Source organism: Trachypithecus francoisi, unplaced genomic scaffold (assembly GCF_009764315.1).
Source record: "Trachypithecus francoisi isolate TF-2019V2 unplaced genomic scaffold, Tfra_2.0 Contig01474, whole genome shotgun sequence".
In the NCBI taxonomy this organism is placed as follows: Eukaryota; Metazoa; Chordata; class Mammalia; order Primates; family Cercopithecidae; genus Trachypithecus; species Trachypithecus francoisi.
The window spans coordinates 7,253,059-7,541,416 of record NW_022681435.1 but is presented as its reverse complement, the minus strand read 5'-3'; the positions used below and the strand labels follow the sequence as shown (position 1 = coordinate 7,541,416).

General features: G+C 39.6%; 1 protein-coding gene, 1 non-coding gene and 1 pseudogene across 4 annotated transcripts; 1 reads left to right on the top strand and 2 right to left on the bottom strand.

The window, feature by feature from the left end:
• Window positions 1–57,310: 57,310 nt before the first annotated feature.
• CDH20 (cadherin 20) lies at window positions 57,311–278,138 on the bottom strand. Of its 3 annotated transcripts, XM_033238884.1 has the most exons (13): window positions 277,745–277,878; window positions 119,350–119,399; window positions 119,003–119,231; window positions 110,284–110,578; window positions 109,293–109,412; window positions 106,602–106,769; window positions 102,174–102,361; window positions 85,130–85,383; window positions 76,470–76,606; window positions 73,790–73,911; window positions 67,847–67,964; window positions 62,825–63,076; window positions 57,311–58,891 (listed from the first exon to the last, which is right to left on the bottom strand). In XM_033238884.1, exons 3-13 carry the CDS (start codon window positions 119,228–119,230, stop codon window positions 58,386–58,388), a joined length of 2,388 nt encoding a protein of 795 aa, XP_033094775.1. In that variant the 5' UTR covers window position 119,231; window positions 119,350–119,399; window positions 277,745–277,878; the 3' UTR covers window positions 57,311–58,385. The 3 variants fall into 3 exon arrangements, with proteins under 3 accessions (XP_033094775.1, XP_033094784.1, XP_033094767.1); XM_033238876.1 differs by having other exon boundaries at window positions 57,313–58,891; window positions 119,003–119,399; window positions 277,745–278,138; XM_033238893.1 differs by lacking the exons at window positions 110,284–110,578; window positions 119,350–119,399; window positions 277,745–277,878 and having other exon boundaries at window positions 119,003–119,074.
• LOC117099625 lies at window positions 205,586–206,063 on the top strand (annotated as a pseudogene).
• LOC117062604 lies at window positions 219,483–219,591 on the bottom strand. Its single transcript, XR_004428449.1, has one exon. It is a non-coding gene; the product is annotated as a U6 spliceosomal RNA (small nuclear RNA).
• Window positions 278,139–288,358: the final 10,220 nt, after the last annotated feature.

Sequence of the window (288,358 nt, the reverse complement as noted above, 5' to 3'; positions counted from 1 at the left end):
TGCAGCAGAGAAAAGAAATATGACTCCCAATCACAGAAAAAAAAAATGTGGCTCAAGGAGGCAGCCAGATGATTGAGATTCATACACCCTCTTATAAAGCAAAGGAAAATGGGGCTTGGGGCTTCTGTATGGGGAAGATAAGTTATGGGAAGGTGAGGGGAGGAAATATATAGTAAATAAGGATTGCCTTGTTATGCAGATAAGAGTGTCTCAGTGATAAGAGTTGTCTCCTGAGTAGCTTTCTTCCTGGTATGGAGGCACTTTTACAAATGAAAATTTCCTTATTAAATGTAAATTTTCTTTACAAAAGGGAAAATTTATTCTTTAGTTTTAGGCAGTTAGAGGAAATTAGAGCTCTTCCTCCATCTGCTGGTTCTCAATTGCCTTTAGCTCAAAATAATCCTCATGCCAAAGTGGCATATATTTTGCGGGGGGTGGTAACATATTTAGTACCCTTCATATCCAAGCAAATCTAGACTCAGGTTAGAATGTTTTCTCAAATGATGATGCATTTGGCTGACTAGTTGGCTAGACTGGGCAACAGATTTAAGAGTGTTTGAGAAAAGGTCACTGCTCATTATGGCCTCAGCTATCCTGACACACCTACCTCATGCTCCTTTTTAATTTCATACTGCTAATTTCCATTTAAACACTGCCTCTTCTTAGGGCTTATTAGAATTAGTTGTCTCCGGGCATTACATATTCAGCATTTTGTCTGTGTTCAAAATTTCAGCTAAAGGGAAATTATCCAAATTGCATAAGACATGATGGCATTCATTCTTTTAACAGCCTTATCTCACTAGTTTTGTGTTTTGCAGAGAAGAAGGCAGCTAGATTCCCTTCCTTTCATGTAATAAAACATATAGAATAATAGATCTTACAGCAAACCAGAAGCAAAATTACAATGAAGACAAATATTTGAGAATGCATCCAAGAAATTTTTGGGAAAAAGGTGTGCCCTGGGAAAATAGATTCCAATCAACACAAATTAATTTCTCAGGAAAAAATTGTTAATGTTTCCCTCCTCCTTTATTTCAGCATTGGCATTTTGATTATGGGATTCAATTCATGCCACAGAATGAGGGCATGGCTTGATCCTGTCCAGTGCAAGTCTTGTTTGGGATGAAAAATAAAATAAGGTGTCCATACCTTAATGGATGAGAAATGAATAAGTTCTTCTGGTGCAGGTACCATGTCTTATTCATCTTTATGCCTCCTGCAATGACAAGCCCAGTCACCTGTGCATGGTAGATGATTGATAAAAGTTTACTGAACTGAATTACTGAAGACAAATGAATCTTGGGATCTGATGTGTGCTCTTAATCTTTTGAGGCTATTGTCAAGGACAAGCATGAGTCTTTTCTGGGAATGTGTATTCCTTCTTATTTTTAACTGTGTACCTGAAGGTTTATACATGGTTACTTAATCAGCATGGCGTAAAATCCAAGGAAATAGCTCATTTACATTCTGCTTTATTTAAATTAGACCTGGGAAGATCTTACTCAGCTTACTTCATTATTAATAAATAATGAATCTATTCAGGAAGGAGACGTCAGTACTGGGGTGAGGGAGGGCTAGCTGCAACCAGGTAGACTGCTAACATTTTAGTGAGGACTGAGTACTACAAACACTGTGTATGAGCAATTTGTGGAGTAAGTTTTAAATATAGCCTTGTCTTGGAGTCAAGGAATGACCAGATCAGTGATTGGTTGTTTCTATGTCTCATACCCAGAGTCTAGTTTTCCCCTTGTTAAAGTTATGACCAGTAAACAACTGTGCTTTCTGCAAAACTGGGAAAGCACTTGCAATGGTCAGGCTTGAGTGTTGTATGTAGCAAAGCAAAGTTGGTGGGTGCAGAATGAAAGATAGTGGTCACTTCTCCACTCAGGATTTATTTTCATTGTTTTTAGCTGAGAAAATAAATGTGGAGATTTTTCAGACAAACAGGGTTTCTTGAAAATGCAGGTAATTGCTCCCATTGGTGTGCTCTGAAAGCACGGCGATACTTGCTGGGATAGATCACGAGCTGACATTACATTTCCAGGCTGGAGAGCTGGCCTTTATCAGAGCCTCAGAGGAAAAGGAGGCTGAGATTGAATGAGGCTGTGAAAGAGCTGACTGCTGAGACCATCACTTTTACATATAAATTTTAGATCCTTTAATAACGAGAAATGGTCTGGGTGCATTAATATTCCACATTAGGCATTAGCTGGCTGTAGACATCCAGGCAAGTGTAGGGGAGAAAAAGATAATTTTCTTTCTACCCATTCTGAGTTCTTAGCCAGGACACACTGTAACAAAAGATGGCTTAACAAGAGAAAAACACATAGAAGTTTATTAACACGTCTGCTTCATATATACATGAGAGTTACCCAGGGAAAAATGAGTAAATTCCAAAGAGATGGCTTTGAATTCAGACATAAATACCATCTTTAACTGAAACAAAGAAGGGTATGGGAAAGGCAGGTTATGGGGAAGTAACCAGGAAAAGCGTGGCAAACCAGGGTGAGGTTTATTATGCGGATTCGTCAGTGCTGTCTCCATTGTTACATCTCTAGTGAGTTAGACTGGTACAGAGAGGAGACACTTTTACAAATGGAGATTTCCTTCATAGATGTAAATTTTCTTTATGTAATTTCTGCTCTGTTTTCAGAGTTTCTCCTATGTCTGCACTTTCTCAAAATAATCAGCTCTAAATAATTCTTATGCCAAAGAGGCATATTATGGGGTGGCATATTCTGTTCTCCTACATGCTCCTTGCATCCCTTAAAGGGTTTTTTTGTGGGGGGTGTTAAATTGTCCTACTATTTAAAAGCATCTACCCTTAGTTATATAGTTCTCATGTGTAAATCTTAAGAGTGCAATTTAGGGCAGGCATGGTGGTTTATGTCTGTAGTCCCAGCACTTTGGGAGGCTGAGGTGGGAGGATTGCTTGAGTCTGGGAGTTCGAGACCAGCCTGAGCAACACAGCAAGACCTCCGTCTATACCATACACACACACAAAATAAAATTGTTAATGCAAATTAATAATCTGATGGAAATCTTCCCACTTCTTTTCGGAATGCCAGAACAGTGAGTCACTAGAAAGTCTTCCAGGGAGGGGAAGTGGCTGCATCCGTGAGCTCGTCACTCATTGGCATACCAGTTATCTCTGCCCTGCAGAGAGCCAAGGCATCCTTCAGACAGGAAATAGGATCTTAGTGGGTGGCCGCCAAGAGTGCACAGACTTTGAAGCAGGAAAAGACAGTCTCTAGAGCAACGTGGAAAGGATCCAGGTAAGGGAGCTTCTGTCGTCAGGGCCACAGTGGCACCAAGGGGATGCAGCAGAGGGGCTGACTTAGAAGACTAGTTTCTTTCCAATGCCACCCCATCCCACCACCCACGTCCTAAATGGTTTTGTGGAAGTGAATTGCTTAATTTCCCATCTTTTAGCCTTTAAAACATATTTTTCTCCCTCAAGTATTTGTTTTCAGGCAAAAGCAAGCCTCCAACAGCCCCTTGGTTCTTCTCTGTCTCACCCCTTCTGCCTTGTACACCAGACTGCCAGCAAGCAAGCGGGGAAGTGGAGAACAGCTGGGATCCTCCAGTGAAAAGGTGGCTCAGTGCGAGAGATGTCAAGAGGCTCGGATTGGCGCCCATCGGGAGGCGCAGAGCTCTCTCACTCACGCTTCCTGGGAAATGAAGGAGAAATAATAGGCAGCCCACATTTGCAGCCAGCCAGCCTGGGTGGTATTCCGTGAGGTGAAGCACTCATGAATCCCTTCTGGGGCCAGAGCTGGTTTGACAAGCTGTGGGATTTGGGTGGTCTGCCTGCTCTTTGGGGGCGGCCTTGGGAAGCTGAAGAAATTGAATCAGGACCTCAGGCCCTTTACAGACTCCCTTCTACACTTGGTTGCTGATTAAGAACATTATGTGGCATTTAAAATGGCACAATTATCTTCCTTTGGTGGTTCCTAACTAAAAGTAGACTCCTATTAGCCCGTGACTGACGACAAGAAGGCTCTTCGTCCCTGTTTTTGAAATAAACATGGGTATAATATGAATGTGTCAACTACTTATTTCCTAAGGGAGTCTAATGGATAATTTTTAAAATCTAACTTGGACGTATTCATAATAAGCATCATCCATTTTGCTAAGTTCTTTCCTAAGGCAAATAAATACAGTATTGCAATTGCTTTCTTTGTTCTTGTCAGAATGTTTCAGCTTTAGATTTCTCACCCCAGGGGAAGAAGAATGTGTGTACAAGTACATTTGGCAAAATTGGTTTGCAAATGTAGAGGAATATGCTTCTGAATAGAGTTTCCCTCCCATATTTTCTTATGCTATGGGTTGGAAAGGCTATGTTTCCGTATTTGCCAAATGTAAACACAAACAGGCAAACAAACAAACACAATTTTTTTAAAAAAAGTTAAAACAAGAAGGCCAGAAGCAATCTGATTTCAGTAATATTTTCAATAAATTAATGGCCTGTATATGTGGCAACAGACACTTGGAAAAGATCAGGCCAACAGATGGGCACAAATAAAGCCACAGGGAAACTGGGAAGGATGATAAATATTATCTGCAGGACATTTTTATCCCGCTTGTTAATTAACTATCCTGCTTTTCTTACAACAGCTATGCTTATTTTCCTTTTTACTACAAAATTGTTTTATTTCATATTGCTTTCTTTCAAGCTTTCTCATATTTCCCTCCTGTGAGTTTTTTTTTTTTTCTTTTTTTTTCCTCTATCCCAAATCTGCTTCAATTTTCCATCCTGTGTTCTCTCTCGCATCTCCTTCAAGGAGGTTTTTGCAGGGAGAAAGCAAGGACATTTCCTTTGCCTCTTGTCAGCTTCTTAACAATTTTCTTGCTATTAATGTCTAACAACTTTCCAGCCCCAGGGAATACACATACGTTCTTTTTCTATAAATTCTTGTGTGCTGTTCTCACTGCCCATCGTTGAAAATGCAACATGGCATTATTGATCTTACTCTCACTCTCTTTTTTTTCCTCTGGAAGAATTCCACAGATGAATTGGTTCTGCCCTGTATCTTTGAATGGTTTTTATTTTCTAATATCCAGTGTGGCGGCCTGGCAGAGACATTTAGTTGAAAGAACACGGGGCTCTGGAAACAGCCAGTCCTTGGTTCGTATTCTAGTGTTGTCACTTATTAACCGAGTAATATTGGCTAAGTTCTTTTGTCCCTTTGAGCTAGTGTCTTCATTCCAATACCTGTTCCAACCATCTGAGTTTGCTAATGGGTCTCAGGGAGATGTAAACCATATATCACTTGGCACCTCATTTCCTTTCTCTGATAGCAGACAGTGGGAAGGTCATGACCAGTCCAGGGGCCTCTGAGTCAATCATGATTTTTCCTTCTGCAGAGTGTAATACCTTCCTTTCTTCATGTCACAGAAAAAAAACACAGTTGGTGAGTCAAAGAAGACCTTTCTGTTTTTTGAATAGCTTTGACTAGGTACAATTCTTGTAAAGGATTCTTCTTTGGCCAGAGGAGCCCAGATTTGAGGTCCTATGGTCCAGGAGGCATCTGGTATACCTCTCTTGGTATGCATACTGTCCCATTTTATTGACATCTCTCATCAGAGTGGTAGAGAATAGGAGATGATGCTGGAATTCTCCTTTCTGATTATCAGTCTAGCATTGGCGGAGGGTCAAAAACTATAATAAAACTCTCTAAGGATTTGTCTAATTTGAATAACTCAGATCTGAGCCACTATCATCTCCTTGGGGAAGGCTTCCCTGACCATATGATCAAAAATACTTCCCCCAGTCACCCTCCAGTCACCAGTCATCAATGTGCTTTATCCTCATCCCAGCACTCACCACTATCTGCAATGACTTGCTCATTTATATGTGTACTTGTTTATGTTTCTTGTTTGTTCTCTCCACCGAAACAAACTCTATGACAGCTGGATATCTACTCTTATTTTCTTTTCTAAGCCTCATTGCTCAGAAGAGTGTATGACAAAAGTAGGCCCCCAATAAATACTTGTTACATAAATAATTAGACTCTAGATCTCACTAATGTTGGAAATGACCCCAGCATCTATAAAGGAATGAATATAGCAAAAGATACAGTTCTAGCTGGGCTCAGCTAATGTCACCTGGTTCATCTACCGGGCTGGGCGTGTATGACAGGACAGAGTTTCTTTTATACATTTGAACTGTATCCTAGTTGAACACACTGATATATCCATAATGAAGTGACTATTCAAGAAGGACCAGGCAGTGATTGCAGTTTTATTTATTTCATGGAGCAGTAATCACCACAGTTGATCATGCCTCCTCCTTTTTGAAAACACTTTCTAAACTGTGTTCTCTCTTGAGTTTATCAGCACCGGCACCCCACTTCAGTGTCCACCATTGGTTCCTGTCATCTCCCCAACCTTGACTCTCTTCTCATCTCTGTCATCACTCATTCTCTAGGTGACTGTTTTAGTCACATGGCCTTGTTAGGGGTCAGAAGCGCATACCCCCAAATGTGGTGCTTTTACATGCTAAACTGAAGAAGCCTCGTGGTCTCTCTGATATCTCCCGGCTCCTGACATCTCTCCCCAAATCTTTATCTGCCTAAGATCTAGACCCTCCAAAAGGAACAATTGTTTTTTCTTCCCCTCTCTGTAATACCAAGAGTGTAATCACACCTGAACAGAACCTTTTCCAAGAAAATGTACAAGTTCATCTCTGTTCCCTGAGCCACTCATCCTCCCTAGTAATCTCCTCAACAGAATCGCTCTTCCCTCCCCTCCTGTAACCTGCTCCACCAGGATGGTGTGTAAGTTTCTGAACGCTGTTGAGGGGTGGGCAATCCCTCAGTGGTTCTCCCCATGTGTATACATTAAATACATTCATTTGCCTTTTCTCCAATTAACCAGTCTTTTATGAGTTGATTTTTCAGCAAACCTTCAGAGGGCGAAGGAGAGGTTTACCCTTGGCCCCTACAGCCTCAGATGCCTTCCCATTCTGACAACCATGACATTATATTTTTAGCCTAGACACATATTTCCAGGATGTGTGACATCCCCATTTGGATGTCGAGGTTGATTGCATGATGTCCACAGCCTTTGCCCTGTGACTCTGCATTCCCTCTCACTGAGAGGCAGGATCTACTCTTCCTGCCACCCCTGTGGAATCTGGGCTTAGTCTGTCACTTGCTTGACAGGATGAAGCCAAATTCAATGTATTGTAGGGAAAGGAAATATCTTTTCCTCACCTATCACTATGTTCATGACTGAGGCCCCTATAACAAAAGACAGATTAAAAAGACAAAAGCAAAAACATGTGTTTAGTATAAGTTTTGTGTGACTTGGGAGTCTTCTGAAGAAACAGTTAAACGTGTGTATTTTTATGCTTAGGTGTAGGAAGAGAGGATAATCATGGAGAAATATGACTGGAGGACGAAAGGTGTGATCTGCTAGTACTAAACTGGGAGGAGCTTAGCGAGGCTTCTACATTCGGATTTTTCTCTGTGTCCCTGTGTCTTCAGAGATAAGGATGTTTCCTTTTCTCTGGATATATGAAGGGTATCTCTTGAATGAGGGTCTTATGATCTGCTTCAGAATAGAAGGGCAGGAGAAGGTCAGAGAGTGACCTTCCTAGGTTTTATGACCTGCTTCAGGGGAGAAGAGTGAGGGAGGAATGAGAGTGATCTTCTTGCTTCTGCTGTTTTCTCAAATGCCAAGGTGCCATATTTTGGGGTAGGATATTCTGAACCCCATCAGTGTGCATATACTAAGCCTAGTCCTCAAGAATACTTGTGTATTTCCACTTATTGTCTCTTGTACTTCTGCTACTACCATGAGAAGCACAAGGTTAGGCTAACCCTCTGGCCCTGAGAGGAGAATGAGATGCAGGGCGCGGTGGCACATGCCTGTAATCCCAGCTACTCGGGAGGCTGAGACAGGAGAATCACTTGAACCCAGGAGGCGGAGGTTGTGATGAGCTGAGATTGCGCCATTGCACTCCAGCCTGGTCAACAAGAGTGAAACTCCGTCTCAAAAAAAGGAAAAAAAAGGATAGGATGAGAAATTTGCAGCAGAGCTTCCTAAGGAACTCTGCCCTGTTAGAGTGGATCACAAATCCAGCAGAGATTGGCTGAGCCAAGCCCTAAGCAGCTGACTCTCGTTTAACCCCTAGACTCATGAACTATAAGAATTATAGCTTTAACCCATTGAGTTTTTTAAAAATTAATTTTAGATTTAATTTGCATAGTATAAATTGCATACATTTAAAAGATTCAGTGAGTTTTGACAGTGTATACATTGGTGATCTCAAATACTTGACATTGTCAGTCTTTTAAATTTTAACCATTCTCATAGAGTAGGTAGGGGTATCTCATTGTAGTTTTTTTTGCTTTGTTTGTTTGTTTGTTTGTTTGTTTGAGACAGGGTCTTACTCTGTCACCCAGGCTGGAGTGCAGTGGTGAGATTTCGGCTCACTGCAACCTTTGCCTCCTGGGTTCAAGCCATCCTCCCACCTCAGCCTCCCAAGTAACTGGGAATACAGGTGCTTGCCACCATGCCCAGCTAATTTTTTTGATAGAGATGGGGTTTCGCCATGTTGTCCAGGCTGGTCTCAAACTCCTGGGCTCAAGCAATCCACCCACTTAAATCTTTAGCCTAGACACCCCAATGTGCTGGGATCATAGGTGTGAACTGCTGCACGTAGCCCTCATTGTAGTTTTAATTCATTTCCCTGAGGACTAATAATGTTGAATACCTTTTCATGTGCCTATTGGCCATTTGTCTATCCTCTTTTTGTGACTGTTGAAATCTTTTGCTCCTTTTAAAATTATCTTCATATTCTTGAATTATTAGAGCTCTTTATAGATTCTAGATACAGGTTATTTGTTAGATATATGTGTTGTGAATTTTTTCTTCTATTTTGTGGCTTACCATTTTGAATTCTGAATTCTCAGCAACACTTATTGTTTTTTCTTTTATGCATTGTGCTTTTTGTGTCTTATATGCTATTGAGTTTTGAGGTGGTTTGTGACTCAGCATTAACTAGCTGAGACAGAAATCTAATAGATATTTCAAAACCAATGTTTCCAAAACTGACCCTTCCACCCCGTAACCTGCTTGTCCAACAGGTGTCCTCATCTCTAAAAGTGTAATCCATTCTTTCAGTTATCAGGCAAAAAACTTTATTCTCTTCTTCCTGCCCCACTCTACGTGTAATCATCAGCAAATCCTGTTGGAATTCCCTGCAAAGTATACCCATAACTCCATAACTTGACCATCTGTCAGCATCTCAACCACTATCACCCTGGTCCAAGCTGCCATGGTCTCTGCCTTGAGTTTTTGTAATCATCTCTAAACTGACATTCCTCTTTTTGATTGCTGCATCACGATCTATTTTCAATATGGTAACTAGAATGATGCTTCTAAGATTTTAAGTCTAATTATGACTCTCATCTGCTCAAAATCTTCCAGGGTTCTCTTTATTCAGGTTAAAACTCAAAATCCTTGTAATAACTCACAACACCCTGCACAGTCTTTCCCCACCTCTACTCTCTCTGATATCACTTATGACCACTCTCTTTAGCTGTCACACACTGCTCATGCCCTCCTGGACTTCTTGCTGCCCCTTCAATATTCTAAGCAAATATCTTCTCAAGGCCTTTGCGTCTGGTGCTCCTGTATCTGTAATAGTTTCCTCCCACATAGTTGTGACCACAAATTCTTTTATCTTCCTCAGGTCTCTACCTACCACTTTGACATCTGACATTACATGCTTTATTCTTATTTTTTTCCTACCACCTGATTTTTATACATTTGTTTGATATTTGTTTCTCTTCACCTCTTTTCCCTGTACCCTGCCAAATCTTTAGAATGTAAGTCTCACCAGGGCAGGGATGTTATTTTGTTACCGGTGGATCCTCTGGGCTTGAAAATTGTAAGCTTTTTGAGAGTACAGTGTTAACCTGTATATAATAAATGACTTAAAGTTTAAAATCAAATTTATAATTTTTGATAAATACAAAAAGTCTGAATACTCTCTACAAGTGGAGAATATGTTTACAATGTTGATGTCCTCAGCTGGGCACAGTGGCTTACATCTGTAATCCCAGCACTTTGAGTGGCTGTGGCAGAGGATCCCTCGAGGCCAGGAGTTCAAGACCAGCCTGAGCAACATAGTGAGACCCCCCCCATCCTTATGTAAAAAATATTATAAATAAATAAAACATTGATGTTCTTAAATAGTCCACTTACCCTCTAACACTTATCCTATATTTCTGCTATTGTTCACACCTAAACTTCCCAAAAGTTGCCTATATGCGTAGTTTCCACTCCAATTAATTAATCAACTGAAAGACTCCTCTTGCCATAAGGGTCAAGGAATTTTCCAAGGTTGAGGACAAGGGTCAAGATTACAGTAGGCTGGTACAGTGATTTGGAATCACTTCTTTTGAAAGTTTACTCATAACAAAGTGGACTGGAGAAAAGAAAGGAAGATGAAAAGCTTTGACAGATTACTTCTGGATTTTCTGAATTTCTCATGTTTGCTCTAGATAGTTTTTATTTTGTGCTTGGGTGAATCTGCTGTTTCCTTCCTCATATGTGTATTTTAGTTCAGAGTTTGTTTTTCTTTTTTTAAGTGCTCTTATGCTAACAGATGTTTTTAATATATCATGTCTTAGTTTTGTTTCCAAGAGGTGATGTGCTACAGTTTATCACTGAGGTCCTGAGATGGTCCATACTCTAAGCTTTGTGTCTACTGTGGGGGCAAAGGGAAAACTTCCCCCTTGCTCTCTGAAGAGTCATTGAAAATCAACTGACAAAAGGCAGATTGATAGGGAAAAAAATCCATACACACTTATTAATGTGGGAGGCATGGGGAGGAAATCACCTCCCTAGTAGGGTACAGAAGCTTATATATCTTTTTCCTTAGGGGAGGGAAGAGATGTGAGATGAAGACAATTCTTTTGAGGACCAGTACCTCGTTGTTCAGGAGAATGACTGGACCAGGGACACAGAAATTAACTTGTAAATGATTCTTTTTGGAATTCGAATGAACTTGAGAAGCAGGCATTATCTTGTGAAAAAGTCTATTCAGATCTGCTTGCATTTTTCAGTCTTCTTTTTTAATGAGATTTCAGGGAGGGGCTATATCTTAGTCTGTTTGTGTTGCTATAAAGAAATACTTGGCCGGGCGCGGTGGCTCAAGCCTGTAATCCCAGCACTTTGGGAGGGCGAGACGGGCGGATCACGAGGTCAGGAGATCGAGACCATCCTGGCTAACACTGTGAAACCCCGTCTCTACTAAAATATACAAAAAACTAGCCGGGCGAGGTGGCGGGCGCCTGTAGTCCCAGCTACTCCGGAGGCTGAGGCAGGAGAATGGCGTAAACCTGGGAAGCGGAGCTTGCAGTGAGCTGAGATCCGGCCACTGCACTCCAGCCTGGGCGGTAGAGCGAGACTCCGTCTCAAAAAAAAAAAAAAAAAAAAAAAGAAATACTTGAGGCTGGGTAATTTATAAAGAAAACAGGTGTATCTGGCTCATGGTTTTGCAGGCTGTAGAAAAATCATGGTGCCAGCGTCTGCTCCTGGTAAGGGCCTCAGGAAGCTTCCTCTCATGGCAGAACGGAAGGGGAGCCAGCATCACATAGTGGGAAGAAGGAAGCAAGAGAGAGAGACAGGTGGTGTCAGGGAGTTTTCATGGGAGCTAAGAGTAAGAACTCACTTACTGTGAGGATGGCACCAAGCCCTTCATGAAGAATCCACCCCGAGATCCAAACACTTCCCACTAGGTCCCACCTGCAACACTGGTGATCAAGTTTCAACATGAGATGTGGAGGGGACAGACATCCAAACCGTATCAGGATAGAAGGCAGTTGTGCCTTTGTTAAGAAGCTTTCGTGGTCAGATAAGGAGATTCCAGACAGAGTTGCTCCCTGTACTTGGCAGAGAAAGGAACAAGACTAGGTTAGAAGGGCCTTGGTTCTGAGGCCTTTCAATTTTTAAAAGCACTCAGCATACTCAAGAGCCATACTTTCATTTTTTGCACCCCAACACTACGTAGCTCCCCAATGGGAAACTGAGGGGACACACATTGATTTCCAGGAGTGTTAGCTAATGAAGACAGAAAGAGGCGCTATGTCTGCCAGATTGGAGGATGAAGGAATAGAAAACTTAAATTGACTTAATAATGAACCAATGATCTCACACTAAGAGGAGTCTAGAGGTAGGGTGGGCCTCAGGATCCACATCTCTGTGACGCGTTTGCCTCTGCTCTCTTCTGAGTGTTGGTCTCATTCTCAGGTTGGCATCAAGATGGCTTGTAATTCTGGGCATCATATTTGGACATAACTGCATCCAGAGGAAAAAGGACCATTCCCTTCCAAACTTCCACTGTCTCTTTCTAAGAAGTGAAGAAACATTTCCCACATGCCTTTCCCACCCCTGTCCCCAAGCAGATTTCACATTTTATATCAACAGACAGAAGTGCACCATATGCCTACCCAGTCTTAAACTGGTGAGGGGCCTGGGACCCCCATGATCGCCTTAGACTTCTCAGGGTCTCACCCTGGAGGTCACATTGGGGTCATCTTCCTTTAAGCCATGCAGAGGGGTACATAACTGAACAAAAGTAAGGTTTTGTTCAGTAGGAAGAAGACGGAGATTAGAGTAAAAGCAGATACAACTAACTGTACCTGCTACAGATGCCCATCCGGATCCTACCACATTTTTTACATAAATGGAAAGTAAAAGTGAAAGTGGATCCATGTGAACGTCAGTTGATGGTTGGCTTTAATCCATCAGAGGAGGACACACTAGGTTAGAAGTGAAAATAATCTGTTTCTCCAAGTTTGGAATATGTAAACTCAAAAACATCCATGTAAAAGTATCAATAAAATCTTATTTTGCATAAAGATTAAAATGATGTTAATCTGGGCCAGGTGCGGTGGCTCACACCTGTAATCCCAGCACTTTGGGAGGCCAAGGTTAGCTGATCACTTGAGGTCAGGAGTTCAAGACTAGCCTGGCCAATATGGTGAAACCCTGTCTCTACTAAAAATACAAAAAATTAGCTGGGTGTGTTAGCAGGTGCCTGTAGTCTCAGCTACTTGGGAGGCTGAGGCATGAGAATCACTTGAACCAAAGAGGTGGAGATTGCAGTGAGCAGAGATCACGCCACTGTACTCTAGCCTGTGCAATAGAACAAGACTCTGTCTCAAAAAAAAAAAAAGAAAAAAAAAGAGAGATGTTAATCCACTAAGTTAAAACAAATTATCAAGAGTCATGTAATTTTTTTAAAGCTGATAGGCAGAGTGAATATTGTAGTCTTTGCTTATACTTTTGCAACATGATCATTTTAGCTGGTAAACAGATAAACCAACCCGGTTTTGCAAGATTCAATAAATCATGCTGTTGTTTGCATCTTGGGACTTCTGCGAGTGATTTTAGTTACTATTATGCTATTGTTTTAGCATTCACAGTTATTATTATGCAAAGTATTTTTACAACTCATAACAATGTCATTCAAATGTTCACAAAATAGGGATGCAAGCGTTTACATTGAAAAATGTTCCCCCGGCCGGGCGCGGTGGCTCAAGCCTGTAATCCCAGCACTTTGGGAGGCCGAGACGGGCGGATCACGAGGTCAGGAGATCGAGACCATCCTGGCTAACACGGTGAAACCCCGTCTCTACTAAAAAGAAATACAAAAAACTAGCCGGGCGAGGTGGCGGGTGCCTGTAGTCCCAGCTACTCAGGAGGCTGAGGCAGGAGAATGGTGTAAACCCAGGAGGCGGAGCTTGCAGTGAGCTGAGATCTGGCCACTGCACCCCAGCCTGGGCGACAGAGCGAGACTCCGTCTCAAAAAAAAAGAAAAAAAAAAAAGAAAAATGTTCCCCCAAATCAACAGCATTTGAAGGGAAGTTACATGTGATAAGACGCCAGGAAGGAGGGAAAAAGACCACTCTGAACCATAGTGCAGTTAATATGGGAGACAATACTCCATGAAATATTAGATGTAATGCTGGGAACAGGAAAAACAGCTTTAAAGCAAAAAATATGTTATAACTTGTAAATGTGCTCTGAGAATACATCTGTCTTATTTTATATTTATTCCCTTGAGAAAATCATTCTTGAATTATGCAAGTTCAAATTATACAAGGTCTGGCAAGACACATCTTTCGTATGAAATAAGACCTCCCCACATTTTTATGACCAGAAATAATCCAACTTAAAAAAAAAAGTCAGTGCTGCTTCGCACTTAAATAAACAAGTTCCAGGTTGTCTTTTTAATAGGAAAACTGCATTTTTAGATTATATAATCCATCAGTCTGAATTGCTTAGAAAGTGCTTAGCAAAGTCCTATGTGCATATAAGTGTAAAAGAAATGTTTTTTAGTGATAATCAGATAGTTAATATTTTGAAAGCATTTTGTTCACACAGGTGGAGAGCTAAATTAATTTCCTTGAACTGTATAGGAGAATGCACAGGTATCAATTTAATTCAGCTTCTTATTAGTGCAAAACCCACAGGAATGTTACCATGTAACAGTCAGCTGTCCACATGATTTATGCTATTTATTATTTTTAAAAGCAGGAGTGTTTTGCATTTCTTTTTATTTTCATGTGATAACCTCGGCAGAGTGAAATCCCATTTCTAGTTTCCACGCTGTAATAAAAACAGGTTTGGCTTTTCAAGTTCAGTCGTGTGATTTGTGTGTGTAGTTTCAATTTGTGATGTGTCAGCCAGTGAACAGCTGATTTAATAACAGTTAAGAACCTCTACTACGTAGGAATGACTGAAGTGATGTTTCTCTAGATCAATAGTATTGCCTGGTTTTACTGAGGAAATAAATCATTTTGCCACATGGTTGCCAAAATGTGAGAGGTTTTTGGATCGATGACACAAACCTATGTTATCTTTGGAGAGACTATGAGACCTTAGTTCATCAATCAAATCAACTTTAATTAAATCTAATTTAATGGACTACTGCCTAGTAAAAAGAACACTTAAAAGAAAGTCATAGTTGAAGTGCACAGGGCTTTTCTTTTCCTACAAGTAGCGAATACACTAAAAAGAAGGCAGCAGCTCAGTGGAGCTGCCAGCAAGCCCTCCCTGCTGACGGATTTCTGAGAGTGGCTTCCCTTCTGATATTCTTGCTCAGAATCAGAAGGTAAGACCTGAGTCTTACCTTTTAATGTAAGAAAAAGATGCTGCAGGCTATGTAGGCAGGAACCAATGGATCTCTAATTAGATTTTTGGTGTTGAAAAACAGGGATCATCAAGAAACCACCTCCCTTTCCGTCTATTCTTTCACACTCTCTTTTTTTTTGTGGTAAATATTTATTTTTGTCATTTTAGTCATTTTGAAGCATGCAATTTAGTGGCATTAATTATATTCACAGAGTTGTGCAACTATCACCACCATCTAGTTCCAAAACATTTTTATCACCCCCAACAGAAACTATATTATTTAAGCAATAACCCCTCATTTTCTTCTTCCTCGGCCCCTGATAACAACTTCTCCTCCTCCTTCTCCTCCTCCTCCTCCCCCTCCTCCTTTCTCCTCTTCTTCTTCTTCTTCTTTTTTTATTTTTTATTTTTTTTTAGACAGGGTGTCACTCTGTTGCCCATGCTGGAGTGCAATGACACACAGGTCATTGCAGCTTTGACTTCCTGGGCTCAGGTGATCTTCCCACCTCAGGCTCCTGGGTAGCTGGGACTACAGGCACTCACCACCATGCCCAGCTAATTGTTTGCATTTTTTTGGGTAGAGACAGAGTCTTGCCATGTTGCGCAGGCTGGTGTCAAACTCCTGGGCTCAAGCAATCCACCTGCCTTGGCCTCTCGAAGAGCTGGGATTATAGGAGTCAGCCACTGTGCCTGACCACCCCTGGTAATTTTTTTTTTTTTTTTTTTTTGGCGAGACAGTCTTGCTGTGTCACCCAGGCTGGAGTGCAGTGGCATGATCTCGGCTGACTGCAACCTCCGCTTCCTGGGTTCAAGCAATTCTCCTGCCTCAGCCTCCTGAGTAGCTGGGATTACAGCTACTCCACGTCTGGCTAACTTTTGTAGAGACAGGGTTTCGCCACATTGGCCGGGCTGATCTTGAACTCCTGACCTCAAGTGATCCACCCACTTCAGCCTCCCAAGGTGCTGGGATTGCAGGCACGAGACGCCGCACCCAGCCCACCCCTGGTAACTTCTAATTTATTTTCTGTCTCTATGAGTTTCCTTACTATAGATACCTCATATAAGTGGAATCATTCAATATTGGCTCTTTTGTAACTGATTTGTTTCACAGGATTTCACCTAGGGTTTCACATAGGTATTTTCACATAGGTATTTTCACATAGGTATTTTCAGGGTTCATCCATGTTGTAGCATGTCTCAGAACTTCCTTCCTTTTAAAGTTTGTTCCTGGGAAACCTGCCCGTGGCAGCAGTATGACAGTCATATGACACAGTGGTATGAGAGTAGGAGTGGGGCTGATGTGGTCTGCAGGGCATGGGGAAGATGTCCTTGAGGTAGTGATGTTTGAACAAAGCTCTGAAGATTAATTGGCTCAGGGTTCCACAGGCCGTACAGGAAGCATAGTGGCTTCTGCTTCCGAGGAGGCCTCAGGAAGCTTGCAATCACGATGGAAGGGAACAGGGAGCGAGGCACTTCACATGGCTGGAGCAGGAGGAAGAGAGAAAGAGAAGATGATGTAGGTAAAGAGGAGAATGGATGGTGTTCCAGGTTGAAGGAAGAGCAAGAGGAAAACCCCAAGGCAGAAAGAAGTCTGGGGAAAAAGAAGTCCTGGACCCTTAAAGACCGGCTGCTGGCCGGGCTTGGTGGCTCACACCTGCAATCCCAGCACTTTGGGAGGCCAAGGTGGGAGGATCACTTGAGATCAGGAGTTCAAGACCAGCCTGGCTAACATGGTGAAGCCCTGTCTCTACTAAAAATATAAAAATTAACTGGGCATGGTGGTGAATGCCTATAATCCCAGTTACTTGGGAGGCTGAGGCAGGAGAATTGCTTGAACCTGGGAGGTAGAGGTTGCCGTGAGCTGAGATCATGCCACTGCACTCCAGCCTGGGTGACAGAGCAAGACTCCATCTCAAAATAAATAAATAAATAAATATAAAAATAAAGACCAGGTTGCAGAACAAAGTGCCAGGAGTGGGTAGCCTGGGGAAAGTGCTAGATCATGCAGAGCTCTACTACGGCCACATTAAAAATAGTGGATTGGAGGGTGTGTGTGTGTGTGCACGCACATGTGTGTGACAGGGAGCATCGTGTGTGTTTTGAAAAGTCATTCTGGCTGATGATTTATGGGTTAGAAGGGAAAAGGAGCCAGGATGTCAGAAAAAAAACTGACAGTCTGTAATCTCTGGTCCAGCATCTCTGGTCAAGAGATGCTGTCTTGGACTTGTGTCATTGCTGTTGACGTGTGGAAAGTGGATGGATTCAGTGAGAGACTGCGGAGATAAAATTACTTAAGATGGTCAATTTTGTGTTACACATATTTTACCACAACTTTTAAAAGTCACCAGGCCATGGTGATTGGATATGGGCAGAAGGGACAAGGAGTGGCAAGGATTTTAGGCTCGAGCAAATGGACAAATAGTCCCTTGGAGGAACACTAAGTTTGTGTGGGTCCACGAGTTTAGTTCTGGACAGTTTGAGGTGCAGATGCTATTTATGGAAGTGGATATATAGATCTTGGGCCTGAAGGAGATGTATGACCATCAGGCCCATGCTGAATCCTAGTCATCAGGCTGGAGTTCAGACGCAGGACTTAAATCTTGGGAGGAAGTGGCAAGACAAATGTAGAGTTTCAGGCATAAACAATCTTGTTAGGCAGAGAAGGCTCCTATCAACATAACTGAGTTTGGGAATAATAAATCTGCTATCAGAATTGGCAAATGAAATCAAGGACAGAAACCGTGTTTCCCAATTACTGTCTTGGGTCCTAAAAGATCCCATCTTGTTTTTTTTCCTGCTGCACAAGAATCGAAAACATTCCTGGAAATGGAGAGTCCTGACATGATGGCCCCATGATGAAAATAACCCAGATTCCTGAGTCACCATGTGGACACGAGGCACCAAGGAGAAAACATGTGAACCTCAATAAGTTTGGGGTGAGAGGTAAATAAACTTTAAGTATGTTAAGCTTCTGTTGTTTCAAGGTAATATAGTGTGGAAGGCAGAAAAATGGCCCACTCTCTCCTGGCATCTATTAAAGATGTCCAAATCCTCATTTCTGGAACAGGTGAATATGTTAAGTTACATGGCAGTAGCAGTCACATAGCAGATCGAATTAAGGTTTGTATTAGTCTGTTCTTACATGGCTATAAAGAAATACCTGAGCCTGAGTAATTTATAAAGAAAAGAGGATTAATTGGCTCATGGTTTTGCAGGCTGTTTTGCATAGTGGCTTCTGTTTCTGGGGAGACCTCAGGAAGCTTCCAATCATGGTGAAAGGTAAAGGAGTGAGGTACTTCACACAACTGGAGCAGGAGGAAAAGAGAGAGAGAGAAGTAGGGGAGGTGCTACACACTTTTAAACAACCAGATCTCGTAAGAATTTACCATCAAGAGAACAGCATCAAGGGGATGGAGCTAAACCATTTATGAAGGATCCATCCCCATGATCCAGTCACCTCCCACCAGGCCCCACCTCTAGCTATAAGGATTGCAGTTGATTACAGTTGAACATGAGATTTGTGCAGAGACACAGGTCCAAACCATATCAAGGTTGCAAATCAGAAGTCTCCAAAATTTAAAAGTCTCCTGGATTCCCCTGCTGGTCCTAATCACTGGAGTCCTTAAAAGCAGAGAACCTTTCCCATTTGTGGTCAGAGAGAGATGTGATAAAGAAAGCAGCATCAGACACATGTGATATTATTGGCTTTGATGAGGGTAGGAAGGGGCCACGAGCCAGGGAATGTGAGCAGCCTCGAGAAACTGACCTCATTTAACTAAATTACGTCTTTAAAGGCCCTACCTTCAAACGTGGCCACATTCTGAGAGGGGGTTAGGACTTCAACATATAAATTTTGGTGTGACACAAATCAGTCCATCCTACCAAGACTGTAGACTTTTAGATTGTGACAGTTATGAAAATGCAAATCATGTTTTTGTTCCATGAGTTTGAGGTATATTCCAGAATTACTTCTGTCATCAACTCACCTCAAAAGCACAGCATAGGCAGGGCAGAACATTGAGCTCCTGGAGAACTCTCAGGAGGCAGGCATTTGGGGCCAGTGTAATAGAAAAGCAAGGCTGGGGAAAGACCAATTTGAAATACTTCCTTGCAATCTACTTTGGTATAACCCATTAACCCAGGTGAGTAGTGGAGCCCAGGCTTGCTCTCTACTCAGCTTTTCCTCCTGTATGCATTCCTTATAGCCTCTTCCTATATTGGTCAACAGAAATGTCCATCATAGCCCTAATACGTTACTAGAATATGTTATTTTGGAAAATACAAACTATGGAAAACCCCATAGGCGTTTGTAATTTTGTAAAGTTATAGGTTCAGGGAAAAACCAGCCAAAAAACCTGATCATTTTATTATGATAATAAATCAAATTTTGTATAAAAGTATCTATGGCATGTGGCCAGGCCTCCATTTTTGCTCTGTGTCTCTGGAGACCACGCCATCATGTAGATTCTTGCAGGAGGCAGGGTCAGTCTTAAATGCTTTGGAGGTTATACTGTTGTTTGAAAGAAATTACAAACCAGACTAAGAATATAAAATATATGTAAAACCACAACATCTATAAACCTTTATAATCATACAAGTAATAAAATTACATTTGAGGTCATAAAATAGGTATAAATGTACTAAGTACATGGATTATAAAACAGGCACTAATGTATTATAGAATAAAATATTCCTGAATTATAAAATAGGCACTAATGTATGATAGCATAAAATATACCTGGATTATGTTAAAAATGCAACTTTACTATATCATAAATTTGATTCATGTCTAGCATATAGACAAACACATGATCAACATTAAATTTGTTTGGCTTTTAATTCCAAGGTGTGGTTGAGGTGTGCTTTCAATAGCCTGTTTCTTGAAATCTTTCATAACATTGTTCAAGGAAGGTAGGACTGTCATTTTTTTTTTGTAGAGGTATCTTCTGTAGTTAATCAAGGAGTTCTTCTCAGGGTTATTCTCACAGTCAGATTCATTCTTTTCATTTCAGCATCTTTACACATTTAAAGACAGACCCTGTCTAAATTACATGGAGTTTAGATTTGCTGTCTGCTGAGTTTATTCCTCCTTTGTCTTTGTTGCCTCCATCTCCAACTTCCCACACCAACTGTCATCCAAATGTCATTGTTTGCCCCAAACCACACCTACTTTCTAGTTTCAGAGCCTCCTCCATTGGTGTGAGTCTTGTAGGGTTGGGGAGAGCGGGGGCAAAGAAGGGGAGGGAGGCAGGGTCGTCCTTACAGTACAGAGCCTGAAATTGAGAGAGCCTCCCCGTCCCTGGCCCTTGACAGCCAGAGTGAGGGACAGGACCTTCCAGCCTTGACTTTACATGCCCAGGGAGTGATACAAAGATGCAGGAACAGCTGAGAGAAGATGCCCTCTGGTGTTCAGAGTCCATGTCGGTCTTGGCCTTGAGTTTCCAATGGAAGCAGACCCAGCGGCTCTGTCCTGAAGCCATTCTTCCTGCTGTCCAGCCTTGTTCCTGACCATTTTCCAAGCTTACTTCTTTAGTCATCCTGTGGATTCTGCATGCTGTTTGGCAGCCTTCCAACAAGTTCCCTTTTGCTTAAGTTTCTGAGGCTTGCAGCTATCCGATGTGCAGGGAGTATCAGAGAATGAAGAATGTATGGACATGACATACATTTGCCAGGGGAGTGGGACAGAACGATGCTGTGATGCTGAACTGTCATTCTCATGTTTTTGCGTATTACACATTGCTGACGTTTTTACAAAAATGGTAACTTCAGACGTTTTTAAGGGAATATCCTCATGCTGCGTTTCATCAGACCTGCGGTCCAGAGGTTCTCTGTGATGAGCTCTTTCATTTTTCCCTCTTTCTCTCTCCCACATGCCCTCACTCAGTGGTTACTAAGTAATGACTGTCTTCTTAGATCAGCTGGGCCAGCATGGGTATCAGCATCAACCAGACATCATGTTTAGATCCTGCCTTCTGATATGAATGCCTGCTTCTGGATGTTTGGATCCAGGCCACAGGTTTAGAGCTCCTCTTTCCTTCCTTTGCTAAGCTTCCCATCCTGAACACCCCTGCCCCTTTCCCTCTGGTATCTGGCATCAGCTAGGAAACTTGGAGTGCAAATCACCAGTTTGGATCTTAACAAGAAGGGATGGAGGTCTCAGTGAGGCCCTGTGCTTCTTGTGCAGACCTCTCCACCCTGATCCCAACAGAAGAGGAAGTTACCAGATTTACATTTAAGTCACCAAAGGGTCATTCCGGTGAGTTATTCAGAACAAAGAGATCTGCTCCAAACTGAAGAATCTAAGATCTACTGGTAACTCCTGTGATGAAGTTTCTTTGAGACAATAAAACAATAGTAGTTAAGGATCTTGAATGTGAGTATTAACTTGACCTTGAGGGTCTTGGTTCCACTGCTTAATTGCTAGACATGGTGGCCTCATGTGGAGAGGGCAGGGCAGGTCCTATTTTTTCTTAGAAATCCTATGCCTAGCCCAGGGTATCCATATCTTTTGTAGAATGAATGAGTTCTTCCATGGTCTGCATTCAGGGAATGATTTTCCTTAAATACTGAATCTGGAAAGGTTTTAGACTAGTGAGATCTAACCAAGGAGTTCACAGATTTAAAGTCCAGAGGCACTTCCATCTATTCATTAGGTTATTTCAGATTCGTGTCTTTGGCTCTATTACACTTGCAGAATTCATCACATTGGAGTTATATAAAACAAGGTCAATTTATTAATTTACAATGTGTAATTACCTAGTGCAGCTGTCTGCAAATGGTATTCCCTTTCTGGGTATTTCTCAGATAACTAAATTTAGATCAGAATACCGCTGGGTGAATATATAATTAGACTCCAAAGGGAGTCATATGTCCCCAAGGGGTATTTCTAACAAGCTATGGTAGCTTCACAGAAATACCTTTCTTCTCTTTGGGGAGAAAGAATATTTCTATTCAGCCATTGTCTGAGAGAAAATAGCACAGCAGCTGAGGCTTGGTTTGGGGACTTCTAGCTTTTATATTGTATGCTTTTAATTTTTTGAATGCCCTGTCCTCGCCTGAATTTAGAAAACCTAGACTGCTCACAGCAGTATCACATAATAGTTATTTTTGCCTTGGTATGAATTCAAATCTGTGCATTATCTTTCTAAGGTATTTTATATTTTGAAGCTCACTTCAAAATACGGGCCTCAAAGCATTGTTCTTATAGAAGGAAATCCATAGATTGGTGAGTGCTGGGGAAATATTATATTTCTTGGTCACAGGGCAATTGGCCAGTGTTACTGGCCCGTGTGGGCAAGCTCCTACCTTGTCTGTAAATAAGAAGATTCTGTTTCTGCTTTAAAGATCCAGGATCACTGTGTGAAATTACATAACTGTTGGGTGTGTTTGCTGGAAGAAACACTGCCATTGTTTCTCAGCTATGTTTTGCTAAACTCCATGAGGTCAGCTACTCATCTTTGCCTCTTGACTTTTCAACCTCCTAAGTACACATTCATGTGAGGGCTTTTGCTGCTGTTCTGTTCTTTCCTCTGCCTAGAAAATGCTCTCCCATGTAGCTACATGGCTCCTGCATTTCCTTAGAATCTCTGCTGGAATAGCATCTTTTAGAGAGAACTTCCCCTGTGCCTGCCTAGAACGGTAGCCCTATCCCTTCGTCTACCTTCATACCCTACTCTACTTTGTTGATAGCACTTATTACCGCCTGCCAATAGGTTATGCATCGAGGTATTTATTATCTATCTGTCTTTCATTTTAGCTTCATGAGGGCAGAGGCTTTTGGTTCATCTCTGCTTTTTGGGTGAGTGCCTTGCACATAGTATGCTCTCAGTAAATATTTGTCAAACAAGCAAATGAATTAATGAATGTGTTAAAATGTACTAATCTCAAGTTCAGAGGTTATTTCTTCTGGATTATTTTGCAGCTGGGCCCTTTCTTTTCTTTGTTTTTCCCTCCCTCCCTTCCTTCTTATTCGTCTTCCTAAAATAAATATTTATCGAGGCATTGAAATCCCAGACTGAAAAAGGTTAATTCTAGAATGGTTTTCCATGGACCATGAGTGCTTGCTGTCTTCTTTTCCCAGATGGTAAGTTTTTCTGCTTGTGGGTTCTCCATATTTTAGGACGTGCAGTTCTCAGTTTATCGATTACATCATCATCCTTTACACATGGCTTGAAGGATGACAATCATGAGAAAACTGAGCTCATGAAAATAGCAGTTGTGCTGAGCTTATTTTCTAGTGGGGCTCCAGTGCCTGGTGCGGGAAAAAAAGCATTTTGTGAATATTTGTAGAACAAGTGGATTTAAATGAATGATAAGACACTGAGTTAGAAGACATCTGCCTTAGGCACATCAGGGTAGAATGCATGGAAAAGCCAAATGCCCCCAAAACTAGTTCTTAAAATGTTGTAAGTAAGATTCATTTTGTTCCCTTAATTGGAGATCTTTTTTTCTATTGCCCTTACTTAGACACAAAAGGGAATGAGAACAAATGTGCCAAATCACTGTTTATATCTGATCATGAATTATTTATCCAAAATATAAGCTCTGTAATTTAGCTTCAGAATTAGTCATTACAGCAAATCAGGAAATGTATTTATAATAACTTGACTTTTCTCTGTTTATTAATTAAAAAAATAACTGATGTAGACTTATATGTTAAAAAATTTTTGAAGATATCTAGTAAAAAGTTAAGCCGCTCTCTCACTCCTGTCTTCTAGTTTCTGTCATTAATCTCTAGATTAACAACAATTCCCAGTTTCTTCCATAGCTTCCTAGTTTATCTCTACATATATATTTAATTGTTCCTTTTTGAAAATATAAATGGTAGCATACAGTCATTGTTCTTCATCTTGCTCTTTTTAATTTTTTTTTTTTTTTAATAGAGACTCGGTGTCCCTGTGTTGCCCAGGCTAGTCTTAAACTCCTGCACTCAAGCAATCCTCCTGCCTTAGCCTCTCAAAGTGCTTGGATTACAGGCATGAGCAACCATGCCCAGTCCATCTTGCTCTTTTTATTTCACCTTGAATGTAGAGATTGTTATGATCTGATTGTTTATTTACCCTCAAAATTCATATGTTGAAATCTTAACCCCTAAGGTGATGGTTCAGGGTGTGGGGCTCTTGGGAGGTAATTAAATTGAGAGCAGAACTCTTATGATTGGGGTTAGTGCCCTTATAAAAGAGCTAGCCATTCCCTTCCACCATGTGAGCACACAGCAAGAAGCTGCCATCTATAAACCAGAGAGGGAGCCCTCACCTGACACTAAATCTTCTGGCCGCTTAATCTTGGATTTCACAGCCCCCAGAACTGAGAGCAATAGATGTTTGTTCTTTTTAAGCCACACGGTTGATGGCATTTGGTTATAGTGTCCTGAATGGACTAAGATAGAGATCATTCCATTTTATCGTCTAGAGAGCTACTTCATTTCTTTAACATCTGGGAATTATTCTAGTGTATAAATCTAGGATACACTAATCTTTTTTATTGATACATATTGAAGTTGTTTCCAAACATTGCAATTACAAATAACATTTTATACACGGGCAAGTAGAAGTGTAGGATAAAGTTCCAGAAGGGAAATTGTTGGGCCAAAGGGTATATGCATTTGTAATGTTTACAGATGATGTCAAATTGCCTTCCATGAAAGTTGCACTATTTCACTCTTACCTCTTGTTATGATTTGAGTGTCCCCTCCAAAACTCATGCTGATGTTTAATTGCCGTTGAGGCAGTATTAAGAGGTGACTAAGTTATAAGGGCAAAGCCCTCATGAGTTAATGCCATAACCACGGAGTGGGTTGGTTATTGTGGGAGTGAATTAGTTACTCCATTTTTCAGACTCCACTTTTTGAAAATGTCTGTCTCTCTGTCTCTAGGGTACAACTCCTTGCCATGTGTTACCTTTTGCCAAGTTATGATGCAGCAAGAAGGCCCTCACCAGTTGCAGTCCCTCAGTCCTGGACTTCTCAGCCTCCAGGACTGTGAGCCAAATAGATCTCTTTTCTTCATAAATTACACAATCTGTGGTATTCTGCTGTAGCAACAAAAAAACGTCTAAGAAACCTTCAATTGCTGGTCCTCAGTGATAATTCACATTATTGGGATAAAAGTTGATTTTAAAAGATCTTCACCAACAGCGTGTTATTAAACTTTTTGGTAACTTGCCAATCTTGTAGCTTAAAAAAACCTTTGCCATCACTTTAATTTGCATTTCTCTTTAATTTTCCTCTTCCCTGTGAGTGAGGTTGAGCATCTCTTCATTGGTTTAACCCATGTATGCCTGAGGTTGCAATTTTTTGAATTTTTGCAATCAGACCTTAGCAATGACCTTGAGCAGTAGGACATAAATAACTCCCACATGCTTAGCATTCCAATAATGGAGCATTAGGGATAAACGGGTTTTAAGACTCATTTGTATTTCTTTGCTGGGAAGTTTGTTCTTATCCTTCCCTCATTTTTCTATTAGGTTTTTCTTTTTACTGTATTTGTTAGAGCTTTTTCTGTGTTAAAAAAATTAGTGAAAGTTACTGTTGCTGAGTGGTTCACTAGGGTTAAGACCACTGAAAAAAAATGGCATTAAATTATACTTTATGGACTTAAAATTAACATGTCATTTTACTGTTTCTAAAAATGAATATTATTTAGAAACATACCTATAATAACATTTATCTTCTGTAGTAATTGACAAATATTGCTGACATTGTTAGTGCTAGTACCCGAATGTGCAATTCACAGACATTGAGAGCTTGAGGAGAACTTAGATCATCCAGTTCTATTCTCCCAGTTTGCAGAGAAGAAATTAAGGGCAAGGAAACCTGGTCATTTGGCTGCAACTATCAAGAAGCCAGGCTCAAACAGGCTTCCATAATAAGAAAATGTATTGGTTCACCTAAAAGGAAGCCCAGAGTCAGTGCAGGCTTTGGGGCTGGGAGATTCAATCAGCTCAACAACATTTTCAGAAGCTCATGTTATTTTCTATCAAAGGGAAGGTGCCAGGGGTTGTCAGTAACAATGGGGACATCATGGCAGTAGCTACTGCTTCTTTATTCTCCTCCAACAGGGGAGAGAGAATACTGCTTCTGTAAAGCCTCTTGGAAGAATGACAACGAACCTTAGTAAAAGTTTACAGCAAACCTCTTCTCATAGCTCATTGGTCTTTACTGAATCACATGACCCCTCCCCTGAGCCAATCATTGGGAAGGGGATGGCTCACCCTTAGATCAACCAGGACCACACCTATGGCTGGGGGTCACGCCAGCTTCCAGTGCGTCACATGGGGTATTAAGGAGGGTCTGGGCACCTAAACAAAATCAGAAATCTGGGATATGTGTAATATCATATAGAATGGCAGCACTTAACGTCTCATCATTATTTTGATCTATAACATGTACCAAATAAAATAGACTCACTTGAAATCTATATCAATCAGTATTCTCCATAGAAAGCAAATCAATAGGACACACACACAGAGAGAGTTATTTTAAAGAATTGGCTCACACCATTGTGGGAGCTGGCAAATCTGAAATCTTTTTCTTTCTTTTTTTTTTTTTTTCTTTTTTATTTGAGACCAAGTCTCGCTCTGTCTCCCAGTCTGGAGTGCAGTGGCGCGATCTCGACTCACCGCAACCTCCGCCTCCTGGGTTCAAGTGATTCTCCTGCCTCAGCCTCCTGAGTAGCTGGGATTACAGGCATGTGCCACCATGCCCGGCTAAAATCTGAAATCTTACAGCAGACCAACATGCAAACTTGGGGAAGAGCTGATGTTACAAGTCTTGAGGCAGAATTCCTCCTTCTTTGATAAACCTCAGTCTTTGCTGTTAATGCCTTCACCTGATTCCCATATGACTGAGGGTAATCTCCTTTACTCAAAATCAACTGTAAATGTTAATCACATCTACAAAATGCTTTCACAGCAACATCTAGTCTAGTGTTTGGCCAAACAAGGCATTATAGCCTAGCCAAGTTGACACATAAGATTAACCATCACATAATCTTTGTCCTCCAATCTTAATTTCCTGAATGTTTATGACTTCCTACTTCCTTAAAATGGGTGGCTGTGGTGTGATTTCAGAAACACAAACCTTAGCATGAGGGTGGAAACCACTATAGAAAACATAGAAATCATCATTTTTCATACTAGTCCATAGGATCCATACAGATGTCTCCAGACAGACTCAGCTCAGTTTTCCAGATGTGAACACTTACACCATTTCAAATTTAATCCATGGTGTTCTGCTGAGGGAAGGGGGGACTGGACAGATGTTTTCTTTAGCATCTGCAGCATAAGACAGAACGCAGTTCATGTCCCCACAAGCATCCCAAACAATGGGGTCCAGTCTCAATCACTAAACGGAAAAATTAGGATTAGAAACCTTTAACTATGGTCTCTAGCTGAGCCAGCCTCTGGCTGACAAACCGCTCATCCAATGACGATAGTCCACTTGTTTGACGGCACTATGAATATAAACAGTATGTTCTGGGCAGGTGGTTTGACAAATATTCCAGAGCAATTTATAAGATTTTAGCTCAAGCATCCCTCAGACTGTTTAAGGCCTGTTTGGGGGTATTAATGTGTACTTGGCAGATTATTTTTAAAAAAACTTTTCATAATGTGAAATTCCTTTTTCTTCATAGGGATAATTTTAACCTGCTGGTTGTTTTCGTTTTTATGGGCTGTGATAGTTCTTGTTTATCTCGAAGTTTATGTAAGTTTAGGCTGTTTCTACCCCCAAAAGCCACTCCATTCCCTTGGCTAAAGCAAAGTCACGGGAATCAGTTACCCTTAGAGGGCAAAGCATACAAGCAAGTCTCCCATTCATGTTGAGGGGAAGTTTTGGGTACTAGCTGTCAGAGTTTCACCCTGCCTTGTCTAAAAGCCTTCTTTCTGACTCACTGAAGACAAATAACACAGGGTGTTGGTGGGTGTGTGTTTATATGAGGGTGTGGAGAGAACACACGGACTTTGGGGAGCAGCCAATTTGGTGCAATTTGGGAATGACTGCCTTGTACAGAGCCAGCCTGAAGACTTTCCTTCCTCTGGGTGTTTTAATAATAGACAAAGCAAAAATAAAGGTGGCTGCGTTCCCTCTTTGGTGATGTCTCCGGTCTGGAAGCCCTTGTGCTCTCCTGGGTCCCTCAGCGCCACAACGGACGTCTGTGGGAAGGGACCCTGTGTCCTTCGATGTCAATGAGTTTCCTCCCTATTTTGAGCCTGGGATGGTGGAGCCCTACTGCCAGGAGCAGCTAGAGAACCGATTTCCCCCTCCTGAAGAGTCTGAGCTCTGGGAAAGTCTTCCAACTGCGCCCCCGGGAGCTTCCTAGGGATTGCAGACCCGACAGTGTCCACCGTTGAGGGGAGAATAATTGTGAACATCTATGCTGGCTTGTTTTAAAAAACTAAGCAGCTGGCAGCGGGGCGTGCCTGTGGCGGGTCTTGCAGGTTCCGCAGCTGTGCAGTGCCTGTGGCCGGTCTTGCAGGTTCAGCAGCTGTGCAGTGAGTGCGCTTCTGGGCTGCAGAAGTGAGGCAACCACGCCCCTCGGCCAGGGGTGGCTGGAGGCCGGGGAGGAGGAGAGCGCCCTCTGGTGGCCGATAAGGAGACTGCCTGCGGGGCCCGGGCACCGGGAGGCTGGACTTTCTCTGCAAAGAGCCTTGTCCGCAGATGGAAGCAAAGCAAACCCAAACTCCTTTCGGCTGCTGTGCTACCCTTTCTTCCCTTTCCTCAGGAGGGAGGATGATGGCCGCTGGGGAAGGAAAAGAAGAGCTAAGGATCTTCCTGTTTCTCCCTGGGGGCGAGCTTTTGTGCTGACTGAGGGGGACGGCTTTCCCATTGCTGACCCAAAGGTCCTTCCTTCTCCGGTGTTTGCCTGGTGTTCCAGGGGCTCACTTTCCTTTCCCCAGTGTGTTGTGGTTCCAACTTGCTGGGTTTTTTTGCTTTTTTTTGTCTTTTTTTTTTTTTTTTTTTTTTGCATGATCCTGCAGTGGTCTTCACGGTATTGCCCTATCCAACTTTAATTCAGGGTCTCAAAAGTGGGAATAGAGACATAAAATGTGTGTGTGTCTGTGTGTGTGTGTGTGTGTGTGTGTTAGAACAGGCTTGAACTTTACCACCCCCTCCCACTATGATGACTTCCCAGTGGGGGAGCAAGTCCCTGAAAACAACCAGACTTTTGTTTGGAGGTATTGGAGCAATTTTATTTCAGTCCTGTTCATTATTCAGAAATTTTTTTAAAAACTATCATTTACTACTATCTTTGCTTTTATTTTTTTGAGGCAGAAACTCACTCTGTCGCCCAGGCTGAAGTGCAGTGGCATGATCTCTGCTCACTGCAGCCTCCGCTTCCCAGGTTCAAGCAATTTTCCTGCCTCAACTTCCCAAGTAACTGGGACTACAGGTGTGCACCACCATGCCTGGCTAATTTTTGTATTTTCAGTAGAGACGGGATTTCATTATGTTGGCCAGGCTGCTCTTGAACTCCTGACCTCACATGATCCACCTGCCTCAGCCTCCAAAGGTGCTGGGATTACAGGCATGAGTGGCCATGCCAGGCCATTATTTAAAATTTTGTTTAAACTCTCTGCACAGCTTGTTTACTCAAGTGAGGCTGGAGCCACGGACCTGGCTGTGTGTGTGTGTGTGTGTGTGTGTGTGTGTGTGTGTGTGTGTGTGTGTGTGTGTGTGTGTGTGTGTGTGTGTGTGTGTGTGTGTGTGTGTGTGTGTGTGTGTGTGTGTGTGTGTGTGTGTGTGTGTGTGTGTGTGTGTGTGTGTGTGTGTCCCTTGCCCTTCCCATGTTGTCCTAGGCTGGTTTCTCCAAAATGCAAGTCACAAGCCATTACTGGCTCATAACATCAATTTAGAAAGTCACAATCTTTATTTTTTTATTTTTTATTTTTGGGACGGAGTCTCGCTCTGTCGCCCAGGCTGGAGTGCAGTGGCCGGATCTCAGCTCACTGCAAGCTCCGCCTCCCGGGTTTACACCATTCTCCTGCCTCAGCCTCCTGAGTAGCTGGGACTACAGGCGCCCGCCACCTTGCTCGGCTAGTTTTTTGTATTTTTTAGTAGAGACGGGGTTTCACCATATTAGCCAGGATGGTCTCGATCTCCTGACCTCGTGATCCGCCCGTCTCGGCCTCCCAAAGTGCTGGGATGACAGGCTTGAGCCACCGTGCCCGGCCTATTTTTTTAAAGGAGTAGAATGGAATACAAATTACAAAGTACATTCCACGTAATAGAATATGATTTCCTCAAAAAGCTTTTTTCAGGTGTGCGTGTGTGTGTGTGTATGTGTGAAAATAAATGTGATAATAGATGTCAGCTGCCTGGAATTGTGTAAATCGTGTCATAATGTAAAACATTATGGGTCATGCTTCGAGAAGTTTGAAAGTCATTGTTTTAGCCACGGGTGGTGGACATGCACCTATGGTCTCTGCTACTTGGGAGGCTGAGGCAGGAGGATCTCTTGAGCTCTAGAGGTCGAGGCTGCAGTGAGCTGTGACTGTGTCATTGCACTCCAGCCTGGGTGACAGAGAAAGATCTTGTCTTTAAGAGAAATTGAAAAGAAAGAAAGTCACTGTTGTAGATGGGGCTTCTTGTTCAGGTAAATGAAGATGGGGTGTGGGGAAGGGGAAGGGAGAAGGGGGCAGAAAGAGGAATCTTGGGGGACTCCCTGCTGCAGGTTAGTGAAGTATGTCTGCTCCAGCCTTGCCCTGGCCACTTCTGGTCCTTCTGTGGTGGTGGGTTTCACTGTAGTGGTGTTGCTGTCATAGCTGGTGTTTGTGTTTAGGAGCTGTGTTCAGTTCCACTTCACTGAGGAGCCACAACATTTCCATTTGGCGCCCCCATGGCACATGCCCCAACCTCTTTTCCTCCTCAGGCCTCTTGCTACCTGGCTTGGTGGCTGCCCATACCCTGCCATGAACATATGTGTTCACATAAGGCCATGGGGACCACTGGGATCCTCTTTCACAGCCTTTGAGTTTTAATCTTTCTAAAGCCTACAGCACCCAGTATTCCCAGGCAGTCTCTCATCCAAGTACTAACCAGGCTAGACTCGGACTGCCTTCCTAGATCAGATGAGATAGAAAGTATGGCTGCAAACTGCCCTGTTTTTTCTCTCTCTCTTTTTTTTTTTTTTTTTTTTTTTTTGTTGTAGAAATGAGGTCTTGCTGTGTTGCCTAGACTGGTCTTCAACTCCTGGCCTCAAGCAATTATTATACCTTGGCCTTCCAAAGGGGTGGGATTACAGGTGTAAGCCGCTGCTTCTGGCCTGTTTTATTTGTTTATTTTATTTATTTATTTATTTAATGTATACTTCACCTCCATCTCTTATTTTATTACTTTAATATTATTGTTATTATTTTTGGAGACAAGGTCTGGCTCTGTCACCCAGGTTGGAGTGCAGTGGCATGATCATGGCTCACTGCAGCCTCAACCTCCTGGGCTCAAGCAATCCTCCTGCTTCAGCATGACAAGTAGCTAGGACTACAGGCATGCACTACCGTGCCAGGCTGTTTTGTTGTTGTTGTTGTTGTTGTTGTTGTTTAATTTTTTTAAAGAAAAATCTTGCTTTGTTGTCCAACCTGGAGTGCAGTAACAGAACCCTAGCTCACTGCAGCCTTGAACTCCTGTGCTCAAGGCCTCCTGCTGCCTCAGCCTACTGAGTAGCTGAGACCACAGGCACACACCACACACCTGACTTTAAAGTTTTTTTTTATAGAAATTGACCAGGCCAGTCTCAAACTCCTGGAGTCAAGTGATCCTCCCACCTTGGCCTTCCAAAGTTTTGTGATTACAGCTGTGACCCACCACGCCTAGCCCATCTCTGTCTCTTTAAACCTATACATGTGGGGTTACCCCAAAAGGTCTCTTGCCAAGGGAAAGCACCAGGTCGGGAAAAGATCGGAGTCTTTCTTCAGATATACCCCCGATGTGGTTTGGCTCTGTGTCCCCACCCAAATCTCATCTCGAATTGGAATGTGAACTGTAATCCCCTTGTGTTGGGGGAGGGACATTGTGGGAGGTGATTAAATCGTGGGGGTGTTTCCCCCATGCTCTTCTCATAATAGTGAGTTCTCACAAGATGTGATGCTTTTATAAGGGGCTTTCCCTCACCTCTGCTTGGCGCTTCTCTCTCCTGCTACCATGTGAAGAAGGATGTGTTTACTTCCCCTTCTATTACTTCCTGAGGCCATGTGGAACTGTGAGTCAATTCAACCTCTTTTCTTTACAAATTATACAGTCTTGAGTATTTCTTCATAGCAGCATGAGAATTAACAAATACACGCCCTAAGCATCAGCAACAAGTATTGCATAGCTCCTTTTAATAAGGACAACACACTTTGCTTCCAGGCTTCCAGAATATTCTTAAGAGTCCTACGCTCTGCTGGTGAGTGCCTCAAAGTTCTATAGTGCAGCAAGAATCAGATCGGGACACAAGAAATTACAGTTTTTCCATCTTGCAGGCATTACCTACCCTCCACCCTCAGCCTTTTTATGTAAAATACTTTCTTCTTCTTTTCTCCTTAAAAGAAGGGGCCATTCACATGAACACTACACTCCCAAAGTCTGAGCACCACTCTCTCTCTTAGCTTTCCAGGAATAAGGGTAGGAGGTAGTGGAACTGGTTGTGAGTTGGCCTCAATAAAACCTACAGGGAGATGGCCATCCTCAACTTCTGATGTCTCCTTGAACTTGGAGCATGAGATAATTAGGGCCCTCTGTGACCTCAGCTATGGACCTTGGCTGCAATTCCAAGACAAGAGGAAAAATAATCCCACTAATCCCACTTAATACCATGTTGCACAACCTTTTTATTAGAATGTCTGCAATCTTCCATGTACCTTTGTCTTTAGTCATATAATAGTGTATGTTCTTGGCTTCCATTTCTCCCCACTGCAAAATTCCTGCCATTTGGGGTCTCTTTTCCTATCACCCTGCAACTTCCCAAAAGCTTCCTCTGAGCTGCTAATGGGAACGGACCCAAGTCTCCTCTGGGACCCCACATTTGGTCTCCTTGGCTATTCCATGTTTTGTTTCATTTTGCCTCACAGTAAAATGAATGGTTTATCTGTCTCCTCTACCAGACCGTATTTCCTAGAGGATGTGGGTCACAGTCCAGTTGTCCTTGCATGCTTTGTAGCAGTTTCCATAGAGTAAGTGGTGAAAATGTTCATAGCACATTGAATGGCAAAAAGGAACTTCTTGGTCATCTCCTAGGATGCATTTTCTGTAATTGTCTGGTTGCAATTCAGGATTTTCATTGTGAGCTAATAGCTGCAGGCTCATTTTAAATGCTGGTTCTACAAATCCTCTCAAATAACAATGCCTTATATTGACTTAGATTTTATAACATGTCCTAGGTCACATGGTTTTGTTTAAAACACTTCTTTTGTCTTTGAAACAGCCAAGTGCAATTCGATGTGGTAGATGTTACTTTCATTTTTTTTTTTTTTTTTGAGACTGAGTCTTGCTCTGTCGCCCCGGCTGGAGTGCAGTGGCCGGATCTCAGCTCATTGCAAGCTCCGCCTCCCGGGTTTACGCCATTCTCCTGGCTCAGCCTCCGGAGTAGCTGGGACTACAGGTGCTCGCCACCTCGCTCAGCTAGTTTTTTGTATTTTTAGTAGAGACGGGGTTTCACCGTGTTAGCCAGGATGGTCTCGATCTCCTGACCTCGTGATCCGCCCGTCTCGGCCTCCCAAAGTGCTGGGATGACAGGCTTGAGCCACCGCGCCCGGCCACTTTCATTTTTTAGATGAGAAAATGTTCAGAAAGTATAAGTGACTTGCCCAAGGTTCCCTGGATAGTGAATCATGTTCCTCTCACCTCTTTGCACAGAGCTCTGACATTCTTCTGTCAAGTCACCTTGCAAGTCTCATGCTTTCTGGTTAAGTAAATGCCATCCAAGTACTTGCCCCAGGTCTTCAGTGGTAAGTTTTGGTCCTGTCCTCAGCTGCTGGTGCCTCACTGAGTATATGACACTAGGCAAGCCATTGACCTGTTTCCACATCTCAGTTCTTTCATCCTGAAAATAAAGATGACAATAGATGCTGGCTGCCTCGAATGGCATGGTGAAGATTAATGAGATGATGCAGAGAAGTGCCCTGAGCTCCTGGGACAAAAGGCTTCGTAAAAGCACAAAGTCTAATTATAATTTTCTAACATTTTCAAAGAACCCTCTGGAAAGGCTAGCTCTTGCTTCTAAATTTAGAGAGGATGTCTGCCTGGGACGGATTGTTTTCTCTTGACTGGCAGCCCCAGCAGCCTCCTGCTTATGCTGGCCTTGATGGCTCTGCTCTGATCCAGTGGCACTCAGTCTACCTGGATTCCATTAACGGTAGAAGGTACAGTCCCCAAAAGTGCCAGCCCCTGATCTTCCCTGCCTTTTGGATGGAGCAAGGGTAACCCACTTTGGACAGGCATCAGATGGGGTTCTGTTAGTTTTAGGGAATGTAGATGTAGTTCCTGGTCTGAGGATGGGAATGTGGTATAGATTAGGGAGAATGTAAGAAGTCTGCGTGGACCTTCCAGGAAAGTTTTTTTCCTCCCTAATAAGAGGAAGTCACAGAAAACCTTCTAGCCCTATGCTCAGCTTCCTGCCCTTGAACACAGTTTGAGATCTGAACCTTGAAGCTGCTGATGCCATCTTATAAACCAATGGGAAAGCCAAGAGAAAGCCAAGAGAATTGCAGCAACATTGGCCCAAAACCACTGAGTCACTGAAACAGCATGGCATTTCTGGTTTGTGACAAAAACAATTCTTTGCTTAAGCCATCGTTCGCATGCTTCTTTTGTTCCTTATAGACAGATACCAGTAGCTGAATAGATGGCTGTGTCAGTCATGGTGTGGTGGCTCAGGTCCAGGTGGCGTCGCAGATTATCTGACCTGGAATGTTACTGTAGAGGTTTTGGAATGCTGAATTTTACACAGAAAATCTTTGGCTTTGCTCATTTTCTACCCTGCTTTGTTTTCCTTTGGGCTACTCTTTCACCCAGCTACTCATCAAATGATCTATTCTGAATGCAGGAATAAAATCAATACTAGAGCCAGTTTCCAAGTAATAGGGAGGAAAGCTTTGACTTTTCTCTTTCCCATTTCTTTTTAGAATTTATATAAATTTAGGGTGTACAGATGCAATTTTGTTTCATGTGTATATTGTGTAGTGGCAAAATCTTAGTTTTTAGTGTAGCCGCCACCCCAATAATGTACATAGTACCCATCAAGTAATTTCTCATCACTCTCCCCTCTCTTGTCCCTCAACCCTTCTGAGTGTCCACTGTCCATCAGCCCACACTCTTTGTCTATGTGTACACATTATTTAACTCCCACTTATAAGTGAGAACCTGGGGCATTTGATTTTCTGTTTCTGAGTTGTATCATTTCTCAGCATTCGGATCCAGATATTCAGAGCCCTCAATGTCCCTGACTCTGTACCTTGTTTGTTGTCTCCATCCAAACCTCTCTCTCTGACCTCTTTGGTCTTCACAGCCCCAACTGTTGCTGGCCTAAGGGGTCACCTTCCCAGGTAGTATGGCATTTTCACAGAGTAGAGACAACTTGGCAAATCATGAAGCTAGGCACCGTTCTCTTGCCCTTTTCTGTTCTAGTCTATCCTCTGCTCATAAAAAGTTTTCAAGCATCTAGTGCCTTCTTGGTGTTCAATAGGGTACCATTTTTAATCCCGGGGACTCAGTGGTCTTATCTCTGAAATGGAGATAACAGTATTTTGTCTGCTCAGAGACTGAGGATTCAGTCCTCTAAGCTCTTTGGATTCTTTCTGACTCCACAGTGTGACCCTAACAGGGCACTTTTAGGGCCCTGTTTGTCCTGTCTCTGAAAATTATCACTTCAGTTCCCTGATCAATGCTGCGATGGACTTTTTAAAAAGTCCTAATAAGGGAGGTTATCTCCCCCAGGGTGTTAGCATTTTCAGAGATAATCTGTGGGGAAAATGTTGAAAAGTTCAAGACCTTTTCTGAAGCCCAGTACAGACAGTCAGTTATTCTACCCTTGTGACCAGACCATTCCCAAAAGGAGTACATGAACATCCTCAGTCTGGCTTTTAGTTGACTTTCCCTTCTTTCAGATTCACTGCAGATTAGAGTACCCAGAATTAGCCAAGACCTTCAACATTTAATGACTAGCCATGGAAAGGAAAAAAGAAGATGAACTGCTTGTCCCAGAAAGCGACAGAACTTTGAAAGCAGCTATGTATTTCCTAGCTACCTCTAAGAAATGGAACTGTCTTCCTGAGACCTGTAAGAAGCCAACAGGTACCTCAAGATATAATACTTAAAGGAATGGCAGAGTAGCCGATCTAATTAAAACATACCCCAAACATCACAAAGTAGGAAGATGGATGCTGAAAGAGATGCTTTGAGTACCACTGGTTGCCTGTAAGGAGTATGATTTCAAATGGTAAAGTTGACTGGAGAAACTCCCAGGCATTAAGTGGTTTTCAAGAAGATGTTCGTTGGCTTTCTCTTTGTTCATGAAACAGAAAACTGTGTTTGGGTTGCATTCCAATACAGAGAGACTTAGTCGCTCTAAGATTGGAATGCGCTGGTTCTTAGGTAATTAGAACTCCTTCCCAGCCCAATCGAGAAAATTGGCTTTGCGTTATGCTCGGAAAGCAAATGGAATGTACATGGAATCCAGTAGACATTTCACCTGCCAGTCAACTCATTGGGATTAATAGCAAATTAATAAACAGAAATTCTGTTGAGGGATGTGGCATGTGTACCCAGTCATTGATGACATGACTATGTGCACATGGAGTCTCACTCTTTCAGATCAGTAGGATAGTTTTAGCTTTGACTTTTGCCTCTTAGATCTGAGGTTTCTCATTCTCTCCTCAGTGATTAATGATGTTATGTTACTTCAGATGCCTCAAACCTGGCTCTGGCAACTGGATATTCATTTGGTTGCCCTGATGTAATCATTCAAGGGAACTGCGTTAATGGACCGTGGAATAGTTGGCATCCATATGTGGATGGACTGACTTAGATTGACTGTTAAAGTGACCCAGTTTATTGTTTGATAATTGGCCATGAAGTGAGCCAACACTAACATACTTGGTGATTCAGTTATTCTAAATCACTGTTTGATATGAGATGAGAGAAGAATGGGAATAATGTCTAGTGTTAGTTCTATAATTTTCTTAAATACTTTTGAGGCCTGCTGTGGGCTGAGTGCTATTCTAGGTTCTGACAGGGTATTGGAGGAGAGATTAAAAGGTGAACAAGATATTGTTTCTGATCTTGATGCATTTCTATTTGGAGAAAGAAGAGTTCGGGCCTCATATCCTATTTTGCTCAACTCAGGGCAGAGGCTTGAGAAGCATTAAGATTTAAAATGCAGGAACGTGTGAGATCATTGCATACAGACTCATTATAAAAATGCCAAACAGCTTGAGAAGCAGTAGAGAGAACATAATTAAAAGACACTGTTTTGCTTTCCCAGGGCTGCTGTAACAAGGGAACACAAATTGGTGGCTTAAAATATCAAGAATTTACTTTCTCACAGTTCTAGATGCCAGAATCCAAAATCAAGGTGTCAGTAGAGTTGATTCCTTCCTGGAGGTTTGGAGAAAGAGTCTGAACATCCCTCTCTCTTGGCTTCTGGTGGTTGCTGGAAATTCTTGGCATTCCTTGGCCTGCAACTGCATAGCTTCAACCTTTACATCAGATGTTACATGGCCATCGTCCCTCTATGCCTTTCCATCTGTGGCTCTCTTCACTTCTTATAAGGACACCAAGACATACTGGATTACAACTACTCAGTATGACCTCAGCTTAACAAATGACATCTGCAATGACCCTGTTTCCAAATAAGTTCACATTCTGAAGTTCTGGGAATTTGGGGGTGTGGCGGGGGACACTGTTTAACCAAACATTTCACCAACCCACATGCCCACAAATGTTGACAACATCAGCAGGGCAGGAGAGTAAAGAAGTGAAACAATGTACTTCCAAGAAAGAAGCAAAGAGAAGAAAAGTATTGTTTTTCTATTCTCTCCCTTGGGCTTAATGCAGGCACTGAAACTTGAAGTAGGACTGAAGCAGAACTAATATGGTAATTAATTTCAAAGGAAAATGTAGTGGCTTTTTTTTTTTTTTTTGACAGGGTCTTGCCCAGGAGTGCAGTGGTACAATCTTGGCTCGCTGCAGCCTTGACTTCCAGGGCTCAAGTGATCCTCCCACCTCAACTTCCTGAGTAGCTGGAACCACAAGCACATGCCACCATGCCTGGCTAATATTAAAAATTTTTTTTAAAATACGAGTTCTCATTATATTGACCAGGCTGGTCTCAAACTCCTAGGCACAAGAAATCCTCCTGCCTCAACCTCACAAAGTGCTAGGACTGCAGGAGTGAGGCACCACCCTCAGCCCTGGGATATTTTATATTATGAAGTAGATGTAGTTTACTCTTTCCTGACTTTTTGTGGTGTTGGAAGATAAACTGGCTTTGGCTTTACTTTAACTCTGGAGAAATTGTGGAACAGGATGAGAAAGAAAGCCTGGAATAGGTGATTTAGGTTTGCTCTCGGCTTGGGAAAACACAGAAATAGGACCTTTTGGGGTTCATTCTAACATCTCCAGAATAGCTCACTTGGAGACAAGAGGAGTCAGAAATTTAAGACAGACTTTTCTCCTGGAATAATAATGTGCATTTGGTTGTGTTTCCCCTCAATCTCTATGACTCCTGAAAATGTTGTATCCAGAGGGTGAAGAATGCTAAATAGCCAGGCACAAAATAGTTACCATACCAGTGAATATGCTGAATTCTGGGAGACGTATTAACTCTGTACATAAGAACTCTGAAGTGGTAACTGTCTCTGGATCAGAAGGCTTCGCGAGATGGAGCTGGAAGACTGAAGCATGTTTTTAATAGTTGGAGATGGGGAAGAAGAACCACAGACTACAGTACTATTTGATATCTCCAGTCTCAAAAATTTGTGCTGCTAATTTTGAAAAGAAATAGAAGAAAGTGAATTGGTCAATGAAATCCATTCTTATTCACGGGAAAAGAAAAAAAAGACCCACAACTGGGGAACATGTTTTTTGATGAGGCATCAGTAGTCATTATCCTATTCATATTGGTCATAGTCATACCATTGATTATTGATATGATTTGGCTGTGTTCCCACCCAAATCTCATCTTGAATTGTACTTCCCATAATTCCCATATGTTGTGGGAGGGACCTGGTGGGAGATAACTGAATCATGGGGGCAGTTACCTCCATGCTGTTCTCATGATAGTGAGTGAGTTCTCACAAGATCTGATGATTTTATAAGGGGCTTTCCCTCCACCTTCACTAAGCAGTTTTCCTTGCTGCAACCATATGAAGAAGGACATGTTTGTTTCCCTTCCGCCATGATTGTAAGTTTCCTGAGGCCTCCTCAGCCCTGCACAACTGTGAGTCAATTAAACCTCTTTGCTTTATAAATTACCCAGTCTCAGGTATGTCTTTATTAGCAGTGTGAGAATAGATTAATACAGTTAGTTTCTCTTTTTAAGAGAAGTTAACAATTGATGTTGTTGTATCAGTCAGGATAGGCTAAGTTATGCTGAAGTAACAAATAATTCCAAAATCTTAGTAGCTTAGCACTGTAAAAGTTGATGTCTCTGTCATGTGACAGCTTTTATGTCTACTCAGTATAGTCACTCAGAGACCCCAAGCAGCAGAGGCTCCATCCTGGCATAGGGTATAAAGGTCACCATAGCAGGGAGGAGAGAACATAGCAAATCGTGCACTGGCTCTCAGGGATCATGTTCATATTGCATTAGCTAAATGGAATCACACAGCCGTATTTAACTATAAAGAAGTGACAAAATGCAGTCCCACTGTGTACCTGGAAGGAGGATGTCTTAGTCAGTTTGTGCTGTTCTAACAGCACACCATAGACTGGGTGGCTTAAACAATGTTTATTTCTTACAGTCCTGGAGGCAGGGAAGTCTAAGACCAAGGCACCAGCAGATTTGGTTTTCGGTGCAGTCTCTCTTCCTGGCTAGTACTCAGCTGCTGTCTTGCCAAGAGAGTAAACTCTAGCCTCTTTTTCTTTTTATAAGGTCAATAGTCCCATAATGGGGGTTCCACCCTCATGAACTCATTTAAACCTAATTACCTTCCAAAAGGCCCCACCCCTTAATGCTATTGCATTGGAAGTTAGGATTTCAACATAGGAATTTATAAACTTAAGAATGCAGTTTATAACAGGAATACTGGAGTATCTGGAAACAGCCTTAATGACTACCACATCAAGATGCAGATTTCTTGTGCTTTAGAGATTCTACACTTTGGCAACACCATTCTTTTCAGTTCAGGAGAGAGAAGGAGTACTCTCTCCTGCTGTGTGGAACTTTGACCGAACAACTGAATACGATGCTGAGACACCTCTTAAAACATGGCCATGGGTAATAGTGTTCTTTGTAATCAAAGACTTAAAATAGAAGGACAAGGGATCTGTAGCCATCCCTTGAAGAGTCTTAGGATTAGTATTCAATAATTTAGACTCTCAAGTGTGCTAGTGACCATACAGGCTATAAAAATAATATATCCACTTAAGCTTGCTATTTATGTAGTTTATCCATTTAGACCTTATTAGAAAACTTGGCCAAGGACTGTTGAGTAATGCAATTAATGTGCCCCTCAGTTAGATGGCCACGTTTCTCTTGTACTGACATTTTTACAACTACTTTTGAGGCAGGAGATGTATTCAAGGAAGTAACCATGTTCTTGGGATGTAGCAACCTTGGTGATCATACAATCAACAAAACAAATCTCAGCATTCACATTGTAACTGAGCTCATTCAAGCAAAGCTATCTTCAGTAGGGAATTTTCCCCATAGAGGGCATATGCATTTTGATTTTACCTGTCCTCACAGTGACCCTTTGCTCATTATAATAGTGAGAAACATACCCCTTAGGGGAGATTTAAGATGCTAATGAGACATGCAATGTATGAACAAGCATAGACAGACACTGTGCGTGTGCACCCAGAGGACCACCCAGCACGTGCTTACTAGTAACACCTCTTCCCACTTCCTTATGAATAATCATGTAAATTCCCATAAAAGGAGTTTCTCCAGCAATAATCAATGCTGCCTCAGCCTTATGAGCAGCCTACCCTCTATTCTCTCTCTCTCAGGTTGTACTGTCCATTCTGCACCTAACTTTAATTTTTTAATTATTTATTTATTTTGAGATGGAATCTGGCTCTGTTGCCCAGGCTAAAGTGCAGTGGCATGATCTTGGCTCACTGCAACCTCTGCCTCCCAGGTTCAAGTGATTCTCCTGCCTCAGCCTTCCAAGTAGCTGGGATTACAGACACTTGTCACCATACCTGGCTAATTTTTTGTATTTTCAGTAGAGAAGGGGTTTTGCCATGTGGGCCAGGCTGATCTCAAACTCCTGACCTCAGGTGATCTGCCCGCCTTGGCCTCCCAAAGTGCTGAAATTGCAGGCGTGAGCCACTGCACCTAGCCCTGCGCCTAAATTTCAAAATTTTTTTTTTCTTTTGCAGCAAATTGTTCTACACTCTATCTCCTTTGCTGTGTGTCTCTTGTTTAAATTATTTTAAGCTAAGAAGACAAGAACCGAGGTCTCACAACAGCTGTCAGCAGTTTAACTTTGGCTAGGGAGAGCCTATAGAAACTTCTATGCTGTGAGTTTCTATTTCTGCAACCTCAAATTTTGTTTCTTCTCTTTTAGATCAAATGGAGGTTCCCATGATTTTCTTTTTCCTCATGGAAAAGTGTTTAGTCAGAAGGGAAACAAACCAATTAAGGTAATACTAAAGGATGATCCTTGATAAAGTTATATTTTGGTGGAGCGTTGAGATTCGCCAGTGAACTCTAACAGTGAGGATGGCACTTAAACACAAAGAGAAGAAACAAGTACTAGAAGCCAAAAAACCTTGTCTTATTTTCTTTGAAAAAAGGATGCTCTAGTTAATAATAGCTATAGGGTTTCTACATGTGCTCTGTCATTGTTGTTGCCTGCAACAAAAGAACAACTTTGAATAATGAACAGTCTAGCTTCACAGCAGGACACTGTTCTACAGGGAGGCCCTCAATTATGGTGTATTTAGTAATTAGAAATATGAGCAAGAATTGACCTTCAAAGTTGCATGTATTATTATTCACTTTACCTGCTCAATGTCACAGTGGGTGCTGTCATGAAGACTGTGACTAAAAACCCTGATAAAGACTTCTCTGCCAAGAAGAGAATATTTATTTATCCCATAAATAATCTGTTTGCCAAATGTGCCTGAGATATACATGGCATATGCTTAGATCCATGTCAGAGTCTGGATGTGACTTGTGGTCTTGAGTTTACAGAGTATTTGTACCCCATTTGTAGGGAAGGGACATACTGCAAATACAGCAGTATGCCCGTGTCCTCCAGAAAGAGACCCCTGCTCTTTTGAAAGATAATTAACCTGGGTATATAAGGTCCCTGATAACGAAATCCTACATGATGACATCTACTTTCTTTCTTTCTTTTTTTTTTTTTTGAGACAGAGTCTCGCTCTGTCGCCCGGGCTGGAGTGCAGTGGCCCGATCTCAGCTCACTGCAAGCTCCGCCTCCCGGGTTCACGCCATTCTCCTGCCTCAGCCTCCTGAGTAGCTGGGACTACAGGCACCCGCCACCTCGCCCGGCTAGTTTTTTGTATTTTTTAGTAGAGATGGGGTTTCACCGTGTTAGCCAGGATGGTCTCGATCTCCTGACCTCGTGATCCGCCCATCTCAGCCTCCCAAAGTGCTGTGATTACAGACTTGAGCCACCGCGTCCAGCCTCTTTTTTTTTTTTTTTTTAAGAGATAAGTCTCACTCTGTCTCCCAGGTGGAGTGCAGTGGCATGATCTCGGCTCACTGCAACCTCTGCCTCCGGGTTCAAGCCACTTTCTTATCTCAGCCTCCTGAGTAGCTGGGATTACAGGCACCCTTCAACATGCCCAGCTAATTTTTGTATTTTTAGTAGAGACAGGGTTTTGCCACATTAGCCAGGCTGGTCTCGAACTCCTGACTTCAGGTGATACACCCGCCTTGGCTCCCAAAGTGCTAGGATTACAGGCATGAACCACCGCGACTGGCTGACATCTGTCTTTTTAAATCTTTACATATTATAGTGAAATCATGCTTTCAGGAAAGAACTGAAGAGTGGAATTTTGAAATAATGATCACTCACTGATTCTCAGAGGATTCATGCTAGTGTCCTTCCCTGGTTTTGCTGCTCACTGTTAGGGCCAATCTTCAGTTCTCCAGGGCTTAAGGTTTAGAGGGAGTAACAACAATCAAAGGTCAGTAACATTCTCAGAGAGCATTCTATGCGTTACTATTATTGGAGGAGTCAATGATATCCATATCCAAGGCGAGTGTTTCACACACAGCCTCCATTTCCTTTTCTGGTTTCAGGTTTTTGCTCAGCTTATGTTTTAATATGGCAGTGTATGTGCAAGCACCTAGCATGGTGCTTCCATACAGTAGATGCTCAATAGTTGGCTTCTTCCTTCTCCACTCCCTTTTCTAAACCTTGCAGCTCAGTAGTAGGGATGTCAGCCTGGAGAATGCTGACAAGGCCTGGTGTGCCTCTTGGGTGTAGTTAATATATATCCTTAGGTAAAGACTCTCATTTGAGAATCTTGTCTTGTACTGACCATAATACAGTCCATTAGTCAAAGTCCCAAAAAGTCACTGGCAAGTGGAAAAATTTGAGGTTGATGAGGCTAATTCTGGGGGTAGACACCAGGCCAGACTGCGAGTGCCCTCGGTAGGCTAGTGAACAAAAGCAATCAGGATGAGTGAACGTCATTGCATAGGGGCCTGGCAGGGAAACGCAGGGGATTGCATAAGGTTCCTGGGGCAGCCAGGGAATGTCAAGCATGAGAGACAGAAGGAAACCACCCAGCATGCTCCTTGAAGGTTAATTCTTTCACTTTGTAGGGCAGCTCTTCACTTACAGAGTCATGGCAAGTGGGAATTCACCAGCCTGGTCCATATGCTCTGTAGTCAAGCAGGATGTGGGGCACCTTTCAAACACCTTTTCTTTGTTGTTGTACCTGAGGACCCAGGGGCACTGAGTACTGTTTCTAGCAAGCATGAGCCTGTCTCCATTCTCAGCAATCTCTCTGCATGGCACACATCAGTGGGGTCACACGAATGGAAGTGTCTCTTTTCAGCCATCTGGTGATTCATTCTTCCCTGCCCCTTGTCTGGCATTGTGAGAGAGCTGCTCACACACTGCCAAGTCAGCTAGAGAGGACTGCTGCCACTGTGGCCTGCCAGACTTCAGCGGCACATTCAGAGGTCCTCTGTATGCACTGAAACCATGTGTGACGACTGAGTTAAAGTTAAAAAGAAAATCTGACAAAATGAATGCACTAGTTAGTTAATAGGTAAAGAGTGTGTGTGTGTGTGTGTGTGTGTGTGTGTGTTATGCATGTGTTGTAGGTACAGGCAAAGAGGCAAGGGCACATAAAAGCCTTGTGTTTCATTATTTTTAATGTTTAAATAGATTAAAATGTGTTACATACATTTATGCATACATTATGTATATATATATCCTAGGGTGGCTGTAACAAACTGCCATAAACTGGGTAGCTTAAAGATCTCATGGTTCTGCCACGAAAGAGCCCGAATAGCCAAGACAATCCTAAGCAAAAAGAACAAAGCTGGAGGCATCATGCTACCCAACTTCAAACTATACTACAAAGCTACAGTAACCAAAACAGCATGGTACTGGCACAAAAAACAGACACATAGACCAATGGAACAGAATAGAGAACTCAGAAGTAAGACCACACACCTACAACCATCTGATCTTCAACAAATCTGACAAAAACAAGCAATGGGGAAAAGATTCCTTATTTAATAAATTGTGCTGGGAGAACTGACTAGTCATATGCAGAAAATTGAAACTGGACTCCTTACTTACACCTTATGCAAAAGTTAACTCAAGGTGGATTAATGACTTAAAACCCAAAACTATAAAAATCCTAGAAGAAAATCTAGGCAATACCAATCAGGACCTAGGCATGGGCAAAGATTTCATGACAAAAATACCAAAAGCATTGCAACAAAAGCAAAAATTGACAAATGTGGCCTAATTAAAGAGCTTTTGCACAACAAAATAAACTGTCATCAGGGTGAACAGACAGCCTACAGAATGGGAAAACATTTTTGCAGAAGAAAATCTAGGCAATATGAATCAGGACATAGACATGGGCAAAGATTTCATGACAGAAAGCAATTGCAACAAAAGCAAAAATTGACAAATGTGATCGAATTAAACTAAAGAGCTTTTGCACAACAAAATAAACTATCATCAGGGTGAACAGACAACCTACAAAATAGGAGAACATTTTTCAATCTATCCATCTGACAAAGGACTAATAAACCAACTTACAAGAAAAAAAAACCCTTAAAAAGTGGACAAAGGACATAAACAGGCACTTCTCAAAAGAAGGCATACATATGGCCAACGAACATATGAAAAAAAAAACTCAACATCACTGATCATTAGAGAAATGCTTATCAAAACCACAATGAGATGCCATCTCACACCAGTCAGAACAGCGATAATTAAAAAGTCAAAAAGCAACAGATGCTGGTGAGTTTGCAGAGAAAAGGAATGCGTTTACACTGTTGGTGGTAGTATAAATTAGTTCAACCATTGTGGCAAGTGGTGTGGCAATTCCTTAAAGACCTAACAGCAGAAATACCACTTGACCCAGCAATCCTATTACCGAGTATATACCCAAAGGAATATAAATCATTCTTTTATAAAGATATGTGCACATGTATGTTCATTGCAGCACTATTTACAATAGCAAAGACATGGAATTGACCCAACTGCTCATCAGTGATAGATTAGGTAAAGAAAATGTGGTACATATATACTATGGAATACTATGCAGCCATAAAAAGGAATGAGATCATGTCCTCTGCAGGGACATGGATGGAGCTGGGAGCTGTTATCCTCAGCAGACGAATGCAGGAACAGATAACCAAACACTGCATGTTCTCACTTATAAGTGGGAGCTGAATGATGAGAACATATGGACACATGGTGAAGAACAACACACACTAGGGCCTATTGGGGAGGGTTGGGGGAGGGAGAGCATCAGGAAGAACAGCTAATGAATTCTGGGCTTAACACATAGGTGATGGGTTGATTTGTGTGGCAAACTACCATGGTACACGTTTACCTATATAACAAAACTGTACATCCTGCACATGTACCCCTGAACTTAAAATAGAAGTTGAAGACTAAAAAAGAAGTCTCATGGTTCTGGAGGCCAGAAGTAGGAAGTCAAGGTGTTGACAGGCATGGTTCCTCTTGCAGGTGTTGGGGGAGAATCTGTACCAGGCCTCCCTCCCAGCTTTTGGTATTGTCAACAAACCTTGGCTTTCCTTGGTGTGTAGCAGCATCACTCCAATTTCGGTCTCCATCATCAGCATGGTATCTTCTCTGTGTCTCTGTCTCAGTGTACAAATCTCCCTCTTTTTATAAGAATACTGGTCTTTGGATTAGGACCCACTGTAATCCAGCATGACCTCATTTTATTTTATGTCAATAAACAAAGACCCAATTTCCAAATAAGGTCACATTCCCAGATACTGGGTGTTAGAACTTAAACATATCTTTTTAGAGAACACAATTCAACCCACAATAAGGCTCAAAGACAATACAGCAAAGAAAAGCCCTTTTCAATAAATGGTGCCAGAGCAATTGGATACCCATATGCAAAACAAAACAAAACAAAAATAAAAAAACAAAAGGACCTTGATCAGACCTAACAATCTACAAAAATAAACTCAGAAATAAATACAGACCTATATGTAAAAACCTAAAAGCACAAAACTTCCAGAAGAGAACATGGAAAAACAACTTTGTAACCTTGAGTTAGATAAAGGTTTGTTAGAAATGACACCAAGGGTACAATCCATAAATGAAAAAAAAATGATGTACTGGATGTTATAAAAACTTCTGACCTTTCAAAGGTATTGTTAAGAGAATAAAAAGGCAAGCTACAGACTGGGACTATATCTTTGCAAAGCATATAAATAAATTTTTGAAAGCATCTAAAACATATAAAAGCATATAAAGTATATATAAGGGATTTGTATCCAGAAAATATAAATAAATCTCAGAACTCAATAATAAGAAACAGCCCAACTAAAAATGGACAAAACATCTGGAAACAGCATCAAAGCAGATATATGGATGGCAAATAAGCACATGAGAAGATGCTCGACATTATTTGTCATTAGGATATTGTAAGCTAAAGCCACAGTGAGATGCCACAACTCTCCTGTTATAAAAAGTCCAGACACACCAAGTGTTGGTGTGAATGTGAAAAAAAGGAAACTTTCCCTTATCGCTAGTGGGAATAGAAAATGGTAAAAACACTTTGGAAGGCAGTTTGGCAGGTTTTTTTTTTTTTTCCTCTTAAAGTATATACCTACCATATATTCCATCCATTCCACGCCTAGGCATTAACGAAGAAGAGGAAATATATGTCCGTGTGAAGACTCACACATAAATGTTCATAGTAGCTTTGCTTACAATAGCCAAAAACTGCAAACAACCCAATTATCCATCCATATGCAAATCAATAAACAAATTATCCTATAGCTATACAGTGAAATGTTACTCAACAACAAAACCCAATAAACTATTGATGTACACAATGACACTGATGAATATCAAAATAATTGTGAGTGAAAGAGGTGAGATCAAAGAAAAAAGTATCTATTGCATGATTCCATTTATATAAAAGTCTAGAAAATACAAACCAATCTGTAGTGATAGAAAGCATATCAATAGTTGCTTGGGGTTAGAGAGGAGTAGGTCAGGATGGGAGGGAGGTGTTACAGAAGGGCAGGAGAAAACTTTTGGGGGTGACAGGTATACTCACCATTTTGATTGTGGTGATGGTTTCATGGGTGTACACATATGTCAAAACTTATCAAATTCTATGCTTTAGATATGTGCAGTTTATTATACCTCAGTAAAAATTTAATATAATTGACCTTTTATTGAGGTCAATTATACCTCAATGAAATATATATATTGAATGCTTCTTATACATCAGATATTTTGCTAGATGTTTTCATGAAATATTCATTTAAAAAAATTCATTTACTTCTGAAAGTACTTTGTGGTAGGGAGAGGGCTGAATTTCAAAGAATAATAATATATCTATGGAAATAAGAATATATTCTATAATGAAGAAAGGGAGTGGAAGAAAGGAAATGATGAGTGGAACCAAATGTGATTTCCTGGAGTAAGAAAAAGAGGCAGGGTATTAAAAAAGGAAAAGACAATATGACAGATTGTATTTTTCAACAATGGGTAATGTTATTTCTTATAATATAGATCTAACTCTGACACTCTTCTCACTGAGAGGTGGAGCCCACATTCCCTCTTCTTCAATATGGGAAAGCTTGTGACTGCCATAGAGGTAATGCTACATGACTTCTGAAGTCACGAAAGGTGATTTAGCTTCTGCTTAGTTTTCTTGTGATGTTTATACTCTTGTAACTCACCCTCCATGCTGGGAGGATGCCCAAGCAGCCACATACCAAGGTTTGGCTGACATTTCCTCCATTTGATGTCCTTGTTGATAGTCAGTGTCAACCACCAAGACGTGGGTGAACGAACAAATGGATGTGTCAAGTCACAGCCCATGAATCACCCTCAGCCTTTGACCTTTCCCGGCTGAGACCCCAGACACCATGGAGCAGAGACAAAGTGTCACAAAGTGTCAGATGCACCCTTTCCAAATTCCTGACCCACAGAATCTATGAGCATAATAAAATGGTTATCATTTTCACCAGTTTTTTTAATTAACATTTTTTTATGCACCAGCAATGGTAACTGAAACAGGTGATAGGAAAGTAGAGGAAGAAATGGAAATAACAGTAAAAAAGACCAAGGATCCAGTCCTCCCAAAAGATTAGAGAAGATTCAATGGGTAGTTGTACCAATTTTTGAGAGCGGCTACTCTCAGAGAAGTGATCTAAGACTTTCTGGGATAGGAGATAGAGCACTTGGCATCATAGGCACCAGGAAGGTGACCACAGTAGCTAAAGCAATAGAGTGGAAGAAACTCTCTCATCATCGGTCATCTTATCATCCTTATAAAACCAACAGTGTGGCCAAACAAATGAGGTAGGATTTGCCAGCTTCCTGTCCGAGGAAGAAAGATGTAAGAAAAATTGTTTTGGATTGGCGTTATAGTTTATTACATAGTATGTAAATTAGTATTCATGTATATTTTTGCATAACGTGAATCACAAGAGACAAAAAGGTCACTAGAAGGTTATTTTAAAAGAGGACCATGACTGAGCTCCAAGATGGCTGAATAGGATCAGCTCCAGTCTACAGCTCCCAGCGTGACCAACACAGAAGATGGTTGATTTTTGTATTCCCAACTGAGCTTTGAAGAGAGCAGTAGTTCTCCCAGTATGGATTTTGAGATCTGAGAACAGACAGACTGCCTCCTCAAGTGGGTCCCTGACCCCCGAGTAGCCTAACTGGGAGACACCTCCCAGTAGGGGCTGAATGATACCTCATACGGCCAGATGCCCCTCTGAGACGAAGCTTCCAGAGGAAGGATCAGGCAGCAACATTTGCTGTTCCGTAATATTTGCTGTTCTGCAACCTCCACTGGTGACACCCAGGCAAACAGGGTCTGGAGTGGACCTCCAGCAAACTCCAACAGACCTGCAGCTGAGGATCCTGACTGTTAGAAGGAAAATTAACAAACAGAAAGGAATAGCATCAACATCAACAAAAAGAACATCCACACCAAAACCCCATCTGTAGGTCACCATCATCAAAGACCAAAGGTAGATAAAACCAGAAAGATGGGGAGAAACCAGAGCAGAAAAGCTGAAAATTCTAAAAACCAGAGCACCTCTTCTCCTCCAAAGGATCACAGCTCCTCGCCAGCAGCAGAACAAAGCTGGATGGAGAATGACTTTGACAAGTTGACAGAAGTAGATCTCAGAAGATCGGTAATAACAAACTTCTCTGAGCTAAAGGAGGATGTTCGAACCCATCACAAGGAAGCCAAAAACCTTGAAAAAACCTTGAAAAAATATCAGAAGAATGGCTAACTAGAATGAACAGCGTAGAGAAGGCCTTAAATGACCTGATGGAGCTGAAAACCATGGCATGAGAACGATGTGATGCATGCACAAGTTTCAGTAGCCAATTCAATCAAGTGGAAGAAAGCGTATCAGTGATTGAAGATCAAATGAATGAAATGAAGCGAGAAGAGAAGTTTAAAGAAAAAAGAGTAAAAAGAAATGACAAAGCCTCCAAGAAATATGGGACTACGTGAAAAGACCAAATCTATGTTTAATTTGTGTACCTGAAAGTGAGGGGGAGAATGGAACCAAGTTGGAAAACACTCTTCAGGATATTATCCAGGACAACTACCCCAACCTAGCAAGGCAGGCCAACATTCAAATTCAGGAAATACGAGAACACCACAAAGATCCTCCTTGAGAAGAGCAACCCCCAGACACATAATTGTCAGATTCACCAAGGTGGAAATGAAGGAAAAAATGTTAAGGGCAGCCAGAGAGAAAGGTCCGGTTATCCACAAAGGGAAGCCCATCAGACTAACAGCAGATCTCTTGGCAGAGACTCTACAAGCCAGAAGAGAGTGGGGGCCAATATTCAACATTTTTAAAGGGAAGAATTTTCGTTGCAGAATTTCATATCCAGCCAAACTAAGCTTTGTAAGTGAAGGAGAAATAAAATCCTTTACAGACAAGCAAATGCTGAGAGATTTTATCACACCAGGCCTGGCTTACAAGAGCTCCTGAAGGAAGCACTAAACATGGCAAGGAACAACTGGTATCAGCCACTGCAAAAACATGCCCAATTGTAAAAACCATCAATGCTAGGAAGAAATTGCATCAACTAATAAGCAAAATAACCAGCTAACGTCATAATGACAAGATCAAATTCACACATAACAATATTAACCTTAAATGTAAATGGGCTAAATGCCCCAATTAAAAGACACAGACTGGCAAATTGGATAAAGAGTTAAGACCTATCAGTGTGCTGTATTCAGGAGACCCATCTCACGTGCAGAGACACACATAGGCTCAAAATAAAGGGATGGAAGAAGATCTACCAAGCAAATGGAAAACAAAATAAAAGCAGGGGTTGCAATCCTAGTCTCTGATAAAACACACTTTAAACCAACAAAGATCAAAAGAGTCAAAGAAAGCCTTTACATAATGGTAAAGGTATCAATGCAACAAGAAAAGCTAACTATCCTAAATATATATACACCTAATACAGGAGCACCCAGATTCATAAAGCAAGTCCTTAGAGACTTACAAAGAGACTTAGACTCCCAAACAATAATAATGGGAGACTTTATCACCCCACTGTCAACATTAGACAGATCGAGACAGAAAGTTAACAAGGATATGCAGGAATTGAACTCAACTCTGCACCAAGTGGACCTAATAGATATCTACAGAACTCTCCACCCCAAATCAACAGAATGTACATTCTTCTCAGCACCACATCGCACTTATTCCAAAATTGACCACATAGTTGGAAGTAAAGCACTCCTCAGCAAATGTAAAAGAACAGAAATTATAACAAACTGTCTCTCTGACTGCAGTGCAATCAAACTAGAACTCAGGACTAAGAAACTCAATCAAAACCGCTCAACTACGTGGAAACTGAACAACCTGCTCCTGAATGACTACTGGGTATGTAACGAAATGAAGGCAGAAATAAAGATGTTCTTTGAAACCAATAAGAACAAAGGTACACCATACCAGAATCTCTGGGACACATTTAAAGCAGTGTGTAGAGGGAAATTTATAGCACTAAATGCCCACAAGAGAAAGCAGGAAAGATCTAAAATTGACCCCCTAACATCACAATTAAAAGAACTATAGAAGCAAGAGCAAACACATTCAAAAGCTAGCAGAAGGCAAGAAATAACTAAGATCAGAGCAGAACTGAAGGAGATAGAGACATGAAAAACCCTTCAAAAAATCAATGAATCCAGGAGCTGGTTTTTTGAAAAGATCGACAAAAAAGACTGCTAGCAAGACTAATAAGAAAAGAGAGAAGAATCAAATAGATGCAATAAAAAATGATAAAGGGGATATCACCACCAACCCCACAGAAATGCAAACTACCATCAGAGAATACTATAAACACCTCTACACAAATAAACTAGAAAATCTAGAAGAAATGGATAAATTCCTAGACACATACACCCTCCCAAGACTAAACCAGGAAGAAGTTGAATCCCTGAATAGACTAATAACAGGCTCTGAAATTGAGGCAATAATTGATAGCCTACCAACCAAAAAATGTCCAGGACCAGACAGATTCACAGCCAAATTCTACCAGAGGTACAAAGAGGAGCTGGTACCATTCCTTCTGAAACTATTCCAATCAATAGAAAAAGAGGGAATCTTCCCTAACTCATTTTGTGAGGCTAGCATCACCCTGATATCAAAGCCTGGCAAAGACACAACAAAAAAGAGAATTTTAGACCAATATCCCTGATGAACATTGATGCAAAAATCCTCAATAAAATATGGGCAAACCAAATCCAGCAGCACATCAAAAAGCTTATCCACCATGATCAAGTTGGTTCATCCCTCGGATGCAAGGCTGGTTCAACATATGCAAATCATAAATGTAATCCATCATATAAACAGAACCAAAGACAAGAACCACATGATTATCTCAATAAATGCAGAAAAGGCCTTCAACAAAATTCAACAGCCCTTCATGCTAAAAACTCTCAATAAGCTAGGTACTGATGGGATGTATCTCAAAATGATATGAGCTATTTATGACAAACCCACAGCCAATACCATACTGAACTGGCAAAAACTGGAAGCATTCCCTTTGAAAACTGGCATTAAGACAGGGATGCCCTCTCTCACCACTCCTATTCAACATAGTGTTAGAAGTTCTGGCCAGGGCAATCAGGCAAGAGAAAGAAAGAAAGCACATTCAATTAGGAAAACAGGAAGTCAAATTGTCCTTGTTTGCAGATGACATGATCGTATATTTAGAAAACCCCATCATCTCAGCCCCAAATCTCCTTAAACTGACAAACAACTTCAGCAAAGTCTCAGGATACAAAATCAATGCGCAAAAATCACAAGCATTCCTATACACCAATAACAGACAAACAGAGAGCCAAATCATGAGTGAACTCCCATTCACAATTGCTTCAAAGAGAATAAAATACCTAGGAAGCCAACTTACAAAGGATGTGAAGGACCTCTTCAAGGAGAACTACAAACCACTGCTCAACAAAATAAAAGAGGACATAAACAAATGGAAGAACATTCCATGCTCATGGATAGGAAGAATCATTATTGTGAAAATGGCCATACTGCCCAAGGTAATTTATAGATTCTATGCCATCCCCATCAAGCTACCGATGACTTTCTTCATAGAATTGGAAAAAACTACTTTAAAGTTCATACAGAACCGAAAAAGGGCCTGCATTACCAAGACAATCCTAAGCCAAAAGAACAAAACTGAAGACATCACAGTACCTGACTTTAAACTATACTACAAGGCTACAGTAACCGAAACAGCATGGTACTGGTACCAAAACAGAGATTTAGACCAATGGAACAGAACAGAGCCCTCAGAAATAATACCACACATCTACAACCATCTGATCTTTGACAAACTGGACAAAAACAAGAAATGGGGAAAGGTTTCCCTATTTAATAAATGGTGCTAGGAAAACTGGCTAGCCATATGTAGAAAGCTGAAACTGGATCCCTTCCTTACACCTTGTATAAAAATTGATTCAAGATGGATTAAAGACTTAAATGTTAGACCTAAAACCATAAAAATCCTAGAAGAAAACCTAGGCAATACCATTCAGGACATAGACATGGGCAAGGATGTCATGACTAAAACACCAAAACAATGGCAACAAAAGCCAAAATAGACAAATGGGATCTAATTGAACTAAAGAGCACAGCAAAATAAACTACCATCGGAGTGAACAGGTAACCTACAGAATGGGAGAAAATTTTTGCAATCTACCCATCTGGCAAAGGGCTAATACCCAGAATCGATAAATAACTTAAAAAACTTACAAGAAAAAATCAATCCCATCAAAAAGTGGGCAAAGGATATGGATAGACATTTCTCAAAAAAAGACATTTATGCAGGCAACAGACACATGAAAAAATGCTCATCATCACTGGCCATCAGAGAAATGCAAATCAAAACCACAATGAGATACCATCTCACACCAGTTAGAATGGTGATCATTAAGGAGTCAGGAAACAACAGGTGCTGGAGAGGATGTGGAGAAATAGGAACACTTTTACACTGTTGGTGGGACTGTAAACTAGTTCAACCATTGTGGAAGACAGTGTGGTGATTCCTCAAGGATCTGGAACTAGAAATACCATTTGACCCAGCAATTCCATTACTGGGTATATACCCAAAGGATTATAAATCATGCTACTGTATAGAGACATGCACACATGTGTTTATTGCGGCACTATTCACAAGAGCAAAGACTTGGAACCAACCCAAATGTCCATCAATGATAGAATGGATTAAGAAAATGTGACACATATACACCATAGAATACTATGCAGCCACAGAAAAAGGATGAGTTTATGTCATTTGTAGGGATGTGGATGAAGCTGGAAACCATTCTGAGCAATGTTTCGCAAGGACAGAAAACCAAACGCTGCATGTTCTGACTCATAGGTGGGAATTGAACAAGGAGAACACTTGGACACAGGGTGGGGAACATCACACACCGGGGTCTGTTGTGGGGTCGGGGGAGGGGGAAGGGATAGTATTAGGAGAAATACCTAATGTAAATGATGAGTTAATGGGTGCAGTACACCAACACGGCACATGTATACCTATGTAACAAACCTGCACGTTGTGCACATGTACCGTAGAATTTAAAATATGATTTAAAAAAATAAAAAAGAGGACCACTTGGCCTAATTTTATCTACTTCCTCTATCAGAAACTTGATCTTTACGAATAAAGCAGAAGCTTCCCTAATCCAGGTATTTATGTATAATAATATGTTGAAGGTTCTTTATTGTAAAAATGACAAATGGATATGACAGTGAGTCAATCTGCAACGGGAACTACTTGTAAAGTGTGTCTGTCTTACATTCATACAGTCCTAGCACTACATGGAAATACTGTGAATTCTGTCATCAAGGCCTAGTTCTGCATTATTAGTGAACTAATGACAACTTTTAATCAATGTGCCTGCACTGATTTTTAACTTGTTGAATTCCATTTTCAGGATTCATAGATTCTTTCTTGTGTGGACCACCCCATCTTTGTCTTTGCTATATGCCGTGCTTGAATAATCTCTTTTTTAGATGTGGAAAATTCATTGCTAATTTTTATCTTTGCTTGTGCTCTTATTCAGAATACAATTTCAGATTGAGTCTCATCAATTGGTTTCTACAGATTCTCCTGTTTCCCTCCAACATGTAAATTACAGGCTAGCTATTGTACCTGTTGACAAAGAAATGGCTGAATGATTTTACAGTTCTCCAGCTTAACCTGATCACATTGTCTGTATGGAGATGATGATGGTTTTCTTTTTCTTTATTCCCAGAGGGATCAGCATTTGTATTACATTGTGGCAGTAGAAAGGGAATTTTAAAATTCATTTGGAGTGGGAATCTCTTTTAGCTTAGAGTACGAAGCTGAAATAGATTTATTTTGTGCTTCATTCACACTTCCTGTATTACACCATTAAACATCCTCCCAGGGACCAGAAGATTCAGGAGATTTTGTTTAATCACTTCATGCCCAATATCATGGGGACCACATTTGCAGGATGTGGGGCATGATAACCCCCTGTGGTTAGGATAACAGCTGTTCTCAGTTGTAACACAAGCAATACAAAGTGAAATACTCACAAAATTATCCTCATGGCTGTGGTAGGAAGGAAGAATGTTATAGAGGTTGATTTTCCCACATCCGTATAATTGGTATATTGTAAAGCCTAGTTTGGACTCAAGTCCATGCTTTTTCTTTTGCTTTGTTAGGTGTATTTATTTTTACATTGCACTCTATCCTTGAAGAGGATGTGTGAGAGCTGCCTGCCTTTCATGAGAAGAAAGTGTTAGTATGCTGAAGGCTGAAGAGAATTTGGTGGCTGTTAATGTACCATGTAATGGTACCATGTAATGTGTAATATGCAAAAAAGCACATTCTACTGCCTACCAGACCCTCATCAGCTTTCTCATACATTTCTGTAAACTCTTCATGTTGTACTGGGAAAACAATTCACAACACCACTCTGTGGGAAGATGGAACCCAATGCAAATGGGATATAGTTTAATCTTCATGTGTTAGAGAGTAAGTAACTGCATACCAGAGGTTTTCAAAATGTGGTTCCTGGACCAGCAGCATCAGCATCTCCTGGGAACATGTTAGAAATACAAACTGCCCCAAATCGACTGAATCAGAAAATCTAGGGGTGCAGTAGTTTAACAATTTCTTCAGGTAATTCTGATGCATTAAAATTTGAGAACTGTTGCTATAATCAAGACTCTCAGGAAATGATTTTGTTCACAATTTGTCCTCAATTGTGAACATGGTTGTGTAAAATATTTTTTAGTAATAGAATGTCAGATAAAGAGATACTTCCCATCGTGTAGCCACGAAGTATGTGTTAAGCACCTACTGTATGCAGAAGAGTATGCTAGCTACTGTAGCAAAAGAAAAGATGAATAAAATATGGTTGCAACCATCCGTGAGCTCAATTTGCCAATGAAATAGAGATGTAAGTTGCACAGCAGCCTGCCTCATTGGCGGCTATGGGTAATACCCTTTTGCAAAATGAAAAATATGTGCTAAATTCACCATTGTACCATAGATCTTACCAAACTACCCTTTGCTTTCTTCAGGGATGAAGAAATGGAGGGTGTTCGTTAAAAGCTTAACAGTTTCAACCATAATGTTAATATGTTTAGCGACTGAAAGACAATGCAGCCTCACACTTCTTTGCCACTTTTTTTGCCTTACAAATTAGCCCCAACTCCGGGAGCCTGAGGTAGATCCGGATTACAAAGTCATCTTCCACCTGTTCAGCAATTAAACAAATTTGCAATAGACTTTTCCTTCTATTTAACTTTTATTAAAAGAAGTGCTAAGGTACTGAGATGCAGTACATCATATTTATTACCAAAATTATTAACAAATATACAAAACTTGTACATGTAATTTTCTTACATCCATTTATTCTCTATAATACTGATTTTTGTTCAAGTAGGTTATCTACAGTATGTAAACATCCCTTGGATTGACCTCACACAGATTAGGAAAGCCCTCTAACCCATGCTTTTATCAGATACTTCTTTTTATTTGGCTTTCATTTGTAGCATCTAATCTCCACATTTGGCACATGGAAGAGACATCTACAGTGCAAAAGAGGCAGGTTTTTCTGGTTTCATTCTGAACAATTTTGCAGGGGCACAGTTAAAGAGCTGAGAGGAGACACGGGCACTCTAACTTGATGGCGTTGGATGAGCTGTAATGCCAACATCTCTTGGTTCAGCCACTAAACTTGAGCATAAAGTCAATGTCTCTTCCTTCACCCACCCTCCCACCCATCCACCCCCATGCAAGGCTGATTCAGTTTTAACCTTGTCTCAAAAGGGTTACGATAAATTCCATCCACCCCAGAACAAGTAGGTTAATTTCACTGAGTAACAAGTTTTCTGTTCTTTCTTGTGGGTTGGTATCTGTGGTTTGATGAGCCAGCAAAACTCTTAAATGGAGAATAAGATAAAAAACAGATATGAGAGTAGAACTTTCTGCTTTCAATTGGCATCTCTGTATCCAAGGCCAGAGCCTTTCTGTGGTGGAAAAGCGACAAACGCCTTAGCGAATGGCAGAGAAAAGTCACCCTTGTCATAACACGTTGGACTCCAAGCCTTTGCACAGTGTCAGAAAAATCAAAAAGAAAAGAAAAAAAGGTAATTGAAGATTCTGCCCTCTACTTCCTGGGTTTCCTTTTGCTTATTTAACTTAATCTACCCAAGTAAAGCTGATCCAGAGAGAGCTCTGTTCGCCCGTTCTCCCCCATTCTCACTCTCCAGCACAGTATTGCTCGTGTGGTCGGCTGCGCCTTGTCCGCGAAGCACCCGCGGAGAACGTCTGGATTTGGACGCGCGCCTGCCTCCTGGCTTCCGTCACCACAGTGGCGCGGGTCCCTCCGACGCCCCGTAGAGCTCGGCCAGCTTCCGGAAGCGGGGCCCCCAGTCCGTCAGGAAGTCGAAGTTCTGTTCCGAGTCCGACGTGGCAGACTGCAGGGAGCTCAGCGACCCCGCCACAGAGCCGTCGCCCTCGAACATGTACGTCTGAAGGGAGTCGAAGGGCGGCGCCCACAGGTCCATGTCGGCCTCGTAGAGCTTGGCCAGCACGTAGCTGTGGACGGTGCTGTTCACTGCGCACGTCTGAGGCACGTAGCGGGAGAGGCTCTCGATCTCGGGCAGCATGTCCTGCCGCGTCTTGGGGGCGGTCCCCGCCTGCGCCTCCCTGGGGTTCCACATGGCCGCGATGTCGAAGGCTTCCGTGTCCTCCTCGCCGCCGCCCTCGTCGTCATAGCGGACGATGTTCTCGTGGATGTTTTCCTCGTCGTCGATGATGTATGGTTGTTTCCGGTGCCGCCTCATGGACAAAATGAGCAACACCAGCACTGCCAGGAAGAAAAAGGAGAGTCTGTTTACCTAGGAGATGTGGCTGTGTGTGCGGTGAGTAGAAATAGTGTTGATTCACCACGGTTTGGGGAAGAGCTACCGAGTGGAGAGAGCTCAGATAGCTTTTGGATATCTGAAACGTCGGGGAATTCTAATTTAAGTCCACCTTGTTCTCTTTCTGCAAGTCAGGTTGTGGACAGTGACTGTATTTCTTTAAATGGTTTAATTCGAAAAAATTGCATATAGTCTCAACATCAGCGTGCTGTTTTGAAATTGTGTGTGTCTCTACAGCTAACACCCAATTTAAAATCCAATTAACAAAGCACAAAGGCCTGTTATGGACCAACATACTCTAAGGACCAGATCATGTGCTCTGTTTATATGATGCTAAATATACATTTCTCCTCTTATAATGTGGAAGTCTTATGTAGGGGGAGTGCTGCTTCCTTATATTAAATCTTAATAGGATTCTACTCTGTATGTAATCATATCTTAATGTGCATAGAGACACAAATACTAAGTATGCGCCAAAGTTGTAGTCTTTTTATACCTCTAAAAAACAACAGAACATAAGTGATCCCTGGGGTCCAGTAAACTCAGGTTCCTCAGAGAAGCCTTTCATTAAAGAGGTAGTTGTGGCTTTCTGGACCCAAGGGTGTTTATGGAAGGGAGAGAATGAGCAGTGGCATTTTATATAATTCATCATGTTATTAAAGAAACACCACACTGTTAGATGTGCCCTTGCAGGTTTGGATAAAATTTTATCCCAGCAAATGCATTCCCCTCCCCCCCCCCCAGAATGTGTTCGCCGGGGTTTAAAGGAGAGATAGAGATAATGCCATTGAGCTATTTATCTCTCTGACTGAAAACGTTTTTCAGGAAGAGTGTTGAGGTTTTAGCTGTAGAATTGCTATTGATTTTTTTTTTTTCTGGTGTGCTTTGTTACAGCTAGTGAACAGTGACAGTTTGACATACTGCAAAATAAGACCCCAGTTTATCCAAGGGGAAAAAGTGGAGTACATTCATACATACAGTAAAAGATTACAGACTAATAAAACTCACAACAATGATTCAAAAATTTTGTTGAATGTAGATGTGCTTTTTTATAAATTGCGATTAATGACATTAATACGTAATGTTTTCCTAGATAGCTTTGGTGACAAAACATACACAGGAAATGATGATATGCTTGCGTCTATTTTCTCTGTGTGCAAAAATACGAGGCGTGGACTAAAAGGATGGTGAGATTCCTAGAGAAAAAGAGACTAATAGGACTCTAAGGAAGTGAGGGCTTGAATCGAGCATGAAAGGTTGGAGTGTGATTGGGATTGATGCAGGTTGGAGACCTGAGATTCGAAGTGAGCATGCTGTATTTGCAGGATTCAGTAAAGTTATTAAACCCAAATGTTTTTAAGGCTCTATGCTAAGCAATGGGGAAACAGTATGGAGTGTGACATGGATTCTGCTCTTGCGAGCTTGTAATCTAAGGAGATTATGGATGCCGATAATTAATGCAAGTCAGACAGTGATAAGGGCTATTAGCGCCACAAGTGTCTCCAGGAGAGTACAGAGGCAGGGCCAGTGAATTTTACTTGGGAGACTGAGAAGGGCGTCACAGAGGTGACCTTGAAGTGGTAGGGGTGGTATTTCGGAAAGTGCTAGGAAGCAAAATTGGAAGTCTTTTGAGTACCTTGCTGGAGAGAATTCTGATGGTCATGGAGAAGTAGGCTGTTTATATAGAATTAGTCCGTTTCTTGAAAAATAAAGATTGCTACATGTCTTTTTTTAAAAGGTAATCTAATTTAAATAACAAATATTATATAATGCCCTGAAAATCAGATTTTGAGGAAAATGGTCTTATTTAGCTGAAAGGCTTCTCTGACCGAAGAGAATTAGTTCTAGGGGTGGTTTATTCTTTGGGTACTGTAGGCATGATGCATAGAGCTTATGAGATTTTCTAGGAACTACATACATATGTGAGACATGAAAAAAAACCCCACGAAGTCAGAATTAATTTAGTTGTCCACAAAATATAGTATTTTGTTGACAAATGCAACTCAAATCTTAAAGTTTCATGAATTATTCTTAATGTGGGATGCGTACTCTTAAAAGTAAGAGTACTTAAAACTGTGAGGATTTTATGACAGCTCTGCTCAATTTAGCTCCTGAAAACTGTTTACTTTTTCTGTAGAGTTCAAAAGACAAGACATCATCATGGGTGGGGAGGGATAAAATAAATTGTCCCTTGCACACCATTTTTAACTTGAGAGCCTCTCCAAGCCAGTCTGTTTAAATCAGTATTTCTGTAATGATGGCTTTTTGTGGGCCAGAGTGAACTTTTAACTTCGACATTTTCCAAAGATAGAAGTAAGGACAGCCAGTCTGGAAATTTCTCCCAGGACCAAGTTTCTTCAAAGGCCTCTTACCGGTTGTCCAGTTCTGCACTCAAGGACCCCCAATGCCACCTTATGGAAACTCAAGGAATTGCAGGGAGGTTTTACCTGTCAATGCAGTCAGGGTCCAGAAACGGTAACAATTTTGTCTGACACAGGGATCCAAGAACTTAGAAAGGTTACTTATTTATACTTTTTCTCTCTTTGCATGGGGCTGAACCAAAACAACAAAATTAAACTACATGTTGTATTTTTATATGTATTTTGAGAAGCACATTCCACAGACCTACCTAGAAAATCAGGTGCTGACATTTTTCACAGGAACTTCTTTCTTTGATCTGTCTCGGTATAGAGGTGAACTTGGGAGCAGGGGTGTATGTGAATATCTGTACCTCTATTCTAATTTCAATCCTCAGGGCTTTTTCTCTCAAAACTCAGATTTCTTTTATATTGAATAATACTAGTATCTACTAAATCTGTTTTTCTCTAAGCAAGATATATTTGCTATAGATTGGTGCAATAAGAAGAGCAAGGATATACGTACAGATACTTTCTTTTTTGCGAGAGTTGGTTTAGGTGTTTTTGTTTCTCTGTTTTTGAGTGTGGAATTAGAAAACAATTGCAAGGATGGCCTTACATACCAGGGAGGTGGGGAGCCGCATTGCAGTATGACTTGAGAGGAGGAAGGAAGGATTCCTTAACCCCAGTAGTGCCCTCCCGCTACTGGCCTGTAATGCCCTTATTTCGTCAGCAGAGGAAAACTGACCCTGTTTAGTCGCCGTTCCTGGTTAGATGGCCATGGTGCCTGGGAGGGGTACTAATCACCCCAAACAGGTTATTCTCCAGAAATCTGTGTGGTTCACACCATCACTTCCTTCATCTCTCTGCTCAAAGGTCTTATCAGTGAGGGATTCCCTGACTACCCTGTTTGAAATGGCATCTGTCCCTGTCACTTGTCCAGCCAGGATACCTTTTCCCTCTTCTCTTCCCTGTAATACCACCTCCAGAATCAGGATGAGCGTTTAGGAGAAAGGCAGTGCTGTTGAGCCACAGGGGTGCCCAGTGTGTATGGCCTGCCTGCTTTTCAGCCCTGGCTCTGCCTCTGACCTTGGTTTTGAGCCTGTCACTTACCCCTTTGTGACTTAGCTATTACTTAAATGAAGGGGTTAGAAGAGGTGATCATCAAATCCTGTCTAAATTGTAATTTTGATTCTATGATGTCAAAACAAACCTGCTTTGTTCTGAAGTAAACTCAGGAAGGCAGGATGTGTCTGTTTTATTAATCCTAGCACCTTGTATGGTGCCCCAGCTCATAGTAGATACTTCGTAAGTATATGTGCTTTGATCTTACCACAGACACCTTGAAGAAGGGACTGTCCTCAGTTTCTTTACTGTTTTTTTGCAGCCTCACTCTACCACCTTTTGAGTAAGCAAGGTGTGGAAGATCAGTTCTGAATAGCTGTGTCAGGAAGGTAATGAATGGATGTGTGAGTAAGCACTGGCAGGACTCCACAGAAGGGAAAGCAGCCCCTTACTCACCTAAGAGGACGAAGATGCAGGCCAGGATGGCAATGAGGGCACCCCGGCTCAAACTGACTGGGAGCATGTAGGCCTCTGGGCTGCAGGACATGACGTGGCCATCGTCATCACAGCTGCACACTTGGATGGTCAGTGTGCCTGTGCTGCTCAGCACGGGCTGCCCGCTATCTGCTATCAGGATAGGCAGGTAAAAGACACTCTGCTCCTGCTGCCGGAAACCAGACCTCCTGGTTAGTATCCGTGCTGTGTTATCTGAAAGAAGGAGGGGTTCCAGGATTGGAAAAGGGAAGATGAATTAATTTCTTGGATTGAGGAAAGCAAGGGGGCAGGGGCAGGGAGTAAGAAGGAAAGAGGATAGTCAGATATTCCCTGGTAGTGGTCAGCCATGGGCGGGTTTGCCTGGATCAGCATTTGGATTCAGAAATCAGGCTTTTTGCTTGCTTTTAGGTAAAACCCTGAGGCTTGGAAGAGAAGGCCTTTTTTGAGTCTGTCTTATCCTTTGTGACATAAAGTGCCCAAGGCAAACTGTCAGACTTCAGATCTAACAAAAATGTCCCTGGGAAAGCTTGACAGAAAAGAACAATCACTGGTGACTTGTGGTCCCTGTTTGTTCCTGCTCAGCAGCTTGCCGAGGCCCCAGTGCTACTTTGTGCCTCCAGCAAAAGAATGCTGAGGAGCCCATGTGACTGTGGCAGATTGCTTATTTTTGCCACTTTGACTGGAATTCATGTCTTTTACTATTTTCTTTTATGCCTCTGAAATGCAGTCACCAACTCCTGTGCTTCCTAAAGAACCTGCTTATTTAGTAGAAGCTTATTTGAAATCTCCTAATCATATGACACACCTTGTTATTTCTCCTGAGTTGGTGGTCTAACTTTAAGCGGTTAATATGAACTTGTTGAAAATTTGTTCCTGATCAATACTAGAAATCTTTCCTCCAGTTTTAAAGGGGATTAGTCAAATTATTAGATATTTTCTGCAAAGTTGGGATGTGTACATGTGTGTGTTTACATTTATATTCACATACCGTGTTGAGGCAGTGTTCATTTTTTAAATCTACATTCTCAGGTTTCCTGGAGTAGGTTTGAATTCTGAAGTAGATATACTTTTGCAAAGCTTGGACTATTTTGAGCAGAGGAAAAATTTGAGAGATGTGGTAGGACATACAAGAAGTGATTCTTAAAGCTAATACCACCAACACAGAGGTCCCATGGATGTGTTTCATATTTCATAGGAAAGAGTTGAGAACATCACAGAAAATTTTGAGAGCCTAACCTAAGAAAACATTATTAGTGATCATCAGTATTTCTGGTTCTTCTTCTCTTTTTGAACATAATAAAGGATTATACTTTTCTGTCCTCTTAAATGTGGATATGTCTGTGTGATTTGCTTTAGTTGATGAGCAATAGTGATTTGTGTTACTTCTAGGCAGAAGTCTTTATGAGCTGATGTATGAGTCTCCATGCTTTTTCCTTGCTGTAGTTACTGAGAAAGAACCACAGGGTGTGAGATGCAGAGTGGGGCAGCCTGGGACACTGAGCTCAGACCCACCGTAGGCTGTATGTGAGCAAGAAATTAACTGTAGTTGTGCTAAGCCACTGAGATTTTTGTGGTAGTTGTTCCTGTAGCATAACTTGGGCTATTTTGAGTAACGCATTACCCCTTAATTAACTTTCCCTCTTCCACCTGCTTTTGATGCTAACGGCTATTGTTACTAACGGCTCATGTGCCATGTACCTGCACTTTGCATGCAGTATCTCACTCAGTCTTCACAATTTGGAGAGAGTAATAATCTCACTCCTTTTCAGAAATAGAAGTAAGGCCTAGAGTGATTTTATAATTTGTTTGAAGCTGCTAACCTAGTCAGTAACAGAGCTGGGATTTGAACTCTGGTCTCTCTGTCTCCAAAACATGCACACCTTCGATTATACTATATAACTGCTTATTTAGTAATGTTAACTGTCAAAAAAAATTCAGATAAGCATAATCTCTTCCTGCTTTGATACAGGCTACTTCTTATTTTCTTCTCAATGGAGAAGGGATGCCAACCTGAGGATTATATTCATATTTCCACCTACCACACAACCCACGAACCTTTCTGTTTTCCAGACTTAATAGCTAAGTACTGTCAATTCCACTTTGTAGTTTTAATTGTTTGTTTTTTCAGAAAGCAGGTTTTTCTCTAATCAGAACTTTTTAAAAATTTTTTTGGTTTAGTCCAGGTGAGGTCATAAAACTTTTAGAAAGTCTGACTAGAGCCGAAATTCATGGAAGTATTATATGTATGACATACATGTTTCTTGATCTAAGAATTATTTAAGATTAAAGAAAAATACCAGAGCATCACATTGCTGAGTCCAGTGCTAGAAGGGGCCTGGCATATAGTAGCCACTTGGAAAATTTTTGTTGAATGTGATAATTAGGGCTTTAGCAACTTATTTGGAAACAGCATTCTTTCCTAAGGTGACAGAGAACAGTGTGTGCGTGGGGTAGTGTGTGCGTGGGGTGGGGTGTGGTGGGTGGGCATGGTAAAACAGGACCGATTTCTGGTCCCAATTTTAATGCTTATTGATTTTCTGGTCTTGGGCCATTTGCTTACTTTCCTCATCTATCAGATGGGATACTAAGAATCAGAAGTATTAATAACTTCCTTAAAGCTTCACAGAATTATTGTAAATATCAAATAAGTTATGGGAAAATACTTTTGAAACTGTAAAGTACTATATATACATAATTCTTTTCAGAATGTTTTGGGGCTGAAAAGTAAAAAAAAGGCTTTACTGGAGATAGTGCCCTGTTGTGTTCATAAAAGGACATTATGTTTCAGGCACGGGAACAGAGGTAGTTGACAGTAGATCTGCCCTATATTAGTCAGTTTTTGCTGTGTTGGGTTTTTTTAGAGACAGGATCTTACTTTGTCACCCAAGCTGGTGTACAGTGGTCGCATCATAGCTCATTGCAGCCTTGAACTCCTGGGCTCAAGTGATCCTCCCACCTTAGCCTCCCAAGTAGCTGAGACTACAGGTGCATGCCACCATGTCTGGCTAATTTAAAAAAATTCGTAGAGATGAGGTCTTAGTGTGTTGCCCAGGCTGATCTGAAACTCCTGGTCTCAAGTGATCCTCCTGCCTCAGGCTCCCAACTAGCTGGGACTACAGGTGTGTGCCACCATCCCTGGCTAATTTTTAAAAAATGTTTTGCAGAGATAGGGTCTTGCTGTGTTGCCCAGGCTGGTCTTGAACTCTTGGTATCAAGCAGTTCTCCTGCCTTAGCCTCCCAAAGTGTCGGAGTAACAGGCATGAGCCGCTGTGCCTAGACTTGGTCAGTTTTAAAATGAGCCTCAGTAAAGGATACTTGTGGTATAAATTGTCATTTGGAGATTAAGAGTTCATGCTTTCTGTTGAAGATGTGCTGACTTCTGTTTTGGGAAACCTTCCAAGAGATGAGTCATGTCTTATTATAGTCATCCAGTGCCAGTGGCCCATCTTTTTAAGGAATTGGTTCCATAAATTGGTGCCCAAAGTCATCTTTAAGAAATTTGCAGCATTTTGCTGCACTTTGTTTCACTCATTAGAATGATAGCTTAGCTGAACAGTTGAAGAAAAAATAAAATGTGTTACAGTGTGTTATTTTTTCCCCCCAGGGTTGGCTTTGTAAAGCCAGTCCTAGGCTGAAACCACTTTTTGCTGGAATACTTTCCCTACGAAGCAGATAAATGAATAGTTCAAAATTTTGACCCAATAAAAACTTCAGGTTATTTAATCAAAGTATTTCTGTCTTTATAATTCATATTGCCATTCCTTCCAGAATTATTATAGTAGTTTTATGATGACATGTAGGAGGTCGAAGGGATGACTTAGAAGAATGCTCTCCCATTTAGAAGAAATCAGGTTTGAGATTCTCAAGTTTTACAGCAGAAAACTGTCATATGGGGTTGAAGCAATACTTTTAATCTCAAATAATTGATATTTGAAACTAAAACCAGGTGTGCCTAACCTGATCATGACTTTTTGTTATCCTTTGCTTAGATTTTTACAAAGTGGCAATAAATATTTTAGAATTGGAATGAAAATGAGGCTATTGCAGTCTGGAGAAGTGATGACCTTCCCAGGTCAGATGGCTAGCTGGCAGTAGAGTTAACAACAGATGAGGTTCATTTGACAGTTTAACTTATTTTTTCCATTGCCCTGACCTTTTCTTTCCTTTTGAAGCAAATCATCTGGCTAGAGAACAGAAATCCTTCCTTTTCCCATCTGTGCCCAAAGAAGAGTGTGCTGGGTCTGTGAGCCCCTTAGCTGGTCTGAATGCTCGCTGGAAAAGAGGGGCTTGGAATTCTGTTCCATCAAAGCTGTAGCGGGGAGCAGTTTCTGGATAGGGAAGCCTACCTGAAAGTGTGTCTCTAAATCATCCTAAAATGATAAAACTGTTTCAGTGCCAAAACTGTGTTTATGGTCCTGTGTTTGCCCTTTCTTATCTCTATTACTTATCCTTTGTCTCTTTTTTGTTTGGAGAGCTTTTTACTGTTTCCTGCTTTGATCTCTGCCTAGAAATGTTCCCCCAGGGGTTTTTTTCTTTTCTTTTCTTTTCTTTCTTTTTTTTTTTTTTTTTTTAAATCTAGGTCACTTTCTGTCTTTCTCAGATTTTTCCCATTGTTACAGAACATATGAACAGGGCTGCTACCAGTGGAAATGAAGAATTTCGCCTTTGTGCTTTGCAGTGTTTCTGGCACAGGACAGGTACTCAGTAAATATCTGTCGACTTACTGACTGAAGGAGTTTTAGAGTTGGCAAAGGGTTCTCCGAGTTTGTTGTTCTGAAACAAAACTTTAAAAGACTCTGTGAAGCTGGGTGCAGTGGCTCATGCCTGTAATCCTAGCACTTTGGGAGGCTGAGACAGGAGGATTGCTTGACGATGGCTGGTAAAGAGCAGGTAGTCTTTGACACTATTTGCATAAGACCATAACCTAAAGTAGCTGGCCTATGCTGTAGAAAAGCATAGATAGCTAACCCTCCACCTGATTACCTTGGTTGTCCCTTATGGTAAAGTTGGGGTTGTTAGCAGCCTCAGGAGCCAAGCTGTAGTAGAAATGCTGACCATTGCGTGGGTCATCTTGGTCCACTGCACTCACTGTCTGGATCAGCTGAGGGAGGGACATGAAATCAGGTGAGCTGGAGCCAAAGGAAAAAGCACCAGGGCCCAGTTAAATCCCAAACCTGGAAATGTGATGGTGGATTGTTATACCTAATGGAAGGATATCATTGATATTGGAGAGGGGCAGGGAAATGCTGGGTAGAGAAGGGCAGGGTCCCTGGCAAGGGCTCCATGGACCTAAGTGAGAATAGGAACTCCTGTTTTTGTTCCCAAATGTTGCATTTTCCAAGACCACTCTGGCCTGCCATGCCCCCCATTCTGTACCCTTAAAAACCTTAGCAGCCACAGACACAAGCAGCTGGGTGTTGAGAGGAGAAGAGGAGCACACCAGCAGACGCTGGCAGACTAGCGATGGTGGAATGATGTGGATGCCAAGGGGAGTTCAGCCCAGGACAGTCGGAGAAGAGTCTGGCCACTGGGCAGCCTGAGTCCAGGGGAAGAACACCTTCTCACTCCATCCCCCGCTTCCGGCCTCCCATCCATCTCACGAAGAGTCACCTTCACCACTCAATAAATGTTGCACTCAACCTTCCAGCCCATATGTGATCTGATTCTTCCAGTTCACTGGGCAAGAACTCAGGCTGTCACACTGGCCCTCTGTCCTTGTGATAAGGCACAGGGTCTGTTCAGCTAATACAGGCCATCTGCAGAAGGCATAGCTGAGAGAGAGCACACTGTAACACACGCCCACTTGGGCTTCAGGAGTCCTAGATGCTGCTGTGGGGCTAGAGCCCAAAGCGCTCCCCATGGCTTCTGCACCTGCCCATCTGCATGCTCCCCCTCGGGGTTTGAGCAGCGGGGCACACTCCTGTCCTGCAAGGGGGGTAAGGGAACTCTCCCATTCCATGTGAAACTTCCCTGCACAGTCTCTATGCCATCACACACCTAGGGATTTGATTTTGCTTTAGGGTTGGGCTTGAGTATGTTAGTAGGCATAGGATAAATGTTACCTAAATACTTCAGATGTTAGACATCAATATGACATATATTCTTCCACCATGGGCAGCCGTTTCTAGGCAGTCTAAAAAGTAAGAACTTTGAGTTTAAGGGCTCGGGTGCCGCAGAGTCCTGCTTGACCCCATATTTTTTCTCACCTCGTCTATTTAACCTCATCACTGACCCAATATTTCAGGGCTAAATTGCTGTCTTTGAGAAGCCCCTGTTTAAGAATGACTATGACCTGAAGAGAAGTGAGTGACACATTGGCATTGGCCATGTCGGGTTAACAGAAAACAGGCCTGAGGGAATGGGTCACAAGGAGTCACGTTTTGTTGGCAGGAGGGAGAGCTAGCAAAGATAGCACAGGATCCCCAGAGTGGAAATGCAGAATAGACAGGAGTCAGAAGCAGAACTTGGGGGTGGGGAGAACAGGAGGTCAGGTGGCTTCCTGTTGGATTCACTGGCCAAGTTTTGCCTTTTCCATAATGTTTTTCAAAGGAGTAAGTTGCATGAAGTCTGTGGAGACCATGATCTAAAAGCTGTTAAAGAAATCTGTGTGAAACAGACTACTGGAATGGGAGCTGGCAGGCTGAGGGGGATACAGAAGAGGCATTGAACGGCAGCCTCCTTCATATGTGTTTCCTCTCCTACCAAGCAACAGCACAGACTACTCCTACCCATCTTGGGCCCAGCCCCGTAGACTTGCCACTCCTGCTGTTTAAAAGCCAGCTATGCTTCTACCACCATAGGAACAAGGACATCAAAGGTCAGTTTGAGGGACCAGGTGGGCTTGCTTAGTTTGTGTTTTTTCATCTGTAGATTAGAGGAGGTAAAACTACCCTCACAATATGCTGAAGATTAAATGAGTGGGGGTGGTGGTTGGGGGAACTCCCATCAGGGGGCCTTTTGGACAGTGTTGCTCAGATTCCCCCTTCAATGAAGGACTTTTCCCCTAGTTATCACCTACCAGTCCCTTTGGGGATTGCCAATTGCAGACAGCCACCTACCCACTCCTATGGTTTGGATATTTGACCCCACTGAATCTCATGTTGAAATCTGATCCCCATTGTTGGAGGTGGGGCCTGGTGGGAGGTGCTGGAGTCATCGTCTTGGTGCAGTCGTCCTCATAATGAGTTGAGTTCTTACTCTGTTTGTTCCTGTGATAGCTGGTTGTTAAAAAGAGCCTGGCACCTTCGCCTCCTGCCTTACTTCCTCTCACCATGTGATCTGCACATGTCAGCTTCCTTCCCCCTTCCTCCAAGTGTGGAAGCAGCTTGAGGCCCTCCCTAGATGCACATGCTGGCACCATGCTTCTTGTACAGCCTGCAGAACCATGAGCCAAATGAACATGTTTTCTTTATAAATTACCCAGCCTCAGGTAATCCTTTATAGCAGTACAAACTGACTAAGACGCCCATGGTCAGCACAGACATCCAGTGACTAATTAATGTGATAGTATACAGGTCTGGCTATCCCATCTCAACTTGGGGAAACTCTAGTTCTGGAACTCTCTGAGAAGTCAGCTGAGGCAGTTAGTGAGTCTGCATGGCAGCTGGACTTCTTTTGCCCAGTCCTGCTTCCTTTGCTTTCCTCACACAGGTGCTGGCCCTAAGGGCCCTCCTTAATAAACACCTTATCCTGGAACTCCATCTCAGGGTGTGCCTCCTGGAGTCCCCAACTGTTGAACCTGAAAGTAGGGGGAATGGAGTTGCCAGGAAGGTAAGGGTCAGGAGAGTAATGGAGATCAGCTTGCCCACAGCCAATCCTCGTATCAGTGCTGCTCACACTCTAGGATTACTCTCCTGTCCTGTCCCTGCCTGGAGACAGAGCCAGCACTTTTCAGCTTGCTTGTAGTGCCAAAGACATAATAGAGGTAACATATTTCTTGAGGCATGTTACACATAGGTGATTCTACATAATTTGATAAACATAGTTGGGAAAGTCATTTCAGAATATCTGGCCTGCATATTGTGAATATATCGTTGAGATTGGGGCCCGAGGCACAGAGCTGGTTGCTTACAGGGCTTCAAAGCACGAGTGAGTGAAGACACAAATCGCTAAGTCTGGATTGGGAGTGCATGTCCTGCTCTCCTGCTCTCTGTTCTCCCGGCAAGTCAGATTTCTTCCTCAGCCCTGCTTGTCATGCAATATTCTGCTCAGCTGGTTTCATTCCGCCCTTGGCCATCACCAAGTACATTATCTGATTTCTTTATGGGCTTCCTTTAAGGCTGCTTACCAAGAGGAAAGCATGTATGTGGACTTGTCAGACGTGAAGCCAACGACAGTGTCCAACAAGTAAACACAAGGAGGACTGATTCTTTATAAACCAGATATATCTCTGAGCCGCATGCTTTTGAATAATCTTCAAAACATTTCCCAGAGCCCAAATCAAAGGGTAAGATTTTCAGTATCTTGGCCTAAAGGTGACAGTGGAACAGACTGAACTTGAAGTGGCAGATGTGTACTTCAGATTACTATATAACAGACTATTAAAAGATGCATTTAGAAATGGGGACTATGTTTGTTTGACTACAGAAACAGGAGAGGTAGTTAAAATGTCCTTCACTTGTCAGAATGCAATCTTACCTACTCTGAAGCCCCTTAAAAGAGGGTGCTTTGTTTTGGGGGAAAGGAGGTTTAATTTACTCTGCTACTTATCGCCCTCTTTGTATTATAGATTAAAATTAGCTTATTTTGTCATAACAAAATATTCGTATAATTTTGTAACATAAAAGTTTATATTATATTACATATATAAATTTTATGATATAAAACAAAAATTATTAAAATGAAGACCCAAACTTCCTTACGTAAACTCAACTACCTTAGCACAGTAACTATACTATTTTTGCATCTTCCCTCTCATTGTTTACTTGCAGTCATAATTTTACATGACTGCAAGCATGTATGTGTAGTTTGTATACCTCCCTTCTTTACTTATAATAACACGGATCATTTCTTGTGCTGTAAATTCTGCATTGTAACTTTTATTAGCTGTATAATATTTCAGGTCTTACTAGACTAGAAATTCACTAGATGTGGAAAGAGAATTATCCTAGACTTGTTGAAAAGAATTTTTTTTAGGAGAGCTGTCGACCATTACACCAAATTTCAAGGATTGGTAGATAAATCTAGATCAGAATCATGATGGAACATCTTTCTTCCCCTGAGGGATGGAAATCACTTTTTGCTTTGGCTGAGTAAATGGTAAAGATGTGTTCAGTCCCTCTTTGGTGAGCTCAGGGAGCTAACATAAGTTTTGGTTATGCAGACCTAGTCTCTCTGTGCGAAAAGATGCTGGAGGAACTACTACGAGGGAGTGTGAGAAGTGAAGTGGTATGGTTTGTCTGTGCCCCCACCCAAATCTCATCTTGAATTGTAGTTCCCATAATTCCCACATGTTGTGGGAGGGACCTGATGGGAGATAATTGAATCATGGGGGCAGTTTCCCCCATACTGTGTTTGTGGTAGTGAGTAAGTCTCACAAGGTCTGATAGTTCTATAAGGGGTTTGCCTTTTCACGTGGCTCTTTGTCTTGCCTGCTGCCATGTAAGACATGCCTTTTGCCTTCCACCATGATTGTGAGGCCTCCCCAGCCACATGGAACATAAATTACCCAGGCTTGGTTATGTCTTTATCAGCAGCATGAAAATGGACTAATACATGAAGGCAAAGTTAGATTACAGTCAGAGGCCTGAATTACCAATGCATGAGCCCCTGCCTTACCAATAGGCACTTCCCCAGCTTTCATGTTAAAACCATTTCAGCCCATTTGATCCAGCACCAGCATCCACAGGACCACAGGATATTCTGAGGTGGAGAAGGGGAGCAAATGAGGGCTATTAGGGGATCTGTTGGGTTGCTGGGTCATAGGCAGGGGAGGAAAGCATTTTACAAAAGCAGGAGCAGAATGGAGGAGATGGACAAATTATAGGACGGGCAACAGCCTGACACATGCATTGTTACATGGTCACTCCAAACGGAGTTCCAGATGTTTCTCAGTTACACCACTTAGAATTTGATCAACTAAATATTCAGTTAGGTTTAAGGGCATACTTTAAAAAATATATGAATATATCTCTGAAGATTGTGGAGCTAGATTTCAAATAAGTAGATCTTTGTCCTTTCGGATTACTTTCTTCTCAAAACTTACCTGACATGAGCAGCACTAAGAAAATGGATGTTTTAACTGAGGGAGGAGAGAGGGTAGGTCATTCTAGGTGGCAGCATTCTGAGATAGGCCAGGCAGTCCGTAAATAAGGTACTTCTTGCCAGAAGTTAAGAAAGGGAGGTGGAAAGATACAGAAAATAAACTTGTCCTACTGCAGAATATTTGAGGAATTGGTACCACACTTGGGAAAAGAGCAACTTCTTCCTCCTTTTCCTGGTCTTCTTGGTCCCTCACTTCCAGGCCCCAGAGTAGGTGTTACTGCCATTGGTGCTACACAATTCCGTTTCCAGGTGGACACATACCTTATACAGCTGTCCTGTACGTCAAGCCACCCTCAAAGTGCTGTTTAGGCCATAAAAGGTAATGTAGGTTCCAAATAGTTGTCTTTTTGTTTTTTTAGTTTTTTTAGAGACAGGGTCTCACGGTGTTGCCCAGGCTGGTCTCAAACTCCTTGACTCAAGCTATCTTCCTGCACTGGCCTCCAGAAATGCTGGGATTACAGGCATGAGCCACCACACCTAGCCTCAAATAGTTGTCCTAACAAATAAATGGTTGGAACCTGATATACGGAAATTGGGGATTCTGTCTTGTGAACTGTTTGTTTCTGGGGTCAAAATTGCTTTGATGGTGAATTTGGTTATCTGTAACAATTGTTTCTATATGTTAGGGGTTAAGCAGAGTGCACCACCTACAGGCCGCCTTACCTGTCCTGCCTTGGCGTTCTCACAGACAAAAGCTTCATAGAATCTGGGGAACTCCGGAGCATTGTCATTCACATCTAAGACTTTGATTGTGACAGGAACACTTCCAACCTGGGAGGGATTGTCTAAGGGGAACACAAGGAATACCAAATCTGAGAGATTAGTAATGCCAAAAGAAAAAGAAAAAAGAATAATTGTCTTTGCTAGAAGTAGGTATTTACCTGGTGAGTCTGGGTTTGAAAGAAGTGGATAAAGTACATGGAAATGGTAGCAAGAGCATAGGATCCGTGTGTCGCCTACTAAGAGTGTGGCCGGATATGAGAAGTTTGCGCAGAACAAGGTGTGTGTTGGTGACCATTTGCTATCAGCAGTGTGAAGGGAAGGGTGAGAAAAGGGAGCAAGTGTCACAAAACGAATCTTAAAAAGAAGTTTTCAATCTCCCATTTGGCTCAGACTTCAAGTTCTGGAATTAAAGGCAGGTCAGTTCTATATTCTGGACTTTAAAAGAGTCCATTGCCAATCGGATGCATACTGTGTGGCACTGCTTGGCTTTATTCCTGTGGAATCATCAGTTCTTTGAATTACATTTCCAAAGGTTTATTTCCAATTATTCACTGGAATAAAGATAACACTGCACATTTATTTCTGCTTAGGGACTAACAGGATATTATAGGATCAAACACACACCAAATCCATATCTTTGGCTGGGGTCATAGTCTCTCATGGGGAACTGTGTCTTTGTGATCTGTGTCTTTTGCTTGGCACTGCCATGCAGAGACGATTGCATAGCTCTGATAGTGCTCCTCCTGTCTTTTTCTGTTTTGGTGACCACCCCAAAACAGAAATTGCAAGACACAGAAATTATTCTTGGTTAATAACTTTACTAAATCCCAAAATGCATTGTTCTTCTGAATCATATTTTTCTACCTTTCTTTCCCCAAACATATCTATGCTCTATTGTTTCCCCCCTAAATACTTCTATTGCTTGGTTACCAGAATGTGCTAGCAAAATTAAGATTTATTTCTTCATTATAACAGTGGTTGTTTGTCTAAGGAATAATGAAAATTCCAGAAAAGCATAGATGAATCCATGAATATGATCCACAATCCTACCACCAGAGATATCCGTTAGATATATGATATTATACAGCATGGGTGTCCAAAATTGGAGTTATACACCCTCCCCCACACATAAGTTATAGTTAAGCAAAATAGAAAAATTGAATTCAGAACATTAATATTTTAGGGTAAGGTTGTCCTTTGTCATTGAATATGTTTTGAAAGTGTGGCTCTTGATGTCTGTATTATATTGTCGTTTTACTATAGGTTGTACCAAAATTTATTGAATCTCCTATTATTAGACATGTAAATAATTTTCATTTTCTCCCTATTTTAAAATAACATGGCAGTGGAAATTTTCACATACAAATCTTTGTTGATATCTGTCATTATTTCCTTAATATGATGACCAGCAGTAGAATTCCTGAAAGAGTATAAATATTTTGGAGAATCTCAATACATATTGCCAAACTGCCCTCCTGAATGCCTGTTTATTATATAGCCAATAGGTTAGGGACTGTCATTTCTCTAAGCCTTTACTATCACCAGTATGGAAAAAAAGGAATGTAGTGGTATATAATCTAATTTTTATTATGTTTATAATATATAAATCTAGTTATTAATCTTCCATTCCATTTTTAAGTTTGTTATGTTAATCAATTTGCTTTTTATTGTGAGATGTCTCAAATTCTTGTGGGCATGGATATATATATATGTTTGTATAATAAGAGTGATATGTTATAAATGCTTCCTTTCATACAGTAATATTTTATACTCTTTCTACATTCACAATCATATTAAAGATTGAAAGCCTGTTAGATTTCTCAGGAGTCTTCCCTTTTCCTCAAAGCTACTTGGGATAAGAATGCTATCTTTCACTGCTTTTCCATGTTTTGTTTTCTTTTATCTGTAGCACAGGACTAAGTATACAAGAGAGCCTCAAAAAAGTATTTGAACTGAATGCATTTACTTACTTGCATAAAGCATGATTTACATTTCTTCCCTTTTATGTACCCAAAGGATTATAAATCATGCTGCTATAAAGACATGTGCACACGTATGTTTATTGTGGCACTATTCACAATAGCAAAGACTTGGAATCAACCCAAATGTCCATCTGTGACAGACTGGATTAAGAAAATGTGGCACATATACACCATGGAATATTATGCAGCCATAAAAAAGGATGAGTTTGCGTCCTTGTAGGGACATGGATGCAGCTGGAAACCATCATTCTTAGCAAACTATCACAAGAACAGAAAACCAAACACCACATGTTCTCACTCATAGGTGGGAACTGAACAATGACATCACTTGGACTCGGGAAGGGGAACATCACACACCCGGGCATATCTTGGGGAGGGGGGAGGGGGGAGGGATTGCATTGGGAGTTATACCTGATATAAATGACGAATTGATGGGTGCTGACGAGTTGATGGGTGCAGCACACCAACATAAGTATACATATGTAACAAACCTGCATGTTATGCACATGTACCCTAGAACTTAAAGTATAATTAAAAAAAAAAGATATAATTTTGTTACAACAAGTTCTAGAAACTTCCACCTTCTATAACACCTACATTTTGTCACTGCATGGAGACCAATTTATTGTGCTACTTACTCATTTCCATAGCAAGGACAGTGATATTATGCCAAGAAAATTCTTCCCGGTCTAGGGGTCTTGCTGTCATTAGGGCACCTGTTGTAATGTCAACATAGAAAAATCTTCCAGAGTCACTGCTTCTATCAATGGAGTATCTGCAGAAACATGGATTATATACATTATTTGCATTTGGATAAGCATATGACAGCATACTGCATGAGGCAACTGAGTGCCTACCATATGAAGCATAGTTCTATCACTTCTGAGTTAACGGCTGCTGGAAGACTGCATTCGTGGTTTTATTTGTTCAAAAACAAAAGTCACCTCCTCCTCCAATAAACAAAACAAATATTGCTTCAATTTTCTCATTCAAAAAACGAAGTAAGCAGGGTACCCACAGTCCTGGGGCAGTTTAAAACTTTTTAAATATGGTTTATGCTATGTAATGCTTGGAATTATCCCAATAATTTTGGGACATCCTGAGTATCAACTCCCGTACATATTTGTTTAAAAGGAATTGTGTTCAAATGAGTTCTCAAATGCTAATCAGAAACTAGAAAAGGAGAAAGGTTATAGTTTAGTGGTTCCAGTCCTTATAATTTGTATCAACTATTAAGAAGAAAGACTTTGTACCAGGCCCTTTCTTTTTTTTTTGAGACGGAGTCTCGCTCTGTCACCCAGGCTGGAGTGCAGTGGCCAGATCTCAGCTCACTGCAAACTCCGCCTCCTGGGTTTACGCCATTCTCCTGCCTCAGCCTCCCAAGTAGCTGGGACTACAGGCGCCCGCCACCTCGCCCGGCTAGTTTTTTGTATTTTTTAGTAGAGACGGGGTTTCACCGTGTTAGCCAGGATGGTCTCGATCTCCTGACCTCGTGATCCGCCCATCTCGGCCTCCCAAAGTGCTGGGATTACAGGCTTGAGCCACCGCGCCTGGCCGCCAAGGCCCTTTCTTAACATGCTAATGACCAACCTTCTGGCAAACACAATAATGGTAGTGTATTTACTAGCTGGAGATCCCTAAACTATGATATACTTTTAGCAGGATGGACCGGATCTGGCTAGGTTGTTTCCTGTAAATAAACGTAGAGTTTATGAATTTGTGGGGTACAGCCTGCTGGAAAATGTCATATAAGCTATGTAATTGATGTTGTATAACAAGCAAATGTTCCATCACAAAAATGGATCTTTGTGTTCAAGCAAGGCACTTTGTCCATTGCTTCTACCTTTCGTGTTCAATCTGGACCAACATGCATCTTTATGCAAGAAAAGGACATTTATGGGCACCTGGGCCTGAGAGTTTCAGAGCTCTCCAAGGGGAGAATGACTCATATTTTGCTGTTGTCTATATCATTTCAGCCATTAGTTAACTAGATCCTGGGTAAGATCTATATTTCCTGTTGAACCTGATTTGGCAATCCAATTCTGTTGTGTTATTTCACCTGTGTTTATCTTGTCTGGTCTTCATCCTGGAAGATTCAACAAATATGGAGGGAGGCTCAGGCATGTGGATGTTAAAAACCCTCTATAAGGGATTTTGATATGTAGCCATGATTGAGAACCATCAATGAGAACCTTATGTAGTCCTTGGTAAAGGCTAAGTAATATTTATCATTTTTATTTTTTGATTCTTTTTTTCTTCTGAGGTGGAGTCTTGCTCTCTTGCCCAGGCTGGAGTGCAGTGGCATGATCTCAGCTCACTGTAGCCTCCACCTCCTGGGTTCAAGGGATTCTCCTGCCTCAGCCTCCCGAGTAACTGGGAATACAGGTGCCTGCCACCATTCCCGGCTAATTTTTATATTTTTAGTAGAGACAGGGTTTTCCCACATTGGCCAGTCGGGTCTCAAACTCCTGACCTAAAGTGATCTGCCTGCCTCGGCCTCCCAAAGTGCTGGGATTACAGGTATGAGCCACCGTGTCTGGTCATTTTTATTTTTTTAATTGACAAGTAATAATTACATATATTTATGGGGTACAGTGTGGTATTTTGATACATGTATACCTTGTAGAATGATCAAATCAGGCTAATTAACATGTCTACTACCTCACATATGTATTTATTTTTTGCAGTGATACCATTTAAAATCTATTCTTTTAGCTATTTTGAAATATACAATACATTATTATGAAATATAGTTACCATGCTGTGCAGTAGATCACAGGAACTTACTACCCCTTACTGTAGCATTGAACCTTTTCACTCTTTTCCCTGTTTACCCACCAGCCTCTGGCAATCACCACTGTGCTCTCTAGTTCTGAGTTTGACTTTCATACATTCTACATATAACTGAGATCACGTGGTATTTGTCTTTCTGTGCTTGGCTAATTTAGCATAATGTCATCTAGACTCATCCATCTTGCAAATGACAGAATTTCTTCTTTTTTAAAGCTGAATTGAATATTTAAGGCTGAAATGAATATTCTATTATGTATGTATACCACATTATTTTTACTCATTCATCTGTTGTTGATGGGCACTGAGGTTGTTTCTGTATCTTGGCTGTTGTGAATAATGCTGCAGTGAATATGAAAGTGGAGACATTCTTTGGCATACGAATTTCAGTTCCTTTGGATATATACCCAGAAATGGGATTGTTGGATCACATGGTGATTCTGTTTTTAGGTTTTTGAGGAACCTCCATTCTGTTTTCTAAAATGGCCGTACTAACATTCTCACCAACAGTGTGCAAGGGTTCCCTTTTTCTACGCACCCCAGCCAACACTTACGTTTCATGTTTTTGACAACAGACATTCTAATGTGTGAGGTGATATCTCATATTGTGGTTTTAATTAGCGTTTTCCTGATGATTAGTGATGTTGAGCATTTTTTCATGTATCTGTTGGTCATTTGTATGTCTTTTGAGAAATGTTTGTTCAGGCATTTTGCACATTTTTTAAACAGGGTCATTTGTCCTAATTTTGAAATAATATTACAAAGCTATAGTAACTAAAACAGCTGGAATTAAAACAGACCCATCACCCAATTAAATAGAGAGCTCAGAAATAAACTCATGGGTCTGCAGTCAATTAACTGATTTTTGACAAAGATTCCAAGAACACATAATGGGGAAAGGACAGTCTCTCCAATAAAGTATTGAGAAAACTAGATATCCACATGCAGAGGAATGGAAATGGACCCTTATCTGACCCCTTATACAAGAATCAACTTAAAATGGATTAAAGACTTAAATGTTAAGACCTGGAACCATCAAACTACTAGAAGAAACCTTATGGGAAAAGCTCCACAATGTTGGTCTGGGCAATGGTTTCTTGGATATGACCCCACAAGCACATACAAAAGCAAAAATAGACAAATGAGATTGTATCAAACAAAAAATCTTCTGCACAACAAAGGAGACAGTCAACAGAGTGAAGAGACAACCCACAGATTGGGAAAAAATATTCTTTTCATAGAATAAGGGGTTAATATCCAAAATATATAAATAACTCAATAACAAGAAAATAATCCTATTTTTAAAAGACCAGTAATTACAATAGCTGCCACTTACTGAATATCAGAAACTTTACTATGTACTTAATATACAGCTTCTTTTAAAAATTTTCCAACATCTCTGGGAGGTAGTTATTATCCCAGTCAACAGATAAGGAAACTGAGGCTTAAAAAAGTCACTTTTTTCTTTCTTTCTTTAGAAATGGGTTCTCTCCTTGTCACCCAGGCTGGAGTGGTGCAGTGGCATGACCAAAAACTAACAGCAGCCTCAAACTCCTCGATTCCAGTAATCCTTCCATCTCAGCCTCCTGAGTAGTTGGGACTAGAGGCAGGTACCACCCCACCTGGATAATTAAAATATATATTTTTGGATTTTAAAAGACAGAGTCTTGCTGTGTTTCCCAGGCTGGCCTCAAACTCCTCAAACTCCTACGCTCAAGTGATTTTCCTGCCTCAGTCTTCCAAGTAGCTGGGATTACAGGCATGAGCCACTGCAACCAGCTGAAGACACTTTTATGCAATTACACAAGGAATAATTTGCAGGGTTTAAGACTTAAAGCCATCTTTATGGAGTTATAACTATTGTGTTTGATTTGAAGCCGTATATTCAAAGTTATAACTACTGTGTTCTTACAAATTATTTAAATAGGGACTGGGGAATTTATTGGGTTCAAAATTTGATTTAAAGTTGCCAGCAATTACAATCTATATCTAAACATTGTGGAGATGGAGAAGCAGCAATTTTGGAGGGAATAAACAGTTTCTTTACTATAGTGCTTTGTTTTACAGATGCAGGTTAGTGGATTGTGAAATCAGTTTGGTGGGTTATGATTAGCATAGAAAGAAAATGAAATAGAATAGAATATATGCATGCCAGACTATCACATGCAATACGGGTAAGTATTGATGTAAAGCTTTTGTTTTATATATGTGTGTGTATATATATACACACATATACATGTATACGGTTGTGCATGTATATCTGTTGTTGGTAAAATGTATCAAATACAATGTATATTTTTTTCTGCGGAGATTCAGGATGGCTATTTAGGAATTAGGAATTAAAGAGAAAGCTGATGAGTAAGGGCTAGAGAAATCAGAATCATTTAAGTTATGACTCTCTAAGAGTTAGGAAATTTAAGGAAGAAAATTAATGTTTCTCTCGGCCTGTGGCCCTATTTAAGGAACATTCACTGTATGCCAGGCACTGCTCAGCACACACCACCTATATGGACTCATTTAATCTTTACAATAACACCATGAGGAAGGCACCATTATGGTCCTCATTTTACAGGTAAGAAGTGTGAGGAGTAGAGAGGTTAGGTCCCTTGACCGAGGTCACAGTGCTGGGAATCAAGCCCAGGCAGTCTGGCTGCAGGCTTCTGCTCCCAGCCACCAGGCCATGCTGCCTTTCTGATACATGGTCTATAAGAGATTGTCTAAGGAAACAAGACTTTATCTTTTAAAGATAAGAGTGTGTATTAGTTCTCACACTGCTAATAAAGACATACCAAAGACAGGGTATTTATAGGGAAAGAGGTTTATTTGACTCACGGTTCAGCATGGCTAGGAAGGCCTCAGCAAACTTAAAATTGTAGTGGAAAGGGACGCAAACATGTCCGTTACATGGTGGTAGGAGAGAGAATGAGTGCCAAGGGAAGGGGGAAGCCCCTTATAAAACCACCAGATCTCGTGAGAACTCACTGTCATGAGAACAGCATGGGGGAAACTGCCGCCATGATTCAGTTATCTCTACCTGGTCCTGCCCTTGACACATGGGGATTATTACAATTCAAGGTGAGGTTTGCGGGGGGGACAAAGAGCTAAACCATATCAGAGTGACAGCGAATAGTTGCCTTTTTAATAAAGAAAAACACATGCTTCAGAGTTCATTTGAAATTGACTCTTTAAGCATAAATTGTTATTTAATTTTAAAGTTTAGTATTTTAAGAATTGAATTTTCTCTAAAATTAAAAAAAAAACAGCACTGAGTGGCTCATGACAGTCTTCTCTTTCAGCTCCTACACATGCAGAGAGCCAGCCATGTAGTCCACGGAGCCATCTCCCTAATGGCAGCTCTCCCGGCTACAGGCATGATGCTGAGGGGAGAAGCAGCCTATGAGAAAGCAGTTTTCTAGACTCAGACCTACGGCACCGTAGCGAATGTCACAGATGGCATGGGAGAGGGAGTGATAGAAATAACTAACCCACAGGACCCCTGACAGCACTGCCGGGCTGACACACCAGGATCCTTCCTCAGAGAAGCCTCCCTCATCTAGGGTAATCCCGCTCCGATTTCCCCAGCGGGGCCTGAATTGGGGGAATGATAGCCTTTGTTTCCCTGAATGGGATGCTGGGTCAATTTTCAGGAGGCAGGAGAAAAATTAAAGGTGTAGATACAGATGGAAAATGAGGAAATTGGGACACACTCATGAATTATGTAGGTGGTTTTCTTTTCCTAACCATTACATTCTAACCTCCTGTGAGCAGAATCGGCATCATGCAGGTAACAGAGCTACCCAGAGCCAGCAGTAGCTGGTGCTTTCTGGGCTCCCAGAAAGCATGTTGCTTAGCTGAGGACATCTTCTGAATTTGGGAGCAGTTTGGAGGTGGGGCGTCAGGAGCAGGCTGGCTAAATCCACACACATTCTGGGAAGGAACTGGGGGGCAGGCGGTTTCCACATCAGCAGAAGCCTCTTTCAGTTGCCACATGGCTCAGTAGCCTGCTTGCCAGAAAGTCCTTGAGCACGTATTAAAAATTCAGCAGATCCAAACATTGTCTTTTCATGTACATATCACTGAATCGGGAGATTTTGTTTTGGGGCTTATAAGTAAATGGGGACCAGCGTGTATTCCTGACCACACCATCAACTTTCTAGAAAGGAGATTATAAAAGTCCTAATAATTTGTTAAATGGCCTTTTATCTGTAATATTTTAACTTCAGATGATGTGTTGATTTTTTGAATTATGTAATAGATATTTTCTCTTTAGGAATGTAAATCTCATTTATTCTTTGTAATAAAAATGCAGATGATGAATTAGCCATGCAGCATATAACTATACCCATTATTTTAAAAGAAAGTAATTTTAATTTGAAAAATAAAGATAAGAAGAGCAGTTTGGTGAAAGATAACAGAAGAAAGGAATTCCCAATGGGTTTTTAAATGAGAGCCAGAGAGTTAAGTTTTAGGTGCTTTTCCCTCTTGGAGTCTAGGACCCCCAATGTTCTTCTTGGGTCCAGGGACCATTCTTTGTTGCCGTTGGATAGTACAAAGAGTCAGGAACCTCATACATAGCAATAGGAATTCCTCTCTTTCTTTGCAACCAAAATGCGGAGGGAGAATTATCCCTGTATCTGATCATTGGAATTTCGCATTGCCCCCTGTGCCTGAGTCATGTCTTGTTACTTCTGGCCTTGTGACCTTGTTCTCACCAATTTTTATCTCAGGATCTGCAGTCCTGCCCCAGAACAGCCCAGTGGACCCTGCCCTGTGCCTCTGGCCTGTTCGCTCTTGCATTCATCCTGCCTGGGTTCTGGTGGAGTAGCCAGACACTCCAGTGTGAACCTCCCTGATGCTAACACGTGTGCTGGCCAACTGATAGTTTTCAATTGGCCATCATCTGAAGCAGAATTTTCTGTTAGTCAGACAACATTTCTTCATTTTGTCTACCTCATTTTACTTCATGCCAGTAGTGAAAGTTTTATTCTTTAAAGTTTCTCTCATACAGTTTTCTGTTACAGGAATAGATTAATTAGCCTATGGTGGATTAATACATATATAATTAATAAATAGGATCAGAAGGTATATATTCTTGGCTTCTGCAAATACACATTTACAATAGAATCTGTTTTGTTTTCATTGTGATTGCTTTGGGGATAATATGGTTGCACTAATCTCTCCCCATCCTAGTTTATATTTAAAAAGCTTCAGGTAGAAATATAACATCTTTAAAGTTGTTATGTAATACATTAGTTGCCTTTGAAAAAATCAAATACCAGAATTCCAACAAAATCGTTTTTGCCATTTTAATGCCTGAACATGTAAAATGTTTACTGGTTGGTTAGAGGAAGTGAATTTGCCCTAGTACAGTTATTCTCTGGAGAAAGCCATTCTTGTTAAACTGCAGAAGCACATTTTCATTAAATACAAAACAGCACTAGGTGAGAGAAGTAGCCGGCTGACAGAAAAGGCATTTGATAAACTGCGGTATGTTTAAAATGTGTGACCTGCACTATAGCCCCAGATTCATTTTACTGTGTGGCTTTCAACAATTAATGTGACAGATGGCTTCCAACAGCCTTGGAATTCTGATCTTTTGTGTCAAGCTTGATAAGTTTGGCAGCTGCTCTGGAAGGTTGTGGTGTCAACCTGTCCATCAGCTATTTGTACTTTAGTTCCAGTTGATGAGAGATGGCCATGACTGTAAGAGTATTTCTCATCTTCTTGAGAGGAAGCATCTTGGTTGGAATCTTTAATTCCAAAACATGCTTTGGAGAGAGAGACACGTGGCATTGCCATACAAAGACCCATCCATCTGGCCAGTCTACAAGGCGTTGAAGTCACTGACAACAGAAGTGGTTTCTATGTCTGCTCTTTCTATAGTATGTGGAATATATATAGTATATATTGTTTTCCCCAGTTTTAAAAAGTAAAACATGTCAAAGATTCATAAAAGATGGAAGAATGCATAATGATTTCCTTTATGTTTACCACTGAGAGTCAACGGATTTTAACATTTTGACATCTGTGTGTCTGATTATACTTTATCTGAATCACTAGTTCTTAACCTGGGGTGATTTTGCATCACTTCCCTGGACATTTGGCAGTATCTGGGGACATTTTAGGTGGTTACAACTCAGAGAGTGCTACTGCATTTCACGGGTAAAGGCCAGAGATGCTGCTAAACATGGTTCGGTGCACAGGAGAACCCTTCCACAACAACACAGAATTATCTACCCCCAAATGTCAACAGGACCATGATTGAGAACTAAAGGGTGTGTGTGTGTCTGAACCAACTGAAAGTGAGTTGTAGACATAATTACACTTCACTTCTAAATAACCTGACAAGGCCATGTTATTTAAAGGAAAAAAAAAAAAAAAAAAAACTCAAAGAGTCTCCAGAAATGGGTTAGAGAAGAAAGACACAAAGGGAAAAGTGCTAGAAAATTACATACAGGGGAAGGGAAGAGTCCAGCATATAAGGAAAAGGTGAAATCTGTTGGAAAACCTGATTGAGTTGTTGGTCACATCTGGGTCCTTGGCAGAAATGATCTGTATGGTTGTTCCAATCGCCACATCCTCAGGCACCTCCACAAAGTAAAAGCCAGGTTCAAACACGGGGGGCTCGTCCACGTCTTCCACACTGATGTGCACTGTTGTTGTGTCCTGAAATGGGCCCAAGTTCAGAAAACGCATCTCTAGGTGAGGATTGGCTCCCTCCACCTTTAAGGTGTAGCTTTTCTTCCTTTCAAAACTCAAGGGCTGAAAAGTAATGACAGGAAAGTTGATTTGCCACTGAGGTTCAAGATTCAAAATATGTCGAGGTTCAAAAGCATGCCCAGTATTGATGCTCGGTGGGAAAATTCTCCAATTCATTAAGTGGGAAAAAGGTAAAGGGGAAAGAAGGGAAATCTTTGTCTTGTTCTGTAGTTCTTGGTCTTAGTGTCAGTTTCAACACTTTGGGTAAAGAAGGTAAGATGTCAGTCACTGCAGATACAGTTAAGGAAGCCAGTTTGATAATAGTTTGCCCGTTTATTCTGGGCAAATTTGGCTTTAACTTGTCTACTCTTCAATCAGCCTGGTCTTTAGAGAGATCCTAGGGATGCCCTCAGTCGTGGGCCCAATTTGCCTAGGACTGTCTCAATTCTAAAATGAAGAGTTTCATTTCCTAGGACTCTATTCTGTTCCAGACAAACCAGGACAGTTGGTCACCTTATCTTTAGAGGTGCTTGCTCATTTGAAAAGACTTGACAACAATTAAGAGCAAGTTTGTTTTCCAAACACAAACTTCCGTATATATTCCATATATCTATTCTTTCTCTCTTTCTTTTTCTTTCTCTCTCCCTTTCTTTCTTTCTCTTTCTCTCTTTCTCTCTTTCTTTCTTTCTTTTCTTTCTTTTCTTTCTTTCTTTCCCTCCCTCCCTTCCTTCCTTCCTTCTCTCCCTCCCTCCCTCTCTTCCTCTCCCTCTCCCTCTCCCTCCCTCCCTCCCTCCCTCCCTCTCTCTCTCTCTCTCTCTCTTTCTTTCTTTCTTTCTTTCTTTCTTCTAGAATATTCATGCAACTGAGTCCTAGGCTTTTGTTTTTTCCCTTAAAAAAATTATTCTTGAGCACAAACGCAATGTTGATTCTTTACAAGAAACTGTGCCACACAAGGTTCTGAGGTGCTGTGTCAGATCAATGTTTGTATAGTTAGTTCATCATACGCAATCCCTTTTATTGTTACTATTACTTTTTGAGATGGAGTCTCGCTCTGTCACCCAGGCTAGAGTGCAATGGCGCGATCTCAGCTCACTGCAGCCTCCACCTCCGAAGTTCAAGTGATTCTCCTGCCTCAGCCTCCCAGGTAGCTTGGATTACAGGCATGTGCCGCCATACCTTCCTAATCTTGTATTTTTAGTAGAGATGGGGTTTCACCATGTTGGTCAGGCCAGTCTCGAACTCCTGACCTCAGCTGATCCACCCTCACCTCAACCTTCCAAAGTGCTGGGTTTACAGACATGAGCCACCACACCTGACCGACAATCCCTTTTAAAACCCTTATTTGACCTTTTAGAGTTGAAGAACCCAAGACTCAGGAAGCTCAGAAGCCTGTTGTGCGCTGACGTGTTTACAGCTCATCCACAAGGACTTTAATTTTGTCTATAAAATTCCATCGCATAAAATATAATTTTTTGGTTGTTCTCTTTTTTGATTTATTCCTGTCTTCAGAATTTTTTTTTATAATTCTCAAAATAAATACAGTGCTCCAGGGCAGAGCGTGAACTTAAAATGCCATTTCTGAAGAAGAATCTATTTTTGTTTAAAGCTGATGAACATGTGTGTTTCAAGCAACAGGTATTTCAGAACATCAATATTTTTAAAAAATCTCGGAATGTTAAGTCCCACAAAATAACAGTAGATAGCAAAGCAGTTACTAGAACTTAAAAGTTGTGTGTCAACTTTTAAGTAATAACTTACATTTTTCTAGCTAAACATCACTTTTTTTCATAAAATATGTTGAATGGCAGCACATTTTATGTTAGAGACATGTACCCATTTAAACAACTGCTTTGCTTTTCAGAAAAAAATATCTCTAGGTGTTGCTTTAACTAGATTTGTTCTTTTCTTTCTTAAAAAAAAAAAAAAATCAACTTTTTGGCCAGGAGCAGTGGTTCATGCCTGTAAGCGCAACATTGTAGGAAGCTGAGATGGGAGGATCTCTTGAGGTTAGGATTTGGAGACCAGCCAAGACAACATAATGAGACCCACATCTCTACCAAAAATACAAAAAATTAGCTGGGCATGGTGGCATGTGCCTGTAATCCCAGCTATTTGGGAGGCAGAGGCAGGAGGATGGTTTGAGCTCAGTTTAGAGTGAGCTATGATGGCACCACTGCACTCTAGCCTGAGTGATGGAGAGACACCTGTCTCAAAAAAATTACATTAAAAATGGATACTTAATAGATTTACATATTTTCAGGGTACATGTAATAATACATTCATAATAATTGTTATTTGCAAATTTTAATAAGGTTTTTTTGTTTTGTTACTGTTGCTGGGTTACTGCTTATTTAGTATTTACTTAGTGCCAGACATAGTGCTTCTTGTTTCATGGGTCGCCAGCCATTTCCATCCAAACCAAGAAGCCCCATTCAAACCAAGAAGCCCATCTCCACCAGCCAGCCTGCCTCCCTAGTTGTCATTGAAAAGGCAAAGTTTTCACAAACAGGGAAATCTGCCAGTCAGATTAATGATATGTTTAAAGGACTATTTTACCAGCTCACTTAATGCTTACTCCCTAAATCAAAACATTTTCCTTTCCTGGTAAATTACATTTATACGCTCTTAAAATTCTTTATGTATTTGTAACACAGTTGTGGACAATGTTGTTCATGTTAGGTTTGAGCTAGGCAAAACTTGTTTTCCCTTTTAATTTTAAATCGTTTTTCTAGTTTTGTGTGAAATTTGTATGTTTTAAAAAATAAGATGTTTACATACATTTTTATATTTACATACATTACATACATTAAAATTTTTAGTATAAAATTTGCAGGTTTTGAGTAGTGTATTGAGTCATGTGTCTACAGCAATAATCAAGCTGTAGAGCTGTTTCATCACCCCCGTGACCCTCACTCTGTGCCCCTTTGTAGTCAACCTCTCCCCTGCCACCCAGCCCCTGGCAAACACTGATTTATGTCCTGTTTTTATTGCAAGAATGTCATATAATGTCATATAAATTACATTCAGTATGTAATCTTTTGAGTTAGGTTTCTTTCACTTAGCATTTGAGATTCATCCATGTTGCATGAGTGAGGAGTTTTTTTTTTTTTTTTTTTTTTTTGAGACAGTCTCACTCTGTCACCCAGGCTGCAGTGCAGTAGTGTGATCTGGGCTTACTACAACCTCTGCCTCCTGGGTTCAAGCGATTCTCTTGCCTCAGTCTCCCAAGTAGCTGGGACTACACGTGTGTGCCACCACGCCTGGCTAATTTATGTATTTTTAGTAGAGGCAGGGTTTCACTATGTTGGCCAGGCTGGTCTTGAACTCTTGACCTTGGGTGATAGGCCCACCTCGGCCTTGGCCTCCCAAAGTGCTGGGATTACCGGCGTGAGCCACTATGCCTGGTGAGTTTGTTCTTTTTTATTTACAAGTAGTATTCTATTGTATGTATATACAACAGTTGATTTATCCATTCTTCACTAGAGATAACATTTGTGTTTTTTTCCAATTTCTGACAGTTATGAATAAACCTGCTATAAATATTTGCATACAGGGTTTTTGTGTGAGCATAAAATTTCATTCCACTGGGGTAAATACCCAGGAGTGGAGTTGTAGGATTGTAAATATATTTTTAACTTTATAAGAAACTTCCAGATGAATTTTCAGAAAGGCAGTACCAGTTTGAATTCCCACCAGGAGTGTATGAAGGCTCTAGTTTCTCCACATCTTTGTCAGCACTTGGTTTTGCCAGTTTTAAAATTTTTATGTATCCTAGTGTGTGTAAAGTGGTATCTCATTGTGGTTCTGATTTGCACTTCCTTACTGCCTCGTGATGCATCTTTCTATGTCTTCTTGAAGAGGTCTTTGTATATTCTTTATTCAAGTCCATTATCAGACATATGATTTGCAAATATTTTCTCCTAATCTGTGATTCGTCTTTTCATTCTCTTAACAGTGTCCTTTTTAAAAATTATTATTATATGTTAAGTTCTGTGATACATGTGCAGAACGTGCAGGTTTGTTACATAGGTATACACATGCCATGGTGGTTTGCTGCACCTATCAACCTGTCATCTACATTAGGTATTTCTCCTAATGCTATCCCTCTCCTAGCCCCCAACCCCGCGACAGGCCCTAGTGTGTGATGTTCCCCTCCCTGGGTCCATGTGTTCTCATTGTTCACCTCCCACTTATAAGTGAGAACATGCAGTGTTTAGTTTTCTGTTCATATGTTAGCATGCTGAGAATGATGTTTTCATCCATGTCCCTGAAAAGGACATGAACACATCCTTTTTTATGGCTGCACAGTATTCCATATTGTATATGTGCCATATTTTCTTTATCCAGTCTATCATTGTTGGGCATTTGGGTTGGTTCCAAGTCTTTGCTATTGTGAACAGTGCTGCAATAAACATACATGTGCATGTGTCTTTATAGTAGAATGATTTATAATCCTTTGGGTATATACTCAGTAATGGGATTGCTGGGTCATATGGTAATTCTGGTTCTAGATCCTTGAGGAATCACCACACTGACTTCCACAATGGTTGAACTAATTTACACCCCCACCAACAGTGTAAAAAAGCATTCCTATTTCTCCACATCTTTTCCAGCATCTATTGTTTCCTGACTTCTTTAATGATCGCCATTCTAACTGGCATGAGATGGTACCTTAATATGGTTTTGATTTGCATTTCTCTAATAACCAGTGATGATGAGCTTTTTTTTGTATGTTTGTTGGCTGCATAAATGTCTTCTTTTGAGAAGTGTCTGTTCATATCCTTCACCCAGTTTTTGATAGGGTTGTTTTCTTTTCTTGTAAATTTGTTTAAGTTCCTTGTAGATTCTTGATATTAGACCTTTGTCAGATGGATAGATTGCAAAAATTTTCTCCCATTCTGTAGGTTGCCTGTTGACTCTGATGATAGTTTCTTTTGCTGTGCAGAAGCTCTTTAGTTTAATTCAATCCCATTTGTCAATTTTGGCTTTTGTTGCCATTGCATTTGGTGTTTTAGTCATGAAGTCTTTGCCCATGCCTATGTCCTGAATGGTATTGCCTAGGTTTTCTTCTAGAGTTGTCATGGTTTTAGGTCTTATGTTAAGTTTTTAATCCATCTTGAGTCAATGTTGTATAAGGTATAAGGAAGGGGTCCAGTATCAGTTTTCTGCCTATGGCTAGCCAATTTTCCCAACACCATTTATTAAATAGGAAATCCTTTCTCCATTGATTGTTTTTGTCAGATTTGTCAAAGATCAGATGGTTGTAGATGTGTGGCATTATTTCTGAGGCTTCTATTCTGTTCCATTGGTCTATATTTTGGTACCAGCACCATGTTGTTTTGGTTACTGTAGCCTTGTAGTGTTGTTTGAAGTCAGGTACTGTGATGCCTATAGCTTTGTTCTTTTTTGCTTATGCTTGTTTTGGCTATGTAGGCTCTTTTTTGATTCCATATGAAATTTAAAGTAGTTTTTTCTAATTTTATGAAGAAAGTCAGTGGTAGCTTGATAGGGATAGCATTGAATCTGTAAGTTACTTTGGGCAGTATGGCCATTTTCACGATATTGATTCTTCCTATCCATGAGCATGGAATGTTTTTTCATTTGTTTGTGTCCTCTCATTTCCTTGAGCAGTGGTTTGCAGTTCTCCTTGAAGAGGTCCTTCACATCCCTTGTAAGTTGGATTCCTAGCTATTTTATTCTCTTTGTAGCGATTGTGAATGAGAGTTCACTCATGATTTGGCTGTCTGTTTTATCTGTTATTGGTGTATAGGAATTCTTGTGATTTTTGCACATTGATTTTGTATCCTGAGACTTTGCTGAAGTTGTGTGTCAGCTTAAGGAGATTTTGGGCTGAGATGATGGGGTTTTCTAAATATACAGTCATGTCATCTGCAAACAAGGACAGTTTGACTTCTTCTTTTACTGTTCGAATACCCTTTATTTCTTCCTCTTGCCTGATTGCCCTGGCCAGAACTTCCAATATTATGTTGAATAGGAGTGGTGAGAGAGGGCATCCTTGTCTTGGGCCGGTTTTCAAAGGGAATGCTTCCAGTTTTTGACCATTCGGTATGATACTGGCTGTGGGTTTGTCGTAAATGACTCTTACTATTTTGAGATATGTCCCATCAATACCTAGCTTATTGAGAGTTTTTAGCATTTAGTTGAATTTTGTTGAAGGCCTTTTCTGCATCTATTGAGATAGTCATGTGGTTTTTGTCATTGGTTCTGTTTATGTGATGGATTACATTTGTTGATTTGTGTATGTTGAACCAGCCTTGCATCCCAGGGATGAAGCCAACTTGATCGTGGTGGATAAACTTTTTGATATGCTGCTGGATTCAGTTTGCCAGTAATTGAGAATTTTCACATCGATGTTCATCAGGGATATTGGCTGGAAATTTTCTTTTTGTTGTGTCTTTGCCAGGCTTTGGTATCAGGATGATGCTGGCCTCATAAAATGAGTTAGGGTGGAGTTCCTCTTTTTCTACTGTTTGGAATAGTTTCAGAAGGAATGCTACCACCTCCTCATTGTACCTCTGGTAGAATTCGGCTGTGAATCTGTCTGGTCCTGGGGTTTTTTTGGTTGGTAGACTATTAATTACTGCCTCAATTTCAGAGCTTGTTATTGGTCTATTCAGGGATTCGACTTCTTCCTGGTTTAGTCTTGGGACGGTGTGTATGACCAGGACTTTATCAGTTTCTTCTAGATTTTCTATTTAATTTGCATAGTGGTGTTTATAGTATTCTCTGATGGTTGTTTGTATTTCTGTGGGATCAGCGGTGATAGCCCCTTTATCATTTTTCTATTGCATCTATTTGATTCTTCTCTCTTTTCTTCTTTATTAGTCTTGCTAGCAGTCTGTCTATTTTGTTAATCTTTTCAAAAAACCAGCTCCTGGCTTCACTGATTTTTTGAAGGGTTTTCTATCTCCTTCAGTTCTGCTCTGATCTTAGTTACTTCTTGTCTTCTGCTAGCTTTTGAATTTGTTTGCTCTTGCTTCTCTAGTTTCTTTAATTGTCATGTTAGGGTGTTGATTTTAGATCTTTCTCACTTTCTCCTGTGGGCATTTAGTGCTATAAATTTCCCTCTAAACACTGTTTTAGCTGTATCCCAGAGATTCTGGTATGTTGTTCTGGTTTCAAAGAACTATATTTCTGCCTTAATTTTGTTATTTACCCAGTAGTCATTCAGGAGCAGATTGTTCAGTTTCCATGTAGTTGTGTGTGTGTTGAGTGAGTTTCTTAATCCTGAGTTCTAATTTGATTGCACTGTGGTCTGAGAGACTGTTTGTTATGATTTCCATTCTTTTGCATTTACTGAGGAGTGTTTTACTTCCAGTTATGTGGTCAATTTTAGATTGTTGATGTGGTCAGTTATGTGGTCAATTTTAGATTGTTGATGTGGTGCTGAGAAGAATGTATATTCTGTTGATCTCCAGATGTTTGTTAGGTCTGCTTGGTCCAGAGCTGTGTTCAAGTCCTGAATATCCCTGTTAATTTTCTATCTCTTTGATCTGTCTAATGTTGACTGGGTGTTAAAGTCTCCTGCTATTATTGTGTGGGAGTCTAAGACTCTTTGTAGGTCTCTAAGAACTTGCTTTATGAATCTGGGTGCTCCTGTATTGGGTGCGTATACATTTTAGGATAGTTAGCTCTTCTTGTTGCATTGATACTTTTACCGTTATGTAATGCCCGTCTTTGTCTTTTTTGATCTTTGTTGGTTTAAAGTCTGTTTTATCAGAGACAAGAATGCAACTCCTGTTTATTTTTCGCTTTCCATTTACTTGGTGAATATTTCTCCATCCATTTATTTTGAGCCTATGTGTATCTTTGCATGTGAGATGGGTCTCCTGAATACAGCACACTGATGGGTCTTGATTCTTTGTCCAATTTGCTGGTCTGTGTCTTTTAATTGGGGCATTTAGCCCATTTACATTTAAGGTTTATATTGTTATGTGTGAGTTTGATCCTGTCATTATGATGCCAGCTGATTATTTTGCCTGTTAGTTGATGCAGTTTCCTCATAGTGTCAATGGTTTTTACAATTTGGTATGTTTTTGCAGTGGCTGTTATGGCTTTTTCCCTTCTGTATTTTGTGCTTCCTTCAAGAGTTCTTGTAAGGCAGGCCTGGTGGTGACAAAATCTCTTAGCATTTGCTTGTCTATAAAGGATTTTATTTCTCCTTTGCTTATGAAGCTTAGTTTGGCTTATGAAGCTTAGTTTGGCTGGATATGAAATTCTGGGTTGAAAATTCTTTTTTTTAAGAATGTTGAATGTTGGCTCCCACTGTCTTCTGGCTTGTAGGGTTTCTGCAAAGAGATCCGCTGTTAGTCTGATGGGCTTGTCTTTGTGGGTAACCTGATATTTCTTTCTGGCTGCCCTTAACATTTTTTCATTCATTTCAACCTTGGTGAATCTGATGATTATGTGTCTTGGGGTTGCTCTTCTTGAGGAGGATCTTTGTGGTGTTCTCTGTATTTCCTGAATTTGAATGTTGACCTGTCTTGCTAGGTTGGTCCTGGATAATACCCTGAAGAGTGTTTTCAACTTGGTTCCATTCTGCCTGTCACTTTCAGGTACACCAATCAAATGTAGGTTTGGTTTTTTCACATAGTCCCATATTTCTGGGAGGCTTTGTTCATTCCTTTTAATTCTTTTTTCTCTAATCTTGTCTTTATGCTTTTTTCATTAAGTTGATCTTCAGTCTCTGATATCCTTTCTTCTGCTTGATCAATTTGGCTGTTGATACTTGTGTATGCTTCACGAAGTTCTCACGCTGTATTTTTCAGCTTCATCAGGTCATTTATGTTCTTCTCTCAACTAGTTATTCTAGTTAGCAATTCCTCTTTTTTTTTTTTCAAGGTTTTAACTTTCTTACATTGGGTTAGAATATGCTCCTTTAGCTTGGAAGAGTTTGTTATTACCCACCTTTTGAAGTCCACTTCTGTCAATTTGCAAACTCATTCTGTGTCCAGTTTTGTTCCCTTGCTGGCGAGGAGTTGTAATCCTTTGGAGAAGAGGTGTTCTGGTTTTTGGGATTTTCTGCCTTTTTGTGCTGGTTTTTCCTTATCTTCATGGATTTATCTACCTTTGGTCTTTGATGTTGGTGACCTTTGGATGGGGTTTCTGTGTGGACATCCTTTTTGTTGATATTGATGCTGTTCTTTTCTGTTTGTTAGTTTTCCTTCTGACAGTCAGTTCCCTCTGCTGCAGGTCTATTGGAGTTTGCTGGAGGTCCACTCCAGACCCTGTTTGCCTGGGTATCACCAGCAGAGGCTGCAGAACAGCAAAGATTGCTGTCTGATCCTTCCTCTGGAAGCTTCTTCCCAGAGGGGCACCTGCTGGATGCCAGTTGGAGCTCTCCTGTATGAGGTGTCTGTTGACCTCTGCTCAGAGGTGTCTCCCAGTCAGGAGCCATGGGGGTCAAGGACCCACTAGAGGAGGCAGTCTGTCCCTTAGAGCTTGAGTGCTGTGCTGGGAGATCTGCTGCTCTCTTCAGAGCCAGCGGGCAGGAATGTTTAAGTCTGCTGAAGCTGCACCCATAGCTGCCCCTTCCCCCAGGTGTTCTTTCCCAGGGAGATGGGAGTTTTATCTGTAAGTCTCTGACTAGGGCTGCTGCCCTTCTTTCAGAGATACCCTGCCCAGAGAGGAGAAATCTGACAGTCTGGCTACAGTGGCTTTGCAGAGCTGTGGTGGGCTCTGCCCAGTTTGAACTTCCTGGTGGCTTTGTTTACACTGTGAGGAGAAAACTGCCTACGCAATCCTCAGTAATGGCGGACCCCCCCTCCCTCCACCAAGCTCCAGCATCCCAGGTTGACCACAGACTGCTGAGCTGGCAGCGAAAATTTCAAGCCAGTGGATTTCAGCTTGCTGGGCTCCATGGAGGTGGGATCCACTGGAAACAGAAGTGAATAGTTCTGTCTCACTGGCATTCCAGGCGCCACTGGGGTTTCTTTCCAAAAAAGAAAAAAAAAAAAAGACTCCTGCAGCTAGCTCAGGGTCTGCCCAAATTGCCGCCCAGTTTTGTGCTTGAAATCCGGGGCCCTGGAGGCATAGGCACCCGAGGAAGTCTCCTGGTCTGCCGGTTGCAAAGACCATGGGAAGAGCGTACTATCTGGGCTGGAGTGCACTTTTCCTCACAGCACAGTCGCCCATGGCTTCCCTTGGCTAGTAGAGGGAGTTCCCTCACCCTCTGCGCTTCCCAGGTGAGGGGACGCCCCACCCTGCTTCAGTTCACCCTCTGTGGGGTGCACCCACTGTGTAACCAGTCACATTGAGATGAGCCAGGTACCTCAGTTGGAGATGCAGATGTCACCTGCCTTCTGCATTGATCTCGCTGGGACCTGCAGACCGGAGTTTTTCCTATTCAGCCATCTGGCCACAACATTGTCCTTTGAAGAGCAGAAATTCTTAACTTCAGTGAAGTCTACTTTTTCTTTGGTGGGTTGGGATTCTGGTGTAACATGGAAGAAATCTTTGTCCAATCAGGATTACAAAGATTTTCTCCTATGTTTCCTTTTACAAATTTTTTAGTTTTAGGTTTTTACATTTAGGTGCATGATTCATTTTGAGGTTTTTTTGTGGGTGTATAACTGAGGCTTATTTCTTTATTTTTTTGCAAATGGTATCCGATTGTTCCAGCATCTGTTGAAAGCACTAGAGTGAGTTTTTAATTATTATTGAAGTTATTTTAAAGTAAGTTACTTAAGACTTCTAAACTATTTAAGATTATTGTCTCTCTCACTTCCACATTGTTGGAAATGAAACATTGCCCTCAATACTCTAAAGTTCATTATTTATTTATTTACTGAGACAAACTCTGGCTTATGTTGCCCAGACTGGTCTTAAACTCCTAGGCTTAAGAGATGCTCTCACCTCCCTCCCAAGAAGCTGCAACCACTATGCTCAACTCTTAAAATTAAAATTGCCCACACTTGATAATGTGAGTTTTGGCTTTTCCCTCTTGAATAGTTTGTGTTCTTTTTATTTTAAATACCAAATAATTATTTGTTTCTGTATTCATAATAGAAAATATAAAACCAATAATATCTGAGAACCCAATTTCCAAATTCAAGAAATGTCTTCAAGTTAGGGGATACAAAAACAAAAAGCCATTATATCGTTAAAAATTGAGTCATGAAAATTATGGCACAAAATAGTAATGCAACTTTAATTACTAATTACGAAGAATTAAGTATTCCTTTCTTTGTTCTCACAGTACATTATTATACTTCTTTTATAGCTTTTCTTTCATATTACAGATATTTCTTTCTGTGTTGATCCCACTCCCCATACTCAAGGGCAGAAGCCATGACTTAGTCAGATTTTTATTCCCCGGTGCCTAGCAAAACCAGAAACTCAAAGGGTAGCAAAAACCTAAAAAAAAATTGTTACATTGAACAGTACAAAAAGTTTCTCAATGTGAGTATTAGTATTTACTGGTTGAGTGATAGTATTTACAGATTTTATTAATGTATTTCAGTAATTTAAGATGCACAGTTTTAGACGTTTTGATATTTTAGAAATAGCATTGCTTTTCCAATTGATAATACCTTACAGTTGTTCTAGTGTCAATGGGAGGCAAAGGGATCTTGAGAAGCAGCAGTCGTTACTGCCCGTGCAAGGTAGACCTAGTCCAAGCTGTTCATGTTGTACTTCAGCGGAGTTTTGCACATTGTTGGTACTGCACGTGTTGAGCTTTATTGCCTTCTAAAATATCTTTTAAAATATTATATTATGATTTGGCATTGAAACAAGAGTTATTGTGTAGGGAGAACAGCATGGAAACAGCAGCATGGAGTGAATCTAACACTGGTGAAACAAATTTGTCTAACTGTGCCTACAAGAGTGCTTTACAGACACTAAGAAATAAGAAAGCATTGTATTATTTAAATTGGCAAGAACTTTTCTTCAATGACCCATAAAACAATGATGAGATTTATAATTCATGACATCTCAGATTTGATGAAATACAGAATTTTTGTTCTTTGTGACCTGCCTAAGAAGAGAATGGACTCTAAACAATTGCTTCTTGTTGTTGTAAGACAGAAGATATGCAGAAGACTAGAAAATGGCACATCATGCTCACTCAGAATAAAGAACATCCTGAAAATTATATATTTCAAATTATACTTCAAGCATTTAAGTTAAGAGACTGAAAATTGATTGATTGATTACTTAAAAGCTAAAAAGACCCAAGGGACTGGGTAGTAATCAGTGTGGTTTCCTAAAGACCCAATTCTATCAATTCAACTCAATTTCTCTTTTCGAAAAAGTATGTGCTTCTTAGACAAATAATAGGCCTAAGGGAAATAAATCAAAAGCAGAACTTTTGTTTCAATTTTATATGACATTATTAATGACAAAGTGGGAAGATGGGCATGGAGCAGACATCTGAGTGAATGTTATTCCAAAGCCATAGACTGAGCAGTCAGTGGCCTCTAAAGTATTTATTATATGTGATTTGTCCATCTACCCAACTTATTGACCCTTTTCTTAATTCCATTTTCTGGCAGCTCGTAAGTTCAGAAGAGAAATCAAAGTGACCTTGGCAAAATTGATATGTATTTTGATTAAACATAGATATCGTTTTAGTAATGACAGTGAAAAACAGTACTCCATCTTAAGAGGCTTCATGTTTTCTGCAGGTAAGGGAGCTGAAGAAAACCCATTTTGAGATTTCTTTCAGAGACAGAGTTGTTATAGTTAATAGACTTTTTAAAACAAATGGCTCGTAATAAAGTCTAAACTATATTGTGATAATCTGACATAAATATTATTTTATTATTTAGAATTATCTCAGACATTATTTTAAGACATAAGATAACATTTAAATATTTAGAACCCCCGAAGTTCTTTTTCTGGTTGCTTAATTGTTTGAATAGAGTTTTTGTACTAAAGAAACAAGCTGGTTGCGGTGGCTCACGCCTGTAATCCTAGGCCTTTGGGAGGCTGAGGCAGGAGTATCGCTTGAGCTCAGGAGTTTGAGACCAGCCTGGAAAACATAGGGAGACCTTGTCTCTACAACAACAAAATAAAACAACAATAACAACAAAAATAGGTGGCTGCGGCACGATCATGGCTCACTGCAGCCTCGACCTCTTGGCCTCAAGCAGTCCTTCCACCTCATGCTCTTGAGTAGCTGGGACTACAGGCTGCAGTGAGCCATGAGCATGCCATTGCACTCCAGCTTGAGCAACAGAGAGAGACCCTGTCTCAAACAAACAACAACGCAAAAATTAGGTGGCTGTGGTGGCACATACCTATAGTCCCAGCTAGTTAGGATGGTGAGGTGGAAGGATTGCTTGAGCCCAAGAAGTCAAGCCTGCAGTGAGCCATGATTGTGCCACTGCACCCCAGCTTGGGTGACAAGAGTGAGACCCTGTCTCAAACAAACAAACAAACAAAAAAAAAAAAAGAAGAAAAACCCAGTAATTCAAAAATTTGAGTATTTCCCTTATTTACAGTTACTAGTTATGGTTAGCAATGTATTATTGTTTACTTGAGGCATACCACATAGTAGGGGAACCTATGACATATACCAAAATAGTATTGTTATTTTAATCACCTATTATAATTCTAGCATGTGATATTAATTCTCAAAGAATGAGAATAAGAAATTATAGTATTTTAATTACATCTAGATTTACTTGATAATTTAGAAGTTAATCTCAGCCTTTTGCATTGTTTCAAGATGATTGTGTACAGGATAGAAAGATTTCTGGTTGGTGGAATTCTGGATCCTTTGCTGTGATTCTGTTCCTTTGCTGTGATTGATTGCATCTTAAATGAATATAGAACAAACATATGAACTCGTCCCTTATTCCCTTCTCAAGCAGTGTTAATTCAGTTCTATCAGATAGCATAGAAAAAAGTTATTATAAACACGTTAACTTGAGTTACATTTTAATGTTATAACTGTGGTTTTTGTCAAGGTTGTCAGTGGCCTCCATGTTCCTAAAGTCTGTGGTGAATTCCTGATGTTCTTATTTGACCTGTAGCAGCGTTTGTCACAGGTGATCACTCTATCCCTTGAAACACATTCTTCATGCCTTCAGAACACTGTACTTCCTCCATTTTCCTCCTGCCTCCCTGGTCGCCCCTCAGTCTCCTTGCCTGTCCTTACACTCCTTCCGACCTCTTCATGTTGGGGTGTGTAAGGGCTCGTTTCACTGTCCTCTTTCTGTCTATGCTCAGTCCCTTGTAATCTCATTTGTTTTATTTGCTTTAAGTACCATCTGTGTGCTTATGACTCCCAAATTTGTATTTCCAGCCCAGGACCCTTCTACAAACTCCTCACTCTTACAACCAAAGCCATGACATGTCTTTACTTGATGTCTAATAGACTCTGCAAATGTCACATGTATGTCCAGAACTGAATTCCAATACTTGTCACCCCTGCCACCTGCTCTACCTGCAGAGTTCCCTGTCTCAGTTAATGGCAACTCCATTCTTCTTATTGCTCGGTTGACTCTTCTCTTTCTTCCCTATCCTCATCCACGTTTTTAGGAAATCCTGTTGGCTCTACTTTCAAATTATGTACAGATTCTGACCACTTCTTATCACCTCCATTCCCATTACTTAGGTGAAACCGTCATCATCTCTTACCTGGATTATTGCAGTAGCTTCTCAGTTGGTCTCCCTCTTTTCATCCTTCTCTCCTTAAACTCCCCCCACCTCAACACAGCCTACTGAGTATTTTATAATGAAAACCCAGCCATGTCATACATCTGTTAAAAATCCTTCAGTCATTCCCCATTTTACTCAGAGTAAAAACCAAAGTCCTTATAGTTAGCCTATATGGTCCTAAATGATCTGGCTCCTTTGTTACTTTTCAGACCTCATCTCCTAAGAGTCCCCCACTCAACTCAGCCTTATGACCCCACCGTTGCTGTTCTTGAAATACAGCAGGCATGGTCCCACTTCAAAGCCTTTGCACTGGTGGACCTTTTGCTTGGAACACTTTCCTCAATAGTTCATGCCCATTCTCTTCTTTTTAGGACTGCCATGTGCTCTTTTCACAAAGAGTCACTGATAGCGAACCTCCCACACTGTTAACCTGCTTAACTCAGTGGTGTGACTCTGCTCACTGTAAGTCTTTGCATAAATGCCACTTCTCTGTGATACCAGTCCCAACCACCCAGTTTATTTAATTTTGTTTTTCCATAGGGTATTGGGGTACAGGTGGCATTTGGTTACATGAGTAAGTTCTTTAGTGCTGATTTGTGAGATTTTGGTGCACCCATCACCTGAGCAGTATACACTGCACCATATTTGTAGTCTTTTATCCCTCACCCCCTGCCACTCTTCCCCCCAAGTCCGCAAAGTCCATCGTATCATTCTTATGCCTTTGTGTCCTCAAAGCTTAGCCCCTACATATCAGTAAGAACATATGATGTTTGCTTTTCCATTCCTGAGTTACATCACTTAGAATAATAGTCTCCAATCGGCCGGGTGCAGTGGCTCATGCCTGTAATCCCAGCACTTTGGGAGGCTGAGGCAGGCAGATTACCTGAGCTCAGGAGTTCTCGACCAGCCTGGGCAACATGGTGAAACCCTGTCTCTACTAAAATACAAAAAGTTAGCCATGCATGGCAGTGTGCGCCCATAGTCTCAGCTACTTGGGAGAATTACTTGAACCTGGGAGGCGGAGGTTGCAGTGAGCCGAGATTGTGCCACTTTACTCCAGCCTGGGTGACAAAGCAAGACTCCATCTCAAAGAAGGAGGAAAAAAAAATAGTCTCTAATCTCATCCAGGTGACTGAAAATGCTGTTAGTTCATTCCTTTTTATGGCTGTGTAGTATTCCATCATATATATTTACCACAGTTTTTTTAATCCACTCTTTGATTGATGGGCATTTAGCCAACCTTCCAGTTTAAATTGGAAACCATCTTAGCTTTCCTGGCCTCACTTATTTTGTTCTATTCTGCTCCCCCCCATATCAATTATTACTTTCTAATAAACTACTTTAGTGACTTGATGTTTTGATTGTCTTCTTCCCTTGCTAGAATGTAAACTCCATGAGGGCAGAGATTTTTGGTTGTTTTATTTACTCTATATTAAATGCCTATAACAATATCTGGCACATAGGCGGCACTCAATAAATATTTGTTGAGTATATCATTTAAAATATATTGGGTTTTAAAATACATTCAACATAGAGAAGGAAGATTAAATCAATGAGTTTTAAAACTAATGTATTTCATTAGATATATATTTGCTAGGGAGTTAAAGATTCAATTTTTAAAAAGTTTTATCTTCTAGCTGAGTATATCCATATGTGCTTTATGTCACAGAAAGAATCGATAGCTTATCTTGGTACCTTATCATAAAACAAAGGAATTTCAAGTGATAACAGCCATTCAGCAGGTATGTTTGATAAAGCTTTTTCAAGTTTAATTAGAATTTACAGATCTTTGAGAAGCAATTAAAAAATGCCTGCCTGTTATTGATTAATAAATAATATTATGGCTTGCTTTATTGGTATGTATGGGATGCTACAATGCATGTGTTATTCAAGTGCAAATATTGATCAAGTCATTAACATCATTAGAAAATTAAGCTACAACAGTTTTTTAAGTGACTGGGTAGAGGGAATGTATTTAGAAATATATTTATAATATATTTTTATCATGACCTGGTACGTTTTCAGTAAAATGATGGCACAGCCAGTGTTTGCATGTAAACATAAGAATTAAGAGGTTTTCTGTTTTTTTTTTTTTTAAATAATAGGAAAGCGCTTTTATCAGAGGATTTGAAGCAATGCATATCAGTAATACAACAGTCCTTACTAGCATTTCATAAACATTCAAAGCACCCATGAAAATGGTTTAGAAAAAGGAGTTGGATTACCTTCTTCACAGTTATGATACCAACTTGGAAATTGGGATCTGTGCTAATGTCAAAGGCATCTGCACCATCTCCATCCACAATAGTGTATTTCATCTCTGCATTTATGCCTTCATCCAAGTCCTTGGCAAACACTCTCCCGACAGTGGAGCTAATTGGAGCTGATTCCAACACACTCATCTGGTAATGTTCTACAAAGAAAAGCCAGGACACGCACTCTTGATAATCCGTCAGTATAAAAAATGCCTCATCATTATCATACCTTATCGGGGTGCTGTGCAAAATACCTTTCTTCTGGGTTCAAAAAGTAAAACTTGAGTTTTTACAGATAAAACTAAGGTCCATAAAGGCTGAGCAAACGGTCATACAGGCCATAGCCTGTATTGGATGTTCAATAAAGAGGAGTAAAAAAGCTTAAGTAGAACAGGGTGAAAGCAGAACGACTTAGTCCTAGTGACTGTAGCTTGAGTGGTAGGAAGTACCTTGCATTCAAATCTTTTAGTACTTCCTAGTGAACTGAAGTATTTCCTTAAATTGCAGTTCCTTCTGAGAGTGATAAACGTTGTGGTCACAAAGTGTGTATTTATTCTGTTTACACTTCAAATGTCCACCTTTTCTTTCATGGCCTGGCCCGTGTGCTGAGTGCCTGTCTCTACGACCATTTGCTCAGAGGTCATGGAGATCAGTGATCTATAAAGGGGGAGCAGCCATGGAGAGCAAGCTCCATCAGCTCCATGTGCTGCCCCTCAGTGTGTCCTTGTACCCGAGACTGCTCTGGGCTGCCTCTCCATGGACAGATCCTTCATGCTTCTTGTTTTCTTGTTCCAGAATAAAATACTAAAAAGGTTCTCACATATGTAAGACTCTGAGAGTTGGTCATATCCTTTTGGACATGACATCCTGAGCTCACAATTACATTTAGTTCACTTTCATCTCCATGAATTCGTATTTTTACCAACTTACCTTTTCTGGGGCTCAGCTTTTTGATGTTCTTTGTTATTTTGTCAATCATAATGTGACTGACTAAATAACAAAGAAAAATCACACAATCACATTTTTCATATGTACGTGTTCCCTTTTATTCTAATATGCTTTGTAAGCTATAGCCTCGGGTGTGAGGGCTTGAGTTTCACAAAGATTCAGGGAGGTTGACAGCACCCAGCCAGCTCACAGCACCCTGCCTTGCACAGAAGAAGAAGTGATGCCTGTTCTTTACAAACATGAGCCAGGAAATCTTTAAAGTTTGTACTAAACTGGCAGGCAATTGGATTTCATGATCTCTTTCCATTTACTTCCAAAGTTGTTGATGGATTACACTTTGCTGTTGCAGAACTTTTGGGAAAAACAAGCATCTGCCTACAGTGTTCCTCATCCCAATCAAGCTATGTTATATGTTTAAACATCTGCATACAATTTCTATACATGATACATTATATTATAAATAAATAGCTTGAGATCTTGATGTTTCATTATATTTGAGTCTATTAAAGGTGACTGAGCTTGTTCAATGTAAAATAGTAGGTGTGTCATTTTGTCAACATTCCATAATCAGTTATAGTCATATTTGTGAAAAAGAAGCAAAATGGAATTCCTACAATGAGGACTCATTAGATTAATTAGGCGTAAGAGGATAGCCAAGATAGGTTTATGGAATATCAAGGTTATCTAAACTTAGTTTTAGCAAATAGATGGGGAACTATTTAATGAAGAGAGAATGCAAAGTTTTAAAAGGTCAAAAAGGAGGAAGCAGTGATAATGTGTGTAGAATGCATAGAGACACAGAGATTTAAATTTTTTTACATTTTTGTTTTGTCTTCCATGAAACATAATCCATACTTCCACTCTATCCTAGAGTCTCCATTAAAACTATATTTTGAAAAAGTGACAACTTAAAATGTGTGCTTTAGAATGGTGTTAGGATGTTGTTTTGGGGCTGGGTGTGGTGGCTCATGCCTGTAATATCAGCACCTTGGGAACCTGAGGAAGGCAGATGATTTGAGCCCAAGAGTTCAAGACCAACCTGGGCAACATGACAAAATCCTGTCTCTACAAAAAATACAAAAATTGCTTGGCATGGTGGTGTGCACCTGTGGTTCTGGCTATTCAGGAGCTGAGGTGGGAGGATTGCTTGAGCCTGGGGGTTGAGGCTACAGTGAGCTAGGATTGCACCACTGCAGTCCAGCTTGGGTGACAGAGCAAGACCCTGTCTCAGAAAAACAAAAAAAAGATCTTGGTTTGGGAGGCAAGGCTAAAACCCCAGTAATCCTTGTATTGTGTTCTGCTACTGTGAAGCTGCCATGTTTGGGGTAACGTGACTCCTGGCAATATGTCAGAAGCCATCTACCTTTGAGCTATGTAATAACTTGAGCTATGTAATAACTTGAGCTATGTAATAAGCTGGTTGTACCGTCCCTTCTGCCTCCATCAGAGACACCTGTCTAGTGTCAAATGTAAAAAGCCAAATAGTTCAAGGGTGTTCAAGAATTTATAGTCTGTAGTGTGAGTAATGTGAGCCCTTCATGAAGTAATGAAGATGGAACCCACAGGATCACTAAAGCAACACAAAGTCCATCCATGTGGCATTTCACAAACTGTTCTGTGATGCTCTCGTATTCTGCACTGTCAGACCAAGAAACTTAGGAACTTACTCACTTGCACCCTTTGTGAAATGCTTATCTAATATCCTGCTTTTTCCATCATGAATGCTTATGGGACCTTGTATATTCCATTTGCGTGTAAATATTTGAGTTCTCCTGTGTTTACATAGATACAAGGGAAGGTTCACTTGGTCTGACTGATTCAGAATGCAACTGTTCATCTGACGGTCTGGCTAGTCTGGCTAGACTCTTTCTCCTTTTAGTTTTTTTTAAAGCCCTATTTACCTAGCTAAGTGTTTCACCTGGAATTGCACTTCCTGCTCTCATTTCTCCTGCTGCTTCCTTCAGGCATCTGCTTCTCAAACTCACATCTCCGTTCCTGGGCTCTGTTCCACAGTCATAGCTCTATATTTCCACTTTCCTTAAGGACATTCAACCTGATTGTCCTGCTGTCACTTCGTATTTAAATCTGAATTTGTCTCCCTCCTACACTGCCACTCGTTCCATTATGCATCCTCTATTTTTATTAGTAGTACAATCCTTCTGCCTGTCATCCAGAGTGAAAACATTGTTGTCATCTTTGACTCCACCCTTTGCCACGGTTCCCTTAGTCAGGAAATCAAGAGGCAGAAGTCCATGTTTTCTTATTTGTCCCATTCCACTCCTCCTGCTACTTCCTTAAGTCCTTAGCAGTTCAAGTCTGGACCTCTCTAAATGTCCCCTAACCGACTCCCCTGTTCCTAGTCTCTGCCTTGCCAACCCCTCCTCTACATGGCTACCAAATTAGCCTTTCTTGATTGTCTCCCTCTTGCTCAAAAACTTTTCTATGGCCTCCAGTAAAGATATAGCACATTTGCAAGAGCCGGTTTTAATTTTAGGAGTCTTTGAACATAAAATGACATTGAAAACTTATTTCCAGTCAGGATGTTTTTTCCCACATGCAGGTTTTTACTCAAATGAGCTCCAAGATGGTAGAGACCTTGTTTTGTCTGTACACAGCTTTGTGATTCATTCATAGAATAGGGCCTGGAATAAATGTTTTTTGAATGAATGAATAAATGAATGACTTCCCCTTCTGGATTGTTTTCTTTTCTGCCTATATAAACCTGCTATATTCTTTAGCCCCCTGTTGAAATCTCATCCTTCTGTGGAGGCTTCATTCATCTCAGTTTATATGAAGGCATCATTTTGCACTATTCAAGTGGCGCCAAGTGCTACTATGGGTTAATTTTCCTGTGTGTAGAATGTGTCCTCCAAGTGGATTTGAAGCTTCACAAGGGCAGGGACTGAATTCTAAGCCTCTTGTGCCCTTCATGCCCTGTGCTCTCACCAAACAAGTGCTTGGTACCTACTGGAACGATTGGTGAAGATTGTCACATGGGTGGATGTGTCCATCTGCAGCTTTAGCTATCAGTGAATGCATTCTCGATGGATCAATATTGCCCCCTGGGGGCAAAAATAGGTTTGCAGGGATGTGATGAAAGAAATTTCAGCTATTACTAGTTTGTGGCCCACTAAAGGTCAGTTCTACCCAACAAACCTTATTCCTTAGTATTGCATTTTATGTAGGGTGGGTGGGAATGGAAATCAGGAAACAAAGTAAAAAGATTCCATAGGGAGGAGAAAATGGAAACAAAATGTTTGAGAAATCCTGGTTTAGTACTATGGGAAGCTGGAACCCTGAAGGGAAATAGTTATGCGAGAATTGCATGATGAATGTAAGAAAGTAATCTATAGATAATTGAACTTAATGAGGAAACTCAAACTGGCCTTTCTCCCACACCTCTGTAATTTCTGGGCCCGGGGGCTGTGCTCTCTTGGATTAGGTACTCACTCTGAGGAAAGCGGGGTGGGTTGTCATTGACATCTGAGAGGGTGATGTTGACTGTTGTGGTCCCAGCTAATCCTCCAAGCTGCCCTCCCATATCCTTGGCTTGGATAATCACTTCGTAGTATTCTTTGGCTTCTCTGTCCATGTTCATGAGCGCTGTCCTAATTACACCTGCAGGATAGAAATGACTTTGTTTTTAAAAATAAAACCACAGGACCAGTTTTTAAAGATTGGTTTCTAGGTGTCTCCCTGGTGCACTGTTAATGCCTAGAAGCGAGGTGCAAGTCACCTGTGCTTTTAAATTTGAGGTAAGAAATCTCAACTTCAAAAATGGGCTGTACTGAAATCAGTGGTGAATGAAAACTATTTTACTCCAGAAGGAAGAGCTCAGAGGGCTGGTTTCTTCTGGCAGCATTACTGAAAGTGAACAGGAGGTGGCAGCAGTGTTTCTCTTACAGATCTGGGAAATTGCAGTCCAAGGCGATTTCTGACAGCGCTGTCTCAGCAAGGAAAACCAGGGTCTTTGGGTCCAGAAAACAAAGCCTCATATGTCTACAAATCTGTGAATTTAGATAATTCTCCCTCAGTTTCTTCGGTCCCTAGAGCCCTTGTTGTGTGAATGGCTCTTCTTTAGGTAACTCATTCCTGCATTTTCTTGCCTCCCTACTACCTGTAAGCAGGGTTGGAATTCTAATTGGATTTTCCTGTTGTTACGTATTCATTCTGTTTTGTGATATTCTTCTGTTTACCTCTGTGCTTTACTGAATTCTGTGAGCTAGGACATGAAAGATGCTCTGTGAGCTGTTTATTTTTACCATGCATAAGAGATGAACTTCCCCAGACAGCAAGCAGCAGATACGGTTTCACTTAAGAAGAGGGGCCTACACTACAATCCGTTGAAATGTGTTGTGATCCTGCCACACCTGTACAGTAATGTTTTATCTCCCCTTTAACCCTTCAGCTTAAAAAAGTTGACTTCTATACACTCTAGGCAAAGATTAAAGACTTATTTACTACAGCTTTACAACATGACTCTTGGCTAGGTAGACCTTTTGCATGAAAATGGAAGGGATTGGGAATAATAATCCACCCCAGTTTACTCCTATAATGTATATATTGCATTATAGCAATAACATTCTCAAGTGGTATATGCAGCATTTTCCTTTTTAAGAGGTCCCCCATGGGCACAGCAATAACTATCTGTTCATGTATTTTTGTCCTTAACACTACAGATGCCCCCGGGAGCTGTCAAAATAATGTAAGACTCTTCTTAGGATACAAAGGACACATTACCCTCTTCCTCCCTGTATTTTTCCTCCCTGTTGGCACCCTTCATCTCTTCATTCTCCCCCTTGCCCTCAGTAGATTTGTTAAAGTTACTGTTTTATAGAAGTTCCTAACTGCAGTCTTTTTTCCTTCCTCCTCCTAATTTACACTCCCTTACTACTTTTATGATACAGTTTTCTGAATGTCTGGTTTCCCTCAGGACTTCTGGGAAAAGATTTGATCAGGTTGCTAATAATAGAAATGTATTTTTTCTTTTTCAAGTAAAGAGGTGACTTTGAGTGTTCACCATTCACTTTATTCTGTGGCTGTTTCTTTACTCAAGTTCCTTGTTAATTAGTCCTAGGTCCCATGTTTACCCTCATATAAAATGGAAGTAATAATACTTCCTATATCTTTTGCTAGTTTACAAGATTATTGGAAAGTTCAAATATGGCATCTTTTATGAAAGTATTTAATAAGAGGGGAAGCTTGGCACAAGTATAAAATAATGACATCACAGTAACTTTGCCAAGCTCAAACATATTAAATGAAGTCTTTCATACATCCAAACATAAATTCTGTAGCCAAAGCTCTTGGGTAAGACAGAAATAAATAAGCAAACAAAACACCAAACTTCTGTTTGTCATTTTCTGCCACATTGCTCCTCACCCATTCAGTTCTCTCTGATGTCCTCCCTGTGAGAGCTTCCCAATCAGGACCTGCGTTTTGGGGACCACATCCCACATGGTCTTTCCTCCCTCATCAAAAGCTGTCTACCCCAGCAACCATTCATTTTGGACTTCACTGCTGAGTGCACAGTGGTTGGTTTAATAGAAAGAACATCAGACCACATGTCAAGAGACCTCTCTACACTAGATGAGCTTTAGTAGCTCTGTTTCCCAATTGCTTTATCTGTTAATAAGCAAATGGTGTCTGACTGGATGATTCCCCCAAGGCTCTTTCCAGTTTCACAATCAATGCTTCTATTTCTCTAATGACCCAGATGAATGTGTCAATCCTCTTGGGTCTTCATGGGGTTATAAAAGACCTTAGTCCCTGGGAATAAATATAACCATAGGATTTTTTGAAGGCTAGTGGGGAGCTACTTTGTGTGTGTATGCAAAGGGGCTTTTTGCCTCTCCATTTAGACACTGCCCATTGTCTATGCATAGCTCTTATATTCTTCTGTTTACCTCTGCGCTTTACTGAATTCTGTGAGCTATATCTTTTGCTAGTTTACAAGATTATTGGGAAGTTCAATAATCAGGGCAGTGCTAGTTTGCTCTCTTAATCCTAAAGCTTATAGCAATCTTCTCTGGTTAATACGCTCCCTGGAGAGTCCTTGAAAAGGAGAGTTGGGTCTGTCATAGCAGTAGTTATAAATTATCAGGGAATAAACACCACTGACTCGACCCTTGCATCAGATACCTGTTTTAGAGTCCACAGAAAAATATGGCTGGCCCTGAAGAATGCTGTACACCACCCGGGCACTGTTGCCGTAGGTCGGGTCATCTGCATCCGTGGCTGTCACTTGGATGACAGAGGTACCTGGGGAAGAGAAGTAGAAACGTGTTCAAGTGTAATAACTAAAGGCTGGATACAATCCTGAACGGTCCATCTTAAAGCATTTGCAAATGTGTTTGCTTCATTGGGAGAGTCCCCTTTCTTGGTCAAGCTTCCATAACTCTTACCTTGTACCTGTTTAGTAGGGATGACAGTTATTTGTGCTTTAAATTCTGAATGACTGGTAAGAACACAGCCTTTGGGCTCTTCATTTCTTTTTTTTTTTTTTAGATGGAGTCTTACTCTGTCACCAAGCTGGAGTGCAGTGGCGCACAATCTCAGCTCACTAAAATCTCTACCTCGTGGGTTCAAGTGATTCCCCCACCTCAGCCTCCTGAGCTGGGACTACAGGTGCGCACCACCACACCAGGCTAATTTTTTGGTATTTTAGTAGAGACAGGGTATTTAGTAGAGATGGGGTTTCACCATTTTGGCCAGGGTCTCCTGACCTTGTGATCCACCTGCCTCGGCCTCCCAAAGTTTTGGGATTACAGGCGTGAGCCACCGTGCCCAGCCCTATTGCTCTTTTGATAATAACAAAACATTTCTCCCTTATGAAACAAATATTATTCAAGCATTTATTGATTTCTCTGTCTAGCTAATATTTTGTTTTTAAAGAATCAAAACTAAAAAACAATAATAGGCTTATTATTATTGTTACTTGCTCTGTTTGATTCCACTGTTTAAGTAGCTTCCTGCCAGCCACAGGGCTTGGTCATCATTTTTGGTTGCTTTATAATTTGTGAGCTGCTCCTGTCATGCTCTTCTGTTCTGAATATATGTGTACCTGCGTGTGTGTGTGTGTGTGTGTGTATAGGAGGTGCTGTTTGTGAAAATCAGCGAGTCACCACCTTACCCACTGGGGACATTTCTGGCACAGTGGCGACATAAGGTCCATCCAGGAACTTGGGCTCGTTGTCATTGATATCTTGAATTTTGATGATGAACTCTGACTCTGGCTCCATGGGCCTGCCCGTCCGCCTGTCTAGGGCTTGAGCCCTTAAAGTATACTGGGCTCTTTCCTCTCGATCGAGTCTCTGAATGGCATGGATGTCTCCTGTGGTGTCGTCGATGGTAAACACGATGCCAGCACCTTCTCCCGAGAGGATGTATTTGATGGATCCATCTCCCCTGTCCATATCTGAATGAAGCTGGGAGAGGAAAGCACCTGATTCTCATCATGGATGTCAATAGGTGTCAGAAAACACATTGATTTTCAGTTTGTTACAAACTTATAACCTCCCTTTACATAAGGAGATTTTTTTTTTTAACTCAAATGTTTAATAAGTCTGTCTACAAAGAACTAGTATGCATTGGACACGACTATGTCAAGAAGTAGATGTAGGTTGATGAATAAGTAAAATTTTCCATGACACATTCTGTATCCTGAACTTACCATTATTTAAACAAAATTATTCTCCCTGATAAGTATAGAAAACAGGAACTCTGGAAAATGAAGATCCCCAAAGTTAGAATAAGAACAAGTTTCATAAGGAGGAATCCTACCTTTCCATTTAAGAAAAATAAAAGTAAAATAAAATGGATAAGCCTAAACATGTTAAAATGAAGAAATTGCCATAATTTTTGTAGTATCAAACAGTTTTACGACAATTCAATTTGGCTGATAAGCTGATGGAAGTAGTTTATAAAAAGGTTAAGGGCACTGCAGTGGGAAAAGTGAATGACCTCTGTGAATTCTTTCTCACATTCTGTGATCCTAGTTCTGTAGTTTCATTCAGTAGGACTGGGCTTGTGTTTCAGGCGTCAAATGGAATTTAACTGCTGGTTGTGATTCTTTACATCAGTATGTGTCTCCTTTAGATGGGACTGGTTCTTGGGTTCATAACTCAGTCACTTAAATCTATATGTGGATGGTTGAGTTAGGGACATGCTTTTATCTGACCATGCAGCTATATTCCCTCTCAGAATCCTTTTTTTTTTTGAGACAGAGTCTCATTCCATCGCCCAGGCTGGAGTGCAGTGGCATGATTTTGGCTCACTGTAACCTCCACCTCCCGGGTTCAAATGATTCTCCTGCCTCAGGCTCCCAAATAGCTGGGATTACAGGCATGCACCACCATGCCTGGCTAGTTTTTACATTTTTAGTACAGAGGGGGTTTCACCACATTGGTCAGGCTGGTCTCAAACTCCTGACCTCAGGTGATCTACCCACCTCAGCCTCCCAGAGTGCTGGGATTATAGGTGTGAGCCACTGCACCCAGCCAGAATGCTTTTAATAACTCTCAAAAGGAGTCCAGGAGTACTATATTTTTAAAATCTCAGGCCTATAAACATATTTCTGCATCTATAATATCTACTTAATTGCAGATAGTATGTATAGGTGGCAAGAACCCTGTAATTTTGAGTAACCCTATAGGTAACGGTCTCTTTCTAAAGGTGGTAACAAAACAATTAGTTAAATGTAGTCAGACGCTCCGTTGTTGCCTGGGTTGTTAGCACTCTGCATAGTCCAGGGTGAAGTTCATGAGATTAGTTCATAAAACAGCCAGCATTAGGCCTGGGGCAGGGAGGCCAATGTATCTGGCCTGAACACTGTCTAGGCCAGTTATAAATTCAGGGCCCTTGATGAGTTATTTTATGTTTATAACCATTAATTTCCTTATAAATGTGAGGACAACACTCATACTTATTCTGAAGGGTCACTGGGATCATTAGAGATTAATGAACTGGAGACACCCAGCACAGTAGTTTTCCCATCATAGGAAGGCCGTAAATGGGGCCAGCCATGATAACACGTGAATGGAGAAAAGGGTATTAGCACACTCAGCTCTTCTCTGCTCCCTACAGACCTCCAGGAGTGTGGCAGAGAGGAAAAACAACCTGTTGGCTTTTTTGTTATGCACAGTCTCCTGGTAAAAGCTGCAGAAGGCCGCCTGAAGCATGGCTGAGACAGTGTTACTCTGAGGATTAAACGGCATGAACACCAATAAAACACCTGCAAATGCATCCACAACAGCCTCCAACAGGGATGGGTTTGGAGGCTGTGGCTGGCTTTGAGCTGAACTCAGATTGACTCACGGCCAAATCATGCAGGCAACGGTTTTGCTGCCTGGAGGAACTCAGCTGTGTCTTATCTAGAAAAGGGAACTAAGGGAATAAAACTGACCGAAAAAATAGTTGTGGACTTTTTTCTACTTATTTTATTTAGAATATGAAGTTCTCACATTTCCTCATTTTGTATACGGTATTTTCTTTTTTCTTTCTTTCTTTCTTTTTTTTTTTTTTCCAATCCAAATCTTCTGTTTATGCAGTTATAAACAGTAGAGGTGCCCAACTCTTGTGTAGAATAGAAAGCCATTTCATTTGGACCTGGGTACAAAGAAATGAAAATCTATTCCATTGGGAACTGTGTTCTCAGGCAGAGGAACAGAAGTGTGGGCAGAACAAGGATTTCAGAAGGTGTTTTAAATTTAAAAAATGTATACGTATGCATATAGGTGTATGTTTACATATACAACAGTATATGTATGTAATTTTATGGCATGGTGGCATAGGACTTTTAATAAAATTGGTTTAATTTAGGGCACTGCTGATTATGTAGGGAAGGAAAAATAGAAGCTGACAGAGGACCACCCCAGGACTGTTCCGAGGTACTCTATGTATCAAATAAAACCTTTTGTTTCCTGATCCTTGAAATACTCAGCACACCTGTGATCCCAGCAGGCGGCAGGTAAGCCTGCTTTAAGCATTTTAAGAAAGGACAGCAGCAGAGCTCAGGGCAGGGCGCCCCTGACTCCTAGGAGCTGGCTGGTGCCACATGGAGTCTGGGCTGAGGCTCGGGTGTGAGGCCTTCGCTTTCCGTGTGACCTTCATCTTGTTGTGGCCTGATGTCTTGTAAGTGCATAATGAAACTGTTTTGGAAGAAGGGTCGGGGGGAGGGCGAAAGTTCCGTGTGGATGGTGCTAGCCCTGGAGCGGCTGGCCGCGGTGGCTCAAGCCTGTAATCCCAGCACTTTGGGAGGCCGAGGTGGGCGGATCACAAGGTCAGGAGATCGAGACCATCCTGGCTAACATGGTGAAACCCCGTCTCTACTAAAAATACAAAAAAATTACCCGGGCATGGTGGCGGGCGCCTATAGTCCCAGCTACTCGGGAGGCTGAGGCAGCAGAATGACGTGAACCTGGGAGGCGGAGCTTGCAGTGAGCAGAGATCGCGCCACTGCACTCCAGCCTGGGTGACAGAGTGAGACTCCATTTCAAAAAAAAAGAAACGAGTTAGGAGCACCTTTCCAGGAGGTTTGGAGCGCCGGTCTGCACGTGCAAGTGTGCACATGAGCAGGGCAGGAGAGGGAGAGGAAGGGAGGAGGGGAGAGGGAAGAAGGCGGGGGAAGGGAAAAGGAGGAGGGAGGGGGTAGAGAACACCCCCAGGGAAGCAGGAAGCTCTCCACTTTGAAGCATGTCAGGATCTGCTTACACAGAGGTAGGTGGTTTCTGAGGCCCATAGGCCTATCAGTTCGAGGTCTAGTCAGGGAACAAAACTCAACAGCTGGTTTCAGCAGGGAGAATTTGGAGTGGAGGACTGAAAAGCCAAAAGGAAGCACCGAGGCATCAGAGAGAGAGAGAGAGCGCAACTCCAGGAAAAACAGCCAGTGCCCCTCTAGCTGGGGCAACACAGGACAGAGGTGGGGATTCTGGGATCGGCAGGTTTGGAGGGGAGCCCCTTGAGGCTGGGCCTGAGACCCCTGAGGAAGGAGGGCTGCCCCTTGGGCTGGGGCCTCAGGAGCTTGGAGGAGGTGTCCCTGTTCCCTGGGATTCACACCTCTTAGGAGTAGGTGTGATGAGGAGGAGCAAGTCACTCTTCCCTCCTCCTGCCTCCTGGGCTCCCTCTAGTACCTTCTACAGGCAGGCAGAACCTACCTGGGAGAGGAGCTGGTTGGAAGAGGAGAAATTATGGCTTGGAGAGTTTCAGCCCCAGTACCCAAAGCAGAGTGTGGAAAGGTGAGCATGGGTCTGAGAGACACCAGCTTAATAACCCATGCAGCAGTGCACATTTAATATTCCGCTTTACCAGCCATAGAATACACATTTGGTTTCAAAAATTGCAAAGAACAGACATTAACAGCTTTTCTCCAAGTCACTTAGCAAATCGGCAGTGTAATAAAAATGTGTTTTATGTTTATCCATACTTAATTCAACTAACACTGACTGTGTACCAGCTATTTGGAGGAAGGTAAGAGGCTTCCGAGCAGAGTCAGCAGCACAGTTACGTACATCTTGGGAAAATATTTTAGGCAGAATAAGACAAGTGAATGTCTCATTTATCCTAACCATTCTTTAGTCTTTAAGATCTTCAGCCAAAGGAGTAGTGAGTGATGGGAAGTACAAGCAGGTTCTGAAGAATCTTAGCTGATGTAGGATTTCGAAAACAAGAATGATGTTCACTCTTTTTGTCATCTTTCAGAGTGCCTTGAATAGTTTCGAGAATGCAGTGAGTGCTTACAATTTGTGGTCAGGCAGCTTCCACATAGTTGTTAACCTCAGCATGATTTGGACCCACAAATTCGTTCACAAGCACAAGCTCTCAGCATCCCTCTCTTTGCATATGTCAATATAATCTAGCTTTAACTCGACACCGCCTTGTCCCTGGAAATCAGTGTGGATTTTGTAAGGCCATACCAATTACAGCTGATAATTGTTGCCATACTCCTTTCTGAAATAAGCAAATAACTTCGGCAAGCTCTCTAAACAGACATCTTCTGGAGCTCAAGGTGACAAGCAGAATGCCCCTGGGTAAAGAGAATGAAAGGGGATGAATTCCCTTTCAAAAGAAAGTAAAGGGGAAAAGTGTCTGGGTAAGTGAATATATGATTATCTTCTTCATGTAGAGGTAACACATGCAGGGTAAAAATCTTCCCTTGGTTGCTGGTGTGAGGATTGGGTCAGATGACTGTTGAGATGAATGGGTGTCTTGTATCTTGGTTGAGGTTATTTGGAAAGGGCAAGCACTAATTGTGAGTACTCAAGGGTGCTACACAGCTAAGAACTACCCAGCGTCAGAGATAAAGGGTTCAGGAAGCAGCCTGGCTCAGATTCCTGATCCCTCCTAAACACCACTGACTCCTGCGTGTATCCTCTGGGCTTAGTCTAAAGCCACTGGCCACAGACAAGGCAATGTAAAGGAAAGCCGGTGCTTTGGGGTAGGAGCAATGTATATTTCAGCCCGGGCTTTCCCTGCTACCTTTGGTGTAACTTTGGGCAATGAACATGAATAACCTCTCTGAGCCTAGTTCCCTGTGTTATACTCACCTCACAGCATTGTTATGATGAATAAATGATCTGCTTTGATGTGAATGTGACCGACACATAGTACTGTGGTAGTCCAATAAAACGTTAGCTACCTTTTTCTTCTGCACTCTTTGTGGCCAGTTCTGTGCCAAGTACTCAGCGTCAGGGACGTGTGGACAAAGTTGGGGAGTGGCGTCTCAATTTCTACCCTTGGGAGGAGGCAATAGAGCCCTAAATTGTATGTGCACATAAGTAATTACTGAAAATTGCTGAATACAAACATACTGTTTTCTTGAACTTAGCAGTGACCATGTATGTCTATTTGGAAGACATGTTATATAGATATGGAGAAGCTAGAAGTCTTTGGAATTCTGAGTAGATGCAAGATGTGTTCATGATAGAATTGTCTGATTTTAAGCTAAAACTTTGAGAATTTGAATGTGGCCTAATGAGCGGAAGTCAGGGCTTGTCCTGGGCAGGGCAGCAGCGTGGGCACGTGTGGGGTCAGGGACAAACATGGTATGTGTGGCAGAACCAGTTAAGGAGATCCAGCTTGATTGGGATGAGGACTTGATTTGAGAAATTGTGTGAGAGGGCTGAGTGAGGTAGGAGGAAGTCCTTGAACTGTATGCTAGGAGCTCTGATAGCATTCAAGAGCTACAGTGCTTTCTTAATCAGAGGAGCAACATGATGGAGAGGGTGCTTCAGGGAGAGGAATGTGCTGAGCACCCTGGAGGAGGGACAGGAAGAGTCTCTCTACAGGAAGACAGGCAGCACCGGCTTAGTTAATCTAATCAGGAAGAACAAAGGATCATGGTCATGACAGAGCCTAGAGAGGAGGAGATGCATCCGAGAGAAACTGGCAGGAAAATATTGGCAGATATGGGGACCGATTGCATGTGAAGGATAAAGGAGATAAGGAAAGGAGAAGTCAACAAAAACTCACAGGTTTTGAGGCCAAGGGATTTAAAGCTGCATTAGGTATTACTGAACTGTTGAGTTCCCATAATGAACTCCTTAAACTACTGTTACTGTTATCACTGTTAATACTATAGCTACTATAGTACTATTTACTACTACAGGTTAAGGATAATTAAAATTTTACTCTGGATTGAGTACTGTGCAAAGTGCTTTACATGCATTAGCTTATTTAATCCTTACTACCCAGTGAAACCTTCATTTATTAAATATCATCTTGAGCACCTTCGACAAGATAAATGCTGTATTAGGTCTTGGGGATAAAACGGGAGCAATGTTCTTGCTTTCACTGAGCTTCTAGTTTTAATCAGAGGCTTCAGAAAATAAACATGTAAATAAAAAACAAATCAAGTATGGTGGTTGTGATTAGGGCTGTGGAAGAGAGTCTAACAGAGGGGCTTGCCTTAGAGAGTGGTCAAGGAAGGCATGAGAGAAGCCAGCGGAAGGGCATTTCATTATGGGGGAGCAATAAAGGCAGTGCTTGCCAGGTTGCAGGAAGTGCTGAAGGTCATACCCCTGCAACACGAGAATGAGGGAGAGAGTAGCATGGGCCGTGGGTGGGTGCCAGGAGGCAGGCTGATCCAGAAAGGAGTGGTCTTGTAAGCTGTGGAGAGGTGTCTGGACGATTCAACGCACAGTGGAAAAACGTTGGAGATACATAAGTAGAGGAGTGATATGATCTGACTTAAATTTTAAACAGACCGTGGTGGAGAACAGATTGGAGGGAGGTGCAGGTGGACATGAGGAGACTGGTTGGGAGGCTAGGTATTTGCCCAGGTGACAGATGATAGTGGAAGCAGGGATAAGAGAAATGCAGGATTTGGGGTTGATTCTGGCATAGGACTAGCAGAATTTTCAGAGGGAGAGAATGTGCGGGCAGGGAAAAGGGAGGAATGATCCCCGGGTCTCTGGTTTTAGGAACTAGGTGATGGATGGGTGATGGGGCAGACTATGTTTAGGAGAAAAAAAGAAGAGTTTCTTACTAGACACACTGCACTGGAAAGGCCTATGAGTAAAAAATGTGGAGATGTCACATATGCAGTAGGATTTATAACCCGAAGTGGTCTAAGCCAGAGATAGAGGTTTTGCATTCCCTGGCATAGACATGGCATTCAAAACTGCAGAGGCGGCGAGTTCACCCAGGGAATGAGTGTGTGGAGAAGAGGCTGGGGCAAAGCTGACAAGCCCACCAACAATTGGGGTCAGGTGGAAGGAGAGGACCCACAAACACGGCTGAGACAAAAGAAGGAAAAACGAGATTGTGAAGGTCATGGCACAGAGAGGACAATGAGTCAAGGGGAGACAGGTCATCAGTGTCTGAGGTTGTGACTGGGAGGTGTCATAAAATGAAGCCATTGGATTGGGCAGTAGGGAGGTCTTGAGAAACAATGAAAACACAGCTTTGGGTCAGTGGTGGGGACTGAAGCCATGTACCTGGATTAAGAAGTAAGTGGACACTGGGGAAAGAGCTTGGGTAGACAGTACTTGAGAAGGAGTAGTTCTCTCATCCTCGTCATTCAAATTTGAGGAAGCCGAGGTGAGCAGGGCTTGGTGACTTGTCCAAAGTCACTCTAGAAATAATTGCAGGACTGGGCTTTGAACCCACCTGTGTTTGAATCTGAAACCCATGCTCCCAGCCTCTATGCTAAACAAGCGTTTAAGTTACCATTTGAATGAATTATTTATTTTCTAATTAGTTCCTTGTCTCCCATTCTCTCTCACTTGGTTGCTTTCACAAAATAGTCTGTAATTAACACCCCAATAAAGTAAACACAGGAAAAATTCAGGATTAAAGATGAAATAATGATAGATTAAATCAAGAGAATTCAAATATAACATTTATAAATATATTTACTGTCTCCAGCTATCCTAAAGCACATGCTAAGATCTTCTGAAATGAAAAATGTTTTATTTTTATTTTTTTCATTAAATTTGCACCTCAGGCAATACCTCTGGAAATGCTCTGGAAAAACCCCACAAAAACACAAAGCAAAAAACCCTGTACTCTTCTTGCATTTCCACATTTCCCTCTTCCCCATTCTGTCATTCCCAGACAGCAGCTGCTGCCTCTTTTAGGACTTGAATAGCTCTTGCAGGGTCTGAGCCTTTTCTTCCAAATCCCAGTTCCCAGTTTTTACCATTCATAACAGAGACATGGACAAGGAAATAAATCTTCCCTTTCTGACTGGTATCTGACAAAGCGGAAGTTACATTTTAGCTAGGTGTCAAGTAATGTACCACTTGTTCCAGTTTCTCTCAGGCCTCAGATACAGGCTAGGTGAACTTTCATATTCAATTCATATTCAATGTCAATATCCAATACCCGGGTCATTTCTACTTGGCATTTCTTACCTTGCCGACATACAAAGGGTCGGTCCCAGTGTACTCTTCCAGAACGAAAAACTGGTTCCAAACCCAGCTCCTTTTGGTCCGCTGATGTGACTGTGGCTTGTCTGACAGGAGTGCTTCTAATTCACCTTGTGGTGTTGGGGTACCCGAGAGAACGGTGGTCGTAAGGTCCATCAGTCCCCAGAAGTACAAGGACATGCCAAGTCCAAGCCAGTTCTTTGCATTGCTCATTCTACCAGAAGTCCACATGGGATTGCCAGGTTTTCAGAAAGTGGAGGAGAATTATGAGCAACTGGAACTTGAGTATTTTCCAAATTTAAAAAAACACACAGTTTTTATTGGACACTTACGCTTCCCAAATGAGATCCCGCTTCAAGTCAATCTGCTTGAAGTTGACTTCCTGTCAAGTTAAGGAAAACACAATGTGATGATGTCAGGTTCTTTCCTGCAGGCGGGTTGCAGGTTTTCAAGAAATGTCAGTAAATATTCAGCTTTCTACTCAATGAGTTAAAAAATCATAACAGGTTATTGCTTTAGAATTGTGTGGGTAATAAATACTATTTTGATAATAAGACAACACATCTTGCTATAATCAATCCCAAACCTTTGGATATAGATTTGGTGGGAATAAAACTGAGAAATAAATTTCTTCTCACTAGTAACTTAGCTGGAGGGTTATGCTGTATTATTGATTGGTTTGAATTAATAGTGTGCTTTTTGAAGTATTTATGATCAGACAGCCTCTTAAACTCTTAAAAGCAGCATTCATTTACCAATTTAGAGCTAATAACTAATATTTCCATTAGCCCAACTGCTTTTTTTTGCTTATTAAAAGAAAGGATAATCCAACTACCTTTTTTTTTTTTTTTTTTGGTCACCCACAATGATCTTGTGCCTACGCTGTTATTGATAATGCTAGGAATCTTGGACTTCATTTATAAGCAGCCATGGATCACTTCTCAGTTTAATCATTTTCTGAGCTCACAGTGGATTTCAAGTTTCACACTCTGCTGCTTTGGCTCTGAAGCACTGATAGGGGCTGCTAATGTGACTTTTCTAGGATTTAAATGGTCAGTTAATCATTATATCCTTCACAACAGACTTTAAAGTGCTATTAGTCTCATGCCTATGGGAGCAAGCTAAGAGAATGTAGTCAACAGATTTCCTTTCTTGACCTGAAGGACTCATTTAGGCAAAGGGACTTCTACCCTGGGGACATATCTTTCTCAGTCAAACTTTTGTTGCTATGCAGTCACATTTAGCTCGTGACCTCACTCCTGGGCTTTGGTCTCATCTATCTTTTCTTCCCTTACTTGGCTTGGTTTAATGAGATGGCATAACACTCAAGTCAACCTGTCAAAACAACCAAAATATCTTCCGTTGGTTTAATATTTTCACTGTTAATTTGAAGAACTGCTGTCATCTGAGAACAAATGTGTGTATTTGGAGATTGCAGCTCTATGCAACTAAATAACACTTCATTTCTACATGTGGTTTGAAGTGAATGCATTGATGCTAACTCAGTTACTACCTTCCACCTGTCGTCATCAGAACCGGTTTCAGCTTCCTCTCAAATACTCATGATTGAAATTTTAAAATATTTTATAATTATTTAATACAGTATACCATTTCATTTCTGTATAAGAAATCACTCTAATGAGAAATGATAAGGAGAAAGTAGCTGAGGAGACCATAGAATTTTTGTAACAGAATGGGAGGCTGTGCCTCTTACGAGCTCCAGCTCTGAAGGCAGATTGATTGTTAAGAAAAAGCAAGCCAGGTGCCCCTTATTGAGGGCAATGTGTTTGCTAATAAAGAACAATGATGCTGCTAGCAGGTGAGTTACCAAATATTCGCTATTTTCTCTCTCTTTGGATGGTGGACATCTTCCCTTGGGAACAGAGAAACCCGGTTCATGTTTCTCTGATCCCTGTCTACAGGGAGATGTTCTGGAAGAAGGAACTTAACCCAAGAAATGAATTGATGAGAAAGATTAGTGAGAAATAGCTGTGCTGTTTTAGAGACCTAGAAGGCAGACTAAAGGACATTGCCAAAAAAAAAGCCGCTGCCAGAATACTGTGATTAGTAAACCATAAAAGCAACATTCTGTATATTGTAAGACACAACATATCTATAATTCCTCAAAGTGCATTAGACTTAAGAGGTAGTTTGGTTACTGGTTCTATCTTCATTACCTCTGACTTATTTACTTGTATGAATTTCAGTTTCCTCATCTATTAAGCAGGGACAATAATACTTCCACTTACCTCACTGGACCATCACAAGAATCTGATGGGATCATGCAGGTAAAAGTGCCCTGTAAATGACTAAGGTACCAACCGACATTTGAACAGTCAGATCAGGTGCGTAGGTCATATGTAAAAATCATGTAGCTAAGCCAGAAGTATCTATTTTATGGGCACCTTTGGGGCCAGAATTCTAAAAGGGCGTATAATGTATATCTGTTATTTTTCAGATCTCTACATCTGTGATAAGTACCGTCTGGTACCAGATTCTGGCTCAGTCTAATTCTGTAATAACCAAACACTGGCATTCCATCTGAGGAGATTTAATGAAGGGCTAGCTATTAGAAAACTCTTCAGTGGTAGAGAAAATTATTTTGTGGATTGCGTTGATTAAAGCTAGAACTCACTCTGTCTCTCTCTGTATGTGTGTGTGTGTGTGTATGTGTGTGTGTGTATTCCCTTTAATATCTTTGTTTCTTACCTATATTTTGCCTAAGCACACATGTCTGTTGTTTTCTCTGGCAAGTTGTAGCAACTTGCTTTGAATCTAAGAGTGCCTGTGCATGCATGTGTGGTACGTGCAGATGTCTCCTCTCCTGCTTCCACTGGCTACATTTTATGTACAAAATGAGATTTGAGGAATTTTAAGTAGTGTCTTTTATATTTCTGATTTCTAACAAACTAGGCATGTGTTCCTGCCAGTTAAAACCCCCTATCCCCCTACCTGAGGCATGATCTGAAGAGCTCAAGGAGAAAAGCTTTCTTTGAAGCCTGTGATGAATATTTTCTAGGCAGTCAGGTTGCCTCTGTTTTCATCTCCCTTTCTTTTCTACTTTGGCCTCCTACACAGTAGTGCAAATTCTTATTTTCCTCCCCTCCACTGAACACGTACAAAGGTGGCTGTGGGATCTTGACCTGGGGAACCCTTGGTGATTCTGTGAAAGCCGATGACTTTACACACCCAAAGTCACAAAGACCACAGTGTCATACCAGCTCTTTCTGTCTTACATGACTTGATAGCAACAGTTGATGCAAAGCACTTTATTTCTTTTTTTTTTTTTTTTTTGAGACGGAGTCTCCCTCTGTCGCCCGGGCTGGAGTGCAGTGGCCAGATCTCAGCTCATTGCAAGCTCCGCCTCCCGGGTTCACGCCATTCTCCTGCCTCAGCCTCCCGAGTAGCTGGGACTACAGGCGCCCGCCACCTCGCCCGGCTAGTTTTTTGTATTTTTTAGTAGAGACGGGGTTTCACCATGTTCGCCAGGATAGTCTTGATCTCCTGACCTCGTGATCCGCCCATCTCGGCCTCCCAAAGTGCTGGGATTACAGGCTTGAGCCACCGCGCCCGGCCAAAGCACTTTATTTCTGCTTCCTCAGGGATGAATGCATGAAAAAGACTCCCTGCCTAACTTTCTAGAGGGTAAAAGCTGGGTTATATAATAGTTGCATTATTCTTTTCACAATTAGAGGTGTTTTTTTATAAAACAGTTCTATCAGAAATACTTCTCAGTTTGCATTTATTTTAAATGAGGTGGTTCTCATATTCATGTTTTTTCCCTACAGGATTTGAATAGCAATAATGTGTTTGGGGTGGGCTAATTGCTGTTGTTCTTATAAAAGAAGATACTGATACATGTGTATTTGTATAGATCTGCTTTGGAAGACTACATATGCCACACGAAGAATACATTAATGGAAATTGACTTCTGTGTTAAATGAGTCTTTTAAAAGTTTCCCCCTCATCCTCCCTAAAGAGAGAAAACAGCTTGGTAATGAACACAGTAGGGAGAATTTAAAGTTGTACATAAAGTGTGCTCTCAGTTAATTGTTTATTTTGTTACTTAAATTCGTTGTGATATTTAAAATGTAGTGGGGAGGGATGGTTACTGCTTTTTCCTTGAAATGAACTGGGCTTTTATGGTCTTGCTCTGATTTCTTTCCTCATTATTCCAGTTTTCCTGAGCTTTTCATGTTTAATGCAAGTACTACTTAGCAAAGCTCAAATGACATCTCTATAGAAGCAGTCAATCGACTCTGTTTGTGACTCCATATAAGAAGACGGGGTGTTTTAATGTTCTGATTTGGCCTAATGCCTTTAAGAGAGGTAAATGCAGACAGTAGTGTCATGGTTTTAAGAGCTAAACTTCTTAAACTATTTTTACTTATAGAAAGAGCCTCAAAAATGCACTTAAAAGAAAAGAGAGACTTTGTGGAGATCTTAGATAGTACAGTGAAACATGACAGTGTACTGTAAAGTGCATCAACATTAAATCAGAATGCAGCTTAATGTCATAATGCTATTCCACCTCCTAATCCAGGTTCTCTCTTGAGAAATAGCAACAAACCCATTTTACTTAGGAATTAAAATCCTTTTGTAAACAGTGCAAAACCCCAGAGAATGACACAGGTGGTCACGGGTGTAAATTGGAGTAAAAAGTTGTTCATGATTTCAATGTGTATGGTTCACAAACAATAATATTCCCATTGCAGAATCCCATAAAGAAAAAAGTTTTAGTGCTGTAAATACACTTTCAACATTCCTGGATTTGTTTGTGTATGTTTGTGCTACTGACCAAAGTCCATCACTAGGGGTCTGTCTTGGACAGGATGGATAGTATGGTTTTATATGCTGAAAGGGGACACAGTTCTCTGAACGGAAGTTGTTTACATTTACTAAGTTTTTATTATATTTCTTCTGTACTCTATACATAAGGATTTTAACTCCTAATCTAAGTGGGTTTGTTTCTGTTTCTCAAGAGAGAACCTTGATTGGGAGGTGGAATAGCCCTATGACATTGAGCTGTATTCTGATTGAATGTTGATGCACCTTATGATACACTGTCATGTTTTGTTGTAATAGCTAAGATCTCCATAAAGTCTCTCTTCTAAGTGCATTTTTGAAGCTTTTCCTGTAAGTAACAGTGATAGCTTAATTTTCATTTACTACAGAGGTTCTATTCACAGTTTCTTCTGGGACAGTCATTAGGTGAGTGGAAGCTCCGTGGCCCTTTTGTGGTCATCAACTCACCAGCCCACCCAAAGCCACCCATCTGCGGAGGCAGCCAACTCCCAGCATGGCCAGAAGAGGTAGTCTAGGTACTAGATTTGCTGAATTTTGAGTTGTACTCTCACTTCCACTCCCCTACCTAACCCTCACCTACCTCACCACACCCCTCCTCCCAACTTAACCTTTCTGAAATAAGATATATCTTAAAAATTAATGTTTACTTATTTAATGTTCTCATAGTAGGCTTCCCTCACTCCTCAGAGAAGCTGTTAATACGTTGATGGTGTATGCAGAACTGAGGGATTACAGTATTACATTTTTAAGAAATTGAACAGAAGAAGAAAAATAATACTTAATTTCCATGGAGATTTCTTAGGAAAGATGGTCACCACTCTTGCTTATTCGAATTCTCATTATTTTATCTTTCTATGAATTCCTTCTCCACCAAGTTCCTCAAGAATGGTAGCACTCCTGAGCCTAAAGGTTCAGCTGTTATCATGTTCACTCAGGCCATTGCCAGTTCTCTGAAATCTTTCCTTTCCCACCACTCATACTTATTTTCCCTCTCCTTCCCACCACCCTACCAGTTTATGCGAGAGTCCTGTTTTCTAAATGAAACTGGGAGCCATAAATGGAAGTATGGGGTGGATGTGGGTGAGGGGAAGGTATACAGTAGCTTAATTGAAGTTTAGGAACAATATCTCATTTTGTATAATGGTAGGGGTGTGGGTGTGTGTGTGTGTGTCTAGTAGAGCAAAAAAAATTTGGTAGTAAGCTTGAATTATATAATTAAGAGCCCTGGCTTTTAAAAACTTGGTCAGTCCCATAATAAAACTTGCCGTATGTTACCTACGTACATGCTGACCCTCTAGCTATGAATTCCCTAGCTTGGGTCATAAATAAAGGCATTTTCACTTTAGAAATCCTTGCTCTAGAGTTCATGCCCAATTTCTCTGTGCTTTTCATGTTATAATCAGTTTTTGCAGTTCAGGGTGCCCTGTCTTTCTTTCCCTATCCGCCAAGGCTGGCAGATAGTTTCTTAGTGATCCTTTCACCCATACTTAGTATCTAGTAAATGTTTTAATCCTCAAGGAGTCAGGAAGTTTTTGACCTACTTTACCCTTCCTCCAGTTTTCACTTTTAATCAAGCTAATGAAACTATAGCCCAGTCTATGGGCAATTTCTCTGACTACAGTTAGACAAGAATGATCAATTTTGATTTCTGAGACTTGTTCCACATGCCTACTAATTTCTCGTTTTATGTGACATTTATAATTGCATTAAATCTATGCTCATTCTTTATAAAAAGCTTGTATTTAAAATGAAATTATGTAGCTAACATTCTTCTTTGATAAGTTGTAGGTAATTGCTACTCAGTGTTTTTTCTTATGACTTTGCCTTTGTACAGCATTTTAGGAAGTTAGGAAAATCCTGTAGTTTTCCCTGGACCCATAAAAAAATAATTCACAGGAAGAAGATTTTTTGGCAAAGATAAGTTTGCTACCTAAACGTCAGACTTAAATCTTGAGTATCAATATGTTTGATCAAAGAATGGATTGCAAAGCCAGACAAACTTTAGTGAGTTTCAGCCCTACCACTTACTATCTATGTAATCTTGAACAAGTGACTTCAACTCTTTACGTCTCTGTTTGTCATTTACAAACTGGAGGTAATTATAGACTCTGTCTCACAGGGTGATTGTAATTAACTGAGAAAAAAATATATATGAAACTCTTAGACATTTGAGAGATGGTTAAAGTCTAGTGCCTGAACAATAGTAGATGCTTAATGGATACTGGTTTCGTTTTCTTCCTTCAGGGAGTTTACAGTTTAGGAGGGAGATATTACCATTAATCCTAGTGATAGAAATAATAATAGGAATAGGCATAGGTATAAATACCATTATTAACAATAATAGTGTAGCAGCAGCAGCAACAACAGAAGCAATAACAGCAGAGGTAATGACATGGAGTGTTTACGCCAGGCTGTGTCAAGTAATTTACATTTACTTTGTCATTTAGTCTTTACAAGAATTCCATATTAAATGTTTTATTTCCTCATTTTACAAAGAAACAAACAGTAGTGTGCTGGGGTCAGCTCCTATCACCTTTCACCAGAGCCTCTCAATGCCTCAAAGCCTCTCACTTTGAAGGCCTCTCAATGCCTTGAAATTGGCCATGGTGTATTTATACCATGGGTATTGGCACATGCTACATAGGAAGAGGCTGAACTGGAATTCTTCCTCAGAGCGACTGTACAAGATGTGCTTAGTACGTGACTGACTGTGGCACAGATCTGTTGGTGATGAGGGTTTACAGGACCCCGTAAAAACAAAATGCTAGGCCAGATCAGAAAAGGGAGAAATGATTTCCATCAGGAGGATAAAGGCTTAAGGGAACCTATGAACTAGACCCCGAAAAATAAAAGGGCGTTCCAAGTTAAAGAAAACACAGATACCATGGTGCAGAACAGGATGCAAAGGGCCTGTCTGGGAGAATAATAATAATTTAATTTGCTTAGAGAATAGGGTCACTTCAGGAGACTGAGGAGGGGTGAGAGAGGCAGGAAATCCAGACAAAAACCACTAGCTAGGAGCTGGGGATATTGGATTGAAGTATTTGGAATATACTTGATAGTTCATAGTGAGCAACTGAAGGTTTTTGAGCATGCCAAAATAATGTTGGGCCAGGCGTGGTGGTTCACACTTGTAATGCTAGCACTTTGGAAGCCTGGATGTGGGGAAGATTGCTTGAGGCTAGGAGTTCAAGACCAGCCTGGGCAACAGGGCAAGACCCTGTCTCTATTTAAAAAATATATATGTAAAAAAAAGTAAAGTTAGTATGATACTAATGTATATGGGCAATGGCATCCAAGGCCATATAAATGTAAAGAAAAAAAAGAAAAAGGGGAGCAAAGTCATGTTGATAAATCTCTGTTTAGTAGTGTTTCTGGAGAGAAGGTGGGAAAATCAGTTGAGAGTTCAGGGAAAATTGGTAAGGACAACTTCAACCAAGGATCCAGGGGAGGGAAGAATTGGCCAGATGTCTGAAACATCAAGGAGGCAGAGTCTCTAACACTTGCAAACTAACTGGATAAGAAGAAAAGTGGGAACTGGACAAGATGAAGCAATCATGACTTAAACTTCTGTGCCTGGGATGGGGCAGGAAGTTGGGAGGAGGTGCTAGTTAGAGCCAAGGTGATAAATTTGGTTTTATATGCAGGAATAAAAAATTCATCATTCTACGTCTGATTAGTTAAAGAGGCAAGAACTTTCTCTTTTTAGTCTAACACTTCAAAGTGGCTTGGGGCATAATGAATGTGAGCTTCTTTCTCTTAGAGCACATCTCACCCCTCCCTGAGATACAGCTCTGAATCCAGCCTCCCTGTCCTGGTGCTGTACCTGGACGTGACTTCTCTGTGGCTAACCTGGTAAAATTTATCTTTAACTTCAACTTAGCTAGGATTTTTTTGATTTGTCCACTTCTCAGATCTTATTTACTTTACACAATCTCCTGTCACACTAGAATAGTGGGTGTGTTATTTTTCATTCTTCTAATATGTACGAAATGAACACCTAGAAGACCACTAGCTAGGAGCTGGGGATATTGGATTGAGGCATTTGAAATAAGCTTGATAGTTCATAGTGAACAACTGAAGGTTTTTGAGCATGCCAGAGTAATGTTGGGTCAGGCATGGTGGGTTCATACTTGTAATCCTGCACTTTGGAAGGCTGGGTACGGGGAGAATTGTTTGAGGCTAGGAGTTCAAGACCAGCCTGGGCAACAGGGCAAAACCCTGTCTCTCTTTAAAATATATATATGTAAAAAAATTAATATGATACTAATGTATATGGGCGATGGCATCTGATGCCATATAAATGTAAAGAAAACAAAAGAAAAGGGCAGTCTGTTCAAGAAAAAGAAAAACTTGCCTTTTAATGCCCTAACAAAACAAACCAAAAATCTCACTGATGTTTATTATGTATCTTGTTAAAGGAAAGTAAAATCTTCTCTTCTAATACATGCTTTCAGGAAAAAAATCTCTTTTAGAGCATAGTATATCATTTGGAATCAGGACATCGTGGTTTAAGACCAGTTCCAGCTCTGCCACTCGATGTGTGACATCTGGTGTATTGCTTAATCCTTTTGAGCCTCACATATGAGAATAATAATCTTCTTTAAAGGAGTATTATAGATTATCATGACCTAATACTATAGATTAAGTTGTGTGTGTGTGTGTATGTATATATTTAACTTCTTATGTGTTTCCCTTTTTATCTATCTTCTCAAAGCAGTTTGTGCATTTTCTTTCCTGGCACTTCAGTATTCTGTATTGTAATTATTTACTTGTTTGTTTTTCCTCTATATTGTAAGCTCTTTGAAGACATAGGTAATGTCTTTTATCCATGTGTCTACGGGCAGTACTTGGCACATACTAGGTGCTCAGTAAATATTAACTGTCAATGTATTTTTAAACGGTAAAAAAGTATTTAACAGTTTAATGTTATTCTTTCTGCCTTCAAGCTTTTACTTTGATTTAATCAATGTATACCCATACTGAGTTTAATGTCTGTTCACACCTGCAGCACATTAGTGAACATATTAAAAGGCAGAGATAAAGGCAATACAAAGTCAACCAAAGTCAAGAAAGCAGTGAGTTTTCACAAATGCTATTTTTGTTCTTGAACAGAAAACATAATCCTTATGTGTGAGAAGTCTTCTACTGTGGCATCACTTGTAATGTAAAGTTAAAGCATCATTTGCAGAAATACTTGGAAATCTTATGAGGAAATTGGGACTGAAAAATTACAGTGACCTATGTGAAAGGAAAATAAATCTTGGGATCCAAGATCTCTAAGTTAAAGGGAAAAGTAAATCTAGGAACTGCTTAGGGCAAACTTGCCTCCCATCCTATTCGAAGTCATCCCTCTGATCACTGAGATAAATGCATGTATGATTCCCTCCTTTGAAAAGACTAATGAGAAACTCAAAAGAATGCAACCATTTGTCTCTCACCTACCTGTAACCTGGAAGTCCCCTCCCTGCTTTGAGTTGTCCCGCCTTTCTGGACAGAACCATCGTTCATCTTACATATATTGATTGATGTCTTATGTCTCCCTAAAATGTATAAAGTCAAGCCGTGCCCTGACCATCTAGGGCACATGTTGTCAGGACCTCCTGAGGCTGTGTCACAGGCACGCATCCTCAACCTTGGCAAAATCAACTTTCTGAATGAACCAAGACCTGTCTCAGATATTCGAGGTTCACACCTAATAATATATAATATTGTTAAGTTAAAGGGATGTGACCATCAAAGTTATCTCTGATGGGTTAGATTTTAACTTTCTTAATTTGGGGGAGGGAAGGTGATATGAGAAGATCTTTTTTCCTCTAATTCTTTTCAAGGTCAGTCTCTACCTATTCTTTGGTAATTCCCTTTTTCTTGAACCTGTAATCTCTTCATTAGTCCAATCCTCAGTATAAGACTATATTTACATCTCCTTTTAGAATGTTTTTATTCTACCCTTACATTTCAATGACAGCTTTTCCAAGATAGACTTTCACCATGGAAGTCTGTGATGAAAATTGCTCCACTGTCTTTCTTCTAGCACCTAGTGTCACTAATGAGAAATTCCATGTATTTTAGCAAAATGGTAAACTACAAAGATATGGGACCCAAGAGAAAGGGGATCCCACATAGGAGACTGGGAAGGAGAAGGCCCAGGATAGCAGTTGCATCCCAGACTGTGCGTACAGCAGCCAGGTGAGGGGAGGGAGGGCTCCAGGAAAGAAAGAAAGTGTCAGAGTGACTGAGAAGCTTCCAGGATTTGGATAAATTATTGATAGGCACAGGACAGATTTTTTGAGCATTTGGGGGAAAAAAAATAGTGACATACACATAGAGAAGACAAGAAAAGAAAACCCTAGGCAATTGTTGACCAAGAAAAACACAAAGTTCTGTAAGAAAGGCATTAAATCTTCAGGTATAACTTTGCTCAGTAAAAAACAACATTTATCCATACTGAATACACATTGGCTATTCTTTTAGTGAGTACTGAAATATAACTATGTTGAAGGGTGAAGGAGGAGAGAGTGGATGGGAATATGTGTAAAAAGAACTAAGAGCTCAATTACCCTACTGGAACACCAACTGCTAATATGTAGAATAGGCATTTCAATAAATATATATAAGCATATGACTTAGAAATGTATTGGCAAATACTTGAATAAATAACTTTGGGGTTTACCTTTTGAGATTGGGTTTTGAGGTTGGAGCAGGGAATGGCTTTTCCTTTTATTATAAGTCTTTCAGAGCCATCTTGGGTTTTTTATTTTTTGGCCCATGCAAATATTCTACGTGCAATAAAACAAAAACTGACTCAAAAATTTAAAAGAACATATTCAAATAAGCAAAATAAATATTAAGGAATTGAATAGAAAAGAAAGGTTTGAAACAGATGTAGTGAATATATTGTATATACTTCAGAACAATTTTTTTCCACCTGTTAAGTGTTTCTGAGAGCAGAATGGATATATCGACGTACACACTTAGTGTCTTTATTCCTCCAAAATTTGCGACTATTATATTTATGGTGTCTTTCAGTTGCAGTTTCACAGGATCAAGGAAGTGGAAATACTTTAGTACAGAGATTTTCAGAACTATGCTCTTCTAGACATTAGAAATTCTAAAGCTTTTTCAAGATCTGTTATGAAACTGCTAGGCTTAGCTATCTTCTTATTTCCTCCTTTCTTTATTACCACTTTCCCTTTTACTAAGCTCCACCTTAATCTGTGTTACATATTTGGCAAGAAAGATTTCTTCACTAAGTTGGTTAACTGGGGGTAAAGAAGAGGCTACATCTCTCTTCTTCACCATCCATGGTTTACTTCTCATGCATTGAATAGTTAAATGGGAATAATTACAAGATGTGGGTTAGTAGAATACATGGAAAAACAAAAACAAAAACAAGCTACTGAGAAAACATGCAGGTGAATACCCTTTTATAATACCCAGTATTATAAGAAAGATAGGGAAAGGTTCCCAGAGAATCTTTCCCTACCTTTCTACCTTTATCAAAGTTAGAAAAGACAAATGTTGACAGATTGAATTAAATAGTTATTAGAAATTGTTATATTTTATATATTAAAAATATATATTAAAAATAGGCAACATGCAAGAGAAAACAAGGGCTTATTGTCCTTAATATATTTAGATATCTGTATGCTCAACATTTAAAAGATGATTATTCCAAAAGAGAGTGATCAAATGACAATAAGAAAAATTCATAAAGGCAGAAATAAAATGATCAATGAAAACATTTTACTTTTTTTTGGGACCGAGTCTCGCTCTGTTGCCCAGGCTGGAGTGCAGTGGCACGATGTCAGCTCACTGTAACCTCTGCCTTTTGAGTTCAAGCGATTCTCCTGTCTCAGCCTCCCAAGTAGCTGAGAGTACAGGCATGCGCCACCGTGTCTGACTACTTTTTTTATTTTTAGTCGAGACAGGGTTTCACCATGTTGGCCAGGCCGGTCTTGAACTCCTGACCTCAAGTGATCTGCCTATCTCGACCTCCCAAAGTGCTGGGATTATAGGAGTGAGCCACTGCGCCTGGCCTCAGAAAACATTTTACTTTCACAGTCAGCTTAAAAATACAAATAATAAAATATTTCAACCTATTAAATTGGCAAACATTAAAAAAGAACTAAGCTAACCAATGTTTCTGAGTGTATGTTGTTCATATACATATGGATGAGAGTGTGGGTTGATAAAAGCTTTCTGGAAGACAGTTTTGCATGATGTGCCATGTCTTTAAAATTACCGATGGATCTTGAGCTAATTATAATATGTATTTTAATTTTTATTTATTAGCATTATTAGAGCAGAAAATTAGTGTAATCCATATTTGCAACAATAGATGATTCTAAACTTTATGACATACTCATGCAAAGGAATACAATTCAACTGTCTTTGAAGGAAAATCGAGAATTGGTTTTAAAGCTGTTCTCAAGAACACTGTTTATTATCAGTTTCTCACATTGTTGCCACACACCTTTTAACTGCAGAAAACAGAGAATTTAGCCACTTTACAGTACAGAATCTTAAGTACAAAATCTATTCTATAGAAATACTTCAGAATAAACTAGTACAGTGAGTCAAGTTATGTTAGAATTAGCTAACTGGACGGTAGTATGACAGTATCCATCATCTACAGATCCCAGTTACCTTTATGGAAGGTAATTGTAGGAGGCGTTGTTTATCAACCTGAGATGCAACATTCTCTTCTCCTTGGTACCACTGGGTCTTGGATCTCTCCAACAGACCATGCCCAGCCACGTGTATATGATAAGAGTTGTTATTTGACCTAGAGACTGCAGTAGCAACCTGCCTCTAATTATATCATAGTAATAAAATCATGGGGCAAGGATTGGCTCAATGTCCTCATTTTTCTAGGCTGTTTTTTTAATTCCCTGATGGTTCTTCAGTAGTGTTCTCTAGTTTAGTATCTGGAACCACCTTTCAAGCAAGTGTGCGAGGTGTTCTCAATGAGGACTCTCAGCACATCCCGAGTGCTTGTGCCTCCCCAAAGTCCAGTCCAATTAGCCTCTGAGAAGATTATTGAATATATACTTACATTTTAATTTTTCTTGGGACGTTCTATGTTAACAAAGGACTTATTTAAAAAGAGAGATTCCCAAATGGCTCAAGACAAATTGATCTGCAACTAGGTACACTTTAATGCAAAGTGAAGCCATTGTGAATCCCAGAAGTGACTGGCACCATCAGGAGTGAGAACTGTTTAAGTCAGAATCTTCTCAGCCATTTCAGGTGCTTCAGAAACCAGGCTAGTTTTGGTATCAAGGTAACCAACTAGATCGAGGCCAGAATTAAGGGACACAGTTGTATTCTCTTGTAATGAGGGAAGGGAGATTTCATCCAGTGGTCCTTTATCATTTGATCTTGTACTGGATCATTTTGATCTAAATCACATTTTCTGGCTAGCTCTTGTTATAAAATAAATCCCCTCAAAATGTAGTTAATACAGCCTTCATTTTATTAATTTTCACAGTTTTCTATGGATCAGGAATTTGGATATATCTTGGCTATGTGGGTTGTAATGTGGGTTTTGTCAGGCATTTGCAATCAGATGGTAGCTAGATCTTGGACAGCTGCGGTCTGATGCCACTGGGTGCTGCCGGGCATCTTTGTCTCTCCATATGGTCTCATTTAGCACCTTTACATGTGATTTCCACGTGCACTAATGTGGGCTTTGTCACAGCGTGGTGACAATGGGGATGGCAGTTGCAATCAAGGCTCTGGTGTGAATGCTGCTGTTCTCAAAGCAGAAGCTATATCTTCTCCTGCATTCTTTTGGTTATGAGTCACAGCAAGTCCACACACATCTTAATGGGAATGTGGCGAGACTCCAGAAGAGCCTGCAGGGTGGGAGATGGTATTGTGGCTCTCTTTAGAAAATGCAGTCTGCCACCTGGAATCCCGGACAGGCATCCAGGACCACTGAGTTCAATGTTGAAGAACTTTAGCAATCTCAGAATACAAAGAGCCAATCCCCGTCAAGGATGAAAAGGCAAGTTCTTGCATTTAGAAGGGGGTGAGAAAAAGTTATTTTTCTGTTTAAAAAACAGAACAAGTTTAGTCAGACTGGTCTAATTTTCATTCATGATGTGACAGAGAGAGGTGTCTCTAAAGAAGAGAATTCTATGCAGGCTATATGTACAAAACTTTTGATTATGTCTGTTCAAGCATAACAAGAGAGAGAACATTCTGATGGTTCAGTACTGAGTGGAGAATTATTATCAATGGATCATTTTCAACTTCAGTGCAATAACACGTACTATTTATTATACAGTAGGTTCTAGATCAATAATTTAATATCCATTCATACTTTTAAGGATGTCTAAAGTCATGATCGCTAAGCATTGAGATTTTTCCAAATATGCAACAAGTAAAAGAGATGGTAAAATCTGTGGCTTGGCTTTAGACACATGGATCACTGGAGAAGTATTAGGAGATAAATAGAGTGATGATGAATAAAATAAAACCTAGTAACTTCTGAGAAATGAGAAACTCATTGAACAATATAAGATTAGTGAGTCACAGTGGATATCATTTATTTCCAGTTTGACTCCTGATTTTATTTAGGGCTTCCCTTGCTCTGTTTATTCTAGCCCAAAGATGGGCACTTCTAGCCATCCGAGTCAAAATCCAGAAGTCCCCACCTTCACATCCCCATATCTGGTTACTTAGACCTGTCAAATTCTACCAGTTCTGCCTTGTAAGTCTTTCTCAAATCTGTCTTTCCTCTCCATTCCTGCTGCCATTGCCATAGTTCTGGTGTTGTAAATTCTATCCCTTCAGTAGCCCTCTGGCTGGTATTCCTGTTCTCATCTATCCTGTTATCTGCCAGAGTGATCTTATCGGACCACTCACCTGCTAAAAGTTCTCTAATGGATCCTCATTTTTTAACTGATAAAATCTATACTCCTTGACAGGACATTAAGGACCTACACGATCTGGCTCTACCTCTACCATTCAGTCTCATCTTTCCCTGTTCCTCAACATTTTGGGGTCCCTCCGATAAACTATAGATGCTCTGTTTTAATACCTTCATATTTTTGCTCAAAGACAGATGCCTTTCCCTGGCCCTTCTTTGCTAAGCAATCTCTCTTCCAGGGAACATCTATTAATCCCCAGGCCTGTCTTCCGTGCCCCCTGCCACTCTGGCCATGATGCCAGCACAGCCCACATGATTGCTTTTCATGCTAGCCTGCAAATTCTCTGAGGACAGTAGCTGTCACCTCTGTATTCTCGGCATTAGCATGGTGTCGGCACCAACAGGAATTTAATAAAACTTGGAGTTGAATTATTTAAATAAAAAGTGAACAACAATTCAGCAATATAACATTCTCATCTTGAAGAGAATCTTGGCACTTGTACGGCAATATTAAAAGAGTAGAATCCCGAGGAACCAGCAGGTGGGACTGGGATCCTCTCCAGAAGTTGTCAGTTTCTGAGAGCTACACAACGAAAAGAGGTTTGGAGAGTGAGGACGGCTTGAAACTTGGAGCAGGTTCAAAGAAATCCATGGAGCCCTAAAGATGAAATCTAAGTGTCTGAAAAAAGGAAATCTTTAAGGCAAGGGGAGAAAAGGTCACAGTGCAGCTTAATAATGATATCCACATTTTAAAAATTCATCTTCACAGAAGATGAGCATCTCTTTAGGAACCAGGAACAGGGAACACGGCGTTAATCAGTGGCAAAAGAGCCTTAAACAACGTCAGGTTTCTTGAAGCTTATAAACTGGGACAGGTTGCTTAGGGAGATTAAGAAATCTGCCCTTCCTTGGGTGGAGAGTGACGACAGGGACAAGAGACTGCAGGGGAGGAAGTGTGACACTGACTTTGGCTAGGAGATCTGCCAGGGGTGGGAGATGGAAGCAAAGGATTTTAGGGTCTGTTACAAACACCAGAAATCAATGATATTTTAAAATGCTGATTTTACGTAGTAGTAAGCTTTTATAACATTTCACTCATTTTTGCCTAGGAGAAATGTTGAATTTGCAAGCGGATAGTGAACAGAATGAGCTGCCCTTTCAGAGTGCAATCAATTGATGATGATGCTTGATTTTAGCTATTTCTACTCTTACTGGCTATAAAGTATCAGTTAAAAAAATATTTTTTATGACCTGCTGATTGATCCCAGGTAGCACTTGCAGCAAGGCAAAATTGTTAGCTCTGCTGCCTGGAAAAATCATTGTTATTTGGGAATTACAAGTCAGCTTCCACTGCTTTTATGCTGACATTTTTTCCCCTTTCTGATATTTAAATACCATGTAAGGAAGCCACAAAGATGTTCAAATGTTTCTAGTGGAAACTGCATTACCAGTTAAAATTGCTGTATAGTTCTTTTCTATGTTGGTAAGAGAATTTAGGTTTCCTTGGAATGGAAAATGCTCTTATGTATCTGCGAAATTTGTTATTTCTTTTCCTATGATCCCTTTTATCTTTCCCATATAGTAACTAATTATTAAAAGAAACCCATATAAACATTACCAGTTTTTGTTCTTATACTATAAGGCTAAGAATAGTTTAACAGGAACCAAGCCACATGCTGTAATCCATAATAAGGAAAAAAGATTTTGCAAATGTTTCTCTTCACAGTATTAAAAGTAAATGAAAGTTAAAGAAGGAGGCTAAAAAGAAAGCCTTATTAATGGGAAATACATTCTGATAAATCAAACTGATTCCAATCTTAATAGTCAATTTAAATAATAGAATTGGTTAATAGCATCAAATTAGGATTAAAGAAAGAGATAAAAATCTATTTCCGCAAGTTGTTTCAAAACAAGACCTTCACTTGCTGATGCCATATTACATCAATCTGATTATACTGTTCATAATAAAGTATGCCCTATGATAGAATCCTGCTGGGAGATGTGTTTAATCAGATGCCTTTGATATTATTTGAGTGAAAACTACTTTAGACTCAAAAGAATCAAAGAGAAAAATCTTCTGCTCCTGCAATCAATCTTAACCCATGGTGGAAACTAGTGCTCTGTACACATCCCGTCCTAATCTACTCACAAACATAAGCGCGACCTAACCGGTTGGGATTTCAGATTTGTCTTTTTCAGAAGCCATGAAAGAAATTTGCTTTGCTTAATAACCATATTCCACACCGACTGCTCATTTCTAAGTTTATCACAAATCAAGTCGAGATAAAGATTTTCTGTTGGCAGGAATTTTAATGGACACTAGTGACTACAATTAACAGCCACCCAATAATAATTTAAAATGACTATCTCAGATCACTTTGTTTGGCTCCCACAGGAACTAAATTGACACATTCATTTCCCAAGACAGTCTTTCTATTTCATTGACCAATCTTGAAAATTTTGTGAAGATATGGCAAAGAAATAACAGACAAGTTGAAAAGTTTTATAACTTACTTTTCTCCTTTCACAGAGTGCGCTATTTTTGCATTTTCCAGAGCTTGCCACTGAGTGGTGGAGTTCCCTTCCTGCTGCCAGCTCCCACTGTATGTCAGGACACCTTAAAGTGGCCCTCCTTTTGCCAGTTCCAGATTAGTCTTTAAATTAGAATCAGTGATAAAAGAGGCCATCGGATGCGAGGACATCAGCTCAGTAACTTTGAGGGAAAAAGGTTTTCCTTCCCCTGCTTCCTATGCCCTGGGGTTTGAGCATGTCTCTTGGGGGGAAGTAAGACCCAGCCAGCTCCCAAGTTGCTGATGCAGCCTAAAGCGACTTGGGAAGGGAGTGGGAACAAAAGGCATCTCTTAAGTTAGGTGATTAGCAGCAAATGATGTATGGGGGTGGGAGGGAGCCTGGTATACAAGGAAGGGGAGCTGGCAGTTGCCCTTGTCTGGAGGGGGAAGGACAAAGAATGCTGGCCCTGAACATTTGAGGCCCTGGGGAATTTCTTAATGGAATCAAACAGCAGAGAACTATGTGCAGCCTTGTACAGTAAGAGCTAAAGTTCTTTGGACATGTTGTCCTCACAGACAGCTGAAAATATCTAGTGGCAAATACCTATCAGCTACTGATGCATTTCAGAAACAAAAGATAATGGGAAGGCTAACAAATCTCACGTCTTTTTCACTTACCATTGCTTAGTGTTTCCAGTAAGTAAATGCAGTATCTCAGCTGAGCTGCTCTTTCAAATTATTGTTAATTAAATAATACTCCCTAAGAAATCTGTCATTACCGGCAGCCAGGAATGGGTTTGTTGAGTTTGCCTGAGGCTGTAAATGCTCTGACAAACGGGCTCTTAATTGACATAAGAGGTAATTTCATTGGGGATTGTAGTTCACTTTTTCCAACAATTTTGTTGTATGTTTTAGATCGTAAACTTTTGCTTTTTGCTTCTACATGTGGAGTTCCACAGGGCCACAGGGATCATTCTCTAATGATTCATCCATTGAATAAGCCATTCTTCATAATGGAAAAAATGCATGTTGCTATTGAATCTGTAATTTCTCCCAGTTCCATTATGACTAAAGAGAAGCAACTGGTAACAGATTTTAAAATTAATTTAATTTCCTCCAGTTCATTATATTATTTATCCTTTGAAATAAATGACTTTTGCTGGGAGATATAATTTCTAGTATGTCATGGACCTAACTCTGACATTATCTCTTGTCAACTGTTTTCCTAGTAGACTGGAGAGTTAGGTAGGTGGAACAATTATCATTAGATGGAGTTGAAAGGGAGACAGATGAGGGCATTTGGCTGCAGAGAGCAACATGTGCTATGGCCTAGAATTTAAAGTGACCTTATCTACAAACGTTTTCCTTCTGTTCATGAGCGGAGAATAAGGACAAGTATTAAGAAAAAGTCACCACTTTTTTAGAGTTAGAAAAGTCTCCATATGCCATTTCAAAAAGAAGTGCTATTTCAGCCATTTCTTAAATGACCTCTTTTCCATCATAATGTAATATATTTCTTTCACCTTTTGACTGGTTTTTTAATCATGTTACATACTTGTTTCAGAAAAATTACACTTTAGAATGCATCTTGGTGGTGTTTCATTCCAACAGTTTCATTTGGTTGAATTAATGTGCAGCTGTGGCTTAGTGGAGGGAGAGAGAGGGAGGGAGGGAGAGAAAGAGGAGAAGATAGAAGAAGGCTCATATAATCCAACCTCCAAGCATAACTTTCCTCAATTTCACGTTTCAGTATCATTATAGAAGCCTCCATCTGTAATAAAAGCATAATTTAGGTGAATAGTACTAAAACATATATACCCATATTATATCAGTGATGTTCCATGGTCAAAATTCTTTCCTTTCTTCCTCTTCACCAAGTTCGTATCTTGTTTTTATCCTTTCTCTATCTGGCGTCACTTGATAATCTTTCATTCTTTTTTTTTCTTTCCAGCTTCTTGTCTCTCTCTTTTTCCCGTTAAGGCGTGAATAAGCAGGCATCTCCGCCAATATGTCTATACATGGCTGAATACACTTGGTGAAAAGCAGGGTCTCCTTTTGTCTGGACCTTGGATGGCTGCGTGTCATTCCGCACCAACGGGCAGGGCCTCCCTCACAGTTGGAACTTTGCAGTAATTGCCAGAACAAATTGAGCTCAGGCTTATCAGGTCCTTTCCTTTTTCCGTTGGAAAATGGAGGGAATAGGGGAACAAGGCCAGTTTTGACCATTAACAATACAGCGTAGAAATAGATTGGATACAGCCAGTGCCCAGTCGTGTTGCAAACAGTCATAGGATAGATTGTGTACAAGGATGATAAGATGCGACCCTGTAATCACACAGCTAACTGAGCCCCGATTTCCCCACACCCTGCAGGGTGCTCTGGTGTGTATGATACGCATATATAGCTGTTGGCAGGGGAATTATTGGAACTGACACACAGACCGCTGGCAGAGGTGAAAACAAAAGATGTGATGGGTCGGTGCTTGCGTTCTTTTTGCATCTGGTGAAGGCCAGCAGAGGCATCTCTCAAACTGTTTTCACCAGATTGCAATGGTCTTTGGTAAGAAATCTGAACATAGGGGAAAGAAAACTCATTTAAAAATCATGTTACACTTCGCTTTTTTCCCTGCACAAGTCTTTATCAGAATCTCTATGAATCATTGATATATTTCATGTACCTACATCCCTCTCCCCATGTTCGGTGTAGCAAGTGTGTGTGTATGTATGTGTATGTGTATGTGTAACTAACATTTTTTATTTTGTTAGTTTCATATGTATATAGGTAGCTAGATATGATAATGTATATACATAAATGTAAATGCAAACATGCAATGGCATGGGTGATTTTCTCCTTACATACGTATGTTTATACTCCAAAGATTGATTCTAAATCTACTAAATGCCACAGACTCCCTACTAGAAATCTTTCCTTAATGAGAGATTGTGTTGGATTTGCTTGAGGGTCACATACACAACCAAGGTTATATACGGTGTTGCCCATTATAGGATGATTGAGAGGGGAGAGGAGACAAGACTTTACCCTAACTGGGCAGCCAGACTGTTGTTTCAAAACTGCTAAAGCAGCCAGATCACCTGTGTGTGTGACAACCCAGTCTGTATTTCTAAAATAGTGTTATTTACATAGGGGTGTGTGTGTGTGTGTGTGTGTGTGTGTGTGTATGTGTATTCTCATCCAACTGGGGTTAAGCTTTGCTCAGCTGCTTCCAAAGTGACTGGAAGTAGACAACATGAGGAGCTAAAGCCAACTGAGTGGCTTTCCATCTGCCTCTGCTTTGCTTGTAAATAACCAGCCAGAGCAATGGTTTTAGCTTTATTCATGTGTTGCTGTTATTCTGATCTGAAGCAGAGGCTGACATGAAACAAACATGGCATTTCCTTTTGAAAATTGAATTCTGAAGTTGGCTTCATCTTTCCAGAATCACAGTGCTATTGCGGTTCCTTCCCAGCTTTGTGAATGCCATAAACAATTTGCATATAAAGCACCAAATCTGGAGGTAATGACCACATTTGTGTTTTAGGATTTTTGAGGGGAGGGGTTTGATTTTTAGTGGTTATGAAGGGATTTGTTGAGATTTGTGGGATAAATGGAACTAGTTTCCCCTATACAGGAGAGATCAAGAAATGGGGAAACAAATTCGTAATAAAAAGCACCTTTGCCAGTCTTTTACTGGCAGTTTTTAAGGAAACACAGCAAAATGTAAAGTCATGCAAATGAGGCTTTTTGAGGAACTTCATTAGCATCACCCACAAGCCATAGTTTACAATAAATGGGCACTGAGGCCCCAACAGGTCATGGCCCATAGCCAGCTTGCTGCAATTGAAGTGATGCTTTTACAGTAAGGCGAGTCCCCTGAACACGATGTATGAGGTATGGATGACAGTACATTATCTAAGCCAGTTGCACTGTAGTGAGTTGAAATTGGAAGACACTTAATGGAGCAAGTGGGGGAAAAGGGGATACTAGAGAAACACCGTGCATTAAAAGTCTCTCAGCATTAAATATGCTTAGGAGAGATAAGAAAAAGAATATTCTTAGAAAAGGTTTACCATTATTCTTTAGTACTATCCCCTCCCCAAACACGCACACACACACACACACACACACACACACACCCCTACACATCCCTACAGACAGAAGTGAAAAGGGATTTCCCTTACTCAGAACATCCTTAGCATATCTTGATGTCTTGAATCTTTTGGGCCGATAAGGAAAAATAATTGTTTTAGGGAGAAATAAGGATTTGAGAATCTTGGCTATCAAGATTGTCATTTCTGTTCTCCACACATTGCAGACCATGCAATTTTGACTTAGTTTCATGTTGACACTGGTGATTGGATCACGACTGTTCTTGTAGGTACAGTTGAGGCCTATTAACTTGAGAGTGATTACAGAAGGACCCGTGATACGTACAGAATCACATTCTCCAGGGGAGGCAGCTTGATGGGAAGTGTGGCTGCCTGGGTTCTAACCTCTGCTCCACTGTATACAGGATGTGTAAACTTGGGCAAGTACTTAACCTCTTTGTGCATCCCCTTCCACACCTGTAAAATGGAGCTAAAAGTAGTTCCTACGTCTACTACATAAGTCACCATATGTGGGGCAATGGGGCAGAGCCTTCGCACACAGCAAATGCTCAATAGATACTAGTTATTAGTACTAGTAAGAGAACATAAGCCTCGGGGTCAGGCAGAATCAGCTTTAGATTCTACTTCTATGTTTTTTGGAAAAGATTTAATATTTCTGAGGCCCAGAGAGTTTCTAATACATAGAATTGCAGAGTTGCTATAAGCATGAAATCCTCACATGTGCCACAGGAAGGCCCAGTGTGTAGAACATAAGAGATGCTAAGTAAAAGTTTTTCTTTCCAAAAGTAGAGAAGAAAATATCCCTATGGTATAAACTATCATGTTAATCTTTCCTCATAATTGTTTGGATCTTTTCCTTCATTATTTTTGGAGGGAGGGAGTGAATTTTTCTAACTTGGGATTTCATGTTAGTTATTGGCCAGGAGTGGTGGTTCCTCAAAGTGATTGAAGTTGCAAACCCTATATTTGATGGATAGTGAGAAATGGAAGCTTGTTAGTAATGAGACATAAAATTGTACCTGGCTTGTCGAAAAGAAATTCTATACCTGACATTTTTTGGGGAAAAAACCCCCAAATACCACAAATGTGCTGCTTCATTGTGATGATGTGGAAATTGTCAGATTCTCAAGCAGAGAAGGCGGCAAATTAGGCCTCCCAAGCCTCTCCAAACACAGAGAGAGTAGGAAACTGATTTTCCAATACTGTAATTTGCACATGGTTCTAATGAGAAAATCTGAAGGGATATCGTGGCAATATGTCTCCCCAGTGGCAGCTGATCATTATATATATGTACTCTTATTAGAGATAGTACCAGTCAGCTTTCAGAGTGTCTGTCTAGCATATTTCTGTCTTAGAACTGACTTCCATCTTAAAGGACTGGCCCCTGCAGCCTTGTTTGTAACAAAGAACTTGCCCATCCCCCAGGCTGAAACTGGAACAGGATGGACACTTAGCCAAGACAGGCCAAGCACGTTGTTTGCTGGGAGTATGGAAGGAACCTGCAGGGATGGCTGGGGTGCTGCGCCCTGCAGAAGCAGAGCAGAGGAAGTGGGACATAGAAGAGGGAGGTGGGGAGGGCATGGGAAGAGGGCAGGCTCTTGCTCCTTGTTTCAGTACCTCTGGAGGCTGAGCCCAAACTCCTGCGTGTGGATTCTATGAGTTACCTCTGTAATTGTGTACTAATTTCTCTCTTTGCCTTAAAGCCATCTTGAGGGAATGTTGCATCCCTCAGACCTAAACTTTACTAGGAGGAGTTCCCAGAACTTTACTAGGTTAGTCCCTAGATAGATATCTCATGGGAAACTGGCCTCAAGTTGTGGATTCAGGGAAAAACCATTTAGAGATTTCCATGGACTTAATCCTCTTCTCTGTCCCCTAGATTGTTTCCAACACCTTTATTAATTAGGTGAACTGTGGAAGGTAAAGTCATAACAAGATGGCCTTTGAAGAAATGGCGGTGACATCATGAGCCACATGTCCCATAACTCTGCGTGACTAGAACATCATGTCATAAAAGGATTTTTGAATACTCATTTTTAAGAAAATGCAGTATGATATAGCATTGAAGTAAAATAGTTTGTATTGTAAATGTTGTAAGTTTGAAAATTTTTGAAATACTAACAAGAATTGTTTGTAAAAAGGTGAAGAGAATCACTATCGGAATTATTTACCTTTTGTAAATTACCATTTATTTCAAAAAAACTAATGAGTTACTATTCACACAGTAGAAAGAAGCTATTTGCTTCTCTTGAGAAGTATGTCTTCATTAAGCTGTATATATATATTGCTTAATGAGAAAAAAATACATATTTTAATTGACAAGGTCTTGCTCTGTTGCCTAGACTGGAGTGCAGTGGCACAATCATGGCTCACTGCAGCCTCAACCACCTGGGCTCAAGTCATCCTCCTGCCTTAGCCTCCTGGGTAGCTGAGACTATAGGCCCGCATCAACATGCTTGGCTAATTTGTAAATTTTTTTTATAGAGACAAGGTTCCTCCAGGTTGCCCAGGTTGGAGCTTTATATTGTTTACATGACTAGTATACCTCCTTCCCAGAGCGGATTCTGTATCTCGGTGGGTCACTAAGTTTCTCTGTAGAATTATAAATAGAATTCAAAACGCATACATATTCCCTTCCATATGTTTTCTGGATACTTTGATCCTCTATGCTGTTGATCTTCTTGCTTCATTTCAATGTTAAGTTTCAAAATGGACCATTACAATTCACTTGATTTGAAAACAAAATTCCAGCCCATGTAGTTCTTTTTTTTTTTACATGTAATTCTGAGAGTTAAGAATTTATTTCCAAGCTATCAAAATTTAAAAATGTTTTGGAGATCAAAATGTCAATTCAGTTTTGCAAATCTGGTAACTCTAAAAACTCTGAGATTCTTATTGCTACTTTTATTGTATTTAGTGCAGTGGGAAGTATGTATGCTACTAGCAAAAGGTCCATGCAGTTACAAGATGAGCCAACATGCCATTCTTTATAAAAAATGACAGTTGTAACTATCAGATTCAAAGTTATGCTTGAGAGAGGCCAGGGGGCTGGAGAATGACTACAGTTAATAGATTTGGTGCTGTTCTTTGCTTTTTTTGGTTTTCTTTTCAGTAGCTGTAGGGTTATATGTGTAGAAAGTAATGTGTTCCAGTTCCCGCAGACAGTGACCCTATTTTCAATTTCAATTGAAAACAATATCTAGGGCATATTCTTGGGCAGCCAGGCCAACTGGTTTATTTCTAGTGAGCTCTGTGAAGAGCGTGTTTAAAATACTCCCCAGGGTTTACTTGGGAGCTGAAGTTGTTTGATATTTCAAGGCTTATTTTGAAATGATTGATTCCATTTGTGGATACTGTCATTTCCTGAAGTTAGTTGTGAGTCAAGATTATTGTTAAACATTGATAGATCCTGTTGAGGATTTTCTAAATATGTCCAGTGGCTTCCTACATTTTATTTTGGTACTCATCATTCACGTCTAGACCATGATGGAGGATTCTAACTGGTTTTGCCACAACCTTGACTTCAACGTCAGCTCTGGGCTTGGTTCATTAATGTCTGCTTTCAAGTCTGAGAGGTCTGGCTGTTACTCACTGTGATGCTAATGTTTCCTTCTAGTCCTAGATATTGATAAATGGGTGTGGTTGCTTTCAGCTCCCTGTGGCTTCCAGTCACAGCCCACATTCACTTCTAGCCAGTGTTTTGATCAGTGATTCTGTAGTGAGGATAGTTTTGGCAGGGAACTGTCAGCTACTGTAGCAAGCTCTACCCTGCTGGGGTTCCCAGACTCTTAAGTTGACCAGCACAGTGAATCAAAGCATCCAGAAAACAGATGGGAGGGGATATTCCTGGAGATAGCCTGGTCTTTGCTAGCAGTGACATGTTAAGCTTTTTGGCTTATCTATGTATCTATTTATTTTTTTAATGGAGGCAAAGGGAAGGGGTGTTGTGTGATGGGCAGAGAGGACAGTGGGTTGGTGGAGATATCAGGGAAAGGGGTGAGACTAGGTTTGGACAGAAAAAAAATAAAAATTGCACAGTATGTTAACCTTTTTTTCTTTTTTTTTCTTTTTTTACACTTTGTTAAACCACCAAACTCTTTTTCCCTCAGATGTGCCCTTGATTTTTTTTGAAAGTTAGAAGCGTAACCATGCTGGATAAGCACAAAAACTCTGAGCTTACATAAAGCGTATAATGATGTTATCAATAAAATTTAAAAACAAAATTACCAGAGTGGTACGTATTTAATTATGCACACACTTCTTACTGTGCTATATAGTAATAATAGCAAGCGAATCACATAAACACTGTAGCTGATGTTACTTTTAATAGGGAAGGTAACTAATATTTATTGAATCCCTAATATCTGCTGGGCTCCTTGCTGGGTGCTTTACATACGTTATCTCATTTAGTGTATCACTAACAAGGTGTTTCCAGACTTAGTGTGGGCAGAGGAAGGAGAAATGACACTTCTGGACCCTTCTAAAGACGCAGAATTCTCTTTTCCTTGTCAGGGGCACACATTTTCCCAATGGTCCAGGTGTCTGTCACATCTCCTTGATTTAGGAATTTGTGCTTCCTGAGTCCTGGAATCTTAGTCACCCCTAGACAGAGTGAGGACACAGTGCCCAGAGTTGAGAATTGACTGAACCTACCTTCAGATGGGATTTCTGCTTGAATACCAGGAAGCAGAACTCAGAGTAACTCAAATAGTTTTTGAGGAGAATGTGAACAGGAGACTCACTGCAGCCCCTAGCAGTGCTCTCCTCTTTCTCTCCCAATGCACAGCCTCCTAAAGAGAAGGAGGTCAAAGGGTGTGTTTCAGAGAAGGCCCCACCACCTTCATCCCTCTTATGCCCTTCCAAACATGTTCACTGGCAATAGCATTTCACTATTTAGAGTCTGGCTCTCTTATCTTTTGGGATTAGGGAATTCTTTGAAAGTCTGACAACAACCTTTACACTCTTCAGAAAAATGTACCAATATTTACACTTCAGGTTAACATTCCTTGATTTAGAGATTCACACAGACCACCAAGAAAAAGCTCTGGGAGGATGAGGGAGGGTAGTTGAGAGTCTATCAGCCATTGATTCTCTTGAGGATGATACTGGGATGGGGTGAGGAGCTGGGGCTGAGATTAGAAGAAACAAGGAGTAGGAGAACAGTGCTGAGAGCACTCATGAAGGTGCCTACAAGGAAGAGAGAAGGAGCCCAGAGGGGAAAAGGGAAAAGACAACAGAAAGGGCCCTTGAAATGGTACTCCAAGGGGGACATGGGAAATTGTAAGTCCAGGAAGACAATTAAGTCAGGGAAGAAAGCAAGGTATTTAGATACAAACACAGAATTGTAATAACAAGAAGTTGTTTACTATAATATGTGAAATCCTGAATGGTATATAACTTAGTGTGAATTATGCTTTCTAAACATTCATCTGCTATCAGAGAATAATTGCCATGCTAAATTATTTATATTTGTGGAGCAAATGACTTTAGGCACTCAGGCTTTTATCTCTTCCTCTGAGGAACCTTTTGAACTTTGTTTTCTTGACCCTGTGCCATCCAGGCAGGTGTGTTACTGGAAAACTTCAAGGATGTTGAGTTATTATTTCCTTATTATTGGTGCCGCCACCATTAACATGCCCTAGATGCCCTCCCCCCTTTTTTTGGTAAGAGATTAATTATTGAATACTTGTTGGGCATCTTACATTAACAGCTATTGTTTGATTTCTGTTTCCTTTTTGTGAAGCCAAGTGAAAAAATATTTTAATTTTTGGAGCAGAGAGAGGATAATATATCATTTTGGTAAAGTTACTGGCTATATTCCATCACTGAGAAAATGCTAGCCATATGGGATGGGTTGAATTGTGTCCCTCCTGGAAGATATGTTGAAGTCCTTATTACCTCTAGTACCTCTGAATGTGGTCTTACTTGGAAGTAGGGTCGTTGCAGATATAATCAAGTTAAGATGAGGCTATTAGAATGGGTCCTTAATCCAATATTGAGGCAGGAGAATAGGGTCTGAAGGCAGAGAACCTAAGGCCGATTCATGCCGACTTCCTTATTTTTAATTGACAAATTATAATTGTAATGTATTTATGGGGTACAAGGTGATGTTTTGATGTATGTATACATTGTGGAATGGCTAAAGCAAGCTAATATATCCATCACCTCACACTCTTATTATTTTTAATGGCGAGAACATTTGAAATTTACTCTCTTGGCAATCAAAAGGAAAAGGAAAACCCCAGCTTTTCACGCCTAAGTAACAAAAGGACCAGAGGCTACTCCTTTTGCACTCCCCTCCCTTTTTTGCCTGGCAGATGGAAGATTGAGAGTACCAATCAGATGTTTGCATAGCAGGGTAACTTTGTAACTTCACTGCAGCCTCTGAATGCGGGCCAAGTCTTCATTTGCATAGGAGTGCAACTTGTAATTATTTAGCTTCTGATTGATTGTGGAAAGCAACCAATCAGACGTGCGCATAGGAGTGTAACCTTTATAACTTCACTTCAGCGTCTGATTGAGGGCCACTACTTTATTTGCATGGGGCATATACCAAATGGCCAATGGGAAACCTCGAGGGTATTTGGACCCCAGAAAATTCTGTAACGGGAGTCTTGAGCCCCTATGCTTGGCCTGCTCCCACCCTGTGGAGTGTACTTTCATTTTCAATAAATCTCTGCTTTGTTGCTTCATTCTTTCCTTGCTTTGTTTGTGCATTTTGTCCAAGTCTTTGTTCAAAATGCCAAGAACCTGGACACCCTCCACTGGTAACAATATGACTGATGTCCTTCTAAGAATAGGAGCAGACACACAGGGAAGGAGATCATGAGAAGGTGGGAGAGACAGAGGTTGGGCTTATGGTGCTACACACCAAGGAATGCGTGGGGCCATGAGAAGCTGGAGGAGCCAAGGCAGCTCCTCCCCTAATGGCTTTGGAGGAAGCATGGCCCTCCCAAGATCTTAATTTTAAACTTCTACCTTCCACAACTGAGAAAATAAATTTTTTTTTTAAGTCACCCAGATTGTGGTACTTTGTTACCTCAACTTAGGGAACTAATACACTATACATAACTATTTTTCTATAGTTAGTAATCATTTTGATCCTATTTTGAATGAGTTCTTTAATTTTATATACTCCTGTTTGAGAGAGAATACTTGTTAGAGTAATAAAAATCCAAAATATTTTCCCAGTTAATTTTAAATTCAAATACCCTACTTGTGTAGGCCATGTATATGATTTTTATATCATTTATATATGTGATGACTCAAATTTACCTTTTCACAAAATACAAAATTGCTATTTTCCTTTTAAAACTAAAAAATTAATGTATTATCCTTAGTGAACAGAAAATATAAATAACAATGTCATATAATTTTTTAGTACTTATTACCTGAAATATTCTAAATAAGATTCTGACTTAAAAATACCAAAAGATATATTTACTCCTAAATCAAAAAATTACTTCAGAACAAATACTTTTAGGAAAGTTTTTAAATATCGCCTGACATTGGTCACTATTTGTGTCTAGGACATCTAATTATTGAAAACGATAGCAAAAACAAGAGAAAATCACAAATGGCTAAGTAAAAAGCCTCTGCAAAACAGCTTATGCAATAAATAAACCATATGGTCAAGGGATATCTAAAGTCTCAAATTTATTTTGAGACCAGGGTCCATATGATCCTGTAAATTACCTTCAGGGAAAGATGGTGGTGCTACCTTAGTCACTCCCATGGGTGTCTGTCATGAGTGTGACTTCCAGGACTTTTAAACAGCAACGAAGGCAGCCAATTCTGAGTGTGATTAGCTGAGTAAGTACAGCCTTTGTAGTGGTGGTTGCCTATTTACACTACTGCCTCCCTGCCCTGCATATAAGGCTTCTGTGAGCTGCTCCTCCTGTTAAATTAGATGTGTTTTGGATCATACTCAGCTTCTTACTTTTCTTGTCATTTGCCTAAGTGAAAATTATCATAAAGTCTGTTGTTTTGAATTCAGTGCCAGGAAGACTAGTTACAAAGGTACCCAAAGGAGTCATTCCAAGACGACTGAGTTGTGAATATCATTGCAGAATCATATCAAGGTCACTTGTATTTATTTTTTCCCCCTAAACAGTTTCTTGACTTTAAAATGCCTTTGGAATTTTAAACTCAAAATTCTAATCCCTTTCAGTGAGCTCAGTCTCTATGCAAAACTTGCTTCCCGCCTGCCAAATTGAAGGCATCTGGATGGAATACTGAATTTAGGTCATTTTTTTTTTTTTTTTTTTTTTTAAACCAGTGTGTCCTCCTCTAGAAGAAAGGAAGGAACTCAAATCCAATAACATCTCACGGAGAAGAAGGTCAAATTGTTCCAACAGGAGCTTTTCTTTTCAACAGTCGGTTGGAATTGAGTATGGGACACTTTCCCTGTTCTCTGTCTCTCCTACCCCAGACACTCAATGCCTGATTTAAATTTTTAAAGAGTTACCGCCTTTCACTCTCCGTTGTCAGTACAGCACCATTCTCTCCTAAGAGGAATGATTGGAATATTCCTAGTTAATAACCTGAGGTTAAGCAGAGGGGAACAACACTTTTCCATCTTCCCAGGGGAGGCTCCTGGAGTGGTGTAGACAGGGCTTCTCAGACTTGAAAGTGCATAGGAATCCTCTGAGGGTTGTGCCAGCCTGCAGATTTTTCTTAGGTCACCCTGGGGTGGGGCCTAAGCTTTTGCATTTCTGAAAAGCTCCTAGGTGGTACCAACAACTGCTAGTTGGTGGACCACATCTTGAGTAGCAAGGAGTGGCACACTTTGAGAACATCTAGTTTAGGTCAACTTTTTTGGTCCAGACTTTCTTCCAACACCTGGCCATTTCTGGGCTTAGTATGGTGGTATGCATATAGGACTTAGCATTAATATCTACCATACATGAACGTAATTCCACCACTTCCTCTTTCTCCTTCATCCCAAATTTCTCCCCACGAGATGCACTAACTGATATTTTAAAAATCAGTGTGCACAGAAACTTGTCATTGCAGAACAAACATTTTTAATTGAGGAGAGCGTGAGAAAACAAGGTAAGAGGTTTATCTATGTTAAACCTATATTCTGTCATCAGAGAATTCAGAATATAATTTTACCAGAGGTGATAGAGTGTCCTATTTATGTACTTAGCACTAAGGTAAGTAATAGCCACAGTGATAGCTGATTGAGACATATTTAATTTTCAGCTTTCCAAAAGCTCTAAATAAAAAAGATGATAATAATATGACCAAAGCTATTATATCCACAGCAGCACTTAAGACTGATAGATATAATGTTCCACTTAGGAGCTATTACCATACGATTAACTAGATGGTATTAAAAAGAAGTTTCTTAACACACTTAAAGTTGTAAAGCTGTTCAGAAATAGATCTGTGCTTTTCAAGTAAATACAAACAAGGACTGCAGTCATTTCAGTGAATAATAAAAGAAATCAAGCCAACTCCAGCTCCCCATGGATGAGATTTAAAGTAACAAATCTATGCTGCTTTATGCAATTAACATAAAATATACTTAAATTTGGAAGATTTACTCTGCCATCACCTTCCCACACAACAAACACAAATCCCGGGCTAATTTGCCTTCGTTAATTCACATGCAGTTGCAGGGCTGATTTCTGCTTTCAGATGCTTCTGTGCAATCTAGCTTCAAGTTAAATTACTGCATATAATGGCCCTTTAGCCTCTGTTCAGATCCTGAAGGAATCACAGGTTATACACATCATAAGCCTTAAGCCTGATTCCCCCACCCTGAGGGAGGCTCTAATGCTGTATACAGAATCAAATGGGTTTGTGGAGAACAATTGCTTGCCAGTTGTCTGGCAGAACTCATACCCAGCTGCTTGGCTCTGGAAGGGAGAGGACTATGGTGGCCTCATGTGGGAAGAGATGTTTTCCAAGATGCCTTTTTGATGGGCAACTTTCCTGACCCTGCTTTTCCCCATATATGGCAAAGAATGGTGCTAATAAATTATGACCGAGGGTCAAATACATCATTAACAACTTTTGGTGTTTTGGAGTTCTTTTAGAAACAGGATATTTAGAATGTTCTACTATTCCTCTTCGGTAAGGAAGACCCTATTCTGAAATAGAATAAATACTACAGAATGTTTCAATATTATCACAATAAAATAAGAGGATGGAGGGACACAAGAAGGAGGTTGTAGGGAATGAGAAGGCAACCAGATGCAGAGGTCTCATACCAACATTCAGGCAGACAACAAAGGAGAAACAGAGCTGGAGAGAGGAGGCAGGATGCAGAGGAAATGCCATGAGCAGAAAGACAGCCATGTTTGTTTAAACACTCACATTTTGCTGTAGATGGGTCTTATTTAAGAGTGTTTGAAGGAAGACTGGCTCCTTTACTCATAAAAAGAGTTGACTGAAAACCCAGATTATTCACTGATAATCTGCATTTTTAAATTAAATAAGAGAAGAGGGTAGCTGCTGTGTGAGGTCAACTGGGACACAGCCAGCTATGGATTGCCTATATGAAAAACGGGGTGGGGTAGAGGCTGGAGAATTCTCAGCTTCCTCTATTTTAAGTTTTGGTTTTCCTCAATTCCCAAAGAGCTAAGGTCTTGCCACATATTTTCCATATTAAAAAAAAAAAAAAACCCAAAGATGAGGGAAAACCTCCAAACATATTACCCCACCATCATATTTGTTCCTTCCAACAAGTCTGAGAAGTAGAATGAACAGGTATTCATACCACTGTCATCCAGTCAAAAGGCAGATGAGGAAACAGACCTGGCATTGGATTTCTTGGAGAAAATTACCTAGCTAGGAAGAAGTAGTCATATTCATAGTGGTTAAATAAGGAGTGGCTCTGCCACCAGGATATTTTGGGCAAGTAATTTAACTTTTCTGTGCTTCAGTTTTCTCATCTACAAGGAAAATGAAAATGATAATAAGAATACCTGATTTTTAGGGTGGTTGTTAGCATTAAGTGAGATAGTACAACAAGCACTTTGAACAGTGTTTGGCAAAACTCTTAAGTACTAAATAAATGCTGGGTATGACTAATTATTAAGAGAGATTAAGCTATTCAGACCAGGTGTTCTAGATTCACATCCCAGAGCTCATTTTAATAAACTATAATTAGACAACCACTGAGGAATCAGCAAGAAATCAGAGATTACTACCTGTTTTCAGAGTCAGGGAATGCGTCAAACACACACTGATGCTCTACAATGGAAGAAAACGCAGAGGTTTCAAGCAGAACACAAGGTCTGTTTAGAAGGTTTCTGACTGGAAAAAGTTCTCCTGGAAATGTATTCATGCTCTGAATGTTTGTCTCCACCCTAAAATTCATATGCAATTCTAACTCCCTAGAAGGTGGGGCCTTTGGGAGGTACTTAGGTCTTAAAGGTGGAGCCTTAAGGAATGGGATTAGTGGCCTAATAAAAGGAGATACAAGGGAGATGATTTCTGTCTCAGCCATTTGAGGATACAACCGTGAGATAGCCATCTGCACACCAGGAAGAGAGCCCTCGCCAGACACCAGATCTGCCAGCACCTTGATCTTGGACTTCCCAGTTTTCAGAACTGTGAGAAATAAATGTTTGTTGTTTTAGCCACTTAATCTATGGTATTCTGTTAGAAGCCTGAACTGCCTGAGACAGACTCATTAATCAAGAAGTCTGGGTTTTTTTTTGGTGTTTTTTTTTTTTTTTAAGATAAAGTGTTTCCATTCCAAAACCAAAATGTCTCCCATCCAAAGCTAGGTTTTTGTGGGTAAAAATGTTTTGCTCCCAAGACATCTCTCTCCAAACTTTCTGTTTTTAAAAAGTTGTGTAATTATACTATCTGTTTAACCATGCATGGTTTTAATTTTTAAACATAAAAGCAGCTCTATTAAGATTAGAAGTCCTTTAAGCATTGGAGGCAGATTTGGTTTGTAGGTTTTAACTGCCAAATATAAAAAGTACATCATCTTGTGGTCTTACCCATGAACAATGACAAAAGAAAAGGACAATCCTAGGTATGGGAAAACCTCAGAGGGGTAACTCCCAAATCCTATAGAGAACATAGAATACCCAGGCCAGGTCACGCTTTGCATTTGATAACTGAAAGAAGGCAAGAAAAAATTCAAGCCTACTACTTCAAATACATTGAAGTTTATTATGTAGCAGCCATTTGGTTTCTATACCCACCTAGGAGCAAATAAAGGAATGGGGGCACCCAAACCATAGGCTAGAGGATTGAGGTTAGCAATAGACTGTGGAATGGGGCCACCCCAAACAGTGAAGCTTGTTAAATGAGAGGGTTATGAGAGTTCGTTTTTTAGAACTCTGTAGGGTACATTCTACAGTGAAGGGGGTCTAGAATTTAAACTTAAATGTCTCTATTTAAACATTTTGCAGTCATTTATGAAAAGTTCCTTACAAAAGCAATGCTCAACATGAAGATGCCGTTACCTATACAATTTAGATAACAAATATTAATTCGACATAAAATTGAAAGTTCGTCATTTTGATGTCATTTAGAACAGAATTATAAAGTTCTTATTCTTTTTGATAAATCATGTTCTTTTGCTTGCTTCTCCAACTTGAGTTCTCATATCTTTATATTCCCACATCTGGCAAATAGTTTTAAACTCATAGAATCTCTTAGAAGATGATTATATAGTCAAAAATATTGTTAGGGGAATATGACCTTCCAGTGGTTTTATAAATTGCCATATTGAAGAAACCCAAAACAGAATAAATGACTCAAATTATGTGCCTCCTTATGGTTATTTAAATTTGCATATTCATATTAAAAGAGAAGAGCTACCCTCTTTTCCAAAAAATAATTTCACTAATGGCTCCGGAATCTTTGTCTTACAAACTGGTCTATTAAAAATTTTACCTATCAGTCATATGTTTTAATTAAACTACAGACTTTATTTGGATTTCTCCAATTTTCTCACTAATACCTGTTTTCTATTCTAAGATTCAATCCAGGATCCCACATTGTATTTAGTTGTCACAGCTCTTTAGTATCCTCTAATCTGTGACTTAGATTTCTTAGGTTTTCCTTCTCTTTGATGATATTGACACTTTTGAAGAGTACTGGATAGGTATTTTGTAGAATGCCTGTCATACCATTTAGTAAAATTTTCATACCTTAAAAATAGAAATCATAGAATTTATGAGCTGGAAGTGACTTCAGAAATCATTTTATTGATGAGTCCAGATTCCTGGTTTTACTGCCTTGGAAAGCAAGGCCTCTATGGTTTAAATGGCTTCCCTGTAGTCAGATGCCTGGTGAAGCTGAGCCAGGATCAGCACTCAGTTCTTTTGCCTCACACATGATGCTTTTCCAAGGCACCATGCAAATAATGCATCTGTCTCTACCCAATAAACACGTTACCACAATGGGAACCTACACACCCTGAGGATGCTATTTTATGCTGCAAGGGCATTGTTCACATAGAATGTCTTGTGAATGCAGTTACAGAGTCAGGTGGTGCTATGTCTACTTGAACTATATGTAAGATGATTGGAGATGGCTTATAATAAAAGAGAGTGAAACAAACATATAGCAAGATCCTGCTGGTTATTTGGATATAATGTGATTGACAAGTGGTCCTAGTCTTCTACCCAGACCTTATTTTTAGAAGAGGGTGGCTGAAAGGCAGAAATTTTTGTCTTTTTTGGCAAGGGACTGAGGTAGGAAGTGACTCCTCCTTTCACTTGAGACTTTATTATTTCATTGTGCAGTGTGTGTTTCCATACCATTGAACAGTTGCACTCTTGGGCATTTATCCCAGAGAAATGAAGACATGTTTACGCAAAAATGTGTACACGAATGTTTATATCGGTTTTACTGATAATGCCCCCAAACTAGAAACAACCCAGTTGTCCTTCAGTGAGTGAAAGGATAAACACATTGGGGCACCTCCACAAAGCAGAAAATACTCAGCCATGAGGGAAGTCATTGATACATGCAATGCCTTGGATAAATCGCTGAGTGAAAAAAATCTGAAAAGATTAGACTGGCTGGACGTGGTGGCTCACGCCTGTAATCCCAGCACTTTGGGAGGCTGAGGCAGGTGGATCATGAGGTCAGGAGTTCGAGACCAGCCTGGTCAACATGGAGAAACCCCGTCTCTACTAAAAACACACAAAAAATTAGCCTGGCACAGTGGCACATGCCTATAATCCCAGTTATTTGGGAGGCTGAGGCAGGAGAATCACTTGAACCCAGGAGGGAGGTGGAGGTTGCAGTGGGCCGAGATTGCGCCATTGCACTCCAGCCTGGGCGACAGAGTGGGACTCTGTCCCAAAATAAAAGGCCTCATATGGTTCCTTTTGTATAACATTTTTGGAATGACAAAATTATAGAAATGGAGGTCAGATTAATGGTTGCCAAGGATTAAGGAGTGAGTGGAGGTGGGAGGGAAGTGGGTGTGGCTATAAAAGGGTAACATAAAGGGTCCTGTGGTGATGGAAATGTTTTGTATCTAGACTATATCAATCTCAATATCCTGGCTGTGATGTTGGACTTTAGTTACCAAGAAGTTAGCGGTGGGGGTGCACTGGGTAAAGGGTAGTCAGGATCTCACTGTATTATTTCTTAATAACCTTATGTGAACTTATAATTTCCTCAAAACAAAGAGTTTAGAAAGAAAGGGGGCCTACTTTTTATTGAAAATAGCTTTGTTTGAATTTTTTTAAATGATCAGATATTCACGAATTATTGGTGCAATAAAAATTTCAAATAGGAGAGAAAAGGATAATGTAAAACAGTTGTGGGTCTTAATTAAGGAACTGTTAAGACACAGAACTTGGCTCATTGCTTCCCTTCAGTCACAGCCAAGAGGGAAACATCAAAGTGTTACATAGCTGTTATGTAGATGGAAAAATACAAGTAATTCAAAGACTGGTGCATATTTGGAACCAAGATTATTTTCATATTATACAGTGTAAAAAACATATTAGAAATGCCTTATTTATACCTGTTTGTATATGGCGATTTCTGGTAGACAAATACATTGATGCTTTTATTGGTATTATAAAACTTTGGGATTTAAGAACTCACTTTCTAAGACAACAAACGACCCATACTTTTCTTCCTATAAAACAGAAAATTAAAAAAAAAAAATACAATCAATTTCTAGGTGGAAAAAACTGAATTACTGGAAGGATGATAACAAATGTAGAAAGATCCAGCCATTATTCTTGTTGGAATTGGTTTGTAACTGCTCTTTTTAACTTAGTTTTTGGTGCAAGAGTTTTGTGATAATTCTAAGTGGTGATAAAACAGTTGTGATAAATAATTTTTAAAAAACATAAAATTTCCCACGTACAGTACATAAAAAACAAAATTATCAAATACCTAGAGTTATGAAGGCTGGTCACGTATAGGACATAGATGAAGATGATGATAAGAATTTAACAATATAAGAACTGAATGGAAGGAGGAGATATCACTGGGGGACTGTGGGGAGGGTTTTTTTTTTTTAGTTCATCTGGAATAGCCAGCACTGTGGAAAATAGTGAGTGGTATTTGTCCTTCCAGGTACTAAATGTATTTTAAAGCTATAATAGTTTAATCATTATGGTACTAAGACCACAACAGACAGAAAGATCAATGGAACGGAACACAAATTTCAGACATAGCTGACCACAAGTAGGAACTTGGAATTCAGTGCGTGTGGTATTTCAGTTTTTATAAAGGGAAAGCTTCTCAAAGCATCCCTAAGCAGTAGTGTGCTATTAGATGTTTAACTGTCAGCTCTCTGAAACAAAGTATGTAAATACATACAAATACATTTATTATAAATTTTGCTGATACAAAGGATGCATAGCACACAATTTACAAATAATAAAATATACACAATACTCTTTATTATAAATAAATATAATTCCATATAGTCAACTGATTTACCAAGAATGCTTCTCTTGATTTTTTTTTTCTTTGACTCTGTAGTCGACATTCAGCCATGATTTGACAAATGGAGCTTATTCCAGTCTGCTGACTCTTTTCCCAATAAATTTATTGCCATTAAATCTGATAAGTGGCTTATTGTTAAACTATTTCTCACCCTTGTATAAATTATTAATTAAATTAAAAACTCTTTCAGATTCAGCAGTAAATCAGGCCCTGATTTCTAGCACTTGCTGATTGCCATAGAATAAATACTTCCACTATGACCAATATTAAGCTATCGACGTAGTCACCGAGTGTGGAATTGGGAAGAGATGCAGGTCAGTACACCACTGCCAGGTATTCCCACTCTCCAGATGTGATAGTCATAACTGACTTCAAGAGCACAGATAATAGCAAAATAATTAGGAACCACTATACTATATTTATTACCCTTGTTTTTATATAATTTAATAAGTTTCCCTAATTTTAAAATAATGGCTGCATTTTACAAGTAGCTCAAAATTTCTGAAAATTTGACAGTTGGCTTTCATAAGCTGTTGTGCTTTTACTCCAACATATCACTGTCCCTGAGGCGGAACTACAAAGTAAAAGATTTTAAATTTCCTGAAATATTTAAATCATAAAGTTAAAAAAAGATGCAAATAACAGAAAATTGATTAGTTGCCTTTCTGAAAGGCAATATATATGAAAATATAAACTTTATCAATTCTTTGACCAAGTCATATTTTATCCATTAATTCAACACATTTATTGAGAGTGTATTATGGGCCAGCAAGTCCTAAGAATTAATTTCACAAGTGTATAAAGATGTATAAGGAGGAGGCTTACCACAATGTTTTTATTATAACAAAAAAGTCAAAAAAAGTAAGTGTTCACCAACACAGGATTGGCTAAGTAAATGCTGGTTCATTGATATAATGGAATACAAAGTGAATATTAAAAATAAAGCTGGAGACCAATGTTTATGGTAATGGAAAAATGGCCATGGTATACTTAAAAGCAAAACCATTAGGCTTTAAGAGTATATATAGTATAATCTCATTTTGTAAAAAATTATCTCTCTATACATACACATATATGTGTAGAGAAAATCTGGAACTGTTAAAAAGGCAAACCTTTCTATTTTGAATGAATGGTTTATAGTGAATGTGTATTACCTCTAATAAAAAAAAGTTCTTTTTATTAAAAATTGCTGTGATAAATACTTCTATCTCATAGTTGAAGAATGTTCTAGAAAAGGATCTTTAGACTTGAAACTAAATCTTTGGGGTTGTAATATCATTATCATTCCCTTTAGTTGGGTATCTGTTTGAGAATTCTCATGGTAAAAAGTAAAAAAAAAATTTTTTTTAAAGGGATTTGCCTTTCATCTTCATTTTCCTCTGGCTGTGTGACCTTGATTGGGATAATTACCTACTCTGAGCCTTATTTTCCTTATCTGAGAGGGAGGTAGACTGTGTTCTCATCCATACTATTTACTCTCTCACTGATGACTTTGAACCAGTTATTTAAATGTTCTGCTGTTTAGCTTCCTATGGGAAATGGGGATAATGGTAATAGTGGTACCTATTTAATAGGGTTATTGTATTAAATGGAGTAAAATAATGTGCCTGTTATTGAAGAGGTTTTGATTATTCTTATTACATACAGAATAGGATGCTGCTGCTGCTGCTACTAAAATATGCCTCAATGATTTGTTGTGGGGATTGCATTTACTAAAATCTGACACCTAGTAAGTATTCAACAAATACAAGTTGCATCTACACTGAAAGTAATGGAATAAAAACATAACCTAAGTTTTCTCTATTTCTAGAGAATAGCCAATATAATTCATCCCATGTCACATCCAGAGTCTAAATAATAAAAGATTGAATGCAAGACTCTTGATTTTCATTTATTAAAGAAAATACCCCCTCCCTGTTCAGTTATCCAGTGTGCATATGTGTGTGTGTGTATATATACATATATATTTATACATATATATATTTATTTATATTTCTATTTTAAAATCTGGGCTATCTTAAGCAACACAAGTAATATTGTGTAATTTTATTTCCAGAAATCTCTGTTGGATCATCCTAATTATTTGTGATTCCATTAACTAAAAACAGTTTGTACTGCCTTACTTGATATTCTCTGTAATTGGAAGCCATACAATTATGCTATTTTAAATAATTTAAAGTGCCATGTTCCCTACCACCTATTCGCTTGGACAATATATTATTCTGTGTACATGACTATCGGATGCCAACATGCTGCCTGGTCTATTAATGAGAAGCCATTAACCATGTGAGAATCAGAGACAATGTATATATAAATGATATATTTCAGTTTAACACATGACAGCAAGGTAAGGCTGAGTGACAGATCATATTTAGTTACAAATAAGGGAAGAACTCATTGCTTAGAGTGTTCAAGTCACAGGTGAATAGCAAAAGGTTTTTATTCCTTCCCTGACAGAATAAATTTATCTCCTTAAAAGTCACCTTTATGCTTTCTACTTATCAGGAAGGCTGCATCCTGTATTTCAGTTTTATGTGGACAAGACATTAATTTTAAGTGAAAGACATTGTTCTGTGCTGGAATTAAATGAGGTCGTTATAGGTTTGAGTGGTAAAGGTGGAGGGTTTGGGTTCATGTTTGACTTTAATGAGAAAAGTGCTATGTGAATATGGTCCTCTTAACTTTTTTGGCACTGAAAGCAAAATGTAAATGGGGCAATGAGGTTGAAAGCCATCAATAGCTTCTGTGAGTACCTGGAGTCGCGTGTACATCTGATATCATCAGCAAGGGAAGGTAGCGTAGGAATGAATATATGCTTTCCTTTCTCAGTCAAGAGATTGCTATGGCCACTTAAGAGCTGATTTTATGTAGAGGAACCTGAAGAGTGTTGACTTCTGCTGTTGAGAAAGGAACTTCGGAGGTCACGTTATTTAAACCAAAGTTGAATCCTTTCAACAATGTCTGTCCATTTCTTAAATGCCTCCAGAGAGAGATTTAGTCACTTCTCTTAATATGGAAATGTCATCAAATTGGCAGGATAGAAAGGTGAAACAACCTTAATATGTCCCAGGTCTTCATGAAAACAAAGGAGTTTTGTTCAAATGAGGCCAATAAGACCAATTCACCTCGATTCAGGGAAGGCTCAGGTGACTGACTGTAGAAGAGCATGAGCTAATTATTAATTAAATAATAACTAGTTTAACTTCCTCTGCCGCAGTCGCACTTCCTGAAAGGGCAGTTTACATAATTTTCACTTCCTCACTTCTTATTTTATTTTATTTTTTTTTTGAGACGGAGTCTTGCTCTGTCTCCAGGGCTGGAGTGCAGTGGCCGGATCTCAGCTCACTGCAAGCTCCGCCTCCCGGGTTTACGCCATTCTCCTGCCTCAGCCTCCCGAGTAGCTGGGACTACAGGCGCCCACCACCTCGCCTGGCTAGTTTTTTGTATTTTTTTAGTAGAGACGGGGTTTCACCGTGTTAGCCAGGATGGTCTCGATCTCCTGACCTCGTGATCCGCCCGTCTCGGCTTCCCAAAGTGCTGGGATTACAGGCTTGAGCCACCGCGCCCGGCCTCACTTCCTCACTTCTTATTCATTGCTTTCTATATCACCTGGTGAGACCTGGCTTTTGCCTTTTTGCGTGAATTGAAGTGGTTTTAAAACTCAAGGTGTTTGTGCCCAGTCCCCAGACTCTGTTTAGACTTAAATTACTTGACCTCTCTAACGTATCTAATAGATGGGGAAAGCACTTACAAGTATTCTGCAATACATGGAATCCCATTGTTCCCATACATGCTGTAATTGGGTGAGGGCTGGGGTTTCTATAGCTCCCCCTCAAAATCGAGAGGAGTTGAACTGTCCTGAACATGTCTGTTCTTTCTGTTTTTGATATTTAATGAGCACTAGGCCAGGCATTGTGTTCTCTGCCTTAGACATGTTATCTGATTCAGTGTCCAGCAATGTCAGTATTTGGTGGCTTCACCCTCATTTTACAGGTGAGAAAAGTGAAGTTCTTAGTGGGGGTTGCTCAGGTTTATATAGCTAGTTAGGTGGTGGAGCCTGAGTTCAAAACCAGCATTGAGTCCTTGTCTGGTATAGAGTAACAGAGGACTGCTGAGAGTAGCTCTTGCGTGGGTAGAAATCGGCTGCCCAGGACATCTGTTGCAGTGGTAGGAGCAAGCATTAGTTGGGGAGGTAGAATGTTACTGAAAAGAGGAGGCTGGGAGTGAAGGAGTAACCTTACATGTACGTGAGGTTCGGCAACACGAATTCAGACTGGCCATCCAGGGGAGCAGAGGACAGTGACTAAAGTCAGGATGTGAAATTAAATTTAAACTCTCCCCAAGGAGAATTGTTGGCTTAGCTCTTCAAAGTCATAATGAATAAATGTCTGCTTACCGCATAAATCAGACTTTGCTCACCTTTTTCATTGCTGCATCCTTAAGCTTTAATACAAAGACAGTTAATAAATGTTTATTGAATGTTATAATTCCCTTTCCTCTTGAAATTCTTTAACATCTAGGAAACCACACACTCCAGATTGTCCTCCCAACTGCCTGGCTGCTCCTCACCAATGTCTTTGTGCGTTGTATTTTCTCTTAGATCTCTTGATGTTTCAAGAGTCCACCCTTACTGCACATGTTAAGTGTCCATATCTTCCCCCTATAACCATACTTATGTTTTAGGGGGTTATAAACTCCAACCGGTGGCTTTAGCGATCCTGTATAATGCCTCCAGTATTGTGAGTTCAGTTTAAATTTCTCTCCTGAGCAACACAGCTGTGTGTCCAACTATCTCCTTGTAAACTCCACTTTGGATTCCCACAGGCATCTCAACATCAATACATCTAATATGTCCCAACTGAACTCACTAGGTCCCCATATTCAAACATTTGTGTTTCACTCTCAGTATAAATTTTTCCCTAAAGGGGAAGGTCTAGAACTTTCATTCGCTACTTTAAAAGTTCCATGGCCCAAGAAAAATGTAGAACTACTTTGCATTCTTCCTAGGAGAAAACTCTTTCCCATGAACCACAATCCCAGTGGTTGGGGCAGATACTTCTGTGCAGATTTAAAAATGTTGGATATTGCAAGATTTCTCATCTAAATCTCATGCCTCTCATGGATGTAACACAATTACTTGGTTTCCACATGTGGCAACCTGCTTTGCTGTGCTACCAATCCTCAGGTGTTTACACCTAGTTCTGCCTTTAGGATGAGCCTTCCTGACAGTTTGATATGGACTACTCTGTTAAATGGAAATGAATTGAGACAAGGACAAACCTATCCAAGGATATCAAAAAGAGAAAACTTTAAAGAAGGACAGAGTAAGCAACTATATCAAATGATACAGAAACAAAAATAATGAGAAATGAGAAAAGCTAATTAGGGGGATTAGGAGGTGCTTGGTACTAATGAGGGAAATTGTGGAAAAGAAAGATAACAAGGTGTTGAAAAAGAGAGTAGATAATGAAGAGGGTGTAAAAACCTACAAGGTACTGGAAAGGGCAGCCGTGAAATTCCTGACCATGGAACCTAAACTGAAAGATGACAGACTTGAAGGATATGGAGAAAAAGATGCAAGTTCTTGACGGAGAAGATCATATTCAGAAGCAAGTAAGGTAGTGAGAGAGGTGAGAGCAGGAAACAGTTAAAGGAGGAGAGCTCCGGAGTGAAAATCTTGTGTTTGATGGTTTCTTCAGTGATGCTGATGTGGTTGAGGAGTGTTATTTTTATGAATAGTTAAGTGGAATGGAGGTGAAGTGGGTGAGAAAGTGTGAAGCAGTGTGTGTGTAGTTTTACAACATGTCTGTAAATTCTTTGATATTTTTTCCTTATGAAGTATAGTATAATTTGCTTCTCCTTCGGTATGGCTAGCCTTAGTCATATGTTTCTAACAAATAAAATGCAATGCATATGATGCTGTGTGGGTTCTGACACTAGACCCTAAGAGGTGATGCGGCTTCTGTCTGTCTCTCTCTTGGGATGCTTGCCATTGGGACAGCTGCTGTGCTTTGAGGAAGCTCAGGCTACATAGAGAGATCTATATAGATGGGCACTTAAGCTTGGGACCCTCAGCCTAGGCTGAGCTCCTGGACAAATCCAGCACTAGCTTAGCAGTGCTGGAAGTGAACAATCTGGAAAGCAGACCCTCAAATCTTGGGTTGACCAGGCCCAGCTGAGGCCATGCGGAGCACAGAGGAACCCTCCCTCCCAAGCCCTGCCCACAATGGAGATTTGTGAGAAAGATAAATGATTATAGTTGTCTTAAGCCATTAAATCTGAGTGGTTTGTTTGTAGCAATACAAAATTGGAATAGGGTTTTAGCAATGTACTAAACAGACATTTCTGTATCTGTCAGTGTAGTTGTCCAAAGAGCAAGATGTTGGACTTTGAATAATCTGAGTTCAAATCTTTGACCACTGATGTGACTTAGAATAGATTACTTAACATTTCTGAGCTTCATTTTTCCTATCTCTAAAATGAGAGTAATGGCACCTGTGGGATTGTTGTGACATTTGGAAGTAATTAATATAAAGCTAATGGCTGCCATTTTTTAAAATGATTATTCTTTTTATTATTAGGGAAACTTGGAATGAGGTTAGGCTTTAGCATCATTTAGATTTGTGTTTTCTTTCTGATTCCATTGCTAACAACTCTGTGGCTTAGGGCAGGTTATAGAACTTTTCTGATTTGTACATTTTGTGTGTGTGTAAATGGAGGATAAAACCTACCTTGCAGGGTTGTTATAGATTAGAAACAGTGCCTGTAAGACACCATATAGTGACCAACACATGGTAGGCACTAAATAAATAGTAAATATAATTATAAATATAATAATTACTATTTTAACTCTGAACTTAATATGGCTGCTGGCAGGAATAGGGCGGATGAGAAAATTCAGAGCCAAGCTTTAAAACCTTTGAAGGAATTCTAAGAAGGTGGTAGGCATTAGTAGAACATAGTAATGAAGTTTCAGAAAGGATGATATTAATAAATGATATGAATTTTCAAAGAAGAAACTTTTGAATGATGAGAACAGAATAAAGACTTAGAATAGCATTTAGAGCAACCCCTTTCTTCAACTAGTACTGGGAATGGGAGGAAATAGGCTAAGGAGATTAAAAAAGTAATGAGTTTCTAAATATTAGAAAAGGCCACAAAACTCCAGCATAATGAATTTGATATTATGGAGAACAAGGGAGGTCAAGAGACTGGCAGGAAAGTAATACGATTGATAAGCAGGATTATTTTGAGGAATTTTAGTAAAGAAGAGGAAGCTTTAAAGTTCTGCCTCATTCAACAGACAGCTCATGGCCGTAGTTTGCTGTGTCCTCTAACGTTAGCCACCCATGTAACCTTGCACAGGACTTGCACCTCTCTGGCAGCCCTCCACCTTTGGGTCGAATCTCTCTTGAACTTCCTGAAACAGATTAATCTATTTTCCTTTAAAAGACTACTAGCAAGTAATTGACTGTCTCCATGCCTGAGAACCTTCATTTACCAACTTTTCCCGTAGCTGCTAACTTCAGTCTGTTTTGACAAGGATATTAGCCTTCAAGCATATCCCATAGCATATTTAATAGCCAATTGAACATCCCTTTTGGTCTGGACATAAAAACAAGGTATACTCAATAGTTTCCAAGAAAGAAATATGTCAGCATCTGGAAACATTTAAAAAATTGTTTTATCTGTCTAATAAGCATGTATATACCTGTCTTATATATCCATACCTTTGATATAACATCACCCATTCATCTAACATTTACTGAGTATTAGACACCAGTCTAGATACCCTACTCTTTTGGAGGTTGAAACCTATGGTGGAGAATGGGGAGGGAGGTGGCAGTGACAGAGAGATGGACCATAAGTAAATTAATACACAAGTACCACCAGAAAGAATGTACAAGACATGTAACATACCTTGACTAGCTATAAGCCCCAAACTCTAAAGGGCCTGAGAGAGTCCAGGTATCAAGTATGTTAAGGGGAAAGAGTAACAGGTCCAGACGGCTGACTTCCTGCCGACACTGTGCACTGGGAGCTACTGGAGATTCCCAGTGGTGGACTCCCCATCCCCTGGCTGTCTAGGGCCATCTGCAGTTTCCCAGGTCCCAACAACTGGTGGTGTACTCTTTCCTTTTCCATTTCTGTCCCCAACATGGTCTGTTGGGCCATTCAAATTCCTAATAGAGCACCATGGGGAGAGGGGCCCTGAAAGTATCTCTAGAGAGCAAGGCTGTCCAAATCACAACCCACAATGGGATAAGGAGCTTATGCCAGAATGTAAATCAGTGCCCTGCATCCTCTGTAAAAGAAAATCTTGCTATGGAAAAAAAATGTCATCTGAATGACAGGGTATGCTTAGTCATGCAGCTGATTTGCATTCTATTGTGGGCTCCCTGTCTGTTGTAGACTGGGAACAAATAGTTTGTGGACAGGTGCTAATCTGTGGGCCACACTCTGAGTAGCACGGCTCTGGAGCATAGACTGTACCTCTGGGATCCATGGGGCTGCATCCAGCCCGCAGTCATGTTTTCATTGGCCTGCTTACTGTTGTCAACATTTGAAAATGTAAATACTTTAAATAAAATTCCACATTTTCAGTAGCTCTTCATCATGGCTTTATTTTGTATCCCTCCAACAGCTGATATGTAGAGATTCCATATTCCTACATAGCAAAAGAAAGATGAAACTGAGAAGTGACCATCCCTTTTATATGGGGCCTGTACCGTTAAAAAACACAAGGGACATGTTTGGCCCAATTTGTTCATTTATGCCGTCTGCTGGCCCTTAGAGGCATTTGATTTTAAAACCCCTAAGGATCAGTGGGTTCACTGAACAAGCACAATTGTTACTCAGCCCTGGGAGGAAAAACCTGGTAGGGATGTGATTAAGAATGTCCCTTTTCTTCTTTCCTTTCTTCTTTCACCCATTCATGAGATCTTCTCTCCTACCCTTTCCATCATAAAAGTACTCAAACCTTATCGCGTGGAAGCTGCTCAGTGATGAGACTGGGAAAGATGAATATGCATACGCGCTTTCACTCACAGTAAAATCACTAGTAAGTAGTTCCAATCTGGCAAGCACTGTTTTTCCAGGATCCTGGGGAATTAGATCTTTAAATCTGAGGGCAAATCAGTAAGGGCTTCAGAAGGCCAGATCTGTGTACCATTGGTAACTGCTCAGAGATGAATTACTGCTAACCTTCCCAAGAGAGCAGGTCAAATCAATGTCTTGCTTTAGAAAGTGCCTTTTGGTTTCTAATGGTTCAGTGATCTTGTTACAAAGATTCTCCTTTCACTGCTCCCTCTAATCCTTACGAATTTTACAAAATGGTGTTTGATCTGACTTCTGTGAAAGCACATAATAGTCTCTGGTTTTAGAGTCTTTTTGATGCCATTTTCTCATTGGTCTGAAGCCTTAATTGTAGTTTTCTGTGCTGTATGAAGTATGCTAATTGAAACTGAACATTATAAGTGAGTACTTGTTATGATGCAGCAGACTTGATTTTGGGCAGCCCTCATTTGGCCAGACTTAGGTAAAGTTCTGGAAAACCACTGTGATGTTCTAAGGCAGATGCCCTGCCTGGCAAGTCCTCATGACCAGCTTTTGCTTCTTTTTTTTTTTTTTTGAGATGGGGTCTTGCTCTGTGGCCCAGGCTGGAGTGCAGTGGCGCCATCGCGGCTCACTGCAAGGTCCGCCTCCCGGGTTTACGCCATTCTCCTGCCTCAGCCTCCTGAGTAGCTGGGACTACAGGCACATGCCACCATGCCTGGCCAATTGTTAGGTTTTTTTCATAGAGATAGAGTCTTGCCATGTTGCCCAGGCTGGTCTGGAACTCCTGGCCTCCTGCAGTCTTCCTGCCTTGACCTCCCAAAGTGCTAGGATTACAGGCATGAGCCACCATTGCCCATTTGGGTTTTATTTTGCATTTTCCTTGTTTTTATTTATTTACTTGCTATAAAATACTGTAATATTTTGTGGGTCCTAAACTGAGAGAGACGGGAAGAGAATCTGGTACTGGGGTCGTCTTTTCCTCAATCTAAAGCCAACTGATTCAGGATTTGAAGCAAGACATGTGGGTAGAGAACACAAAAAGAATATAGTTTGTAAGTTTTGTAACACAGATAGGGAGGTGGCTTGGCAGAGAATGTGCAGTTGTGTACAGGAAAGTCTTAAAAACTGCATTATAATTAATCTAGATCACATACTTTTAGACACACATTGTATAAATAAAAAATAAAGTACTTTTACTAAATAGAAAATACTCTATAGGATAAACAATATAAAAGTGTTGAAAGGGACGCACCATACAGGAATGACGAAAGCTGAGTACTATCAAATACTTAAGTTGCCTTTGCAAAGGTATGGGGCCCCATCCACATGACTATTTTACAGGCACAAAACTATTCATTTTTTTTCCTTTGTCTCACCATCTTCAATGTAATTTATTGGAAATCTTGTGTGTGTAAAGTCTATATTTATTGCTTATTTGGTTCACCTAATAAAAAGAACAGACAGTATCTGGATAAGCTCCAGTCCCTTAATTTGGTGCTTTCTGAAGTTCAGTAAAATTGATTCATCAGAATGTTTAACACACATGAGACATAAATATGTTTCAGTTAGTCAATACTTTACAAGATGAATATAGGGAGGGAATTTAAAAAGTAAAATTATGATTTAGAAAAAAAAGGATTTAGAAAATTATAATAATTAGAATACCTCCACTGAGTAGATTGGAGTTGTAAACCCAAACATTACTGTATACAAAATTATCATGCATTTTCCCACCTGGGAAATTAAGGAGGTGAATTTTAAGAAAAGTGAGTTATGCAAAGGTGAGAGGATGGCACCTTAGAAGGCTGTTATATCGCCGAGAGCTTATACGTGATCCCATGATCAATCAGTTTTTGAAGGTAGGAAGATCTTAGATCAAGAACTATTAATAACAGTCATTTACTGTAACTATTCACTATATTCTGTTTGGGCTTCTTAGTTTGCTCTTTATCCATGTGCTTTGAGACTTGTTAGATTGATTGCAAAAGTAGCTGCAATTTCTTACCCTTTCTTATATCCACGTACTCTGCAATGTGACTGCAGCTCCATCCATCAAGACGTAGAGAGTCTGCTCCCTTGACTCTTTGAATTTGGGTTGGCCTTATGGCCTGATGTGGCCAGTAGAATGCTGCAGAAGTGACAGTGGCCTCAAGCAGAAGTTCCAAGCTTAGACCTCAAGAGACTTGTGCCCTTCCCGCATCCCATGTTCCCTCTTCCCCATCTCAGAACTCACACCATGAGAATAAGCCTGGCCTGTGGAAGGGGGAGAGACCTTGTGGGGCAGAGCCAAATAAGCCCATTTGCCCCAGGCAAACTCCCAGAGGTTGAGACGCCCAAGACCGGAAACTGTTCCTGGCTGGCTTGAAGCTGACTACAGGTTCATGAGTGAGTTTCATTGAAACCAGCTGAGGCCAGAACTGTCAAGTTGATTTTAGTCTTGTGAGTGATTATAAGTGGGTGTTGTTTTAAGCCATAAGTCTGTTGCTTTGGTACACACCATTATTGTGGTAATAGATAACTGACACAGAAGTAGAGTATTAGTCAACTATGGCTGCAATAAAGCTATGAAACAACTCCTAAATAGTAGTAGTTTTTACTATTTCTTTTCCTTTTTTATTTCTCTGATAGCATTGAGGTTAGCTGTGATACCTTTACTTCAGGCTGTGGGTAGGTCCAGGACTGTTCCCCATGTCTCTCATGATAGCAGAAACACCAGAGTCAAGTTAAATTATGCAAGCAAATATAAAGTCTTTGCTTGTGTCATGTCTACTTACATCCTATTGGGAAAGGAAAGTCACATGGCTAAGCCAAAAGCCAATGTGACTATGCAAACTTTATCTGCACTACTCGAGGCTCTGCAAAGTCATAGGCAAAGGAGTGAGGTGTAATTGTATTAAGGAAAGATACAGTGAATTAGTAACAATGATTGGCTACAGGGGGAACTCTTCAGAAGGCAAAATGGGGGAACTGCTTTCTGAAGTACTTGATGAAACTCATTAATGCAGTAAAAGTTTGCCATAGAAAAAGCCAAAATAACCTATCAAAGACCTGTAACAATTAATATGCTAGTGTGAATGTGGTATATTGTTTTCCTGAATCATAAATTCTTTGAAATAGGAATATGCCAAAAATGTTTTCATTTTCCTTAGTCAACTCACCTATCTGGCTCTAGTTTTTCTTGATGTTCTCCACATATGGGAGTTATGTGATGTTTTTTCTCTTGGTTTTATAATTGTATCTACCCATTTAGTGAGGTTTCCTTGGGTTTGCAGTATAATAAAAATAGGAATATATTTCTTCTACTCTAAAAAATTGTGGAGCCAGAAAAAGTTGTATATGCTACTGTAGGCTAATATGCACTCTAATTATAAAATGATTTTTAGTCTGAATTGAAAATGGAATTAGGCCGGGTGCGGTGGCTCAAGCCTGTAATCCCAGCACTTTGGGAGGCCGAGACGGGCGGATCACGAGGTCAGGAGATCGAGACCATCCTGGCTAACCCGGTGAAACCCCGTCTCTACTAAAAATACAAAAACTAGCCGGGCAAGGTGGCGGGCGCCTGTAGTCCCAGCTACTCGGGAGGCTGAGGCAGGAGAATGGCGGGAACCCGGGAGGCGGAGCTTGCAGTGAGCTGAGATCTGGCCACTGCAATCCAGTCCGGGCGACAGAGCGAGACTCCGCCTCAAAAAAAAAAAAAAAAAAAAAAAAAAAAAAAAAAAAAGAAAATGGAATTAAAACAGGTAAATCAGAGACTAAATTAATATTATTACAGAAACGTGGGACCTTGTACATAACATGCTACACAGAAAAGTGCTCTAACACCTATTATATATGGTATATTGGAATCTTCTTTAGCTGAGACTTTCAGAATTTGGACATTGCTTGTTGTGGTTGATTCTCAATATTGTTTCTTTCATTGACAGGTCTTTCCTTGAATAGTGTCCATTTATTATTTGGAAAATGTGACAGTCAGATAACCATTTTTCTTTGTTAAAAATGAATATATACTAGTGTCTCAATGTCAACCATTTATCAAAAGAACTGATTTGAAATAACATTTAAAAATAATTTCAACTTTTATTTTAGATTAGGATATACATGTGTGGGTTTGTTACATGGATATATTGCGTGATGCTGAGGTTTGGGGTACAGTTGATCTCGTCATCCAGGTAGTAAGCATAGAACTCAATAGTTAGCTTTTCAACCCTTGCTCCACTCCCTTGATTCCCCCATCTAGTAGTCCCCAGTTTCTGTTGTTCCCATCTTTATGTTCATGATTACCCAATCTTTTGCCCCCACTTGTAAGTGAGAACATGCAGTATTTGGTTTTCTGTGTCTGCATTAATTCACTTAGGATAATGGCCTCTAGCTGCATCCATATTTCTGCAAAGGACATGATTTCATTCCTATTTATGGCTGCATAGTATTCCATGGCATATATGTACCACATTTTCTTTATCCAATCCTCCATTGATGGGTACCTGGGTTGATTCCATGTCTTTGGTATTGCGAATGGTGCTGTGATGAACATACAAGTGCATGTGTCTTTTTGGTAGAATGATTTATTTTCTTTTGAATATATATCCAGTAGTGAGATTGCTGGGTTGAATGGTAGTTCTGTTTTAAGTTCTTTGGGAAGTCTCCAAACTCCTTTCCACAGTGGCTGAATTAATTAACATTCCCACTAACAATGTATAAGCATTCCCTTTTCTCCATAGCCTCACCAGCATCTGTTGTTTTTTGACTTTTTAATAGTAGCCATTCTGACTGGTGTGAGATATCTCATTGTGGTTTTGATTTTCATCATTAATAACATTTTGAAAAAAGTGTAAGTACTGTAAATATTTTGGATCAGTTTATTCTGTGGATTTATTCTTTAAAGGTAACCTCTGCCTGTCTGTCTTCCTGTATCAAAAGTGTCAGAGCACCTCTGGCAGGAGCACAGGTGCTTGGGGGAAAGTTATGCCCTTTCCAGGAACCTTTCTCCACCTCCTCTACATCTCCGAATTAACTCCTCTCTTTTTGCTGTCACAACCCACATACCCGAGCACACATGATGCCACAGAAGAAATTTGTTGTGTTCTTTGGAAACATTCATTGTCAGAGGAGTCAAGGGGAAAGAAAACAAAACAAATGGGCAGAAAAGCAATAAAGAATAGAGAACTAATGCAGAGTAGGACATAGGTGGACTAGCCATAGGTGGAAACTGAGATATAGTAAGTTTGAATGTAGCAGAGTTGGAAACCAGCCAGCCAAGCTGAAATGCACCTGTTTGATACCATTGATCTCACTTTCTAGCCTCAAAATACTTATTCTTGGTCATCCACAGGATTTTGCTCTACCGCTCAAATCCTCTCTTCTTGGTTGGAGCAATTTAATAAATTGTTAAATGAAAGCAATTTAGGCAATTCCACTTTGAAATTCCCTGTATTAGTCATTTAACCCAACGTGAAAGCATATGTGGACAGAATGAATAGAAAATTCACATGGGGGAAAGAGTAGAAGCAATAAAATCTATACTGAATAGTTTTATGGAATCATAGAATTTGAGGACTAGAAAGGAACCTAGTCACTGTAATGGTCAACTTCTCATTTTATACATGAGCTGATGTCCAGAGAAGTAAAGTACCTTACTCAAGGTAATGTGAATGCCAGAGCCAATATTTGAACCGAGGCTCCTGTCTCCTGGATACTATTCTTAACCCAGAACTTCATTTCTGCATAACCTCTTTGAACCATTTGCCAGTGACTTTTGTGCAAGGAGGAATCAGGGAAATGTTGAAGTTACTTCCTATGGCACCAGCAGGGTTAACAAATCCTTTCAACATGAAAGCGTTTTAGGGTGCCTATTCAGCCCTTCATTTAACAATATTTAATAATGTCTATTGCAAGTTCCATATATTATACAGTAAGCACACAGGGCCAATAATATTTTATGCATTCTCATCAAGAGTGAAATTGTAAGGGCCATAAATGGCCTGATAGAAGAGGATGATGAGCATGGCAGCTCACAAATTACATTTGCTTGGCAAAGAGCTGAGAGACTGTGGACATGAACCCTTCTTGTCTGACAGGCCCCAGGGAGCTACCTGACAAGTGGGCAGAACATATAAAGACATCTGCCGTTTATGTTTTGTTCTGGTCAAAGGCTGATGGTGGCAATGGAACGTTTGCCCTTGCCACACATTCTTTACTGCTTGAGTGTATTTAATATTAACTGTGGCTGTTTGAACAATTACCAAGTGCAGGACACTGTGCTAAGTACATTCATTCAGCCATTACTTATTGAGTGCCTACTATGTTCCAGGACCAGTTCTACTTGTTTTTTATTCCTCATGTTAACTTTATGATATAGGAACACATTTTTTATTCTTCATTTACACGCAAAGGAAACTGAGACTAGAGAGATTAAGTGAAATTCTGTGTCCCTAATTCACACGGCTATTTATTATCCCAGGCTGTGCTTTTAACTATCAATTATATAGCCTCTCTGGTCCTCAGAAAGTCTCCAGACTCAACACAGAACAGGAAAAGCCTCATTTTCTTGGCCAAGGCCCTCTTGAATGTGAATGGAGATGGTAGGTACTCACATAGCACAATCTGAGGTTCTGGGGAGAATCTCATGTCCCGAATAGTTTCTACCTAATGCCACAGTGCCTAAAAATCCCACAAATAGAAATACTTTATTTGATATTATTACACTGATGACTCTCAAATGTAAACACAGGCTCTATCCCCAGTTTAGACTTGCTGTATACTTAAAGCTGAATTTCCACAAGCTTCCTAGATGTTTCATAGACATGTCAAACCCAGGTTTCTAAAACTGAACTTCATTAGTCATCAGGAAATGAACACAACAATGAGATAGCACTTTATATCCACTAGGATAGCTAGAATAAAAAGACATAATAACAAGTGTTGGTGAGGATGTGGAGAAGTTGGAACCCTCATGTTCTGCTGGTACAAATGTAAAATGCTGCTTTGAAAAACAGTATGGTGATTTCTCAGAAGGTTACACATACAGTTACCCAGCAGTTTCACTCCTAGGTATTTATGTAAGAGAACTGAAAACATTATGTCTATATAAAATCTTGTACATGAATGTTTATGGCAGTGCTATTCATAATAGCCAAAAGGTGGAAACAACTGAAATATTTGTCAACTGATGATTGGATACATAAAATGTGGTATAGCCATATAGTTGAATATTATTCAGAAATGAAATGAAGTCCTAAAATGTGCTACAAAACAGATGGACCTTGAAAATGTTTTGCTAAGTAAAAGAATTAGATTGACCACATACTATATATGATTTCGTTTATATGAAATGCCCAGAATTGGCAACTTGACAGATGCAGAAAAGTAGATTAGTGGTTTCTTAGGGCTGTGGTGGTCAGTGTGTAGAAATGGGGGAGTGATTGTTAATGTGTGCTGGGTTTCTTTTTGGGGTATTGAAAATGTCCCAAAAGTAATTGTGGTGATTGTTGCACAATTTTGTGAATATATTAAAAACCATTGAATTGTACACTTTAAATGGGTGAATTATATAGTGTTTGAATTCTATCTCAGCAAAGCTTTTATATATATACATATATATTTTATATTTATGTTATATTTTAATATAATACATAAAATATATAATTTAAAGCTGTTTTTTATATATGTATTAAAACTTTGAATTTACTTGTCCTATGTCTACCTATGAATCTGCTTCTTCTGATATTTCCTCTTTCTGGGATAATGGCATCCCTCCTGCATTTCCTGGCTGTATTGTGTGTTCTTTATAAGGGCCAACCTCTTATTTCCATTTATCTACCTATATCTAGCATTATGCCTGGCCTGTGTTAGATTCTCTTTATGATGCAAACTGTCCTGGGAAGGGCAGAAGCATTTTTCTCTGTGCCATGGAGATCCTGGACAGTCTGAGAGTCCTGAGAACCTAGGAGAGGAGGGCACATTGAAAGGAGAAAAAGGGCAGAGTATGGGATATGCTAGGTATTGACATCTCCTGTCTACATCACAATTTTGCCTGGGATTGGTCCTGTGTGTAGTATATAGAGGCAGTATTTTATAGTGGGCAGAATGTCAGCCTTGCTCAAGATCACAGAGATAGTAAATGATGGGGCTGGGGTGTGAACCTAGCTGGGTGACCTGAATAACTCTTTTTCCCCTGAAATTTCCTACAGATCAATTTCCTGATCTGTAGAAAAAGGACAGTAAGTCTTATGTATAGGAATTGTGAAGATTTAATGAGAATGCACATAAAGTTGTCTGTAATATGGGGGAAAATACTTTGTCACTGTTGTCTTTATATTATTATTTTGACTTTTAGTTCTGTCCCCAGACACTGTCATAATAAAAGGGTAAACACACGAACTCTAGGAACTGTGTGTTTTCTGTCTCAGTCTTTATCTTAGACACCTAAGAGAAAATATTCTGAAGGAACTGTGAAGATGTATAAAAATTAGAAATAAATTCAATTAACATTCACTTTATGGGTCAAAATGTCCTGCTGCATCATGATTTTCATTTGTGTTATATTAATACTTCTCATCATCCTTAGCTCAATAATTAATAAGCTGTAGGAGGAAAACTTCATGACAAATTAAGCCTCAGGAAGAAAGTTCTGGCTCAGGGAGCTTGGGGTGCAGGCACAGTGACCAGCCCACAGACCTCATGGACCACTAGACCTCCCAGGACAAATTTTTGCAGTGGGGAGAAGTGGGTGTCTACTTCACTCTGCCTCCTGTCAGCTGTGAGGCCTCTTGAGGCCTCAGTTTCCCTATCTGTAAGAATCAGGTAATTCTAATAGCTTCATTACAGGGCCTGAGGTGATAAAGTGAGGTTACCATGTGAAATACTTATTACAGTGTCTGGCACTTAGTTAGCATTTAATAATTGTACTGAATTCTGAAGGATGTTATATGGTGGTTTGCCACCATATAACCTGTACACTAAATACAGAATTCTGCACCACGTTTTCTAACAATATACCTTGACATCAGTTCAACGGGTATCTATCATTGCCTGTAATGCCAGGGGCTGTGCTAGCTGGCCCTATTGGGGACTTCTTCTAATAGATGAAGTGGGCCAATTAACTGACAAGATTTATGTCATCAAGCCTCCTTTCACTGATTTTACACACATCATAGTTTTCTTTTCATATAGAATGCTATGTGAAAATACATCTAGAAGGCTGGGCGTGGTGGCTCAAGCCTGTAATCCCAGCACTTTGGGAGGCCGAGACAGGCGGATCACGAGGTCAGGAGATTGAGACCATCCTGGCTAACACAGTGAAACCCCGTCTCTACTAAAAAAGTACCAAGAAAACTAGCCAGGCGTGGTGGCAGGCGCCTGTAGTCCCAGCTACTCGGGAGGCTGAGGCAGGAGAATGGCGTAAACCCGGGAGGTGGAGCTTGCAGTGAGCTGAGATCCGGCCACTGCACTCCTGCCTGGGCGACAGAGCAAGACTCTGTCTCAAAAAAAAAAAAAAAAAAAAAAAAGAAAGAAAATACATCTAGAAACACACAGGCTGCTTATGTCCTGTGTCATATGTCACAGTATAAAGGGCTGTTACTGCTCAGATTTGGGGGCCTAAAAGAGCACATACATGTATGTAGTCCCCAGATAATCAGCCGTCCCAGACCTTTCTTCAGCGAAAATCTGGTCAAACACCCCTGAACTCAATACCTTCGCTGTGTTGTATTGATTCTACCTCTCAATTTGTTTTGAAGGTTCTGTTTTCTAAGAGTAAACGGAAGTCACATTTTCTATACTGTTTCCTGGGTTCTTATTTCTCATTTGGGAAAGCCAATACAAGCCTAAACCCTGCTCTTGGACAACACAGTGACAGCAACAAATGACATTTTCCCAAATAGAACAGCAAACACCAGGAGGGACAAGTGCCCAGATAAAATTCAGAAACCACCTTCTATTCGTATTTTGGTGATAAATGCTATATTAGCTTAGATTATTCCTTGGAGCTCATTAGTCCTCAAGATCAAACCAGGACCCAGAAGGCACATGTGGGTGAAGAGCTGGTGTTTATGAAAGCAAGGGCATCCAAGGATATCACTGGCCTCATGTTTCTACTTTGAAGTGGCCCCACATATTTTCATGCGTGAGACTGAAGTTTAAAAATCCTAGGGAAATAATTCCCAGAGTGTGTCTAAAGTAGAGGCAATACGTGATGTTTATTAATTATGTTTTAACATATATTTGTCTTGATTATATTTCAAAATAAAAAATGTGATACAAAGAAATAAACACCAAAAATGATAATACAGATCTAGATTTCATCACAAACTGTTCTGTATTTTGTTGAACAAAACACAGGGTGCCCATACTGGAATGTTTGACTAGACATATGTTAATAATAACACCTGCCATTTATTTTGCACCTATTCTGTGTTTGGCACGGTGATCAGTGATATATATATATATATACATACACATTACCTTGTTTAATCCTGACATTATAATTTTTTTAAATAATAATAAATAACACCGTTTATCCCCATTTTACAGATGTGAAAACTGAGGTCTAGAGAGGTAACTCATTCAAGGTCACATAGCCAAGTCAGGAAGATCTGAAGTCTATCTTTAAGATATACACTTTTCATTTTAGAATCATTTTAGATTTACAGGAAAGTTGCAAGGACGTTACAGAGTTCTCATATACCCTATTCTTAGTTTCGTCTTATATTACTATGGTACATTTGTACTAATGAACAAATATCAATACGTTGTTATTAACTAGTCCATACTTTAATGGACTTAATTAGTTAATGAATCAATATTGATACAACATTATTAACTAACGCCCATACTTTATTTGGGTTTCCTTAGTGTTTACCCAACATCCTTTGTCTGTCCCGGGATCCTATCCAGGCTATATTTAGTCATGATATTTCCTTCATTTCTCAGACTTTCATTGTCTTTGATGACCTTGGCAATTATGATGATATTTTGTAGGATGTCCTTCAGTTTGGGTTTGTCTGATGTTTTTCTTGAGATTACGCAGGAGTTACAGAGAGATTTCTCACTGTGGAAGGGGAGGTTGCAGGAAGGCAACATGGAATGCTAGAAAGAACTATGTGGTGCTGGATGAGTCCAAGACAGAAGTATGAACTCATATTTAGCTTAACACAGATACAGATGGATAGAAACAGAGAAGTATAGATACATAAGTCTACAAGTTCACATACATGCATATATATCCTGTCTGTTGCTTGAGAGAGCCTAGAAGTAACAAAACCCTTGTAGACACAAGCACACCTAGGGCCCAGATCTTGGTTTCCAGCACTGTTCTCCAGGAAAAGGAACTAGGGCTCCTTGAAGAAATGGCTGATTCTAGGACTGGGGCAAGAAACACCCAGGATAGACCTCCAGAAAGTAAGAAAGTGCTTGAAAAACGCATGTCAGAGGGTCACAAGAGCCAATCTGGAAGAGCTCCCAATGGCCAAAGCTGGAAAGTGGGCAAAGGATATGAACAGACATTTCTCAAAAGAAGACATTCATACAGCCAACAGACACATGAAAAAAAGCTCATCATCACTCGCCATCAGAGAAATGCAAATCAAAACCACAATGAGATACCATCTCACACCAGTTAGAATGGCAATCATTCAAAAGTCAGGAAACAACAAGTGTTGGAGAGGATGTGGAGAAATAGGAAACTTTTACACTGTTGGTGGGATTGTAAACTAGTTCAACCATTATGGAAAACAGTATGGCAATTCCTCAAGGATCTAGAACTAGATGTACCATATGACCCAGCCATCCCACTACTGGGTATATACCCAAAGGGTTATAAATCATGCTGCTATAAAGACACATGCACGCGTATGTTTATTGTGGCACTATTCACAATAGCAAAGACTTGGAATCAACGCAAATGTCCATCAGTGACAAACTGGATTAAGAAAATGTGGCACATATACACCATGGAATACTATGCAGCCATAAAAAAGGATGAGTTTGCGTCCTTTGTAGGGACATGGATGCAGCTGGAAACCATCATTCTTAGCAAACTATCACAAGAAGAGAAAACCAAACACCGCATGTTCTCACTCATAGGTGGGAACTGAACAATGAGATCACTTGGACTTGGGAAGGGGAACATCACACATCGGGGCCTATCATGGGGAGGGGGGAGGGGGGAGGGATTGCATTGGGAGTTATACCTGATATAAATGACGAATTGATGGGTGCTGACGAGTTGATGGGTGCAGCACACCAACATGGCACAAGTATACATATGTAACAAACCTGCACAGTATGCACATGTACCCTAGAACTTAATGTATAATAAAAAAAATAAAAAAAATAAATGATATAGTATTGGATTATAACCCAAAGTATACAATGTATATCCGTTCATACTGAAAAAAATTCTTAATAAATTAAATGGGAGAGAAGGGACAAATCTCATTGCAAAATAACTCCAAATAATGTGTGTATATACTTTGCTTTCAAAGATGTGGAGCATAACTTCTAAGTCCTTAAATGTGGGCTTCAGAGTAACTTCCTTCCAAAGAGTACAGTATGGAAAAATAGTAATTTTATAGTGGAGAAACCTGACAACAGTGTATCAGCAAGGTGAGCAAGGTTAACATCAACAGTGATGCCATGTTGATACTATCAACATGTATCCTGATATGATGTGATGAGAATAGTACGTTACCTCTGTGGTCTTCTCCTTTCATGGCTTACCTCTGAAATCAACTGACTGGTAGTTACTGAGGACCCTATGTAGACCCATCACTGTTTGAACAAAAAAAAGTAGAGGGATATATTCCTATTCTCAGAGAGTTTATAATCTAGATACTGTGTAATCCAGACACTGTGAGATAAAATGCTTGCAAGCGTGACCAAAACCAAACTGCAAACAATTCAGACTTTTTTTTTCAAAGTAGAATAAAATAAAATAAAATAAAATAAGATGCCTAGGAGTAAGGGGACAATAAAAAAACCAGGAGTGGATATTCGAGTCTGGTTGCTGAGCCCCTCCATAGAGCCATGTGCTGTCAGGATGACCCCCGTGGTTTGCCTCTGAAGTTATAGCTCCCTTGAAGTTACATGTATATGTGACACGATATATAGGAGCCGAAGTATCAGGATGCATACAGTCCTCTTTTCAGAGTACACACTACAAAGGAACATAGTTTGTTGAAATCTGAGAGAGTATTATTTCAGCGAAGAAATAATAGTTGTAAATCATCACTGTTTATCTGAGAAGGGAGAGCTTCTCAAATGAACTCCTCAAAGCATCTCTATGCTCTTGATTTGAAGGCATTTTATTGGGAATTGGACAGAATTGCCGAAGTGATGTAACTCTTTCTTCTGGAGAGAACTGGGGGAGATGAGGCTGTCCAGGTGTGCTGGGGAGAAGAGGTGAGTAGAGTGTTCTGGACTTCCTCCAGGTAGTTTGGAGAAGATAAGCCAAATTTGACAAAAGCTAAAATAAATAAGTTGTGGCTATAGTAGAAAAACATGATTTCTCTTTGGAGCTGAAGTCATGGGAGAAGTTGAGTTGGCTTGCTATGTACTTGAACAACATACATAATAATTGTGATTATTTTGGGAGTTATAAAAAACAGAAAGGTCAGAAAACACACACAAACAATCTCATCCTAAAGCCAACTTTTAGTCAGGTTGGAACAACTGTGAGAGGAAATGCAACTCTCAGAAGTAGGAGGTTTCTTGCGAAATTCCCAAATGTAGTCACAGAATCAACACTCAGTACAATGGTCTGTGTTTGGGATGAGGACAATTAAACAAAGTCTAAAGACATGTGAATTAGCATTTTAAAAATCCAGCACATTATGATTTTCCTAAAATTTCTCCTTGTTTGAAATGAAAAAGAACTGTGACTGTAGCAATGGAGTCAAAAACTTGTGATTTTTTGCCTACTCCCACACTTCTCAGAAATTCGATAAAACCCCCTTTACCACCCAGAAATTCCTACATAACGCTCTCCACTGATGTGTACCCTAAGATATGTTACAGGGTGTGGTGCTGTGGAGGCTAACTGAAGCTGGGAACTACTGTGGCATAGACAAGTGATACTCATTAAAAATAAAGAAAAGAAGAGGGGGCATAAGGTTGAGCCTTGGCATATTCTTAAATAGGTGTTCTAGCGTAAACCTGTATCAGGAATGGCTGGAGGATGGTGGGTGGGCCCCTTATGGGTCTGTTTTGTTGGAAAGAACTAAGAGAATTTGGATAATTTTATCTCAGAGGAAGAGGTGAAATGCACATTTCAGAGGAAAAAGTCTGTTTCGGGAACCATGGGCTAGTGTCTGAGAGAAGTGGTGATTCTATGCAGAGTCCATCTGTGTCTTCCCAACCACTGTGAACTGATACTTGAGTTCTATCCAGAGTAAATGAGGCAGGCACAATGGAAGAACCAGTGGAAGCTAAGAGAGCTGAGATGTTGAGACGCAGGGTGTCAGTGTTGATGGGGATCGTCTACAGTGACGGGAAATGGAGCTCTTGACCCAATAGCAAGACTCTCATTATCAGGCACAGGAGACCCCAGCAGCCATCTGTGGCTGTGCTACCACTTACGCACATGCATTGCAGGAGCCATCACCACAATGAACCAGATTGGAGGAGGAGGAGGAAAATGGCCCATGATGTCCCAGGGATTTCAAAAGCATTCATTATGGAGCACACATGAGACATCTGGGGCCGCCTACACTTCTTTGGTAGTAATGTTAAGGTGATAGTAGGTCAGAGTTGCTGTACCATGGGTAGGAACAGAGCCCGAGAAATCTCTTACTTGATTGCAGATTCCATTTTTATGCCACCCTGACACCTCCCTACCCTATACTCAGCAGGTAAAAAGGATTACTTGGGAAATACAGGATTCATTCCTTTTATTCCTTGAAAGGGACTCAAGGGAGGGAGGAAAGAATGTCTCTTCTTTTTGCTTTTTTAGCTTTAAATGTCATCAGCTTGTGCCAATCTTATAGCATTTGATGTATTTTTATCCTCCTATCTAGAGTGTAAGTTTGTGGAGGGGGCTGTATCTTTATCCTTCTATCTTTAACACCCAAGACAACACCAGAAACCAAGTATGTGCTCAGCAAATCTTGTAGGTGAATGGAAGATGTCTAACATAACGCTGGCATTGTTTTAGAAGCTTTATTTAGGCTTCATTTTAACCTCCTTTGGAATTTAGTTTTTGTAGAGAAGAGGGAAACCTGGCCAGCTTTTCAAAACTTTTTCTTAGAACCACAGAGCTGGAGGGGATTTTAGAGATCATGCAGTTTAGCACTACATACAGTGTGATCAACCAGCTAGTGCTATGAACTGTTTATCAGTTTGTGATAAGAGAAGCACAGAAATAGAAAACATTTAGAAATTTTATTGTGATTTGACACTGCTGCAACAGCCAATCATGCAATCTTTTTTTAGTATTTCCTCTTTGCAGTGTTGTTAAAGTCGTCTTGCTTTATGAAGGATAGGAAATGAAAAGAACAAAGGCTCTGACTTTTTGGTAGTCTCAGACACAAGTTTGAGACCACGTTTGTAGTTAGTTCTCTCCCTTTTCAGTACAGCATAATGGTTAAGCACATAGGCCCTGAAGCAAGGCTATAAAGGTAGGAATCATGATTCCTCTGCTTTCTAGGTGGGTGACCTTGGGCAAATGATTTAAATCTCTGTTCCTCACTTTGCTATAAAATGGGTTATGGTAAATACAAACATGTTAGTATGTACTTCACTGGGTTGTCATGAAGGTAAAATGGGTTGAAACATTTAAAACAGAATGGGGCCTGCCACATAGCAAATGCTTTACAATTACTGGTCAATATTAATTACACAGGTGAAAAACTAGGCTTAGGGAAGTGAACAGAAATCTACATTCCCATACTTCTCAGTAGACTCTTCTTTCTTGATCCTATTTCCTCTCTTTATCCCAAATCTCCCCTTACCAACAGTAATAATATTTTCTTAATTATTCTGTTCTTGCCTCTCATTCTGTTCTGACCCCTGATTGGCTCTGCGTCCCCTTCACACTGTTGCTTCTTAAAACATGCTTCAGTCATTGCAGTCTCAGTCAGGTCCCCAGTTAACTGATCACAGACCCAACGACTGCGCTCCCTCGTTTGGGGCTCTAATTTCTCTGCTGGAGTCATCACAGAGATTACCAGGGATGCTTGATGTCCTGACAGAGCACAGAGGCTCTGCTGCTTAACAAAACCACGAGGACGTGTCCCAGGAACACTGCAGCAGAGATGAGCAGTGACTGCAAATGTGTATGAAAATTATGACTGACTTCCCTGCAAAGCAAATGAATCATACAATATGCTGCTGATGCAGGCCATTAAGTCAGTCCTTGTGGGACAAGCAATACTGACCTGTCATGGAGAGAACACTGGGAGTCATTGGGCAGATGTATGAATTCTACTCAGTCTCCACCCATGCAAAGGAACCGATTTAACCATAAGGCTGTAGTTAGGGAGCCTTACTAAGGTTTTGTTGGAAAGCAAAACAAGCAAATAAACTGAAAAACGGCTCCCTTGCCAGTTTGCTAGGTCTATTAAAAAATTCTATATTTTGAGAAGATAAAGAATGCCATTTTCCTCCTATAATCCTTCTCCTCCCCTAAGGCTTTGAAGAGCCATTTTCAAACCCCTTCTAAATGTTATGCCCTTAGCCCTCTTGTACGCCATATTGTATTTCTTATAAAATGATTGAGGGAGAGCTGGTTATATACTAGGCCCTGTTCTAGAGCTTTACATTTGTTAACTCATTTGATCCTCATAACAACCTAGAAAACGGGCGGGCTCTCTTTTTGCCCATTTTATTTTATTTTATTTTATTTTTTGGAAAGGAAGAAGTAAAATGACTTTATTTCCAGATGACACAATAGTATATATAGAAAATCCCAAATAATTAACACAAAACAAAACAAAACAAAAGCTATGAGAGGTAATGAATGAGTTCAACAAAGTTGCAGGATACGAGATGAACAAATGAAAATCAGTTGTGTTTCTGTACACTAGCAATGAACTATTTGCAGATTAAATTCCATTTGTAATAGCATCAAAAAGAATGAAGTACTGGGAGTGTTGCTGTCTTAACAATATTAAGTCTTCCAATCCACGAACATGGAACATGTTTTCATTTATTTAGGTCCTTAATTAGTTATTTTTAAAGAAAAATTATTTCAATAATTTTTGGAGAACAGGTGGTTTTTGTTTACATGGATAAGTTCTTTAGTGGTTATTTCTGAGGTTTTTGGTGTATCCGTCACCTGAGCAGTATACACTATATACCCAATGTGTAGTGTTTTATTACTCACTCCCCTCTCCTGTCCCCCGAGTCCTCAAAGTCCATTATATCATTCTTGTGCCTTTGCATCCTCATAGCTTAGCTCGCACTTATAAGTGAGAACATCCAATATTTGGTTTTCCATTCCTGAGTTACTTCACTTAGAATAATGACCTCCAACTCCATCCAAGTTGCTGAAAAATTTTGGGTCACCGAATGCTGCAGTGAGTTGGGAAAAACATGCTCTGGGCAGGCCTTTGCTGTGGTTACCTGGGCACCACAATCTGAGGGGCAGTGAGAGAGGCACTGGGCCCTACTCATGCCTCTGCCCCATCGGCCGCTCTTCATACCCCTTCCTCTGTATCTCTGTCTCCTTTAGAGCTTCTCTGAGGATATAGGACACTTTCCTTTCCATGGGTCTATGACAGGCTCATTACTGGAAGTTCCCATTACTTCCCTGTCCGTATTCCTGTGCTGGAGAACAAACCTAAACAGGAGGGTCGGGGAAACTGAACTGTAAATACAGACACTATGATCTGACATAAGCCACTCTGGGACTTTAGTTCCCCTCAACATACCTCAGCTTTGTCTTGCATCTTCAGTAAGACGTTTTCAGGAGGTGGGCAGGGAGGGAAGGAGTTGAGATAGACCTAGACCTAGAGCCAGAGTGAGTGAGAGAGAGAGAGAGTGAAAGAGAGAGAGAGTGAGAGAGAGAGAGAGAGAGGGGAGGGAGAAAGGGGGAGAGAGAGGGAGAGGCACTGGAAGAAGGAGAAAAAAATAACCCATCAAGTAATGAAAGACATTTTAGAAGCTCAAGAAGCTAATTATTCATCCAATTATTGATTTGTTTTCTCCCTGGTTAAAAATTTGAGATGAGAATACTGAGGAATTTCCCAAAATGGTTTGTGGCCCAGGGTTAGGTTCTTATTTCATATCTTTTATTGTTAGAAAACAAAAATATGAAAGAAGAAGAAGAAATACATGAGTTAAAATTGTATTAGCCGAGGGTAGGTTCTTTTATCAGGCTGGATTCCAGTATTATCCCAATGATACTAAGAAGTCTACCTCAAAGTAAATATGAAAAAGAATATGCATTTTGAGAAATGTTTTTTCACACACTACATTGACTAATTCTAGATCAATGCTATTTGTCATTAAATAAAATTGGTACATAGAAATTCTAGATGCTGAGATCTCAGTAATCACTGTATATTTTACAATTTTCCGTAGCATGACGAATATTGTATTGATTGAGAAGGGCATAGTCTCTAACCTACAGCAAATTAAGTCTAATTTAGACACAAATAATAATCAGTGCTAACACTGCCATGCTTTCCAATGCTCAGAGAGACACATTTTGGTTTCTGTTGGCCTCCCGTTTAGTAAACATTGCACAAGATGGCAGGCAAGTCTTCAGTGCTTGTAGCACACTGCTTGTAAACACGAGTTGATTAAGTCTGCTGATGAAATGCTCACTGTAGCTAACAATAATCTATTGTATATTTCAAAATAGACGAACTAGAAGAGAGGACTTGAAATGTTTCCAACACAAAAAAGGTCATAAATGTTTGAGGTGATAGATATCGTAATTGCTCTGGTTGGATCATTACACATAATATGTGTGTATCAAAGCATCATGTGTAACCCATAAATATGTACAATTATGTATTAGTAAAACAAACATAGTTGAAGACACCGTCATGCATACTTAAGTCTGCATAGAATACAGTGCTGAAGGTTGTCTTGCTGCCATGTTTTTGATGAGCGTAGGAGGCAAAGAAGGGTATACTTGCCAGAGAATGAAGGAAGATAAAATTAGAAAAAAGTATAAACATTTAGAAAGGATTAACATCTTTGAAAATGATATCATTGTCTCTGTGCATATGCTATACTCTTTAATTAATTTTTGTATTTTAGAAAACTATAAAACACTGTCACATTGAAAGAATTTAATCTAGCATTTGGAAGTGAAATATAGACAACTTATATTAAGTAAAATAATTTTCCGGAACTTCAGATTTATAGAATGAGATCAAAAAGCTTTGAATTTAGCAATTTTTTTTTTTTTTTTTTATGGGGAGAAGGCTGAGGAGAAGCAGGAACGGGGAGTCTAATATGCGTCATGATTAAACAGTGGTGTTTACTGCTAGATGTTATAAAATGTAGCATAGATCTATTAAATTAAAAAGAAAAAAGAGAAATTTCCAGAGAGTCAGCCTGGACTTAATCTTGTAGTATAGCATACTCAGGGGAGTCAGGGTAGAGGTAAGATAGGGCCTTGGCCCTGGTGGATAATGCAGAGATTATTGACAAACAAGTGAATGGGATTGTACTATGAAACTATGACTCTCAGAGAAGTGAGTTCTTCACAAGAAGGCATGAATCCTCAGACACACTTACAGGAGCTCAAGATGGAAGAGGGTCCAGGCTGTGTCTCTATAACACTAAGTGCTCTGATAGGGGCTGCCCTAGCTGGGCTGACAAGAGAGACCCTGAGAAGGCAGGGCGCCCTCCCCAAATCATTCTCCCTGCACTCTGTATACCTCATTCGTCTGCATCTTTGATGCTGATCTGAGGCTGCTGACCACATTCTTACTGGTCCACACTTCACGTGATTCTGGACCTCCCCAGGATTTCCCCTGTTTCTTCTTCTCCCATTGGACCAGCCGTTGAATATTCTTGATAAAAAGAACAGAAAGAAATAAAACCAACTGATAATGATAAAGTTGTATTTTTATTTAGTAGCTAATTTGCCTACCCACAAGACTTATCCTAAATTACAAAAATAACAATTGTGCTATCTGTGTAAAAGAGAATTCCCTTATAAACATAGTCAAAAGCAAAATATAATCGTTGGAACTATTTTCTCCTAGTCTTTCATAAAATTTATGTTAGATGAGTCATGGACGGTTTTATTTATGAATTATAGGCTCATTCACACTTGGTAACTTGTGTAGAAAAAGTATATATTTATAAATATATTTTATATACTTAAAACATTTAACAAAAGTATTTTTGTTCTTTTTATATTGTGTACTGTGAATAATTTTGTATTAAATGTCATGTAATCGAAAGCTCACAGCATGATAATCTTTTTCAGAGTCTTGGCTCCCATGCTGAGTAAAAATACTTCCCTGAACATAGAAATAGTTTGAGGTTTTTAGAAAATGTAATGCGCAGTTATAACTGTGGAGTTTTCTTCTGGTAACAGCTTCTCCTAAAAACACAGAGTAAAGGTCAACAGAACTGCCTGGCTAACTGGAAAGCAATTAGAAAAATTCTCATAATTTGGCTATTTATTTATTTTACTTGTAACAACATTACTTTTCCCAGTAAAACACTAATTTCTAATTTAACAATATCAAGACAGAGGAGGACAGTGTGGAAAGACAAAAAGAGAAATTGACAACCCATAAAGCAGCTTATAAAGAACTGATAGTTTTCCTTTTGCCTGGAAACTGCCAGTTGCTTTCCCTGAAGCTGTGTTAGATAAGCTCAGAAGAATATTCTTGAAAGAGAAATGAAATATATGTTTAATTATGTCTTTAAGCTTATGTAGGAAATCACTTTTCTGTCCCATGGAGCTAAAGAACCACTCAATGTTAATTTAATAGTGAATTTCATGTTTTTTTTTAAATATTACAATCCTCATTAAGGTCCATGAATGCGTGGACTTGAAGCCATATTAATCCCAAATCAACATACTTCTTTTGTTATTTTAGATATTAAGTACAGTAAGCATGGTACTGTACAGATTTTTGAAAAGTTGCTTGAAAAATGAGCTCATTGTATGATATGAACATTATTGAAAATGGAATTTATGACTATTTAGATGAAAACTCCTGATTTTTCCCCCCTCATTGACACTAATCAGATCAAACAAAATTTTTCCAGTAGAATTGGAATTAATTCTATGTTATGTGCTCCTCTGGAGAAGCAAGACTCACGATTATCTGTCTGTCTATCTATCTATCTGGTTTATTATTGATACATATTAGCTATATATATTTTTGAGGTACATGTGATAATTTCATGCATTCATACAATCAAATCAGGTCAATTGGTATATATATCTACCACACCAAGTATTTATTCTTTTTTTATGCTATAGACATTCAAAATATTATCTTCTGGCTATTTTGAAATGTATAATTGAATCATACTAACTATAATCGCTCCACTAATCTATTGAATACCAGGTGATAGTTTATATTTGTGAGAGACCCACAAATCCAGGAATAGAGCTGTACACTTTATAATTATAAATGACATGATTAGATAGTGAAACCTTTAAGCCCAATTGCCAGAGACTCGGAGATTTAGATCTGGGGCTTCTTTTTTTGGAATATAAAGTAGGAGTTATGCCTCTGGTGATAACAGTGAATTTGCAAAGATAATAAGAATATTATGAATTTCATTAAATGACATTTATCTTCATGGTCCATGGATTAGATTACACTAGTTTTTAATGTTCTGTGTTAGCTGCAATATTTTTGCTATCTCTTTGTTTTACTTCTCTGCTTCATTTATTTACAAAAAGTTTCTCGAACATTATTTTAGACACCATTTCATTAATTTTACCACTCTAACTATTGATCAAATAATGTCAAGTTTAATCGTTAGTTATTTAAGTTTAGAAAGAGCAAGGTCATGACCCTCTCCCTTTGTTCTTTATAGTTGGCAAAATTTTAGTATGTACTATTATTATTCTTTTGGAGACAGTATCACTCTGTCACCCAGGCTGGAGTGCAGTGGTGCAGTCTCAGCTCCCTGCAACCTCTGCCTCCCAGGTTCAAGTGATTCTCCTGCCTCAGCCTCCCAAGTAGCTGGGATTACAGGCACGCCACCATGCCCAACTTATTGTTGTATATTTAGTAGAGACAGGGTTTTGCATGTTGACCAGGCTGGCCTCGAACTCCTGACCTCAGGTGATCCGCCCGCCTCAGCCTCCCAAAGTGCTGGGATTACAGGAGTGAGCCACCGTGCCCAGCTGGATTTTTTAATGGGGTTTTTTGCAGAATCAGCAAGGAATGTGGTGATGAGTAGGAGTCAGTCTCAGCATTGCAATTCCTTGCCAGAGTATAAGCTGCAAGGGAAGCCTCATTCTGTCCTGTGCACCACTGCTGTTCCAGCCCCAGGCATAGCACCTCTCCCCTGGAAACCAGTCAAAATTTTTTTTGAAAGGATAAACCAGTCAGGAAATGAAAACTAATATCAATTCCTATTCTAATGTTTAGGTTACTAATTTGGTAGACTGTGGGTACCACGCATAAATTAGAGCTGAATTTCAGCAAGTATATTGAACAATTTACATATGATTTCTTTGCAGGAAAGAAAAGTGTGTTAGGTCACAGTATAGTTACTCCAGAGCGTGGCCCATGGAGGTCACTCAAAAAATATTTGTTGAAAAAAAAAAAAAAGCCTGTGAAGACAGGCTGAATGACATATTGTTGTGTTTCTACTTAAATCATTTTCATTGATACGAATGAAGACATTCATCAATTAGGTTAGCAGCAGACTTACAGTTAACAAACAGCTCAATGGACTGATGGAACAGGCAAAATTTAAATGAATAATGCAAACACTCAGTAGCTAGCTTTAAAAAGTATAAAAAATGTAGGCTGAGAAAGATGTAATGTTTCAGTAGTTAATGTAAACAAGACTTGAGATGTAGTTGATTGCAAACTCAATACAAATCAACAATATTGTGAGGTCACTACCAAAATATAAATGTGATATGGGACAGCATTAATAAATGATTAATGTTGGATCTGTGGTTCACAAAATCTTTGACCTTGTGTATATATTGCATGCCTGTGTATTTTGGTGGGGGGTGGGGGGCAGAAAAGCTCCTATCTTTTGTTAGATTCTCAATGAGAACAGTGACTCACAAAATATTAAGATCTACTAGTTCAGAACAAGGTAGGTAATAGTTCTATTTTGTACACAGGTCAGGTCAAAGTACACTTGTATCATTATAATCAGTTATTGGAAATACATTGTAAGAGAGACATTGATAAATTGAAGCATCTCTAGGAGGCAAGCTGGGATAGTGAAAGGTCTGAAAATCAGGATCTGTAAAGATGGAATTAAAGGAGCTGGAGAGTATTGAAGAAGAAAAGGTTTTACAGGAATGTTCCATATGACTTCAAAAAAGTAATTGTTTCAGATTGGGAAAAGATACAAATACTGATACATAAAGTGTTGGTGAGAATGTGAGGAAATGGAGATTCTCATAATCTGCTAGTGGGTGTAAAATTGCATGGTTGTATTGCAGAGTAATTTGGTATGATCAATACTTTAAAAAGGCACATTTGTTTATATGTAATTTTGAAAACTTTTGTATACAAATGAATATACACAAAAGTACAGACACACACAAACTTTTACAAGCATGTTTACTCTGGCAGTTTTATTAATTGCCCTTAACTGAAAATACCCACCTGTAATCCCAGCAGTTTGAGAGGCTGAGGCAGTAGGATTGCTTGAAGCCAAGAGTTTAAGACCAGCCTGGGCAATACAGCAAGACCCTGTCTCTACAAAAAAATTTAATAATTAGCCAGGCCATGGGGGTGCACACCTGTAGTCTCAGCTTCTCAAGAGGCTGAGGCAGGAGGATCACTTGAGCTCAGGTGTTCCAGAGTAGTGAGCTATGATTGCACCACTGCACTCCAGTCTGGGTGACAGAGCAAGATCATGTCTTAAAAAGAAGATATCCCAAGGGTGTATCACAATTATGTTGTATACATGGCATCGCTATGGAATACCATGCAGCAGTTAAAATGAAAGAAGATATATGGGTTCTGATGTACAGAGATCAAGATTTATCAAATTCAAATAAAAGCATATTGCATATAATATATATGTATTATGGTTCATGGAAAAAAATCCATAAAACAAAATATGAGCATAAAGAGATAAATATCTGGAATAATTCATAACAAACTGACAATAATGGCTCACTCAGTAGGACTAAGGGTGAGTCAAAGGGCTCCTTATTTGTATAAATTTTATTTTTTGCATAAAAATGTATTCAGGTCTCTATAAGAACCAATAAGTGGAAGTTATAAATAAAACTGAGTGAATAGAATTTATATAGCCTTTATACCTGGAAAACTTGTTAAATTACTTTATTATTGGTCCAGAGGGGAAATAGTAAATTGTATTAGGAAATTTATTTAAATGCATATAAGGAAGCATTTTTAGGATTAGAAATGTTTTAAAATGGAATTGGTTGCCTGTTACTGATTTTATTCTCATGGAAAAGGTTGAAACAGTGCTTAAATAACTAGGTTCCAAAGAATTGTTCTATTCAATGGACAAGGTTACCTCTAAAATAAATTTCAACTTTATAAGGTATGATACTTTTTGTTGTTGCTTTTTAATTTATATTCTTTATTGTCTTAATTTTTGTCATTTTTATTATGATTATTTCAAGTCAACCTGACATATTTTTAAGAAAATCAGAACAACTGTTTTAGATTTTTAATTTTTTGTTATGGATATATAATAGTTATACATATTCATGAGGTACATGTGATATTTTGATACAAGCATATGCTGTGTAACTGCATGTGTGTGTAACTGAGGTACCCATCACCTCAAGTATTTATAATTTATTTGTGTTAGGAACATTGCAATTCTACTCTTAGTTATTTTGAAAATACAATAAAATTATTGTTGACTATAGTCACACTATTTTGCTACCAAACGGTAGATCTTACTCCTTCTATCTAACTGTATTTTGTACCCATTAGCCAATCTGTTTCTATCTGACTCCTCCACACTACCCTTCCCAACCTCTGGTAACCATCATTCTACTCCCTATCTCCACGAATTCAATTTTTTTTTTAGCTCCTAAGTCTGAGTAAGAACATACAGTGTGTTTCTTTTTGTGCCTGGCTTATTTCATTTAACACAATGTCCTCCAGTTCCATCCGTGTTGTTGCAAATTACAAGATTTCACTCTTTTTTATGAGTGAATACTATTCTGTTGTATATATGTACATATTTTCTTCATTCATGCATTGATGGACACTTAGGTTCATTCCCTATCTTGGCTATTGTCAATAGTGCTGCAATAAACAGTGAGATTATGATTCTATGGCTGGATAATGTCTAAATACCCTTACAGGTATAAATTCCAAAATTTTAATTTAGAATTTTTTGATTAAGCACCTAAGTCTTTTATCATCCCTTACCCTCATTTTACCTCTATAATCTTACCTCCTTTCATGATTTCTTTGTGAAAGTCAGACTTTCCCCAAATGCGAGCTGCATACCACTGGTCATTTAGAAAGTGATTTTTACATGTTACACGAATATGACATTTAATAATACTAAATCACTAAATTATCAAATCACTGAAGGAAAATAACTATTTTCTCTTTCAGTGCTTTTGATTGGGGTCAAAGAGAAGATTTTTAATATTTTTCTAGTGCTTTATATTTTCCCTTTTAAACCGACTGTGAGAAGATTTTAGGCTTTGAACTTTACTTATTAACTATATATATCTATAGTTTAATAATAGTTTGTTGGCCGGGCGCGGTGGCTCAAGCCTGTAATCCCAGCACTTTGGGAGGCCGAGACGGGCGGATCACGAGGTCAGGAGATCGAGACCATCCTGGCTAACACAGTGAAACCCCGTCTCTACTAAAAAATACAAAAAACTAGCCGGGCGAGGTGGCGGGCGCCTGTAGTCCCAGCTACTCGGGAGGCTGAGGCAGGAGAATGGCGTAAAACCGGGAGGCGGAGCTTGCAGTGAGCTGAGATCCGGCCACTGCACTCCAGCCTGGGCGATAGAGCGAGACTCCGCCTCAAAAAAAAAAAATAATAGTTTGTTTTTTTTGTATGTGTTTGTAGTCATCTTCTATTTTTGGTAGTTGTAGCATAAACTATTTTTGCCACCCAATATCCATTATTTGCTGCTTCTTTCCTAAGGAATCTCTTTATTATTGGTAGTGGCAGTGTACCAGCTAAAACACTATAAGGCCTAGCCTTTCTTGTACCCAGGTGTGGTCATGTGTCTTTGTCCTGGCCAGTGAGATAAACAGAAATGCCATAGGTGACACCTGGTAAAAATGCTCACAGGACGCTGCATAAGCTAGGACGTGCACACTTTCTTCCCTAGGCCCATTTTTCCCTCCTGCCTGTCATATAGATGAGATGGCTGGAGCAACAACAGCTAAATTGGATAATGAGGCAATCTTGAGAAAAAAAGACTCATGCTAAGAATGACAGAGCAGAAAAGTAGAAGGATACTTGTCCGTAGTGGCCATGATGCTGCCATTTCCAAGGTTGGACTGTCTCTCTCTGGACTACTTTTCTGTGAGAAATATATCTGTTAAAGCCATTGTCACTTTAGGTGGAGTATATAAACGGACACAATCCTAACCGAAATGGCAAATGTTAATGGTTTTCCCATGTTAGTGATACAAAATTTAGTTCTAAAATAAATCTGTGTCATCGGTATGCCATTAAGGCCCACTGGATCTGATTTGCATTTGAAATTTTTAAAAACAGTTTTAACTATTTGTAAGGACTGATACTTTATTATTTCTTCAAAGGCTTCCAAAGAACAAAGAGAAAATTTACTATTACTTTAAACAAAAAAAATTAAATCTTGTAATTACTATATAGGTCCATTAAACTCTTTTGAAAATCCAAGATACATGAGTTCTTATGGTGATCTTAATATTATTATTTTTTACATCTTGGAACATTGTGCTAGTACATCATCTTAGGAATTATTTCATCATTGCTCATCAATTATTAACATTTAGGTTAAGCAGACTTATTTTTATAAGACATAAGAATCGGCCGGCGCGGTGGCTCAAGCCTGTAATCCCAGCACTTTGGAGGCCGAGACGGGCGGATCACGAGGTCAGGAGATCGAGACCATCCTGGCTAACCCAGTGAACCCCGTCTCTACTAAAAAATACAAAAAACTAGCCGGGCGAGGTGGCGGGCGCCTGTAGTCCCAGCTACTGGGGAGGCTGAGGCAGGAGAATGGCGTAAAACCGGGAGGCGGAGCTTGCAGTGAGCTGAGATCCAGCCACTGCACTCCAGCCTGGGCGATAGAGCGAGACTCCGCCTCAAAAAAAAAAAATAATAGTTTTTTTTTTTGTATGTGTTTGTAGTCATCTTCTATTTTTGGTAGTTGTAGCATAAACTATTTTTGCCACCCAATATCCATTATTTGCTGCTTCTTTCCTAAGGAATCTCTTTAATATTGGTAGTGGCAGTGTACCAGCTAAAACACTATAAGGCCTAGCCTTCCTTGTACCCAGGTGTGGTCATGTGTCTTTGTCCTGGCCAGTGAGATAAACAGAAATGCCATAGGTGACACCTGGTAAAAATGCTCACAGGACGCTGCATAAGCTAGGACGTGCACACTTTCTTCCCTAGGCCCATTTTTCCCTCCTGCCTGTCATATAGATGAGATGGCTGGAGCAACAACAGCTAAATTGGATAATGAGGCAATCTTGAGAAAAAAAGACTCATGCTAAGAATGACAGAGCAGAAAAGTAGAAGGATACTTGTCCGTAGTGGCCATGATGCTGCCATTTCCAAGGTTGGACTGTCTCTCTCTGGACTACTTTTCTGTGAGAAATATATCTGTTAAAGCCATTGTCACTTTAGGTGGAGTATATAAACGGACACAATCCTAACCGAAATGGCAAATGTTAATGGTTTTCCCATGTTAGTGATACAAAATTTAGTTCTAAAATAAATCTATGTCATCGGTATGCCATTAAGGCCCACTGGATCTGATTTGCATTTGAAATTTTTAAAAACAGTTTTAACTATTTGTAAGGACTGATACTTTATTATTTCTTCAAAGGCTTCCAAAGAACAAAGAGAAAATTTACTATTACTTTAAACAAAAAAAATTAAATCTTGTAATTACTATATAGGTCCATTAAACTCTTTTGAAAATCCAAGATACATGAGTTCTTATGGTGATCTTAATATTATTATTTTTTACATCTTGGAACATTGTGCTAGTACATCATCTTAGGAATTATTTCATCATTGCTCATCAATTATTAACATTTAGGTTAAGCAGACTATTTTTATAAGACATAAGAATCATGGAATTCCCTAAATTTGAGGCTGAAGAATAATATATTATTAATTCTTCAGCTTTCTAATTACTTTGCCCAAAGTATTATATCATCTTTTAAGAATAGTGTAAGAGGAGATGGAAGACACCATCTTTGTGGTCTGCTTTTAGCTTCCATTAAAAACAGTGAAGAATTTCAGAGTTTATATTTTCTGCCCAAAATGATAAAGGAAAGAGATAGATAAATCTGGTTCAAAATTTAAGATGAATCAAAGCATACATGCAAAGAGGCGGAGAGCAGCATTCTACTTTTGAGTGATGATGTTGAAATTAATCATATGTGCAAAATTTGAGATGATGAGTTTTCAGAGGGTGATATTCTGCATGAATTTTCTCCAAGAAAAGGTGAGTGAACAATACATTTCTAGGGGCACAAAAGAAAATGTGTTTTCATTCAGTTTGTCATTCAGTCAGGAAGGATTCGATCCAGTCCACCAATATTTTGTGATGGGACTCACACAAAGTGTGTGACAGTGCTATTTCATCCTTTACAATGCCTGTGCTCCAGCATTTACTTGACCCAGTGAGGTTTGCTGTGTTTAACTTCCTATGACATTTTAAATAAGCTTTTCATTATCTCTTTATTGTTCCATAAATTATTTGTAAAATGCCTTAAAATATATATTTAAAAAAAGGACCCGTTGGACTCAGATGATAAATGACAATGATGATGTTTTCTGGTATGTTGGGGGTTAATTGAAAATAGGGAGCTAATTAGATGATAAATATACAGTGAATGATAGTACCAGTGAATAAAAATGCTAGAATATAGCAAAATATCACAAAAGAGGTTACATATATAGTTGGGGAAACACATCACATCAAAACCTTTTCTTATTGTTTTAACTTTGACTTGCATGTGATGTCATTGTATACATGTTGGTATTATTCCTGCATTTAGAATTTCTTACTGTAGGGAGTTGTTATTTAACGGATGTGGAGTTTCAGTTTGGAAATATAAAGTTCTGGAGATGGATGGTGGTGATGTTGCCCGACAGTAAAAATGTACTTAATGCCACAAAATTGTACACTTGAAAATAATTAAAATAGTTAATTTTATATTATTTATATTCTATCCAATTATGAATATTTAAAATTCTTAATAATTTTTTGAATAAACTTAAAAAAATTCCTGGCCGGGCGCGGTGGCTCAAGCCTGTAATCCCAGCACTTTGGGAGGCCGAGACGGGCGGATCACGAGGTCAGGAGATCGAGACCATCCTGGCTAACACGGTGAAACCCCGTCTCTACTAAAAAAATACAAAAAACTAGCCGGGCGAGGTGGCGGGCGCCTGTAGTCCCAGCTACTCGGGAGGCTGAGGCGAGAGAATGGCGTAAACCCGGAGGCGGAGCTTGCAGTGAGCTGAGATCCGGCCACTGCACTCCAGCCTGGGCGACAGAGCGAGACTCCGTCTCAAAAAAAAAAAAAAAAAAAAAAAAATTCCTGCCTTCTCTGACAATCATGTACATTAATCAAATTAAAACTTAAATTGGTTTCTATAAAATGCTTTCATTAAAGATTTGTCTCATTCATGCCTTTATTTTAGGTGTTCTCCACATTTTTAGACAGAATTACTATACTGTATGGATTATTATACTATACAGATATGCTCATATAATAAAGCAAATGCTTTAGAATCCCAAATCACTCATTTTGACACTTGTATACAATGGAGGCTATATTAATTTGAGCACACTATAGTATACTGTTTTCAGTTAATATCTATAAAAAATCTAATTAAACTAGAAAATGATGAAGTGCCCTAATTCATTTAGTTCTTTTGGAGCTACTGTCTTGCACAGTGTGAGGGTCATAGGAGACCAATACATTCACATGGCTGAGATGAATTTGTTTTGCTGAGTAGCTTCTCTTGTTCTTCTCTCATTTCTGAATCAAGCTGCATGTCACAAGACTCTGAGATCTTATACTTGAATATTCAGTATCCAGGACCCCTTAGAGTCCACACTTTGCATCTGTCCCTTACTTGTCTGGCTTCCCGCTGGTTTTATTTCATCTCTTGCTATCTGTAGTGCCAACCACATCAACATTTGGTAATTCTTTATTTTTTAGTTTCTAAAATACGATGGAGGGACCATGCAGTCTACAAGAAGACTCATTCATAAGAATTCAAATAAAAGACAATTTTGATTAAGACCAGAAAGCATGAAGACAACAGAACAGAGTGAGAAATAAAATTATGTCTACATCAAAATTACGTTTCTTTTGATCTACTGAGGTGTATTATGAACAGGTTTCCTGACAAACTAATTTTCATATGCATACCGCATTATACTAAGATGTATGGAATTTACATAATAAACTGTGACACAGGGAAAGTGTTTTGTATGTTCCCTTTGAAAATTTCTCTCCATTTGTATGCTTCATGTTACCATCACATTTTTAAGTAGACTCCAGTTTTTCCTAGGAAATTGAAATGCTTTAGTACTCTATTCATTGCAGGGATTTTCCTGTAATTTTTTTTTTTAACATTTCCACCAATAGGGTCCTTTCAGAGCACCTACAGAGGATATAAAAAATATATTGTAGTGCATTGTATTGATGTCAACAGAACTGTGTGTTTTCACCCTGGTGTGATGTCGGAACAATGCAGTGCATCTTTCACTGTGCCAACTCGTTGGAATAAAAGACCCATTCAGAAAGAAACCCTTGGATGGTCACAGTTTTTAGGAGTTTTTATGCATGGCCACACAAATTTATAACTTTAAACTTTTCTTACAGTGCATTATATTTTCTTCCCATTGCAGCTGAGCTTTCATATTGAAAAGGAATATTTTTCTATATAGCAGCTGAAACATCTATTGATTCTTTGGTTAAAAAAATAAAAAATAAATGTACTTTCTAGAATGATTGCATTCCAAGGCCAGTGTTAGCACATTTCATTCATGCTATTTTCTAAAACCCCTAGTGTGAAGATTGACGGCAGAATGTGGATTTCATAAATCCCACCAGACGAATTCTGAAACCCCAAAATAAGAGATTAACAGATACGGATGTGTATGGTACGGTGAATGCTTTGAAAATGAAATTAAAACGTTTTGTATTTGCATGTGTAAAATAAACATAAAACATTTCATTTTAGGTAGTTGGGGTTTGCGGAGAAAGATAAAGTAGGTACTCTGCTGTAGTTCAGGGATTTGTCTCCCTCTCCTGACTTCATTTTTTGTTGTTGTTCAACTTTCACTTTCTTAATTATAAAAGTTAATTGTGACTATTGAAGAAATTGGAAAATACAAACATAAAGTGTAAATTAAACTACCTTGTAACCTCTTTCCTCCCCGACCCAGAGATATCCATTGTTCAGATACTGGTGTGTATCCTTCCTTGGAGTATGTGATGTTGCAAATATAGGTCATACGCAACATATGATATCATAGCCTCATTCTAACTGGTATACCATGAATCTTTTCCTATTTAAGTAAATATTCAAAAGCATCTTTTTAATGGCTGTAATGTATTTTATTATAGATGAACTATTTAATATCTTGATTATAACATTTGGGCTTTTATTTTTTTAATTGCTATTTAAAATCTTTTTTGATGCTACACCCCCTTTCAGCTGAATCACTGTCTTTGCTCCACCCATACTTCTCCAGCAGATGGGTTGTTGGACTATTTCTTTTTGTTTGTTTTTCTGTTTATTATAAACAGAACCTGTTATAATCTTTTTTGGACATATATCTGTGTACATGTTGAGTATTTATGTAGTATAGCTTCCTAGAAGAGTAAGTAACAAGATGTGTGACTTTTTAATTTTGATAAATATTTCCAAATTGTTGTTAAAAGGTTGTACCAATTTACACCCTCAACAGCAGTGCGAATTTCCATTTTTCTGCACTTTCTTTAACATAACAAAATTTTACCAACCTTATAAGCAGACTATATTGCTTAATTTATATTGCCATAATAATTTTAAAAACTGATAATCTTTTCAATGTTTATGTCCATTTGTATTTCCATTTCAGTGAATTTTCTCTTTGAATTATGTATATATTTTTCTATTAAATTGCATCTTTTTAACTGATTTATGGAAACTTTTAACTCTTTGTTTTCTATGTCTGGCAAATGTGTTCTTTCAATCCATTACGGATCTTTCAGTTTTACTTATAGTGCTTTTTTTTTTTGCCACAAATGTGTTTTTTTCATTTTTTCACTTTTTAAAATTATTTTTTAAATTTTTTATTTCCATAGGTTTTTGGGGAACAGGTGGTATTTGGTTACATGAGTAAGTTCTTTAGTGGTGATTTGTGAGATTTTGGTGCACCCATCACCCGAGCAGTATACACTGACTCCAATTTGTAGTCTTTTTTCCCTTACGCCTTCCCACAACTTCCCTCTCCACCCAAGTCCCAAAGTGCATTGTATCATTCTTATGCTTTTGCATTGTCATAGCTTCGTTCCCAGATATGATATTTGATTTTCCATTCCTGAATTACTTCCCTTAGAATAATAGTCTCCAATCCCATTCAGGTTGCTGTGAATGCCATTAACTCATTCCTTTTTATGGCTGAGTAGTGTTCCATAGTGCGTGTATATATCATATCACAGTTTCTTTATCCACTCATTGATTGATGCACATTTGGGTTGGTTCCACATTTTTGCAGTTGTGAATTGTACTGCTATAAATATGCGTGTGCAAGTATCTTTTTCATATGATGACTTCATTTCCTCTGGTTAGATACCCAGTAGTGGGATTGCTGGATCAAATTGTAGTTCTACTTTTAGTTCTTTAAGAAATCTCCACATTGTTTTCCATAGTGGCTCTACTAGTTTACATTCTCACCAGCAGTGTAGATGTGTTCCCTTTTCACCACATCCATGCCAACATCTATTATTTTTTGATTCTTTTTGTTATGGCTGTTCTTGCCATATATATATTTGTAATTGTAGTACAAATTCAGTCATTTTCTTCATGAATTATAGGTCTTATGCCTATGCTGAGAAAGGCCTTCTCCTTTCAAAGATTATAAAAATACTTACATGTGTTTCCTTCTAGGGCTATTATGTTGAGATATTCAATCCATTTGAAATTTGTTTTTGCTTAATGGTAAGAGGAGGGGATCCAACTTCTTGCTGTTTGCAAATAATATTTAGTTGTTTTTAAACCATTTATTTTCCATTCCATCATTTGCCACTGATTTTAAATATCAGTATATCAAAAGGTCATATCTGTTTAAATCATATACTGTTTTAATTATTATAGCCTTATAATGTGTTCTGCTATCTAGAAGGAAGAAAATGGTATTACTTCCTCAAGCAAAATTGTTGGGTCAAATTGATTTGGGGTTCTGCGAAGGCTGCACTAATTTACAGTTTCACTAGAAGCATATGCAAATGCTTATTTTGCTTCACCTTACTAATACTTGTACATATGTATTTAATATGTTTTACATGTATTTTTTAAAATTTCAAATTTCATAGATAAAAGTGGTAGGTCATAAGCTTTATTGTACATTTATTACTAGGACAGCTGAACTTTTCTTGATAGTGTCATTACATTTTGCTATTATTTAAAAATATTTTCTATTCAGTTTAATGTGCTCATGTTAGGAGATTTGTGTGTTTTAGAAATGGCTCATGGTTCAACTAAGGAGAACACAGTGGTTGACCCAGGACAGGACAATTCTGAAACCAAAAACTAAGGAGCTTCCTGCCTCTAGGAAACATAGTAGGACAATAGTAGTGTCAAAAGGCAAAATTACAACAAATTTACTTTCATTATCTGAATTGGCTTTTGTTTACAATTTAAAAATCATAAATAAGATTGTAGCACCTGGTTCTCAGAACCAGAAAAGGTTCAAAGAATTCCCCGGCTGCATTGTGGTCAGACACTTATGGACAGAAAATGGAAGTCACAGGGACAGCTTAATAGGCAACAACATGGTGTTTTGCCTAATTCGAATCAGCTGGCTATGATTGGTTGGCGCTCAGCTACTGTGATCTGTGATTGACTGAGACCAGCTATTAATATGTGTTACTTGAGTAAACTCCTAAGTTAGGGTTTAGTTAATGTACTATGTTAGGTTGCGGTTCATTACTTAAGGACTCAGGATGGGGCATCCTCAGGTGCAATTTTAATTTAGTTTAACAGTTGCCAACCTTTATTAAGCTTTGTCTTAAAAGCTTTGTATTCCCTGGCTTCTGAGATCCTCTCACTACTGTGTGGAGGCATTATGTCCATCCCCACTTTCTAATGAAAACTGGGGCTCAAGGAGATACACAACTTGTCTAAGGTCACAGAGCTGGCAAGGTGTCTGGGCCACTTTGTGAATCCAAATGGTGTGAGTTCTGAGTCCAAATGTCCCATGGAAGGGTCTGCTGAGATGTGCCATCCTTTCCCCAGGACTGCCATAGGACTGTGCTGAAGGAGCCTGTCCCAGGCTCAGGCCAGCAAAGACAAACAGTTGCCTGTCCCCTTAAAAGTCAGGGTCTTAAAGTCTCTGGAAAAGTGGAGATGAGGATGCAGGGTGGGGGCACAGAAATACTGTGGAGACCTCCCTTCTCCACAGTGAGAACCATCTGGAAGACTTGCATGGTTTATGGTGGCAAAATCATGTATTAATGGAAACATTTCTAAGCAACCAGTTCAAAATTCTCAGAATGGGTTGGAGGCATAGCATAGACTTCTTTTAAAAAGTAAAGACATTTTCAGTTTCTGTAAAAAGTCATCCTTACCTGAAAGGGGTACGTTGTAATTGTTTATTCTTTTAAAAATATAGAGTCAGATGCTACTACTTTTTCTGATTAAATTTGTGCTTACTTTTAAGTTGTAGTGTGGCAGATAAGGAGCTGATGCTGGAATTAAAAAGGTGTGGTCTGTCTTTTTTTTTTGTATTAGTATTATCTTTTATCCATACTTGTCAATTTTATGAAGTTTAGTTTAGTTGAAATTAGAGAATCTGTAAGTCCACATAGTGCAATTTGACTTTTTGAGTAAAAAAAACAGGTGGTGGGTTTTTTGTTTTCTGGGTTTTTCTTCTTTCTTTTGGCTTCCACAGTTGGCTAAATTAAGAGGATCAAAAGATTTAGTCAGGGTTCTGATTAACTCCTTGTTGCTGACTAGTTTGCTGTCTAAAGTAATGGGGTGAGGGGAGGAAAAGCAAAATCAATCTAAAACTAAACGCTGGTAAGAAACAAGTCTTAGACTAGTTAACTTGATGGTTGTAGCTTGTACACAGGTCTAAAGTGGGATTTGAAGTGTCTGTGGCCACCTCTATGAAGAATAGTGTTAAAATCATGTATCGTTCATTATAACATTGATCAGTGCTCACTGCTCACTCGGAGCTGGATTTGTGATATAACATTGTAGAGGAGAGGCTGAAACTAGAGATCATCTAGCCTAAAACCTTATGTCTCTCTTAGTTCCTTCTGTTTGAAAAAATGGCAACATCCCAACAGTTACTTCTGCAAAGTTCTAGAAACTACCTTTGACCTTCAGTTCTCACATTCAATAGATGCCCCAGTACTGTCAGTTCTGAACCCAAAATGAATCTTGATTCTTAATTTTTTCCATCTTTGCTGCCACCATCTTCGAACTCTTATTTCTTACCAATTTTTTTTCATTAGCCTCCTATCTGGCCTCCCCACTTCTATTTCCCTCCTTAATAATTTATTAACTCAGTATCCTAAATGATATTTTAAAATGTTTTTAAAGCTCTTGAGCTTTTAAATTTTTTTATTTTGAAATGATTTTATATTTATAAAAAGTTACAAAAATAGTGCAGAGAGTTCTCATATATTCTTCATCCAGCTTCTCCTAATTTTAACATTACATATATAACCAATTTTGGAAAGCGGGAAATTAACATTGATGTAATACTATTAACTAAGCTACAGGTCTTATTCAGTTTTCACCAGTTTTTCCACTAATGTTTCTGGTCCAGGATACAATCCAGTGACCCACATTACATTTGCTTGTCATATCTCTTTAGTGGCCTTCAATTTGTGACAGATCTTCATTCTTCCTTTCATAACATTGACATTTGTTAAAAGTACTGGTCAGTTCGTTTATAGAATGTTCCCTAGTTTAGGTTCCTCTCTTGTTTTCTATGACTAGATTGGGTTATACATTTTTAACAAAAATTATCACAAAAGTGATGTTGTGTCCTTCTCAGTACATTCTGTCTGGGGCTAAATGCCTTGTTAAACATATAAATTTGATCATGTTACAAACCTTCAGTGGGTTTCCATTTCTCTGAGGGGTAAAAGGTAAACTCTTCTAAGATCCTGCATAATTTCCTGTTACTTTAATTCATGCCTTTTGTTAAGGGCCAAGAAATTTAAAATTAAGAGGCTTAAATTAATTCTTGTTGAAAATAGAAGGAATTCCCCTGCTCCAACCTCTTATTCTTAGAACATTTACTTAGAAAACTTGTAATTGTTAACTTCTTTCTCTGTCTCTGTGAAATATAATGTAAATCTTTTTGAAAGCTAAAGAAGCCTCTGGCCAGTTTTAGACCCAGGCATATCTTTCTCAAGGACGTGGGAGCCATCTCTTTCAAATGGAATCAAGGAAGATAGTGCCCCTATTTCTCCATTTCTGTGGGAGGGCAGGTGCCTCGCTCCAAGTTGCAAAACTATCTCTTGTCATAAAGAGAAGTTTATTTTTCTGTGGAATAAAGCCAGTAGTTAACACAGATGGTCACCTCAACTACCAAGTAAGTTTAGGAAGAGCTATGTGTGACAAATGATGTTGCCAAGTCCTCTTACTTGAGAACTAGTTATTGTTTATCTTGATGACAAGTATGTACCACATGGTAAGAGAATGAGATGTCTTTTGAACTTTGGAATCTCTTGATGGATTACCTGTGATAGGTATCATATTCTTATTCAATGCTTTTTCAATAATAAGATGACTTTCTTTCTCTTCTAGTCTGTAGAGAGGTTTTCTGTGTTGGGAGGAGATTTTGTTTTTAATGATGTTTCCCCAACAGTCTTTCCTGTGGACTTACTATGGCTTTCTTTCATGTCTCAAAAAGTGCAAAACTGTTGCTTGTTGTATAATCCTCTGCCTGAATTCCTCCACTTTTCTCCACCTCTTCGTTTAAGTAGCTCCTTTCAATCTCCAGGACTAAGTTCAGATATAATCTCCCTAAAGACACCTTTCTCAACCACCCTGTCTAAGGAAGCCACCCCTTCCAGGGATTCTATCATATTATCCTGTTTCTATCTTGCAGAATATTTAATACAACCTGTAGTTATTGTACTTGTTAATTTGTTGATTTATTTATAGTGTTCTGTCCTCCACTACAATGCTAGCTGTAGCAGGAAGAGACTCCCCTCCAATCTGTCCAATCTCACCACGCCTGTCTTGTTTACGGTCGAAGCCTTCATACCTAGAACAGTGCCTGGCACGTAATAGGTGCTTGATGCATATTTGTAGAATGAACAAATGAAAGATGAGATTGATAAGCAGGTTAGGGTAGTTAAATAATGAAGATGTACCTTTGCTTTTATCCTATTCTTTATCAACCTGTGGAAGTCTCAACAAATGAGTTTTTAGTAGTCTCTGTATTTAACAAACACATAAAATAATCATATTGAGGAAATAATACATGAAAAATTCACCTTCATACTTGAACACAAATAGGCCCAAATGCTTGTTTTGAAAAGGAAAATCTGTGATTTTTTCTAAAATCCACTCAAATATTTTAGGAAAGCTTTCATGTTAATTCTGGATACAGCTGGGGCCATTTGAATTGTAGCATTGACTAATTGGCCAGTGTGAACATCAATTAGTCCTGAATAAAGAGCAGGAGATGAATGCCAAGAAGGAGGAAGTGGAGACTCAGATTGTTCAGCAAATCTAGTAGAAATCTGCACATCCTGACAAAGAAGGGACCTTCTGCAGGACCCTTGAGACAGTGGAAGCCTTGAAGTTGCACTGATATTTGAAGGAAGGCTTAACACAGTGCTTCTCAACCTTAAGCATGCAGCAGAGTCCTCTGGAAGGCTTGTTTTTTTTTTTTTTTTTTTTTTTTTTTTTTTTTTTTGAGACGGAGTCTCGCTCTGTCGCCCAGGCTGGAGTGCTGTGGCCGGATCTCGGCTCACTGCAAGCTCCGCCTCCCGGGTTCACGCCATTCTCCTGCCTCAGCCTCCCGAGCAGCTGGGACTACAGGCGCCCACCACCTCGCCCGGCTAGTTTTTTTTTGTATTTTTTAGTAGAGACGGGGTTTCACCGTGTTAGCCAGGATGGTCTCGATCTCCTGACCTCGTGATCCACCCGACTCGGCCTCCCAAAGTGCTGGGATTACAGGCTTGAGCCACCGCGCCCGGCCAGAAGGCTTGTTAACACAGGCTTCTGGGTCTCATCCTAGAAGTTTCTGATTCTGTAGAACTTGGGCCCCAAGAATTTGCATTTTAACAAGTTCCCAAATGATACCGCTGACATTGGTCCAGGCTCTACACTTTGAGAACCACTGTTTTAAAGCATTGATTGACAAGAAGAACCTGCTGGAATTTGTTTATAATAGTGTTTTAAAATTTATTTTATTTAATTATTTAGAGAGAGGGTCTTGCTCTGTCACCCAGCGTGGAGTGCAGTGGCGTGATCATAACTCACTGCAGTCTCCAACTCCTGGGCTGAAGCAATCCTCCCGCCTCAGCCCCCTGGAGTAGCTTGGCCTACCACGGCTAATTTTTAGGTTTTATTTTTATTTTTTAGAGATGGGGGTCTTGCTATATTGCCCAGGCTGGTCTCAGACTCCTGGCCTCAAGCTGTCTTTCACTTTGGCTTTGCAGAGTGCTCAGATCAAAGGCATGAGCCACCAAACCCAACCCTGTAACAGCCTTTTAAGAGTTGACGCAGGAGAATGGCGTGAACCTGGGAGGCGGAGCTTGCAGTGAGCTGAGATCCGGCCACTGCACTCCAGCCTGGGCGATAGAGCAAGACTCTGTCTCAAAAAAAAAAAAAAAAAAAAAAGATAAAAAAAGAGTTAACAATGGCCTGTCTCGCTGCTGGGCCATCTTAACAGCAACTCTTGGTTGGAGGCCGTCCTGCACCTAAGGCAGAAAGATGGTGGCTGCAAAGAAGACAAAAAAGTTGTGGAGTCGATCAATTCTAGGTTCTAACTTGTTATAAAAAGTGAAAAGCATGTGCTAGGGTACAAACAGACTCTGAAGATGATCAGACAGGGCAAAGCGAAATTGGTTATTCTCTTTAACAAGTGTCCAACTTTGAAGAAATCAGAAACAGAGTACTGTGCAATGTTGGTCAAAACTGGTGTCCATCACTACAGTAGCAATAATACTGAATAGGGCACAGCATGAGGAAAATACTACAGAGTATGCACCCTGGCTGTCATTGATCCAGGTGATTCTGACATCATTAGAAGCATGCCAGAACAGACTGATGAAAAATAAACCATGCAAAATTTCCCTTTAATGAAATTTGCCAGAGCTTGCTAAAAAAAAAAAGAGTTGACAATTTTTTTTAGTTAAACAAATGTTCTGTTTTTTTAACTGCCAAGGAAAAGGGTCTCTTTTTTCATGCTCCATTTTTAAAGGTCCCGTCTCTGTATCTCAGCTCTCATTTATTGAGCATATACTAGTTACTCACATTATTTTATTTAATCTTTAAAATTGCTGGGTAAATCCTTTTTTTACCCATGAATTATTATTGTATTTTAGGTGACAGAACCAAGATTTCATATAGCATTTTCAATATCTCGCCTTATATCATGATGTAGAATTTCATTGCTCCCTACAGATCCACTCTGGATTTCTATATGTGAGGGTCTTTAATACGATATTGAAGAAATCCGCTGAAAAGTTTCCCTAGGGGTTTTCCTCCTTAACTAGATCTTATTATATTTTGGTGGGTTAGTGGCCTTTATTCTCAAAACAAATAATTAAAATTCAAGATTCAAAGACAAAATATACCTATTTGTTTTTAAGTAATAAACTATGTTTTTCTCTGATTAGATGCATTAATCCTCACTCTGGAATTGTAGAATCTTCTGTTAGTAGTTTATTTTTAAAATTTAATTGTATTTTAAGTTCCAGGATACATGTGCAGGACGTGTAGTTTTGTTACATAGGTAAACGTGTGCCATGGTGGTTTGCGGCACCTGTCAACCCATCATAGATATTAAGCCTCGCATACATTAGCTATTTATTCTGATGCTCTCCTTGCCCTCCACCACTCCAGTAGTGCGTTCTTGCCCTCCCTATGTCCATGTGTTCTCATTCTTCAGCTCCTACTTATAAGTGAGAACATGGGGTGTTTGGTTGTCTGTTCCTGCGTTAGTTTGCAGAGTATCATGGCTTCCAGCTCCATCCATGTCCCCGCAGAGGACATGATCTCATCTGTTTTTATGGCTGCATAGTATTCCATGGTGTATATGTACATTTCCTTTATCCAGTCTGTCATGAATGGGCATTTGGGTTGATTCCAAGTCTTTGCTATGGTGAATAGTGCTGCAGTGAACATACGTGTGCATGTGTCATTGTAATAGAATGATTTATACTCCTTTGGATATATACCCAGTAATGGGATTGCTGGGTTAAATGGTATTTCTTTGTTCATGAATTCTCTAAGCTTCTAGGTAGTGTGATTATTGGCCAGTGGTTCACTTCTGACCAGTGATATAGCTGCTGCTTCCACAGGGCTCTCTGACTCCAGGATTAGGCCTCTTTTTGCTAGAATGCTTCTCAGCCTGAGATACAACAAGTTTTAAGCCTAATTGGTAACACCTTGAGGTATGATATGACTGAAGTAGATATTATTCATCAGCCTGAGGTGAGCCTGATCTAACATAGAAGACTAGTTAAGATGAAAGTCCTAGTGTGAAGTGCTGCATCTAGGTGTTCTGTTACGTAAGAAACATGGTAGCCTTGTTTCCCAAGAAGTATTTTAAAGATAACTCTAGCAAAACATTCATTTTCTACATGAGTCTGAGTAATTTGTCTAAGTGGTAAAACCAAACTGACCTTTTGCTTAATTGCCTACATAATTCAATGAATTCTCTATCGAGAGACATTAAGACCAAACAAGTTCTCTTTAACATCCCAGAAATGGATCACCTTGAAAATCTCTGAAAAACGAATAAAAAGAAGCAAATGACTGAGTTCATAATTGTTTCCCTTTCTGTAAGCCAAAATTGATGGCCAGGAGGAAGGCATTGAAGCCAGTACATACTGACACTATTTATAAGATCTTGATATTTTAGACTTGTATTGCACCATTCATCCTAGGATCATAAAAATGGTTGTTAAAATTTATACCATATTAGTCTGATTAACCCTGAGAAGGGTAAAAATAAAGGATTGAGTAGAAATATTTATTTCACAAGGGTTGGGACTTTAATATACAGAAAGCTTCATAAATCTGCAGATGTTCTAATTAGATTCAGCTGAACTGCTTCAGAATGCACGATAACATGGATTTACTCTGCCAACTACTAAGAATAACTTTTCTGGTGTAAAAAAATGTTCAAGTTTCAATATTGAAACATAAAATACCCCAGCCCAGGGGATAGATTCTTTTCACATCAATTTCTTCATTGGCTCAAATTTCTCTAGCAGTTAAGTTGCTCCTTTATTATAAGACTTAAACAGAATTTTCTAAATGGTACCCTAATGGTACTCTTCCCAGGTTATAGTACCTGGAATCCTATTTTCTGTTAATAGTTAAACATTAACCTTAGATCACTGTAATACCATCAGGCAAGTTATTCATATGGTGCTTAATTTACAATCAGGGAGTAGTTTAGGCCATGAGAAAATCTGGTTCATAAAGAGGATGACATTAAGGAATCAAGAGATGTATTTCATGAAGTAGTTTTGCTAGTCAATTTCCTTTTTTTTTTTTTTCCTTGAATATATGCTGGTTTTTAAATCTCAGGAAAGTTATTCCTTTGTGCTGGCAGGGGAAATCTGTGTTGTCCTACAGTTGGAAGTATTTCAGTAAATCTTATCAGAGAATTTGCTGAGGCCCAAGTTACACCCAGGGTGAAGAATGAGCCTTCCTCTGGCATGAGAATCCTACTGGATCCCCAGAGGCATGGGAATCCCTTTGGTGTCCAACTTTGCAAAGTTCCATTGGTACCAGAATGCTTTCCACTTCCACAGAACCTGGCTGTCAGATCCAGCTGCGCCTTTAATTTATCTGTTTCTAGGTCTGAGAAGGCAAGGTGAGGGAAAATGTCTCTTTACAAAGGGAGTCAAGGGGAAATGTGAGAGAGGCTGTGACTAGAACCTCATGTTCCGTTGCCTGCCCCTTAGACAAACCCAACTTCGGTCAATATTCCCTCAATTATGTTTGATAAGCCAACCTATTATCCTTAATTAAAATGTTGGCAGGCAGTATTCATGTGAATTTTTGCCAAGGATTTATTATAATCTCCTTGTTTTATGGTTTCCTGTTTTGAATAGTGAAAGAATAATTTCATAAACCCTTCTGAAGGAGAGTCTCTTGTAAATGCAAATTTTATCTCCTTCGTAATCTTTTTGGATCTCTGTGAATTTGCATGGAACAAAAATACATTGCTCAAGTATGCTGTGTTTTAATTTATTAATAAAAACAAAATAGTTGTGAAAGGCATTTGTAGGAAATTGATTTGAAATAGATATTACCATGGCATATGCATTAGTCTGCAACATTAGGAACAATGAACATGGAAAATCAACATTATTTATAGAATTACCAGCTACCTATTACTGTAGAATCTGAAGTCAGGGATATTATAAATATGTAGAGTCATGTCCTAGCATTTACATTTAACCCTTGGTTGTCTAGTGTCTAAGTCACTTTATCTTGTTTCCCTGTTATCCTATACATAAATGTGTGTGTGTAAACACACACACACACCTGATCATTGATATAAAAACAGCAACAACAACAAAAACTGGTCACTAATGTATAGAACCCAGTTGTGCTTGTAACATAAAAGAACTCAATAAATGTGAGTTCCCTCTTCCATCCTAAATCCCTTTTCTTACTTCTTGGGCATTTTCCTTTCTCTCCTCACTTTTATCAAAGGATAGGTTGGGAATTTAAAAAAGATGGAACTGGAATAAGCTTATTAGAATGCTTTGCAGCACACTGCACAAGGAAATATTGGCAGATGAGTTTGAACATGGGTAAAATAAGTACGAGAATGATGAGTGCCTCTTCTCGTTCCAAGATAGTGTCCTCTATTAGCATGGATGCTGGAGATGCAGCTGCACGGAGAGCATAGTCTGATATGCCAGAGGTAGGAGATATTCCAGAGAGGGCCAGCCCTTCAATGCATCAGATCAAATGTTCTCAGCCCGAGGAGGCCAATCCCTCAACTCTAAGGTTAAGTCTAAATAACAGCCACTTCCTCTTTCCCACTAAATACTTATTATGAGTCAGGCCCTTGTCATTTGGGGTTTCAAGCCAATGATAATAATCTTTCAGTTTATATCGAATACCGCTGGGACACCAAAGACCGACCAGAGCTCATTCTTTGGTTCTCAATCCCAAGATAGCCTTTATTATATGGTCCAAGACGAATAACTTCCTAACACTATCACTTGATATCTTTACACAGGAACATTTGCCTCCTGTGAATTGAATCCTAGAAATAAAATTGTGCAGGTATCAGGGTGACGCATTTACCTGAATCTGGCAGAAGCACTTTCGACACGGCTGACACAATTAGGAAACAAGAGGACGGTAGAGGTTGTGTTCCCTTTTGTCTCTTTTTCAACTACAGAAATTACACTGTGGTAGCAGGATCTCCTTCAAATCTAGGTTTGATAGACATTCCATCTCCCTTTGCTCATTTTCACTTGCACGTAATCTCAGTTATGTGACACATACCAGAGAAGAGAGTCCTGCTTTTGCCTTTAGGTCTTTTGCAAGTTAACTGAAGAAAAGAATGAATTTTCAGATTGACTGTTATCTCACTAATCATATCTGCCCCCAAGTTAAGCAGTATCTACTTTGCCTTGCTCTGTCTAGACCTGACAGTCTAGACAAGAGTTAATGCTCATTAGCAGGCTGGAGAGGCCCCATGGATCTCCTTTGCCAGATAGTGTGATGTTTTCCTCTTCTAATAGAATTTGGAAAGAGGCTGCGACCACAGGTCAGGGAGGTGGACATGCAACAGGAAGCAGTCCTATTGTCCCTCACTTGGTAACAATCTCACAGTGCAGCAACACATTCAACTCCCAGGATAAAAGCAGGTGTTTTGCTTTAATTAAGACCAACAAAGACTTTTCTGTTCTCAATAGGCTTATATTTTTAGACACTAAGGTAAGGAGGAAGAGAACATTATCCCATTCTGTGCATAAAAATAAAGATTCAGCATGAACTGCATAATTAAGAACTGAAAGGGGGAAATGCAATTCAATTAAAACTGACAGAATAATACACGGAATCAATGGCTTTATTTGGTGCTTAATGATGATACTGTTTTCATTTCATTATACATGAGTCATAACCAGCTTTGCCTTAGTTTAATTGTATTTTTTACAGAGTAAACCAAAGTATGCAATTTGCAGTAGACTCATCAATTAAAAAGAGGCTGATTTAAGATGATCATAAATTGGTCCCTCAGACTGAAACCAAATTTTTTCCCTTCCAATATATTAACTTATTGGAATTGTGAGTAATTTTAGGCAGGGGTGGAGAGAGGCATTGGTGGGGGAGGTGAAGATTAGTGAACAAATATTAAAGACTGATTTCCATGAAAAAAAATGACAGTAGTATGTTTTCCAGTGGGGAAATGATACGGTGATATATTTTTGATCCAGTGAGCTGAACAAAACATGATGGGATTTTGGGCTGGAGAAGCAATGTATAAAATGAATAATGATATTGACACAAAATCAAGTGTAACAGGGAGATATCATTTCCATATGTGGCCTTCTAGATATATGGATTTTAAAACTGGAACATGAGACCCAAGGAAAGCAGAAAGAAGAGGTTAAATTAGAAGTTATGCTACTCGAGTACTTTGTGGAATTAATGGTGGAATATAGAACATGTTGCTGTGAGGAACATTCACTAAACTTCTCAGACGTCCTGCTCTGTGGGGTACAGACAATTGCTGGTGTTCTGTGAACCCCGCTGAAAACCCGATGTGAATTAGCAGTGAATGACTATGCAGTCAGGGTCTGAGAGATTGGTCACTGCAAAATGTGTCTGACTTATGTCTTCATTCCATTAGTCATGTGGATAAAAGTTTCGTATTTTTCATGCTTGACTAAACTTCAAATGTACTGTATGAACAGGTCGATGAAGGTATTCTCATTTACCCATGACAACTCTGTGCTCCTCAAAAGCTGATAAGTTTGGGCCAGAGAAATAGTAATTTTCCCTTCATTGTGGGGTCAAGGGGACCACCCTGTCCTCCCTGGGAGACTTGTACTGGCCACTGAGAACATAGTGATATAGGCTAGATCTTTGCACAGTAAATACATCCTTCTAACTCATTTCTATTTGTTAGTATTAGTGTAATCTTCTTTCTTACTGGGCCATGCTTCTTTGTGACTCTGCCATGCTGACTATGCCATTGATTCCTGTAGAATGACCTGGAGTGGACAGAGAAAAGCAAAGCTAACAGCAAAGTATATACTCAGGAGTCTCAAAGTGCACAAATGAATAAAACAGGAAGGCCTGTGCTCTGTAGATAGGGGAGACCATCTTAAATTCATAATAACTCATCTGTAAGAACCATTTTTATATCTTCTTAAATATCTAATATTTTCCTTTTTTTTGTTGTTTTACACATTGAAAATAAAATGTCAATATCAGCAGAAAGATTTTTCAGACACTTCCATAGATTATCCCTTAAATACTTGGCTCATGATTTAATCTGCTAATTATGATCTCCTGATCATAACCAGCTATTTGAGTAAATATGTACATATATATGTATATAAATTATTTTAAGAAGACCATAATTAAATTGATATTACTCTTTCCAGGTTCTGGAATTATTGTTGGCAAATTACATAATTTTTATAGGATGATTAGAAACAAGAACTATCATTTACAAAGCAGATAAAACTATAAAATTAGAGTAAATAAGACATGTACTATGTATGATTCGTATACTAGTTGTGACAGACAAATATTGACCCATTAAGACTCTCATTCATTACAGCCTGTGAACAGCACAGTGCAATTGCTAGATGGCTACACAGGCTAGGGATGTAGTTAATTGGTATGAAGCCATAAGTTACGCTGTCCTTGTTAGGATTCAGACAAATAGCCTTGATCTTGTTGCACTCTGACTTAGCTAGCAGAGCAAGTGAATCACAGGTGGAAGACTACATTTGTTTGGAGTTATAGCATTCATTCATTCTTGTATTAATTCCTGCATTCAACAAAAATGTTTCATGCATCTTTTAGGATTCAGACATTGTACTAAATGCTACATACTTCTTTTAATAAACACTTTATAGTACTTACTATGTGCCAGGCATTGACTCATTTAATTCTCATAATTACTCTATGAGGTGTGTTTCCCTCATTTTACAGATGAGGAAACTAAGTCACAGAGGCTGAGTAACTTTCCTAAGATTACATGGCTAGTAACTGGCAGAGCTGAGATTAGAACCCAGGCAGGCTGGCTCCAAAGTTCATGTTCTTAGCCACAAGACAGACATAGTCTGTGTCCTCCTGGGATTTACAGTCCAGAGGGAATACAGACAATAAACAGATGAGCAAGAAAGAGACAAAAAATGATGAGCTGTAATAAGGCTATAAAAACGATGAGCTGTAACAAGCAAGGTAGTGCAAGATGATGGGTGGCTGCATAGGGTGGTTGGGGAAGTGACATTTACATGGAGGCAGGATTGGTTAGAAGGAGCCAGTCAGGGAGCCCTGAGAGTATCCAGGCCCTGGGAAGGCCTTGAATGCTCAAGAAACTCCACAGAGCTGCAGGGCTACAGCAGGCATCATGTGCTTTGTTACCTCAGGAGTGGGTGGGCCAGGCCAAGAGGACTCTGGGCAAACTGCCTGAAAGAAACTTCATGAGGCAGAGAAAATTATTCTCCTGAATGAGATAAAATATTCCTTCAGTATGGGGAGGTTGGATAAGGATGGGAAATAGATGGAAGGGGAGTAAGGAGGGCAGAGATGTAGGTGGGTTCCAGAGAAAGTCTTAGGGAAGTAGTCAGCCTCCAAGAATCCAGAAGATACTGAGATTGGGGCAATCTGTTTCTTATATCCTGGGTTAGATGCCCATGGAAGCAATATCTACCTCTCCCACTAGAGTAACTGGCAGCACATTGTATATGGGGTCTTGGATAATTTCACAGAGACTCTGGTGCCTCAGTACAGCATAGAAACCAAACAGTTCATGGTCCCCGGGAACATACATAGTGGAAGAACAGCCAGGCTTGAAGGGATAAACAGACAGCAGTAAGGGATGTCTCAGAGGAGACTGTGTGTGGACAAATTGCAAATGCCCTCAGCAATGTCTTACTACTATGAAGGCTTCCCCTGGCCCCAGGAAGTTAGGTCAACCCCAGGAAAAGCAGAGTTGCTGTTTGCTGGGGATTAACTGCCTGCTACCTCTGCAGGATAGAGGCTCAGAATGGAAAGGGAGTAACGAAAAAATAAAGTTGGTCTGTTGCACATGTGCGTTTATGGATTGAAGTTCCTACCTGCTTCATGTGGAGATATCTTCCAGGTTTGCTAAAAATTCACCTGCAGCATGTATCCACACCCTGGGTTGATTACAAACTCTAGGATGAAAGCCAAGTCATCTGGAGGCAACATGTGTAAGCCTGTGGGAGCGCTGTCTAACAGAAGGGAGCTCCATTCCTAGAAGTCACTGTTGATTCTGGAACTATCAGTGGGCTGTGATGAGGCTGAGTTTGAAAAAGTATGAGAGAATGTGTTAAGCCCTCTGAGCAGATAAAAACTGGTCTTAAAAAAAAAGGGTGAACAGGTGAAGGTACCCATAGAGGTTTTAAAAAATTATTAATTTTTAGTAAATTAAATTATTGATTTCCAGAATTGATTTCCTAGAAAGGAAGAGTTCGGAAAATGAATTTTATGACTTTTAACTTGGATGGTGATTTTTCTGAATGAACTAATATTCTTTCTGGAGAGGAAAGGGCAATACTATTAATAGCAGCAGCCACTAGAGAGAGAGTACTCTTCTGTAGTCTCTCTAAGAAATAGCTATTAAGGTTATAGTGAAGTGAATCCCCTCATTGGTGCTTGTTCCTAATTGACCAAGATGTACCTCTCCACATGGTGTGCGTGCATGAACACACACACACACACAGTGTGTGAGCACAAAGGAGGGATACTGTGCCTGGTGAGAGATTGAGGAACAATCTTCCCTTCACTGCAAGGCCTTGCATAACACACACACACACACACACACACCACACACACACACAACACACACACACACAGTGTGTGAGCACACAGGAGAGATACTATGCCTGGAGAGAGATTGAGGAACAATCTTCACTTCACTGCAAGGCTGGTGCACAGTCTCAGAGGGAGATGGTTTCTAACAGTATCGAAAAAGTAGCTGAGATTACAGGCACGTGCCACCAGGCCCAGCTAACTTTTGTATCTTCAGTAGAGACGGGGTTTCACCATGTTGGCCAGGATGGTCTCGATCTCCTGACCTCGTGATCTGCCCACCTCAGCCTCCCAAAGTGCTGGGATTATAGGCATGAGCTGCCGTGTCTGGCCAGGGTCATAGAATTTTTTTAGCGAGAGCATTTGAACATTTTTTTTTTTTTTACTAGTAGACAAATTTATTTCAAAAAAATGTAAAGCACATATGACAAAACATTAACATCTGTGATCAGAGTATGGGATCTTTTTAATTTCAGAATTTGGAGGTAATACAGATTTTGGAGTTGATAAGGCTGGAATGTGACCAGGGGCATCAGTGGTTCAGGTGATGTGAAGGAGAAGGTCATGGGAGGTAAGGAGATCAAAGAACCAACAATCCAGGGTTGGGAGGGGTCATCCACACATGTATGGAAGGCATCGAAGAAGAAGACAGTCATTAAGGTAGAGATGAAGATGACTCAGTCCTAAAAACTCACATAATAATACCTAATGTTTATTCAGTGCTTATCAAGTACCAGGCACTGCACTATGAGTTGTATATATCATTGTTACATTCATTTTATAGATGAGAACAATGAGGGTTACAAAGGTTGGTAAACTTTCCCAAGCACCACTGCTAGTGAGTGTCAAGTCTGTTAGTTCTCAGACCCAGACAGCCTGGCCCCAGAGCCGTATTCTTTACCACTTTTCTCTCAGTATCTGTGAATGATGTAACTATGATAAGGGGACAGAGGGCAGAGGGTACAGTGTGAACCTTAAAGAAGTGGGAGGTTTTGCAAGGGGAGGAGGAAGAAGTCTTGAACAACTCAAAGTCTTGGCCTTGAGGCATGAGGAGTGTGAATGACTAATGGTCTCCACTGAAGGTAGCTGCAGATTCTAGACAGCGGTTTCCTCCAGGGGAACACAGGTTCCTCTTAGGGCAAGGAGGTGGAAGGACCATTGTAAGATTGTAAGAAAAGGTGGAGAATATTGAAATACCCCAAGGCCATGCAGGAGGGTGGATGGAGAGACAGGGTGAGGGAGGTAGTCAGATGCAGAGATTACATGTAGTGATGGCCAGGTGGGCTTGGCCTTCTGGCAGCGACATTGGTAAACACCATGGAGGCCCTGAGGAGTTCGTTGCTCTACCTCTATTGAGGCAGCAAGTGGTAAAGCAGTGAGCGTATTTCTTCCTAGAGCTGCAGTGACAAAGTACCACAAGCTGAGTGGCTTACACAGCAGTAATCTATTGTCTTACAGTTCTGGAGGTTGGAATTCCAAGATCAAGGTGTTTGGAGGGTTGGCTCCCTCTAAGGGATGTTCCAAGCCTCTCCTTTGGCTTCTGGGCGTTTACTGGTGACAACTGGCATTCCTTGGGGTGTAGAAGCCTCACCCCAATCATTGCCTTCTTTCTTGCATGACACTCTTCCTGACTGTGTGTGTGTGTCTGTGCACAAGTTTCCCATTTTTATATGAACCCCAGTCATATTGGATTAGGGCTCACCCTAATGACCTCATCTTAACAACTAATTACATCTGTGAGAACCTTGTTTCCAAATAAGGTTGTGTTCTGAGGTTCTGCAGGGTAGAACCTCAACATGGAATTTTGGGGAGACAATCCAGACTATATAACTGTGGTATTAGAGGTACTGCTCACTCCTGGCCACTCACATTCAATTGGGAATCTGTTCTGAGCACCTGAGCATTCAAGACAATTTCTGGGTATAGCAGGGAACATACAAATGAATGAAACAAAATCCCTGGCTTCCAGGGCCTGAACTTGGGGGAGGTAGAGGGAGTGGCTAAAGTATGACAAACTCAGATGCCTAAAACACAAGTCAGATCTGATTAATGCTGTTAAGTGAGATACCATCAGATTATTATGTAAATTAAAAAATTAATGAGAAGGAGAGTAGGGCTTCGGACCTAATTTGGTTTATTTTTAAATTTTACAGGTAAGGATTCTTAGTTCTAGAAATGTTAAATGGCCTGCTGCAGGTCTGCCAACTGGAAATCTGCTCTTTCAATTACACCATGTATATAAACACACACCCAGCCCCATTTTCTATTATGTCAAATGTCTTTGAGATGTATTTTTTAAAAATTATTTTTATATGACTGATCAGGAAAATGATTACCTAAACTTACTAACGTGAAGTAGCAAATAATGTTTGAAGGAAGTCAGAGACATTTCTATCTATGACAGTGACTGAGCTGTTGACTAAATATTGACTATAAATCTTTAACCACCCACTATCCCCAGGTGCCAATCTGCCTACAGCTATACACAATTTATATAATTTGTATTTGATGCCAAAATGCAGTGTTAGTTTCTTGCATCCTTACAAAATAAAACCATTAGCCACCTTGAACCATTGCAGTCTTCTTCTCCAAATGTCCTTCACTTTCTTAAGTGAGGTCAGAGTAGCCTACCTGGGAGAAATGGCTGGGCTCTATGCAAAGCCCTGGATTCTTCACTGCATTGACAAATAAACATTGACAATTCCAAATTTTAAAAATACAAGGTCGAGCTGGGAGCCATTTGATAACTGTGGGAAGCAAAATATCTGTCCTGAGTTTCCTAGGTGGGTATGGCTGGATTTGATGGGCATTGTGAAGTGTGGTGTGGAAAGCCTAGGAAAAGAGAAAGAAGAGCAGTTGATCTTCCCCTTTTTTGGTTTATAGTGAAATTTTCCCAAGAAAGTGAAACTATCTTAGGAACATGGCAACAGAGAGTAAGAAGAAATCTGGAATCAATTCAACATTGAATTTCTGATTTACAGTATACAAATGGAAAATAAAACTGGCTTCATTATGGACAACATTTAGGAGATAAGGCCACCGGGTTCAAGAGGTTCAAGAGGTTCTCAGCATCAGAATTCCAGAGTTTGCTGTAAATTTGACCTGGGCAGTCGCCGCTGGGGATGAGACTGCCCTCTTGTTCCTGGAAGTGAGGTGCAACAGCCAGACAGTGCACCACCGAGTCTCTGATTTGGGAAGGACAAATATAGTAGGAAAAAAATACCTTGCTTCTTTCCTGGTTCAAAATTTGTGATGAATTATGCACATATTTACCATAATAATTAAAAAGTTCTTAAAACTCTTCATTCATCTATTTCTTATCGATTGTCAAGTAATAGAGTAGCAAGTCCTTATTCTAGCCTTTCCTTCCTTCACTCAAGATGCTTCAGTGTGTGATCATGTCAGTCTCTAAAATGTGTTTAATATGTAGCAGAGATACAATGATGAGGAAGGGAGACATAGTCCTTGTCCTCAGCGTGGAGATGGAGATGGATAGTCATGATATAATCTAGAAATACATAATTCCAAGCTGTAACAAGGTGACTGAGGAAGAATGAAGAGAACTGTGAGAGTACAGCCTGTCCTCTGTATCCATGGGGATTGGTTCCAGGACTCCCTGTGGATACTTCAACCCCTCGAGTCATTTACAGCCAGCCTGTATCCACAGCTTCTGCATCTGCAGATACCGACTGTATACAAAAGGGGAGCTGATTTAGAGTGAATTAACAGGGAAGACTTCCCTGAGGACACTACATCTGTGCTGAGTGCGTAAAGGTGTAGAGGTATTAATAGGCACAGCGTGGAGATGGGAGGTGGAGTGTGAGCAAAGAAGGTTCCAGACAGAGAACAAATGCAAAGGAGCAAGGCTGGAGTCGGGAGTAGGGTAGGGCGGGAACAGAAGAACTGAAATAAGGTGACTAGATCAAGTGGGAGAGAGAGGCAAGAGAGGGGGCTGGAGGTGCGAGCATATCAGGCAAGGGCAGTAACCTTTCTGAGCAATGGCAAGCTATTACAATTTTTAAGTGAGGAGCAAAAGATTCAGATGCTAGCATTGTAGGACTCTCCCCACAGCTGCAGTGTGGAAGATCAAGAGGGGGAAGGCATGAGAGGAGACTGGAGGACCAGGAGAGAGAGAATGTTGCAGAGTAATGATGAAGATGGAGGAAGGGCATTGGGTCAAGAAATATTGAAGATCAACAGGGGGAAGGCATGAGAGGAGATGGAGGACCAGGAGAGAGAGAATGTTGCAGAGTAATGATGAAGATGGAGGAAGGGCATTGGGTCAAGAAATATTGAGGAGGTAGAATAGTTTTAGAATCTGCTTTTTCCACCTGACGTATTGCGGATCTCTTTTTATTTATTTTTAAATTTTTGCCTGTTTTCATTTTTTATTGGATTGTTATGTTTCCTTTTTCATTTGTTTTTTTTTTTTTTTCATTTTAAGTTCCAGGATACATGTACAGGATGTGTAGGTTTGTAAAAATACGGAATGCTTCACGAATTTGCGTGTTACCTTTGCACAGGGGCCATGCTAATCTTCTCTGTATTATTCCAATTTTAGTATATATGTGCTGCTGAAGCGAGCACTGTGGGTCTCTCTCTACATTTCAGAAATGTTGATCTCCATAATCAGGTCTCTATGATAGTTCCTTGTATGGATTAACTATCACATATTCAATAATCTCCTGATGGACTTTTTTTCAATTACAAATGACTCTGAAATTTGTATCATGTATTAATTGTCTGATTGTTCCCTTAATGGATATTTTATATTAGTTGCCAAGCCAACTCTCAGAAACATACTAGTTTATCTCTCACTGATAGCGCATAAGACTTCCATTTTCTATCCCCTTTTGAGCCCCAGCGCATTGTCAGTCTTTTTTATTTTAGCTGGCTAATAGGTAAACACAATTCAATATTTTAACTTGCATTCTTTGATTACTCATGAGACTGGCCATCTTTTCATGTGTTTACTGATCATTTATATTTGTTATTTTGTAGTTTATCTATTTCTTTTGCCTATTTATGTCTCAGGATATTCTTTTCCCTGTTGATGAAACATAACTTTTTTGTAACCCTTTGTTGTATGTATGTAGCAAGAGTGTTTGCTAGATTTTTGTTCGCCTTTTAATCTTCTTGACAGGGTTTCCTATTCTACTTTGTTCTGCTTTTACCATATATATATTTCTTTTCACTTCTAAGTAGCGTCTGTCATCTGTCAGTGGTTTTCTTTATGGTTCTAGTTTTGTTGATACATTCAAAAGGCCTTCCTCACTGCAAGGCTAGAAAAAGGTTTTCCAATGCTTTATTTTCTATTATGAATTTACTTGGAATTCAGTGTGAGGAGTAAGGGAGGGATACTTACTTATTTAGCAAGCACCTAGGCAATTGTCCTAATACCTTTTCTTGAATAACCATTATTTCCTTCCCTATTAGAAATGCTATCTTTTTTATTTACCAAATCCCCAAATACACTTGAGCTCAATTCTGAACTCTGTATTCTGTTTTTGATCTCTCATCCTGTGCCAGATTCACGCTGTTTTAATTACTGTTATTTTGTAACACAGTTTTTATATCTGGCAGTGCGGTTTTATCCACATTATTCTTCTTTGTCAAGTCTTCCTGGTTATTTTTAAATATTTATTCTTCCAAATGGATTTTAGAATTATTTTCCCAACTTACACAAAAATATCCTGTCACAAGTTTGGTAGGAGTTAAATTACATTTATATGTTTGCTTTACTCTAGCATTCTGGGTCATTATAAGTTTTTTCAAATAGTGACTGAAGTAATTTAATTTGTAATCAAGTAAAATTTGGCATATATTGTGACCTATCTTTCTGAAATATATGAGAAACTGACAAGCTGTATATTATGTAATTCACTAAATCACTGTATGGTTCTAGATGGATTTATTCATTCCACAAATATTTACTGAGCTAAGCATATGCTGGGTGCTGTTTTGAGTGCTGGGATACATGGTGAATGGGCAGGATCCCTGTTCTCATATTCCAGAGGGGAGAAGCAGTGGAGCTTGCCTTTGACAACAGATGGGGTGGGGGTAAGGGTGGGAAGGCCACAGTGACTGCAGACAAGTCTTTCCAAAAATACTTGCTTGGAAAAGAAGAAAGGAAATTGAGTGGCAGTTGGTCATGGGGGCAAGGAAGGTTTTTGTTTTGTTTTTAAGGTGACAGTCACTGGAGCATATTTATGTGCTGCAAAATGATCACCAGAGAGAAAATAAATATACAGAAGAGAAAGGAGATGCTCGCAGGATCCAGCTCCTTGAAGGTGAAAGTAGGTGGAATGTACTCCACAAATGGCGTGTTAGCTTTTGATAGAAGAAGCAAATTAATAATAGAAATTTCAGAAAGAGTGGACCCAGATACAAGCAGATTAGTGTTTATATCACTACAGAAATTAAAGAGGTGTTTTTGCATGGGCAGTAACCACATTTATACTACTATAGTAATTATTCATCCATTTCAGCAAAAATGGATATGTTTTATTCCAGTGTTAAACTTAGACGTCATAACTTATTTGTTGGAAACTGAATTTTATAGGGCTGAAAGCAGTGCTTAGAACAATGTCTGGGACACATATGACACTTAATATTTATTGAATAAGTACACAAATTCATTTTATATTGCTGAATAGAATTTTCATACTGTCTAGGTGATATCATATCTCCTGTACAGAACTGTCCTGATTCTTAGTACTTCCATGTCAGTATGTAATATTTGTGTAACTTCACCATAGGCTATAGTAGAAAAGGCATTGAACTTAGAGACAGAAGGTTTGGATTCAATCATCTGCCTTGCCAGTTTGTAGTTACTTAAAGCTGGGGAAGTTACTTAGCTTCTCTGGGTTTTACTTTTCTCATTGTAAAATGAGCCAATTGGGATAAATCAGTGTTTTTCAATTCTTTTAAACTGTTGGATATTTTCTTTGTATGAAAGGTTTTCTGGAGCCTACTATGTAAAGCAGGTAATCGGGGACTCCTCAGACTTAAGTAGAGATGTGAGAAGGGGAGCCCCACCCATCCTGCAGCAGTGTCTTTGAGCCTGTCTCAACCATGCCTTCATTTTGCTGTGAGGGGACCCTGAATGAAGCTTCTCAGAGCAGAATTTACAGAACTCATAAGATGAGCTCTAAGGGCTTTAAGAATTGCATAAACTATGGCATGTGCTACCTGGTGGGATTTTAATCATCCTGTGAAGTAAAGTGTGCATGGTACTATTATGTCTGTTTCACAGATGGGAAAACAAGGTTCAGAGTTTATCATTGGCTGTAATTTCTTGCCTAGTAGATGGGAGGAGCAGAGATGACAGCCCCAGTCCTTTTGTTGCCATCAAATGATTTCCCTCATCTGGCTTTCTGTTGATTCAGTGAAGACTCTGACTAAAATACCCGAAAGAATTTCTAACTTGTATTACTGTTCACATCCACACGCATGTCATAAAATCACTTAAAACTGTTTGCCTAAATGTTTTTCCACACCTGAATTAGCTAAGTTACAGAACCTTTAATCAAATTGTGAAAAATAATGAGCTGTGAGGAATCATTATAATTTCTCAACAGAAATCTCTAAAATGCAAATCAAATGAATTGGCTGAATACTTAAATCCGTTTAATTTTGAAATTAGTTTCATTTTTGAAATAATCTTCAGATTGAGACAGATGAGGCATGCAGTCCTACTTATTGTGAACCGTGGTAAAATAAGAAATCAGTTTTAACCCAAATGCATATTGAGAAATTAAAAGTTAATGAAGACTAAACATTGAGTTGGAAGGGATTGACCATTGGGGTTACCGCATCAGATAAGGGCTGTCACTCCAGATTAACTGTCCTTCCCCTAGTATGTGCTCTACTCGCATGTTTGAGTTTCTACATGCTGATCTTTCTCTTGGAACACTCTTCTTGGCCAGATAAAAATATTACTCATCCATCAAGGCTCATTTCATAAACTGCTTCCTCTGTTTAGCTCACTCATCCTCATGGCGCCTCCTCCTTCCTGGACAGAATTAATCTTCTCCTTCCCCTGTGAACTCCCCTGGAACTTTGCACTGTAGGTATAGCACTCTTTATACTGGCATATAGCTAGCTGTAACATCTGTCCTCCTTGCCAGGTTTTAATTTCTACAAGGGAGGAGAACATTAAATATTTAAGGGGTTTTTCCCCCACTATAAAAGTAACATACACTCAGTGAGACAAAATTGGGGCAAATGCAACAGAATTTAAACTGAAAAAGAGTCATTTCACTTATCCATTGCCCCTATACAATCAGTGCTTAGAATTTGAAATAATTCATCTAATGTTTCCTCCACCATGGACAAGCATTGAGTTTAATTGGGTAGATATTGTTGATTTCAAAGCACTAGAAGACTGTAAATCTCTTTGTCTCTGTATGACTCTTGATGTACAGTGTAGTTGGCTGGCAGACATATAATGATGTCTGTGTATACACATATAATTCTGTAGATATTTAGAATAAAGAAGGGGTTTGCTCAAAGTATCATCAAACTTGTTTGGAAAGTATTTCATGAAGGCACTTCACTCTGGAAATCACATGCGTCCTTATCACAAAATTTAGCAGACTTTAATGAATTCCAACTGTTTTGTCGAGTGAGAACTGGTTATTTATTGAATTGAGCAAACTGACACATATCCCAAATGGTGAAAACATGTTCCTGTAGGTCCTCACAGTTAATGGTCTGAGGGTAATCAGGAATGAGTACCATGTTGCCTTGACAGATTCATCATTGCACTGAAGAACATGTTGCTTCAACTTTGAGTTCAGACCCTGGCAGTTGTCTTCCTCTGGCTTCTCACTCTTCTTCCATTCTCTACTTCTTTTGGTAGGACTGACAGTCTGTGCTGTGGTAAGAAAGCTCGGCTCCAGAACTGCAGTCTGAGAGGTGTGCTTGCCATCAGGACCACACTGTTGGTCATTGGCATCAGTTCACTCTAATGAACATGAACAATGACATGGAAGCTGTTTTATTTGTGAAGGTTGAATAGATGTATGGATGCAAATAGGTCACTAATACCGGAGTTCCTGGCTGACAAAAATTGAGATAGTACCAAATTATTCACCCACAGGATACTATTAATTTAGGCACTTTCATATTTATAACTTTTTTTTTTAAAGTATAAGTGTTATAACAGTTCCTTGTAGAAACTTTGTAAAATGTAGAAATGGATAAAAATGTAAATCAAAATCAACTATATACCTGCCACACAGACATATTGACTCACAACATTTTCATATAGTTTACTTTCAATCTGTTTCTCTTAATATAGAGATACATGAGATCATATTGTATATAAATATTCTATCCTTTTTTCATTTAGCTTTTGATATTTACATTTTGAGATAGATCACTTTAAGTAAATATTGAAACATTTTAAAAGCTTAACATTCTGTCGAAAGACTGAAATAAAATTAACCATTCTTCTATTGTTCAATAGCTAGGCTGGTTTCATTCTTTTCAGTGCTAGATATAAAATTTCAAAGAATATATTTCTATGTAAATTATTTTTCTAATTTTAATTGTTTCCTTAGGGTAAATATGTATCACAGGAATTATTACACCAAAGGGTGTCTTAATTCGTTTGGGCTTCTACAACAAAATATCCCAAATGGGTGGCTTATCAACAACAGAAATTTATTTCTCACAGTTCTGGAGGCTGGGAAGTCCAAAGTCACATCATGGGCATACTCAGTTTCTTGTTCATAGACAGTGCCTTCTCCATGAGACCTTAAATGAAGGAGGGGGGAGTGTGTCTCTCTCAGGCCTTTTTTTATAAAAAGGACAGTAATCCCTGCGTGACCTTATAAAAGGGCCTAATCAATTGCTAAGTCAACTGCCAAAGGCCCCACCTCCAGATATCCTCACCTTGGTGATTAGGTTTTCACATATGAATTTTGAGGAAACACAAACATCCAGACCATAGCAAAGGATAGGAAGTGTCTAAGAGTCTGTATTTGTTGATAAATTTCTGACCAGAGAAGTTAGAGACATTTACCCTTCTACAAGTAATTGTTGCAGTATGTCCTCAAAAAATATTTGAAATGTTTGCTATTTTGGTAGGTATAAAGCATACCTTATTTTTTAAGATTACACTCAATTACTAGTGAAGTTAATTTTTTTTACATATTAATCCACTTGCATTTTCTATGTAAACTATTAATATCTTCTTTTTTTTTTCTTTTTTTTTTTTTTTTGAGACAGAGTCTCACTCTGTTGCCCAGGCTGGAGTGCAATGGTGCAAACTCCGCCTCCCAGGTTCAAGCAATTTTCCTGCCTCAGCCTCCTGAGTAGCTGGGACTACAAGCACGAGCCACCACACCCGGCTAATTTTTGTATTTTCAGTAGAGACGGGGTTTCACCATGTTGGCCAGTTGGTCTCAAACTCCTGACCTTGTGATCTGCCCACCTTGACCTCCAAAAGTGCTAGAATTATAGGCATGAGCCACCACGCCCAGATGTAAACTGTTAATATCTTCTATATGGGGTCTTTGTGTTCTTCATAACTACTGTAAGGTTTTTTTTTTTCCCCAATTTTTTTGTTGCCTTTTCATTTCATTTTTTTTTCTTGAGGTATGGTCCATTATATTCATTGATATTATATATTTTTACTGTCTGTTTTTGCCTTTTGATTTTGATGTTTTGAGTGTAGGGAAATATATCACTGGTATATATTTCCTTTCATATATTTATGCTTGGAAAATTTATCTCCTTCAATAAAAGAAAGTATCTTCCTAAGTATGGATATTTATTTGTATTTTAATCTATATTCTTCTTTCTTTTCTATGTTTAAATCTGTGTTTTTTTTTTTTTTGTTCTGTCTTACTGCATTAACAAGAGCTTACTGACAGTCTCACATAATCATGGTGATAGTAAGCATAGATTTTTTTGTTTGCCATTAGTAGATATTGGCTGTCAGCTTAAGGTAAATATAGTTTATTATGTTAAAGTTGTTGACTTATATTCCTTTTTCTACTACAAACAAAATTTGTATATTATGATGAATTAAAGGCAGATGTGGAGGTAAGATGTTGGGCATGTTCTTTAGGGTTTCTAAACGTTAATTATTAAATGGAGTCTGTGATGCTATCTTCTTGATAGGGTTAATGAGATGGTAAAAGGAAATAACACAGCTAAACCCATTAGCATAGGGCCTGGAAACCAGGAGATGTTTAATAAATGTCAGACATTATTTTTGCTATTCTTAGAAAAAGGTGAGAATTTTGTGAAATTCCTTGTATTTATTGAGCTAATCATATCATGCTTAATACTAATAGATATTCATGTATTGATGGGATAAAGTACTTGACTTCAGTAGATTTTTATCTTTATATACGCTTACATTTGCTTTCTAGTTTTTTAAAAGGTAAATATTAATGTCAGGCTTTTAGTAATCCTTAAGCTGGATGTTATCCATGAAAAAATTGGTTATTATTTGGGGCTAAGCCATGAATACTAAGAGAATCCTGTAGATTCTGTTAGGATATAAAATCAGTATCTTCTTGAATTACCTATCATATTTAGCGCTCACAACTATAGTCGAAAGACAATGTCAGCCAATCTTTTTGACTACAAAGGCCTGGCAACCTTTTTGTTTAGGTTTTCTAAGATTATTGGGAAGGATTACTTGAGAAAAGATGCTACACTGTAAGATGGCACAGTGGTTTTTAAGTTTTCTTGGCATCGGGCAGGCATTTCTTTCAACCTTCAGAAAATTTATTCCAAAAATTGAGATTGAAATATTGAAGCCTATGTTAACTTATTGTAAAAATTAGCCTGAACTGGGGCCATATATCAATACAATTCTTGTTTTCGTTCCCCTGATGAGATACAGTGAAAAAGTTATGAATGATGATGATAAATGATTTTAATCTTCTTTTAGATTGAACATTCAGTATAGCATTTTTGGAATGATTTACTATTTTTAAAGGTCTCTAATGTGAAGATACCTGGTAGCCTGAGACAGTCTATTCACAAGAGTTTTGTAAGCCATTTTCACCCATCTGTAAAAATTTGAGAACCACCATCTCCTGTTTCTCTCAATTAAGGGAACAGGAATAAGTCAATTTGTTTTGTGGTTTCTTTTCAGAAAAGAGAAGAAAGGCGTCTGTGACACACTTGTATCCACGGTAGGAGAGGCTTCTTCTGAGATCTGGCAATCTCATATATGGGATCTTAGGTCACTTAGGAATATTTGTGTCATGTCCCATTCTTCCCCTACTACTTCAGCTTCTCCCTCTCCCCATCCGAGAAATTTCCACTGAGGCAGAGCATCACCATGGCCATGCTCAGGAACTCTTTTCAAAAGAGTCTCTCTCTCCTTTCAATTCTGGAGGCATGGAAAAACAAAATGACTCTTTTTAATGTGCTAAAAATAACATCAACTTAAAAATTCAGATTCTAAAAGTATCTCATTTTTCTGCTAACTCTCAGTAGAATTTCAGATATGTAAGTATTTCAGATAACTGAAATTTTCTATCTTAAGCACCAGACCTTCATTAGAATTTTTTCTTTCTTTTTTTCTTTTCTTTTCTTTTTTTTTTTTTTGAGGACAGAGTCTACCTCTGTCTCCCAGGCTGGAGTGCAGTGGCGCGATACAGGTTCACTGCAACCTCCACCTCCTGGGTTCAAGTGATTCTTCTGCCTCGGTCTACCAAGTAGCTGGGATTACAGACCTATGCCACCATGCCTGGCTAATTTTTTGTATTTTTAGTAAAGACGAGTTTTTACCATGTTGGCCAGGCTGGTCTTGAACTCCTGACCTCAGGTGATCCACCTGCCTCGGCCTCCCAAAGTGCTGAGATTATAGGCGTGAGCCACCACGCCTGGCCAGAATGTAACATTTTTGATTGAACTAATACTCAATGGTATTGCCACTTCTCTTTAAAAATAGAAGACACAGAACATAATCTCAGTTTTTGATGGTTCAGTCTTTCAGATAAGCATTATTGATGATACTGTGCTATAATGATGTAAGTGAGTGCTTTTGTGGTCATTCATTATGGGCCCAGCACTGTTCTAAGTGCCTTTCAGCAAATAAGTTATTTACTTCTATGTTTACTTAAATATAACTCTATGTCATAGGTACCATGATTGCCTTCATTTTACAGGGATGAAACTGAGGCCCAGAGAGGTTGAGAAACTTGTCCAAGACCGTAATCTAGTCAGCAGAGAAGCTGAGATTCAAACCCATGCCGCCAGAGTTCAAAATCTGTGCCTTTACCACCGTATTATATTCTTTCCTCATGCCTTACACGGTGGGTGCCTCTGGGCTAGCAAGGGCTGTTTCCCTATTACTGTTCATTTTGAGTTCTTTCATCTGTACGTTAACATGTCTCCTTAAGCTTTCCTGCTGTCATCTACTATTTCTCACCATTTTCACTCTTCCTACTTTTCAATTTGCTGCCATTCACAGGATTTGGGCTGGAAAATCAGAATAAAACTTACTAGAATTGTGTACCATCACCAAGTATGAATTCTGCAATAGGTTTAGTTTTGGATAAGGAAGAAAAACCCGAATTTTGGATAAGGAAGAAAAACCCGAATTTTGGATAAGGAAGAAAAACCAGAATTTTGGATAAGGAAGAAAAAACAGAATTATTACAAAGAATAATAATAGCAATTATGTGTTGAGTTCTGACATTCTACATTAGATACTTAACCCTGTTACCACATTGAAAGCCCTGGACAGCTCCCAAAGTCGGGACTATATTCCCCATGTTAAGAGTGGGAAGCTGCCACTGGGAGGTGAAGGGATTTGATGAATCTACCCTCAGCTAGTAAGCTGAAACGGTTCAGGACTTCTTGACTCCGAAGCCCTTTTCTCATTCTACTTTTTGGCCATTAGGTTTTACTCTAGTTTCTTTAGCAAGCACTTTTCGATTTAAGTGATCTTTCTTATTGTTAGCCTAATTACTATGATGCATTTAGAAGAATGTTTTGAAGTGTAGACTTAAAGCGCAAAGTGATCTGAGGCTTTATATCAATAATACTATAAGAAACTTTTTGAAGGGTGATTTTAAACAGTCCACGATGTTTGTAATTTTAATAGCAATGAAACGATGGATTGGAGTTAGATGTGTCTGAAGTCTAGACGTCAGCAAGGCTGACAGTAGAGCATGCAACATGGATTAGGGGAAGAAAATGGGATTGATGAGCAAGAGACAGAGCCAAGAGACGTTTTAGATATGGAATTAGCAGAAGTTGTGACCATACTGGGGGCAGTAGTAATGAAAGAATGGTCAAGGACAGCTTTGAAATTTCCAGTTTATTTGAATTGGTAGAAGAAATCTCATGTGTTGAGATGCAGAATATAAAAGATGGAACAACTTTTGAGAGGGAAGGTCAGTTTTATTTTAAACATTTGAATGTGCTAAACTTGTGGGATGTTCAAGAAGAAATCTCAGACATCTGAAAATGAGGGTCTGTCTTCTGACAGTATTTCCAGCTCTTAGAGATTCTACCGGTTCTTAATGAGCAACTTAAGTGGTGTTTTTGATGAAGGTGGATTGTCTTGTATATCAGACATTTTTGGATTGCCTCTCTCACATCCTTCTCCCTTTTGTCTTTCTTGAAATTACTGACTTTCCCCTAGAACTTGACTGGTGAATTTCTAATGTGCTTTTCATCTTTGCAGCAAGATAATTTTATTTATTGCAGACAACCAGAGGGTACCTCTCTATTCAAAGAAGGCAGGGAGGATAGGAGAGCAAGATAACCCTGAGGACACGTAACTTTGGAGTTTTGTAAGAACTACAAATAAATAGACCCACTCCAAAATTTTCTACAGTTAGGGAACAGAGTAACACTACCTTTTGTTTTATTCCTTGCCCAAATGATTCTTTCAGAGAGACCCAAGTAAAATGCCTGATCAGAGATTAAATGAAAAATTCACAGTACATACCTTTAAATCTGCTTGATAGGCCTAAAAATAATGCCTTACTTATGATTACAAGTTTCAGTGTGTTTCAGAATCTCTCTTCTTAGTTCTGAGCATCTTTGTCCACTTCAAATGACTGGCAACTTGGTGAAATTTAAATTTCTCCTGTCTTTTAAGTGTGATTTAGTTTAAAATAAGCACATAGGTAAGCACAAAAGTGCTTTAGCATGCTTCTTTAAAATGAGAAACACCCCTGTCCTTAGGGACTGTCAGATTTATGTCCTTAGATGAACAATAATTACATTAATAATTTGAAGGACTAATTAGCATTTTATAGTAAACACATTGTTCATCACACTAAAAGGATGACTATATGCTTTCTGCAGAATAATTGCTTTTCAAAATCAGAAGCCATTTATCTTACTTCAGCAATATATGCTACCAACTGACCAAGAGTACTCCTCTGCTGACTTTTTTCTAAATCTTGAATTTTTTTTTAAATTTTTTTTTGAGATGGAGTTTTGCTCTTGTTGTCCAGGCTGGAGTGCAGTGGCACGAACTCGGCTCACTGCAGCCTCTGCGTCCTGTGTGCAAGCGATTCTCCTGCCTCAGCCTCCCAAAGTAGCTGGGATTACAGGCATGCGCCACCACGCTGGGCTAATTTTGTAGTTTTAGTAGAGACAGGGTTTCAACATGTTGGTCAGTCTGGTCTCCAACTCCCGATCTCAGGTGATCCACCCGCCTTGGCCTCCGAAAGTACTGGGATTACTGGTGTGAGCCACTGCACCTGGCTGTCTTGATGATTTTTATAGCAAAAGTTGCAGAAATTAAAACATGGAAATACGGACTGGCTTTAGTTTCTACTTGTGTGAATGTCAACAAAAAAGCAACCCATACTTTGTCTTCTGTTTTTCATATACTTCACTCTTTCCAGTGTTTCTTTTCTTACTTAATTTTACTATGGTATTTATAATATATATGTGTGGTTTGAATTCACCTCCTCCCCTTTTCTTTCCTTGGTGTCATGAAATGCAGGAAATTGCCATGGTTATTTCTTTGTTGCATTAACTCCTGAAAATACACTGATTTCACTTTAGTTTTGGCAAGTTCAAAGTAAATATAAGAAGACTTTTCATCAGGATATTGGCCTTCCTCCCCTGAAGCCCCCTTTAAGGGGTTTTATCTGCCTGCAGCCACTTTCAGTACTTCCCTAACCCACAGTTGCAGCAACTCCAAATCGACAGTCTTGTCAGAGCAAATGATCTAAAATAAACATCCACGTGTCTGCCTGCATTAAGAATCCTGACAAGGATGCTTTGCCTGTATCAACTACAAGCCGACAGTCCTTAGAAGCACTTTGCTTATTGCCTTGGTTCAGTGGCTGAGGGAGAGTAGCTGTAAGGCCTGAAGTCTAATTTTGAATGGTGTAGGATGTTAAAATCCAAATGAAACCATCAAAGACCCCCTCTCTGCCTTCCTCCTCTTGACAGGTTTCTCAGTTGCAATAATTATCTCATGTATGTGAAACTCTTGGAATCAGTCAGCAAATTACATCAGGACAATCCCAACAGTACTATTTTGTATACAAAGACACTAGATGAGGAAATAAATGTAAATATCAAGCCCATAGTTTTGCAGGAAAACCTCCGTTCTGATGTTTTCTTAACTACTTAATGCCCACTAAAACTTTATCTTTGGGATTCATACAGGGAACTATATCACAATACCAAAAATTATCAGTTAATAATAGATGCTCTGTCTTTCTGGTCCTAAAGAATATTCCATTTTCTATTCATTTCTTTGTGGTCCTAAAGAATTTCCTTTTCTCTAGTAAGCTTTATATTGTGAGCCCAGAAAGAGAAAAGACGCTAAGTTTGTATATTCTGCATCTTAAAGCCAGAGAAGTCAGTGCAGTCCTCGGAAGGGACTTTTCTATTGATGTTCTAAGGTTTGGCATCCTCAATAAAGTGATTAATATTTCAACATTACAAGTTTCCCAAAGAGCCCTAAGAAGAATTTGAAGGGAGCATAATAATGCTTCAAAGCTGTTGAAATTTTATGTGCCCAGCACAAATTAAGGAGAAATTGCTTGATTATTATTAGGCTTATCTGATCTATTAAAATAGCCAGTTGAAATAAAAGAGAGCCACTCTTCTGCAGTAATTATCTAAACTGATTATCTGTGTTAACCATATCTGAGTCATTATCATTTTTATACATCACTTCAAGAGATACAGCCTAAAAGCCAGAAACTTATATAATAAGGGGAAAAACCTAATTGTAGATTTTCTTCTTTAATTTTAATTTTATATCACATTTATCTAAGTAATCTCAGGAAGTCTTTAATACTATAGGAAAACTACTGAGAGGGGAGAAAAAGGCCACCAGTTAATTTATTATAACATTTTCTTAAATCACTACGTGTTGCCTCTCAGATTATTTGCAGTACATATTCTATTCCTGGCAAACAACCCTGAGTGTCTCATATTAATTGTGCTTAGAGTGTGGTTGTTTCCTTAAAATACACCCCAAGTCACACCTAGGCTGAAGCACCAAATGCCAGTTCTTTAGAATTTAATTTTTTAAAAAGCAGAACTATTTCCTCTGTTATCTACCTGAAAGTTTTGTCACATTTGATCTAAATCAGAGCTTTTACTAAGACAAAAAGAACAGTTACCAGTTGTAATGGTTAATTTTACGTCAGTTTGACTGGGCTGTGGTATGCCAAACATTTGAGCAAACATTGTTTTGGATGTCTTCATGAGGGTGTTTCTGGATGAGATTAAAATCTGAGCCAGTAGACTGAGTAAAGAGGATATTTCTGAATGAGATTAAAATCTGAGCCAGTAGACTGAGGAAAGAGGATGTTTCTGGATGAGATTAAAATCTGAGCCAGTAGACTGAGGAAAGAGGATGTTTCTGGATGAGATTAAAATCTGAGCCAGTAGACTGAGGAAAGCAGCTTGCCCTCTCCAACGTGAGCAGGCATCATCTAATCCACTGGATGCCTGAATGGAATAGAAAGGCTGTGTAAGGGGAAAATTTGCTTGTTCTGCCTGTCTTTGAGCTGGGACATCAGTCTTGTCCCACCTTTGGACCTGGACTTGGACTGGAACTTTCACCATCAGTCTTCTGGGTCTCTAGTTTGCTACCTGCAGATCTTGAGACTTTTCAGGCTCACATACACGTCTACCTTTGGCTCTGTTTCACTCGAGTACCATGGCAAATACATCAGCTAACCAAAGTCCACAGAATTTTGAAAATGAAGGTGATTCATACACCTATTATATTAAAATTTAATTTAGAATGCCCATAAAAGTAATTAGTCTGCTCCTGGGGTAGAATGAGCCAATAGTGAGCAATCTTTTCTTTAGTATTTTAGCCATTTCTGATGTGAACAGAGCCCTGTTGACCCCTGGGAATCTACTAGGAAAACGGGGACATCAAAGGAACTCCTGGGTCCCGCACAGACTTTCTCAGTTTAAGAAAGGTATCAATTTCTCCTGCTTGGGTGGACCCTTCCTTAAAGTCCTGACATTTCAAAAATGTGAAATAAATAAGTTATCATTTGTCAGAATGTGAACTCAGTCTAATTAGTATGAGAGTGAGTAAGTGGCCCAATATGTGCAGATCTGTGGAGTGAACCGTAACATAGATCCAATACATAATTTCTTCCTTCAAGATGTAGGCCCACAATGTAAAAAAACAGATATATCGCAATATTTGGAAACCCACGATGGAGTGCACAAATGAGCCGTTGATGTAGGAATCCCTAATCTTGATTTGGTGGCAGCCAAATAAACTCCATTTACTAAAAAAAGGGATGTGTGCACTTGTTGGAAAATATTTAAAAATATTAATTTTAGTTCATTTTAATTTAAGAAATAAAATATATTTCTGAAGTGGTCACCAAAGATTTAACAATGCGGCCAAATGAAAACTCAAAGTGGGTTGGGCTCTCGGTGGAAGGGAGGGCTAAGAGGCTGGCCACTTACGGGGCTTTGCATGTCTCTTGAAACTTGACCAATATACAAGTAATGGAAACTTATGTGGCCAAGTCTAATGTTTCAGTTCTACTGAGGCTGCCTCCTGGTTTTCTACCTATTGTTCTTCCCTGTTACGTTGTAATAGGGTTTATCTGGGGGCTTGACTGCCCAGCTAGAGGCCACATCCCCAGACTCCTTTGTGGCTAAATATGGTCATGAAATTCTGTTTCTCCAGTGAAATGTGAATAGGTGTACTAAGTACAACTTATACAATAAATTGCCCAGAAGGAAATTACCTGGTTCAGACTTCCTTTTCTCACCTTTCTGGTGAGGAAAAGGCATTGGGGGTGAATCAGCTTTGACCATGTAGATTCTAAGGGCTCCAAGCTGGGAGGGACTCATGTCCCTGAATGACCTCATGGAGCAGAGCTGCCTCACTTTCTGTCATGAAAGAAGAATAAATTATTCTCTACTTTTCTGGTCATATCAGCTAAGCCTTTATTGAGCCTAGCTAATACAGCTACTTATCCTTCCTCATGAAACAGCAGAAGAATCCCTCAGTTTACCTCATTGTCTCCTCTGATACCTCCCCTCCACACATAACCAATTCTGCCTGCATACACACCTATTCCTAACCATTATCTCCCTGCTTCCTGACCTTTTGAAAGCTGTTATGCCCTCAGATAGCTCAGAAGTTATAAGAAGAATCTTGTGAATAACTTAAAGTTATACCTCCAAATACACACACATGCTAAACTTATTTTACTCATAAAGGAACTGTCTTCAGAGTGCCTTTTCTCATCAATAATTCCATCAGGTTTAGTGCTTAAGGCTTTTATATGTTTATTTTCTCTCTTTATTTTCTCTCTGTGTGTCTCACATATACATTATATGTGTTTTTAATAATAATTTAGAATAACTAATTTTATAAGTCCAACAAAAGGCAACTTTTAAAAAATATCAAATTGGAAAACTTCAGTTTTCAAAAGAATCAGCATCTAAGAAGCTCTCCATTTGTGTTCCACATTTAATGCTAGAAATCTCTCTTAGATAATGTGAACAGTACTACTAGTAGTTTGAGAAAAGTAACTCTCTAAAAAATAGCAGATAGGTGAATTTTGTATCAAAATGTTAACCAAAATTCCTAAAAAATGTACATGTAAAAATTCAACAAAAATATATAGCCCTAATTCCTTGTTTTAAATAAAGGAATTTGTTGGTTTGTAGAAATGCTGCCTTAAGTGATTTTAGTAGTGCTGCTTTGTATCTTTCATATATTCGATATGAAAATCCTAGTCACTCGATTACTAGGGGCCTCAAATTCTATAATATTCTCTGCAGGAATGAATAAATAACCTTTTCTAAGAATTATAGACAAAGTTATTGTATTAATAAATGCAATAATTCATATATTTTAAGCAGTCAGTGTACTATTAGGTTACTATTAGGTGTTATTTTAAATGTTAATAATTAAATTTTAATCATTGAATTCCATGATCTTAATCAAATAAAACTTAAATAATTAAGTCTATACAAAGAAAGATGGCAGGAGAATGCAGTTGGATACTTAACTATTTTCTTTTAAAGAAGATGAGCCCTGGACAATGTGAGCAATTAAAGACAGTAGTAATGAAATGGTTGTTCTGGTTCCTGATATTATTAAAAGTGAGAAAAAAAATTTAAGGGCAGTGTCTGGCATATGGTATCCTGTTAATTAAAGTTTGTTATTAAATGAATGAATAGTACCTCCTAGGAAGCGGGGGTAATGGGTGACACTTGAGTTGGTCTTTAAAGGATGAAGAAGGAGTTGACTAGATGGATGGAAGGAGAAGATAAGGAAGCATTCCAGGTGGAGAAGAGCACATACAAAATACTGAAGAATGAAACAGCTTCCTTGCTTAGTGACCTGTAGAAGGTCTGTGCGATGGAAGAAGGGAGGGTGGAAGTAGCATAAGGGATTGTTTTCTCACTGCATTCATCATGGCAACTTCCTTTTCACTAAAATCTAAGGTAGTCTGTATAAGCCAAGAGAGAGAAAGAAGCCACTCCCAGACATTTCCAATTACAGCAGGAATTTATAGGGTCTGTGGAAGGATGAACCTCTGCAGAATTCAGTGCTGCATGAAATGCTTTAGTAGTTGTAAGAACAAAGAGCTTTTAAACACCTTCTATGAATACTTCAATTATGAACTCTCAGTAACCATAGACAAATCCTGAAGATTATTTGCTACTGCTGTATCAGTTCTGATGCTAGGAAGTGACTAGTCCGGTGTGGACTGGTCTGGACGGGACCTGAGATGAAGAGCGGCACACAGTGAGACATGCCCCTTAGCCTCTGATGAATAGGGATGGGGATTAAAGCCAGATTCACATTATATATTACTTGATTTATGTACATTTCTCAATACTTTTTAGTAAATTCTGTAAGATTTACCTTGCACCATGAGTTCGGTAACTTTCAACTAATCTAATCTTTTTGTTGTCTTTATAAACGCCCACAATAAAATAACTTCTTTAGAGATTGCTAAAGACATGTAAATTGGGTGGAGAAACTGACAAATGATAAAATAAGAGGTTGTGCCCAGGGTGGATAGCCAGGAAAGAAACACCCTTTACAAAATGCGCTAAGACTTGTGTCTTTTGGTTGCGCTTGCTTTGTGTAGACAGGTGCATCTAGTGACCTGCGTCTGAAACTGCAAGGACAAAATTAGCTCTTTAACACACAACTGGAAGCCGAGGTATTCAAGTCCGTAAGAATCTAAAAACTCTGAAAATGTTTAAAAATGGTTTAGACAGAAAATTTTGTATAAGTTTTGGAAAAGGTGAGTAGATAATTCTGTGCAAAATGCTAGTCAATGTCATCCTAATGTTTTGAAAAACAAACACGATCAGAATATAAAAATGTCACTCTCTAACAAGAGAATAATTTTCATTTTTGGGGAAAGTAATGTACACAAATTTGTTTCTATATACCCTTTTGTAAATGGTAATAATTTTGGTTACAGTTTCCATTCAGAGGACTGGACCTAGAGTCTTACTTTGTTTTTTGTTTTTAGAGGGAATAATGACCTTTTAAAGAGTTGCAGGAATTTCCGCTCATTTGGGCAAGACTATGTTTTTTTTTTTTTTTTAATTTTGGAGAAGCCCCTATGAGGGTAGGTGTAGTTATGCACCTACTCACTAGTCTCAGAAAGTGTTGACAACAAGACCACTCAATAAAGGCGTTTCACACTGAGGTGTTAAGAGTTATGTTTAATGATGGAGACTGGGTATATGGCTACCAAGGGTGAAAAATCTTTCCCCTTCCCTTCCTGCCCCACTATGCACACACTCTAAATTTGAATACAGACTGTTGTATGCCTGAAAATTATGAATTGATTTTGATATGATCATGAGAGATTCAGGAAGAAGAGCATACCTGATTTCCTTGTCATTCAGTCTTACAGAAAAGACTGACAAAGCATCAAAGACAATTCAGACTTTGGGAAAACTGTATTGAAAGACTTGGGCTTTTGTTATCTGAGCCATGGTGCCAACTCAGTCCCTTGTCTTTGAGGAACTGGTTTCCCTTGAGAAGATAAATATCTGGGAAGAAAGTTGATCTTCCCAGACATAACATAAAATGTGAAGTGGGTGCTACATTGGAGAGGGCAACTTCCTCCACATCTCAGTTGGTCCCAGATGCCAAGGCAAGGAGGAGGCAGGTGGTGATTTCCTGGAAATGGGTGGTTTTGGGCCCTGCAGATTTAAAAGTAGCCATTCTAGTAGCAGTTGTTAGTTATATTTTGTGTTGTATTTTCTTCTGTCATCCCTCAGCCTTCATTAAAGACTTGGTCTCATACAAACGTATTGTGGGGAATTAAGGTGTGTCTCATGCTTTGTAAGGCACTCTGGAGAAGAACAGTCAACAGCTCAAAATCGGAGTGGGTATTGGGGCAGTGCTGTGAGGGAAGACGGAGGGCAGTAGCCTGAACAATAGTTTGAAATCTGCTGGAGATGCATTTCTGCCAGTTAGGTGAAGTAATCTCAGGTAATAGTCATTAGGGGATATAAAATACATATAATCTGTTATTGTATAGGGTCAGCAATCTATGGGTTTTATGTACAATAAAAGTCACTCTTATTGGAGAGAATTAAAACAAGACAACAAAACAAAACCCCGAAGTAGAAAAGCTAGATACATTGAGATGGTCGGGCAGGGGAGAAGATAAAAGAAGACAAAGTAAAATCTTGCCTTAGAATTACATTCTGTCAGTGAGAGGTTGTTCATGGTATAGACTTTGTCATAGTATTATCACGGACAGAGAATATACAACTGAATGATGTGTAGGGGGATGTTTTAGTCTAAATTTGGGGTCTACAAACATTTTCTATAAGGGGTCAGATAGGAAATACTTTGTGCACGATTCAGTCTCTGTCACACCTACTCAACTCTGCAGTTACAGAACAAAAGCAGACATAGACAGTCCACAAATGAATGAGCATAGCTGTGTTCCAATAAAGCTTTATTTACGGAAACTGAAATTGAATTTTATAGAATTTTTAATGTCACAGAATACTCTTCTTTCGATTTTTTCCCCACCATTTAAAGACGAAAATCCATCCTTAAGCTTGTGGGTTCTAGCAAAGAAACCAGTGGGCCACAGTTGACTGACCTCTGGTCAGAATTAGAGGTTCTCATTGGGGTAGATATCGCCCCCTAGGGAGCATTTAAATAATTAGTGGGGATATTTTTTGTCTTCTGATAAAGTATTTCCTGAGCATTTACATGCTGAAATACCTGTTATTTTATAATAAATATTTTTCTTTTATTGATAAGGCATTATCAAACTTGAGCATTTGAAAGGATCAATAGACACAGAAGATGTTTTAGCATGGATATTCCGTGCAACAGAACAAAATGAAATTTAGTACAAAATGAAATGAATTTAGTAAAACTGTGGGGACAAGAAATCCTGAAAAACTTCTAGAGAGCCATGAAAGGACAGATATAAATTAATAGTATAATACCCATTATTTCAAATTTGAAAATGCATAAAACTTTAAAAATAACTTGTATTTAGTGTGCATTATTTACATACACACATATTGTGTGAGTGAAAAGTAGAAGGGCTCCTATAGGTTCTTTCCTGACTTATAAACTCCAGTCTCATGTTTTTACTATAGTAATATTTTCTTCAACTTGCAATTTTATTCCCACAGGGATATTTAAGAACATAACCTTATAGTATGAGGGAGAAATGACTGCATTTAAAATATTGTTCTAGAAGTTAGTACATTTCTGAGTAAATACCTTGGTTAAGGTATTTACCTGCTGCCTAGTAGTCCTCTACTGGAGTCATCTATAAGAGATGCTCACTTGCAGTGGGGCTTGTATTCCTCTACCGTAATGAAAGAAGGAAGACCATTTGGAAAATATAAGGCCAATAATAATATTTGTTACAAATTTAGCTGTAGGTTATGAAAAATCATTGCTCTCTAACTCCTAATGAGCTACTTTTCTTTTGGCCATTTGTTAGCCTTTCTTGAGACCAAACCCTCTGGGCAGCTGTCCAGTCATGATTGTGTAGTGACACAGAGGGCATGGATATTTTTGGAAAGAAAATACCTCATTTTTCTCTTTAGTTTTACTTAAACAATTTTTTTCTTTGTATCTAAGGCAATGCACATTTTATATCCATGCATATAAATGGATTCCAAAATTTGTGTGACCTCATTTTCTTGAGTCTGGCCTCTATAATTCAGTCACTATCATGTTTCAGTATATGGATAACAACCTCAAGGAAGATTGTAGTGATTCACTATACAGCACCTATAGCAAGGGGCAATTCAAGACAGATACCATTTCATTATCACCGGTTAATTTTGTGTTCGGTAGGAAACAAAAACCAAAAACAAGTCAACCAGTACTAATGAAGAAATATTACCCTGCTGCTCCATCTCATCAGGTACAAGGGAAAGCGCTCTGATTAATGAGAAGTTTGAAAATACAGCAGGTTAATTACAGGTTACTAATCCTCTCTGCCCCTTTTAAAACCTAGAAAACACAAATGCAAGGGAAGATTATCTTTCTTTTAAAAGAATATTTCTTGTTGTTAAAATTCATTCTTGTGTTTTGTTCTTTGTTTTTTTTTTTGAGATGAAGTCGTGCTCTGTTGCCCAGGCTGGAGTGCTGTGGCGCAATCTCGGCTCACTGCAAGCTCTGGTTCCGGGGTTCACACCATTCTCCTGCCTCAGCCTCCCAAGAAGCTGGGACTACAGGGGCCCGCCACCACGCCCGGCTAATTTTTTGTATTTTTAGTAGAGACGGGGTTTCACCGTGTTAGCCAGGTTGGTCTCTATCTCCTGACCTCATGATCCATCCGCCTCGGCCTCCCAAAAGTGCTGGGATTACAGGCGTGAGCCACCGCACCTGGCCTAAAATTCATTCTTAATCCAGAAGCTCTGATCTGAGATCATAGCCCCATCAACAAAGAGTTGTATTAAAAATGTTCCTTGGTTGTTCAGTAACTATTTCAGGGGCTATATGCCTAGTCTGACTTTTTTATAGTTGGAGAAAATACCATCACTATTTAAAAAGAATGTCCTGATTATGGTGTTTGACTTAAAAATTGATTTGTCACTGAATGATCATATTTTTCAAAAAAGATACTTTTGATGTTGATCTATTATTGAAAGAGCCAATATTGCAAAGAAAATATTAATACTAAGACTTTGTATTCTTTCACCAAGAAAGTCTCGGTTATGCAAAATGAATAAATTCTGGAGATCCAATTTACAGCAATCAGACTATAGTTAATAATCCTGTATTGTATATTGGGAATTTGCTGAGGGTACATTTTAATTGCTTTCACCACAAAACAAAAGACAAAAAAAAAAAACACATGAAAATAATAACTTTGTGAGGTGATGAGTTATTTTAATCAGTTTGATTGTGGTGATTATTTCATAGTGTATATGTTTACCAAACATCACCTTGTACCCCTTAAATATATACAATTTTTATTTGTTGAAAAGAAAAAAATGTTAATATAGGAGAAGTAATATGGTGATTGTTTAAAATATCAATTATGAAAACTATTCTATATCCAGTAGCTGTTAGACTTACCTGGACGTAAAGCGTAGATATATTCACTTTTAAGCTATCTCAGTTATTAAATTACACCTGAAATGCCTTTTGGAAAAGGACATGTCAGGCAGCAAGCATCCTATGAACTTAAGAGCGTCTTTGTAAACACCATACCCTACGCCCCAAGATGGGAGCCTTGCTGTTGTCTCATTTCCTTAGTACAAAGAGCTTACTAAGAAAATCACATGGACAAAACAACAGAAAAAGCACCCCATGAAGTTTTAACTGTCTTAACGAGAGCAGAAATTTTTAGTCACAATTAAGGGACAACTCTTGGAAATTTATTTGACTTTAATTTTATCTAATGTTTATTTTTAAGTTCAGAGGCACAAGGGCAGGTGTGTTACGTAGGTAAACTTGTGTCGTGGGGCTTTGTTGTACAGATTGTTTCATCATCCAAGTATTAAGCCTAGTATCCATTAGTTATTTTTCCTGATCCTCTCCCTCCTCCCACCTCCACCCTTTGTTAGGCCCCAATGTGTGCTGTTCCCGTCTATGTGTCCATGTGTTCTCATCAATTAGCTCCCACTTATAAATGAGGATATGTGGTATTTGGTTTTCTGTTCCTGCATTAGTTTGCTAAGGAGTTTGCTAAGGATAATGGCCTCCAGTTCCATCCATGTTCCTACGAAGGACATGATCTCATTCTTTTTTACGGCATAGTATTTCATGGTGTATATGTTCCACATCTTCTATATACAGTCTATGATTGATGAACATTTAGGTGGATTCCATGTCTTTCCTATTGTGAATAGTGCTGCGATGAGCGTACATGTGTATGTGTCTTTACCACAGAATGATTTATATTCCTTTGGATATATACCCAGTAACGGGACTCCTGGGTCAAATGGTAGGAAATGAAAATGTAAACATGGAATATACAACTCTTTTAAAATACATTGCCTAAAACTAGGATGCTTAATATATAATAATCAACATTCAAGCTGGGTATTTTTACATTATTTAGTTTGAGTATATGTTAGCTTTGAGTTATAGACTCCCATTAAAAGTCTGTCATACAATTAAAGAGATTAAAATCCCATCCTGGATATTTTGTTCTGATCTAAGGAAGCTGCATGGAGTGAATATGGGCTTTGCAGTCAGACAAACCTGAGTTCATATTCCAATTCCGCTCCTACAAGTATTTAACCTCGGATAAATCATGCAAGTTTTCTGAAACCCAGTTTCACATTTGTAAGTCCTCCTTCTGTACTTTGTAGCCTTATTTGAAATATACATAGCCAAGGGATGCAGAGTAGATAGACCCACATAACACGTGGTGCTGCTTCTCTTTTTGTTCTTGCTGGTTTGCTTGAACCCAAATCCCAAATCCCAGTTTCCATAGAACATTTCCAGGTCCTGTAAGTTATCTGTATCTTATAACTTATTTTCAGTAAAATATTATTTATCAGAAACTAGGTTTTTAAATTACTATATGCAAGGCACAGCTTTTCCATGTGACTAGTAGAATGGGAAAGCATGATTGATAGAACTGCCAACTTATTTGGAACTTTTTTTTTTTCTGAAAAAGAACTAGTTTCTATTTTACTTTATTCCAGCCTGACCTTATATGACCTCTACAGCGTATAAATTTTGTTTTGTTTTTGACATTTGAGAAAATGTCTGTCTTTTTCTTCACAAGCGTGTCTTTGAAAATAATGTTTACTAAATAGTATACTTTTACTTTGACGCGGTTGGTTACTAATTGTGTTCAATGGGAGACAGGGTATGTAATGTTAGCACCATACAGATTTTTTCAGCATTATCTAATATTTAGACATAATAGTATCAGTGGAAAACATAGTCTTCTAATGTCCAAAAATGTGTACTTTCTAATCTCTTAAAATATTATGTGTATTACATCTGCTTTTATGATTTGTAAAAATATCTCTTTACCCAAAACATACGTTGTCAGTCCTTTACATTTAGCAGTTGTTGCCCCCACCCCCTACCCAGCAGTCCTTCCAACAGTCTCCTTTTATCAGTTATCTAAAATATCATAGGCACCATCAGACTGTAGATTTCCTAATAAACACTTGAAATTAAGTAAAAAGAAGGAAAGAAAAGGAGACAGTGAGTATGATCAGTAAAATAATTCCCTCTCCCCCCAGGTGTCCACATCCTTATTCCCAGAACTTGGGAATATGTTATGTCATATGGCAAAGGGGCGATTAAGGCAGCAGACGGAGTCAAGGTTGTTAATCGGCTGACCTTAAGATTATCCTGGATTATCCAAGCAGGCCCAGTGTAATCACAGGGGTCCTGTTATGGGTTAAATTGTGTCTCCCCAAAAATTTATGTGTTGAAGTCCCAACCCCCAGTACTTCCGAATGTGACCTTATTTGAAGATAGGGTCTCGGCACTAGTAATCAGGTTAAAATGAGGTCATCAGACAAGTCCTAATCGAATATGACTGGTGTCCTTACAAGAAGAGGACATTTGGACACAGACAAGTAGAAGACAAGAGGGAAAAATGATACAAAAACACAGAGAGAAGACAGCCATCTACAAGCCAAGGAGAGAGACCTGGAACAGATCCTTCTCTCACAGCCCTCAGGAAGAACCAGCTCTGCCGACACCTAGAAGTCTGGAGATTGGACTTCTAACCTCCAGAACTGTGAGACAATATGTTTATCTTGTTTAAGCCACCTAGTTTGTGGTACTTTGTTAGGCAGCCCCAGGAAACAATGCAGGTTCCTTAAATGTAGAAGAGGAAGGCAGAAGAGTCATAGAATGGTTCGAGGTGAGAAAGACTCGACTGGCCATTGTGGACTTTGAAAGCAGAAGCTGACCATGAGCCAAGGAATGCCGGCAGTGTCTACAGATTGGGAAAGTCAAGGGAACAGATTCTCCCACAGAACCTCCAGAAAGAAATGAAGCTCTGCTGACCCCTTGATTTTAGACCAGTGAGACCCATTTTAGACTTGTGGAGTACAGATCTGTGAGATAGTAGATCTGTGTTGTCTCAAGCCACCAAGTGATAATTTGTTACAGTCGCCATAGAAAACTTATACAGTGAGTGAGTTTAATTTCTCTTAGTGTGAAATCTGACTTCCTTAGGCTCTTATTTGACTTCTTTTGTGCTGGTTTCATTTCTTGTGGGTTCAAAGCATTTGGGCTCTCACTCATTTTCCCGTGTCTGCTATTGTAGAGAACATGTAAAACATTTTTAAAGGAACTCGTCCTGCTTCTTCTCTTCTTACTTTCTTAAGAATTGGCAAACTCTTTTAGGATGTTCCCTTGCTTTACATGAGAGGAAATGTTTTAAAACTGTACACCTTTTGTAAAAAGGCTAGAGAAGCTCTTTATACTAAAGCACACAATAGACTCATTTTCTTATTTCTCTCTTCCTGTCTGAAATTATTTTATAATCCCAGATGCACCTCTAAGTCATACCACGGATGGCCATAAGAATTAGGAATTGATTTTACTTGTTTGAGTCCTAATATTTTCATCTTATATTCTTATAAGCCTCATCTATAATTCCACAGTTTTTCAAGATAATTTAGCATTGTATAAAGGAACAATTAATAGATAATCTTTAGGTTAAAATATAACCATGCAGGAAGAGATTTTTTTTACACCATCTCTGCTTTGTTTCACTGTTGGAAATGAAATTGGAAAAGAGGATTATGAAAAGTTGATGTGTGTAAGGGAAGGGGGATGGGGTGACATTACAAATCTTCAAGTAACATTCAAATTTTTCTGGACTAATTTGTGTAACAAGTTATTTTAAATTATAATTAAATCATATCTAAAATCAGAGATGATAGCTACTCAGATTAATTTCACATCAAAAATTAAGAAATACAAATCCTTTGCAACTCATGCCACCTGCTAATCTTTTAAAAAATCAAATACTTGTTATAAAAAAGAATAAGGATTTATGTAATGTCCAGTTCTTTAATGTATATCTTGGAGATATAATACCACTTTCATATTATAAACATTAATTTAAATTTTCTTAACTATGTAACTGATGTACTTTAATAAAGTCTAAGGAAATTTAAAATGGTCAAAGGAAGGCCATAAGGGAAGCAAAAGCCCTTTCCTTCTAACTTTAAAAAACATTCTCAATATTTGCAGTGCTTACCACAAATACTGTCTACACTAATGATGTTGGTTTAGATCCCTTACTTTATACTAAGCGGCAGAATGTGAGTTTATTTTTCTCTGGCCCCTGACATTTACACAAGAAATGAATAATATGTAGGATAAGAGAATTTAGGAGGTCAGTTTTAGAACAAAATGAAATTTGAGAGTTCAGTATTACAGATTAATTGATAAAGATCTCACAAAGGCCTATATTTATGAATTATTATGAATATCAAATTAGATAATGCATATGAAAACTATAAGAGGCTTAAAACATGAATGGTGAAAGTCATGTTCTTTTTTAAAGTGATAAATGTAACAAACCCCCCCAATATTTCTACCAAAAAAATTTTACCTAAGGAGTTTTTAAATACTTCAGAAATATTAAACACCTACACCCTCAAAGGTCAATTTTTATTTTGTGAAGAGACTTAAGACTTGTGATAGCTAGGGTATGGCCAAATGTTGTATCACACTGCAAAGGAACATTTACCACTTCAGTAGCTTACAAGTTTGTAGAATCCATGAATTCCAGAAAACATTTACCTGCTTAGGGATTTAATTACCAGGAACCTGTAAACCTACTAGAACTACAGGAGTTTTTGGGATTGGAAAATATAACATTTCAGGTATACAGTCAACAACCTTATCTCCCTGATACATAACTGACAACTAAAATATAAGTTAAAAAAAAAAAAAAAAAAAAGAGGAAGGAGGTTGTTTTGAGTTGCCAGAGGTGAGTTTACAAAAACATTTGATTGAAACTCCTGTTTTTACTCAGTGGACCTTTTTTATTCCTGGTCCTCTCACTGGAAACTCATTTCTATGCCAAGGGATCTGGGAAAAAAGTGTGATTATCTGCTTTACCCAGCAGATTAGAAATAGCTAAAACTCCAAAACTTAGAATAGGAATTTAGAAACCCATAGCATCTGAGACCATTTAATATAGAGGCAGACAGTTTTCAGAATCCTCAGTGGGACCTGACAGGAGTTGGAATTACTGTGTTGTAGTCTAACCCAAGAATGAATGTTCATAATGATGTTTTTCATTCCTTACGGAGGGAATCCTTTCCAAGATGCTGCAGTCATAATGGCAAAGCCACTGTTGATTTATTCTATGAAGGGTATTGATCACCTCCTCTGTGTGAAGCAAAGTAGAATGAAGTACAGTTTCTGCTCCTAGACAGTGTATGTAAGATCTACTGGGGTGGCAGACAGATGTGAAAATAAGCAATTTCTAGATAGTGAGTTAAATGCCTTGACAGTAGAGACATAATAGTAGGGAAGCACAGGCTTTCCCTGATTAAGGAAATGTGATTTCTGTCAACATTAAAATAATAAAATAGTTTTAGATGCTTAAAATTTGACTCACTTCTCAAACATTAGCTGAAGCCATGTCTTAGTCCACTGGTGTTGCTCTGAAGGAACACCCGAGACTGGGTAACTCTGAAAGAAAAAAGGGTTATATGACTTCCAGTACTGCTGGCTGGAAGACTCATATCTGGAGCAAGCCTCAGGCTGCTTCCATTCATTGTGGGAGGGGAAGGAGAGCTGACATGTGCAGAAATCACATGGCAGGAGAGCAGCTGGTGGGGAGGGGTGCCAGGCACTTTGTAATAACCAGCTCTCTCAGGAAATAGAGTAAGAACTCATGGCTGGGCGCAGTGGCTCATGCCTGTAATCCCAGCACTTTGGGAGGCCGAGGTGGGCAGATCACTTGAGGTTGGGAGTTCGAGATCAGCCTGACCAACATGGAGAAACCACGTCTCTGCTAAAAATACAAAATTAGCCAGGCATGGTGGCACATGCCTATAATTCCAGCTACTAGGGAGGCTGAGGCAGGAGAATCGCTTGAACCCAGGTTGTGGTGAGCCGAGATCACGCCATTGCACTCCAGCCTGGGCAGCAAGAGTGAAACTCGGTCTAAAACAAACAAACAAACAAACAAACAAAACACCTCATTCACTTCTCCACCTATGGAGGACACTAATCTATTCAGGGAGTATCCACTCTTGTGACCCAAACACCTCCCCATTAGACCCCACCCGCAACACTGAGAACCAAACTTAAATGTGAGGTTTGGAGGGAACAGACATCCAAACTATAGGACCGTAGCTTTATCATGTTCCCCCCACCTAGCAGTCGACTTTTTACACTTACAATCCAAGGAGTTATAATAAATTTAACATCATGATAGAGATGGCCATTTTGTGAGCTGGACTCAAGGTGTACCACCTCACTCAGCAGCGCAGATGCAGCTGTGCAGTCAGATGAGCTTGACTAGTGTGCTTGCCTTTCTTTCTTCTTTTCATTCTCTCTATTCTTTTGTAAAACAATATAAAAATTCACCCGGGGGAGGATCATCTATCTCATTTCATTTAGGTCATAAAGTTACACACCATGGAAGGCCGATTTTTCCTCTGTAGCTACCACCAACTTTGATGTAATAAAAGGCTGTTACTACCATCCGGTGGGATGAATTCCCTGACTCTTGTTTTAAGTAAGACAAAATAAAATTTTATAGACCTTCTTCATAAATCCACAATAAGTCACTATTCTCTTTTGGCACGTAGCACAAGTCCAGAAAACAAGCATCACTTTAAACCCCACGAATATTCAAGGTTGACACTCTCTCAGCCAAAAGAACAAAAAATGCTTCAAATTTACTAATAACACACCTTTTTATGTGTTAATTAAAATAATACCAAATACATTAAAGGAATGCTGTATTTTAATTTTCCTGATGTCTCTTACTCATCTATGTTTAGATTTAGTTCTTATCCATGAGAGATACTTTTGCCCCACCATAAATTAGCTATAATAGAAAGGATGATATTACACCATGTTACATTATTACTTGATGGAGAGTAGAATTCCTAAGTAGGAAAATTCTTGGGTGCCATAAAAAGTACACAGCTCAATAAAGAGATCTGCACCAAGGGCTTCTGTAAACAACCTGCACAATATACCTTGCTGTGTATTGCTGCCAGTACTGCTTACCTTAATCCCACGTGGCTCCTGGGATGCTTTAAGTATGTAATTTTTTATCATCCAAGCTAGATTGTAAACTTTTGAAAGACAAGATCAAATACCTTCTTTTTGTTTTCCTCACAAATCAAGCACAGATCTGGGCATATTAAGGGCCCAAGATAAACACTCATCAATTAATTATAAAAGGTGCATCTGCTCTCCTTAATTTCTGCCCCTTAAGTCATGATTATGGCAAGAAGACAACTTCTTCAGGACATTTAAGTATTCAGTCTCTTGACTCAGAGGCTTTATCTTCTGTGAAGGTTAGTTAACTATGATTTTGCTCCTAATGCATTTCCTCACTGGCCAGAAGTGATGACATTTTTGAGAAATTTTGGATAAGTAAATTAAACATGCAGATATATAATATAAATATGTATATTCAAGCAAAGACCTACTTTATAAGGTCTGTGATGATTACTTTACTTCAAATTGTTGCTTTCTTGCTCTCATGCTCCCCTTCCTCATACTTTTATCTCTGTAGTACTTATTACTATCTAACATAATGTCTAATTTACTTATTTTTTATATTTATTATCTGTCTGTCTCCACCACAGTGCAAGCTGCAGGAGGGCTGGGATTTTTGCTTGTTTGTATCCTCAACTCTGAGGAGAGCCGTTGGTGCATCATGGATCCTCAGTAAATATGGGTTGAATAAATTCATGAAAGTGCTGACAGGTGGAAAGGACATTGGGCCAGGAGACTTAGCATCTATACAGCACTGACTCTGCTGCTAAATACCATTTCTATTTTTAGGTCTCTATGTTTCCATATGTATAATGCAGAAAAGGGGATATGTGAGTTACTGACATATAAATAAAAACTAATTTTTAAACACTACATTGAACCCTGCCCTAAAAATATATAAAAATGTGTGCTCCTGTGTTGTTAGATTTTCTTAAAATTTCTGTAATTTTGCTTTTTAAGTGATGGCTTTGGGTTATGGGATGATAAGAAAATAGTTTCTTGGAGTAAGTGGATTTATGGGCTCTGCTCATCCATCTGCCTCAGACTTGCTGTGTGACCCTGGGTGATTCACTCACCCTCCCTGGAGATGAATTTCTTCTCCTGTAAAATGGAGATTAATAACTAACAGGGCTGCTATAAGACCAAGAGAATGCTTGAAAAACATAAAGCACTGTACAACTGTAACTAATACTATAATTATAATCATTACAGGTCTGTAGAATGCCAGAGATCATCTTAGATGAGGGCATGTTGTGTCATTGGTGCTTATGGAAAGGCAGGTTTTATTTTCTAGTCTATTATGTTCTCATGCTTTTGTGAAATACAGTAAAATGACTTGCTAGAAAAACAAAATGAAAAAAAAATTTTTAATGAGCTACAATTTTAAATGTATTTTTAGACTTAAAGTATTTCTGTCAAATTGCTATAAATAGTGCTAAGCTTACTATCAATTTCTATACATAACTGGTCATGAACAGGCACTGGTTGGCACTGAGGTGACCTCTTATGATTCTTCTGGTCCTATTACTGTATCCAATTGAGTGAGTGAGCAAAGAGATGCATTTTTAAAAAAATATTAATCTGTTCTTAGCTCAACAGTTGTAATTTTCCCTTGTACATGTATTTCAAAAGGCTGATTGACTTAGATGATAAAATCATAAACAAAAATCAAGCAAATTGAACGGCTAGTAATTGAAAAACAAGGTACAGTGTTTTTGTGCCTTGTAATTTGTCACTTCATGTGAAAGTTTCATTCAGGTGTACAGCACATACAGCAAAGGTATCTGTTAAGTGTGGGTATGATGGATGTCCTTGAGTTCATCTGTTTACCTCCTTCCCCCTAGCTCTCTTACCACTATGCAGCGAACCTACAGCAGAAGACGATGGTACCCACAAAGCAAAGGGGAGAAGGGAGTGGTATTTGCTTTTGCAAACTAATTGAAATACTCGTAGTCACCATACGGGGTTTGTTACATACATTCAGAGAATTAATCTGTCTGAATGATAATCAGATTAATTGTCCACCTTAATGATACAGTACCAAGAACCCCGACCGAGATTTAACATGCACACTTGCTTCACAATACTCAGGCATAAATCAGTCATTTCCTTATTGCTGACATCAGTGTGAGAAATATAACATGATGTCTGCAAATTGAAACTAAAACAGAAAGAGGAGGTATTGAATGTGGGAAGACATTTATGGTTTTTATGGCCACTTTAGCAAATGCTGTTCCCCACTTCTTTGTCCGCATGAAGCCCTGGGGTAAGTGGGTTAGAAATGTGCTGGGTCCCTTTGGCCTGGCTGGGCTTTAGTATTCACTGTTCCTTCTCCCTAGAATATTCCTACCTTAGTTACCAGGTAAATTATTGTCCATTCTTCAAATGTCATCTCTCCTGTGAGGTCTGACTCAGTGCCACTAGGCAGAGCCTGCATAGTATCTGCCTTCCCAGTGCTTTGCACAGTCTAACTGCTCCATAAATCTCAGCTCTACCCGCGCCTCCTGCCTGGGCTCCTCTTTTACACACTTAACATGGGGTGTGGTGGTTGCATGTGCCTCATTCAAGAGACCCTGAGAGCACTTCTAGGGCAGGAATTGGGTCTTTTATTTTGTATTCCCTCCATTAAGTGCTAATGAATAAAACCATTCATTCATTCATGCACGCATTTTTTCCCCCATCCCTTCATCAATGTAGTATCTACTATTGCTAACTTTTGAGAACAAGCTGACTTGTCAAGGTATGAGCCATGCTTTTCCCTTATGCCCACTTAAGTAGTTTTGGGAACCTTTTCTCAAAGGGTAACCTACAGATCATCTAGCAGCAAAATTGTCTGAAGAGCTTGTTAAATGTGGGTTCCCAGGCTCCACATCAACCCTTTGAATATCAGATCTTAGTTCAGCACTATTTTTACTGCCAGTTTGCTCAGACACTCCATGCTCCCCACTCTTATTCACTGAAATTAAAGTGAAAAGGGAAATGGGTGCATTTTTGACAAGCTCTCCAGTGATTCTCATACACACTTAAATTTGATGACGACTCTTCCTTTGGGATGTCGCTAACGATTTTCTGTAATTGGCTGGAAGAGTTGACCTTGCTCAAGTGATGACTGCCTGTATCTCTTGCCACTTGGTACACATGGATGGAGTTTGGGAATCAGAATGCCAGCCCAGCACCTACCACACAGTATGGGCTGCAGAAGAAATAGCTTATATGGATGACTCATGATCACCAGTGACTAGAACCTAAGGACAGAAAGATCAATTTTGGGTCACCTATAAGGAACATCTATTGTTTCCATACATGTTAAACTGTCCTCAGTATATCCAAATGCTCTTGACTCTTTCGAAATTATCCCCAGGGATGGAGACAATTTGATAACTTTCTTTTTTAAAATAAACCATGCCTCAAGCTTCTCAAGAAGGACATATCTTAGTTTAGCACTATTTTTACTTCTACTTTACCCACATAATCCATGCTCCCCACCCTTATTCAGTGAAGTTTGAGTGAAAAGAAAAGTGAATTCTTAGAAGATTGGCCATGAAAAGGTTCTCATTTATACCCATGAGGGAAAGGGAAAAGATTTCTAAGCTTTGTGCGTTTCTTTCTTTCTTTTTTTTTTCTTTTTTCTTTTTTTTTTCTGCTGCTCACCTAGCTTTTTGTCCCTGCAGCAGAACAAATGAATATAAAGGAAAAGTCTATGCCAAAAAAATCTTTAGAAGATTTAAGCATAATAAATGTTAAATCTTTGGGATAAGGAAAATTGAGTCCCTATAAAATGCTCTGCAAAATGTATTATAGGGAATGCAAAATGTAGATGGAATAAGGAACGTCACATTATGGTCACTTATTGTATCTACCAAGTTGGAATCAGAATCAAAACTCAGATAGCTGAAAGTATTTGTATTCAAAGATTTAGAGATTCGTCTGATAGTAGAATGTGAAAATTGAATGTGTTAATTGTTTACTTCAGAAAGGTTTCTAGAGATGTTTGTGAGCAACTACTTAATGTGTGCACTTAGATTTTAAAAAAGGAAGGTTGTGAGATCAATTGTGAATAATAAACCCCAGAATATAGTCACTCAGAATAACAAATGTCCATTGCACCAACATTTATTATAGAATAATTAAAATCAGAGGCTTATAAATTATAGGGAAAAAAGAAGTCCAATGGATATATCAAACAACTTGAAATCATTTCCTCAAATATATTTTATGACCAAAAAATCATGCTTACATAAGCCAACTAAGCAATATGGAAATTCAAGAAAACACGAAATATAATTAAAAATTCAAATAGAATTAAGCAGCTTTATGCTATTATTCATTTCAGAGTCAAAAACGGGTAAGAGTATAGTGAAGAGAAGGGTCAACAGTTCAGGACAGATCAGGAGAACCACTGATCCATTCATTAAGTCAGAATCAAACTATTAACTCGGCACCTACCCTATGCTTGAATCTCTTCCAGGCACTGTATGTAACAGACAAAATACAGGGAGCCCACACCATTATGTATATAAATACAAGGGGTAGACGAGAAGCACATAAAGAAAAACAGTAAAATATTTCAAGTATCAAGAAATGCTATGAAGAAAATAAAGGAACAGGCTGGGCGCGGTGGCTCATGCCTGTAATCCCAGCATTTTGGGAGGCCGAGGCGGGAGGATCATGAGGTTGGCAGATCGAGACCATCCTGGCTAACATGGTGAAACCCTGTCTCTACTAAAAAAAAAAAAAATACAAAAATTAGCCAGACATGGTGGCGGGCGCCTGTTGTCCCAGCTACTTGGGAGGCTGAGGCAGGAGAATGGCGTGAACCCGGGAGGCGGAGCTTGCAGTGAGCTGAGATCACGCCACTGCACTCCAGCCTGGGCAACAGAGCAAGACTCCGTCTCGAAAAGAAAAGAAAAGAAAGGAACAGTAACAGAGGCAAAATAAAGGAAAGTGACTGGAGGTGGGATGAGACTGTGTTCACTGAAGAGACTGGATAAGGCCTCCTGCAGGAATTGACGATTTGTGCAGAAATCTGAATGGTGCATAGACATGAACCATGCAGCAATTCGGGGAAGAGAAGTCCAGGCAGAGGGAAAAGTAACTGCCAGAATCAAGAGGCAGGAATGAAGAAGGGGTATCTGAGGGCCAGAGAGGCTACAGTTGAAAAGGGAGTGAAGAGATCAGGAGATGAAGTCGGAAAGATTGGGCGGCAGCTGTGCCAGTTGCTTACGCTCTTCAGTCTCCTCTCCTTACAAACCCGAAATTTGTGTTTGGGGGTCATGTACCCAGCTTAAAAAAGACACTTGATTTTGTTGTGTTTCAACAACCTTGCAGCATTGTTCTGGCTAATGAGATGAAGACTATTGATTATTCTAGGAAAACAGTTGTTTTCCTGATTAAAAGACACACTTGACTGGCATGCAATACTTTCACCTTTTGCTGTTTCTCTCTTCCTGCTTGGAATATGGACACAGTCCTGGAGACAAAGCAGCCATTTTGCAACCACGAGACAAAAAACACATGCTAAGTAGAGCAGAGCAGAGCAGAAATACTGATAGAATTTGGCTCCTTAATGACTTTGTTAGGCAGCTGTATCTACCCTGCACTGTCAACCTCTAGGCTTGCTATAGGAGGGGGAAAAAAAACCCTCTTAGTTGTTTAATGGTGATGAGTTTAAATCTCTTGCTTGTTTAGGGGTTAGAATATTTAAGCCATTATAGATGGGTTTCTGATTCATGCAGCTAAAAGTACAAATGGTTAGGGCCAGATTCCGTAGGGTTTATATTTGCCATGGTAAAGATTGTTGCACTTTAATTGCAACAGGAAGCCTTTAGAGGGGTTTAAGCAAAAAGACTGATATAATCTAGTTTTTTCTTGGAAAATGTTCTGGCTACTTTGTGTAAATTAGACAGCAGGGAGACAAGATGGAAGCAGAGAGAACAATTAGAAGGCTGTTGCAAGAGATGGTTTTTGTCCCTTCCATTTGTTTTACTAAAAGTATCTTGGTATAGTTAAGCCTTCAAGAATTAGATGTTGTAATGGTACTATCAGGCAGGATGTTGAACTAGCTTCTACATGTCTGGGAATATGGAATTAGGAGACACTCTTTGAAGTAAATACTTTAAGAACTTTGTCAGCAGTATAGGGATACTTGGGTATCTTCTTTTAGCTTGCAGATGTTTAAATGATGATGACGAAAGTTAATTAGTGGTTTATGTACTCTGTCTCCCTGCCTGATCTAGATTATCCTCCCTCTACCTTATTTTTCCCCTCTTTTTTGTTTCCTTTGCTAGGGATCATTAAAACATTAGCCAGAGCTGTCAGCCAAACTAATTGAATTGAAAGCCACCTACCTTAAGGATCATCCTAATGAAAAACAAGGAAGTTAGAAAATTGACCAAATTGAGCTACTTAACTGCCTGTGAATTGCTATTAGCTTGGGAATTAAAATAAGAACCAAAGTAAAATAATAACATATACTCATCCCACAAATTATGGGTTAGTAAATTGTTTTCCTTTGTATATCTAGGCTGTAGAGGAAAATAAGCATTTTCTTAAGAGATAATGTAATCTTCATTTTAGTATTATTAAAGGTGTAAGATTTTGTTGAAATAGTATTTCACTTATAAGTACTTAACTACAAATGCCTGATTTAAAAATTAAGAAAAATACTATGTGAGAAAAATGTATTTTAAAAAGCAGAAGAAATAAGTGGAGTAATACTGTATAGTGCTTTAAAAATGTCTTAAAAGTACAAAAGGTAGAATGCATACACTTGTTGCACATCGCAAAGATCCATGAAATAAATCACAACTATGAAAATAGTTTATTGCAGTTATAATTTAGAACTATATTTTCAATGGATATGAGAAGCCTTAAGTATTTCCTTCTAAACTCATGTCTTAGCATCACAGAATTTTAAAGCTGGAGAACGCCTGGGTTCAAGTCCATGAGTGTAGATTCTGAGAGGTGGAATCACTCTTTATTCTTCCCCAGCCCACCCTGAGGGTCAAGAATTGTTTCTTAAATGATGAAGAATCAAGTGCAGAGATTAAGAGGGACTTGACTAAATGTACAGAGCTAATTAGAAGTGGAGCTCAAAGTTGGTCCCTCTCCTCTGGTTTCAGTTTAATAGTATACTTTTATCTCTTTCCTTCAATCTTATGCTAAGACCTTTATCTGAGTTTTCACTACATTAGTTTATGGATTTTTTGGCCCAATTTTTGCCCAAATTTATTAATATTTCTGTGCATAAAATCTATGAAAACAGAATTCCACATAAATCTTTTAATTTTATTTTATTGGGGGCTTGACAGTGTTACTCTATTTTCTTCATTCTTTCAGCATCTGTACTTGTTTTTGTTTATACTTACTTGTTTATTTTAATCAGAGCCTGTGTTTTATGGTTTAGAGTTTTGCAAGGACTTTTTTGGTCCGGTAGCCGTAGATGAATGGCAAGTAATACTTAATGACCACTATCAGCTGTGGTTTGCCTCCATGTAGACACTTTCACAAATAAAGTGATACATGTTGAATAACTTTCTCAAGTACACTTGGCTACATGTGTTCTTTCCTTGTGTGTAAATCCTAAGATATGGCTACGGGTCATTGTTAGCCTCTCATGTACAGGCAGATATTCTGCAACCCTTTGGAGTCCTTCAGTCACAATAAGAATGATACTATATCAAAACTTTACAAATTCATTTATTCTGCTCAAATGGTCCTAATGTATAAATAATTTTATTTCCTAGTGTGTTTTCTTTTTCTGAGAAACAGAAAAGCTGCATTGGTTCTTCTATGGAATGCTGAAAACAGTAGAATAATTTGAACTTAAGCAAAATATTTTATTTCTCACGATAAGCATATAAATAAAAAGAACAATATGATCTGAAATAAGGTAAAATTCAGTCAACATATTAACAGATTATTGAATACTACATTAGTCCTAATCTGGAAGAAGCGCTCCAGTGATGCAGCAGTGGTTCTAGATGTGACCTTCTAAGGGTGGAGTGCAATCCCTCCTGGTCAGCCTCGGACAGTACCAGTTAAGGCCAGTGCCTAAGCACAGTTTTTTACAGCATTGCCTTTCACTCTGAGAAGTGTATGTACCCGTTTGAATTACAAATTATATGGTCACCCTATTTATGGACAACATGTTTATTAACAACTGATATGACATCAGAAGTACTTAAAAATGTGTAGGTAGCTCAAACCTAGAAGAGAATAGCTCAAAATATGATGGAATTAAAAATAAAGATCTGGATAAGCTGAGCAGATGAAATAAAAATAGAGAAAATAATATTAATGTATGTTAGGGTTTAATGCAGAGGGGGTTACTTTTAGATCCCCAAAAGTAATTGTCTAAGTACAGCATGAGGGAAGTTTAGCTACTCATTTGAAAAAAAAACCTAGGGGATTTATTTATTTATTTATTTATTTATTTATTTAGAGATGAAGTTTCACTCTGTCGCCCAGTCTGGAGTGCAGTGGCACTATCTTGGCTCACTGCAGCCTCCGCCTCCCGGGTTCAAGCAATTCTCCTGCCTCAACCTCCCAAGTAGTTGGGATTACAGGTGCCTACTACCATGCCTGGCTAAGTTTTTGTATTTCTTGTAGAGATGGGGTTTCACCATGTTGGCCAGGCTGGTCTCAAATTTCTGACCTCAGGTGATCTGCCCTCCTTGGTCTCCCAAAGTTCTGGGACCACAGGCATGAGCCACTGCACCAGGAGACCTAGGGGTTTTAATTTGCCAGAGGCTTGCTTGACTTTTGCCAAGAGTGTGTAATTCCACAGGAAAGAAGGCAGTGTTTTCACTGTTGGAAAAGTAGAATGGTGTCGAGACCAGCACTCGCCAAGAAAACCATCTGCAGAGGTGGAAATGTTCCAGATCAGCGTCATCCAGTGTGGGAGTTACCAGCCCTGAATGGCTGCTGTGCCCTGGAAATGAGACTCGTGAGATGGAGCAACTGAAAGGTTTTTCTTTTCTTTTCTTTTCTTTTTTTTTTTTGACAGGGTCTCCCTCTGTCACCCAGGCTGAGTGCATGGCACAATCTTGGCTCACTTGCAACCTCCCAAGTAGCTGGGACCACAGGTGCATGCCACCATGCCCGGCTAATGTTTTGTATTTTTGGTAGAGATGGGGTTTTGCTCTGTTGCCCAGGCTGGTCATGAAGTCCTGAGTTCAGGCAATCCAACCGCCCCGGCCTCCTAAAATGCTGGGATTACAGGTGTGAGCCACCATGACCAGCTGGAACTGAGTTTTTTTTAACTTTTATTAACGCAAGTTTAAAGCTGAATGTCCTTGTGTAGTTAGTAGCTATTGTATTGGCTAGTGCAGGCCAAGATCAAGAGTGATCTCAGTGAGTTTGGAGTTGGCAAACTGGAGAATGGTGGTCGAAGGGCATTTGATAGGGGGTAGTCCATTAAATTTGAGGGTCCATTAAATTTAAGTGAACAAAATCTTAACAAACACTAAAATATGTACAAAGCACTGTGATACACACTATTGGATATTCAAAAGTAAGTAAAGCTGTGTCTATACAATTACAGATCATCTTCTAGAAAAAACAAGAGGACCACAAGTAGACAAGTGATTAGTGCTGGTATTGCAATACAAAGTCCATTTTATGAGAATCTAGGGGAAGAGGAAGTAACTATTGACCCATAAAATTGAGAAGGCTTTGTGGAGAGGTGAGCCTTGATGAGTAGTCAGATGTAGAGAGATTGAGAATAGCATGTAGATGAGAAAAGCCCAGGGCCAGAGAAGTATAAGAACAAAGGAAAGAATGTGTATTGGTGTGTATTGTGGAAGAGAGTTATCCGGATGTAGATGGTAAAGAAACTAATGCCACACTAAAAACTTTTGTCCTTTGTTATGTAGACAATTAAATGAATGTTTCTAAGTTAGAAACTGATGTATCAGACCCGTGCTTTTGTTGGGGCACACATCATGGAGGTGATTGCAGGGGAGTTGACCAGGGTAGCCATAAAGTAGAAGCCATGGACAGCATATGAAGGTTGCTAGAGAAGAGGCTGACTGGGAGACCATGTTGGCTGTGTATATGTTTGAAGAGCCATTATATCAAAAGGAATGATAATTATTCTATGCAGCACTATAAGGGGCCAAGATAGCATTTTATGCAGGCAGATTTCGATTAATAAGTAAGTTCCTAACAATAAGAACTTCTACAAATGAAATAGTGAGTAAGCCCTTGGCCACCCAAGGGTTTTGTGTTGGGCGGTTACAGGAAAGAGTCCAAGTAGTTTCTAGATTTTGAAATTTCAAGAATTGGTCAAAACAGTGAAAGGGAGGAGTCAGAATTACTAACATTTAATTTTGTCAAGTAAGAATATTGTAGTCTTACTTGCCAATGTGGTCCAGCAACTAAGGTAATTATTATTTATTAAATTTAGATTGGGAGAATCATCATCATTAAAACAGTAACATGGTAAGCCCTCAGGAACTTGACAGAAGTTATAGAAATGATACGGTGATCCAGGTACTGAATGCTGTAATAATTAGTACAACAAATGTCATTTACAACTCCAGAAATAGTAAAAAGAGAAATACCAGCCACAAATAGTTATCATAGAGGGCAAAACTTTCCATTTCTTTATTATCATAAATCACAAAGCTCCATTGATGCATATTTTATCACACCACTCTTGCCATATGTGATCTGAAGTTTCTGAGTGCATCCCCAGGGACCACAGTTACTGATATAGATAATCAAGAATTCCTTTTATGCTCCTCTCAATGCCGCCACAGCTCAGATTGAAATTAGCATCTTTTACAATGAAATACCAGTTGCTGTCACAAACAGACATGACAGCTGGAGAGAGAGGCCTGTTTATCCAGTTATTCTTCATGTCTCCAGTTCATTATGGTTTATTAAGATGTGTACTGTAAGTTCCTGAATGAAGAGACTTTGAGTTTTGCACAGTGATTATCATTTAAATAGAGGCATCGAGAAGCTGTTCTCCAAGGAGTGAGTGGGCAGTGATGAAGGTCAAAGATCAAAAACATCTTAATAAGCATCTTTTTTAAACGATAATCATTTTCTCAAAATGTCTTTATACATGGCTTTATCTCGCTCTCATGGTTTGAAAATCACTTTTCATTGTAGATGCATTTTGAGAAGAGGTTGATAATTGTAACTCAACATGTATTGAGAATCTACCATGTGACAGGAATATACTAGATGTGTCTACAAGTTTTCTTATGACACAGGTATTCATGACATCAATCTCATGACACAGGTAGTAGGAATATGTTTTAAAGAAAGACATCAAGTTACCTGGCTAATATCACAGAGCTCGTACACAGATTTAGGCATCCCAAAGGTGCTGCTTTTTAAAATTAACCTCCATATCACCTGAAAAAAAATTTTTTTAAATTAGACTTTGCAGTCATTTTTGTTGTCCAAAAGTAACATAGGGGCAAACTGAACAAGTTCTTTTCTCCTGATAATATTTGCAGTTACCATTTATTGTGTGTTTCCCATGTGTTAGGCAAGGTACAAAATGTTTTATATTGATAATCAAATGTAATTCCTTTGAGATCAGCATTATTACTCCCACTTTTCAAATGAGTGAACCTGATCAAAGAGATTAAGTAACTTGTCTGGAAATTTAAGTAATTTACTCAAGGAGAGGCAGGAGCATGATTTAAAATCAACCAGACTGCAACATCTATTGGCTGAACCCCCACCTGAGGCTATAGGAGCTTACCAGAGGATGGGGGAGTGAAAGGGGAAGGCTTATGGCAGTGGCTCTCAACAAATAACCCTGAGACTAGCAGCATCTGTACTCAGATGGTCTTATTCGGTAGGCAATGCACTTAACCATTACACAGTACTGCTACATTGTGTCTTCCAAGATTTGTTAGGGAGTTTGCATTTCACGTTACAGCTAATGTGGACTTATCGACAATTGTTTGGTGTACTTCCTTCAGCCACCATCAGTGCCATCAAACTACAAGAATTCACATAGGCACCAAGATGCTGCTTGCTAATGAAGAAAAGGTTATGAGCTGTATCAGAGACTGGAAGATGCTAATGAGTCCCATTTCCTCTTTCTGGGCACACAGGAAGAGAACATTTGCCTGCCTCCCTTGCTCTTAGGTTGAGGCAAGGTTCTGGCCAATGAAAGGCATCTTTATTACTAACTGTAAAACATTCTGAAAGATCCTCTGTACTTTCTGTCTTTGCTCCCCTGGTGACTTTGAGGAAAAATTTCTGCCTTCTACCTAGAGGAGGTAGAGCCACCAGATGGAAGCAGCCCAAATTTCTGAGTCATTGCTTAGAGGAAAAGCACTCAGAAGGATCACCTGACATAAAGCTGAACTATGATGTGAGCAAGAAATAGACGAGTATGGTGTGAAGCCACTGAGACTTGGTGTTTTTCTTAGAGTAACTAGCATATATTACCCTATTTAGCTGGCAGTTCACACTTCAACCCTGTTTGCAGTAATGGCTTTGAACCCTCAGATAGCACCTTCCTCTTCCCAAGAGGAGAAGAATAAGCTCCAGTCATTCAGTTATGGTTCCTTTGGATTAAGGATGGAATCTTGCATGGAATCACCCTCCATCTACATAATTACCATGATATATTAACTCAAGACTGCTGGAAGTCCTGTCCCACAACCAAGGTGATTATTAAAGGGGGTGCAGTCCCATTAGGAAGTTAAATGTCCTACAAAAAGGAAGAGAATGAAGGCTTGGAGATCAGCAGTAATTTTTGTAGAAATGGAAATAAAAATGATGAGGGCCAGAACATAAAGTGGTAGATGAGAGAGAATAACATAGATTCTTTGGGTGTTTCTGAAGAAAACAGCAATAAACACTGCTAAGCAATGTGAAATGCAGTGTCCACCAAAGTAGTATACAGGCAGTTGAGCAGGGAGAGAGGGGACCTAGTGGGAGGATAATAGATTGTACAAGCAGGAGCAATGGCTTGGAGGTCCTGGAATCTAGTCTCAGATTAGTCAACTACCGTGTGACCACTAGGAAAGTCACTTAATGGATTCCAAACAACATGCAGTGATTTCTTAGTGCTTGAGTCAATGTAGATGTAACAAATACATTAGCTAATAAGCTTTATTGGTGGAAATAGCACCTTTGCCTTGATTTTTTAGTCCTCCATTTAAATCTTCAGCTCATGTAGTTTGTAGAAATATAAGCCAAATTACCCATGACAACCTGCAATGTGAGATAGATTAAAACAACTAATTTTGATATTGTTTTCTCTTCTTTTTTTTTTTTTCATCTGTCACTTGCATGTGGCAATTTAGAAGTTTATATACTCTCTGGCCTAATTTAGGATGTTGCTGCATTTGGATTTTTAGTCTTAGGAGAGATATGGCTTGAATGAAGAAGTTCTAATACTCACTGCAGAAATCCTAGATGCTGAATCTGTAGATATCCACAGAAAAATAATTGTCACTGTGCTGTGTAGGTGTGAATCTTTAAAAAGTTCATGCCAACAACAGTGAAAAGGACATACTTCTTTGCATGGCAAAAACAGAATGGAGTCCTTATAGAATCTGTAGGAAACATTCATTAAGAACTTAAATTCCTTCTAAATTAGCCTATTTCCTGGATGTCTCATATTCATACATCTCAACCTGGGAAGACGTATTCAGAGAAGGAGTCCTCTAGGTTCAGCCTGTAAATTAGAATTTCAAACTGCTAACAGTTCATGAATGTCTCCTGTTTTCCCTGGGAAAGCGCCAATCTCTAGAGCTTAAATTCACCTGTTCATTTTTGGATTTGGGTTGGATCTGCTAGGAGGAAGCAGATGGTGAACATCAAACAGGAGATTTTTTAGCTGGTAGGGCACACAGAACAGATTTGCCAAAATACCATTTATTGTCTAGAATTCAGAGATGGAGACCATGGTTAGTTGTTCTGGTAATTCCAATGTTTCTAACAGCCACTCCTGAAGTGATCATTTAAAAAGAATACACATTTCAACCCCCACAGTCTTAAAAGCACAGCCTACATGCAGTTTAAAAATAAATTTACTTCCTCCAACACATTACAAAGCAACGCCTAGATTCTAAGTAAAAACAAAATGTAGCTATTCATATTTTTTAAAGGCTGAAAACTTTCCCCCTTTCCACACAATCCTGCTTTACTGCCCCACAAAGCTACACCTAGATTCCAAATAATAAAAATAAAATGTAGTTATTCATAGTTTTACCAAGCTGAAGTTTGTTCCTTTTTCACACAATCTTGCCTTACTGCTCCCTCCCAGTTCCCCTCTGAATGTTCCTTTTCTTCTTTCCACGCTAGTTGTGCTTTCTTACCTACACTTTCCACCTTTGCAACCCCTCCTTTCTTTAGACAGGGTGACAATCTAGATTTCTCATGTTTTTATGGCTGTGTGGATTGGATAATGGGCTGACTGACAGGAATGTGAACTTAGAACATTCCTAGCACTGAACTGACACAGTGGTATGTTTCAGGGGTGGTGTAAAGCACTGGGCCGTTGGTATCCATGTGCCCCACCATTCATAATGGGGAACTCTGCCGGCAGAAAGCAGAACCCCAGTCTGCTTTGAAGAAGGTTATGACTCAGCTGGGGGAAGAGACATTAAACACCCGAGATAACAATGGGTGAGGATACCATCAAACATGGTGCACAAGTTTAATTTAATATAGGGGAGAACATCAGAGTCTTGGGGGTGGGGCAGAGTAATCTATGGCTAATTAAGGTCTCATTTAGACAGAGTAATTTTGAACCATCTTTTGGGAAGAGGATCAGAGATAGCTCAAAAGAAGTATAGATTCCTCAAGGTGTGGGGATGATATGAGCAAGCCTGTGGCAGAAACAGTTCCTAAGAGTAAGGAAAGTAGCTCATTTGGCACAAACACACTTTCACTTAAAAACATTGAGACCTAAAATGTTCCAGTGGATCACTCCCCGCCCCGAAAAATGAAATCCGTTATAACCAGGAGAAGGGTTGATGGTAGGTAGCTCTGAAAACATGAAATAATACACGTGAAGCCAAACTTTGCAAAAGTAAGATTCTATAGGCTCAGGAAGTATCTTTATTGCTGTCATCATCAACTAATAAAACTATGTTTGAGTTCTTTGTTTGTGGGGGGGTCAGTTGATAATATTTGGCCAAAAATACATCATGAGTTTTAGGAAAATGTTAGCCACATGTCCATCTGAAAAAAAAATGTATTGTTTATGAATTTCTCAAAGTCTCTAAAAACTTACATATGGCATTTCCCCTCCTAATTGTATTGAGGAAACTCTAGATTATCCTAGAGGAGGCCTTGTGAGGAGAGGCTAGAGGAGAGGTAAGATATAATGTGGCTGTTCCAAGGTAAATTATCATTTCAAATTTATTGACAACATCTCCTTAATTATATCTTTGTTGACAGCTATTCATTCACTTTGTGTGCATAGAATTTGAAACAATGCATATTCCAATTTGCCTTGGAACCAGAGAAATGTTTAACAAAGCATGTGTGTGTGTGTGTGTGTGTGTGTGTGTGTGTGTTTCTGAGGCAGGATGTCACTCAGTCACCCCGGCTGAAGTACAGTGGCATGATCTCGGTGCACTGCAACCTCCGCCTCCCAGGTTCAAGCGATTCTCATGCCTCAGTCTGCTGAGTAGCTGGGATTACAGGTGTGTGCCACCACACCCAGCTAATTTTTTTTATTTAATTTTTTTTTTAATTATTATTTTTTTATCAGAGACAAAGTTTCACCACGTTGGCCAGGCTGGTCTCAAACTCCTGGCCTCAAGTGATCCACCCACCCTGCCCTTCCTAAGTGCTGGGATTACAGGCATGAATCACTGAGCCTGGCCTGTTTTTGTGTTTTTGATAGTAGTAACCACTCTGGGGACTGTTAGACCTGGGGTTGTGACATTAACGTTTGTTGGCAAAATCTTCCTCAGTTAACTCTTTCCACATATTCTCCCATTCCTTGCTCTCAGACTACCAAATTTATAAAATCACAGCAACTATAAAGGAACAGAAAGCAAGAGCAAAAATAGACCTGATAGACCATTGGGTTATCTGGTATACTCAGCAGAAGATAAGCCCAACACTGGCCAGGTGGGTGCAGCACACCAGCACCCCAGATGGACATGTTAGGAGGAGCTGAAATGAGATAGGAAGGGGAACAAGAGCAATTTCCAAGCGTGGGCACCTGGACTTCACTTATTTGGCTTTTCTTTTGAAAAATTAAATTGCTAGATCCAGGGCTTACCTGTGTTTAACTCATATAAAAATCACTCACCTACTCAACTGTAAATTATTTCAGATCACTTACAATTTCACATAATCCCGACCTCTTCTGTTCTCTCAATTAGTGTAGATAATGATAATTGAACTAAACTATGTAATTAACCTCATATCTACCTAGATTTCTCTTTTTTTGCAAAACCTCAAAGAGAAACGTGTGTCACACTTGTATTTTATTTTAATATTTTCGTGTTCCTTGAAAATTCTACTTACTCTCATAAATAAAGAATACTTGTCAGAAGCTATGCTTTTTGATTTTTTGAAAAATATTTTTTTTCTAAGCTCCTTCCATAAATTGTTTATTGTTCAATATGGCTGTGACTTTTCAATGCAGTTACTTATTTTTCATGCCTTCAATTTGGTATAAATATTTCTTTTACCCAGAATCAAATGCATAAAAGGTTTCCTTTCATCTCAAGGATGCAAGTTATTTTTGTTATCTTCTATGGAAAATTAATAATGGTGGGGTCAAGGTGGGGAAGGAAGTTAGCAGATCCCTCTAACTTAACAACTGCATATTGTAATAGAAATAACTCATAACAATGATGCAATTCCTCTCTTCCCTTCTGATAAACAAGACCATGACTTAGTGGTCATTCTTTTTCTTTTCCGTTTCTCACTTACTCCTGTCCTAGTTATTCAAATACCTAGCCAATGACTTCTAAAAGCACCACTACCTGAGGTCAGCTACGCTTTGCAGAATTAGACATAAAGGTAGAGATGGATGCCATAATGACTTCTGTCACACATTGGCTCAAGGAACTTGGAAAGACCAGGACCAGGGTACTGGTAGCACTTGCCTGGTGTATTCTTCAGTGCTCATAGGATCTGTCCGGTCTTAAGTTTGGTCAGTCCAGAAAGGGTTGCACCTCTGTCTCCTTCCCATGTCAATCCTAGTCTCTTTTGTCCAAATTCCCAAACAACCTCTCAGGTCTTACGTTCTGGGTGGCTCGTGGAGGATGGAAGGGCTGCTCTCCTAGGTTCGCACTCCATCTTGCATACTTCTTAGAGATGTTTCCCATGATTCATTAAGACATCTGGGTTTTTGATTCAGAACATTTCCCATCATGAAGTATCCTGAGAGCATTCTTCTGTACAGGTTTTCCCCTAAGAAATAATGTAAAAACCTAGGGGGAAAAACATCGATGTGCTAATCTCCATTCCACTTCATAGATTCATACAAATGTTCTTCAAGCCACAATTTGACATGAAGGAATGGTACCCTAATGAGCAAATGTTATGGTAAGAGGTTCATCAAGGCAGTTATTTTACACATGTGCCTGGGCGGGTTGTGAACATTCGGCCTAAAACTGTTTCATTAACAGCAGATGACCCTCGTCAGTGACAGGTGAAGAAACGGGCCTTTCCTCAGCTCTGCAAGCCACAGGGCACAGCGGGCACAGCAAAGCCTCCTGCCTCTTGGCAAAATAACCATCCCACCAAGAGCTGCATAAGATGCTGTTTTAAGTCCTGTGATAAGTGCTTGGGCTCCCTCCTACAACCATCTTGATACTTTGCAAGAATGGTAAACATAGACTTACGGACTTCCATTAACGTTGAAGTGCATGTGAGCGCCAGGGCAGCAATAACTTTAGAAAGCAAATGCTGAACAGTGTTTTAAGTCTTTTGCTCAATATTGTCCGGAATGGTGGGCATGAAGCAGTCCTTCCTAAGAACAGGAAGTCACCGATTTAATTTGCGAAGTTAATGTTAACTTCAACTAAATCAGAGTTCATTGGCAGAATGGTTTAGAGGTTTTCAGTGTCTTTCTGGCATTGAAATGATAAAGGCAGAGAAAGTAGTTTTCAAAGTCAGTTTGGATTTATGAAATGTTCACCAAAATAATCATAAGACAGAAGATAACCAAAGGAGATAACCATAATTAGAAGACAGCATGATCTCTAATAATAAAATCATCTTAAACCCTTGACCATTAGAATTTTCTGAACTTGTGGAAATGAAAGTCATGATCTTGTTTTGCACTAGTACCTTGCAGTCTGGATACCTGGGTTTTAATTCCCTAATTTATAGAACAGCATCTGAAATGCCATTACCAATCTTTCTTCTATAGACAGTTTTTTTAAAGCCCTAAAAGTCCTATTTTGCTCATTTACTTTTTTTTTTTTTTTTTTTGAGACGGAGCCTTGCTCTTCGCCCAGGCTGGAGTGCAGTGGCACAATCTCGGCTTACTGCAAGCTCTGCCTCCTGGGTTCACACCATTCTTCTGCCTCAGCCTCCCGAGTAGCTGGGACTACAGGTGCCCACCACCATGCCCAGCTAATATTTTGTATTTTTATAGAGATGGGGTTTCACCGTGTTAGCCAGGGTGATCTCGATCTCCTGACCTTGTGATCTGCCTGCTTTGGCCTCCCAAAGTGCTGGGATTACAGGCGTGAGCCACCGCGCCCGGCCTGCTCATTTACTTAAAGTCAACTCATGGTAATTTGCACTATTTGAAGGAAGTGATATCATGGTTAACAGAAAACAGCAAATAATTTTTAAAATTACGTATTTTATTCTTTGGAAGATATTTTAGGTATCTGCATTTAAATAGCCATATGTCTCAAACTCTAGAAACTGGCAACATTTCAAATTAACTAGTGCATCCCTGCTGAAAGGATGAGGTGGTATACCATAGTATTATAGTTACAAAACAGACTTCATAATTTTGTACAGACTCAGGTTCAAGCAGTAAGGCTAGAATAACTAGCTCTGTGCTCTTGGGAGACTTATTTATCTTCTCTGTGACTTCATTTCTTCAGCTACTAAATGGTGATGATATTTGTACCTCATGGCATTATCAGGAATAGATGGGATAATACTGATGGAGTGCTGTTGACAGGGCTTGGCCCATGGCAAGTGATTCTTATTTTACATGGCATATGGTAGGATCCTCTTTCCTGTGTATTTGCTCTACCCCTATGAGTGACTATGTGGGTTAGAGGAAATAGTACATCTTGCTTTTCTTAACAAAATTACACAGAGTAGTTTACAAGGTCAACCAATAGCCTCTAAAAAAGAGTTCACATGCACCACAGGCTAGAAAGCACCTTGGAGGACCTGTGATACCTTCCCCGATCTGATGTCTGTGCTCAGACTCCCATAGGCCAGTCATCTGCACGTTCTCCTCTGGCTGCTGGGAACTCACTGCTCTCTGGGAAAGCCCATTTCAACATAAGGCAATTCATCATTAGGAAGCTCATCATTTTGCTGGAATAAAATATGCTCCCCATTCATTGACCCTGGTCCAGGCCTCCATAGCAATGCAGAATAAATATATTTTCTGTTTCACATGAAGATATTTCAGATACTTGAAGAGGATTATTGTGCTTCCTCTAAGTCTTTTCTGTGTCAGGTCGGCTATTTTGAAGACCTTCAACCATTTCTCATGTGGAAGGCATGTTGTTGAGCCCTTTCCCGACCACTGGCTACTTTCTACACAGCTCAGGTACAGTGTGATGAGTAGAACAGAACAGGACATCTCAGTGCACCCTGACCAAGAGAAAGTAAAGCAGGATGGACTCATCCCTGGAAACAGTGGATACAGTGGATATCTAAAGGCCTGAATTTGCATCCTGGGTCTGCTTTTCTCTGGCAGAGTGGTCTTGGGTGTGGCACTCAACCTCCACATGTGCTTTTCTCACTGGCACATGTTTGTGTTAAATTTTATCTGGTCATATATAGTGGATCATATCAGCCTTTTTGACCCCATTTCTTCATCTAATATAAACTATTCATTCAGGTTTCATTAAATTTGTATGACTGGCATACCATAATGTGCATGTCCATGCTACAAGTTAAACCAAAATGTAATACATGGCACATCCAGCTAGAAGCCCAGAGCAGAGCATTCAGAACCTGCATTGGGGTAACCAGGGCTTCATTGGTTTATTAAAGAAGTACTTGCTGTGCCCTGATTATGTGCCAGGTAAGATATTGGGTTCAGGGCATATAAAGATGAACAAGAGAGTTCCCATCTTTATCCTCAAGGAGCTTGGAGTCTAACAAACCATCTATTAATGGACTTTTGGGGGCACTGTGGACAATGCCCTTTCAACCATTGTTCCAGCTTTTGTTGGTACAAAGATACAATCAGGGCAATCCACTGATCATCCAGTCTGGGTCCCAAAGGAAACAAGTTTAGTAGGGAAAGACTTAATCTTAATGAAGGCATGTTGACTTAATGATTTTTTCTCCTAAAGTTTTGTCTGATATATATATGTTATATATATATATATGTGTGTGTGTGTGTGTGTGATATATATATATGTTATATATATGTGTATGTTATATATATATATATATATAACAAATCATATATAATGTGGCTGATATAACCATGGGAACTATCTACATTATGATCTGGAAAATGGATGCCCTACTCTTAAATTGAAAATGTATACTATAATAAGGATGAATGAAAATTGAACTTTACTAAGGCAGTGGTCCTCAACTAGGGGTACTTTTACTTCTGGATTTGACATTTGGCAAGGTCTGGAGACATTTTCTGTTGTCCCAAGTGGGATCATGTTATTGGTATCTAGTAAGTAGAAGACAGGGGTGCTATTAAATATCCTACAATGTGTAGGGGACTTCCTGTCCCAGACAAAGAATTCACCAGGCAAAATGTCAGTAGTCATAGCCAGGATGAGAAACGCTGCTTGGGAAGAGGAAGCAGTAGAACTGAGTGGTGAAGACCACAAGTGTGGGAGCCAGAGAGTCCTGTGTTTGAAACCTCTTGTGGTGACCACTTCATCAGTTTCTGCATCTGCAAAGTGAAGATGGTAACAATACTGAATTCAGTGAGAGGATTAGAGAGGTAATGCTCATGAAGCACTCACAGTGTCTGGCAGAGAGGTATGACGAAATAAATGGTGGTTATTTATTTATTTATTTATTTTGCTCTGTCAGTTTTTCCTCTGAATGCTACATGTTTTGACATGAGTGAAATAGATAGATGTAGCCAAAGAAATGTATAGCACTTGGTATTTCATGAAGAAATCTGTTGTTTTCCTGTGTTTAAAGAAACAACCCTCAACAATTTGATCTTCAAATGTTAACCAGCTCCATGAGTCAAATAATATCCTCTGTGCTGAGCTGCCTGAAGTATTCCACTGAGATGCTAACTGCCAAATGGATTAATATTTTAATGATTGCTTAAAGATTTTATTTTCAAATATGAGTATGCCTCATATTTTTAGACTGAAATGTTCCCAGTATTATGGAGATGAGGGTATCAGCTAAGCATAAAGGCAGACACAACTGTAACACTTCAAAACTATGATGTTAATGAAGATGTACTTTGGTTGCTAGCTACTATTTGCTTTAAATGCAATTTGATATTAATGGTAGCACAAAAGTGTTATTTAATCTTTATTTATAAGATGAACATCCTTGGGAGATCTTGCCAGTTTGTGCAAAGTATAGGCATAGATTTAGATTCTTACTTAATATTCCAAAAAAGCCTACAAGACACATGCTGTCAAGTGTGGTGCTTGCTTTCAATGATGTAATGATGGTTGGTGCCTCTGCAAATTGATATGAAGTATTTGGTGCAGGGAATCAAGGGATTTCAAAAAGAAATATTGGAAATTGTATTGTTTCTTGCATTAGAAAATGAAGATGAGATGCAATGACCTGTGAATGTTTGTGTCTCCCCCAAGTTCACACATTGAAATCCTAACCCATAATGGAATGGCATTAGGAGGGAGACCTCGAGGCAGTCATTGTGTAATCAGGGTAGAGCCCTTGTGAATGAAATTCTTGCCCTTAAAAAAGGGGGGGGAGGACCCCAGGGAGCTCTCTTCCCCTTTTTCTGTCATGTGAGAATACAATGAGAAGATAGCAGTCTGCAACTCAGAAGAGGGCCCTCACCAGAAATGGACCATGCTGGCACCTTGATCTTGGACTTCAGCCTCCAGAACTGTGAAAGATAAATTTCTGTTATTAGTCACCAAGTCTGTGGTATTTTGTCATAACAGCCTGGACAGAGTAAAACATAAGAGAACATTGGCACCAGTGTGGGAGGTGGGCATGGAGATGGCTGTATCTTCCAGTTAGTTTCTCCCAGTCCTTGTCTGACCTTCAACAGTGGTAGGTGGGTGATACTGCCTACTCTACATGTCTGTTCAAGCCATTTGCATGGAAAAAGATATCCTTTGATGCAAACATTAAATGTTCATTTCTGTCTATCTTGTTACTCTTATTTTAGTGCTCAACATCTTTCAAATTAAAAAGAAACATATTTGGTAGCCCTTTCAAATATAGATAAGATTACTTCTAAATGAAATTTCTTTAGCCAATTTTTAATTAAATTGCTAAAGGAAATTACATCTGTTGGCTTAAAAACAAATTATATAAGTTCATCAATTATTTATAATCAGTACAATTTAATCCCTTATTAGGACTTAGTAAGGGGTTCAAAGACATTGAGTTTACCAAGTGAAACAATCATGAGCATAATAAAAGATGGATGTATTCCTTCAGAAAATATTTTGTATTAATAGCTTTGACCAAATATTTGTAAAAGTATATCTATAATATTTATGAGTACACTTAAAATTTCTACCCAACAATTTATATAAGCTGCTATTTAGTAAGCTGTATTTTTAAATTATTGGGAGAAAGTGGAAATCAAAATTTGGTTCTGTCCAAAGATACCAGCTAAAGAACAGCAAAAAAAAAAAAAAAAACTATCCTGTATCTCTTTCCATGCTATTTTGCCCACAACCTTAACTCTAATCCTAGTAAACAACCCTCTGTGGGAACAAGTGGTAATTGAATCTCCATGCTAATTATATCCTGGTTTTCTTTTGACTACTAGCTCCCAATTATGCCAACATATTACACTATGTACTGTTCTCTGGGAAAATGCTAAGATTACCTTGTTCATTCAGCGAAGGTCAGACCTTTAAAAAAAAAAAAAAAAAAAAGGCTGAAGATTTAGCTACAGACAGTTTAGTTCCTAACACTCATCTGTTTTTCATTTTGGGTGGAAGGTTAACATAGCTTATTTTAGTTATAAACCAGGTGCAGGAACAGATAAGTAGGAGTGTATTAGTCACAAATAATTTCAATGTGAAGTATTAAGAGTTAAGTTTTTGTTCTCCTGCCAGATGTTGAACACAGAGTTGCAGTTGTATGGTTGGAGTGTTGGGGTGTTGGGGGCTACACATCAAAGAAATTTCTGTGACCATCAAATGTATCCATTACATGGAATCAAATGATCACCTTATTAGTTACCCTTTAATTGGTTGATATAACAGAGAACATGCAGTTATTTAGTCATGTTTGATCTAAGACTCAGCACTTAATACATGAACGTAAGGATGGAAAGAATAGACGCTGAGGCCTTCAGAAGTGGGAAGGCTGGAAGGAAGTCGACGGTTGAAAAATTATTATCTGTGGGGTACAATGGTCATTATTTGGGTGATGCGTACACTAGAAGTCCAATCTCTCCTTATGATATAGATATACACACACACTATATATACACATATGTGTGTGTGTGTGTAATAAACTTGCACATGTACCCCTGAATCTAAAATAAAAAAGACTCAGTACTTAAAGAGTAGAATCTGTTTATGTTACTACTTGTAAATAATAAATTCAGTGACAGTACCGCTTTTTTTTATAAAGAGGTATTGTACATTTTAACAGCGTATATTTGCAAACACACATTTAAGAGTTAGGTAAAACTTAGAAAACAAAACCCTTCAACTTAAAAGATTTCCTACTTTCTCACCTCCCTAATGTCCATGCCAGAATATTGCCAATAATTAATACTAATGGTCACAGGCAAATCTTGTCAATTTAAAGAAATAATTCAAAGTAACAAGGACCATTCAAATATTTGACTTAAATATTTAATTAAATATTATAAATTTATTTAACTTGAAAATTCAGTTGATTCAATTTTATATTCCTTATTAAAAACCAAATCACATATTTTTAAAGAATCTATTGTGAGCAAGATTCTAGTTAAGAGATGTAGAACTATAAAGAAGAGAGGGCTCCCATGCAAGATACCTCTTTACTCTTTGGAGGTAATGGCATTAGTCAGAACACACTCTAAACTTGTGATTACATTGTTAAACATTCTAATAAATAGCAAGGATACCCCCATATCAGGCAATGCTGTGCATGTTTCTGACATTTGCACTTTTGCGTGGTACTTTACATGCTAGCCCTTACTGCTTAGGAAGAAGAGATGAGTGATATTGTTAAAACATTATGTTTTAAGGATGTAATAGTTTATAGCTTCCTTTACTCTTTTATAGTGGTTATTCAGTGATATATTTGTAGGCCAGATGTCCTCTCTTCTATGATAGCTTAATCTAAAAAAAAAAATTACATATACCTTGAGGTGAATTGGATCATTTCTATTTTGCATTGCACTTGAGTAATGTTTTGCATTGAATGTTCTCAGGGTTCTAAAATTAAGTTAATCCATACGTAATTAGGAACATTCTTAACTAGAGAGTCCTGGTTAGCAAGAGATTGGCAGATTATTCTGAATCACTAGTTAGCAAACCATGGATAGCAATTAAATAAAAAAAGAATAAAATCTCTTTAAAATAGGTTGTTGCAATAACTTAATGTGGTAATATGATTTTCTATTTTTAATTGCTGTAGACAGTGCATTTTTTAAAGCAAAATTTTGTCTTCTGAGAGCTAGTTTCATAATTTTGTACTACTTATGCTATTTAACACTTCAGTAAGGCCAGGCGCGGTGGCTCACTCCTGTAATCCCAGCACTTTGGAGGGTTGAGGCGGGCGGATCACGAGGTCAGGAGATCAAAACCATCCTGGCTAACACTGAAACCCCGTCTCTATTAAAAACACAAAAAATTAGCCAGGCATGGTGGCAGGCGCCTGTAGGCCCAGCTACTGGGGAGACTGAGGCAGGAGAATGGCATGAACCTGGGAGGCGGAGCTTGCAGTGAGCTGAGATCCTGCCACTGCACTCCAGCCTGGGCGACAGAGTGAGACTCCGTCTCAAAAACAAAACAAAACAAAACACTTCAGTAAGTATTCTGCTTTTGCAATCCCTTTTGATTTGTGATGGATAAAATAAATTGAAGGCTAGTAAAGATAGTGTTGCACCTCTTAAGAAAACAGACAAGAATATTTTGGAGAAACTAAGTATTTCTCTTTATGAGACTGTATGACCTTATGTTATATAGTCATGTTATGTTTATGCTAATGTATAATGCTTTTATAACAATGCTTTTATTTCCAGAACAATTATACTTAACATTGACACTTAAAGATGTTCCTTTTTTATATTCAACTAATGACAACTTTGCTGTATATTCCATGTCAATATCAGGATTCAGGGAGGGCTGAACCTAATGAACACATGGTTCTTCATTTACCCCTCCCCAGACACTGTGTGCTTAATGCTGTGTATAGTCCCTTACTTATGTCTTCATTTGCAGTAGTCATTTCAGAAGGAATTGATGACAGTGCCTTCTTTTAGTAAATAACAATAAGTCACAGTCTACTGAATATAAAACCTGTAGATGCTCGGTTACTTAAAACCACCTTTATTACATAAAATATGTTTTCTTGGTCTCTAAATTAGTATGAAAATATGGAGGAGGTTGTTTCTTCAATTAAATGTGAAAGATTAATCACTGTAACAATTTGTTTCACAATAGACAATAATTAAATGTCAAAAATGAAATATTTACTTTTTAAGTCTTATATGTCCGAGAAAAAAAGTATTGGAGAAGCATAAAAATCTGGTGCTATTTGCATATATGTTGATTGAGTTAATATGGAGTTTACATATAAATAAAATATATTTAATACTAGAATTAGGTAATGCATTTATTTTTATTATAGCTTTACATGCTGTTTTTAGAGGACAAGAAAATTTCCCTATATCCAAAGTAGAATGTAGAGGGAATAAAAATGGCAGCCCTGAGTCTTAGCTCTCTGGTATTCTGGGAATATGCCTTTGGGGGTAAGGAAGGGGAAATAACGAGGATTTCCCAAAGTGCCATCAAAGTAAAACAAATGAATCTAAAAGTGATAAATGTTACTTTTCTATTTCTCTCTTGCTCTTCTTTTCGCCACTCTGCACTACTGATTGCAGCACCACCAGATCAGAATCAACAATTAACTGTCTAATTATTCTAGTCACACCAGCCCACAATGAAATCTTTATTCCGTGTTTACAGCAATCTTTGGCAGAGGCTGTCTTGCTGTTTCTAAACGAAGAAGAACTGCCCTTTGGCTCCTCTCGGCATCAGCTGCCTTGGTTTCAGCCCTGGATGCCAATAATCAGACTTCTTTTTCTTCCAAAGTGGACATTTTTTTTTTAGGGTGAAAAGACCTATTCTCATCAACCCCCCATATATTCTGGCTGATTTATGTTCTCGCCACTGCAGCTCTTCCTTCCGTGTCTCTTTACGTTTTTCCTTTCTCCATAGAACACCATCAGCAAAAACCCCATTTTAAGTCCAAAATTGTAAAATATGCTTGGCCAAACAGTGCTCACTACTATGAGGGAAAGAAAAATACAACTACTGGTTTATGGATAGAGGGAAGTCAAGGAACTCCCTCCTGCTTTTCTGAACTGCTAATTTTCTGCCTCAAAAGGCATTCAATAACTTCTCCACCAGGGGAAAAACATACCCACTTTTCAGTGGCTCTCTTGATGACTTCCAACTATTTACTTAAATCCACCAACAGCTGCAGATCTTTGAGAAGCTTCAGAACCTGGGGGATATTTACAAATGTGTAAGTGTCTGAGAGGGTATAGGGTACATCTGAGTCTCTTGGAGATGGCAAGAGCAGACTACTGCACTATGACAGACAGGAAGAGAGAAGTTAATACCAATCCAAAGTCTAAAAGGAGACAGTGCTTTTACCCAACGGAGGAGGGAAAAATGCCTTGGTTAGCCCTCTGGGCTGTCTCATGGAGTCCTCTTCCTGAATCTGAGAGCAGAGGACAAGCAATGTTAGAGCTGTTATCCTGTGCTGCTCAGCTGCTTTCTTCTGACGAACATTGCTCTGCTCTTTGAGGATAGTGACATCTTCCTTCCAATTCCAGTCTCCAAACCCTGTGTAACAGTTCCCCTAACAACCTCAGTCTCTCCTCTCAGCCCTCAGCACTTACTACAGACACATCGCTTTTCCAGTGAGAACTGGGTCATAAAATTTTACAGGGCAGAAAGGTAGAAGGGGGCGTTTCAGTAGTATAAACACTGATTAAATTTCCCGGCAACTCTCCCCAAATGAAAGATAATTTTTCTACAAGTATGCACACGAATGTCAAGAATGCTAAGTCATTTTTATGTTTGTACTTTCCTTTTCCATTTTAATTTTACACTGCCACATGGCACACATGCTAAAAATATATCTCCTTAACCTGCAGTGTAGGAAACTTTTCACAAAACATTAAAATGGCATATTTTATAGACTGTCCTTTCCCGGATGCTCAAAGCATTTTTTTGGATACAAAATTAGATCATCTCATGACAACTGTCCTGTTAGAAAGGCACAGTTACTTGAGTATCTGCAGAGAGCGAAAATCAGAAGCACTGAAAAGAAAGGTCACGCCAAAGTCAATGGCCAAAGCCTCAGTAGACGCTGAGAGCTTGGTTCACAGCCTAAGTAGACTCTAAGAGCTTGGTTCCAATTTATAATACTTCCCTCCTGATCTTCATTCGTCTCTTTTTTCTCTGGCAGGAAGGGATGTGGCCGGCGTGGAGGTTTGACCTCATCTCCTGCACTCAGCTTAACTCTGCCATACTATTCTCCCACACCCTCGCCCAGCTTTCTGCTTCATCAGCTGCCCAAGCCCGCACCCTGGACAACATCTGAACAGAGTCAAGCCAAGAGTTGGCAACCACAGGTGCCCTTGTGGATTCCTCCAGTGTCAGGACCTGAATCCTTTCAGTATGTCCAACGAGACTGCAAGGGTAACACTAAAGGGAAAAGATTTTCCCAGGTTGTATAAATAAATGAAAGGGAAACGCTGGGTCAACTATGGGGCTCAAGATGGCTGTGCCTTCAGGGTTCCTCAGTCAGAGGCGGCTGAGGAAGGTGAGCAGATAGGAACATAATACTCATTGATAAGCATGGGTTCAAACACATCCTAGTTTCAACTTTTTGTTGTTCTTGGGTAGATCCAATTCCTTAGCTGAGTCCCTGACAGCACCACAACTCTGACTGGGTAATTTCCTTTGGTGGAAAGACACACATCAGAGACTAGAGGAGGTCCGGGGACATTTCATTTCAGGGGAGGGGGCCGCAGGTTCAGTTTCCAGGCGATTCATAACAATCAGAAAAAAACAAAATTGTTCTGGTGCTCGTGCCAATAACAAGAGCGTTAATAATAATAGCAACAACATCGTAAACTCTGAATCTACCAGGCGACCAACTCCCCGATTCTCTGGTGCTAGCTCCTCTCACTTCCAGCCTAGTCTCAGCAGAAACAAAACAAGGTTCTGGCGCTGCCTCCCGGCTGCCCTCCAGATTTCAGCCCTCACTGCCGCCCCAGAGGCGGATAGCTAGGCAAAGGCCGCTGCAGTCTCTCCTATTGCTAAGGTTACGTTGGGACTCCTAGGTAACATTTCTTTGCGTATCTGAAACTTTCACCCGATTTGACCCCCTTGCCCCCGGGCTCTCTTCCCCCAGGGTAACTACAACAAGCAAAAACCAAACAGCTCGCGCGCAATTCAGAGCTTTCCTTGGGAGTGTCAGGGCCCGAGGACAGGAAATCCGGGGAGTTGGCGAAGTCCGGCAGGTGGCGGGGACGCGAGTCCCCACCACATTCTCCTCCCACTGCCGAGCTCGGGCGGGGGCGGGGGCGCGGCTCGAGGCGCGGACCAGGGATCGGCCCCGTAGGTGCCTGCGCCTCCCCGGAGCCTCGCACTCTGGTCCCCTTCCCGGCGCACATCTCTGTGCGAGGGACGCGGCCACCCTGTCTCCTCTGCAGGCGGAGGGAGGCGCCGCTGCCCGCGGGACCAGTGAGGGTGAAGCCGGTGCCAAGAATCCCCGGCAAGCCGCGCTCCTGGATCCCCAGTCACCATTCCCAGGCGTGCGCGGTCCCCGCTCCCAGCGCGCCACGTCCTCCACCTGCCCCGGTGCGCCCCAGCTTCTCTGCTTCCAGAGAGCAGCTCCCTGAGTCCGGGCAGCCCCTTTCCACCCCCTTTTCCCACGAAGTCCGAGGAAGTCGAACTCAAGAGTGGCCGGTAGGCTCGCCAAGGCGGCAGGGAGTTGCTGGGAGAGCGCAGCGCGGAGCGGGACCGCGCGCAGCGCCCGGGGCTCTCGCCCCAGAGGGCTGGCTCTGCGCGCCTGGAGTCCCGGGCCCCAGAAGCGGAGCCCGACCCGAGCCCTCTGCGTTACCTGGCAAGGCCGGCGACTCTCCGGAGACCTTCGGTCCTGACTGCTCCAGGGCGGGCGTCCTGCTCACATCGCTGCCTCCCACACTGAGCGGCTGGTGCCCCGCTGGGTCTCTTCGCCCCTGCTCGCAGCGCTGTCCCCGCCCCCCACCCCCCTACCCCCACTGTCAGAAGTGTCACAGCTTTTCTGCCTTCGGATGTTTCGCAAAGTCTCCGTGCGGTCGCCAGGAGTTGGGGGGCACTGCCAAGTGCGCCAACCCCGACGATGCCCTGTCCTGCCCTCCCGCGGCCGCCGCGTTCAGTCCAGTGAGAAGAGCCCCCTGGTCGCGGTCACCGTCCCCCAAGCGCGGTGCGCGGTCCGCTTCCCCTCCCTCGCGCCTTCCCTAGCCGGAGTGGCTGCTGCCTGCCTGTGCCGTGGGTCCTCATTCCCTTGCTCATGAATATTCTGACAGAGGCTAATGCCGTTGAAGTAAATTGAATTAGCCAATTGGTGCCAGGAATGTGCGCTCCTTCCTTCTGAGGAGCGGTCTGGAACCTCACCAGATGAAAGCAATTAACGTCCGGTTGGCACCCTGTGGTTTACACCAGTGAGGAGCAAAATGGGTTAATTCTTTAAATGCAGTTAAGATACCGCATTTAAATGTTTGAACTCCTCTATTGGCTGACTGCCTAAGGAAATGTTAAGAGGGAGAGAGAAGAAAGGCGATGTGTGGACGTGGGGAGGGGGGCGGGGGTATTTACATCCGAACTTTCCCCTGAAGTTGAGGTAATTATTCTGCAGAGATTCTGGAAGACGCAGTTGATGAGTAGAACAGGAAAAGGCAAATAAGATCAGAAAGGAAATGAGTACCAACCTGGGTTTAACCTTGACCTTGAGGGTGCAAAATACTAATTGTTTTCAAGAGGAGAGGTAGGGGAAGATGGCGTATGTGAGGGAAACCTCACGTATCGACTTTTAAGAATTTCTTGAAATGCTCAGATTTCCTTTTCTTTTTGTCCTCATAGGAAAATCTTAGAGTTTTAAGCCTTTAAGTAGAGATCGGGTGAAGGTATATTAAGGGTCAGAAATTTCTGAGGTGGAAGCTGAGACCACCCTTCTCCCCCAGATGAAGAGGGTCCCCCAAATCACACAATACTGTGACAGGCCATTCCAGAAGGCAATTCCAGTTCTGTAGCTCAAGCTCTTATTTCTGAGGTCAGAATACACAAGGTCAAAAGGAGAGATCACCTCTCTCCTGTCCTGATTCCTACCCTAGAATGTCAAGTTATTGATGACAACTTGGGTTTCGCAGTGGCTAGAGGGGGACTCTTCGCCGGATGTGGTTTCTACGTTTCTCTTCAAGTGAGGTGCTTGGAGGATTTCCTCCCCCATCACTGATTGTAATACAGAAAGTTACTAAATAATCTATTTGTACAACTGCTCTGTGGCCAAATGATCAATGTGTATAAAGAACTGATAAAATGATGCATATAAATATCCAGTAAGATTCCCAAGTGTGTGACAATAGAAATAGTATCCCAGTTAAGGCAGTCATGCCATATTTTAATAGGTTTCAGCAGGCCTAGAATTAGAACTCATAGTTATAACAGTAATTATTAATAGCAGAATAGCTAATGTTTATGGAGAACTTGTTATGTGACAGACATGTGTTACACATGTTATTTCATTTCATTTCATTTTTCCAACAACTCTATTCAGTCTAGACTATTATTTCTCTATTTTAATAGATGATGCAGTTGTGGCTCAAAAAAGTAAGGGCAGCTGACCCTTGAACAACATGGGAGTCAGGAGCACTGACACTCATGTAGTCAAAAACCCACATATAACTTTTGACTCCCCAAAACTTGACTACTAATTGCCTACTGTTGTCTGGAAACTTTATGGATAACATAAGCAGTCGACTAACACATATTTTATATGCTATACATTTTATATGCTGTATTCTTACAATAGTCTGGAGGAAAGAAAATGATATTAAGGAAATAATAAGGAAAATGAAATGTATTTACTATTCATTAAGTGGAAGTGGATTATCATAAAGCTCTTCGTCCTTGTTGTCTTCATATTGAGTAGGCAGAGGAGAAGGAGGAAGAGGGAGGCTTGGTTTTGCCCTGTCAGGGATGACAGATGGGAGAAAATCCATGTCTAAGTGGACTCATAGAGTTCAAACTTTTGTTGTTCAAGGATCAACTGTAGTGTGCCCGGGTCACATAGCTCATAAGTGGGGAGATCAACTTGGACGCAAAGAACTCTGATTAGTGGTCCAGGGCCTTCAGGTCTCTAGCAGCTTACACTGCCTTTTTGTCCAAAAAGAAAATCAGTTTCTTGATGTTTTGTTGAAGTGACTTGTTTTTGGTGATCAATTCCTTACCCAAAATTTAGAAAAAAATCATGAGTCTTCTTTTTTTTGGATAGTGTGATGGTTAATTTTATGGGTCGACTTGACTGAGGCATAGGGTACTCAGATATTTGGTGGGATATTATCCTGGAAGTTTCTGTGAGTGTGTTTTTTGGATAAGATTATCATTTAAACTGGCTGACTGGATGAGGCAGATTGCCTTCCGTAATGTGGGTGGGCCTCATCCAATCAGTTGAAGGCCTAAATAGAACAAAAGGTTCATCTTCCCTCAAATAAGAGCTGGCTTTTCTCATGTTTTTATAGGTTCTTATGAGAAGCCTTGGGGTGAGAAATGTCTTCTTTTACCTTCTGCAAAATGTGTGTGAAAACTTTTTTTTACCAAAATTATATTCCATTTACTGAAAGAAATCAGCACATTATAAAGTGCTGTTTCTTTGCACAGAGCTTGTATTTAGTTTTCAGTACTAGATATTTGCATATTTTCATAGGTCTTATGAAAAATCTTTGGGATGAGAAATGGCTGCTTTTATCTTCTACAATGGTAAAATTTTCTGGCCTGATGGAAAGAATTTTCTGGCCCAATGGCCTTCAAACTCAGACATCATCTCTGCAGATTATGGATTTGCCAGCCTCCCTAATTTCTTTAGTCAATTCCTTATTATACTAAATCTACCTACCTACCTACCTACCTTCCTACCTTCCTACCTTTAGTTGGTTCTGTTTCTTTGGAGAACTTCAACTAATACAAATGGATACATTCAGTAAACACTACTTGTGAATTTCCCATGGATATCAATTGTCTCCATCTCCCAATACACACAGTGTGTAATTTTTTTACTTAAGATTTTCCAGGCCTATTATTAATAAGGTAGGAACAATTTTATTTTGCCTGTTTTTTTAAACATGGGTGAGACTATCAGATTTAAATAAAAGTTTATCCTTCAGGTACTGAAAATGGACTATAATATATTAGATTAAAGCAAAATTTATAGATATTATATAAAGGGAGAAATTTGAGTATTATAATTGTAGAGATAAGAATGATCAGGTTAAATCTTTGAATTCAACAGTTGTTGAGTACCCACTAAATGCAAGGCACATGTCTATTCAAATGTTTTCTATTCAAATCCACAGTTAAATCTCTTTTAAACATTGAGGATCTGCCATATTTTATTCTCTGAAACTTTGGGTAGTTTAAAACCTTTTATGTTAAAAAAGTATATGACTGTTTCATTCTCATGTTAAATACTGATGATTTTCCCAATCATGATTCCTCCCTTACAATGCTCTGTTAGGTCTTCCTTTTATAGAGAGAATCTACTGAGGGTTTAGAAGCAACATTTCACAGAAATGTCTTTAGATATTGGAATATGTATTTATATGAATATGTTAACATGATTTTAAAGCCCATAAAATGTTATCAGGATAAGTGCTTTCTATATTTCCTCAAGAGTCTCAGTGGGCGGAGTCGGGGGAAGACCACTGGAGTCTGAGGAGGGACTCTGGCTCCTTGTTGGGGGTGTGGGCCCTCTTGGATAAGCCATTCTCCTTTGGAGTGAACCAAGTTAGTGAGTATGCAAAGTGGAAAGAATAATACCCTTTTTATTGAGAGCTTTGCTACTTGCAAATTGTTCTCACATATGGTATCTCATTCCCTCCTTCCGGCAACCCTGTGAATTCAGCATTATTATCCATATTTAATTGATGAAGAATCTCAAGCTCACAGAGATTCCGTAACACTCAGAGCTTCTCCTAGGAAGGGACAGAACAGGGACTTTAATCCAGGGACAAAGTCACCTTCTCAGTGAAACTGTCTTTGACATCTCCCTCTGCCCTCCCTCCCTCAGCCCTGCCATGCACACACACACTTCTTTTTCCAGTGGAAATGACAATTTCCTCCTTTGTGCTCCCTTAGGACATCTGGGATGTGTAAATAAATAATTAGAACACAATGTGTTGTTTCTGCCAGTAATCAAAAGCAACCTGAAGTCAGAAACTTTGTCTTAATAATTTTTGTATCCCCAAATTTAGCTGAATGGGGAAGCACTCAGCACCAACACCAGTCCTAGCACATTTCTGAAAATGTGTTCCATTGATTCTGCTGGGCTATCAGGAATAAATGAAATAGTTGGTGGGTGTTTGGAAATTTAAAAACACCATATAAAGATATTATTGTTATTCAAAAGTAGATTCAGAAACAAATATAATAATTTCAGCCTTAACCTCTGGCCGAGAAATTCTATGGGTGAGAAAAGCAGTTTGATAACTTTTATGTCAGCTACAGTTTTTGGGACATGGATGGATAACACTTGCTCAAATTATAATCATCTGGTTAATAGTAGCACTAAACTGGCCCATTAAGCAACAAGGTATTCATCTGGGAGAGGTGAGACTGTGTGTGTGTGTGTGTGTGTGTATGTGTATGTGTGTGGTGTGTGTGTGCAGTCTTTTTGTGTACTTTAAGAGGTTTTTTTTTTTTTTTGTGAATAAGCAGCCTCAGCCACTAGTACAGCTGTATTTCTCTAAAGAAGGGCTCTGCATTTCTCATATAGGATGATCTTTATGAAGCACTCCCAAGGTTACAGAGTTAATGACAGAGCTGAGGCTTCTGACCCCTTGTTCAAGGCTATTTTCACTACCCCACACTGACCCTGATTGGCAGCCACTGCCCATACGGTGTGGTTTATGGTTTTAAGATTGAGATGAGAGATAAGCAATTCAATACCTCATTATAATTAGTCTCCTGAGTCAGCTAATACCCTTCTAATGCAATTTGGCAATCTAGATTATTCAGTATTATCCATTCAAGATATTTTTGGATGTGTAATGATAATTATTTAGTAGAACTGATGACAGTGACACACCAAAAACACTTTTATGCTTTCATAGCTTGTCTTTTCCATACATATTCATTAATGAACAGTTGATAAAAAATATACACAACATTCACAAAGTTAGGAATTCCTACTAATCTACAGGTTCTTTATTTTCTGTAGCAGTTGTATATAATTCAGACGATGTTTCTGGACTGATTTTATTAAGGACTTTTTTGTGTTATCTGACTTTTGTTTTTGTGTAACATACGCTTATTTTGTCCTTTAATTTTATGGGCTGATCAGTGACTTTCAGTCATTTTCAGAAGAAGAAATTGGTTCCCTCACTGTAGATGTCTGTCGATTGCTGTCTGTCTCACTATGTTTGTGAATAAAATAGAGAAAAAAATGTATCTCACCACCATCACCTCCAAAGAGAACTAGCTGTAGAAACAGTGCTTGTGACAACCTTCTTAAATGGACACTACTGATCCATTCAGTTGAATCTGACAAACTTGACCACATTGTCCTTGCCATGGGCAAGATGCTGTGCAAGTGATTATAAATGTTTCAAGAGGAATAAAACCAATGACTGCTCTCAAGGAGTTTATAATCTGGGAGAGGGGCCTTGATATTTAGCAAAAGAAAAGATCTAGGGCAGAAATGGAGAGTTCCTACTAAAGGATCTAAAATGAAGTGCTGTGGGGGCCCCGTGAGTAGAGAAGGATTCTTTTCAGTAGGGAGGGACAGAAGAATGTTCCATGGAAGGAGTGATTGTTGGTCTGGTTTCTGAAGAATGGACATCATTTGGATAAGGGGAAAAGAGTGGAGTGACTGTCAGTGTTAGAGACACGGAGCTGGGAAAGCACAGCAGGGATTTCAGGGATGGCTCTGATTGCATTGAGTCATGGAACACACGACATTAAAAGGAGATAAGAGTTGAAAGGTAGGTGGAGCCCAGAGGGCCTTAGACACCATGTGGAGAAATGGATATGTTATTCTAAAGGCAATGAAGATGGTGCTACTTTTGAGCTAGGGAGTGATGCAACTACAGCTGTTTTTATATTTGAGAGTGGGACATTTCACAGGTGGGAGACTGAAGGGATGGGGTGCAGGTGGGAGACTTGTATTCGCTGAAGTAAGATGTGATAATGGCCTGAACCAGGGACTTGGAAGCAGAATGAAAAAGCGGAGTAGAGATAGAAAGGAATCAGTGTGTGTGTGTGTGTGTGTGAATAATACACTGAAGTAACATTTCTACCTACCTGTCCTGGATGTCCCACTCTCAACAACGCTCTGGCACTCACATGCACATGCATGCACATACACGTGGACCCATGTATCTCACACTTGCACACACAGGCATGCATGCAATACGTGTACACATAGCAAGCTCTTCAGGAGTATGGCTTGAGTTTTTCTCTTTGTGCCTCAGCACCAAATGCAGTGCCAGGCATTTTGTTGGCACTAGATAATTGCTGGCTGAATGGAATTAAAAGCGACTGATGTGGGGCATCAAGAAAAATGAGAAATTGCAAAATATCGATCCTGGCTAGTGATGGATTTCGGTAGGCCAGCTACAAATATTCTCCTATGTCCTTTATTAATTGGTGTTGGAAAAAAGAGCAGGCCTGGGGTTGAAGATGACTTTTGATTATAGAAACGTCAGAGAAGATGAAAACATCTGGCGGATCTGATGGTGAGCATAGCTGGAAAACCGCGTGGCTAGAACCTAGCTCCTCTCTGACATCTTAAAAAAACTTCTCATGTGAGCTGGCAAGCATTTTACCAGGGTTTTCTTTTAATCATTTGAAAGATGTGGTAGGCAGATTGATGGTTTTATAAAGATGTCTATGTTCTAATTCCCAGAACCTGTATCTTTATGTTACATGGCAAAGGGGAATTAAGGTTGTTAATCAGCTGACATTCAAACGGGAATTATCCTGGAGCATGTGAACGGGCCCTTTGTAATCCCAAAGGTCCTGCAAAGTGGAAAAGGGAGACAGAAGATGCTGAGTCAGACTGGTACTAGGTGAGGACCCTACTGCCATCGCTGGCTTTGAAAATGAAGGAAGGGGCCATGAGCCAAAGTATAGGGTGACCTCTGGGAGTTTGAAAAGACAGAAGCAATCTCTCCAAGAGCTTTCAGAAAGGATCACAGCTCTGCTGACAACTTGATTTTGTTTCTAATGAGACACATTGAGATCAATGTCTTCTTACCTCCAGAACTGTAAGATATTACATTTGTGCTACTTTAAGCCACTAAGGTTGTATAATCTTTTATAGCAGCAATGGAAAACTAATACAGACAGGATAACCAGCCTGCTTACTATTTTGGATGTATTGTAATATGCTAGGGTACTCAATGCCCAAGCTACACGAGCTGCAGTTATATGATGTCTAGAGATTCAACTATAGAAATATGTTTTGTTATAAAATTCCCAATCCTGGTTTGAAAGTAATGTATGTGACAGCTTTAGTGGTATGAAGGCAGAGTGTATGTTCTTAGATTATGTCACACTGTGTGCATCAAGGAGACTCATGGTTTTACATTAAGTTTCCTATACAGCCCCTCAGACAGTACTCCTAGATATAATGCTAGCATCTCAAGAGTTGTGAAATACAGCATCAATTCATGAAGATCACAATGTGTGTTTAGAACCTTGTTTGAGTCACCCAATTTGTCTTTCACTGAAACTAAACAATCATGTTCAAATTGTCATTTGTATAGTTCACTCTTGAGTAGCACGTCTTTTGGAAGAATGCGTTTAAATAACTTCTACTTTCATTATTGTTATTTATATCACATTTGTCATGTGAACTGATAATTCAATAATCAGGGTAATAATATTAAATGTTATATCTTTATATAAAAATGTAAGTTGTCAGTAACTGAGTAGCAGTTTCTGTGTTTTAGCATTGTATGGGTCTGGACTATTATTTTAGTTTTGGTGCTTCATCAAAGCATAAAGTAAATGGCAGAAAAAAATCATATGAAGTATATTCACTGTTAAATTCACATGTACGCTCAGCATGACACATGTGCATGATGGTTACTCCTTATTCATAACATATCTCTTAAAAGCTGGGTAAGGTGCATGTTATTTAAAAATACACTAATTCCTAAAATTAGCATAGACTTTAACTTTTGAACAGGAACCTCTGGGAAGTGAGTAAAGTCTTCACATATAGATAGAATTGCTGCAATTTTTGATATTCAATGACACAAATGTTAAGAGAACATAAAGCAGCTTAAAAATAAAGTATAAAATAGAATGACTAATTTTATGTGGAGAGGTTTTACAGATGAAGGAAATTCCATTTGCAAGTCTCTTTGTAAGTAAAAACTATTTGTTATTCTTGATGTTATTTTGAAATTCTTATGCAACAACTAATTGCAAGAAAGAGCTCTCAATATGCTTATTGATAACCCATTAAAGGCAAAGTTGCAGGTTACCTAAATTAGAGGATTAATACTGTATAACACTGGGAAATTAATAGCCACTGTTTATCTATTTGTTAGTCATTGAAAAGCATTAGGAAAGCAAAGGTATTCAAGTGTAGTGGCTAAGAAGGCTGCCTGAGGATTTTCCTGGTCTGAGTTTGAATCTGGGCTCAGTTACTTGCCAGGGACCTTGAGCAAGTTAGTTCACTGAACTTTGTGCCTGTGTTTCTTCCTCTGTAAAGAAGGGTGTAATAGTAGTACGTAACTCATGGGGCTCTTATGAGGATTTAATTAGACCATCCATGACAATTGGTTAGCACATTCTGGCACAGAGTAAACATATATTAGAGATTACCCACTGTGATTATATTTTATTGATACATAATAGTTGCACATATTTATGAGCTGCAGATGATATTTTGATATATACATGCAATCTGTGATGATTAAATTGGGATAATTGGGATTTCCATTATTTCATACTATTTCTCTATGTTGGGAACATTCCAAATCTTCAAGATATTTTGAAAATATATAATAAATTTTTGTTAACTATAATCATTCTACTATGCGATTGAACACTAGAACTTATTCCTTCTATCTAACTGTATTTTTGTAACCATTAACCAATTTCTCTTTGTTCCCCCCTCTCTTCCACCCTTCCCAGTCTCTGGTAACCTGCATTCTACTCATTTCCTTTATGAAATCAATTTTTTTTATCTCCCAGATATGAGTGAGAACAAGTGATGTCTGTTACTCACTATTATTAAAACAGACTTATAAATATCCTCATGCTTTTTTCCTTTTTAATATCATTATCAAGAAAGGAGATTGAAATATTTTGCTCAATATAATTTGTGCTGTTAAAATTACAAAATGACAAAATTTTCTAATATAAAGGATCTTAGAGATGGTCAAATATCTAACTTTTTCATTTGATTGTTGATAAAACTAAACTTGAGAGTCAAAGACACTTGCCCAAAGTCACACCATTTATTCCTCTCCATGTGCATACTGGGTGATTCATATTCATGAATCATGTGTATTCCTAAACCAAATCAACCCTACAGAGCCAATTAGTCTGATTCTTGTTCTTACAAGGGGGAACAGGCTTTGTCAGTGTGAGATACACAGAGGGGAGAGGGACAAAATATTGGAAATTGAAATGTTTTTCACACAAGGGCAGCATGCACTGAACCATCCAACTGTGAATATTTGGAAAGAACTTCTTTAAAAAAAATAATAAGAAAAGCGCTTGCCTCTGAAAGTAGTGAGGTTGTAAATTTATCCCAGTTTCTGTATGTCACATGGACTTCAGGCAAGTTCTTTTCTTTTGCTTGCATTGTCTAATCTGTAATCTGACATCTGATCAAACTATCTCCCAGGATAGTTAGGAGCTGAAAACAGATCCATCTGTGAGAGATATACCAGGAAGAGGTTGTTGCAAATGTCATCTCAATTGCAATGGGAGTCTAAGAGGCCAGCAGAGGCAGTGAGAGCTAGGAGTATGCCCAATTCTTACAACCTCTTGGGGTCAGTAATCTGCATGAGTACTGTGTGTTGAAACAGAATTTTGCATATGATTTTTTCACATGATTTGAGTCCACTAGAATGAGAACCTGGAAGGGAAGAGACAGCAGAAATGTGGAAGAGCAAGGTGAGGGTGAATAATGGTAAGGGTAAATGGAAGGAGGAGGAGAAAGGAAGGGAATGATTGAAATCCTAATGACCAGTTTGTCTGTTTTGCCTGTCATGTAGTTCATAAGTAAAAAGAAATAGAATAGAGAAGGAAAGAAAATCTAGGAAGTTTGCGAAAGAAGAGAAGAGCATTGTAACATGCCATCTAGGTGCTTTTTGTTGCAAGGATTCTTTTGATAAAAGATAAGAAGAGCTGTCCAACAAGAGATTATATGACTGGGTACCCTATCAGTTCACTTAGGAGGTACCCAAGGGAAATATTTTTCAGTAAATCAGATATTTTTCAGAAAGAAGTTTGATAT

Coding starts and splice junctions, on each gene's coding strand:
- CDH20 (XM_033238876.1), bottom strand. CDS start 119,248: ATGTGGACTTCTGGTAGAATGAGCAATGCAAAGAACTGGCTTGGACTT. Junction 73,912..76,469: donor TGTCCTTGCTATGGAAATGA/GTAAGTAGCACA, acceptor TGTTCCCCTTAG/ACAATCCCTCCCAGGTTGGA. Junction 67,965..73,789: donor AGAACGCCAAGGCAGGACAG/GTAAGGCGGCCT, acceptor TCCCTCCCTCAG/CTGATCCAGACAGTGAGTGC.